This window comes from Anas acuta, chromosome 2 (assembly GCF_963932015.1).
Source record: "Anas acuta chromosome 2, bAnaAcu1.1, whole genome shotgun sequence".
NCBI classification, from domain to species: domain Eukaryota; kingdom Metazoa; phylum Chordata; class Aves; order Anseriformes; family Anatidae; genus Anas; species Anas acuta.
Genome location: NC_088980.1, coordinates 2,789,769 through 2,999,718, shown reverse-complemented (window position 1 = coordinate 2,999,718; position 209,950 = coordinate 2,789,769). Strand labels below are relative to the sequence as shown.

Genomic DNA, 209,950 nt, shown 5'->3' with positions numbered 1-209,950 from the left:
GTGTCACAGTATGCTACTTGTCTCCCAGAACCTTCCCATAGGAAAAGTTCTTTTGTTGTTTGTAGGTGTGTTCATTTAGAACCGCTGTAGAAAAATAGACATCTCTGGAAGGTGATTTATATCATCTCAGCTCCATGCTTTACATAAATAGGATGAATAGGTGTGCTCAAGTCCCTCCACCATTGCCTATAAAGGGTCTTCAAGGGCTGGTTTGGAGAAGATGTCTGGTCTGTGAGGGCCGAAGCTGGGTGGTTTGAATGTCTCCTAAGTAGTAGCAGTTGTTCACCATGCACCATCTCTCAGACATCAGTAACCCCATGGGTGCTCTTCGTCTTCCCCATGCTTGAAGCCAGATGCTGTCTTTTGGCCACCTTTCTTCACATTACATGTGGACTCCTGGAAGGAAACTGGCTCCCTGTCCCAGTGATGCTCGTCTGAGAAATGGGCTCATGGCAGTTTGAGTGTTTTACTCTTAACAGAATTGACATCTACCACACAGCAGGGCATGGGTTAAATGGCACCAAATCAGACGGCATCTCTTGTTCCAAAGAACATGGCTTCTGTCCTACAAGGACAAGATGTATATATTTCTTCCCTACCTCTCCCCAGTTGCATTTCAGCCTATGGTATGGAATACCATCCCATCAGAACTGCAGAACGGTTGGAAAAACATCCAAACACAAATTAAAATTAATGCTTTTTTTTTTTTTTTTTTTAATTTTCATTATAAAGTTAACACATCTATCAAACTTAACTGGTAACAAAAAACAGTTACAAGACATTGCTAGTGTGCTGTCAGTAGAAAATAGGGTAAAAGCCAATGAGGTCACAAGCACAACAGCAGAGCAACAACACTGTCCCGATGAGTTATTTCCGCAAATATATTCTCTTACTAATATATACATTTATTCATAAAATAAATAATCATAAAAAAATCATCAGACTTAACAAAATACTGAGGAAAAAAAAGGTGACAATCCTACTTTGTACAATAGCTTTGGAATTTCAGGTTGTATCATACATGCATTCTGTACAAAGGGGTGCTCAGGTGGGGTAAGGGCAGGGGCAGGTTGGGGAAGGGTTACAGACAGTGATGTAGCTCTGAACAGGGAGATGTAATCAGGCAGACAGTCTGTGGGAAGGGAAAGCAACAGCGAAAAACCCACCCGCAAGAAGATACTTGTCCTTGACTTCTGGACAAGCATGTTTCGTACCACAGGGAAATCCCCTGTGCTACTACAGGGTTGTGTTTTATGCCTTCCACACTGCTAGTGGGCTTGTCAGACAGTCCAAAGCAATGAGAGGTCCTGTTTGGGCAGGTTTTGGCCTGGGAGTGACAGAAATGATGCTGTAAGAGACAGAGATAGAGTGGGTCTCCACCAAGATGAAGAGGCGTAAGGCTGAGCTGCAGTCAGTAGAGGACAGGCAGGCAGTGGGGCAACTGAGTCTGGAGGAATGCTTATCAGTGGGAATGGAGGCTTCAGTGGGGAGGATTTGATCACAAACAGGAGGATTTGGGAGGTTTTGGGAGCCTGCCTCAGGAAGGCTTGGGCCTCTTGTGCTTTGCAAGTGGCAGCAGTGGGTGGCAAGTGCGTCAGGAAGGGTCCCTGACAAAACAGTGCCTTCCCTCAAAAACACGGGTGATACTCAGCTGCTTACTAGCCTATGTAGCAGATGTGCCTTCAGGCTTTTTGGTAGAGTGGAATGAGTAGTGAGAAATAAATAAATACTAATAAATAAGAAGAAACTTGGAAAAATAAAAGAAAATGAAAAAAGCATCTCCTCACACCTTCTCCACTCTCTACTTTCATGCAGAGCTGTCCAAGACCTCCCTTGGTCCACAGAACATGTATAAAAAGAGCAAGGTCTGCAGAGACAAAGTTAGGTGGAGAAGATGCTTGTGACTGTTGTGTCTCAGGAGCTTTCTCTATTTGGATGGTATTCACATAACAGCAAGATTTTGCCTGTAGATGACTTGGTGGGACTTGTCAATATTCATTATGTGCTCACCAAGAGAAACAGCAGAGATGCTCCCTTGGGGTCAAACCCATCACATACCAGTCAGTAAGTTGGTTTCAAATAATCATTCCTCCAGAATACATCCACCCTCCCTTTGATATGCTTGTAAGTCTGGCATTATGGAAATGATGCCTCCTGATATATGTCAGTCTAAGGGAGAGCAGAACTGGGCCCACAGACAGATTTCCATCTTAGAGTCTCCAAAGACACAAGAGTTAGGCACCTGGAGTGGGGTCCAGCTCAGAGATTAAGACACACAATTGCAGATGCCTGCAAGCATGTGTCTCTGTGTGAGTTAGATGCCTAAACACCGGTATTTGATGGAAATTGTCAGCACAACCAGTGGGGCCTAAAGAATGGTTCACCTTGCCCTATAGTGGACACTTAGACTTGGCCAGATGAACTACTTGCTAGCCTCCACTGCCAATTGACTAGGAGATCAACTGAGCTGATCATGCACAGGCGTCTAGTGCCATCTGGGATGCCCTGGGGTTTCTGAGACATCTGCATGTGGCTGGCAGATATGCCACAGGACTTAAAGGGAGGCCACACTCTTCCAGAGCAGCTGCTAGAAGCCAGCGGGGTACCCTGGGGCATCCCAAATGACTCTAGATGCCTATCTTCAATGATTCAATTCAACCCTAGATGCTATGTTTAGGCAAATGCATCCCATCATCATTGCTTGTATGGAAGTTCAAGCACCGACCTCACTTGTAGGTGCCTACATTAAAGCATCTCACTTTGTGTCCTGAATCCCAACCCCTGGTGCCTGGGAGTTAGATATAATGGCCTCACGTTTGTTCTTGAGAAAATCTCCCCCTCCAAGGTGGAGACGCATCAAAGACACCTCTGGAAACTGCAGGGAAGTGGGAGCAGAATGACTTGCCCAAGCCCACACAGCCACCATCAACATCAGGAATGAGGGCTAAACACCCATTTCTCACAAAGGAAGCAAAGGAGCCTCTGTTTCCAACCCAATGTACACATCTACACCCAGCAGTGGCTAACAGAGACCTGAGGCAGCAGGGTCCTGTCCCTTGGCTGAGCAGTGATGAAGTGCAGATCAGCAGCTTTTGTTGGAGCACACAGGAGAGGGCAGGGAACGTGAGCACTGGGGGTTAAGACATGAAGAAAAACGATTGAGCAAAAAGCAAGATGGATCCCACTGCTGCTGTTCCGTGAGATAAGGGAAATCTAGAAGAGAGACTTTAACATACTAAGAAGTCCCTACTATAACAGCCTAGTTTCATCTTGGAGGGAGAGCGGAGAACAGAAGAAATACAGAGATGAAGAAGAGATGGGACCTCCTCCCACCCAGCCCACTTTCTCTCCCATCCTCTAACACTCTCTCTACAGCTTTTCCCAAATATCTGCCTGGACACACGACTGACAGACCTGAGCGAACACCTCACTGTGCCACTGAGAGCAGAGCATCGCCTTCTCAGCAGCCTCAGCTCTCTGCAGGTCTCTGGCAGAGCCAGGAGTCATTTTCTGATGGGAAGCTGATACTGTTTGTCAGTTCTAACCAGGCACAATGGCTGGTGTCTGCAGGGAAATTTGATTTGCTGCATTTTTTGTGGCCTTATATATCTTCCTGAAGCTTATCATTAAGGCATCAAGGGAAGGCTGGGGTAATTTCCATAGCACAGGACCCAGAACTAGATTCAAAACTCCCAGCTCCTGCCGTGTGCTCAAACTGTAACCCAGAATATCCCCTGGAACACCAAAACACAGATTTTCTGCACTGAAACCTCCCCTTGAAGCTAAAAAGTGACCCAGAGCTCATAGAATGAGGAAGTGTTTCTTCTGTATTTGAAATTAGGGGTGGGGAAAGTACAAGCATATGAACACACATGACAAATGCATTACAATCCATGGACATTTCTATAGCAATAGAACTGAATGCACTGAAAACACCCAAAATATTTCAGATTGAATTCCAGACAAAATTTCTTTATGAGGATTAGCTAACACAGAAACCCTGCAGTGCCCAGCTAAGATTACAGCATTTCTGTTTGTGGGGCTGATATGACTGGTGCAAACTCGGAGATTTCTGCACCAGATTGCATTTTGTGACATGGCTGTCCCTGCAGTGCTCTCCCAAGATTAAATCCTGACTGCTTTGGTTGTGCAAATAAAGCCCCTTGTAAGCAGTGGAGACAATTCTGGAGACTTCAAAAATATTTTGGAGAAGACTGTCAGTGCAATACATCAGGAGTCCAGTAATAGAAAAGTCATGCATTCCCCTCCCCGCATTTTTCTTTTCTCTGAGAAAGAGAAATCCCCAAATTCTAAAACTAAACCAAGACAACAAAAAGCTCCTAAACCTTCCATTTCTTTCACAGAAAGAAAAGAGGTGAGGCCAAATTCACCCCTCGCATATAACTCTGTTGACTTCAATGAGGTTGAATGCGGAACTGATGGGCCAATCAAACCCATCTGTTCAGCTAAAGGAAAAGTTGGATAGCAGCATGTAAGATGAATTAAATTATGTTCCTTTTTATTTTCATTTTTTACATCTGTGTTACTTGGCTGGATGATACCCTTTCCCTTTTCCCTGGTACTGCCAGGCACATCCCTGATAAAAACCATCTGCTTGAGGACAAACCTCACCACACGTGAAGACTGAGGGAAAGGGTACCATGGAAAATGGAGTTTGAGTTGGAAATGAATGATCTTTTCCTTTTGTGGAAACTGTCACAAACTAATGTGGAGGGGAAATTTTTACAGAAACACACTGCCAGGCAATTGAACAATTCAACTGTCTACAATAGGCATCTCACGTCCTTTTTGGTACCCGATGGTCTCTAACGTATCTGCCCAGATTTAGTACAAATGACACAGGACTGTGGGAGTCCTATGGCATTGAAGCAACAGCTGCATCCCAATGGGATATTTTAGGGCACCTCAAATGTCACTAGATGCTTGTATTATTGAGTGTAGCCCAAAGTCCTCTATGTGAGGAAGGCCCTACCGTTCTGAAAGACTTGGAGAATCTGAGGCAGAAGGCAGCTTTGGGTTGTATTTAGACCGTTCCCTAAATGAGGCCCATCGTAGGCAAGATGATGGACAGGGAGAGACAGCACCTCACTCCTCATTGACTTGGTCTTTGATATCATTGCAATGGGAACCCTGACATGAGACACCAAAAGTAGACAGTGGAGTGGGATCTTAGTTTTTCAAACACATTCCCAGAATTCATGTGCATAAACTAGCAATGCCCCAAGTGAATTCTCCAAAGCTGTGGAGCCAGATGCAGGCCTAGCACGTGTACTCAGCAGTCCCTTGCTTCCAGACTCCTAGCAGGCTCTCCCTTTCCCCTCCACATAGTTAGGCAGAGACAGACCCGGGACTAGGACCCTCAGATGCACCTGGGGTCATTAGCTGAATTCACACAGGCATTTTTCATAGACTTCTCTAGCAGCTGCTCCATCCCTTACACTATACAACCCCTTACTACCATTAGTTGATGACTAATTACATAATAACACCTAACAAATATGCATAGGTTTTGTTAAAAATCCCTCAAATAGGCTGGAAGTCTCTGAGCACTGAGCTCCTTCAAAAGCCCAGTTTTGAATGGAGTACAGTTTCCAGCCAATTTCAGCTGATAATCAGATTGTAGCTTCACCTCTTTGACTCATGGTGGACTTCACATCATCAGACTGTACCCAGTCTGAAAGTTCATCATCTAGTATGAGCTCATCAGCTAAAGCTGGAGGAAAGACAGAGGTTCATCCAGAAGGCAATTTACCAAACCTAGCTTAGATACCATCCTAGGCTATGATGAATCACCTTCTGCACTTATTTGTGTCTTGCCATTGATCCTAGTAGAAAAGTAGAGTAGAAGTAAATTCTACTCCTGCAGTCAAAATCTATTTGTTCACCTTAAGAAGCAATTGCTCAGGAGATGCCTAGCTATTGTTGTTTCCATGCTTCTCAAAGAGCTTCACATGCTAGTGATATTGAGCTTGGTTCTGGTGAAAATGCAGAAATTGTGAATGTTAGCCTGCTGTGGATGGGTTGGGGTTAAAATTCAACTCCCCCATGCAAAGAAGTCAAATCCTTCAACCCATTTCTTCACTGGCATGTTGTAAAACAAGGAGTTTGAAATCACTCTGTTTAAAGATATCAGGGTAAAATCAGCGGGTGTGGTCCTGCTGAAGTCAATGGACCGAGACAGAACATGATCTGCAGTGATCTGCATCCTCACTCTTGGGGCAGAAATCTCTGACACAAGTCCTTGGCATGACATGTCTAACATCTCTCACTGCAACTGCTATCACTACGTTATATTAAGTAAACCAGACTTAACTTCCTTTGTCTATTTTTTTTTCAATTAATGCCTTCCACCTTGTATGTTTTTTCCTTTAGTGTTTTCTTTCTTGACAGCTTGTGTTTGAATATTGGTTACTGTGGCAATTTCCCCCTGCAGTGGCCTCCTTCTCTATTTGTTACAATGATCAGATTTTCCTTTTTCCCAAGACAGTATTATAAAAATCAGCCATACTTCTATTCATTGGTTCATCTTTGTCTCTATTTTTAGTGACCTATTGCTTTTCATCAGCTGATTTGTGACCATCCACTGCAAGCAATGTTTACGCATACAGATCAATCGTTTTCCTCCCCATTTCTTTCTTTGTTTCTCTTGATCTTTCCTTCTCTCCTTCCCTCCCTCCCGTATCTCTCCCCTCATTTCATTACAGCTTTTTTGCAGAGAGTTAACCGAAGTGCCTCCACCAATACACAAAACTTCCTCATGTCCTTGGGCACAGCCCTGAGACATAGGGTGATGCATAAACTGTACCAGCCTAGGAGTAGTCCTGAGAGACGCCATGACTCATGGAGTCAACCCTTGGAGGCATCATTTCCCCTGCTTTCTCTCTGATGGGATTAAGTTCTATTTGCTCCCTGTCTCTTCTGCATAGTCTCTCTTTCTCTTTCTGTTCTGGGAATAAGCTGACATGCTGGGAGAGAAGAGCCCTCTGATTTCACTGCACAGATATCCAGGTGTGAACTAGCTAACAACCATGATTACATTGCCTTACTCTTCATGAAAAGACTCTTATGGGTCACTGGGAGTTAGACCACAACCCATCTCCCTCCCTGAATGAAAGGAAAGAAAAAAATGCCAATCCTTAGTCCTTTTCCCAAGATAGGAACTCAAAGGTATGAGTGAATCAAAGAGTTTGTAGGGCAACTGAATCAGAGGCTAAATAGACTACGATTCCATGCTCGATTCACCACTCATTTATGCTGGTATTGACCAGGAATAACTCAAGCAAAGAGCAGAATTACAGTGCTGTAAATACCAAGGAGATGGGCTGAGATTCAGGCCTGATACCCATATGGCTGAAGGAAGCCCTGATGCCTGCAGAAGAAGTGAGAGGTGTTTCTGTAAACTGGCAGTCCTGATCTGATACCCGAAGTAGAGCAGCGTGCAAAGAAGGGCAGTTGGAAGTGAAGAGTGGAGACGGGGCAGCACTGCACAGTTGGGATTTGGCTCCGTGTCCAACCTCTGGGCTCATTCAGAGTCTGGATTCCATGCATTTTAACCTGGGCCACTTTTAGATACGGGAATGGCTGTAGAAATTAGGCGAGGAACCAAATTTGTCTAGAGTCTGAAACTGCTCCAACTTGCGGGGGGAGAGGGTTGGCTCACCATCACGTAAATTACTGGGTGACAAACAGTCCTTCAGAGTCATGTTCCTGACAGACTTGTGGTCTAAGGGTTTTGCTAAGTGCCCGGGGGAAGCCTGTATGGGGTGCGGAGAGTGGATGGACTAAGTGCACTTTCCACTGTTGGTGATGGTGTTCTGTAATGGAGTGGGAGAGATAAACACTTTCCCTCTCCTCCTCTACTGGAACGAGCTGGGGTGCTCAGGAGTCAGATATCCCACCCCCAGCTGCACTTCAGCCCGAGGAGAATCACCCTGCACCTCTTGTTTTTTCCGAGGAAGACTCGTTGGCTGAGCCACAGCTGGAGCACCATGTCCATCATGGGACTGTCTCCTCAATGCACAGACCGAGTCCTCTTCACTTCACTTATCAGGCACTGAAATTTTTTGTACCATGCACATCACCTGTGTGCCAATAGGGCATTTGCAGGAAACCATCGGCAGTCCTCTCTCTTTCTCTCCTTTTCCCTTCTTTTCTCCCTCCCTCCCACTCTATAGGTGTCACTGCATCCTGTGTCAAATCTGGCAGAAGCTACTATGCTAAAAAGTTCATGCGAAGAGCCTGTCCACTCTACAGCTCTATAATATATTTGTAGACTTCTCTGGTTCCAGGGCAAAAGCAAAGGAAAATGTGCATTTAAAAAAAAAATCATTAACTTATCTGCTTTTATTTCTTTTGCTGCTGTTGTTGTTGCTCATATTATGCACAGAGTCTGGCCATTTGGGTATGTAGATAGATCTCAGAAAGTTTAGTGCTGCTGGCCAACACAGCCTCTCCCTGGCTGAGGGAAAAGGAGATATATAGGAAGATGCAAGTCTTTCAAAGGACACTTAATCACACAAGTCACTTCAAGTGGGCAAGAGCAGAACAAATCCATGCTTTTGCTGATGCTCTTCTTTCCAGCTCTGTGTCGTCGGCTAGTTAAAAAGCCACTGTCTCCTACAGGATGCATCATTGTGGCATAACTTGTGTGACTGCCAGATGTACCTCGGGATAGCCCAGAAGTCATTAGACCTATTCTATCCAACCAGTTTTAGCCTTTATTTTTTATTTTTTATTCTTTTAATATCAAAAAGTAGACTTCTCTCATGTCTGCAACCTCAGAGGAAGTAGGCTCGAATCTGTTTCTCCACTTGGAGCCCAGCAAAGGGTTTTGCCCACTTTATTTGCACGTGTGGACATCGTAGACTCGTATGCACTCCTGGCAGCGGACATAGCAGCACCAGTGAAAGATACAGTGGCACTTCTCTTTCCGTTTCTCAGTCCTCGTGTTGTGCCCGCGGCCGCAGCACAAAAGGTCGCAACCGTCAATCCCGTGGGAAGTGACATTACAGATCCTGTCACGGGTCCCGAAGGAACCTGTCTCAGGGTTGGGCTCACAAAAGTTTGGAGAGTTCTCGTAGTAAACCAGGTCCTTCTCAGTTGGAGCCTTGAAGAAGTTGTATTTGGGCCTGAGGGTCTCGACCCAGCCACGGGATTCCCGGTGTTTTTCCACCACCATTTCAGATGCACTATCGTACTTGTCCTTGAGGTAGTCACCGATGACCCTGAAGTCTGGCTGAGACCACCAGCAGGTCTTCACTTCGCAGCTGCCTGAGAGGCCGTGACATTTGCACTTCAGATGCATGAGCTCAATGATAGACTGGAAAAGAGAAGGAGAGGAAAGGCAAAGAAGAGGGAAGACGTTAGCCTGTAATCAAAACACAAATCATTTTGCTATTTAGCCAGGATTTCCTAAAGAACTGGAGTGTTTTCATAGGTATATTTGCACACTTGTGAACAAGAACCACCTTATCCTTCAGTCAATGCACTGCACAGATACAGGGGTCTGAGGCAAATAAAAGTTTCACAACTTTATTATTTTCAGTAGCTATCTCTGATTCCCACCCCAACTTTAAGCATCTATTGAGTGCTTTCACTAAGGGCTGAAGTGATCTGTACACTCTAATTTTTATCTTATCAATGTTCATGTGTGAGTATTGCAGTATTGTCACCTAAGAATACAATTCAGATGCATCTAGGCAGAAAAGCAAAGAACAGAGAAACCTACTAAAACAAATATTTTCATAAGTGGAATATATAGCTATTCCACTGGAAATTAAATAAATGATAGATGGCCTGATCATCCAGCCCAGAGTTCCATCTTTTATGTATGTTTGCATGTTTATTTAAGCAAACAAGGTTCTAGCCTCTAGGCTATGTTCAGAAACCTGAAAAGTAATTTATTTTTTATTTTTAAGCCAAACGCACGATGTTTTTAAAAACATTTCAAAGAAAAATTAGGAGCCCAACTTCTGATTTTGAAAGGCTCAGACTTCAACATAAAGAACTGTGCTAGAGTAGACGGAAAGGTGATTGTTGAGCTTAGAGGTTTGCTGTGTGCTCTCACCACTCATGAAATTATTCTAAAGGTTTTTAGAGGTGTTGCCCTCCAGTATTCTGAGGTGGGAGACAAGCCTTATGCAACTTACTTGATAATCTGCATTTTCAGGCTGATCAGCAAATTTCTGGGTACGTGAACAGACTAGTGCCAGCCTGAGTCCAAAAGATTTGCCATGAATCAGCACCTTGATGTTCACCAGGTGCTTTCCTGTGTTATTTACGGAGTATCACACGCCGCAAAGGAGGTTGTAATTAGTGATGAGAGAGAACCACAAAATGTATGGTTCATATAATCATGCTGAACTTAATCAAAGCTTCTGGCCTGGTGGTAGGGTTTGAGTTCATAACATGAAACATTGCCTATGGCTCAGGTTTAGCTGGAAACACTTGAGCATGGAGGCCTGGAACAGCTACCCCATGAGTGCTGGCATGGCGAGAATGACAAACATTATGCTTTATAAAACAAAGGATTTCAGATGGGACATTTGCTCCCTACTTTTTGAAATTTGTAAAACATCCAAGAATAACTCAATGTCAGCTCTCTCTAGGCCTGAGATCACATGGATGTTTGTTCACAGCTCATTTTTTTTTTTTCCAAGGACTCTCACTTTAAGGGAAATCCCTCCTTTCCACAGCTTCTCCACAGTCCTCTTTATCTCATTAGCTCTCCCAGTAACTACCACCAGCAATGTACCTTGAGGTACCTGGAATAATTTGGGCCAGTGCTTGAGGAAACCACATTACTTTTTATATTCTTCCTCACTGTGGACAATTTTTGTTTGTGGTGGTATCTTATTTTGAAAGATTGTACCCCCTATTTCAGACCAGCTGTCCTGTGGTGTGAGGTGGGGTAACTCCACAGGGGTTTGGCCACCTGAGGAGCTCCCAGCAAAGTCCTAGTAAGGACAGAGGTTTCCTAGCCCTGTGCAACTGTGCTTGATTTGCTATGTCTCATGGTACAGTTATGTGTTCTCCTAGGCATGTGTAAGGTCTGCTCTTGAGGGAACAAGACCACATTAACCTCTTTTGATTGCAGTGAGGTATCTTTTCTTCCACTGAAGGATGAACTAATTCAAATTTATTGCATGAGGAAAAAAAGCTGTTATCTTACAGGTGCTGTGGAATGGTCTCCATTAGCAGGAGCTTTGCGATTTAATTTCACAAATTGTTTCCCATAGATTAAGTTCTTCAGGCATTTATAGGGTATTCTTGAGATGAAAAAGACAATGCCCTGTTATTGGGATTTTCCCACCTTACAAAGAAAATTCACTGTTTGTGAGTCAATCACTGTGAGGAGGGCAAGACTTAGTACTTTCAGTTCCCTTATATAGTTTTTCAGTGTCTGTCTGAAGTGAAAACAGACTAGTTGGCTTTGTGATATGGTCAATGTTTAATCAGGAGGCACCAGAGTCACATTCTCATTCATTTTCTCTAAATACTCTGGGAAAGAGTGTTGAGAAGAAGGGTGGTGGGAAATGCTTTCCTGCTCTTCCTCACTTTCAAGTCTACAGGGCAGGATGGTGGTCCCAGGGGAAAGGACTCCAAACCACTGGGCTCTCTGCAAGGGCTCCTGCAGGATTGCACCCCGTGGACACCAGTGATTCATCCTTCTCCATCCTGATGGGACTTTCTAGACAATGTGTCCAGAGTGGTACAAATGCTGGGGACTTCTGGGGCACAAGCTGAGATGTCTGTAGATTTTATAGGTCCATAGTATAAAGCAAGGGGTCTGCAATTGTACATTTGGGTACAGAAATCTCACTTCAGGCAGCAAAGTCCTTTCATAGGTTGGCCTGGATGCGCATCTCCTGCCTGACAGTTGCACTCAGACTTAGATTCATTTCCTAAACTCAAGAATCTAATGCCATTTGTGAGCTCCGTGGGTGTCCAAGGCGTCAGATCAAAGGGGGCAGAAGACGTGCAGACCCACAGTCTTTCCCGGTAGCTACCCACAGACAAGCTGGATGCTTCAGAATAACTTTCTCAGGTTATACTTAAATGTCTTCACTTAACCAGCTGAATCTTGCCCATAAACTATGGTCCATTTCTATTAACTTCAGATGCCTACAGTACAGACATCTCAGAGCTCTCCTGCCTGAAGCCAGGGGAGGGAGACAGGCATCGTTCAGCTGAGCTATTTCAAATGTCTACTTTCAGCTGAGATGAAATTCCACCCTAGCACTGCCTGTTTTCATCCATTCACTACAGAGATGTCTGTACAACTAACTCCAAGGTAGGCATTTACTCTGAGTGGATGAATTTACTTTTAGCTTCAATAGACCAGGCATAGAGAACCATTGACCACCTCTCTGAAAGAACTTTTGTGGGCCTCATGTCATCACTTCATAAAGTAAACCAACCCAGATTTAGGTGTGATTATTGCCTCAGTTCCCTCTGGATGTTCGCTGCAGGTTTCTAATGTGTCAGGTAAGAAATCAGTAAAGGAGATCAAGAAAGTGAAAATAAATGTCCTTACGGTCCTTCCAGCTTCGTTGTTGTGCCTGTTCATGGCTGACCGAGCATCTGGTCTGTTCTCCCGGGCATCAGCAAACTCCCGAGACACCATGCTCCCAAACTCCACGTCCTCGCTGCAGCCTCCCCATTTCCAGCCTTCCCCTGGGGAGCCTTTGTGGCGAGTGTCACAGCCGCAGATGGTGGCTGAGCCCTCGGCGCAGGATCTGGTCACTGCAAAAGCCACTCCAGCAGAGGCAATGGCATGGACAAAGGCTGATTCCCTGGTAGCTGTGAGAGACAGAAATCAAGGAATAGTGGTCAATGAAAGGGCTATGTGTGGCCGTGACCAGAGCTGTGAACACCTTCTCTTGAGGGCATAGCAGAAGGCCAGGAAACTCTCCTCTGTGGTCTAAAGAAATGGTTTTATGGATATGAGCTCCTATGCAGAGAGGACCAGGCTTGATGCAAGCTCACTGAAGTCAAACAATGCATTTTTGTCTAAGATCTTAGGATGGGGCCATGGAAGACAAAAAGCAGTGGAAAAATGAGCTTCACAGGGCATACAAACTACAGCCATTAAGCAGTCCTTTGCTGGCAATGCACCAAGTAGCCATACACAAAGCTGCAACGTTGGCTTCAGATGTGTAGAAGCTGGGCCATGAATGCAGATCTGTGCTTAATGCCAGCCATCACCCTTCATGGTGGGACCAACACCCACTGACTGGGAGAGCTGCTGACGGCTGGAAGGTGGAAAAATATCAGGGTGCTTTGATACTTCTCTATCCTGACTTTTGTGTAAACTAAATACTGTCCCCACACTCCACCTTCTTTTTCCTGGCCTCGCAAGCTCACCTTGGGACAATGTTCAAAATATAGCAACTTGCGTGCACCAAAAGCTTGGTTCACTTGCCTAATGAAGGCTCCGGCTAAGGGGACTGAGAATGAGCTTTCCTTTTCTGCCTATTGCTACAGATGTGGGATGGGATCAGCCAAAAGATTTCATAGTTAGGGACTGATGAGCCTTGGTCTCTGTGGAGACCTTCCTTCACAGACTTTTGTCATAGCTAGAGCTGGGAGGAGGAGGGCAGCTCAGTGTTAGTATGGCTTTCCTGGTTTCCAGTGCTTTTTCCACAATGTGCTGAAATGAAAACCTATCAAAGTGCTTTGAAAAAGGGGAATATACCAAATCATCACTTTTTTTTTTTTTTTTCATTCTTTCTCTTCACTCACTTGAAAATGACCTTGGAGTTCAACACTGCACCTCAGAAAACACCACTGCGATGTTTTTTGGCTTCCACAAAAATGACATTTTTATCATGAAAATGGCTAGTCTCAAATCCTTGAGTCTGAGATAGTTCAAAGGTGGCAACTTTTCTGATAACTTGCCTCCCTTAACCTCATATGCCTTTACCCACAAGAGCTATAGGTCTTGCCTATAGACCAGGTAGCCAAGAAAGAGTGCTGCCTGACGCCTTTTGAATGATTAGGATAGCACAGCGAATAGAACGAAGAAGGCAGGTTAAGTTTTCAGCTGATGCAGCTTCACCAACTTTCACTGAGCTTTGCATCATCTTACGAGGTACCTCCATAAATCCTCTAAAACCTTCATTGGACCACATTTTGCTGATCTGAGCTTTCCCTGGGCATTTTGGCTTAATATTTACCTTCTGGATGCTTCCAGGTTTTACTAACACATGGACAATTTAATATGCCAAGCCCCAAATCCAACACGTTCTTGGGGGGAAATCAAAACTGCATGCTTGCAGAGAAGTCTCGGCTGGATTGAAGGCTTAAGCAAGACCTTTTGCAGTGCTTCTTTGCTTTGGGAAGACTACCAAACACAACAATATGCAAATCAAATAATGTGCATGAACTTACAAGCCGAAGGTATGAGCAATGTCCTGGAACACGATGTCAGTGCGCACCGTGAGGTTAGTAAGTCACTGAGGGCTGGAACCAAAAAAAGGAAAATGCAGGAACCCTCAGTTCCACAGTGTGATTTTGAAAAATCCTTGTTCAGCATCTGTCCAGCCTGGAGGATCTCAGCTACCCACAGCTGTGACCGTACAGCTCCTGAGCTGTGTGAAAGCTTGGCTTTTGAGCATGAGTAGGTGAGTCCAGTTCTAACTGGACTGGGGATTTGGCTTCTTGCCCTTGCTAAAGCCCAGATGGGATCCTGAAACCAGAACCCTGGAGTGGGAGTTTGATATGGTGTCTCTGATGGCCAGTGCTTGGGTTCGTGAAAGGCAAAGGCTTCTCATAACGTCCAGTCAGACAAGCTGGTGGGATGAATCCCATCACTACCTGGCAGAGAGATGGAGGATACAGTGACCAGGAAACAGCTGAGACATCTACTTTCTCCAACTGTGGCCTAGCTCATCTTGAAAGCTTTTGATATGATGTTATACCACAGACAGGAGAGGAAGATGATGATTCTTCATCCTCACCCCTTCTGCCCGATAGCTGTGGTGGCTAAAGCCTTTTTCCTCTGCTCTGTGGCAGAGGCTTGATCCAGGCCTTTGGCTACTTGGGAAGGAGCTGCAGGCACTGAATTGGTGTCTGTGAATGCTGTGGAGATCCCACTGTCCACATGGCCTCACCATGCTAGAACTTAAAAGAAAGCAGCTGCAGCCACAGTGTTGGTACAGAAAGCCTTGTCCTGTGTGGGTTTGAGAGGGGTGGCCTTGGGTTAGGAGCCCACAAGTGCTGGATTCTACCCAGGTTTCATCAGCAGCCATGGTCTCAGAAGGGAGCAATGCAGAGAGTCTGCAGTACTTCTGCATTTACCAGGAGCTGGGCATGGCTGAACATGGGGTTACAGTAGCACAGCTTTGGTTGTAGGTACCCAGTTCTGCCCAAATCCCAGGTCTGTTACCTCAGCTCTCCACTGGTGCTGGCCCTTTCTGAAAGCCTCCAGCTCCAGGAGGGTATTGATAGGATTTGCCTTAAGAAGCGCCGACTATACTTGTCTCTCCTCTTCCCAGAAAGAGCCCAATGCCTTTTACAGCCTGTATATGCGGTAATCACTCCCCTGCTTTTGAAATGCAGCCACCCCTGGGGTGGAGTGCAGCCACCACTTAACAGCACACAACAGGAAGCAAATAGCATTGTATCTGATCGTAACTACCTGGGGAATGTAGGCAGGCAGAGCAAAGCTGAAATCTGGCCCCGGGCACTGGGGTTAGGAGTTTGTCTCTTGAGAAAGTTGCAGCCGATCTCTTAATGACTGCATGAAATTAGGGCACTGGGTTTACTTCTCCTACCCCTAACTTAAGGCAGCGAGTTCAATATTGACGCAGATGGAGGAGCGCCATCGCGTGAATCACGTCCTGCCACCTACCAAGTTATGGGACTGTCCTTCCATTACTAAGCAGACCTGACCCTGTTGAGCTCTGGAGAGCTCCCCAGGTTGTAGCCGGAGGCGGTGTGGCTGCAGGAATGGAGAAGGAGTGTATAGAGATACAGATAAGCAGAAGGAAAGCATGCACTTGTAATGGAAATGAGGGGTTATTAAGGTGCCATATAAAAATGCAAGAGACTTAGCAAAGATAACAGGAAAGTGCAGTATATTTGTCAGGTCGCCTCATTCCTCTCTGGGTGGTTCTGGTAGCAGGAGACAAGCAGCTCGTTATGACTTGAAGAGAGCTTCTGGAAAGTCATCTGGCAAAAGAAGGTTAATAGGGACTAATACCTGATGGGGCTGTTGATTTAAGAGTATTTTAACCACTTTGTTTTCAGTGCAGCACAAGGTCACCAAAGCTCTGGCTTCAGCTTGTTTAATTCCTGCCTGCTCTCAAGTTTCCCTGGAGGGCTTACAGACTTGGATGGTTCTAAGGTACCCCGTTTTGGACCCTTTTAGACTGGGTTGCCTACTGGGGAAGAGAGTGCTGAGGCTTACAGAGGGCCTTGTGGGATGCTTTGCATGTACCCCTACAAAGAGACCTCTGCAAATCACTGGACACTTCTGCAAATTGCTTCCTAAGAAGCCCAGTCTATGAGGCTGAGAGTGAATCGTCCACGCAGAACACCTCTGACTGCCTTCTGTCAGGTTGCAGAAAGAAATGGTTGGGCAGTTTCATCATGAGAATTTAGAGGTCTGAGTATGAGGTGACCTAAGATTTGATTTCCTGCTTTCACACAACTTTCTTACATGACTTAGTCAGTCTGTGCTTCTGCTTCCTTATCCGTACACCTGAGGACAATCCTGCTTATCTCCCCAGAGGCCTGCAATGCTAAATTCAGTGATGTCTTCAGAATTGTGGGCAGAAGGTGTTGGAGCCAAACAAAGGGTCATCAAGATGTGGAGTGAGGAAGGCAAATGAATAACCACATAAATATTTGGACTGTCTATTATATGAAACCCGGTCTTGTACGTTCTGCTGCCCAGACAGTGACTTATTTTTCCTGAGCCTTTCTCTCAGTGACTAAATGATTAACCCCAGGTCAGGCGGATATCCCAGATCTAGGGCAGGAAAGACAGTGATGAAGCAGAAGGTTGAATACAATGGTTCATTTTGTCAAAGAAACCTGCAGTCCATTTTTTACCACCTTTGTACCATAACACAGAGCCATGTTCTCCCTACTGTTGACACCCTAAATCTTTCCTTCCTCTCTGCACTGTTGTCTGGTGGTAACAGCAAGCTCCTGGGAGAGGGCAACACAACCACCATCAGATGTGCTAGGAGCTGAAGTTGCAAGTTCTGTGTCCTTGATCACAGCTTGAGGAGCTAAGCCAGTTCTAAGACAGGGGGCACTGCTGTTTCTGTTGTGTTCTCTTTACCAGAAAGCAGTGAGATCTCTGTGATCTTAGAGAGAAAGACAAGAAAGGAAGGTGTCTTGCTTGAGGTGGTTCTGGGTTGCACATCTTGCAGGGAAGGCAGCAGACTTCTGCAGCTTGGAGAACAAGTAGCCAAGCACTGGGGATGGACCCTGCTCCAAGAGCTTCCCACTCAGCACCCCACTTTTCTGGATTTCCTGAAGGTGTGGAAGCTCCTTAGCACAGGGAACCTTCATGTCTCCAGAACAGCTACTCACTGTGCTCTGGGGAGCTAAACCTCCCATGCCAGCAGCCCTCTACTCCCCTCCTGGGACCTAGCCACCATCGCTTTTAAAACATGGCCCTTGGAGTGAAACACTGACCTGGTGCCTTTTTGGGCTGAATGATCTATAAACAGCATGAAAAAGAATAGAATTGTCACAGATTGCCACTGGAAATGTATGACAGTGAAGGAAAGAGTCTCTAAATCTGAGACACTCCTCCCAGCGATCATCGCATCTCTGCTCTTGAACAGAGGATCCTTTCCCTAGGCCCCCACTAGAAGAGGATCTGCAGTGGTGTGGCTGCAAACCTTGAAGTTATGACACCATAGACTTAAGTGATCTTGGAAGAGTCCTTTAGTAAGCAGGGTAACGTGGAGAAAATGTATGATCTGCTCTACTGACTGCAGGGAGGAAGCATGCTGCTTTCTCTCTGCTTTGTTTTTCAAAGCTAAAAGAGAAGAGAAAGCTACATGTTGTGTCAGCTATTTTAGACATCCAGGCAACCTGTTTCAGAAACCCATCTCTGAGGGGTGGAAAGTGTAAAGTCTTTCCAACATTTGTCTGGTAGGGCATGCACCCAGGGAGTGTGAGAAAGGGTTTATATTCCCTCCTTGGCCTGAGGGGATACAAACCCACAGCTCTCATGCTAGGATTTGCACAACAGTTGACACTACATTGACTCTGGATTAAAAAATTAATCTAAATAAGAGACTAGTGCTTCTGGTGTTTGGAGTCAGCACAGCCCCACCTCTTATGCTGGGAGCCTGTGCTAATGACTCCATCTCATTACTGTGGCTGGGGGTCCTTCTTGCAGGTTAGACATCATGGGGACTACAAGGGAGGAAAGAATTGTCCAGCGGAGGAAGACAGTGATGAATTTGTGAAGTGAGCTGTGACTGTCCAGCTGTTATCAGCACACCATGGGTTCCTTCTCAAATCCGTCAAGAGAGCAACCTTACCTAGAGCTGTGCCATTCCCTTGTGGGGAGGGTCACCCATAAACACCTCCATGGTAAAAGCTAAACCAAAAGGGATTGAATACATGTAAATGGCCATGTTGTATGACTTTGGATGGAGACAGAGGATGCCAGAAGAGATTAATACCAATGGATGTTTTGAATCCGGATGCAGGAGCTGAAGTACTGATGGAGTAAATGTCACTGCCTATTCCTTGTTTGCAACTCCACTGAAGCCAAGGCTGGACGAGGTCTCATCTCTAAATGAGATGAGTGCTTCTCAGAGGTACTTTCAGCCAGATCCTCATCAGATATTAAGAAGAAAGTGACACTTCGGAGAGCTGGGGTTTCTTTAGGTTCACATCAACAAATACAGAAATGCAGCTACCTTCTGAACAGCAGAATTGAAATCCAACAGGACTGGTGAGCTCACAAGAGCTGCAAAAACAGATGATATTGGCTTATACCAACAGTAATGCCCTGCTTGCCCTGAAATCTCTGTGCAGAACAGGCAAGACCACCTGCAGCAATGCAGCCTTTCTTGCCCCATGTACCAGGAGAAAATTCTCCAGTCCTCTCAGCCCAGCCATGCTCTGTGCAAAACCTGCCAACCAGCAGGTCCCTCCAAACCAAGAACCGAGGGTTCAGGACATGGGGATGATGTCCCCCACCTTCTGATGTTCTCTTTGCACTAGACCAATCCCTTCCTCAAAGTCTGATAAGGAGAGACGTGAAGGGTCATATCTCAGATCATAGGACATGTTTTTCCCCAGGGAAAGGAGGAGGAAAGGTGAAAAAATGTTTGAAAGCGCTGCTTTTTTTTTTTTTTCTTTATGATGTTGACAAAGAAGCAAATGGTTTGCCAATCAGAACTATTAAATGTTGGCACTGCACCAGGTGAAAGCAGAGAACAGGGAACCCCTTGGCACATGTTGGCTGACAGATCCATCCATGCTGCCTGCTGCCCAAGCGCTGGAGGGGAACAAGCATTGTTCCCATAGTAAAGGAGGAGGAGGAGGATCACAGAGGTGTCACGGCTGCTGTGAGCCTGACATTGCTTGTGGGGAAAATACTGGGAACGTTGGAAACAAAATATTGGCTCTCACAGCCTCGGAGGCAGGCGAGCTTCAGTTTCACCACATTCCTCCCGATTGTAGCAATAGAGGATCCTATCTCAGATAAACCAACTGAAAGGGTTTTACATAAGTTGGCTGGCTCAGCTTCAAGCTTCATTTTGCTTTTCTCCGGAGAGTCCCCTGTTTCCAGCATTCATATCCCCCAAAACAGTCCTGCCAACCTCAATGCACTGATGTCCTGCAACAGATTCTCCAGCCCTGCCACTGAAGTCTCCTCAATTATCCCCTTACTACAGTGAAAGGGGATGCTTTTGCCAAGCTTTCTGCTTGTTTTTCAAGATGCATCTTCCATCCCCAAAGGTGCTGAGGAGCAAGTGAAGGCCTTGGATGTTGGCCTTACCTCAACACAAAGATTAGGGGGGAGATTTAGGTTGGATACTAGCAGAAATTTCTTACTGAAGGGGTTGTACATGATTGGAATAGGTTGCTCGGGGAAGTGGTTGAGTCACCAGCCCTGGAGGTCTTCAAGAAATTTATAGATTTAGAACTTAGTACCCTCATTTTGTGGTGAACTTTAGTACTAGGTTGGACAAGATGTTGTTAGACTAGGTTAGACTAGATGATCTTAGAGGTCTTTTCCAACCTTGGAAATCTTTTCCAACCTGAACGATTCTGATTCTATGATTCTATGATTGAAAAAGCAGGGGGCAAGCCAGGCTTTTTGGAGGGAGGGTGAAGTAGAGCCCATTCCCAAACTCAGCAGCATGTGCTGTACTCATATTGGCTAAACTTATACTGACTATAAAATGTTTTTCAAAGTCAAAGCAGTAGGAAGAGATCCAGAGCTTGCTTAAAGCTTTAATTTCTTTACTTGGCGTCCCTCCAAATCTAAGCACCAAATATCCAAGTGATTCTGACTTTTCTTCACATCAGTGCCCATCAGGAAGGAGGCTGTTGAAGTCCTTGTTGTGACCCAGATGGCTCTGGAGGCTTCAAGAAGACTACAGGAAGATCAGAGCCCAGTGACTGCATCACCCAGTGGGCTACAAATGCTGAACAAAGTCCCTCTCTGGACACGAGCAACTTAGTAACATTTCCTTAGTTTCCCCATTTGCAAAAATGCACAAAATTAATATCTCATGCCACATAATGAAATGCTCAGGGATTGGCTAACTATTGGCTAACACCTCAGACCAGACCTGGCAAACTGTCCATATGAGACAGAAAGTTCAATTTATACCCTACAGCTGTATCGTTGAGTATCCTTTCAGCCTACAATATTACGGAGGAGAAGGGCAAAAGAGAAGATTTTTCTCTTCACCCTGCATGATGCCTAGTTACCCTAGGAGTGATGCTCATGCTTGGATCACTCCTCTTGCATAAGGCCTTGCAGGAAAACATCAGTACCTCAACCTGCCAGTGTGCTGAGCTGTGTAGGCCTTCTTATCAGCACTTCATCTGGGCTTATAGCTGCTGCAGGTCTTGGCAGTAGCTCTAGGACTTTGCAGAGCAGCTCTGTGTTGCACAGAGAAGATGCGTCTAGAGCCATGCAAACCGTCATCAGTCTTCTCCAGAAGAGCTTGATTGCATGAGATCCCTTGGGCAAGAGCAATCTAAATGACTGCAGATCTAAAGGGATGCAGGAGGTTCACTGAGTCCATTCCCCTACCATTTCTTTGTAGGATCACAGTCTCAGCATAGATTTACAGACTGATTTGAATGGTTTGGAGCCATATGCTTGTAAAACCCAAATACCTGATGCATTTGTAAGGTTTATCTCGGGTCCCTTAGTTGTTAGCAGCATTTCCTAAGTGGGATTCTCTCTGAGTCTAGAGAAGCCTGATTTGCAAAAACCCCAGTCCTTGGGGGCTGCAGGTAATCAAGACTTTCAGGTCTAACCCCAGAATGGGGTGAAAGAAATGCAGCTCTCCCACGCCAGGCTTTGGAGCACCCACAAGTGGAACAGATTCCACAGCCCATGTTGGGCTGCGTGTGACACCACAGCCTCTGCCCTTCTTCCCAAAAAGCCATGCCAACTCCATGCCCAGCTGATTCTGCGCTGTTTCTCATCAAAATCCAGCTCCAGGGTTTGTTTGACTTTTTTATCCTTTTAAAAATCAGGCCTCAAAATGCAAAGACTTATGCAAATGCGAAGCATAATAACAAGAAGCTAACCACACTTTTGCATATCTTAAAGGAAAGGTTAGGTTTGGGTCCCATCTGTGTTTTGAACGAAGTTCTGATTGAGTTCTTGTTTCCTCTGAACCAGCAAGCTAGTGTCAACACATCCCTGGGAAGATGAAAGGCCCTAAAAAGACATTTGATCAGATTAGCTGTGATTCAGATCATTGGAGGGAAATTATTAAATGGGCAATTCCTGCCAGGGAACATGAAGGCGATACAGATAAGAGGGAACGCTGGATTGAAGGAGGTCGGATTAACACAGCTTGTAAAATCCTGAAGGCCAAGTTCCCCTAAAACATGTGAACATTTTTTTTTTCTTTTTTTTTTTGGCTGCTGGTTGTTTATGGCTGCCCTTGCATCCAGCACACCAGGGCTGCAACCTGCAATCCCAAACAGGTAGAGGCAGATCATGGACAGCCTGGGAGCAGGGCCGGTGCACGCTGCCCGCCTGAGCGGGTTGGGGGCTGGAATGCTCCTGACAATTAGCCGCTGTCAAAATAACCCCAGGTGATCGCAGGTAACCAGACCCCCAAGATAGGCAAATCAGCAGGACAGCCTGGTATCAGTAAGCCATGTCTGATACCTGCAAAGCAAACATCCCCTATCGCTCTCCCTATCGCCCTATCTCTCTGTCGATCTAATCGTTACCGTGTATGTCTCCCTACCTACCCTGCTCAACCCAAGCACGTTTTATCTGTCTTTCTGCTGGCTTGGTCATGTGTGAAACGCCGGGTGGCTGATCCCCCCCAACCTCCTTAAATGCCTTCTTCTGAATATTTCATCTCTGTCTCGAGTCCTGAAACAGTGCGCTCCTCACAGCCCCTCGAATTACCCGGAGCCCTTGTCTCCCCAACGGCCTGATGTCCCTGGAAGGCTTTAGACAAAAGGAAGCTGTGTGCCAATTGGGGGTTATTAGCAGAGATACACCACGCTCATTGTGGCAGGACCGAGTCCTTAATGAAAGGGGAAGGCGGAAAAGGAGCGGGGAAGGACTGGGCTGAAATTCTCCGAGGCGCCTTCCAGGTTAAAGGGTTCACCGGGGTCCCTCCTGGCCTGGAAAAAAAAAAAAAAAAAAAAGGCAAGAAAAAAAGGCGAGCCCCAAAGACCACTATGCAAAACAGCCCCGCTGGTCAAAAGGATATGGGGAAGAAAAAAAAATAATTGTATTCTGTTATCAGAAGCAACATGGTCCAACAAAAGGATTGCCTTCGCCCACCTGAGAATGGAATGCGAGGCTCCATTTCGCTGCTCTGATCGTATTTGACAGCCCCCCTCGAGACTGCCTGGTTGGTATGGCAAATCGTCCTTATTACCTGCTGGGGTGAATGAATCCCCCTTTGTGCTGGCACTGTCACGCTGCATTAGGTTGACAATGGCCCCAGATATTTTATATGAAATTTGCCCTCACTTGTGATTAGCCAGCACCAACTAAGTCATAGCAACCTAGAACTATGCATTGGCCGGGCCCCGTTGTCGGCCGAAAGGGAAATCCCTATTCAAATGGTTTAATAAAACAATCTAAAGGGCGTGTGAATCGTGAAAAGCATTTTCACTTTTCTCTTTAGCTTAATCTCATGGTCGCTGGGATATTGTGCTCCGAGCAGACCCCAGCAGGGTGTGGGCTAAGGTCCCCCATCAACTTCTTTTACAGCCTCCTTTTCTGCGAGTTAATGATATACCGGTGTGATTGCCTCCCGCAGCAAGAAGAAACACGCATTTGATGAAAAGGATGGACCTCCTAACACATCCTAAATGGCAACAATTTCTCATCCAAAGGTCACAGGTCATAACCTGGATTTTGAATCACCACCCAGATCTTTTTCAAAGCCTCGCTAAAGCTGGGGGATTCTGCAAGGCCGTTTTACACACAGACACACACACACAGACACCGAGTTATCTCTGGAGCTTCCCGCTCTGCTTGAGGCTTGAGCTTAGTGTTTGGGAACAATTGCATTTTCCCATTATTTTTTTTTGCCTACAGTTTGCTGTCTTTCAAGTCCTCTCAACCCTGGATTGCAACACAGGGAAAAGTACGGGAAAGGGATGGGCGATGCAAGGTGCTTCCTAAGCAGCTCTGAGCTGCACGCAGAGCTTGAGAGGTGCAAGCAAGAGGAGGGGAAAAGAGAAGTGTAGGGTCCCTGTTTGTGTTTTTGCTTCTCTTTCTCACCCTGGCTGGGGAGCAGACGAAGGCACGGGGTCTCTGAGAGGCTGGGTGAGAGCTGTGTGCTCCTCTTAGCATTCACCTAAACAGAGGAACGTGTTGCATCTGCGGAATGAGGCTGGAAATCCCCAGGGAAACAAGCTCCCTCATGAACCTCCCACAGCCCAGCGTCTAAGCCTAAAGCTTAGGGATGCATGGAAACAAAAAGCAAAGGGAAAAACTGCACAGGAACTCATTTTTCCCCCCTTTTTTCTTTCCTCTATTTCCCCCCATCCCACCACGAAGCCTGGGGCTGGAGGGGGTTCCTCTGTTGGGCTACATTCTCCCTTGATTTTTCCCACCAGCGCTCAGCAAGAAAAGAGGGGCTGCAGGGAGCATGCAAAATGAGAGCAGCCCATGCTCTCACCAGGGTCCCTTTTCGCTTTGGAAATCCATGTTAGTCTCTCCCAGAAGGTGTTCACACCAGCTGTGGTATGTTTCCACTGCAGCTTTCCACCTAATTGTAAGCTATCTGGGGCAAGGAGTGATTTTGTTATTATGTGCTTGTACAGTATTTAGCACAATGGGGCCCTGATCTCTGCTTGGGGCCTCAGAGTCTACTGTAATACAAATAATTAACCATAATAGAGCTGGGCAAATATCTTAATAAAACCATGGAATCAATTTGAGGCAATTAAGCAATTTTTTTGGCTTGCAGAAGTTTTTGCTTTGCAGGCTCAATTTGGAGAAGGGAGGGAGTTTGGGTGCTGGTGGAACTGCAGGGGAGCTGCTCACCCCCCAGCAGGCTTTGGCAATCTCTCTCTCTCTCTTTTTTTTTTTTTTTTTTTTTTTTTTTTTTTTTTTTTTTGTGGGTTTCAGTTTCACCCTGTTGGGGAGGCGGAAATGTTTTGTGCAGCTCCAAGAGCACAACAAAAGCTGCTTTATAAATAGCTCGTGAGAGGAAGCATGGTTTGGAGGCTGGATCTGTGGTTCCTGAGGAATAAGGGTCTCAGTTTTAAAAAACATGATTTCAGAGCAGCTCATGTGCCCTGCCCCTGCCTCGGTTGCCCACCTGTGGAATGGAGAACAATCATCCTCTTCCTGCTCTCTAATCCCAAGCACTCGAGGACTCAGCTAGCTGTTGAAGCAATGGGGCTGCACATCTATTTAGACAGAGAGGAATAAGAAACTTGCAAAGCCCGGGACACAGACTGGATGATTTACAAGCAATTATAAGCCAGGAGATAAGCTCTGGATGACAGATATTCTGATTATAGTTGAAACTCTTGTACAATTTGCAAGTGGTAAAGGGAGCTAAATATATTGAACACTTGTCTAAAGTAGTATTCAGTTCTGTACTTGTCCATCACAGGGGAGTGCATGTGAGGACATTACAGCATGGAGCACATCTTCTAAGGGTGTGCAAATGAACAAATCGAGCAGTTTAGCCAGCCAGAGCAGTAACCTCAAGAACAGAACTACACCACCCTTTTCTGAAGGAAATAGCTTTGCTCCTCCATGAACACATCTGCTGGCCAACAGTGTGCAGACCTTGAACTTTGTCCCCACAGATCTTATGGCAATACACTGCTGTGCTATGGCAGTTTGTCTAAGAAAAATCTGTGAAATATGGTCATAGAATTCTAGAATCAGAGAAACATTTAGTTTTGAAAAGACTTCTAAGATCATCTACTCCAACCTTTAACTTAACACTGCCAAGTCCACCATTAAACCATGTCCCTAAGTTCTACATTTGTATGTTTTATGAAGACCTCCAGGGATGGGGACTCAATCACTTCCCTGGGCAGTCTCTTCCGATAATTCACAACTCCTTCAGTGAAGAAGATTTTTCCTAATATCCAACCTAAATCTCCTCTTGTGCAACTTATGGACATTTCTTCTCTTATCACTTGGTGCTTGGGAGAAGAGACCGATCCCAAATTACCCCGGTCTTGGGCCTGGACACTGAGAAATGGGTCCTAGTACTTAAACACTGAAGAAAAGAACCTGCACCATGGTGCTTTCAAACAGGAGCTCACTCTCTACTGTACGCATGTCCTAATAATGGTTCATTTTAGCTATTGTGAGAGTTACCCTATTATCGCCCAGAGAAGCTGTGGATGCCCCATCCCTTGAGGTGTTCAAGACCAGGTTGGACAAAGCCCTGGCCAACCTATCTAGTGGGTGGCGTCTCTGCCCATGGCAGGGGGTTGGAAATGGATGGTCTTTAAGGTCTCTTCCAACCTGAGCCATTCTGTGATTCTATTCTGCTGAACTGAAAGTGTGTCATTGGTTTGAATGGGGAAGCTGAGCAAGAACATGAAAAGTGGATACTTGGCAATCTCTCATATTCAACATAATGCAAAGAGCTCTTGGTGAATATAAGCGCACAGAAATTAGATAAATGAAGTTCTCCTTCAGCTTCACTGTCAAATGATAGCTAGGGGTTGGACAGTAATAATGTCAAGAATAAAAACCTCGTATTTTGTATTTACTTGTGATTTAAACTGCTGAAGCTCTCACACAAAGTGTCTAGCTTGCCTCCACCAACATGAGTGGACTACTTGTCATGGGCAGCTGTCCACCCATGTGCCTGTGCCTACACTGGTGAGGTGGGTGCCATGCAGTTCTCATCCTGTGGTATGGAAAAGAGCCACATGCTTTCTGTTTCCAGCCTGAATATCCAGCCAAGGTTGGGAGAATGATATGGGTTTTTTGATGCCCTCCAAGAAGCTCACAGAGATGACAATTTGTGTTTCACTGTGTTACGCAGCTTTTTGAGCCAGTGACCCCAAAACAATTTCAAAATTGTGGACAGCTGTTGGGAGGGCCATGCCTCAGTCTCTTGCTACATGATCCTTCCCAGAATCAAAACTGCAGCAGATTGTTGCAGCATGAGATAACTAACTGATATATAAAAAAAAAAAGAATAAGAAAGAAACAAACAAACAAAAAAAAACCCTGCTGTCGAAGCAAAGGATACCAAACACCTCCAGAAAACTCTTTCTCAACCATCATTTGTATTCATAAGGCAAGCCAATTTCATTAATCTTCTGCTTACATTATTTTGCCCAGGTTTCTTATGCTCAAATAACACCCACCTACCTAATTAGAGAGAAGCAGTTTTCTCGCCCAGCCCCGTGTCATACGCTCGCCAGCCCTCGTGGCGAGCGGAGCTGGAAGTGTGCAGACTACAGAGATGCTCTCTCCTATGGAGATGATCCCTTAGCCTGAACTGCACATGGGTTTTACCCTCCCAGGCAAGGAAAACGATGGGCACCCAGAGTGTGCATAACCGCCAGGTGGTGATGGAGGGCTCTTTGAAAAAGGTTGTGAGCGAGTGGGAAGAAGAGGCAGGTGCTGTGGGTTTGGTTTCACAGGAGAGATGTAGGGTTCCAGCTTCCACCTCTGTCTCTGGGTTTGTCTATGTTAACCCATCTTAAGCCAAATGATAATATTTGCTTTGATGAAGCATTCTCTTCCTCAGGCTATACATCACTGCTATAGTTTCTTCTTCTCTTTTGCATTACAAGTCTGGTCCAGAGCTTTGCCAAGCAAGAAAACTTGCAACTCCCAGCTTCTGCTTCTTATCCTAACTGCTTTTAATTCACTCAGTGCTAGTTTGCTCATGTGTCAACCCTGCCTTCATATCTGACAACTGGTCACGATGTTATTCCTGATTTTGCATTCTAAATGCTCCTGAAGCTCTGGTACAGGTTGTCAAAGGGCATCCACACCCCACAGCTATGGGTGTGGGCACTCCAGAACTGGTGGGAACGACACATGACCCCTCACCCAGCACATTAACTTGGATGGGAAGGAAGGGTGATGACCTGTTCTGCATACATGGTCTTTGGTGACTTCAACAGGAGCGGAAGGCATTTACCAAACTGCTGGAGGAACCCAATACCTCAAGGGTTTACTGGCAGTGCACATCGCTTTCATCCCTGCCTGTCTTACAGCAGCAAATTGAAGTCACGCATCCTCTGGCCTCTTGGGATAGGAGCTGCTAAAGATTCCTCTCTTGCTATTAAATGTAAGCTCCCTTGATGGCAACGCTGCTGCTGCCCTATGTAATGAGTGGAGGTAGATGAGATGTGAAGTGTGAAAAAAATAAAAGAACAACCAAGAACCCTTAGGAAATGTCTTTGAAAATCAGTTACTGAATAAATCTGGTAAAGTAAAAGTTTGGCCATCAGCAAAACAACATGGGGCATGATTCTCCTCTTGGCCTGGTGTAAATCAGAGAAACCTTTATGTAATATCATGGAAATGGCAGAAAAGTTAAACGAATGTTATTGGGGGTGACTCTTGTTATAGAAGTTATAACTTTTTCTCTACAGAAAAGTCTACTTTTCCTATGGAAACACCTCACTTCCTGTAATTTTGCATGATGCTGCTGTCTAGAAGCCCCTGCTGAAGTCAGCTCTGCTCTGAAAGGCAGGCACCTTACAGTTAGGCTGGTAGGCTCAGCCTTTGCTCCAGAAAACCTCAAAATCATCAGAATCAGACCTGGACCTTGCACCCCTCTGCCCAAAGGCAGGATCCTGTCTGCCTAAACTATCCCTGACAGATGTTTGTCTAACCTGTTCTCAAAAACCTCCCAGGTCGGAGCTCCCACCCCTTCCCCAGGCAATCTGTTCTCGTGCTTCGCTGCCCTCACCGTTAGACTTCTCTTCCTATGGCCGAACCCCATTACCCAGCTGTGATTTCAGTGGACATGGAGGAGAACTCATTAAACTAACCCAGGTAAAGCAAAGGAGGTGGAAGTGGAAGAAAGAGAGGAAGAGGAGGGAATGCTGTGAAGTTGAGCTGGGAGCAGAGCTCAGGTTCCTTCACTCTGTGACTTGTGCCTGAATCATGGTATAAGTGAGGGAGCCCTTACCTTATTAATCCCAGTGGGTTCCCCTCTTTTCTCCTGGCCTTTTCCTATGCTCCCTCTTCTCACTCGTTTCCATCTCTCCTGGATAATTTCCTTTGCCTTTCAGCATCTCACATGTGCCCTCGGAGAGAGAGGGTGTTGTAACATACGCAGTCTTCGGCTGATTCATCCCTTTGCTTACACATGACTAACACTCGTGCTATTTGTCTAACTATTTCAATTGATGCACATTTAATACGTAAAAATTTAATTAAAGTGTTATTCATAAAAAAAATTCTGGGCCAATTTAATATTTTTTTTTTTAAATACCCAAAGGGAATATTCTAATTAGAGACTAAATGCCAGAAAACAGTGTCAGATTCCACCTCCCCTCTCCCCACCTCTAATCAAAGCAGCAGGTTTTGATATTAGAAAGAAAAAGCCACTAAACCCACAACAATATTTACAGGCATTCACTCTGCAGGTGCAGAGATCAATGCTGAGAGAAGCTGAGAACTTCCAGCTCTCAGTGGAAACCCGTGGAAGTTGCTCTGTGTCTCTGAGGAGAAGCCAGCTACGTACCCAGAGCCAGCTCCTCACCTAGTGGATCTGTGCTAGTGCTCTGATTGGAGAATTTGCTGAATCTTTCTAATCAGCTTGGTCCTGCAACCTTTAATCATGCAAATGGCTCACGTCTTCAGTGCAGCTCCAGACTTGCCAGCAAAAAGGCTTGCTGCAGGACTGAGTATGGAAACGGGAATTGGGATTTGTGCTGGCACAACAAAGTTTCTGACGTCTACGGGCCTGAAAATGCATCCTTCCAAATGGATGTGTCTCCAGAGTTAGCTGGGAGGTGTAAAAACTCTTGGGCTTGCATATTGCATGGCCCAACAAGTCTCTTTAGTGGACAACGTGATTCAGGAGTCTAGCAGATATATTAGTATTTCCAACTTCCAGGTAGGCAGGGACAATGCAAAAAAAGAAGGCAAAAACTAGCCCAAACAGCACAGCAAAAGTCATTGGAATTTGCTTATCCTAAGAGGACCAATTCAGTCTGGGTCTTGGGAAAAGACTGAGATCAAATCACACAATCTATAGTTTAGCATCATCCAGATCTGATTCACAGCCTTGGTCAGAAAATCTGGTCTCCAGGAATTTCAGGTAACTGTGTAATAGAGGTTTAGTTCGAAAGCCTGCCCAGGACAACTCCTCACAGGAAGGCTGGGTGTGCTGTGCTGTGCTCAGGGCGCGTGGTATAACAGCATGGTATAACAGGGGGGACATAAAACGCTGTGTGGCTCAGAAGGGGCTGCCACACCAGTCAGCTCTGGTGGAGGCCTGTGGCCTCTCTATCCCTTCCCAGCCTCCTACTGCCCATCAGAAACCACAAAAACACCTCCTGGAGCTCCTTAACAAACCTAAGACTTCAATCATGAAACAGCAAAGCCTCAAAAACAGTGAGAAATGTTCAGTCACTGACATCTTAAATGGTCACCTTCACCCTGAGCCTTCATCTGCTCAGTGGATGACATCTGCCCATAGGTTTTGGAGACCTTGTCAAGGCTTCTCAAGACTTGTGGAAGTCTTGAAAGGCCTTGCTGTCATTCCAGCTGCAGAAATAACAGTTTTCCTCCAGCTGGAATACCTGTTCCTTACCCACCCCAAGGAAGTCACTGCTGCCACACTCAAAACGAGGCCTGTGGCGATGCCGTGTGTCACCACACGTAAGGAGCAGTCCCCAAACCCTCTAGCAGCAGACTGTGGATGAATCATGACATTCATTCCTCAGGGAGATCTCCAAGCCCATTTAACTCAATTCATTCAGGCATTTTTATGAATTTGTTGCAAAGGCTCAGCCATTTGTGTCTCCAGAGAGAGATAGCAGGGCACCTGAAGTATGTGCCGGTACGTGATTTACCTCTGTGCCTTGCAGTACACACGTAGGAGCTGTTAGAAATGCTAATACGGGAACACAGGCCTCATCTTGAAATCTGAAGGGGGGATTACAGCCGATGAGTCCTCATTTACTTTTCCAGAAGAGCAGCAGAGATAAATCTGGCTGCTCCTTTGCAGGGTGTTAAAGGGGGATTTCCTGGTGGGTGGGTCTCCTCAGTGGGGCATTATTGTATTGGCAGTGGGGCGGGAAGGAATGGATTAAGCAACTGGCGAGGGGATATGGAGCCTTTGCATGTGTTCACAATGGATGTGAGCTGGGGAGGGTGGAAAGCTGTCAGTGGGTTAAAGGAAATCGGGTCTGGTTCCTGGCTTAGGACTGACCACACGGTTGCTCCTCAGATGAATGGTATACTTCAGAAATTCAGCTCCCATGCTGGGTCTATCACTGGCCACCGGTGTTGTGGATGCCCTGGTGTGGGAGGAAGTCAGCCAGCTGGAGCTGCTGACGTTGGGTCACCCAGCATACTCCGTCCCATACTATCTAGCAGTGGAGCACTGCCACTGCTGGAAATAAATATTATCTGTTGCCCATAAATCACTCTTGTTTCTCTCCATCCTCTTGCCTTTCTTGAACTTATACATTTTTTTTTTTTTTTTTTCTGGTGTTTTTCTTGGCCATGGTGCAGATTTTGGTGTACTTTTATTCTAGTTGGTATGTTTGGTATTCTGGATACACATAGGCAGTATGGGCAGAACCATCAACTTTGGTGCTGATTTTAGGGGTTGGTGCAAGCCTGCAGAGAGCTCAGGGACTGTGAACAGAGCTGAGCAAAGCAGAGCTGAGAATAGGTTTCCTCTCCTCCCTGGAGATGGGATCTCCTCTAGAGAGCAGAGATTTTGGTGAGTTCTTGCAGGGATTCTTCACGTTTCAGAGCCTGTATTTGCCCTCACTTTAATGCTAGGTGCAACATGTCAGTCTCTGAAGTTTGAAGTGCTGTTCAGTAAATACATTTAACTTAAGAAGCAAAATGCCCACCCGCCATTTGCAGATTCTCATAGTCAGAAAAGCTGCTTAGAGATCAAGCATGAAAAGGAAGAGCTCCCATCCACTAAGCTGTACACACAGGAGACACATACTTCACCCAGGCTGGCTAGCCTCAGTTAGCTAAGGTAAGTAAAAACAGTATTTAAGCCAAGGCAGTTTGGGTGAGTAACTTAAGTTCAAGGCAGTTTTGGGTACTAGTTTGGCTGAGTAGCCAAAGTTCAAGCCAGCAAGGCAGGAGTGGCTGCCCAGCAGCTCCTGAGTCACTTGTGGCTCTCCAAGATTTTGCATGCATTTTTTGCCCCAGCTATGGTGTGTGGTTAGCAGCAGGGCTATGCTGTGTAGGGGCTAGAGAGCCCAGTATTGCCGTTAGCCTGGGATGTGGCTTGCGTGTCCAGGCCAGCTCCAGAGGAGCCACCGTCATCATCTGAGGTAGCCCTGGATTTCCTGATGCATGTCACATGTGGCTCACAGAATGAAGAAGATCCGCTATCATGTGTTGGGATTCATCCCAAGCCATCTGATCCCAATCAGGACCAAGCCTAGCTCTTCTGTCATTTTAAGCCGGGTTACCTGGTTCAGTTGCCCAGTCGGAATGAAGAACATCTGCCTTACTCTGGAAGGGGTGATGGAATCAAAGGAAACTCTAAAACGGCAGTGGGCAAAATCCTCTTGAGAGGATGACAAACTATCAGTCAGCCCCACAGCCTCTCAAACAGCACAATACCCACCCCTAGCAAGAGAAGCCTGATACGCTTTTAGCTTTTGGTCAAACACAGTAGTGATCAACCTCATAAAATAGGCAAATACGTGTAGGTAATAATTCAGAGTGCTTGATGCAGTGATCTCACTGAGTTGCAACACTGATGATTACAGCTTCTCTGCCAGTGGAGCTGTAATGCTGATACATATATTTTTAAATTGCATCTTTCCTCCTCTGAGGACTGCCTAACTATTATTTTGCAGCCAACAACAGTTGTATGAGGCTCGTGCCAGAGCTGTAATGGTAAGTGTGCTGGAGCACAGTATCATCCATTTCTAAAATATCTACTGGGAAAGTCAGGTTAAACACAGAGATATGTTGGGATATCTTTAAAGAAGCACAAAGCAAACACTTTTTTTTTTTTTTTTTGTTTTCACTCTTGCTTCTCTTTGCTTTTTGAAAAACCTGGCCTCACATTAGGTTGTTTTAATGATTTCAGAGAAGTCATGGTAGCCTTAATATGAATAATGAGCAGACATACTAATGGCTCAGGTTGGAGTGACAGGTTTTAGTGAAATTTTTTAATTCTTACATTTGGTTATTAGTTCCTTTGTTTGGAGAAACATAACAAACATGGTCCTGGCTGAGCAGTTCAAAAGCTTCAGTGTCCTTTTGCCATCCTGAAAACCAGCACAAGAAGGCATGATGCCATTTTCTTGCTCAATGGAGCTACACAGTATTTTGTAATATGATATTTCTATTCTCTCAACTCTTTCCTAGTCCACAAGGACCAATACAATGACATGGGAATGTGTTGGACCAAAGTTATAAATAATAAAGTCACACAGAGAACTTTTCAAAACCTGTTATTTGTAGGCATCTTGCTTTTAGTGAACACAATTGATGTGTTCAGGCACAAGCGACATGCAGTAACTTTTGAATGAGAAGACACTGGGCTCAGAGGAGCTAAATATACAAAATATTCCTCATTTCAGATGTAATTGATGCTACTGCTATTACAAATGTCATCACATGCCACTGTGTGGGGCAGTGACTGAACATCTAACAGAGACTGTCTGTGCCCCACAGAACTCCCACCTGCCCCTCTCAGGGCTCTCAGCTCCAGCTGTGGAACAATCTATATCTGAAATGCAGCCAGGAAAGCAAACTGAAAATGCTGGATGAACACAAACATCTTCCTCCACCGAGAATCAGCAGCACTAAAATACTTTGCCACCTTTTGTTATTTCTCCAAGAAGAATCTGTGCAATTTCCTGCTGGAGCATCTTCTTGGTGGAACACTCTGTTTTATAACAGGGGAGAATGAGCCATGGATTTGGGGCCTATCTATTACAGCCCCTGTTTTATAGAGCTGTAAGGCTGCTTTATGAATTTAGGGGGTCCTTAGGAGAGCACTGCTGTTACTTCACTCCCAGTGAATTTGGATTTAGGCAGCTTGTCAGAATGAAGGAGTTATCTGAAGAGTATGTCATGCCTCAGGCTAGCAATGAGGGCCAAAAAATCAGATTTCCATATTATGGGAAATTCTAGTGGTGGTTTTATTTATTTATTTATTTTGAGAGAGTGTTGAAAATCAGACAGAGAATATAACAGTCTGAATGTTTCCATGTGATAAAAGGCTGAAAAAAATAGGCTCGTGAAGCATTTTATCTTGTTAATGTTGGAATTTTGTTTGACAAGATGAAATCATTCAGCTTCAATGATATCAAAACACTTCAATATTCTATAAAATATTAAGTGTACAGCAATGTGCTTCTTTGATAATTTAATGACTTGTTATTTTGACATAAGATCGTGTTCAAACCAAAAAGAAGTAAAATGAGTTCTGTTCAAGAACTCAGATGAAACGTACAAAACAAAACAAGAAAGTCAAAGCCGTGCATTTTTGCCTTGAAATTTTGGGGCTTTTGCAAAACACCTCCATTTTTATGTAGCTGACTTTTCTGATTGAAAACTGGCCCAGTAAATAAACAAATATGTCTGTGACAAGATATAATATCTCCTGTGCTGGATTCTGTGTGCCTAGCCTAAGGGGTCTCCAACTTTTTTATGTCTCCGGGTGAACAGAAATATCTCCTTGTGCCCTCCCCACCCATTCACACTCCCACAACATCCCTGTGGCAACAGCTTCCCTGGGAAAGTAGCATGATTAGGAAAGGATAAACCATAATTATTAGCTATCATTTAATGTGATTTAGCACCTGGAAATAATGGAAAGGAAATTGTGCCAGATGCTTAGTCAACAAACTGCAGCCTACCAGGAAACGTTCCATGAAGCATTACTGCCCCGTCGATCAAACCTGAGAGCAACAGTTATAAGCAGCCCAATAAAACTACCCAAATTATGTTGCAAGAGCTGCAGGGCCCTGCGTATGACCTACTTTGGTATCACTCTCTTTGAAGTGTCCTGTCATTTCTGTGATGCGCTCCGTGGGAAATAGAGATGATGAGGAGCAAGGACCTGCTTCACTGTCTCTATCAAAGCCAAAAGCAGAGACAGAATAAGAACTTTTCTGCCTTGTTCCCTGTCATTGGCCCAGGGAGAGTCTGGAGCAGACAGCCAAATAACACCTATGCTTTATAAACTGTTTTTTCTTTTCCAGGAAGGGTCAGATGACCCTTTATGGGTCTCCCCAATACGAAGTAAAAGGAGAAGATGCTCTCCATTCCTGCACTCATGACCTGTATTCATTGTTGAGTTCCACCTCAAGCCTTGTGGATGGCTCTGTATTGCCCAGGGTATTTTGCTGGTCTCTGGATTTCTGGCTGTGTTTTGTCTTCAGGTTCTACAGCCACCTACAGCCAAAGCTTCAGAGCCTCCCTAATGTTCACCATGCCTCCTTCTGCTTCTTAACACCCTCCGTGCCTCCAGCTTCAGTTAAAACAAGGCCACGACAGCTTCCTTCAAGCTTTTCCTGAAAGCATATCCATATTTTGTTAATTTATTGTCCTCTTTTTTTTGGCCCACTTAGTGATCTGCTGTGGGCAGCACTCCCTAGAAGCATCTCAGCGAGCTGTGGGAGCATGTTGAGGGTGAGCAGGAGATGGTACACCGGAAACTTCCCTGCTTAATACCTTTGGGTCCACTTTAGGTAATCCTCAGGTACCTAAGCTTCGCCCATCGCATGTTCTTTGTCCAAAAAAATGCCTCTTCTTTGTAGCACCCCTGTTATCCTCTCATTCCTGCTTTGTCCTCACTTCTCAGCCTTAAATCGACAGCCTGTGCAACATGGCCGTAATTGCTCCCATGAGCACATCATTCACAGGTACAACTAAAATACAGAGTCATAACAGTCCCTTTTAACAATTCCTTCCCTCTGAAGCCTGATCCCTGCCTCTTTGTTAATCCTACGGATCTTGGATGACAAGTCCTTCCTTTGAAGAATGTCCTTCCTGAAAGATGAGGCTGAGGGAGCAGGGAACCACAGAAGTTAATCCATCAAGGAGCATCTAGCAGATCTTTGCAGGGACAATGCTAACCTATCCCTTGCTGAGAAGTGCCTGGGCTTTCTCCTGCTCTGTAGTCCCTTGTACTGGAGGTGCCAAGGAGGTTTGTGAAGTGTGTGTGAATGAGAGACAGGCCATGGACACGACTGCAGTACTCTGAGAAAGCCCTGACATGCAGGCAGTGCATCCATTCCCCTGCCATGCAGAAAAGAGTGTGCAGGGCAGTGTTACATGTTGTTTTTCTTCTCTTGCTGCCCATCTGTATCTGCTCATGTAGAAACAGGAGGAAATGCTCTATAGGGATCCGACCTGATGATCCTGCAGCCCCTTCTGGCCTTAAAATCCCTGCATCCATTCAGCACTGCCAGCTTATAACACATCTCCCAGGGTTTAAAAAAAAAAAAAAAGGAAAAAAATAATCCACATTCACTGGCTTGGCTCCCTCTTTGTCAGCAGACTTTGCTTGTTTTGGCTGTTAGGTACATATCAGCAGACGTATGGCTAGCTTCTCAGCCAAAGAAAGCCACCCTCACAGACCCCAACTCAGGACCCATCCCACAGGGGTGGGTTGGGATGTGGTGCTTGGGGTTGAAGCCCACCACGTCCCCTTCCCCCTAAGCCTGCCGTGGTGGCCTTACGGATGGAGGCGACTGAGCCTCCGCCGCCCCCTTCTCCCTCCTGGCTCCCGTCCATGCGTGTGCGTGTCTGTGCCGCCCGTTGCGCGCGGAGGGCCCATTTGGGGTCGGGATTCTCCCAGGACAAAGGGATGCTAATCAGCTCCCTCTACTGTTGCCTTTTGTCTAGGACTAGCTCCCACGCTTGGACTTGGCACTCTGGGATGCGGCAGAGGGAGCTCCTTGTTGCAACCAGCCTGAGCCCAGTTGGGGAATGCAATGTACCCAGCAGGGAAAGGGGAAGGAGGGGGGGGAGGAAATAAATCTATAACTGCGCAGCCCGCTCGCTGCCAGCCCATCGCATTGTGCACGCCGCCTGAGGCAGAAGTTTCCAGTGCCTCCCGCCGCCGGGAGAGACGCCACCGGTTTTGTAGCCACGGGCTGTCTTGTTCCTGCTCCCCTCCCCAATCCCCTGTCTAATGTTTTAGTCGCCAGAAAAAAATCTCCATGTCAGGGCTGACAGCTGAAGGCTGGTGGAGTGGGAGGTAGGAGGAAGCGCGGCGAGCAAACAGGATCGGCTCCTGGCGTTGCTGCTGTTTCCTTTTCACCATCGGCACTCTCCCGGGTTTGCAGCCTCTGTCTGGGTGTTGGCTGCAGAAGGGAGCTGTTTATACGGGCTCAGAGGGCTCTGCAGAGGCACAAGAGCCAGGTCTTTATCCCAGGATCACTTTGCAGGTGGAGAGGTGATAAGGTCAGGACCTCTTGCTAAGAAACCCTAACTACACTTAAGCCCACCGAACACAGACCAAGGGCAGCCTCCAGCTGTCTCACCTATTCATGCTGGGATTGGAGAGGCAAATGCAGCCAGACGTGATGTTAACCATGGTCTGCTGGGTGCTATCCTGTGGTACCAGAGGGCTGCTCAGTGCTTGTCCTCATACACCACTCAAGTCACAAGAGGCTGAAGTGATCCCTTTGGATGCTGACCTGGCCCTATCGGCAGCCCCAGCAGTAAGACAAGGAGCTCCTTGGCCACGTCATGGGTATCCTGCTCCCAAAGGTTGAAGGACTAACACATTGGCAAGTTCCCTTGGCATCTATGTTTGCTTTTATTGCAACTTTATTCTTGCCAAGGCTCTGTGGAAGCTACTAATCTCCCAGTATGGACATGGGCTACAAACCAGAGGGGTGATTACTGCCCATACAGACCTCCCCAAAACCCAATTCCTCTCCAGAGCTGCTGCTGGTATTGAGCGAGGTGAGTAAAGTCAGTTCAGAAACGCTGCAGCCATGGATATGAGCTGTTCTGTACCTGTGGGCTGGAACACGGGATCAGGCAGTGCTGTGATACACTGGCGCTTATTATTGTCTCGTCTCCTGAAGTAATCCCCAGCTCCACGCTCAATTTATACTGACACCAAGCACAACTGATGCTTCTGTCCCGAGCCAGGAGCTGCCAGTCTTTTTTTCTCAGCAGCACTGGCAAATCTCTGGCCTACAGTATTTATGCATCTTGATGGCTGAGTGGAGCTTGCATAGTCACATTTTCAATCCTGATCCTTCCAGTTTCCTTCCCCATAGTTACAGGGTAGAGTTTGTAGATCTCCGTTGTTGATACCAGGGCAGCTGCCCAAATTGCCATTAGCGGAGAGGTAGACGGGGTGTGGTTGGAAATCAGATCCTCTTGGGAAGAGTTTCATGAGAGAGCAGAGAGTACCTCCTACATGTAACTAACCTCCTGGATGGATCAGTATCTTGTGGCTTTCTGCTCATGCCTTACTTTATTGCAGAAGTGGAGAAGTCTGATCTAGAGTAGGGGAAGGGGGGGGAAGCATTTGGCACAGAGACAACTGAGATGCCAGAATGCCATCAGGAAAATATGATGAGGTCTGCTAAACATCTTAATTTTAAATCATGCAAGACATTATGGGATGGGATTATGCCTGAAATAGCAAGGGACTGTCTGTACTCAGTGGTCCAGGAGATCCTATTCGGTGCCATGTTCTTACATTACTAAAATGGCCTCTCCAACACAGGCTGGATGTCAGGACTGCTTTCTAACAGGAGAGAGGCAGAGGTGGGTGGGAGCTACTTGCCCCCCAAAATGGGCCTCTAAGAAGTGCACATGGAAGTCTGAGCTTGTAGCCCTAGGCTCCCTCTATAGTCAATGGAGAGAAATAAACATCTTGGTATGATTCATGTTATCCTGAGATAGGTGTCTAAGATAGGTCAGATGAATTGCTCTCTGGAGATACCAACTGCTCTCCACTGACTACAAAGGGAGCCTGGGGTGACTAGCTCAGACTTCGACATCTAACTTTAGTAGATGAGATCAGCTCTATCTGAGAGCCCGTGGAGTGGTATTGTTACAACACAACGAGAAAAAAAAAATATGGATACTTGTGTCTCCAAGGTATTATAACTGAATTTAGAAGTCTTGTTCTGTTCCTGATAAACCTGGGGAAAAACTCACATGGACTTTGTTAGGCACAAGTTGACAGGGACAAAAGAGTGAACACATCAACATAGCTACATCTTGGCATTCTTAAGAGAGAAGAGACATGGGGCTTATCTCCAGAAGATCAAGAATCCAAATTAAGCCTAGCTTCAAAGGTAACAGCAGCCAGCATCCCATAAAATACTAGATGTGACTTGAATCCCACATCCCTAATGAGCTAGACGAACGCCTGTTCTGCCCCTCATGTGGTCCATGGGAGCAGGAGTCTTCTCACCAGAGAGCCGGATTCCCTGGATTCCCTCCCTGGATTGATGGAGAGATGTAGAAACTTCAGGGTGTGAATAATTTAACTGTAGATGTCTACAGTGCATTGAATGAATCATGCCCAGAGGACCCCAGCATCAGATGGAACTCCCTTGACCTGTCTCACTGTCTGACATAACGCACCCAACTTTGCTGACTCATGGTTCTTCTGCAGGCCTCAGTTTCAACTTTTTAATTTCTTGTGGTGGAGAGCAACGTCAGAAGTTCTCCCAAGCAACATGTTTAGCTTAGCAGGATATTGATGACTGACCTGTTTATGAAGTGTAAATCACAAAGACAATGCCTTGCTCTATGAGAGTTATCCTGAATCTAGCAAGGAAAAATATAGTGAGTGGTTGTCAAGGCCAGAGCAGTGCTGCACATGAAATGAGGAAACTACTAAAAGGAGTGCTAGATCCTCTATCTCTTGGTGGTATGTCAAGACAAGACAACTTTTGGGAAGAGATGTCCTAGTCAAATTCAGATTTTGGTTTCGTTCCAGAAGTCTTGAGGTGAAATACTCCAGTCTGCATCTTGAAAGAAATTTGGATAGTCTGACAGTCCTGACAGGTCTTAAACATGCAGTGAACATGCTACTAAGGGAAGGAGGGAAATGGGAGGAGGGTAGAGGCATTTGGGATCCAGTGATTTCATATCTGTATCAATCACACACTATTATTGCTGCCCGTTCCTTTGCAAGATGTCCTTCAAGGAAACGGTTTGCCATCATTTTCTGAAGGACACTCTGCTGTATCTACAGTCTGTGTCCTCTGCAGTGACATCAGGAGTGTACATAACAGCAATTCTTTAGGATTCATGATCACCGTGGATGACATCTCATCCCACCTTGATTTGTGCTGGAAGGCAAGACATCTACCCAGCCAAAGCAATTCTGTGGTCTCAAATCCACTGTATTTCATGCCATACCCATCCTGGTAACTGCTCAGGCAGGAGATGTACCAAAAAGGCTGTCTCTGCTGGGCAGGAAGGGGGCTATGCCAGGAGGGCATGAACCTGGGCACTCCACCACTTCTATGTCTCTGGTCTTTTCCATTCTAGCATGATCAATGGCCAACAATTATTTCCAGAATCAATTTATGTCCCTGAGCCTCTGCATCACCCATTAGACTCTCATTTGTCCAGTGGGGAATTTGATATATGTCCTCAGAGGGCACATCCGACGGGTGCAGACGCTTGACAAAGCCACCCGCCCTGGCTCGTCCAAGCCCCCTTGCATGCCGGCAAACGCCCCGACGTATGAAAAAAGGGACGGAGTGGCTTCCAAAGGTTGCACGAGTGTTAAACTCTAATAAACAAGCCCCGTCGGTGAAAGCTGAAAGAATCCGAGCCCTCCCCAACAAAGCATTTAATCCAGTTTGGCGTAACCTTTGACATTATTAGGGATCGCAGTGACCCTAATCCAATCAGATTGATTAACTAAAGCGGAGACCCCATAAGCTGACCCCCCTCTGGCCTCTGCTATTTAGCCCTGACCAAACAGTGGGAGAGACGTGCCGTATTTACACCACAATGGGTCCGCGCTGAGAACCTGTTTCATTACAGAGCGACTTAAACTCCCATTACTCCATCAATGTATCATTCTTCAATAGTTCATTAAAAGCTGCTCCTCCACAACGACGATTAACCATTTCTCAGCCCAGCTGGCAGGTTTAGAGCCCCAGCCAGTCTTTAGCAGAAGGAGGTGGGAGTGAGTGAAAGAAATAGATAGACAAGGGCTCCCTTTTTAAATTTAAACGAACTGGGGGGCTTAAATAGTTTGAGGCAATTTACTTTTATTGAAAGGAGGAGGAGAGGGAGGAAACTTTTATTTTGACTTAATTATGTGCCGAGGTCCTTTAAAGAGACAGGGCCATGATAAGCTTTTATTGTGTTAGCTCTCTTGAGATTGGTTCATATTTCTGCCTAGAGGAGTTTCAAAGAGAGCTTGCACTGTGCTGAGAGGCTAGAAAATGCACCACAACTTGTCTTTAGTCCATAAATGTTAAAAATGTGGCAAATGACACAACTACTAATAGCCACTTAACTCTGAGATGGAGAACTCCTGGGTTGCGCAGTTCACTTTCTGTTGTTGGTGAAGGCACGTCCCTCTACTACATCCTCCAGAATCTTATCCTGTATATTTTTAAAGACAACTTTAAAATCTTTCCTTGATCTTTAGGCAAGTGAAGGATATGGAAACTGCCTTACAAGCAGCCACACCTCTCAGGTAAGCAGCTGGGCAAGAGCTGTGGCTAACATGATCTCTTAATATCGCATGATTATACCCACACTCTGCTCCACTGCCTCACACAATACAGGTGAAAAAAACATTATGAGCCCCAAAGAAACAAATAAGAACATATTTTTTCCTCTATAATTCATTCTGTTAGAAAATTTCAAGTGCTTTTTTCTGCACAGTAGCTGAGATTTGAACTTCTGGGAGACCAGAAGCAACGTGAACTGTGGCCCCTTATGTATGATTGATAGATCGGCTTAGGTAGGAGGAAGGAGATCAGGCTCACTTCTCTTCCTATAAGAACATCCTGGTCTTTGAATGCCCAACAACTCAAGATACCTGTGACACCTATCTCATAGCATTTTACAAGGAAGACTCATATACATGTATATACACTATATATAGTATATATAGTACATCTATATGTACTATATATACTATATATATATACTACAAGATATATACACGTATATATACTATCTATATAATATATGTATACGTAGTTGTAGCTGAAACAGATGGGATTTCTTCCCACAGATAGGGCCTGTGGGGAAAAGAGTCTGGTTCCAGATGAGATATCAGAATATGTCTCTTAAGGGGCCTGGTCTGGTGACAGCTTGGCACAGCTGAATCACAGCCTGAGCCTAGCCCTGAATTAACAATGAGATGCCAAAGCAGTACGGGCAGCCCAGACAGTGAGGCAGCCTCAGAGAGATTTGGGCCTAGGAAGTATTTCCTGAAGGCATTAAAATCAATCCTTTTCAATCAAAGAAGTCCAGATAGTCGTGCAAGGCAAAAGGGAATTGCTTTAGTGACTACACTGGTGTGTGCTGAGGGAAGACAGGGCCTCTATTGACAGAGATGGGAAGCTGAAGTTGGATCTTGGGTGACTTAAAATTCAGGACACAATACAGAGTTTTTCCTCCTTCCTTTCTTTCTTTCTTTCTTTCTTTCTTTCTTTCTTTCTTTCTTTCTTTCTTTCTTTCTTTCTTTCTTTCTTTCTTTCTTTCTTTCTTTCTTTCTTTCTTTCTTTCTTTCTCTTTCTTTCTCTTTCTTCTCTCTCTCTCTTTCTTTCTCTCACTCTTTTTTTTTCTCTCTTTCTCTCTCTCTCTCTCTTTCTCTTTCTCCCTTTCTCTCTCTCTGTCTCTCTCTCTTTCCTTCTGTCTTTCTCTCTGTCTCTTCCCCTCTTTCTCTTTCTCTCTCCTTCTTTCTCTTGCTCTCTCTCTCTTTCTCTTTTTCTTTTCTCTCCTTCTTTCTTTCTGGGTAGGAGCTCAAATATGTTCCTACCCTGGGGGATCTGCCGCACAAGAATGTGACTGAGCTGTTTTTTCTCCCCCCTCCTGCTGTAGGTGAAGCAAAACTGAAGGGTGGTTTGATTCTCCCTCAAGGAACAACATTCTTCAGTTATGAAATCGTCCCAGCCTTCTCTCCCTCTTTGAGCCTGGCTACTGAAAGCCTGCAGTCTCAAGCAGGGACCGACCCTTCATGTTGACATGGTTATGAGATAACGCTTGTAGGATTGGGGCCCCTTTGGTCAGCCAGGAGGTCAAGATCTCTTTCCTCCTGCTGTCATTGCTACAGGAGACACCAAGTATCTAATCCAAGAGCTTCTGGGAGTGCGAGGAGATCCACGTGTCCTTGAGGAGATCCAGCCTTGTGACAAAGCAAAGGCATTGATTTATCTGGTTTACCTACTCCCTGTGCCCAGTGGCTGCTCTTGGGCAAGTTACCTTGGGCAAGTTGCCGATGGGAAAAATGTTTTGCTGTGCTGGCCTAATTCAAACGCTATAGTCACCCAGGAGTGATGCACCCAGAATAAGCGCTTTAATTACATGCCAAACATTGTGATATGACACCTTGATATAGCTGTAAGTGCAGCACACTGCGGCTCTTACAGGTGTAATTGTTTCGGGATGATCTCTCCCTGATAAACCTGGATGGTGACACCAGCGTAAGCACGGAGCCTCAGCTCCTAGCGGGGTAACGGTACCCACCCAGGGCTGAAATCACCTCTGCTGGGTGCGTGTGAGATGCCTGTTCTGGCTGGTGGAGGCCATGATACAAATCAAGGCTTTGTTCTCTGCTGGCTGCCGCCGTGCTCTCTGACATATTTTTAAAAATCCACGCAGGAAGAAATGCCCGAGCCTCTTCTGAGTCACACATCAGGGGAAAAACAAATGAAAACCCATAAAATCCCCTCTCTACTGACATCAGGTCCTGGAAGGATGTGCCCTTAGATGGAGAGCTACATACACTGGATCAGAAGGGTTCCCTGAAACATATCCCAGATGCTCTCTTCTCTCCTTATACAAAATCAAAGAGTGCTGCCCATTGTTCCAGAGAAAGCAATTCCAGCTGCCAGACTATCAGGAATATATAACTGTTTCCCTTTTGCTAAACCAAAAGAAGAGAGGAAAACGGTAGAAAAAAAAAAAAAAAGAAGAAGAAAAAAAAAAAGAAGGAAGGTTTTCCATTCCTGTTCTGGTGCTCTCCTATTCCTCCGTAGCTCTGTACAGGGCAACTGGATTTACCATCTCAGCAGGACCCAAATGCAAAACAAGTCTGCCTTGTGGACAAACTCCTTTGTGCTCAAGGGAGAGGCAGAGCCTGACCCAGCAATTCAGCAAGTTAGGACAAAATATTTCTAATAGTTCCCACTTACATCAGCTGGAGCTTATATCAGGGGGAGCTGGGTCAGAATTAGCTGCCTGAATGACTGCACTGTCTTAATTTGCCATGTTCAAAACCAATGAAAGCAGAACCATTAGCAATAAGATTTCTGCAGGCCTTTGAACTTCTTTGTATCCCACTACAGCACCAACACTGAAGTGTCTGATAAGTTCAACCCCTAGGAACCATCCCCAAAGGGACTGCGTTCAGACGCTGCCATGCAGCCCATTATTTCCCCTCTATCACTGGAAGAGATGAGAATGTGGCATGAAGTGCCATGAGGTTAGAAAAGGACAGGCATTCAGGCATGTGTTTTATGTAGAAACTGATCACACATATACAAGTTCACAGCAGGTTTCTCAAAATCTTTGCTGCTACTCCACCATGGACACTGCTGTCACCAAACCCATAGCACCAGGCTCACCTTTATCTAGCACGGGCCCGAAGATGGCTAGGCTGTCGTTGACAGTTGTGCAGTTCCACCTCCTCCCTCGAAATTGGTGCTGGCACTCCTGGATCCCAATCTTCACCCCTTCTGCTACGCTGGGCATGATCTCCACATAGTTCCGACAGAAGCGTAGCTGCTTGGGGACCAATCCTGGGATGCTCCCGCAGAGGATGGGCTGAGTCCCCAGGGAGGAATACTGGTGACCAATTGCCAAGGACCTGGAAAAAGCACAAGGAAAAAGAGATGCAGTCAGGCTGGCTTTCACCTTTTTACCTGAATCCAAGAATGGAAAGAGAAAACCAACATTTTCAGTTCCTCTGTGCATTCCCCTCTCCAGAAGACATCCTTTACACTGTCATCTCTCCAAAACAACATAATCTCTCTGCTGAGGTTCTCTACAGGTCCAACAGGGCAAGAAACTCTACCTTTAATATCTTCCTTCCCTTTCCTTCATCCTCTCAAAGTTATCATTGAGCTTCTTCCCAAAGATTCTCATCTCATACGGTTAGTTTCCTTCGCAACCAGCAGATCAAACCATATTTCTTTCTTTGAGAGCCACACAAACCTGTACAAAACCAGGTGGGTTTTACAGGAAATTTTGTCAGCTGCAGAAGCCCAGGGATTAGAGAGTCAAAAGCACTTTCAGAGCTACACAGAGTAATACTGTAGAAGACACCATGCTCCAAGTCTTTGGAAGGGAAACACGAAAAATTGTTGATTATCACACAGTTCATCAGTGTGCCTTGTATGTTTGAACCTTATCAGGTAGCTTGTGTGCACTGAAACTCAATGTAAAAATTTGAGCAGATTGGACCATGAAAACTAAAAACCTGACTGAGCTAAATGCCATAGGAACGCTACATAAATTCACTACACCATGACACTTTCATAAGGAGCTAAATTTCCTGTGCTGTAGAGAAATGGGAATGGAAATGTAGTCCCAATGGAAAGAAGGTAAGCTGAGAAAAAACACTCCCATGGTTTAATAAGTGTCCAATATCAAAGCTATTCCCCTGTGTGAAAAAAGGGTCTCATGTCAGTAGAGACGTTCATGCAAGGGTGCATGCAAGTTTGGAGCTATGGCTGGCATATTGGTAACCTCCCTGAAAATGTGGTCTCGGAAAGATTTTGTGCTCCTTAGTAAAGTATTTCCAGTAACACCTGTTTAATTCAGGCATGCGCTTTGCAAAACTTTATGCTGGGACTTTCTAATCAGTTTGAAGTGTTTAAAAAATAAATTATTAAAATGACTGCCAGTGTCCTTCTGGATATTAGTTTAGCAGGTTTTCACTTTACTCTCACACTAATTTTAATCTGGGAAACTTCAAAAGCAGGGTTATATGTTCACAAAACAATGCCAGCTTTGCTGTACTGACACAGGGATATGGAGAGCCTACTTTGACCATCAGTCTGTGAATTGCTTTGGTTAAAATGTGGAGATTAAAATGAAAATTAAAAACAACAACCAGCTTGAGTGCAACTTCTGTGCTGAGCCAAATGGAAGCCTGCTGAAAGGAGTGTCCATGAACCATTTTGTTGGTTGAAGCCTTCGAGACAAACAAGTCAGCTATGCAGAGAGATCAGCAGATATGTAGCTAATTAGATAGATTTTTAAAGTGTTTTTACTGGTGCTTCTAATAATAACCTTGATTACTAAAAGTGAAGGGATTTTTAGAATATAATTTCCTTTTCTTCTAATTAAATCTCTTGATTGACTTTTCTGCTTGGAATTAATGACAAACAGAAACCTGCCTGGGCAGTGTATATTTCTGTTTACATTCATTTTTGCTGTGTGGTTTTCATTTGGGAACTGCCTGGTGTGTTTGTATTATCAACAAGCAGTCGGGGAGTATGTCTCCACTCTCTGTTGCTCTAAATAAAATAAAATAAAATAAAATAAAATAAAATAAAATAAAATAAAATAAAATAAAATAAAATAAAATAAAATAAAATAAAATAAAATAAAATAAAATAATATATTACAAAAAATATTTCATTCTGGGGTTTGGGTTCACAAGAAAATCAGCTTGACATTATGACTTTTCCAGACTAGGATAAAAATTGTTTGACATTGTCTGTCATTTTTATGGGAGAAGAGTATTTGCAGTCAGTAATATGCCTTCTTGGTGGGTACCCAGTGAAGAGAGGACAGAGATGAAAAGGAGGTAGACATTCAGATCATCAGGTAGCAAGGTATTTTAGGCTCAGCTCAGCAGCTTTACTAAGAGTGAATAGGCTATGCTTTAGAAATTTGTCCTTTCCAGGCAGGTGAGACATCCCTATGTCATGACATTCATTTCTCAAACCCAGATTTCCCTAGGTAGAACACTGGCACTAAGATAATCAGCTCAGCCAAGATGGTGGCCTCCAAGATGTTGCCCAGTAAATTAAATTTAGATGGACAAGGTAGAAGGTGCCTGAGAAAGTAAAGGGTTTTCAACTGATTTCCTAAACTTAGGTGCCTTTTTCCACCTCAGCTGCATTACTAGGAGAGGATTAATTTCAACTAACATTAAAACACAGTTCTTCCTAACCCAAGAAAGGAGTGTGAGACAAGTATGAACCGCCCTCCAGAAGTCCCTGTCTCTTTCCAGCAAATTAAAAGAGTAAGGCAAGCAGCTTACGTGGACTAGGAATAGTGTTCATCTCACCTACCTTCATATGTCTCAACATGGACATCTCCATCTATCTACACACCCCAGGCTGCTTTAGTAATCAGTTAGTGGAAGGAAACCGGCACTTCTAGGGTACGATTCATCTGCCCCATTTTAGATGTCTGCTTAGGTGAATCATGACTTTGCCTCCATTGACTGTGTTGACTAGGCTATCAAGACACGCGGGTGACTGGCTGAGTGGGATATGTCTGCACTGTAAGAGTCTTCAGATGAATCATGATAACTAACATATGGGATGGCTAAGTTCCTTGAAAAAGTCCAGCCCAGGAAAGCTAAGAGCTGTGTTGAAGTCTACGCAAAGAGCTAAGCTGTAGGACAGAGACGAGTTGCAGGAGTGCTCAAGAGCAGTCAAGGAAAGGACCCAGCTACCTTGTTTTTCACATCTTTGTGGTTTGATGGGGGTTTTCTTGAGCTTTTGATTAATTCAGGGAACAACTAGTGGCCAAAAAACACCAGTGAAGTGGAGCCTGTGTCAGGTGTTTTCACTTTGACTTTGCTGTGTACATTTTCATTTCATTATTAAACTATATATGAAACACTGGATCACAGTTCCTGGACTAAAGACACCTTCTAAAACACTGTTTCAGGCTTCAGAGTATTTGCTTGGTGTGATCCCTCTGTGGCCTTGTTGAGCCTATGGAGTCTTAGGGTGCTACATCCCCAACTCAAAGCCCATTCAGTCCCCAAACACCTGGGAGGTGAGTGGTATTTCCAGAAGCTAAATTTAGACACTGTAGGCTCAAAAGCTACATGTTCCTTATCTCTATAAACATTGGAGAGAAAATGATGTTTACAGTGAAGCTTCCAGTCTCCAGAGAAGAGCACAAACTTAGTTGCTCTGATTCATCCTTCAGAGAGTAGTTCCTCCACTGACTGTGGAGAGAGTCTAGGATGGCTGCTTCCAGTGCCTAAGGTTAATTTTGGTTAAAATATCTATAGAGCTTGTTCCCACATCAACCAAAGTCACCAATACCCTTCCCAAAGCTTTCATAAGTGCCTCATTCAGTTCCTAACAAAGACAAAATATCCACTGAGATAGAATCAACCTGTTGTTGGCTCCATACATCATGTTGCGAAGCCAGGAGAACATTCTTTAGCTATTTTGACAGGACCTGAATGAAACTTTAGGTTTACAATTAAACTTAAATTATGTGAACATCCAATCTCATGCCTCTCTCTATGTTTTTGGAAGTTACTGCAGTGGTACAGTGAAAATATTAGACATAGGAAGAAGAGTTTATAGGCCTGTGTCCTCAACTATTCGTTTCCGTTGCTGGGAAGATCATCTAAGATAAAAAAAATAAAAACATGTAGAAATACTTTTAATTGCTTTTCACACTGCTCCCTTCTCAATACAGTAGGGAAACAGTCACACCTTGCTTTGATCTGTGTTACAGTCTGGAAAGTTTAATCTGCAAAAGACAATCTCCAGCAAGAGTCTTGTTCTCAAGGCGTCATCAGGCACTGAGACAGTGAAATGTAAATTTGGCATTATATGGAGGAGTGTATAGTCACTTCATTTCCAGCTGAAGATACAGGGTAGAATCTCAACATCCCTCCATGTATAGTGTCTCTGCTATTAAACACAGCTAAGCACAGTCCTCGTCCTAGCTCACTTGCAGACTCTGGAGTATGATAACATCAGTCGGAGCACCCTCTTTTGGTCTCTGCTTTGCTACCAATGTAAACACTTTCTCCCTCTCTATGGTCAATTCACTGTTAGGAGAACCACATTCTTTCAGCTTCCTGTCATTTTTATTGATCATGAGATATGAACCTTATGAACTTTCCACTCCACCCACACTAAACAAAAAAAAACAAACAAAAATCCACCACCACCACCAAAAAAAAACCAAACCCACCAAAACCTTTAGAAAAGACTGGGAAAGCCTATGAAGATCAGAATCTCATTTCAGTGTTACTCAACATTCTGGTAGCTCTCTTTGTTGATTCTCCTCATTGTTTCCAATGATCAAATCTGTCTTTTGTATTTTCCACTCTCCTGCAGTTTGTTTCTGAAGTGTTTTCCACGTGGTGGTGATTTTGAAAATGTTGTGTCAAGAAATGGGCCAAGTGGTGAATATTGTAGTCTAACCAGTCATCATCTCATCATCTTCAAATTTCTTAAACACCAAAACTTTCTGGATGCATTGACACTGACCTGTTTTTTTTTTTTGTTTTGTTTTGTTTTTTTTTTCACTGAAGAATTCATGAAGCACCCAGGTTTACAAAAAAACTCATCCCCAGAACAGGAGCTGATTAAGCTTGACCCAAGGGAAAAGGGTCAAAGATACATTTTTTTTTTTTTTTTTTCAAACCAATTTGCTTTCTCTTGCCATTAGCACAGGAGGAGCCATGAAAACACTATTCTGTATGTCCACAGCCAAAGTTCTTCGCTTATCTTTAAGCCTTGCATGCCCTGAAGTGTTTAATTCAACCTTCAATGAGCATTTTTTTTTGCCAACACACCTAGAGAGCTCTTCATTTCCCTTATCTCAATCTATCTGCTCCTTCAGCAGAGCGGTTGTAGATAAGTACCCAGGCACCTTCTTAATAAATTACATGTACCCTCCCTCTTGGAATGGACACCCCAGCCAGTTTATGAGGAAGAAATATGCAGGAAATATATTCTCATAGGTTCTTCAGGAAAAAGGAGAAGGCTTCAGTTCTGGATGACCTTGCTGTACAGCAGCACTTTACCGAGTTTTCAAGGTCACTACCTTCTCAATATTGGCTGTCAAAAGTCCTTGAAACATCAGTTGCAGCATGTAGAGGCGCGTACGTCTACTTGCCTCTTCCTGAATTCTGTTATTCTTGAATTCTATAGGAGCTCTGTTTTGCTATTCACCTTGGAGAGGCCTTTTGCTGGCTCCAAGTGCTGCTGAGAGCTTCCTTAGTGGAGGTCCTTCTGGGGTTCCCGTCACAGGTAAAATAACTGTGCTTACTAATGCTGTACAGCAAGAGTGTAACGTCTGTGCAGTGACCCAGTATAAGATCCAGAGAGCACTTAACTCCCCCTGCATACTGAGAACTGAGCACCAGCAATGACACTGCTCCTTTTGTCTTACACAGATCCCAGGTGGCAGCCGGTTCTGGTGCAGAAATTATGTTAAAAGATGGCCATCTCCTTATACTAGCAAGGATTTATGTTCACTTGCAGATGCCCTAGGTTTTCTTCCACCCTGCTCCCTTTGCATGGACTCTCCAAACAGGAGGACGTCACACATCCTCCAAATCCTTTCTCATAATCCATTCAGATTTCCAGAGATTCACCTCAGTCTCTTTTCCTTTCTCCCTCATTTTTGCTAACATCCCACGGCACTGCATCTAATGATTTGGAGGTGAATCTCAGCTACACCGGGAAGAAGGGGACAGGTTGTACAAAGCCTTCTATTCAAAATGATGAACATTTGCAATGCACTCAGCACCATGAGGCTAAAAGATTGAAGTGAAGAAGGTGGTGGGAGAGGTATTCATAGGTCCTGTTAAGCTGTAACGAAAACCCAGCACGTTTTCTCACATCTGGTACTAAGCAAGAAGGGCTCACAGAAAATCTGTTTCCAGGTGATGAGTGGGCACAGCCCTTATTCCATCCTACAGCATCAGAACTAGGCCCACAGTGGTGCCCTAACCATAATCCCCCACATGCTGCTAAGGCTGAGAAACATGAACTTCAGGCACCTGAAGATGCCTTCAAGCATTTTTGAGGAGGACTGACATACTAGGAGGCTGTGAAGTTTCCAAAAAAAACGCTGCCAATGAAAGGCCAATGGCACCCAAATGTTCAAGAGACTCGTGGGGTTAAGACCTGTAAGTCAGCCTTGATTCAGATCCCACACACCCAGGATGCCACACAGGGCTGGCATACATGACAGAAGAGTTTTAGTGTCTATCTAACATGCACAGCTGGAAACTGGGTAGGATACTCCAGAGCATCTCAATCAGAGACAGGGACCATGTGTAGGAGATATAGTTGAGTCTATGTCTTCCACTCTTAAAGCACACACCAATTCCCAGAAAAAACTTCTGGAGGCTTGAGTCTCGAGTTCAAAGGTCAGGTAGGTGTACAAACAGAAAAATGAAGAGGCCTACATTTATTTACACAGTAAACCACCAATATTCTACTTTTCTAAGAAAGTGAAATTTTATAGGAAAGCAATGAAGGGGGGATGCCAAGCCTCATCATTTTGAATGGAAAAAGAAGTAATTCTGTTAACTAATTTCCATTCTGGATGGATTTCCCTCATGGATGGACTTTCTTCTAGGCATGAAAACAGTTCTGGACCCAAGCAATTAAAAATGTCAATTATAATGAAAAATTCAATTTTCTTTATTTTAAAATGTTTGGTTAAAATTTTCAAATTTGAAAACCACCTTAACATAGATGAATAAAGAAATTTATGAATGTCTGTAACATTGATTTCAGTGGTGTCTTCACCTTCTGGTCTCTGAGCACCTTTATATTGACAGAGTATTCCTAAGAGGTCCACAGAAAGAGCTAAGAAATCTAAGCCAGTTGTCAGGCAGCTAAAATTCACTGTACAGGTGTCTATCCTGTCTATCCTTCCAGATTTTTTTTTTCCAAGTCTGGAAAGAAAAAGACTGAAAACTACAGGATTAACTGTTCTTTTCACTTCTGTTGTTACTATATCTCTTCTTTCATCCTAAAGTAGAGCACAAGAGCTATATTTAATTATTTTTATTTTTTTTCCAGTTCTAGCCCTGAAAGTATGTACATAATTGTGCAGCTGAGTCTGATCCTGCAAACACGCAGGCATGGAGGTACCTTTTCTCCCATGAATAATTCCCTCACCCTTACCCTGCATTAATAATAATGATGGTGATGATGATGCAGCATTGTATTTCTCTAGCACCTTTCATCAGAGGATCTCGAAGCGTGGGACTCATCTCACCCGACTTTGACCATTTAAAAGTTAGGCATCTTGGCCAAGTTAACTGTCTACTAGAGTCCGTAGAGCGAGATCAGCACCTCCAGAGGGCAATTCAGCCCATCCTAAGATAGGTGCCTCAGATAGGTGGGCTGAATCATTGGAGATGCCTAGGAGGCAGGACTGACTGTGGAAAAGCTTGGGTGATGAGCATAAACTAGACACCTTGTTTTTAGCAAGCTAAAGTTAGAGAACAGGAATCTCACCCATTTTTGCTGAACCCTAGAAATGCCTGGAGGGCTGTTAAGAGGACACCAAGTATTTGCTGAGTGATAGATGGCAGCTATCTCTAATGTGGAGCACAGCGACTTATTTATAATGTGCAGCAACAGTTTGGGTCTGGAATTGGAAAATAGCAGACTTAATGGCAACTTCAAGTGGATACTAAGAAAGCTGTGTATAATTATCTGAGTTGAGGTTTGGCCAGGACAGTAAATTCCCACAGGAACTAAGGCACACCACAACACTCAGCACCTTCCACTCTGAGTGCAAGAGATGTTTCTTTGACTTTGTCTTCCCTTAGGATCTAGAGAATAGAAGAGAACAGGAGAGAATACGAGTATTAACAACCCAGTTCCTTACAAAAAGTCTCAGGAACTCTTTAATTACCCTAGGCAATTAACTCCTCTGTTGTACGTGTCATCTGAAAAACAACCCATCCAGAAGAATAATGGCCCCTCAAACCATGTTTTCAAGCCTGGCTCCAGGACACAGGGACCCTGATATTGATCCCACAACACATCCCACATTTGGGGCTCCTCCCCGGAGGTCTCCCTATTGAGATCTACCTCCATCCAGCTCCATTTATCTCAAAAGATTTGCCAGGATTGCAGTGCAGGGTATTAGAGATGTATAAGCCTTAACATTTTAATCTGCCACCTACACTGCAGTTTATGAGAGCTGTAAATCTCGTGGTTACAATGAACTCATCTAATGATATTGCTGATGGATAAATTTACCTGGGATGAGGAACAACAGTTACTTGCAAATGAAAGAAGAGTAATTTAAAGTTTCATGTAAACACCTTTGCTGCCTTACTTCTAGACTTCTCCCAGCCTAACCCCTATCAGGGTTTCATGACAAATGGAAAGTATGTATGCATGTGTGTGTTTGCGATGCAATGACTGGCTGGCCTGAGAGAGAACCTGCCTCCTTCTACCCAGTGTAACATTGATATATCCTGGGCACTGGGATAAAGTTTTTCATGAAAAAAAAAGACCAGCTTTTCTGGGTCAGGTGTGCTAAATTAGAGTAATGGAGGGAAGAGAGAAGGCAACACATTAGGCAAATACTTGAAAAATGCCTACAGTGTTTAAGGATATTTAGACTCCTACTATGAATTTCAATAGTAATTAGGAGTGTGGCTAGTCTTATCCCTCCGAGTTCCCCCCCACCCCCAAAGCATCCCAACTTGAACCTTTTTTAAATGATCAGCAATATAAATTATATGTTGTGGTTTCAAACCTCTCATTAACGCTCATCCCCCTGAATTGAGGCCTGTTCTGGGCTATGTCAGTGCTAAATACCTTGGAGGACTGGGCTCAAAGACCTCAGATGCTTACGAAGATTGGATTTGGACTTCTAAATTGCTTAAGTGCTTAAGTGCTTGGGGGAATTTTATCCTGAAACTTCTTAGTGATGAAGCCAATTTTGAAATGAGAACCGTGGACGGAAAGCTCTGTCATTTGGTGTTTAGGTAACTCTATATGAACAACACGATTTTTGCTGTCCTATCCACTTTTCTAATACACTGAGTTACTTTTATTTCTCACCCTTTCCTCCAAGGATGCCTTTTGAATATGCATTTGGCCACGCTGAACACACACGCACATACCCTCGCCCAGTTGTGCGCGCGCACACACGCACACGTCTGTGAGTTCCTTCTTTGGGTTTAACTGAGTCATCAGGCTCACCAAATGTGTGAACTCACGCTATAATGTTCTCCCAGAAAAATAACAAATTGATTTCATTTTTACAGGCTACAGCATGCTATATAATTGGAGACACTGCCTTGTCAACTCAGACCGGTCTGACCCGACCAGAGACATTGCTTACAGCTGTTTACGGAGCCATAAAGTTTCCTCCTCTTTGTTTTTCCTTCCTTTTGCACTCTCTCTCTCTCTTTTTTTTTTTTTCTTTTTTTCTTTTTTTCTTTTTTTCTTTTCCCTTCTCCCTCTGATGAATCCTACAACTACTTTTTGTTCTGGTCATAAACTACTGCTAAGGAAAATGCAGGAAGCCTTGATTTAGAAAAGCGCTTTAGTCTGTGCTTCAGGTTAATGCTGTAATCAACAGGACTTAAGCATATATTTAAAACTGAGCATATGTTTAAGGACTTTTACTGCACCAAGGCAGGCAGTAAGGGACTTTCTGATACACCTGAGTGTGCTTTTTTTTTGCTTTTTTTTTTTTTTTAATTATCGATACTAAATTAGAGCTTTTGATTGAGCAATTTCAGGGACTGCTTCCTTTTTAGACCCGCAGAACAGCTCCAGTTGCATCAGGAATTTCGACACTTCTTGTAGTCACTTCTAGTCACTGTGTCCAAGTTCTGAGGAAGAACAGAAGACTGTCTCTCCTGGACTAGTTTACCTACTCTGCTGAAACTGCCAGTTAGAACTGGGTACTTTTTGTTTGTTTGTTTGTTTTTCTTTTAATGAATCCATTTACCTATAAAAACATTTGTACTTAAAATATAACCCTGAAATATTCTGAGCATTTTGCACATTTATGTAGTTTGCCACATTTGCTAAGTGCTCAGGAAGTTACATTTTCCCTATCTTCTCTAAAAACATTTCTATAGGGTTTTGTTTGCATACAATTGTAATTCATGTGAAAAGCTCTTATGTTTCTTTAAAAATACTCAGAAATTGAACACTTAATGAAATATTTTGATTTCTGTTGGAAAAGATCTAGATGCTAGTCTCATTGTACTAACCATCAAAATTCCATACAAGTACTTCACAATGAATTTTGATTGTGCTTCCTTTCATATAATCTGTTCATGATGGACTCATCACAGAATCTGTTTCTCCTTTGGTCTAAATTGTCACAAGACTCATTTCATTCAATCCCTCTAATAATGGCTAGCTCAACTACAGATCAATACTGAAATCAGAAGTTCCAAGGTCACAATGTAGGTGTGAGCACACCCTATACCCTCTTTGATGGCCATTTCTGTACACAGGATAGAATTAGGACTAAGGAGAATACTGATCTGGATCTTGGTCCAAACATACATGGGAAAGGGTCACGAGAGCTGGACACTTTTTTCCTCAAAAAATACATTGCAGCTTTCCAGGTCTGTATTTGTCTCTTTAGGACAAAATGGAAAGCACCAGAAAGCAGAGACCTGAACTTTTCCTTAGCTCTGTATTTGAAAGGCTGCAGCAAAAGACAATCCATTGTTAGATAACAGAGAATCTACACCATGAAGACCATGACAAGCACCCCAACCAAACTAAAGGTCAACCCTGATTTAGAACTCAACTCAACTCTTGCAAGACTCCAGAATTTCTAGCCATGAGACATAGCCTCTGATTATTTATTCATTTTTTTATTTTTTTTTGCAAAGAAACTATTTTGCATTGGAAAAAATCCTCATGGCTCTTTGACATGTTTCAGCTAGATCTCAGTAAAATTAAGGAGGCACAGACTGATGAGTCGCTCAAAGGTACAGGAAAAATGCCAGTGTATGTCCTGGCATTTGTATATACTTTGAGAGAGAAAATTTCTCTCTCAAAAAGATCTTCTCTGACAACAGACAGAATAGCAAGAGTAATAAAACCTGATGCAGAGAAAGAAGAGAAGGATTTTGTACACTTTGCAGAACTGACTTCTACCACTGCTTGTGGATAAAACTTGTCTGCTGAAATGAGTGTACTGGATCACCTTCATTTCCCCAAATTTATTCAGATGTGAATGGAACAGGCAGGAACATTTCAGTCATAAGGCATCTTAATTTTCTGTCTGCTAAACAAAGCACCCAAACTTTCTATGTTGATGCCAACAGCCCAACGTTAAATCAAAGTTTTATAATATTTTCTGAGATTGAAAGCCCTGTGTATATGCAATGTGAATCTAGTCACAAATAGCTTGCTTTTCTTGGCCATCTTCCTTGGACTCTTAAGAAGGAGGTCTCTCCCTCCAAGGACTTCTAAATCTATTGGTCAAAAAAGGGTGATTTGAGTGAAAAGCTCTTCCAATCTGTTGAATGACTAAATAACCAAGCCAGCCTGGTTCTCTGTAATGCATCTGGGCACAGAGGGCTGAGCTTTCTTCCCAAACTTGCTGGTGTTTGGTGTTCACACACCAGGAGCCACAGTTCAAAGAGCTTCTCCAAGTGACTGGGTAGACACGGTGCCATGATATTACTCAGAAAAACATAACTGTTCTCCATCCTAGTCAATTCCCAGCAGGACTCGTGACTCAGTGCCCGGCTGAAAGAAGGCTGGCGGCGGTCAGGCTGATGAATGAATGGGGAAGAAACTCAAGTGAGAGAGGAAGCGTGTAGGATGGGTAGGATTTAGAGGCAAGAAAGTGGGTAGGGGAGAAACTAACCCAAAATCTCTGACTGGGAGGGTGAAATCAAATACTGAGTGACAAGCAATGACCATAGCAGTGGGCTCGTTTTCCCTGTCTGGTAAAGGGAAAATTCCCCTTCAGTGCTTGGGGTCAGAAGCCTCCTGCAGAAGGACTCTTGCAGGGAGGCAGCAGCCAGGAGCACACCTGCAGACCTCTGCACAGTGCTGCTGCCATAATGATTTCTTTTGGAAAGTGGCTGGGGCAATGCAGACAGGCTGCCAGATAGTGATCAGCTCGTGGAGGGGCGATCACTATTAGGCAAAGATACCAGCTTTGACATGCAGTGAGGGAAGCAGCCAAGAATTTGGGAAAGCAATCCCAGCTCTCTGCTGCACGTTCCCCTGCCAAGATACCTCCTATGTTTACTTTAGAAACTAGAGACGAGCCCTCCTCTTCATAATAATAATAATAAAGCTGCAGGGTCACTCAGCTTAGCAGATGGATTCCTTCCAGCTTGGATTTCTTCTCGTTACCTGCAGAACTGAAGCAGTGATGTTGCTGGGGGATTATGCAATGCTATTAATTAGGTTTCACAGGAGATCTGAACAGTGACAATGGGAGGCTGTGGGAAGGAAGCTGCACTGGGGAAAATCAAATCGACCTACGGATCTCGTGTTGAACCTGTGGACATTGACCAGGTCTGAGGAGCCTCAGGGACCATAAAGCAGGAGATCGTTGCTCTCCTCCATGCAGCAGAATCAGTTCTGTTTTGCCAAAGAGCTGCAGGAGCAACGAACAAGACTGCTTATTTCTCCAGGTTCTGGTGGTGCCTTTTGTAGAAGGGACAGAGACAGAAAGTGTGCACACATATTTCCTTCCATTTCCTTTCCGTTAGCACTGAATTGAAAGTTGAAGCTCTGGATGAGATTGTGCCCAAATCCTCAAAAGTCTAAATCCCCCAAAGTGTGCATTTGCAATTTTCTTCTGTGATGCATAGAACACTAAACCTGCACCATGGCTGTTTTTTTCCTTCCTGTTGGAACAATGTTTTGTTGCAGTACAAGTAGCTTATTCTTTGCATTTTCTACAGTGAATCAACTTCTAGCATTATAATCATTTACTATCATCCTGCCTGCATTAGAACACTGAAAAATAGAAATCTAAAGGAGGTGTTTTGACTGGCCTGAAATATTTAGTTGAACAAACCACTCAGAATTGTAGTAACTCATTTCGGTTAAGAAATATAGAAATCTCCAATTGTCCATGTTGCTTGGAAAATAAAATGTTCCGCTTTCAAATATTTTTACATGAGCAACATATTAAGTGACACGCAGATGTTACAACTATTAACTTAAAGAGCCCTGCACTACTGAGGGTTTTACTATTTGCAATGATGTATTGTGTTCAATGCTCAATTAATTAATGGAACTCATTATCACTGAGGGCCAGAGCTTAGCAGGAATAAGAAGGGAGCAGCTATACTACGTTATACAGGAATGCCTGGAGATTTGACAGCACAAAGATGCCTGGGTTTTAAGGGTTTCTAAGCACTTCAGCTATGGGACATTAGCCCATTTGTAACTAATTCGGAGGGCAAAGGGAAAGATTTTTTTTATTTGGAAGGAACAGCTTCTTCCTTTACTGTTGGACTGCAGGATGAACACAGCAATGGAAGCAAAACCATGAACATAAGCACATAAACATCCTTGATGCCACCATTAGATGTTTCTGCCTTCTGTTCCCTTCCCTTTCTGTACCCACGCAGAGACACACCTATTGACACATCCCTGTCCATGAAGGCACGATTTAAAAATCTCTCTTCTAGTGCACCCAAGCATTGCCAGAAACATTGACAGTCCCCAAGGAGATCTTTCTTACATATATATACGTATATACACACACATACGTATATTTTCCTTCTAATATTAATAATGTTTGGAAATCAGAAGCTCAGAACAAGGTGGATCAAATGTCTGAAACCAAGGGAGACACTTCAAGATGTGTGAGGGTCAGTTTGGATGACTGCACATGGACATCTCCTGCCCTTCCAGCTACCCATGGGGATCCTACCTGCCTCCCAGGTGCCACAGCTTGGTGCCACCAAAGGGCAGGGGTATTCTTCTGTAGGACATGGATGGTAGCTACCTTGGGCACTGCCAGGAGCCTATGGCAAACCTGAGTGCCTTGATGTGGATCACTGAGCTGCGTGGGGTTCACCTCAGTGCCATGGAGAAGTCTACAGCAGAGGCCTGAACTACCAACCTATGCTTCCCACACATAGAGAAAAGGGCATAATTAGGACACGAGTCATCTGGCCTACTTTGGGTGTTTGTTTCAAGCTGAAGTCATGTGCTGGACTCCGCTGGCTGTAAGAGTTGGAGCTTAGAAGTGAATTACTGACACTGTGGGTATTTAATGAGGTGAATCCCACCTGAAATTCAGGGTAATGTGGTCAAGTCATAAACAGGGGGTTTGTATTCACCCCCACCAGACTCTTGGGCTGAGCAAAGACCTGGTTCTGGAGGTGCTCCAGAGACTTGCTGAGAAAGGAAAGGGGTTTCCAGGGGGGTAGGAGGCCCCTCTGTGAGAAGTGCAATAAATCCAGGAACAGACACCCAAAGATATCAATTCTCACTGCAGCCCAAGACAGGACTCCCACTGAGACATGGAATTCCGAAGATTCAGGACCATTCCCTTCACTGGTCACCGTGCAAGACAGCCTTCCTGAACCAGTGCAGAAAAACTGGTGAGAGACAATCCCAAAGGTCCAGAAACCCTTCAGAAATTCTTAGAGAAAAAAATAACAAAGAAAACAATCAAAAAACAACCCCCCCAAACAGGCTGTTTCTCACAAGTTTCTCTTCAACAGACCAGTCATCTTACTGACTCACCAATTTATCTACTTTCCTGGCTAGACCACACATTTACTCTTCTCTTCTATAACACTGGCCATTGCATTTCAGGCACCAGATTTACCCCCAGCAAACCCAGGACCTTTTGTTTGGCTGTGTCACCTCCTCCAGAAGGGTATCCGACCCAAAGATATCCAGAGATGGGGAATCTACCATCTCCCCTGGGGATGTGCTGCAGTGGCTAACCACCTGCCCTGGTAAGAGCTACTAGTGCTGAAGCCAGTCGCTTGTGGCAGGGGTGGCAATTATGGACTGCGGTGTAGATGCTTGTGGAAGAGGAATATGTCCATCTATACATGGGTTCTGCAGGTGCTAATGTGACTCTGAAATGGGTCAGACCTGTAGTTTGCCTAGAATAGGAGGCAAGAAAGGGAAAGTAACTCTGTCTCCCCAACTCCTGTAATTTTTAATACGGGTTTGGTCTGCTTCCTTAAAAATAGTAATTAAAGGCTTCACCCACTCTACTTATTCCTTCTGCTGAAAATGAGTTTGCAAGCAAGCACGTTGGATCTCTCTTGAAGTGCTTCTGCTGGGTGGTGAGGGTGATCTCACCAACTGAAGCAGGATTTGGTGGTGGGGAGGGAGGGGAAGGTTGCAGGGTTTAAGGTGGCTGACAGGGCAGGATGGGGGACCTACCTCCCCCTACCCCAATGCTGCTTTCCCTTCAGCTCCCCGCAACGCCAACCTCCTTTTGCTCTCTGAGCAGCAAGCTGCTGCTGCTGCTGGTGTTATTGACACATATTTCAAACAAGCCCGTGCAAGGGACTCGAGACACATTACATTGCACATGGTGCCCCGGGCCACAGATTCGCCTCCTTACACCGACAGCACGTTTTGCTTCATAAAGAATGTGCAGGCCTTCACCTCGAGCTATTTATCTGGTGTGCTCAGAAGAAACAAGGGAGAGGGAGAAAGCCTTACATGCCCACGTTGGCTGTTAACCCCGTGCTACATACCCTGCAAGTGGCCAAACGCTGACCTCTCTCTGCATGAGGTCTAGGCCACCCTCTGCTGATGAACCTGGATGGATGCCTGCAGTCTGTTCCCCTGCTTTAATGCACCTGCATTTACGTACAGTGTCTTCTTGCACCTCTTTGTAACTGCACCTAATTGTTCGTACAACCCCTAGCACGTGCTCCATCACAGAGCCATGGAGCAGGACTGGAGCTCCCAGCCTGCAGTGACATCCCAGATGGGAGGAGGAAGACTATCTGGTGAATAAAGTTGCTGATGCACACCTCTTTCCAGGATCAGGCTAATCTCTCCTTGCTGTTAGCAACAGATTTTTTTTTTTTCTCTCTGCTTTCTCTCAATCTTTCCATCATTGTTATTATAATGATAATTATGACTATTATGCCTTGAACTTGAGTCTAAGATTAGGGCTCCCATTGTGCTAAGAGCTTTATGGAGAAATGTCAAGGAGCTGATTTCAGCCGTAGAAAGCTTATTGTCTGCATTCAGGCAGGACATGAAGGGGTGAACGAAACAGAGAAAAGAGGCCAGGAATGAGGTAGGATGAGAGGCAGCAGTAAGTAGAAAATGAAGTTAGCAGCTAGCAGAATAGCAGTAGTCAGCACTGGTGCCTTGCCTAAGCAAACCCTGCTCTTTGTCTGTGTCCACACATGTCAAATCTCGGCAGGGAGAAGGTGAAAGCTCCCTTGAATTTCCCAGCTGCAGAAATATGGATATTTTGAGGTGCCAGTGGGATAACCTTCAGCAGCTGCAGGTGGATCTGCTGCTGCCATTGCTGCATGGAGCTGCCTGTTCCCTGCACTGACAGAGCTCTGCTCCAAGTATGTCAAATTAACCCCCCCCCAAAAAAAAAGAATCCCTCCTTGGTGGCAAAATCAGGGTGGAGAGCATTCCACCACAAAGCCCACATTGCTCTTGCCTCGGTGGTGACCTTGGGAAGAGATACCTGCAGTCATGTCCCTTTTGGGGGCTGGAAGGCTGCCAGGGATCTGGGGTAAGGAGTTGCTAACATCGTGGCATACTAATAATTCTTCGCTTCACCCACCTTTTTTCCTGTCTCTTTAGATTAGATTTGAAGTGCTGCAGGGCAGGGACTGTCTCTCACTGTATGCGCATAAGGTGCTTAGGACAACGAGCCTTTCGACTTCCTTGGAACTGGCAACTGCTAATGTATTGCAATTAATAAAAAATTGCAAAGATCTTGAAAGGTGAGACGTGAAATGACAAACATGGGCTGAGAGGGGCTGGGAGGGGGTCTGAAATGGTTTTTGAACCATTTTGGAGGGGAAAATTGTAAAAAGTGCACAAATATCCCGACTGCATACAGGAAAAGGGAATTAATCCATCTACCTTGACTGTGAGACAGGAGCACTGAACTATGGCTTAGGAGAGGAAAGGTAAAAGACAAGTCTGTCCAGGTGGAGTGGCATGAAAAGTTTAGGTAAAGCGAAGGTAATTTCCCAAAGTAAATACCTCTGCTCTTACCAAAATATGACAGTAGAAGTGAAATCTCATGGGAAGTTTTAAAAATCGTCCATCAGCTCATAGCTTAGGGCCCATGAATCTCAGACTGGCTTCATTTTTACATGCACTTAGGAACAATGTGAAAAGAGTGGGAAACTGGGACTATGGCAAATATAAATGAGGACTAAGTAAGGCAGATAAGTGATAAGGGAAGCTCAAGTCATCAGTGAATAATCCACAACTAGTAGTGTTAAGAACATGAGAAAGACCAGTAAGTAATTGTTTGATGTGTTATTAGGGAATATACAAAGATATTCACACATGCACACTCATACATAAACATACACTTATAGTCCCTAATAACGTATTAACCATATACAGATAAACAAAGAGATAAAGAATGGATATTTCTGGACAACTACTGCTAACATTTGTAATAAATTTCAAAGTGATGATGGAATACAAGAGAATGCCAAACAAGTTAGGAATCTACAGTATTGTTAAATGGAAAATGGTAACTGTAAATCTGTTATCTGGCCCAAAAAGGAATGGATGATAAAAGATTGAATCCGCAGGGAATGAAAGATTTGTAATAAAAAATAATGGCAGAAACCACAGTTATATGGAAAATTAATTTCATGGAATTTTGAGATGTGATTGTTAAACATAAGTGATAAATGTAACTCTGTTGATGTAACACTTTTGTCAGAATATAAAGGATATGAGTGAATAAAGATCTCAAAATGTTAATATGTAGGTTGAATATAGTACATAATAAATATATGCACAGCTGACAGCTTTCTAGTATCATTCTGGTAGGCAATTATCATCAGGTGGGGCTGTTTCTAACAGTAACTCTCAAAGATCATCTCAGTGCTATTTAAAGCTCTCTTACCAATGGTCCAAAAAAACCTTCATAACACCATCACTGAAAAAATCTGTGGGATGCTAAAGCCCTGGGGGAGTAAGAGTCAGATTATTTATATGGAGAGGGCAGCAGTACAAAATGAGGGATTAGGATGTGCCCACACGAATCCACTGTTGTGCCCCAAATGCCAAATCAGGCTTGCAGGAGTGCTATAAACTGTGCTGAGGCCCCAAGAGGATGTAGGGATTTGGGTGACTGTCCCCCCAGTATGAATGCTGAGTACAACAGGCTGGTTAAGAGAGTGGGGACAGAGGAGGAGAGTACAACCTCTGCACACAGCACTGGTGAGGACATTACCAAAATCACAGAATCACAGAATTGTAAGGGTTGGAAGGGACCTCAAGAGATCATCGGGTCCAAACCCCCTGCCAAAGCAGGTTCCCTAGAGCAGGCTGCCCAGGCAGGCGTCCAGATGGGCCTTTAATATCTTCAGAGAAGGAGATATACCATACCCACAGGTACTGAAAAGCTGGAGAAATCCCAGGGGCAACCTCATTTTGTTTTATGAGGGAGCAAGAACTTATTGATCTGATTAAAAATCTTTCTTGCATTATGAAAACACTGAAAAGGAGAATTTCTGATGCCAGAGGTCTCTTTAGTGCATCAGACAAAGCAGTAATGAGATTCATCTACCAGGAGTAAGAATTTGGCAACCCATACTTGAGATATTTGAGCAAGTTTGTGCCAGCTTCATTATGAAGGCTGATGGTTAATGGGTGTAGTGGAGTCTTCATGGCTTTATCCCCTTTCTCAAGGAGGAAGACCAAAACCCCTAAACAAACTGAAAAGTGGGATATGTATGCCCAAGTCACACAGGTTGTACTTAGATAATTTACTGCCGTGCCCTGCGTGGACCAAATTCCATTACTATGGGATCTAAGTTTGAGAGAGCAATGATGAAGCTTGAGAGAGCAGTGGTGGACTCATACCATCTCCAGTCCAAAGCTGCTACATCGTTCTTCCCTTTACAAACAACGAAGAAAGCAGACATAAGATTGAAGCTAGTCACATACAGGACATGCTTTGAATATTACCTGAGTTTTTTCTGGAAACTTAGAGATAACTAGCATTTTGACGTGAGTTTTTCATTACTTTTTTGTTCTTAATTGCTACAGTATGCACCTATAAGTTTCTGAGGTCTAAGAATAGTGGTCTGAATGCAGGCTACAGACATTTCAGAAAATGCCACCCAGAACATCTTTCTAAATGCTGAAGCTCAAACACAAGTTACAAGACCTGATGAAGGAGTGACCAGGTGTAACTCAGACATCATGGTCATAATGGTCCTGAAGAGACAGCATCATACTTAGTTTCCTTGAAGGCTTCCCACCCAAGTAGTGACTCAACCTCCTTATTGTTTTAGGTAAAGAAGTTGACGCGATCAGACCCAAGATGGTCCATGGCTTCAGGCCATAAAGTCTCCTATCACCAAGTGCTATAAAATTCTCTGATCAGAGGAACATTCACTACAAGCCCTCAAAGGGCTGAGCACCAAGATGTGCCTTAGACAATGGGATGCAATATATCTGCAACCATATAAATAGTTGGATGGATGAGAGGTGGATAAGATCATAAGATCATTTACAATGCTGCTCCTCCTGCTTTCAACCCATCCCAGCATTGGTTGAAACCAGGATGTGGCAAGCCTTAAAGGGATTTTTATGCCTTGGAATTACTAGCCTTCTTCAGCCTTACAGGAATAAGGGTGTTGATTCTCACCAGCAAATTGCTTCCACTCAACACTGACTTTCCTTGTTGATCCTTTTAGCACCAGCTTTCTGTTTAGAGCACCTAATCACTTATCAGCCAAGGCCCTAAACTAAAAACGCTGTTTGGAAACATCTCAGCTGTGGCCCCTTCTTTCCATTGTCCTGTGACATCCTGCCTTTTGCACCCCAGACTCTCCCTGCAGGTGATACTCTACTCAGTTTGGGTCACCGTTGTGAAAGACACCCAGTGCTAGCAGCAGCAGAAGAATTGCCCTGCTGCAATTTATATGTTGCTTGCTGTGACAGGACAGAATTGTCTCTTCGGTACCCAGAATTTGGTTGGCGTCAGAGCTCTGGGAACAGACTAAAAGGCGTGGGTTGTTTTTGAATGAATCATGTTTTTAATCATCAAACACTGCCAATCAGAACTGCAGCAGATTTTCCCCAGTTTTTTGTTTTACCTTAAGAGTGATAATTTCAGGCTCCCACCTCTGGATTAAGCACAGATAGGAACTTCACAAGCACCGCCTAATGAAGCCTTGCAATCCTCTTGTGTTAGATGGAGAACCTTCAACACCAAAAGATTAAGCGATTTATGAACCTGTCCATAATGCAGCTAACATTAGATTTGAAGATAGTAATCTTTCCAGAGAGAACATGGATCAGTTATATCAGTAACTAACTTTAATTAGGAGGGAAGATGGCATGGGTTGATGGCATGGATTGAGGACACAAGTACTGTGGGTTCAATACCTCAGTGCACAAAAGATTCTTTGTGGGACTTGAGGTAAATCAGGCATTTTGTTTTCCCTCAATTTCCCATCTGTAAAGTGGGAATAATATTACCATACCCACTCATGAAAATAGCCAGGCATTAAAGGAATTAAAGACAAAGGCCATTAACACTTAGATGATGGGTTATTAATGAATGAAGCATATTGCAGTGGTAAACTGAGGCTCACAAAGGCTCTTGTCAACCATAGGAACATAGCAACATCACTGAATTTATTACCTTCTGGAAGGGCTGGGAAGAGGCCTTTTGTGTCTCTACCTATAACCAGCTGTTTGACAGTATGGATGACACAGTATACAAACCTGACTTCTCACTCAGATGAACTCACTGTAATATCTATGAATATGGTGTTGGGTTTGGGAGGCTTCATTTCTGTTTCTGCATAGGAATCCCCCTACCTTCTCCAAAAAGTTTTCTCCTTGCAGTCTTCAGAGCAAGACCAAATAGTTTTCTGCTACTCCACTAAAGCCTTCTCTCACCCCTGGTGTATTTTTTACTTTCAAGCTATCAACCTTCTTAACTAGAGAGGCCAAATCTTGGGAAACTGGAAATTTCCTTCTTTGACTCCTGGGTAAATTAAATTTATTCCTAATTTACCCGACAACCCAGCCAGGTTATGGATCAATGAAACATAGGCAAGTACGTAAAGACAGGATGTCTTAGGTGCTTAAACATGTGGTGAAGTGTTTGGCTGAACAAAAGTTTTCATGGGGATTAGACTTAGTGAAATAAAAGTGAGTAACCAACCCCATGTATGATCCAGGTTTTCCTGTTTGGTGCTGTAACATTGGACACTACCCAGAAGAAATTGCTATTGTTTGAAACCAAGACTTTCATAATTTAAAAACATGAGATTTTTATTTTTATTTTTTAAATAATGAAAAAAATGGCAAATGGCTCAGGTGAAATTTCCAATAAACCTATCTGCAGCTCTGCTTTACTAACAGTAATTATTCACTTTACAGATTTAATTCAGAATTTCTATACTGAGGGTATTATTTCTTCCTATCAGTTACTAAACTGGCAAATATATTTGAGGTTGTTTTAGCAGTCCTAGACTAAAGCAGGCACATCATGTACTTCTATTAGAGTTAATAGAATGTTTAATCCATAGCCTGCCATAGCCTGATCCATGTACTCCAAAGACAAGTGATGAGTAGTGTCTAAACTGTAACGTGATTTATTAAGTCAAGCAACTTAATTCTGAGGAATACCAATCTTGAGGTTGTCTTTTCTGATGTTTCTTCTCTCTCTCTCTCTTTTTTTTTTTTTTTTTTTTCTCATAAAAAGAAACAGCTGAGGAATCTTGTGGTCACACTATCCCTTGGGAGAAAGGCTGGATTCTGGTGGCCCCAACTATCACATGCACTGCCCCAGGAGAAAAAAGTCCAGAACAGGCTGTGCTCATCTCACCCAAGGGAGCCAGGAGCTCAGCTCCCAAAGAATTGAAATTCAAAGTTATTTTGCATGTTCCCTTCATTTTATGAGCATCACTTCAATCTGCTTTTAGTGAAAGCAGTGTTTCATGTCTAGATTTGGCTTCAGAGCTTTGCCAGGGTTTTGGACAAAATAAATCAGGATCTGGTTATTTTTTTGCACACTGAGTCTCCTTGCATGGTTTCTGCCTGCTAACTGCTCTTGGGTACCTACACAGTGCAGACAAGATCAACCTAGTGCTCTATCAAGATTTAGGGATTTGATCAAAGTGAGGAGATAAGAATCACAAAGACCCACTTAATGGCTCTGTTACTGATAAGGTGACAGAGCAGGGACTAATCGAGATGCTAGAATAATTGATAATAACCTTGGAGCTTCTCAGAGATGTTTAATGGCCCAAGAATCTGGGGAATGTGGGTGCATGGCAGAATTCCTTCCATACGCCTAACACAATCTCCACCTTGGGCTGTGAGAGGAGGTATTAAGTCAGTTAGATTGGATTGATAGGTCAGTACTGAGCAAAAGGATTACTTCAGACCCAAATGATGGGTGTCTGAGGTCTTGTCTCTTGGTGCATCCCAGATCCTGGAATACAACATTGCAAAGGTGCGGAAGAAATGTATATGTGTTGGATAATTCAGCATCTGGGAGGCAATCCAAATTCACTAGGCAAATCTGCTTACATGAGCTAGGAAGCTGCATGTCACGCCTCAGCCTGGAATCAATCATATTTCAGTAGCTATGGTAAAATATGCAGTCCCTTCCAGCTGAGACAAGTTCAGCACAGCTCGGCCAACGGGGTGGAGGCTCCATTTTTGACTCACCTAATAGAGTTACTGCCTAAGGACCACGAGGGTCTCCATGCAATGTGCACATGAGCCATGAAGTCCAGCCAATGCTGGGAGAAGGGGTGGGGAGGATCTGTTCTTGTACTTGGCTGCCAGCGGGATGGGAAGTGCGAAATTCTGCTCCTGAGCTTGTCTCAGCTGGAAGGAACTCACTGCAGACATAATTCATCCAGACTCTGTCCTCTGCAGCTTTCTGTATAAATCTCATCCCAAGGCATTTTGGAACAGTGCATAATGTAACATGACAACACTACTGAAATCCAGTGATCTCTATCAGCTCTGAAGGAAGACAGATCCTCAGGTGGTGTCAAACAGGAGCAGCACTCCTGGACTCTCAGAAAACGGGGACTCAGGTCCTTAAAGACATTTAGCACTCAGTCTGTCTCTTAAGATACTTACTCCACTGCAACTATGCTGAGAAAACCCTTTCTCCTTCTACCAGCTGCATACTTGTGTATTTACACAATGGTCTAAGCACTGATGGCAACGCCACAGCATCCAGGATACTGGAACTTCAGCACAGCTTTGGGAAACCTAAAGATGAGTTTGCAAGTTACATATTCTCTTTATCTACCTCATTGTCAGTATTTGAATTGTGCCTCTTTGCCCATATATATGCATTCCTTTGGCCATTTAAAGCCTCTTCTTTAGAGCCAACTCTCTGATTGCATGAGTAGGTTGGTTGCCCAACTTTTCATCAGGGTGCTAAAGAAAGAAGCAACACAGTGGTGTTGAGCCTGAGGGTCTTTTTACATCTGCTGTAGATGCAGCCCTTGTACACACCATAAGATGGGGAAGTTGAGAAAATGACCATCTCATACTGAGGGTGAAACCCAAAAGAGAAGAGTATCTAGGTCCTACTTTAGCAAGGAGCAGGAGATCTCTCCTTCACCTCATCTTCACTTACAAAAATATAAAGTAAAACACTGACCTCAGTATCTCTGACAAATTAAAGTATATTCTTGTGTACTCTGTAACTTCCCAAATGTCCATCTGCTTTCAGGTTCATTCTGCCTAACATAATGTTAACCACCTAAAGTGTTGATGTCTAGTCTCAACTAATCAGTCAGTTCTTGCTAGATTTGATGGAAGGAAAGGAACTTCCAGGAGGTAATTCAACCTACCATATCTGAGTTATTATAATATAAATCAGAAAAATCCTATTTGTGAAATACTGTTACATATCAGATGCATGGTTAACACTGCGAAGGCATACTAATCTGCTCACAGCACATTACTGGAATCAGAGGGAAACTATGAGTTTACATAGCTTGTTGTTATTTGGTTGGATTGGCAATTATATCATTTTATATCTAAATAAGTGAATGCTCAAGTCCTCAGGTTGAGTACACAGATTAATGCGTAGGGAGTCCACACTCTCATATCCTGAATTCTAGTTCCTTATCAGCCTCTTCTATGTCTTAGGATATGTGGAAAAGCACCACTAGTTAGTGGAGATATGTTGATTTACACCAACTGAAGATAAGCCCTCACTGAATTGCACAAAAAATTGCTTATTTACCCTGGAACCACCAGGTTAAAAATGGAGATCTCCCATGCAACTTCTCCATGGTCTTGCTGTGGTTGATGCTGGCTAAATCATATTTTGATGCTTCCACCATTTAAAAAACCTTTATACTCTGACATTCTAGGAAATCATATGAGTTGCTTTCCCTGATATTTAATTGATATTCCTTTCTTTCCTATACCCAGTTATGTCCACTGGTACCCTGTGGAATGATTCCTCCTCACTTTCCTTTACTATATACACCTGACAAATGTTTGAGAGCTATTATCATATCATTATTTGGCCTGGAGTAGTGCTTGCTAATCTTTGCTCATCAGCATCAGTCCTTCCAGCCCTCTGGCTCTTTGAACACCCTCCAGTCTGTCAAGATCTTCCTGGCATGAGCAGGGGATGAAATACAGCAGTCCAGGTGCACGCACTCTGGAGCCATATCATCATATCAACTCAATTCAAGGGCTCAGTGCACTGGATCATGCAGGTTCTTCTTTCCCGTCACCTTGCATTTCACGTTTAGGATGAAGGATGCATGTCTGTACATAGCTGATCTATTCACTCGTGTCTGTGTGAAGTTGTGCATGTTGACATGGCAACACTTTTCATAAATGTAGAGGTAGGGGCTCTACCTCCCTCTGTTTACTCACCAAGGTGACGAGAAGCAAGGTATTGGCACACAGTGAATGAGATCAAGTAATTGACAAGTTCCTGCCTGCCAGCAGAGCTGCTGCAACTGTCCATGCAAGTGTTCTTAGCCTACACCAACCGGGAGGGGAGACTTAAAAGCTTAAGTCTCTTCCTTTCACCTTGAAATTAGAATGTTGACCTCATGTGTACCAGGAGGTGCTGCAGTGCTACTGATGGCTGGTAACTTGAACCACGGCAACTGTACTGCATTGTCACCTGAAGATAATGATTTTTTTTTTTTTAATACTAAATGATATTAAATGCTCTGATAACCCACCTATCTTTAATTTTAGTGCAGCTGTTGTGGCAGTAAATTTAAGATTTTCCTATGCAACACCACAGCTTATCCTTCTTGATAAGGCTAACAGATCTTAATTTTCTTCTTCAACAATAATCAGACACAGGTCTACACTGGTAATACCGGGTGACTCTTCAAAGTTAAAAGAACTTAGAGTGAATTTAAAATAGGTGACTAGTGCTAGATTACTAGTTTCTGGTAACTGCAGTCTTCTTTCGTCACCACACATCTGCACACACTGGCAGTATGATATTCCACTTGCCTGAACCTGATCCAAAGGAACTGAACCAAAACACCAGAAGATGGTTAATTCTTCCCTCATGTATTTCTTCCCACTGATTCCATGATCAGCAAATTCCCAGAATGTCCTGCTATAGCCAAAGGCTCCATGTCCAGGCAAGCAGACTACTCGACTATCACTACCATTACCAGGATAAATGTTCATTGCTGTACATAACTTAGATAACATTGTTTTACATAATATAGCCTTCAGTTGGGAAACAGACATTCTGTTTTTTTGGGGGGGAGAAATTGTATGTGCTTGCTTGAATTCTCAGGGAGGAATTCTATTGCTTAAGCATAGGTGTGTTGAGTACCTTTTGAGGTACTTTACATATCCACCTGGCTCCAGCCTGCCTTTCTGAAGCATGTGGATACCTCAGATGACACAGAGCATACCAAATGGCACTACAGACTTCTGTGTACATAGTTATAATGAACATTCAATCTCCACTGACTGTAGTGGGAGGCAGATAATGAGATTAGGCACTAATGCCTATATTGTAGAAAACCAAGTTAAAGTACCTGGATCTGAAGCTCAGGAATGAATTCAATTGCCTAAATAATTCCACAGTATAGACTCTATGTGAGAAACCTACACAAGGCTTGCAGATATGACATGGGATCTATTGGAGGCCTGCACCTTTCTAGAGCAGCATGTGGACCCCAGGGAAAGCTCAAATGGCTTTAGATACCTGTGTTCAGACAGATAGAAAACTCTTGGTGAAGATTATTACAGTTCAATTTGAAAATTCACCACATGCAACATAGGACTAAGTTATTATTATTGTTGTTGTTATTATTATTATTATTATTATTATTATTATTATATTTTACTTTTTCTGTGCTGAGGATTATGACAGAAATAAGGACTCATGCAACTGAGATTACAAAAAGGGCTATCTGTGTTAGGAGAAGGAAACCTGCAGTGTTATGCAAGCTATTGAAAGATACTGATTTAAAAATATGTTTGGTTGGTTCATTATGTCTACGACATTCAACCTCTCCGTTCATATCTTGAGGGCTCAGCTACCCAGCTACCTTGGAATTTGACCAACTCTCCTATTATTTTGGCTCAAGTGAAGACAGGAATTGCATTCTGCAGGAAATCTCCTGTTCTCTGAGTCATCATCTACGTCTATAGAACAGGTATTGAAATCACTAATGATTTACCTACATGAGAAGTCATTGCATAGCAACCTGGATTTTAAGTATGTTAAGTACTACCCATTTCTCACTAAACCTGAAATATAGATGGTCAACAGGACATGCATTTGAATAACCCATGTTAAATTGTTTCAAAAATGACTTATTTTCCTTTGAAAAGGGGCAAGTCACATTTAGGGTTCAATTCATCAGAGACAGCACAGTTTCTGAAACATGCTTGTGGGACTGGCAGTTATGAGGCAGGACCTTTGGGAGACCTGAGCCCTTTTGGAGGGGCAGGTGAAGGCCCTTTGGATGGCACTGGACCCTTAAATGCCTGCAACAGAATTACACTGGGAGGTGGGGTTCACTTCTCAGCAATGTAAAGGTCTACCTCAAATCATTCAGATTTCCTTTTCAGCAATGAAGAGAAATACACCCTTTTAGAGAACAACTCAGTAAGCTTTTTTTTTCTTGCTTTTTTTTTTTCCTTTTTTTTTTTTTTTTAAATATATTTAGGATGAGAAAAATCCTAGGTACCATCCATTTCTCCTCTCTATTGACAGTGAAGGAGTCAGAAGATGTCTGTTGCAGATGTCTGAACAAGGATGTCCTAGAGTGCCTCCTGAAGGAGTCAGTGCACAGACATCGCTGCATGATAAATCCAGATCTCTGCTTAGGGCTCAATCTCATGGTCAAGCTAGTCAAGCTCAAATTACAACATGCTAGTTGACCCACAGCAATCCTACATATGTGGATTCCTAGCCTACAGCAAATGCTAGTGAATGTGATTTAAATTAACCCTTTTTTATTGTGGGTAAGCAAAGTCTAATTACCTCACTTGCTGCAGGCTAGCAGTGAGCACACAGACAGTTACCAAGGGTCAGCTGATGTGTGGTAACTTGTTACACCGCAGAAACTTGATCATGAGTTTAATTTGCTATAACTTCCACACACAGGCAAACCTTTAGACCTGGATTCTAATTTCTGCTAGAGCCTCGGGCAGTACAAAATTGACTAAAAGTTGTATTAAGGAGAGGGAGCAGTCACACCAATACCCCTCTCAGCTGGGAAGTACTGCAACACAGTGGGCATGAGAAAATATTCCTCCAAAATCTTCCTTTTTGCTCAAATGGAAATATCTAACAATGACAAAAGTTGAAAAAACTAAACTCCTGAATACTTGTCCAGATTAAAACATCGAGAGATACTCGTGTCACATAGCTAGAAATCTCATTCACTAGAGGCAGCTAGCACCTACTGTAAAACATCTATCTGTAATTAATAGAAAACAATAAAATGCATTAATTTATTACAGATAAATTAAGTTATGAATAATTTAATAGAACACTTGCTTCTGAGACAGGAGAATAGGAAGCAAAGGTCACCAATGTCCTTAGTCAGAACTGCAGTGACAGTCCTGCTAGCTCCAGGTGAGAAATGCCACTTTACTGTTTTCTGTTAGAAACAACATCTTTCAGGAGAGACACTGACCATTTTAACCCATCTCATCTATGTTGTCTGCTTTCCAGACAGAAGACAGACATATTCAGTGGCAATCTCAACATAAGGAGAGACCTGCTCAGCTCACCAAGCCCAGGACAGATTATGGGGCCTGGAACAAATTCCAGCAATTGTTTGTTTCCCAGACCTCTGGAGGTCCATTGGGGAACTTACTCAGCAGGGGACAAACTCCAGACCAGCAGACACTTAGGTTATATAAAGTTTTTTGTTTTTTTTTGTTTTTTTTTGTTTTTTAATCTAGAATTGAAATTGGTACTAGTAGTGGTTCACTGAAACCAGACAAATTCACCTCAGAAGTAGACCTGAAGCATGGTAATGGTGACTAATTCCCTACTGACAACGTCCATGAAGGGAAAGAATGGATTCTCCCTCCTTCAGATCACAACTGAAAGCTCTTCCTATAAATGCTTTTCCATCCAATACAACTTGTTTGGATGAGTAGGGAAAAATATGAAGTCCTCCTCATCATCTTGATAAGAGCCAACAGGGCCTTGCATTTTCAAATGGGTTGAAAACTCAGTCACCTAATGTTGAAGTTTCTCAGGATGGGACCCAGTTCACAGACTGAAACACACACTTACATGTCTGCATACAAAAACGGTATGTCCAATAGGCCTAATTCTGGCTTTGATGAATGCACTGCACACAGAGTTTTTTGCAATTGTACCTTATTTATCCAGGACTGCAGGGGTCCCCAGTCAGCTCTGGGGCCAAGCTCTCAGTATTTGCAAGAAAACCCTGGAAATGTTGGACCTGTGTTATGCTAAAGAGCTGAGCTAGCTGCTTCCACCTTTCCCTCTGATTTCCTAAGCAACGCATATGTGTGGACTGCACTATACAAACAACTGAAAGTTTCTTAAAAGGTAGGTGAAATATAGTGCAAAGAGCAGGAAATAAGTAAAGGAAAAGTGTTCAGACATCATGTGGTTACAGGAAAGTAGATGAATGTTTCAAGGTGAGAAAAATGAGGTCAATTTTGTTTAAATTTTGCAAAGCTGAGGCTTTGCATTTACTTACAAATTAAATCTTAACTCTTTTGCCATAACATTATGAATGGGAGTATCATCAAAAACGTTTGCCATAGGACTGTGCAGGTCAGTGTAGATCAAACCCATGCTCTGCAAAGCCATGTAAGTTGCAATGACACCTCTCATTTGCTCAGGATGTTCTGAGGAAACCTCACAGTTTCCACGTGGCCTCGACCAAATGCACATCCACAAAAAACTAATGAAAAGCCAAGGTTTATGCTTATGAAATCAGTTGAGAGACAGAGACTTTCTCACTGTAGAAGTTTGAATCAAGGCAAGAAGGAAGCTTCCAGAGATTCATAGCTTGGTTTAAAACTTCCCTGGAGTCAGGGCTGCTGTAGTGCTGGCACAATTAGATCTTGAAAAGACGTGTACGTACTAGTAAACTTCTCAAGCCATAACACTGTGCAAGCAGCTTCCGTAGTTTCCTTAGCCACAATGACCTCATATTTCATCTCTGCACTGTAATTCCATTTGTGTGATATTTATTTGTCAGCTGTGGTCTTCATCCTGTAGGCTATTCAGCTGTGCCAGGTCACACCATTTCAGCTTTAAACAGGTTCTCAAGGCTGCAGGACTTCAATAGATCTGCCAAAACCTCTCCATTCGCAAGGACTGAATTCTCACACATTCTCATGGCAGAAACCAATGTTCCAACCAAAGCTGGTTGCCTCGAACAGATTTCATCCCACCTCTCTTTAGCCATCTCAGAGTTAGGAATCCAGTTGATGATATCATCCAAGACCCCTCTGTCATCATTACAGAGAGATCAGTGCCTCAGAAGCGTCAGTTGCTCTGTCCTAAGATAGGTGTCTCAGATAATTAGGCTGAATTGCCTTTCGGAGGACTTAGTCCCTACAAAGGAAACTTACACAAAAGCTACAAACTAGTTGTTTAATTTTGAAATGGCAGAAGTTTGTTGAAATTAATTCCACACCTTTGTGCTCTACGTGTTTCTATTTCCACTACAAATATAATACCATCCCCACTACAGCCCTAAATGAATTAGCACTTTGCACACCAGGCTGGTAACAATGCTACAGGTCTACAGAAATATAGTAATTACCATTTTTGAGGCAAGTAACCTTTCTGAGAGTGGACAGATCCAGCTGCCCCAGAAGAAAATGTAAGTACTCTGAACAGGACATTGGTGGAATATTATTTCCTTAAATGAATCTCATTCTGATCTTTCATAGCCAGAAGTCACCTTAAGCCCAGAAATAAAAGATTTTATTTCTCTCTCACAAAAAAATAAAAAAAAATTGTCAGTCCTGAATATTAGCAATATCTCTGTAAATATTCTCTCAAAAAAATCTCTTGAAAAGTCCTCTTGAATCTTGTTAAGTTTTTGGACTGATTAACATCCTCTTGTTTACCACAAAGCTAAAATCTATCAGATTCTGCGTCTACCTCAGACAGATTATAAAACTCACTTTCCCTGGGAAAGGAGGTCATTTTCAATTCTTTCCAAGAATAGACCTGCCTTCCCATTCAGTTTTCATTTTTTAATGTCAGGCTTTCTCTTTCCTGAGAGTAACTTCGCAAAGCAGTACCTAGTTAAGTTTCTGCATACACCTAATTGGAAGAATTCTGCTCTTTGCACCAGAGAGGATTTGGGTCTTTTACCTCTTATATTGGTCAATATCACCAAGGATGTTCAAGGACCTCACAAGCACTTAAGACTTCTCATCAGCCACTCTTAAAAAAGGCATAAAAACCTTCTGGACACCAACTGGCATCACATCAATGACATCTGTCGGGTGTTCAGGAACTCAGTCTTACCTCCCAACTTTAGCTGTCTAAAATCTGGGTGTTTAGGCTGTTTCTAGAGTGGATGGAGAGAGATAGGCAACTCCAGACAGTGATTCATCATATCCACCAAAGATACCTATCTCAGGAAGGATGAATCGCCCTCAGAAGATGCCCATCTTTCTAGAGGGAGGTAAGATGATTTGCTCAGATATTTAAGCATTACATAGCTAAAATTAAGTAAGTGAATTCCATCCACAGAGGTCTGTTAGGGGAGTGTGCTGTTCACCCAATGGAGAGTATGAATACAACTCCTCACGTGCTTGGAAGCAGATGTCCTCATACTTTCTCAGCAAGCCCTATTTTCAAACAAGGTTGTCCCATGCTGATGGAATTCAATTCAAAGATCACAGAATCACAGAATCTCTAGGTTGGAAGAGACCTCAAGATCATCAAGTCCAACCTCTAACCTAACACTAACAGTACCCACTAAACCATATCCCTAAGTTCTACATCTAAACGTCTACATCTAAACAGGGATGTTGACTCCACCACCTCCCTGGGCAGCCCGTTCCAGTGCCTAACAACCCTTTCAGTAAAGAAATTCTTCCTAACATCTAACCTAAAACTCCCCTGGCGTAACTTTAGCCCATTCCCCCTCGTCCTGTCACCAGGCACATGGGAGAACAGGCCAACCCCCACCTCGCTACAGCCTCCTTTAATGTACTTATGAATTGTATCTTCCTAATTTACCTTGAAAGGAGATGCCTCAAGACAGCTCAAGTCAGCCTGCCTTTGGGGTCATCATGAGACAAGGTCCCACCCTATAAGCAAGTGTTTTTTGACTGGAATGTTGGGGCCAGTTCCTGGAACATTTTAGGGGCATTTTCTCCTATTCCCTCAGTTGGACCCATGCACAGTTATACTCAGCCTGCTCCCAGGCACTGCTGTCTAATTCTGTAGCTTTGTAAGTCTCCCAGACCAGTATGCCAGCAACTGAAATCAAGGTCTTCTCTTTGGAGCTGCTGCTATCCTTTGTGGCCATTTCCCAGACCTATGGGAAGTGCATGAAAAAGTGCTGAGCACCCACTGACCTCAAGGCAACCTGCAAGCTCTGCTCATCTCCCAACCACACCACCATTTCTTCACAAGGCTAAATAGTGTTTTATAAGCCTAGCTTCATATCTCCACATGTTTAAACCTCTTCAGGGCTCAGGGGCAGGCTGTGAGAAACGGGGATATTAACATTATGTCAGTGCCCAGAAGGTCTCTGACTACAAGGCAGGCAGAGCTTGTGAGGCGTCAGTAGACTATCTGCCCGTGTTGGTTAAAGCTGGCTGCAGGGCTCTCAGGTGGAGCTGCTCTTTGCCAAAAGAGTGCAACGGAGTCAAACTCGGCAAATCATTTCTGGCAAACCAAAAATGCATTAAAATAATTACAATTGGAAATGTCAAAATGGCAGATTTGGGGATTTGGTAAAACAGAAGAATTTGATTTATTTTTTTTTTTTTCCCCGGAATGAATTCTCAAGGGTACTGAGATTGGAGGCACAGAACCAAGTTACTGGGAATCAAAGCAGGGTGTGAGCCATGTGAACATCTATGTGAATGTTCTTAGCCCCTGGTATATATGAACCGTCTTGCACTTATTGCAGGGTAAGAGCATTCACACGGGCAGTTACCACAGAAAAACTGGCATCTCATTAGATCACACCCTAATTTACCTCGTGGTAATTTGTTCATGTGCCCATCCCCTAAGGTGCCATTCCCAAAGTGAAGTTAGAGGACGCAATGTCCCCTTTATACTCATAGTCAGCAGCTTAGTGGTTAGGGCAGTCATCCATAGTATGGGAAAATGAGCTTCATAAGTTTCCTCTGCTTGATTTGAAGCAGGATTTTGAACCTAAGTTTCTTAAATCTCAGTAGCACGCTTTAGCCAACAGATTATTCTGTTCCATAGAGCTCCCAAATCAATTATTCACACTGATTGAGTCTTGGCCAACAATGGAGACTCAGCCAGAAACCTGTGGAGGAGCTCTCAGCTTAACACCCATAGTATCTGAGACCTGGGTGCAGACTGGGTGCTGTATAGAAGGATTCTGCAAATGCTGAAGCCCATTGGGATACACAAAAAAGTTCTTGCAATGCTGCCTTTGCATGCCCCAAAACCCCATCCAGCTCCTAGCCAAGTTTTGCTACATGTTGTCAGATATATACAAGCCTTAACTGGGATCCTTCTCTCTCCTGCAATGGGATAGGAGATGGGACTGAGAGATATGCCTATAATTTACATACATTATTAATGTATGTCCCTGATAGCATGTATAATAATGTGCTAAGCATCAGCCCAACACAGGAAAGACTCTCCCTGCTCTCGGGCTTGATCTCAACCTGTGTGACCCAGCTTGGTGCCTATGCATGGAAAACGAACAGAAATGCTCAGATATTTAGGATAAATACAAGGCTAAGCAGCACCTCCCTGGCCCAGAATCAAAGTATGAAGCAATTTGCAGGATTAAGACTTAAATGAGTTAAGAGTCTAAGACACAAGACAAAAAGATTGCTCCAAAGTCTGTTAAAGAGAAGACACAATTTCTCTTGAGTTCAATATGTCTTTGGATTGGAAGTTAAGACTGGGGAGAGGGATATATATTTATATAGGCATATATGTAATATGTATTATACCCGTGTATAATCATCTTCCATCATTCTTGATTCTGTCCAAAAAATCCTCCAAGTAGCTGTTAACTGGACTTTTCTGGGAGATGTCACTGCTAATACCTTCCACCAGAGAAGTAGGTTCACACAATCTGGCTGTTCACACAAACTCTTTCAGAATCTCACTACTCTGTCCTGTGACCCTCTGTCAAAATACTTGTAACACACAGCTGTATGTTCAGGTTCCTTTCTGGAGAAATACAAATGGTATGTACAGTCTTGGTGCAGTGGACGAGCAGTGGCTGGAAAGCACAGGAATTCAAAAAGTAGAACCCTCCACTCTCCTTGAACCTTATGAGAAAGTTCATTCATTTCATCTCTTCCTCAGTCATATGGTGTAATACATCTATCAAGAGATTGATGGTATAGCCCACTCCATTTTCTCCTTCCTCCCCAAAATCACATGCTCAAAATGAGAAGGAAAGAAGATGAATGGATGAAAAAAATTACAGAGCTAAGCATTATTCTTTGGGCAGTAAAACATGAGAGCATTGACTTCTCTGTCTGCCTGCCTGGATGTCCAGGGAAAATTGCATGCACATGTGTATGCACACATACTCACAGACACGAGCATGCACACACACTGCAGCCTCTCCCTCTGCAAGTCACATCTCTCCTCCTGTTAGCTGCTCATTTCTCCACGACTCATGCTTATCCAATATCTCCTAGAACCTCTGCTAAGCAAAGCTCACTTGGCTGATGGGTTCAAATGACATTAGGGGGACCAGGAGACAGGCAACAGGACTGCTTAACCCTTGGCTCCGTAGAAGCCAGCTATAAGAGATGGAGCAGAGGAACAAGGTGTCTGAGAGCCCTTCCATAAGTCCCTCCCTGCTCCCAGCCTGCCAGCCCTTCCAGCACCATGAAGCACATACCCTGAAGGAAGTTAATCCCCTTGCACAAGCTCTCCCCATACAATTACACTTCTGCATTTTAAACAAACTTTGGAAGGGCCTAAATTTCACAGAGAAAGGGGCCAACATTAGCTGGAAAGCACACAAATTACACCTGAGGTGTCTATATCTATTTTCTACTAATATTAATAATAAAGTCTAACTTAGCATAGTAGTGCCCGAGGCTAAAATCATGCCTAACTTAAAAAACAGACAGTTTTAACAGCAAAACCTATACACAGACCTGAAATGTAGGTAGTATAAAGAGATGTTCACAACACTTCTATCATTATTCCATTATATCGATGCCACCATATCCTTTTGGGATCAAAGAAAATCCCAGGTATCTTTTCTGACATCTTTAAGATAAAGGAAATTTAAGATAAGCCAAACTCTTCCGCATTCACAGTAACAGAAACAGTCTGGGAATTTGAGGTCTAGACCGCACAAGTGTGTGAAGAAATTTGTGCAGATCTCCTTAGCAAGGTCAGCAGAACCATAGAAATCTCAAACTCACTTAAAAAGTTCATATAATCTCTCTCTCTCTCTCTCTCTCTCTCTCTCTTTTTTTTTTTTTTTTCCTAATAAAACTTTAGTCATTTCCCATGTTCTCAAAATGGAGGGTTCATGTGTTTAAGCTCTTACAAACAGGACACTCTCTAATGCATTTAAAAGGAAAATATGTTAAAAAAATCAAAGCAAGTTCCTAATCACCAGGTATCAACAGGCTTGGGAGAAGGCAACATTAGTTGATGACTTGTAGTGATTTCAGAATTGGGATTGGCCTTGAGGTATCTGTCACAGTACCTTCATGTGGCAATTCATTACCAGTTCCAAATGTCAGTCCAAATGAGCTATGTCTTTGATATATGTCTTTGACTGATGTCTTTGACTGATGATACTTCTGCAAGAGTGCCTTTTTTGAATCAGTTTTGCCTCATAGGCTAACACCACAGAAACCCAGAAAGGAGAGTATTTAACAGAAACACAAACTCCTTGTCCATGGGGACTCACAGCAATGGTCCATATGACTCTAAGAAACTGAGAATGATGGATCTTGGGCATTTGACCTAACCATATTTATTTAAAGTCAGGCACTCGGGTATTCATCTTGGTTCTCTTGATCACCAACATAGACACTGGCTGCTCCAGAGAGTCATTGTATCCTAAGATTGGCATCACAGATAGGTCTGATGAGTCATGGTGAGGAAGTGTCAGTTTTCATTCATTGACTGGAGAGGGAACCTAGATGACTACTTCAGATGAGATGTCCAGCTCTGAGATGGAGTATGACGAATCCTGCTCGGCATGGCTGCAGTGTGTAAGCGTTGTGTACATCTCTACAGTACTGTGAACAAACCTAAGCTCTTCGCTCATAGTCTCTGTTGTACTGACTCACGAGTGTCCAGCTGCCCTGGCTGTTATCCTCACTCCAATGTTTTTGGAAACAGTGAGTCAAAGGCAAGTCCAGCACAGCTCTTCCCATACCTCAGGCTTTTCTCAATGATCCCATGCTGTATGAATAGCCATGTGCAGCCTGCCTCTGCTAGAGACTATAGGAAACATTTTTTCCTTTTTTTTTTTATTTTTTATTTTTCCCCAGCTGATTCTCATTCATCCAGGTCACCAAGCTATTTGTTTAAGCTTGTGTAGTGCAGAAAAGGAATATGACCAAAGATCTTATATCCTAAGGGCATGCTTTATCCCCAGGATCAATTTTTTCCCCTGGTTTATCACAGCCTACAACTCATTAGATATTCAAGGTCTTCCATGTTGTCCAAACCTTCTTGTACTAAAGATGGCAAAACTGGGCTCTTCTATGCAAGAATTGAAAGAGGAGCCTGTGCTAGCTTGTACTCAGTCTGTTTCTGGAAGTTGAGTGCAGGCCAGAATTTCTCAATTTATTTCGGATGAGTACCAATGTCAGAGGCAATAGGAACTACCACTAGCAGCACTGTTGGTGGCAGACACAACAGCTAGGTTAGCTGAGATGTGTTTGTGGCTGTAAATATATGCCAGACTATATAACCCTTGAATTAGTTTCCATACCACAATTTGGAGAGTCTTCTGGTAGACATTGCAGTTTACTTGTAATTTCAGTGGAGTTGTTAGAAAACTGTGCTGACAAAACACTGCCTTATATTATGACTGAGCTTGAACATTTCCTTCACCAGGAGACTGAGACTACACATTGCATCAGCAGGACAGATGGACTCACTGCTTGTTTCTATCACAGACTTCCCATATGCCTGTGGGCAAGTTGCACCAAGGGTTTCAGTGACCACTGAATTAGCATTTCCCTGTCTGATTCCCAATCTTCTGCTAATGTGTCTTATCTATTCTCTTTCAAGTCAGTTGTTTGCCCCATCTGTCTGGACCATATTACTCTTTCAGGCAAAAACTCATTCCCACTGTGCCCTTGGTCTCCTGTTGTTAGTGACTTCTAAGTTTTGCAATCAAACCGCTAATATCCATGACCTGTCTTGTTAGAAAAACACTGTGATCCAGCAAGCTCCTTCCTCATCCAGTTGATATTATTGTTAGTAATGACTCAGTGCTAACTACCTCTTATATCCACTGCTTCTTTACAACTGTGATTTAGGTACATTTAATCCAGCCTGTGGCACGTGAGGATGGATGATTCCTTGCTTGAATGAGTTAATGATGGTACAAGTTGTGTCTATTATTGCAAACCCATGGTAGGATACATCTCAACTAACCTAAGGTGCCTAATAATAATTAGTTAAATCTCTGTTGCTCACCCTCTGTTCTCTCTATGGCATGTGATGCTCATGTTGCAGCAAAACAGATTTAGATCTTGGCAATCAGGCAGCTACTCTCTCTCTCTAGAGATTTACACTGTTTGTAAAGGAGAGTGTATCAAGGCCTTGAAAAATATCAATACACTTTGTTCTAGCCATATGTTAAATGGGCTAGGCTGGATTGGCCTTCCTTGTCCCTCAGAAGGCAGGATCCCTTACTACTAGAGAAGAAAAGAAAAAAAAAAGAGAAAAAAAAAAAAAAAGAGAGAAAAAAAAAAGACTATATCAACACACAGCATATGCATCAAAACACCTTTAGACCATATTCCTAACATCTGCACATCAGAAAGCAATGTTTCCAAAACCTCCAGAATGGCTCTTGACCACCACTGCAAAGCCAACCTACAAGGACAGACTGCATCCCTATGGTATGCAGGGTCAAGTGAAGCTCTCCTGGTCTGCTGGATTGGTAAGGCAAAGTCATTCACAACAAAATGCATCAGGTCTGCTTTTCCTACAGAAGAACATGTTGGAAAAATAAGAAATTCTTTCATTTCTTCATAAGAAATTATTTCAAATGCCCTTCTGACATATGGGACTTTTTCTCAGCTCTTTTGTACATATGTGGAATGCAACAGCAGGACTTCAGGTGACAGATTTTTAAAGATATTTCAGTCTCTAAAGATGTAAAGAAATGCCTACTGGGATTTTCAAAAGGCTCTTCTAATGCAAGCATCCTCTTAATAATCTGCAGGGCAAGGTAGATCATTAATTGCCTAGATGTTCCTATCTTTTAGGAGTGTATTGAAAGAAAATAAAAAAAAAAAAAAAAAGGATCTGAATTCATCTCTGAATTCATCTATCCAAAACGAGATATGTTTGTCTGACCTTGTCATCCAGGATCCTATTGCAGGCAATGGTGAGAAAACTGGCACAGCTGGGGAGTGATTCATCCCATCTAAAAGAAAATGTCTAACATACCTCAGATGAGTTGCATCCTATTTCTAGCCAATAACTCTAAAGAAAACTTGGCTAGAGACTGCTGATGTAGAAAGATGGTTCTCCCTTAAGAAGGGAGAGGAATCACATCTGGATCCCCCAGAAACCAGCATTAACCAGATTTTATGCCTCTAAAGGAGCCATGGGTCTCCCAATAAATTCTCCAAACCTCATCTGACACCCAGTGTTATTTCCCCACCCTTCGCTAGGCTTTGGAGAAGACCTTGCTTATCCAGCAAGAGCTTAAACTGTCCTGCTTCTTCCCAGTTACTATAGTCTTGTAAAAAAATGGAAATGCTCCCTTAAGCCTGTGAGGATTTCGAGTTGCTTTCTGTCAAACCACACAACACCATCTAGCAACAGGCTCTATTGTTGTTCTTCTGGGAGCAGAGGGACAAATTGAATAGTGGGCTTGGCAACTGTTCAAGGAGTTTCATTCCTGCCTTCCCACCCCTTAGCAGATATCTCTATTAGACAAGGTGCACTCTTCTGGTAGTAGAAGAAACCCCTGCTCTGCTCAGTGCTGCTTGGCCTCGTCTCACAGGCTTGGCTGCAGCAGAGTTCGTTTCTGCCTTTTCTCACTGCTCTGTCCCACAGTGGGAGTTCTGCCGAATAACAGCAAATTCCTTGGAAGCCTGAGTGTGCCCAACCTCTGCCATAAAAAAAAACTGCATTTTCCAAAAGGGATGTAGAGGGAATATGAAACTGGAAAAACAGAATTTGGAGACATATACTGGGAAAAGAGAAAGGATTTTATTTCAGGGAACTGAAAGTAAAACAAAATCAGAGAAACTCTTTGAAATGCAGATATAATTCTTGAATATTTAGGGGTGATGGTGTCCTCTGCTGAGACACTCGTCATTATGGGGAAGCAAGAAAGCTATTTTAAATATTATTTTATAAGGTTTGAGATGGCTTTCTATTATAAGCTTGTATCAATGACTTGCGGATGTGGTTGGAGGACTGTGGGAGACTCTGGATGTGTTTGGCAGCTGAGGATAAGGAAGATGAGGAAAATATATTTGTGCTCTGGAGTTTGCTGGATTAGAGGAAGGGTTAAATGTGTTACAGAGACAGCTGCAAAGCTCTCAGGCTGCTTAGGCTTTCAGCAATGATGTTAAGACATGAAAAAATATAAGACTGTGAATTTGCTGAGGAGAGGGGTGGTCTAAAGGATTTTAGCACCAGCCTGGATGGCATGTTGTGACAGCTAGGAAATAGATAAATGAGCAAACTCTCAAAATGCAATCCCTGTTTTGGGAATAATCTGACAAAACCTGGACGCCAGTGGTGGGGATGTCTCTGAGCTGACTGCCTCAGCTCCTCCGTAGTCACAGAGGGTTTAACCATCAGAAAGTGCCCTTTTCTCCCCATCAACAAATGAAGCCAAGAGCACCTGTCTTGGATGGAGACATCTAAACTACAGAAATATAATGGGTAAAATGAATTCCACCCTGAGGCCTCACATTTTTTTTCAGATGGGCATCAAGAGACACTGAGATTGTCTAGGGGTTTCTTGACCAGTTTCAATCTAAAGCTCAAAAAGAAGCATGTCATCAGTGGACCTTATATGATCCCCACCAGGCCAATGAGGACAACCAGGATGCCATTAGGCATCTTAACCAGCAGTAGATGTCTACCTATGCATGTTCACCAGATGGAAATCCAGGTATCTTCATTTTGAAATTAGTTGCCTTTCCTGCAAGATGCGCTTAAACTGAATACCAGGATTGATGCACGAGGACAAAGTGAGCTTCCATAACTTGTGGTAGACTCGAGGTCAGGCCAGAAATGTGGAGGTCTCCCATGATGCAAGCTCAAGTTGCCCCTGAGGCACTCTATGAACCATCCAGGCAAACCTGACTTACCCCATGAAGAGGAGAAATGGCAACCTTCAATAGCTGGGCCTGTGATGTGAGGCCTGTGAGGTGAGAGGGGACCCAGCCCCACATTGTGACATGATCTTGCCGGTGATGCTATAATTCTGTGATTCTATGATGGTGTGCCTCAGGGTGTGGAAAGATGCAGTGAGAGAAAAGCATTTCACATCAGCATGGTGTAGGAAGAGGAAAAAGCATGTTAGAAAAGTAACAGCATCCCTGCTAAGAATTATCACTATACCATAAAAAGCATAACTGACTCATATTGATACCAGAACAGAAACCAATGGGGAGACCAAAGGCACCTTGAACTCCTTTGATGGCCCAGGCTCTACAAATGCAAAGTGCTCTCTGGGTATCAGCAGCACCCAAGTGGGAAGGGGACTGCGAATATGCAGGTGACAAGCAAGGAAGAGACAAACAACGTCTTTGTGATGCGTAACGCTCTCCCCTGGTTTAAAGGCCGTTTTTAAAAGCAGTGCCCTATGTTAAGAGTTCAGAACAAGGGAGTTAATGTATTGGTTCTCTTTCCCCTCCCCTTGCTTTTTGCAAGCACTGGTAGAATTTGGAGAGAGCTGGTGATCTGCTGAAGTTTTACACGTTGTGCTAAGATTATAATAGGATTCAGAGCAAACCTTGCCACTTTTAAAGGGGCGGAAGGGAAGAAAATCATTATAAGTGACCCAGGCTGAACAGAAACATTTAGCACAGACAGCATCAGGAGTATTTTTTTTCTGCAAGACTCACCCTGGGCCTAACCCAGCAAAGCCCTGGTATGTCATGGGGGGCTCCTTAGAGACTTCTCTGAGTGCTCACCTCCCTTCAGGATGAAGCCCCACTGAACCTGATGGACCCTGGGCCTCCATTTGGCGGTGTCAGCAGAGCTGGGTTCAGTGAGATGGGATGGGAACAGCTCTTGCTGAGGCCTTGGGGCTGTACCCCATTGGGCCTTACCTGAGCACATGAATGAGATGTGTGCTCAGGCCTGTAGTCCTCCCTCTCTTATTTCTCCTTCCTATCCACTATATATATATATATATATATATATATATATACATATATGTGTATATATATATATATACACATTTTTTTTCCCCTGACACTGACACCTTGGCAGCAGCCCCACCTGACTGGGCAGAAAGCACCAAGCTCCACATCACCCAAAGACATCGGGTGCCTATTCTGAGCCTAGAAACCTCTTCTCTGACTTTGGAGTGAAGGTTTCCAGACCTCCTGTGTGCCTCTCCTCTCCTCTTCCATTACAGGCCCTGTAATGTTTCTTTTGGGAACCAGAGCAAACACGTGAGCCCAGTCCTGCTCCAGCAAGGAAATTTTGACATGGATTTTGGTGGAAGCAAGACCGGTCCACCCCTGCTCACAGAAGGCCCTGGGGATGGGACTGTGTGCTCAGCACAGACACTGCATAAAACCCAGCTGTCCAAACGGAGCGCTTGTGACTCAGAGCCCGGAGGATTCCCCCTGTGACACACTTGTGTAATGCTTGTTAAGTGCTGTCATTATGCCCAATAAAGCCCTTTGAAACGTGGCTGGGTTATTTGAATCATGCTCTCGAGGAACGCAAGCATGGGTACCTTTCCCCAAGGAAGGCCGGTGCTGAGCGAGGGGGAAGCCTGTGCTTCGACACGTGGTTGTCTTGTTGGGCTTTTCTCACCCTCCTGCAAATGCAAAGCAAGAACATCTGTTCCTGGAGAGATCTAGCACAGAACAGCATCCTTCTTTGGCTGCTTTGAGAAGCAGCAAAACACCGGTGGTGCAGTAAGAGGTGCACAGCCCCACAGCCCCTGGCTCATCCCAGCTGTAGGAAGAGAGTTGTGAGCAGGAAGGGCATTCCATGGGTTTGGGATGGAGACACCAGCCCTGTTTCCCCTGGTACCTCCAGGGTAAGAACAATAATCTATAGCTTTTCTTTCCTAAGTGACACCACAAATTCAAAGCAAAAGACAAGGTTCCTCCAGCGTTACCCTTTAGAGAGATCAGTTAAAATGACTTTTTTTTTTTTTTGGCAAATAAAGCAGGGGCAATGGCCATTTCCCAGGCTTAGCTTTACAACTGAGTATGGAAAAAAAAAAAAAAAAAGCCATGTGCACAAGGGAAAAGTTCCATCAAAGCAGTACAGGAGCTCAGAGAGGAGAATAAGACCCACCTATTTCATTAATGTCTGTCTCCCTGAAGCAATCACCTCTTTATCCTGCCTAATGCTGTGCACTGCAATAGCACCCATGGACATGGAACCTGTGTAGAAAGGTCTTTAGAAAGAAGGAGAAAAGACCTGCCTTCCCTTGGTGAACCAGAAAACCAAGTGTCTTGGTGCTACAGCCAGCCCTGTCGCAGGGCTCATTGTATGGCCCAGGACAGGGCCTTTAAAGTCTTCTGCCTCTGCTTATCCATCTGTAAAATGGGAATAAAAATCACCGTCCTCCTTCCTGGGTACTTAACAGTGCTTAAGCCATGTTAGTAAGTGCTCCATGGTTTTCAGGTGAGATGTCTTAGAGGTGTTCAAAGTATGCAAAGGTATGTTTTGCCTCTGGAGCTATCTGAAAAGAGCTGGGTAGCAGAATAATTCACTTTTCTTTATTCTTTGTTAGAAAAGGCTTGTTTATTTGAGCCAATGCTTTGGTTCAATGCTTTGAATATCAAGTTGATGAGTTTTAGGTTGCCACCTAATAAAATCCTCTTAAAATGAAAATAATTAATTAAATAATTAAACAAAAATCAATGAGTGTATCAGAACAACGCTGTTTACTAAAATTAGACTAAAATTTGAGTAGATGAGAGCTCTCATTTAGCACACTCTGTGCTCCCTGGGAGTATCCCAACCAACCCCATATTTGAAACAGGGTTAACACTCTCGTTAGGACCTTGCAAAATTTACTGTTCTTGTCGTGACAGAGACTTGTATGACCTTGGTCCAGTCACTCAGTCTCATGGCACAACTCCTCCATCCCTGGACTATGCTAGAGACAACATTAGAGTCTGCTTCTCCAGTACCACCATGAAAAAATGGAGATGGTAAGATATTTGCTTTATCCTTTGCACACTACATGCCAAGTATAGACCCCACAAGAGGTTTTACTGCTTATGCTGATGCAACATGGTCTCCTCACCCAGCTGCCCTCTGCACACTGTGCTGAGGAAAATACAAGCTGGTGGGAGAGTTGGTATTTGAGAATAGGCTAAAGCATCCTTCTGTGATTACACACTGCCTGGCAAAACAGAGCCATGTAAGATAGTGTTGTAACATAGATATTATATATATAAAGGTAATTCCCAAGCCTTGGGGCAAGGGTGGGAGAGGGCTGCATGTACAGGGATTGCACAGCATACAGCTGAAGTGCAGCCACCTCTGCAGAGGAGTGTGACAGCTGCTTAACATCATACTGCAAACAGTAGCAGAGGAAATTAAGATGAATGCTATTGCCTCAGAAATGTCAAAATCCCTAGCTTAGGTTAATCAAGCAGGGGAGGAACAGGTACATGTAATTCATGTTTTTGAGCTCTAGAGATTGCTTTAGGAGCTCTGATGTCAATGTGCATGGCTCACGCTGCCCCTTGGGTGACCTTCCATGGCTCTGCCTCCCTCCTGGCTAAAGAGGAAAGATCACCTCTCACTTAACCTATACACTCTCTGCCAAACCTAAGCTTCGGTTTCTCAAGTGCAGAGCCTGCCAAGACTCAGCTTGGTTCTCTAGGACTTGCAACGAAAGGAGAATTGTGTTTCTTAGGGGACCCAGAACATGTTGAGCTGTTGAACCTGCACATAGCTGGAGTAATGCCTCCAGGTCACTTGTCTTTCTATTGGCAAGGCTGCCATCCCACCCTGCTCCCATGCACTTACATTTCCTAAATCACAAAAAATGGGGATGGATAGACCCATCAGATCATTTTTCCAGCCTTTGTGGGCTGTAAAGTGGCTGCTGCAGAACATCACCAACTTTGGCCAACCTCACCCCACATGGATGATTCAACCAATAGTGCTTCTGTTACTGGTCTTGGAGAACAAGAAATAAGAACCTAAAATCAGTGCAAAACGAGGTCATAGACAGGAAAATATTTCTAACACTCACTCTTCACAGCCACTTCTTGATGCTGGCCTGGCATCTTCAGTGACACTGCTTTTACTCTGCTGCCAGCAGTTATTACTCATCTCCTTACCCAACTCGTAATGGGGCCAATCTCATCCCTCCCCTCTTAGGATGTGACACAGGTCTTACAGAGAGCAACAGATTGGACAGCAGGTCCACCAGCTCTCACCCATCAAACCCTCATCATTTTTCCTTTTTTTGTGCCACTTCTGACATAGGGCACCTCCAGTGCACCCTGGCCAGACCATACTGCATCATCTGTGTCCTACCAAACCTTCAGGTTTGGGTGCAAGAGCAGCATAAACCACAGCGACTACTTTTATGTCACATCACACAGGAGCAGCCGTGTCTTCTCCCTGTTTCCACCACATCCTGTCCTTCTTCACATTGCACAACCCATTGGGGTGAAGCAGACAAGCCAGGAGGGGTGAGGGTGGCCCCTCATGCCCAGCTGGGTCCCTTAGGGACAAGGGAAAGGATTTCACCCACTTCTGTGCAGCCCTGCTCCGGTGCACAGTAGCCAGGCGTTGGCCCAAGATCAAGACCTCGCAGCTGGCTCTCAGGACTGGATCTCATGTGCTACTGTGCTTTCCTTGGCTACCCCCATCTGGGGAACATCACACGAGGCCCCTTGGGGATCAGTGGGACAGAGGAAGGGACACACAGGGTGCTGCCACACAAAGCCCTGTACAGTGACCATCTCCTCCACTGAGGCGTCCCCCTCCAGCCCTTCCCCAGGCACGCGCTGTTACCACTCAGCATGCACCAAGCTGCCTCACACCCCAGGAAGAACAAGATCTGAGATGCCAGCTGGCAGGTTCCAGCCATGGCGAGGAGGTCTGCCCATACTTCTGATTCCGCTCAGCCATCTCCTCCCGCAGGCACCTCCTCCCGGGATGTGGGGAGACCAATCCCCAGCACTGCAGCTCATCTTTTAGTGCTGGTTTTTCTTCCTAAATCAAACTCTTCTCCCTTCTGAACCACTTCTGCACTCTCTGACTGTCCTCAGACCAAGTCCGACATTATGCCACTGATTAAAATATAAAATAAAATGTTTTTCCACTGCATGTGCAATCAGCCAGCCAGCCAAGGCGGTGAAAGTTAGCTGGGAAAAGTTGTAATTCTGTTCATGTTGCCAGCATGACGCTGCTTTTGCCCCATACTCCAACAGGACAGGAGACATCTAATCCCCTCCGCTCATGAATTTTGCTTCTGATTTTCCTAGTTTTCTTTCCTTCACCCAGTCTGATCTCTCTTTCATTTAAAAAACAAACAAACATGCAAACAACAACAAAAAATGAACAGCACTAATATTTGGAAAAACAAACCAAAAAAAAAAATCCCCACACATATTTATTATTATATTATGTATTATATATATACATATATATATATTGCTATTAATCTGGCCCACTGGATGCAGAAGAGCTTGCTGCTGCTACCAGTGCCTGCTTTAGGTCGCAGGGTGCAATGCTGTGCTGTGCTGGGGAAGGTCCCATGGGGTTACTGTGCCACAATAAATCACCCCAGCATGTCCCTGCAGACTTGCCACATCGGTCCCAATAGGAACCGGCACCCTCTTATTTTATTACTTTAAATAATTGTTTTCAAAGCCAATCTCATCCTCTTCTGTAAATTCGTTATTTGGAGATTTTTGTCTCTAAGACCCTCCCGTAACTTTTCCCCCCATTGCTGCTGAAAGGATGCGGACAGAGCACAAGAGCTCTGGGGGATCTTTCCCTTTTTTTCTCCATGTTCTCTTTACCCTTATTCTATTTTTTTATTATTTTTTTTTTTTTTAACATACCACGCATCTGGGGCTGTGCAGAGCCCACCCAGCACTGCACAGCTCGATTTTAAACAGGTGCCCCTGTGCCATGGTGGGAACAGCAACTTAAAGAGCACAGCCAAGCCAGGCACTCTGTGTGGAGGCAATTACAGTAACAGATACATGCCCACTTGCTCTCCCTGACAAATACACACTTGGTGTTTCCCCTAATTTCTTTCCTTTGGGAGAATAATTAACCAAGCCCTACAGGAAAGTATCGTTTCTTAGTCCCTGCTTTTGCTCAAATTGTCTCGAAGCTGAAAGCAGAGTAGGTATCTGTAGCTCTGTGTGCATTAAGGAGAGTTTACGTTTTAATTAGAAACTATTATTCACGGGGGGGTGAGGGGGGGGGCACAATTTGGGAATGGTAAATTACAGATTTGCTGTTCCAAGCAGTCAAGCAGCTAGGAGCAAACATTCAGGAGGCTTTAAACAGAGAGGTTTGGGATGAGATGTTTGTTGCTTGCACTATCCGACTAAAAAAATTCTGGCCCTGTCTCCCTCCCTGCAGTCAAAAAAAAAATAATAAAAAAAGCAAGGACAAAATAAAATCAAAATAAAATAAAGAAGTGTGATCGATTTGCTAAATGGTCTAGTTTGGAAGCAGGCTGTCCTTGCAGGGAGTGATCTGGCCAGGAGAAAAGAAGCTGCACTGCTGTGATTGTGGTCTCCGAGGGACCCCCGTGCTGCACCTCCGGCCTCCGGGTGTCCGGGGCTCCGGTCAGGGTGTGCCTCTGGGTTTATATCTTGCTTGGGGATAAATAAAGAGGGAAAGGGATGTGTACGGGGGGGAATTTAGACAGCACACGTAACAACACCCGGCCTCTCCTCCGACTCCCCCACCCCAATCAAAACCTCCTTTGCATTTCCATGGCCTAAGGGGGCTCGCTCTCTTTGCAAAATAAACGTCTAAAACCGCTGGTTGGCACCAAGGGAAAGGAGGAGAGGGGGAAAAGAAGAAAATAAAATACTAAAAAGCATTTCCCTCCCTATCCCCGTCACACCTGCAGCCCCGGCTGGAAGCAGAGCTGCCCTCACCAGCGCCGGGCACCTCTGCGGGTCGGGGGCTCGGAGCCGCCCTGCCCTCCTCTCCCCTCGGTAGGTGACAAGGGAATATTTATGTTGGTATTGGAGGAATGCGCTTCCTTCTCCAATCAGGAATGCAAGCGGAGTTTCTAATTATAAGTTAGATCGTGGCTGGGAATAAAAGATTGCTTTTTAATGACTCCCGTCCAGGTGCTCTTGCTGCCTGTCTTCCCAAGCGCGCATTTGCATTTTATTGCCTTTCTCCCATCCCAACGAATTCCCTGCTTTCAGACATACCTGACATAGTTGGAGAGGCTGCCTTCAACACCCTCACCTCTGCACCGCCGGGCAGCGCGGAGCCGGCCCCCAGCTCCTCAGCCACCCTGCTGCTGCCACCTGCACCCTGCTCCCCCTTCCCGGCCGGGGGCCGTGCATTTTTCCAACCATAATATATATTTTTAGCATTGTTTTTTTCTTTTTTTTTTTTTTTCTTTTTTTTCTTTTTTTTTTTAGGGGGGTGGTTGGGGTGATTATTTACAGCACCGCCCCGGCACCCCTGCAGCAAGCGGCTCCGTCTCCGAGATTTGGGGAGCCTCCGCTCCGAAGCCTTGGGGTGTCCCCGCAGCCTTGGGGTATCCTGGAGCCTTGGGGTGTCCCCGCGGTCTTGGGGTATCCCCGCAGCTCTCGGGTGTCCCCGCAGCTCTCGGGTGTCCCCGCAGCCCTGGGGTGCCCCCGTTCCTCCTGCACCGCTCCTCAGCAGCCGGAGAAGCGCGGAGCTGTAGCCTTCCTAGGGCTTCCCTCAGCCCAATTACCTCCGCGGGGTAATTAGAGCAGATCGTGCAGTTACATGCCTTTGCCCAGCACCATTTGCTTGTTGTGGGGGAGAGAGAAAAGCCTCTTAAAGGCGTAGGGGGAGAGCGCGGAGAAGCAGCGGCGGCCCGGCCCCAAATGCGCGGAGCTTGGGGGCGCGCAGGGCTCCGCGCATCCCCGGGCGCATCTCCCCCGACCCCTGCTCTGCCCCTGCACAGCCAGCCCAGGTTGCTCTGCCTCGCCTCACCTCCCTGCTCTTTCTTCCCTCGCACTCCCTCCTTCCCTAAATATTCCTTAAAGCGAAGGGGAAAAAAAAATTAAAAAAAAATAAAATGTTTTCATCCTTTTCCCCCCTCCTTCCTTCCACCTGACTAGCTCGAAATCACCTTGAAATGCTCATGTCAACTTGTATCATTATCTCTTTAATTCAGGCAGTGCCTTTTGTTCTTCACAGGAGAGGATCAAAGCACTTAAAAAAAAAATAACTTTCCGATCGCTCTCGCTCGCTCTCTCTCTTTTACAGTAGGAGAAGGAGAGATCAGGTATAACCCAGTCAAAATAAACAAAGTGAATGCATAAATAAAAGAGGTGAAATGCAGGTTCTAAGAACTTGCTGGCGCTGGAACAATCCCACCTCTTTAGCTGAGTGGCAACGAAAGGAGAATTTCAAGTCATCTTAAGCGCAGGGGTTGAAGAGAAAACAGAGGAGGGGAAAAATAAATGAAAATGAGAGGAAAAAAAAAAGAAGAATAAAACTTACCACCAGATTGGGTAACTTGACAGAGCCTGACTCAACCCACAAAGAAACAGGAAATATCCAAAAGAGGCCATTGATGAAAAGTTGTCTTTCTTTTTTTTTTTTTTTTAACCAGAGTTGCCAAAACCTTCCTTTCTTCTGAGGCAGGATGATTATTTTAATAATAATAATAACAATAATTTAAAAAAAAAAGTCAAATGAAGTGAACTCAGCCCGACCAGGTAAATCCTCTCTTGCTTCCTCTACTACTCTCAAGGAAAAAAAAAAATCTCAGAGAGGTAAAAAACTCTTCTCTCAGCCAAGACACTGAAGGCAAATATTAAAAAAAAAAAAAAAAAAAAAAAAAAGTTTGAAGTAGCTCTCTTAAAAAGGACCCAATCAGCACTTATTGCCAAAGGGAGAATTCTGATGCTTTGGCTTGTTCTGTCAATCAGGAGCGCGAAGTCAGGAATGAGCTAATTGCAAGGAGATAGTGTTTTAATACTCATTAGGGGGCACGTTGGCCCACAAGCCAAGGGATAAAATGTAGTTTTAAAAAGGGGAAGGAAGATTTAGGGGGTTTAAATAGACAGGGGGGACCCCTGTGGATTTGGGTAGCTATAACAACCTGCCCGGATTTCACTCCCTGGGTCGAAGCTACTAAAATGCAAAAAAAAAAAAAAAAAAAAAAAAGTGTGAAGTTTTTTTTTTTTCTTTAAATTATTATTTTCTCAGTCTGCTCCTTCTTGCCATTCTGCTGTCTTCTCAAATCCCCTTTTCCTCACGGTGATGGTCGGGATGCATTTGAAGTAACTTTCTAGAAACTTTTGGTTGGTTCCTTTTTTTCTTTTTTTTTTTTTTCCTCCTTTTTTCCTTAAAAAGAGGGCTTACACCCAGACACGCACGCACGCACACCGCCACGCACCCCCTGCAGCCATGCAGCCCCCGTCCCCACCAGTCCAACCAGCCAGAGATCCAAGGGCTCCAGTGAAGACATCTGCTAAGAAATCAACTTCTTCCATGCAAATCTCACCAAGGCTCATCCAGATCATCCCCATTTGCGGGAGTCCCAGCCCGGACCTTGCAAACGCGCTGCTGCAAACGACTTCATCCACCAGATCCACCCCACGGGGCACTAGTAATTGATCTCTTTTTTAATTTCTCTCTCTACATATTGCAACAATTTCTCTCCTTTCAGTGGTGGTGGTGGGGGGTGAGTCGGGGTGGATTGCGTGGTTCCAAAATCGGCAGGTTTTCAGCGGGGTGGAAATAAGAAAAGCGATCATAATTAGTATTATTATAAAGATGTAGCTCCTCGAGCCTGGGTGCACGGGTAGATTTGCTGCTCCTCTGGAACATATTGTTTGAAGCTTGCCGTGTCCGTGAGCAAGTGTCACCCAGCTGACAGGCTTTCCCCTTACCCTGGGTTGTTTGAAAGGGGGCTGGAGAGGAGAAACCGAGGGGATGGAGGCGCTGGACGAGCCTGGAGATATTTTCTCCCCAGAATAACAACAACAATTCTCTTTCACGTGTTTTTTTTTTTTTTGGGTTGTTGTGGCTGCTGCCTGTTGGGTGTTTGCTTTTTTTTTTTTTTTTTTTTTTTAATTATTATTATGAAGCAGAGAGAACTGGGTGCAATTTTATTTATTTATTTGACTTTATTTCATTTTATCTGTGAATCAGAAAATTTCTGTGGCTCACACGGAACAAAGAGAGGTACGGTTTTTAATGACTTTGTTGGAGGAAGGCTTGCAACCCTGCATTTGCTCAAATCAAAATGCGCTTTCTTTCTCATTAAGAACTGCATATATATTTTCCCTTAGTAGGGAATATTCCTATTTACACACACAGAGCTTTATATGCATATATATAAAGATATGTTTGTGTTTAGCTAGATGGAGAGATATATTCATTCTAGTGAAATTATACTGGAAATGCAGTTCATTCGGGGATATTTAAATCATTGGGAATTTGGCAGGGGTCGGGCCCTGATTATTTTCTTTAGGGTTGGATGACAAGTGATTGCAAATGTGAGCGCTGGCAAGTGCTCCGAGATCTAATCGCCCCGCGTAGCCGAGCTTGAGTCGACCTGAGCGGCTGCTCGCTGCTTCCAGAGGAGGAACTGATGCTCTCCCTGCCTCTCCCGGCAGATCCCCGTGGTGTCGATGCCGCAGTTGTACTGAGGGCATGAAATCGCCCCCCTCCATCAGCAGCTCCCCTCCCCAGAGCAGCCACAGAGGCTGGAGAGGGTGAAGGGAGTTTCATTGCATAAGGTAGGATGAGGAAGAAAGGAGGAGGGTGGTGGTGGTGGTGTGTGAAAAATCATCTTAAGGACTTTCCCTCTGTATTAGAGAAAATCCCATCCAATTATAGCATTACTGGAAAGAACCAAACGCTGAGACTTTCAAAGGAGGGGATTTCTCTGTCTTTTCAAGTGAAATTGCTCACACTGCAGACAGGAACACACACACACACACACACACACACACACACACACACGCACACAGACCCCCGAGACACCAGCCTGGGTGCTGGGGTCCTGGCGAGCCGCAAACCGGGGAGGGGGTGGGAGGCAGGGGCAGGATACCCGGCCCTCCTGGGGGGGTCCAGCTAATCTCCCCTCCTTTTGTTCCTGGGGAGAGTTTTAAACATCCCCCAGAGCCTCTGCCCCTCCCACCAGGAAGCACCAGGCAACTTCACCTGGAGGTACAAATTCAGCCACTCTCCCTTTTCCTCTTAGGCAGCAGCTGCTGGCTGGGGAGGATGGAGATAATCCACTTTGTCGTAGGAGCACACTCAGGCAGGCAGGAGCGTATCGATTCCTTCGGCCGGCAGCACTGCTACTTGCTCTGACGCCAACGGCTTTCAATTAACTGATAAAAAGGCAGTCGGGTGTATGGTAGCTGTTCCCAGGGCTCGGGATGCTACTGTAAATTGGTTATCTATTATCAACGCTACCTTTGAACCAATACCCTCCAAGGAGAAGATTTTTCAGTCCATTAGGGCCAGGAAGAAGGCTGCCATGGGCTGTAAGAATATGAGACTGCTCACATTTGGCTGCTCAAATCAGCAGTGTTTTCTCCCAGCAGTTGGTTTTAGGGCCTGGTGTCAGACCCTGGCTAAGCTCACCCATGTTGGTCCGCTGAGCTCCAGCCCTTTCACACCTCTTCCAAACATTTGGACCAGACTTCAGATGTATCACAATGGGCAGGATCTGGCCCTCAGCTGGGTGACCGCAGCATCGCCTTGGCTTCTTTACTCTTGGCATTGCTCATCGGTGCCCGTGGAGAAGTTTTGAGTGCAGGGTTGTGGATCCTCAGTGGTAGACACCAAGTCGTACTCCTGGCGGAGCTGGGACCTGCCTTGCACAGACCTTCCACTGTGCCCAGCCTTACACCAGAGAAGTAATTGACTGTTTTGCTTCTTGACTTCTTGGGGAAGTGAAGGTCCATCACCATCAAATGGGAGGATAAAACCTTGACCATGCTTGCAGTTGTGGAGCTGATTCCTCCAGCCCATAAGCCTACTGCAAAAGGGGATGGGTAGCTTCATTAGAAGAACTGGCTTGGGAAAAGGGGACAGGAGGACATGAAGCTGACCCCAAAGTCAGGGGTTGGAGTGCCTTATGAAGCCATGGCAAGCTGCTCTGGTCTTGCTTACTCACGGGGATGGCCCAGCTGGCATCTTCAGGGCCCACTTGAGTGTGCAAATAGAGCTGCATTTAGAAACATGACTGCTTCGCTCTGCAGTTAGTCACAAGAGGGAACAGCTGTGCTCTTCTCTGTTCAAAAAAAGGCATGTCCAGGGTGCTTCCAGCCCAAAGACATCTATGTAAAGAAATCAGGGGTAAGGAGAGGAGGTTTGGAGGGATCCAGGCAGACGGGAAGGCGGGCAGAATGCTGCAGCACAATCCTCAAATGTCTTAAATGCCCTGTGTGTTACTTGTCTTGCTATTCATCTCCTTCTCCCCTCTTCCCTACATGGAGAAGATTTGTTAGGGCTGCAAGATGGGAGAGGTTATCTTCACCGGGAGCAAACACAGAGCCAAGGAAGGCTTCTCTTAAGGAGGGAGGTTTTGCTTATTTTTGGTGGAGGACAGAAGTGCATTCTTGCCATTCTCACTTTAATATTTGAATTTCCATTAGTAAAATCTGATTCATAAACTGCTTTTGCAAAGTGCCTCTGTGGACAGTTCTTGCTGGGATATAGCTGGTTGTCCCATTTACAGTTTATTCACTGGCTGCCCCAAACAACCCTCTCTGGACAAAGTGGTCCCCATGGCTGGCTATAACCACTGGAGCAGCATGAGAAAGCTGTGGCCTAATTTTTCTTCCACAACAAGAGGCCCTTGCTGTAATGGAAGGACCAGTAAATAGCCACCAGGCAGCTTTGTCTCCCAGCCTAAAACCAGCCCTGGTGAGGATCCTTGATAGGAGTTGCTTTCTTTCAAATTCATGCTGCCCTCTGTGATAGAGATTGGGAACCTACCCATAAGACTGCTTCCTTCCCTTTCTCTTCCAAGACACAGCTATCAAAACATACTGTAAGGACTAAACCTTCTCCCTCCACTGATGACCAGGAAATATCATGTAAGTGTTGGGATCCTGGAAGCCTGGATGCTGTGTTTCTGGAGGCCCAGGTTTGTCACAGGCCTGCTGACTTGTGATAAATCATTTACTTCCCTCTGTCACTTTTCCTCTATGTCTTTAAGGTCCTTAAATGCTGAGCTCTTCCATCACCTGTGTCTCATCTGTACATTGTGACCAGCAGTCACAGCAATGCAAATAGGGACAAGGTGGGTTAGTTAATATTGATTTCATCAGATTTGAAGGAGGCAGAAGATGGATAAGAGCTGGGTTAGTGTGATTCAGTGGCAGAACTAGTGAAAGAATGCATTTTGCTGCTGGATTCATGACCCCTTTTCAAGACAGATCTCTCTATGACCAGCCAGTTTTACTGGAGAAACTTCAAGGTGGCTGCTGCCCAGAACTGGAGGTTGGTCTGATGCTGGAGATGGAGAGGATTTCTAGAAATGTGCCAAATTTACTAACAATATACTAACAGCATGGGTTCCACCTCACCTGATTGTAGCTGTCTTAATCCTACTTAGATAACCTCAGGTGCTCCATGGTCAATGGAGCAACAGAGATCACAGCCCATGGAAAATGGTAGTCAATGGTAGGTGGGGTGAATTACTTCTGGAAACACATTGCTCTCTGTTTGATATCTAGTTTCTACTTGGTGCCTAATCTTCAGATGGTTGAAGTTAAGTGAGATGCCTACAGGCTATTGCCTCTTCTCTGGGCTCTGAAGAGGCACTGATAGCAGTGAACAAACCAGGAGCACATTCAGGGTGGGATTCTCAGCTGTGAGGGCTGTAAGTTGTCCCACCTACAAGTGGAGAGCAATTGGCAATTTTAGGCATTTGGCAATGCCTAAAACATCTTTGGCTATGGCTGCCATCTGGACAGGTTATTCTGTGCCGGTGGCAGACTGGGATTTTGGTAGTTCCTGGTTTTCCATCAAAGCATTTCTATACAAAAGGCATTGGTGACGCTGTCCTCTAATCACAGTGCTCAGAAGAGACATTCAGGATGGCTGAAAACATAAGGTGCAGAACTGGTATGTCCCTGAGAGGATGGGAAGGGTTAGGTATAGGGCATGATTTTCTGCTTAATGGAAGCAGACCACCCAAATAGCTGCAATGCACCAGTAGCCAGACCTTCTGCACAGTACAGCAGATCCGTCATGGGTGATGCCCCTTCCCTTTGGACTTTTATATACAGGAGCTTCTGTCACCTTACCTTGGGTGAAGAAAAATGTTATTTGGAGGAGATTTCCTCTCTCATGTCCTGTGTGCCTCCAGGTGTACCTGCTGGCACTCATGCTGACTCTGTTTCTTCTGTGCCAGGCGCTGAAGAGCATCAAGGAGCTCCTTCAGAAAGGCAGTAGGAGGCAAGGCCAGGCCTTGGGTTGATGATGGAGGCTCTGCTCTTGCCTTTGCCACCAGTCTGTGAGGTCATTTTGTTCGAACAATTCCACTGGCACATGTCACCTCCCAAGGGAGTTTGTGTCCCTGAGGTGGTCACTTTAGGTCAGGAGAGCTCTCCTGCTAGGGCTGAGTGACAGGGAGGCTCAGGGTGGAACTGGAAGCTCCCTGCCACCTTCCCCTGCTCCCTTCCTGCATCTCCTGTCCCTCAGATGGCTGTCCCCTGGCCAGCTGGGATCAGGCAGCCACCTGCAGTGCCTCCCTGCAGGAGAGGTAGGCCTCTCACCAGCGTGGCTTTGGCCCACCTAGTGGTGCAGCAGGAGAACAAACCTGCTGAGAAAACAACAGGGCCCAAGAATGTCGCTGGTGCGCGAGGTTCTCTTGGTCTCCTTTTCCACCTCAGAAGTGTCTGAGGAGCCCAAGATGGAGAGGGGCCTGTCCCCATGCCCTTGATGGGCTGTCTTTGTGATAAGCCTGGCAGGCAGAAGGCAGCAAGGTCTTGCCTTGAAAGGCAGGAGGATGAGCTGTGGGTTTTTTTTCTTCTCCAGCCTCTTCCCTTCAGTTCTCAGGAGGGATTGGGGCTCTAGGACAGTGCCACCAAGCTGCTACTTCTTGTCACCTCCAACTCAGTAGCATCAGCTGGGTGGGGATGCCAGCACCCCTGGCCCTGGCCTTCTTCCCTGCTGAAAAGTAGGTACAGCAGCAGGGAAAATGTCTTGTGAGAGTGATGGTAGCTGTTAGAAATAGCAAGGGCTGCACCCAGATCTCCCCTGATAGACCGCAACGGAAAGGAACAAACCGTGTATTCAGGTCTCTGTTGATATTTTATTTATCAGACAACAGTAGCAACCAAGAAATCAGTGCCTTGTCTCATTTCAGATAACCATTTTATTTTGTTTCTACTTCATCCTAAACCTGCTGAGTTTGTCACCTCTAACTGTTTCCTCCAGAGCCTCTCACAGCCCCTCTGGGTAGTGCAAGAGCAGTCGGAGCTCTGCTCAGCAGGTCCATCCATGACAGAGAGGAAAACTCCTGCAGACGGCCTCCACCAGCAAAAGCTCTTGATGGAGGTCGTCCTCTGAGAAATCAGTGCTGTGAAGGACAAGTTGGGCTCTTCCTCACGGGATGTGGTTTGGGGAAATCCAATATGTTTTGAACGCAAGCTGCCCACTTGAAGGCAACAGTAACTCCCTGAGTCCCTAAGGGGTAGTCCTGCTTTTCTGTCACATTGCAAACTTTAGATTCATAGTGGAACGATCCCAAACAGGGACTGAAGGATCTGGTCAGGGAAAGTTTGCCCTTAAGGAATTGAATTCAATAAATGTATACATAACCTGAGCCCTGAGAGTGTAACATGTGTTTACTTATGTGGAATTTCTCTAGGCTAGATTCAGATAAAAGACTAATAATCAGCAATGGAAGCTGATAATCTCTGAGGGCCTGAACCTGCTATTATGTGTACAAATAACCACTCATAGGGCGATGCAGGCTTAGATGCTAATAACTGAACACAATGAAATTGTTCCAAGAGAGTAATAGTAATTAACCAAATTAATTGACAGAACATTTTAGGGTCTTTGGGTGGGGTGGGGTGGCCCTGCATCCCTTTCTGGAGGTATCCATCTCCTGAAATCTCAGCATCTAAAAGGGGGACCACTACTTGTTAATAGAACTTACCCAAAGGGAGCTCATGCCTGTGGAAGTGAAATGTCTTTCAAAGATACAATCAAATGTCCTTTGGGGGACCTTGTTTCCTGCAGCCACCATTCGTTAACTACAGAGACAGCCTAGACAGCTACCTTCAGATATATGCCCAAACTTAGAAAGTTAAAATCAAGCAAAGTGGTTCTCACAGTTAACAATCAGTACTGCAATAAGCGTTACTACAAATGCAGTAATACATCTCTCAGAGGAAAGGCATAGGAGCAGAGCGGGGCTTTTGGGGAAGTTTCCCTCCAAAACCAAGGAAAACTAAGTGTCTGTGAAACAGGAAGATCAATAAAAGAAACAGTTAGCTATGAAAGCATCAAAGCATTGAAGTTGTAATTTCCTAATAGCACTCCTACAAAACATTCAAACAACCTCTTTTCACAGGGCTAAGACACACTCCTCACACCTGCCACAGGTGAAAATAAGAGAAAAGCTAAAATTGAAAACAGAGTTTCATCCCTTTGCGAATGCACTCCTAACACCACTCTTTGAAACCCAATGATGCCATCCATACAGATTAAGTCTTTTGCTTCCAAATCAATATACATTGTAAGCAGGCATTACTCTATGCTGCTGACAAGCACTGGACTGAAAAACTACCCAAACTGGAGTGTCTCCTCTTCAGGCACAGAGCACGGCTAATTAAGATACATTAAAAGCAGTACCTGGGAACTTAGAACACAATGTGAAATCCTAGGAGCATCTGCTGGACTGGCACTCATTTTACTGCCCAGTATTGCATAAAGACCTTGTTGAATTCTCCAAATCCTTTTTTCAATGTGTTTTATAAGTGAAGAACATCAAGGTTGTTAGATTATCTGCTTGTTTGGAATTGAGTTTATTTTAAATCAGCATAATATGAAATATCATGAATGCAAAGCTGTCATGAAAATGATTAGCTGCATTGCAATGGTTACCAGACCTCTGCAGAGTGTGGGAGGGGAGGGTGAGGGTCTGATGAGTGGGGCCAGAGCTTTGCCAGGTTGGGGGAAATAATGAAATAAGCAACAATCTCTCTTAGGAATGCCAAAAAATCACTCTCGTTGGCAAGGGATGAACAGAGAGATTGCCTGGGACTGTTGCAGTAAGAGACGCTGATGCTATGAGAAAAAACATTCTTGCAAATTGACAGGAAGAAAAGATCTTCCTGAGCTCAGGAAAGGAAAAAACAAAACAAAACAAAACAAAACAGCAGGCTGATGTGGCTGAGCAAGCTTAAAAAAAAAAAAGGCACCAAAAATCCCTAAAACTCCACCAAGGTGCTAAAACCTCAGCCAAGTGAGGTGTTGACAAGGGATCCAAGTTGATAAATAAACAGAAAGGAGCTCTCCCTTGCAAAGTCTGAATGACAAAGAGAGAAAACCAGGAGCTGGAGAGTGTCTCCTACCATTTTCATCACAAAAGCTGATGGTGGGGGGGAGGTTTTAACACGGCAACAAGTCTGACTTTCTCTCTCTTTCTCCCTCCTTTCTTTTTTTCCTCTCTCTTATAAACAGAGAGGACAAGAGGTCATATCCCCAGGGTTTAAAGAGACACTTCTTCCCCTTCGAGGGAGGGTGGATGTTCTTTCAGCCTGTTTACAAATTAGTCAAAGTTATGATGTCTTAATGTAGTTGCTGGGTGGCCACCTGTCCTGAACTGTCTCCTGGTGCGTTTACTCCATGTGCAGGAGTGACACCTGCAGATGGCTTCTTGCCCAAAGTCCAAGGCTACCTATCAGTATAGGGCAAAGTGCCAGGAGTTGGAGCTGTGGTGAGATGCTTCCTCTCATTTTGTTCTGGCATAAGCATTAGTGAAGACTGGAGATTGGTGTATAGCTCTGCAAAGCCCATGGGATGCTTTAGGTGAGGAAAGGCTGTGGTCGTGGCTGGGGTGGTGGTATGCCGGGAGCTGTATTGACCCCAGGAGCAAAACAGGTGGGAATTTCTGCAGGGCAATGTGCAGGAGTAAAAGCAGGGACTGCATCACTCTGTTTTGCTCTCAGCTTCTTGTTTGCAGGATGAGGAGCAAGCCTGGATCCTCCCATTCTTCACACCACTCTAAAATGTTGTTTCCAAACCCTGGACATGAAGCAACCAGTATTTCAGTGGGGAATGGTCCTAGAGATGCTTGGTGTTTGCTGAGCCTTCCCACTTCCTATGTGGGCTTTTGGGTGGCTAATAAAGGTTGAGCTCTCATTGCAGCCCGTTTCTCCCAGGGGGAAAGGAGGGGAAACACAGTAATAAGGTCTTTCTTCCCTACCTGTACACTTATTTTCATACAACTTAATCTCCCTGAAACTTTTATCTTTCTGCCAAATTTGACTGGGATTGGCTGAGGGGTTCAGAAGTTGGAGGGGAGGAAATGAGCGGATAGAGACATACAACATAATCAGTTAAACCAAGTTTCCCAAGGAAACCAGACTTCAAATGCATTGCAGCCCTTTGCAAGTCTTGCAGGAGCACTTACAAACCCCAGTCATGAGCCAGAACCCCCCAGTGCCAGGCACTGTATGAACATATTCCTCAACACAATCCTTTCCCCAGGCCAGTGCTCAGGAGTTTAAAACAAGGAGTTGAAGGCACGTAAGGTTGGCAAGCACCAGCTTTTCAATATGAATGTAGAGCAACTCCCTTAATGTGGGTTGTATTTGGCTGGATTCAGCAAGAGCAGAGACGGGCCCTGCTGGAGTTGGTTTTTTCATGGGAATGGCAAGGAAATCACAGGGCTTGAAGAACTTTGCCTCCTAACAGCCCTCCTTGGCTTCAATCCCTACCCAGAAATACCATTGGCTCTATGGAGTAAGAATGGTGTAAAAACTACAGGGCTTGGCCCTATTGGCAGCTGTGCAATTTTTTTTTTTCCCCTCCAAGAAAAAGGGTTTATATGCCTTCTCTGCAGCCACATCAGGTAGAAAAAGTGGCTAGGTCTCCACAGGGTGCTGGGTCACCCATGTGCCATTGTCCTGCTGGAGTCACACTAAGAACGAGCTGGTCATGCATCAGGAAAAATGCCCTTACCTATAAACGTGCTAAAATCTGGGACCTGCTCTGGTTCCACTACACATCATTTCTCTTTTTAGGGAACTGTGGAGCTCCCACTGGTTCCTCATGGCCCTGACTTATTGGCTTCAGGTGGGACTTCACAGGGACCAGTGGACAGAAGGGAGAGGTACTTTTTGGTTGTGTTCCCATGGTAAGTGAGGTCTGTACTGTTTTGGTGAGATTTGGGTCAGTTTAGATGTCCCATTTTCCCGGAAGCATTTGGCCTATAATTTCCCAACCCTACAGTTCCCAGAAAAGAGAATGTTCTGCTCCCAGCCCTGGGACATGGAGGCAATACTGCCTTTGTCAGAACGTGCCTGGAAAAGCACTGGAGAGGTCTGAGATCTTCAGCTACCACTTAGGAAAGTCCTGCAGATGGTTCATGGCTGCCAAGTCCTCTCCTGAGGTACTTTCTCATCCTCTCTTCACCTTCCCTTAGTGGACTCCTCAGAGCTAAAGCCGCACAAGTCTGAGCCTGCAAATTCAGAAGACATCGAGCAATAAACCATTGGCACTTCAGACATCAGGAGTCAGCTCTTTCTGCCTCTGTTTCCTCCTCCCAAACCCCATAAGGTTTGAAGGAATCAAAGGCATTTGGAGTCATGATTTATTTATTTATTTTTCTAGTTTCTGAACTTTCAAAAAAGGTGGGAAAGATGGTTTGTGAAATATTTTGCACATCATGAAACTTAGTGCATGTTTGCACAAAATGACATGGCTCCAGAAGCCAGTCGATTGAGAAGAAAATTAATAAATAAAAAAATCCCCACTAAGGGTTGAGATATTTGCTAACTTAATTTAGAGATGTAGATATTTGGAGAAGTAATGCAAGAGATGGAGAAAGTCACAACTATATTTGGAAGAGGTAGGCAGGACTAGTCATAAAGAAAACAAAATTTTGGAAGTATTTTCATTTTTGAAGAAAATTCTGTTTGCCTACCTCTCCTATAATTTCTTTGCAATTCTAAGTGATGTTTTTGTGTGGAGCTGGGAGTGGGAGGAAATTGGAATAAGTCCCTACTGACTAGCTCAGTGTGGCTAGTTAAGGAAAGGTGGGGAGGGAGATGCTGGGGGGGTGGACAAGCAGTGTCCAAACTGTCTTTCAGCCATACCACTGGTCCAAAAAGCTGGCACTTTATGCACTGTCTTGAAACATAACAAACTCTGGAGCTCCTTCAGATACAAGGGACAGTGAGTTTTAGGATGGTTGACACAACGATGTTCTCATCTCAGCTAAGCAGCTGGAAAATGCCCTGAAGCAAAGGACCCACTGACCTTGTTTAAAGCTACTGGGGGCATTTCCCAGTATAAGGTTACAGCTGAAGAATGGGCATAGGTAGCTTCTTAAGTGAGAGTTAGGTGGCAAAAGGTTAACACCTTCCTCCTTTACCAGTATAGAGGTTGCAGGAAAGGAGAGGTCTCTTGGACTTGTGTGGGCTTGGAAATGTGTCATTGCTTTGGATGGTTGGATGAAATATGCTCTCATGAGCTTTGCACCACCAGACACCACAGCTCTTCACTTGAACTTACTCAAATGAACCTACTTTAAATTCATGCTTTTAGAGTTTGATTGATAACCTTAATGCTGCAGTCCATCATGGACAGCATGATGGAGGGGACCAACACTGCTCAATTCCTGCAGTTATTCAGTGGTGGCATCCTTGAACAGATGCAACACCGCATCAGCCAAAACGGGATAAATGAAAAAAAAAAAAAAAAGCATTTTCAGGCTTTCTGCATCATCCTGGATGTAAAGTAGTGGCCTGTCACCTCCTTTAGACTGGGGGTTACTACAACATCATGGACCATGAAATGTGGAATAGATTTCTCAGAATCCAGGAGGAGCATTGCTCATGGAGAAACTATGTAGCAGCCCAGCCTGGAAGAAAAATCTAGTAAAATCAGAAAGAAAATGATGAAAATGCTGAGGGAGATGGAAAATGAAGAGACAGGAAGAACAAGAAAGAGGAAAGAGAAAAACGTCTGGGCAGGGGAGAAAACACTATTTGCTGTTAAAGGAGAAGAAGGAGGAGGAACCATCCAAGTCAAACATTTTTATTAAAATATAGGTTATGGATGTGGCAAGAAAGCATTAAAAATCTACTGATGGTTTAGTCTAAATGGGGTTTGATGGACATTGAGAAAGCGAGGCAATTAGCTTGCAGGCTGGTGAATAGCACCCAAAGCAAGTAGCAGGTGATGCTGCCTTTTAAGAACCTAGACTGGTGGCCACCACACAGGTTGTCTCCATGGACTATCACCGCTCTGAAAAAAGCTGTTTTCCTATATGGTTAGATGCAGGAAAGATTTTAAAAATACAAATAAATAAATAAAAAATAAAGAAACAATAGAAAAACAGAGAAAGGGAATAAGAATATATCTAGGAAGAAAGCAAAAATGATGTTTGGAGTACTCATGTTCTAGTCACACTCTGTCAAAATTTAAAAAAAGAGTGAAAGAGAGAAAAAGAGGTGCAGATTAAAAATATCAGGGTTTCATTGCCAAGAGCTTGTGAGTAAGAGATGTACAACATAATGAACAGGATAGGAATCAGTCAAGAAGCTATAATTTGTTCTGACTCATGATACCAACCCAATGGAATTAAAAGCAACAAAATTAAAACCAGTAAATGCAGACGCATTTATATACATAGCTAATGATTAAACTAAGGAACTCACTGCCACAAGACAGCACAGGTATTTAACAGGATTAAAATAAAATTAAAAAAAAACAAAAAACATTTACCAACAGAAATGAAAAAGCAGTGTTATACTCTGATAAATCAAATAATTCTAGATTAATTTTTGGAGAAATGTATTATCATTCCTAGCATGGCTCAGTCTCTGTTTTGGGCCTTGCTAGAGCCTTCTCAAGGATTTTTAGCTGTGGCTTGCATTGGATGCAGTTTCTTGCAACTGTGAGGTTTATTTGTAGTTCCCAAAGTGATGGCACAGACACAGACTAAATGGAGATGAGTTTGCAAATAAATTTCTCTTTCTTCCCCCTACACTCCCCAGAATGTGGACATTCACTGAATACATGGGATAATTGTAGAATATTAATGGATGTTATGTCCAAAATTAAAAATTCCCATTGTAGAAGAGCTCCCATTGTCCTATGTCCATCTGGAATGTCAAAGTTTTAATCAGCTAAAAAATTAACAAAGCCAAATCAATCGATCCCATTTGTGTTTGTTTTTAAGAATTTTATTCCTTGGTCAAATTTGGAGAAGAAAATGTGCCACTGTCTTGAGAACCACAGTGAGACACATCTTGTGAAACAATTTTTCTTATTATTAGAGTAGGCCCCTAAAGTTCCAGCCACAATGACAGCCTTACTCTGTAGGACACCTAACATGTTTTTGTAATAATTATTTGGATTCTGATGACTTTGTAAAACTTGGATTGTTTCATGTTTCTCAAGAACAAATGGAGAATGAAATATATTTTCCTAAACCATCCAAAAAGCCTACTCTGAAGATGTACTTTTCATTCCCCAGTGTTGTCTGTATGGCACTGACCCCCTCCATGGGCTCATGGTGCTCATATGGTCCCCTGGAAGAGTAGAGGGCAGTGCCCTCACATGGGGAGCAGACTCCTTCTTCCCCAACTCCTCTTCATCTGTCAGGGCCATTTAGACAACACTATGGACAACATTTTCTGTCCTCCTGGCCCCTTGCTCCATCACGGGCACGGTGATGTCCACATGAGGTCACTGAAGAAAGCCACCCCTTGTAGAGAAGGAAAAACCTGTGATGACCACCAGGCTGAGGACTAAGCTGGGAAGGGACATGCATCTCCACCCATGCTCTGTATTCAAACAGAAAGGCAAAAACGTCGTGTTCAGATGTGGCTTCAACATCTCAGAGCCAGTTTTTCAGAGATGTCAGAGTAGTGGTTAACCAAGGAGAGATAGGTTCCTCTGTGTCCTGAGGCCCAGATTCTCAAAGGTTTCCTTCTATCACCCAAGGCTTTTCTACCTCAGGAGATAAATATAAGTGGTGAGAATGCAAGCATTAGGCCAACCATAATTGATCAGATTAGTTGCCTACTTCATTTAATAACTAACTACAAACTGTGCCCAATTAAGTGCTGTCCTTGGAAATGATCTTGTGGGAGATCACTCAGACACAGAAGTAACGGGTTGCTTTCTGCCCTGGAATGAGAATGCTTTCCTCCTTGTCACAATGCTGGTTTTTATTTACTATTTTATTTTATTTTATTTTATTTTATTTTATTTTATTTTATTTTATTTTATTTTATTTTATTTTATTTTATTTTATTTTATTTTATTTTATTTTATTTTATTTTATTTATTTTAAAATTGAATTGCATTGCAATGCATTTGCGTTTGCTGTTACATACCCCTATGCTTTTATAATGTGCAGAAATCTGTAATCCATTTTGGTATTGAAATAAATTATTGGCTGTCGTCTTGCTTCAGTATCTTGCAGTGCTGACTTTCACTGGTGAAAAAATCCCCTTATAGTCTTCAGAAATGTAGGTGCATTTCACAGAGTGCCTGGATCAGCATTGCAGGCTTTTAGCCAATGATTCCCAAACTGTTAGCTATAACCATGTCCAGAATGTGCTTGTAATGCGGGATTTATGGAGGGATAGAAGGGTCACCGGAGAAATACTCTGCTCAATCCTTGTGAAACAAGGACCGAGGGATTCCCAGTGTGGTTTTGGGGCAGTACCAGCAGTTGGGACGCTGACCCAAATTTGCTCTTAGCCTCTGAAGGAGCTTTGCTGCCTCGCTGAGTAGGTTTGATTAGGTTTTCACGGTGCGTTGCCAGTCATCGTCCGTCCCCGCAGCCCACCGAAACGTCCTCGCTGAGAAGGGTTTCTCCAAACTGTTATTTCATCTCACTCTCAGATGCCCCTCACAGCTCAAGTTTTGCCAAATGTGAACAGTCACTGCCATCTAGTGACCGCCAGGGAGCTCACAGCGTCTGGAAATCTGGCTTCTTTAGGGTCAATTGCAAGAGACATGGGAAGGGAGTAGACCATTCAGCCTCAAAGACCCTAATCCTAAATACTTTAGGGTTGCATCTGGAGCAAGTGCTTCGCTGTCTGTTGGTTTGCCTTTTTTTGGGCAGGTAGGAAGGGAACAGGAGCTTCACTGAAGCATCCTTAATGGGTCCAGTCTGTCAGGGTTTGCACTAGTAGCCCAGATACTTAGGAAAAGCTGGGCTGAGATTCAACTTTTCAGATTCAGGTGTGACAGAATATGTGAGCACATCCGAATAGCCCCTGCAAGACCCTTTGTAGGAAGCAATGTGCATTTCTGAGCTGAGATTTGTCTCACTGCTTGTAGTTGTCTGCCTCTGGGTGACTGAATCATGCCCTGACTTCAGCAGCAGCACGGACTCGCTTTCTACCAATGCTCAGAAATAAGTCTGGATGCTTACACAGTCGATATCTACACCCGGCTGGAGGTGTCTTATCCATAGAGAGGGTGTTTTACTAGATGTGGGCACCTATTGCCTGTTCAGCTCCTACAGCTGTCCTTGAGCTACGGGTGAGTCACATAGGTTGCATCCAATGGTTTCAATTAGTAGACTGTTAAAGTCATTAAATTAATTAATAGCTCTGACTTCTGCAGCATAAGCTGGACCCACTGCTAGGAAGGAATGTGATTTGAAGGGGCTGTTTCCCAATTGTTCATTCTCAGCATCCCGTGAGATGAGTTCCTTTAGGATGGTCCCAAGCCTCTTCCCAGGACCAAATTTCTGACTCGTTCTCAAAACCCTGTGGGACACTGGATTAGCAAAATGGGACCAAAATTGCTACCACATCCTAGCTCATTCATGGTGAAAGCTGAAGTAAGTCTATGTTAATCTGTCCCCATTGCATTGTCTTTGAGAAGCCCCAAATTGAGCTAGTATCTCATGGTATAATCATATGATACTGCACAGATGAGGAAAAGGGTTGGATTTCCAGCTTTTCTGGGCAGGGACGAGCTTTTGTTCTACACAAATTAACTTTAAAAATTGGTGTCCTGCATTGACCATCAGGCAATGTCCAGGCAGAGTGCTGCCTGCCTGCTGGAGCTGGGCTGGGAAAGGTCCCTTCTGCCAGAAGATGGCACTGGTTCTCCATGGAGCACGGAGTGGGAACAGGTGCATCACCTCCGTCCCGGCAGCTTGTGCTCCTCAGCTTGGGGTAAAGCCCCTCTTCAAGGTGTTCTCGGGGACCTTGTGGGTTGCTGCTTGTTAGAAACGTAAGTGTAGCTTTGTCTCCACCTGACTGGAGCTCAGATTTTGGAGATCCACATCTGCAACATGAGAATTGCCTCGCACCCCAGATTCCCTCTTTGCAGACACAGTTCGAAATCTAGACAGATTAAAGGACAATTATGCTGGGGTGAGCATGAGAAAAGCAGGAGACTAAGGACTGTTATCCAGTGATAGCTGAGCATTTCAGTTTGGTTTCGATGGTCTGTGTGCTTGGGATCTGTTCTGTGGCCAATAGATGGGGCCATTTCCAAACCTACCACCTTCAGGTCCACCAGAGAAGGTTCTCCCAGTTCTCACAGATGTGGTTCCTCGGTGCCTGGCAAGAAGGCTTCCCATGTATGTGGTTCTGAGGTGCTGTCATGGGGGAAGATCTGTGCCCGGGTGAAGGATAGGATGGAAGGAAGGAAGGGATGAAGGAGACCTTCATCCCTTTGCAAAAGGCCAGAAGACAGACAGGAGCAAGTCTCCTGTTACTCCACTTCTTTTCCATTGTAAAAGCCTATCAGATCTCCTCCCAGTATAGCCTGGAGCTACCTGAGGGCAGCACTGGTTCCTCAGGGGAGAAATTAGGCTGTCCTATGTCCCCAGGAATGAACAGCACTGAGCTTTCCCCAGCGCTTTCCACACCCACCGGTGCCAAGGGTGACCCATCCATTTCCCTGAACTCTTCACCTTCAGAGATACTACAGGTCTGGTCTGTGCCCTGAGAAAATTGAGCTATTAATAATTTGGTGACTCAGGGCACTTGGAAGAGGTCATCAGCTGCCCTTCCTCTCTGTACTGGTGAATCACAGGACTCCCAGAGCAGCATCTGGGAGCAGCAGTGGATCCGCTAGAATGGTGTAAAATCCCAATTCTCCCACCTCTGGGGGAAACAGAGAAACACTCGTTGGAGAGGGAGACAGGAACTCCTCTTTTCTTCCAGTTTCAGTAGTTGTTTTCACTCCCATGGACACTAAAACCTCAACACGTAGAAAACTGAAATAAAGACACCCACAGCAGATTTTTCCTGCTGATTAACTGCCCTTAGACATGATGAAGTGGTCAAGTTAAAAAGAGTGGTGCTCTGACTTGCTTCGGCCTGCTAGCTAGCATTTGGTGAGTGGATTTAATTGTCTGAACTTTTGAATTATTGCCTATGTCCTATGAAAAAAAGACATCAAAGAATAGCCTTGTCAGCCTCACTTTTAATCCAGGGCATGTCTGAGCCACCAACCATAATTCAGCACAGGTGACCACCTGCCCTATAATTTTACAAGGCTACAGCCAGTCACACTTGTGGAAGTGCTTCTGTTTCCAGCCCTGTGTCCACTAACAGCATCACTCTTGGTCAGAAATCATCACAAGACAGGGACAAATGGCCTTGGTGTCCATCAGAAAGGAAAGTTCAGCAGGACAAGATGGCCCAGAACATCTCCATTGGCTACAGAGTGATGGGGTGGTGTTGCCTGAGAGCTAACACCAGGCTTCCATTCATCAAGTGCAGGACTCTAAACTGATTTTGAATCACTCAATACTTGCAGTTTAACTCTCACTAATAACATTTTCAACATGACATTGCTCAGACCTGAACAGACACCAATCCTGCCCCAAAGCATCCAGAGACATACAACCAAGAGGAGAAAAGATTTACACCATTTGGGAATACATCATTCATATCCATGCCATAAGCACCTATTAGACCAGACATCCCATGACTGCCCTACGTCTCTGTGAATTTATGCACACTGCAGATTTAGTTAAATGCTCAGCTGAGGTATCCTCCCTTCCTAGAGGATTGCACCACATTCATTTCCCCAGAACAGGGAAAGGTGAAGTTTCAATAAGCCCCTTCCACCATATGGAGATAAAAGTCTTCCTGGCTGCCAAAAATAAGAAGAAACCTCTCCTCAAGAGAGGTTCAAAGTCTTGGGTTTCTCAGGGTGAAAATACCAAAATTTTTCACTGCAATGAATTCTGTTCTATCCTAGTTCTTCTCTTCCATGTCCTGCATCCTCTCTCAGGGCCAGTTAGTTCATCCTGAAGCCTCTTCCCAGGCTTTAAACTCCTGCTGTCCAAGACTACAAGACCAGATACTTTCAGCACAAAGGCTGCCCTCAGCAGCTAAACCTTCATTCCTTGTAACAGCTGGGCCTGCCAGTCCCAGATTTGCTGTAACTTGCAATTGCATGAGCCCTTACACATTTCAGGATGGCTTTGCTTCAAGACAGGACCTGAAAGAAGGATGGACTAGGTCCAGCCTGTGCGAAAAGTGCCAGCAAACCTTGGCCAACTCGTACATACTTCTGAGGATTTGAGGCAGGTGGGTAAAACAGAAGAGAATTGCTTTTATCTGCCCAGCAGCAAAGGCCGGCAGAAACATGCTTTTGGAGGCTGCACATGCCTTTGGCTTTTTAAAATGCCATGGTGAAGGGAACTAAAGGCACATATTTTTTTTTTATTTTTTATTTTTTTGGCAGGAAGCCTGAGTGCTGCACCCTCTCCCGAACATGGGGTAGCAAAGACCTAGCAGGCCACCCATTCCAGCCCTTTTCTGCCACCATTGTGGTGAAAACCCTATCACAGCCCTGTTCAAATGGGGCCGAGCTCCCTATTAATTGTAGGATGACAGAATAATTTGGATTGGGAAGGATCTCAGGAGGTGTCTGGTCGAGTGAGGGGTGAGGACAGATGTGGGGAGATGGCTGGGAGGCACTTGTTTGTCATGGAGGTGGGATGCAGAAAGAATGTAGGGCTGGAGAAAAGAATACCTGGGCTGATAAAAAGGTTAAGAAGGGGATTAAGAGAAGCTTATGCAAGCTGATCACGGTGATCTTTGTGTTTTCCATCCACATTGCTGTTTGCCTGGCTCCAGCTGACATTAACCATCAACATTGTGCTTAGGAACCACAAAATCTCTCAGCAGATAACCCGGAGGAGACTCTTGGCACACGGCCGATGGACTGCGGTGTTCTGAGCCTTGCCATGGCTCACCCACACAAATCACAAGTGTGAAAGTGTGGTCACGGAGTGGCCAAGTACTCGAGTGGGTGCTGACAACCAATTTGGCCTCATCCTTGGTCGATGTTATAGGTGTGCTCTGTCACTTTGGTCACCGGTGAAATCAGCATCGTCCACGTGCAAGGCACCCCAACGTGACAAGGCTGCATTTCAACGCAAGGGTTTAATTCCCCACAACCCGACACCCCTCTGAGCATGAGGAACTGCCCCAGGAGTGCTGTGCTGGGGCTGCTGGTAAATCAGGGGTGCAATGGCATGTTTGGGAGTGGACGCTTCATTGGTTAGTCCCTGAACTATGGCCTAATATGTGTGAATGCTGACAATGATTTACAGGCCAGGAGCGCTTTGCATGCTCACACACACACTCACAGGTGCTGAAATGCCCCGTGTGTGCTGACAGCTCTCTGTCCTGGCATGGGACACGCAGGCTTTGCCTCTTCAGTGCCACCGGCTGTGCAGGGCAAGGGGGATGAGCAGATTGCTTCCCTTATTCTCTGCTTTGAGGTTTGTCAGCAGGGTAGGGATGAGGATAGCAGTCAGGTATTGGGGAGCAGGCTGCAGAATGGACATGGGGTGAGCCCTGCACCCCTGAGAGAGGCCACCACATCACATATGAACTCCCATAGTCATAAATGCCATATCCCATTCTGAATTCATTGGGCAGGATGGCTGGGTGTGCTGTTTTTTACTCCCAAACCTGAGGCCAGCTCCAGAGCCCTGTGGCAAAATTCCTGCCACTAAGTATTACGAGCTGGATCAGGTTGTCTTCATCTGAAGGCAAGCAGAGTGGCACAAAGCACAGCCTGATACCTGCGTGGCATCCCTTCCAAGCAGGGTGGCTGCCCCAAGCTGATCAGACCTAAAGGTAGCTCCCAGGGAAACTGCATTTCCCCCCCAAATGGGTTGGAAGTTAAAAATCCCAAGCAATTGCATACTGGTATACATACACATGTATCCTATGATCCTTTTTCATACACTTGCACTGCTTTATTGCAAAAATGAAAAGCTTGGGTAAATGTTTCTGGGCAAAGCACCTGACCTGTGACTCGTACACAGGGTCCCGTGTTGTGGTGTGACTATTTCTGAGCAACACACAGAAACAGGACTGAGTGTTCAGAGCACACCACTGAACATTTTCCTAATAGCTCATCCTTGGAAATCCGGCACTGGTCCACAAAAGATGGACAGGAAAAGTAAACTGGAGATAAACTGGAAATTAGTGATCAGGGCTCCCATAACCTCCCTGGCAGGAAGGATGCAAATGTAGAACCACAGGGAGGCTGTTTTGTGGCTCCTTCCAAGGTCAAAATTTGCTTCTCACACCAGGTCAAAAGTGAGGACATTAGACAGTGATGTGCAAGTTACCTGCCACTTGTGGAAAAAAGCATCCCCAAAAAAGGCAGCGATGAATCCAATGAATTTAAGTGATATTTCCATGCATTCAGGCAATTCCACTCGGCTCCATCGGGTCCGGCACGTGAACAGAAGATAAGCAGTCGCTGCTTGTTTGCCCAGATCAGCTGGCTGATTGCCCATGTCCTTCATGACGGTGGCAAATGCCATGGTAGCTGAGTCCCTGCGCTGATATCAATCCCTGGCAGGAGCAAGAGACCCAGAGACACCAGCACGTGGATGGCTAAGGCACTCCACAGTCCCCAGTGGCCAGGTCTCCACTGGTTATAATGGGAGCTCAAATGTTCACTCAGATGGAGACCACAAAGCTTAATTCAGTTGCCTTGATGAAGGAATCTAGTGCTATTTGAGGCACCCTGGGGCAATCAGGACACCTTGAGCCTGGCCTGCAGTACACAGAGGTTTTCAGATACCTGCATTCAGATGGAGTGGAAGCTGGAGGCTGTTGGGATGTGCTGGAGAGCATTTTAGGTGGTAGCACGTATTTGTGATTAAACAACTAAACTGTGCCTCCAGATGCACATAGCAAAATTCAGGCTCCTTTGTGTATAACCAAATCCAGCCTCTACTGCTCCTGCAAGGTAGAGGTTAATCCAAAAGCATCCTATTGTCAGCAGGACCTTACCTGGGAGTGGCAAATGTCAGAAACCAGCCAAGCTGGTGAATATCTGGAAACTGGGGACTGGAGGCAGGTCTCCACCATCGGCATCATTTTGTTGGCTACGAGCTCTGTGACCAGCAGTCTGCTATGAATGAGCTGCACTGGGCTGTAGCCAGCCTTGCCTCTGGCCATACAGCTCCAGAGCTCACGTGGAGCACTTAGGGAGAAAGTATAATATAAAATGGTTTGCTATGGGAAAGTGGTTGACATTCAGAAGGGGAATCACTGAAAACCAGCATCCAGGTAGCTTTACCCACAAGCTTTTTTTTTACAGCAATGACATTGTAAAGAGAAATCACCCTGTGAAGAAATGGAAGTTTGAACAATATTTATTTATTTATTTATTTTAGCAAACAATTACTGTGACAAACACATTACATCTGTAGGAAAGAGGAGTGTGGGAGAGCAGAGACCAGGTTATTTGCATTGAATTGGAATGCTTTGTGCTGGGTACTTTTGGGAGGAATACCAGCCTCTATCATCCCTGGCCTATCCAAGAATTTCAGTTCCTGCCCTTTTCTAACAATGTGAAGAAGAGAACAAGCTTTGAAAGAGTGAGACAAGGGAGCTGCTGACTGGCTGCAAGAAGCAGCAGTGAAATCTGAAGGCAGGTATGGAGTTATAAATGACCAAGGCTGGCTCCATTTAATATTTTTTCTATACACTGCAGACTTTGACAGAAAATGAGGTGGAATTTGAATTTGTGTTGGATTTTAAGAATTGCTACTTCTGCCTTTTCTCCCTTGGGTAAAATATTGTTTGTTGAACAGATTTATTCACTTTGGTTAAAGGGGGAGTTTTAGCTCCCTGGGCTAAACATTTTGCTGAACATTTTGCTGAATGTCCTCAGGTCCCTAGGGTGGGAGGCCCAATCTGCTATTTTATGAGTGACCCCTTCACACTTGAGCCCGGTCTGTGCTGGTCAGCCTGCAGACGGGTCACAGTAATGTTTAACTCCAGCCTGTGTCACTGCATTCAGAGTTTTCTCCCCTCCAGATGAGCAAGCAGTTTATTCCCTCACTTTCCCAGCAGTGCACGTGGACACACTGACCCCATCTCCCCTCAGTCTCCCCTGTACCCAACAAGTCTATTGCCCTTCACTGGTCCTTTTTTTGAGCTCTTTTTTCCTCTTGGTTGCTTTCTCCTCTCTAGAGGATCCACATGAAGCAATGGAAAGCCTGAGGCAGGTCAAGGTTTATTTTTGCCAGGAAGCACAGGAGGATTCCTGCCTTGGGATGAGTAAAGGGTCGTGAGTTTTTGTATGTGCTAACAGGCCAAATCTGGGACTACAGGTTGAGAGGGCTCTGCTTCATGCAAGAGGGAGGTTAATGTCCTTGTAGTGTTTTACCCACGGTGGGGTTAGTTATTTTGGCCAAGGCAGTGGGCTCACCTGGAAGAAGCAGGGCTCCATCCCACAGGCTCCTCTGTAAGTGCTGAAACCTCTGGCACGAGGACAAGGGGAGGAACTCATGTCTCAAAGCAGGGCATAAAGATCCTTGCCAGCTCAGGCCATAAGTGTTATCTCAACCTGCTTCCTTGCGGAGCAACTATAGCCTGCCTCATTCCCCCCGTTTTTAGGATGTGAGTTAAGCACATCTTGTCTCTGGAGACAGGAACTGTTACTGATGATCCTCCTCTTTATCCTCGTGGCCATGACCTCTCCCCATCATCCATCAAAATGTTCACTGCTTGGCGACAAAAAAAGTTGGCGAGGTTGAGGTGTCGGTGTGCCTCTCAGGATAGGAAGGGGACCTTTACTTCAAAGGTTACCCATCTGTGACCTGGAAGGCTTGAAGTACTTCCCAAGTGAAAAGTGTCCCCTGGGAAGGAACAAACACTGCAAGTGTTTGTAGACCGCTCTCCTATTGCCTCTTACCACCCTGGATGATGACATGAAGTCAAGGCTGTTGTTCCTAAGTGGGCTTGAAGTGTGTTGACTGTATTGGGTCACGAGCGTTTCGAGACTGCTGTGGGGAGCCCTTTGTCTGGCCTGTAAGGTGTTATTGTCTGAGAGGTGTCTTTTTCATCTAGATTAAGTGCCATTTCCCCCAGCCTCAGGTTGCCAGGCTGTGTGATTTACCAGACAGGGAAGTCACCACATCCTATTGACAGAGACAGGAACGTGTTGTTGGCAGTTGTAAAGGATGTCTCCCTGGCACGCTGGTCATTGATGATTCCTTCCATCGCCTCCTAGAGACACCCTGGGCAGACACATGTCATGCTCTGGAAGTGACCATCTGGAGAAAGTGGGGCTAAGATGCTCAGCTTAGGCTACTGTCAAAATAGGGGAGCTTGGAGTGAAATCTCCATTGCCTTCAGCCAGATAAAGACAGAGACTTTTAGGTCAAGACATAATTATACACTTTAATTGCCTGAATACAGTAGATCAGAATATTGAACCCAGTGACTCCCGCCTTGACTTTGGCAACCTCTAAATTCTCATCTGGATGACTCCAGGTGCTCCCAGGACTTGAAGCAGCAGTGTAGTTACTGTTTTGGAGAAGTCCAAACAAGAGAAGCTTCCAAAATGACACCAAGAGATCAGGGATAACTAGATCACCTGAAACTGAGGTCCAAAACATCTATGCTAGATCTATGCAGACAATGCAGGGCCTACGGGTAGGATTTGTGAATTTGGGATCCAGGAGTTGTATGATTTTTAAACAACCAGGAGGAGAGGTACTACTGAGACTCCGAAGTCCTAAGTGGTGATGGCTCTCAAACTGAGCTGGTGCTTAAGAAAGGTGAGAGTGAATTCTGCAAGTCAGCTTGCAGCCATTTACGTTGTGTCTGATAGTCATAAAGAGCTGTGAGGCTGACACATTCATTTCATGTGAATCAGTGTCTGTTCATACACACATTGCTGTGTGTGCACACACATGGTTTTGTATGGACACATACAAAATGTGTGCACACATTTTTCATGTGCTATTGCTCCAGATGTTTCCACTAAGCTGGAATCAGAGCCCCACAGCCCCACATTTCTCCTCTCTCCCATTCTCCCAGTGTCGAATACTTTCCCTGCTCACAGCTGGGAAGTTGGCCTGTCGCATGCGCTGGAGGCAAGGAGCACTATCTGCACGGGTTTACTCGTTGAACAATGTGAGTAGATGATTAACCATTAAAGCAACAGAGTTTGCTGACCCATTAACCACATAGGAAGGCCCTCTGATTTGCCAAACAATGGGTCCCATACAGAAAGCACCCCGACTTGCCCATCTCGCCAGCACCACTGCTGACAGAGCCATGAGGATATTGCCATGTAATGGCTCGTTTTGGGCTCCCACGCAACAAATCATGTGTCGCAGGCCGGTGCTCCCCACGTTTTCATGGGCACTATGTTGACCTTGGAAATTAATCCTGCCAGAATCCATGCTCTGTATACAACCCCAGGAGGCTTAGTAGCCGCCGTTTGTTTTGCACCTTCACTTCTGTTGCTTTGCTGGGGATGCAGAAATGCTGTGGCTGAGGTCAGCAGCATTGTAGCACAAGGTTTACTCATCAGGTTCATCACAGGTGAAACACAATCAGTTCTTGCATGGGGCAGAATTAATCGCTCCTTTCTAGCTTATCATTACTAATTAATCCCAGCATTGTGTGCTATCATTCTCACATTTTTAGATGCATCTCCAGTCCAACCGTCCCATCTGTATTTTTGCTCTCTGAATGCTCAGTTATCCAGTACTAATTACCTGTCATTCTTCTTGGTGTGTGCTGCTGGAAATTCAGGGAATTGAATTTTCCACCTCTCTAATTTCTAATGAGAAGGAAAATTTGTGGTGTAATAATATGATGGGAAAATCTGTTTGATCAGGATGTCATCAAAGTCATGATGAGACAAAACACCTGATACTGTCACAGAAAGATACCTTTTTTTCTTCAGGGTAGTACATGGATGTAGACTGGATGGGTGTTCTGCAAGCTGTAAGTCTGTTATATGGGATACCTGGGTTCCTGGGAATAGTGAAAGAGGAAGTTCCCCAAATGCAGAACTAAGTCTGGGATCATCAAAGGTGTCTGAGAGCTGGATTGTTAAGGCTGTTTGGTATAATAAGGGAGAAAACAAAAGACAGAAGACAAAAGATCTGTTTTAAGACAGGGAAGAAAGAGAAAAAACATGGAAGTCCAACATTTGAACAGAAATTTCAAATAAAACAGATATTTGTAAAAATAAGGGGAAACACTTCAACATATTGAGCTTAAATTCTACTTCCCTTTTCCCCAAAATTGCTTTATAAATAAAACAAAACCTTCATTTCCAGAAACCCCTAGTCCTTTTAGATAGGAAACCTTGCCCAGCTGTTTCAAACTGATGCACATATACTTTTCAAAGACACGGACAGTTAGAGTTAAGCACACCTTCAGCTCAGCTCAGGCAGCAGATGCTCTGCATGCACACAATATTACATCTTTGGATGCTAAAGGAACATTTTGCAAGATATTTTAAATCCCCAGTGTGCTCAATATGCCAGTGTCAGGCAGGGTGTGGGTTATTTTGCTTTCTCATGTGCTCCTGGGTCTACTTGCCAATACTCTGCCTGGGTTGCTCAGTAAGAGACTCAGTGTATTTTGGCTCTCGAGCCCTAGTCTTCAGGGCTGTGGCTCTGGAGATGTTGTCTCAGTCAGTCTTGCGTGGACTACAACTGCTGGTCCAGGAGGGCCTGAGTCATATCTGCCAGCTACATGCTGGTGTCTTGGATATCCTAGGTTCTCTCACATGGCCTAAGATGCTTGTATTAAGACAACTGATTTCCACAAATGGATTGTACTGACTAGAATGATGCCTTAGGTGCTTAAAGGGAGAAGAATTACCATCTAGGTCCCACCACGCATATTATGTAGATCTCCAATAGCTATAGTGGAAGCCTGCCGTGGGTGTCTAACTCAGATGGAGTCATCTACATGCAACTCAGTGAACCTGATGTAAGGATTGGGTGGAAGTCGGATTACCCAGACATATACCAACTGCTGGATTTTGGGATAGATCTGGAGAGACCCAGCTGGTACCTCCAGGATGAGGATTCTACCCTATAGACTGCACTCAGATGGCAATGAGCTGTGGAGAGGGAAGACAACATAAGGAAACAGTGAGATGAGATTGCTCAGCAAGCACTTACACTGGATCAAGCAGTATGAGCTATTATCATCCTTGTTCATTGCAATGGTCTCCCACCATCAGTGATATCCGAATGCCTAAATATGAAGGCATCACTCAATTCAGCCCTGAGTCATTGCAATGGCTGTATTTGGAGACCACCCCAGCTGCACCAGCTAGCTCAGCAGTGATATTCAGATTTTCCCCAGAAATGAGTTCCCTATTGAGATCTGCATTTTTATTCTGCCTCTTAGGTGGAAAGAAGTGGTAAAGGATTTCAGTGGTGGGCTGGGATAAGGTTTGCAAGAGCCTGAGCAGCAGCTGGCACATTGCAAAATGATTATTTCATCACCCTGGCTGTGCAGGGAGGAATTAAACACTGAACAAGCAGGCAGAGAGCAGGACTAGCAGCTGACAGGTAGCATAGCACGCATGATCCTGTACTTTTTTAAGTCTTTACAAGCAACCTGGGTGTCCAAGCTTCATTTACAGCCATTGGAGACACTAAGTGTAGCCAATGAGGTGGGATTCAAGGGTCCAGACACGGTCATCTGGTATTGTTTGAGATGCCCCAGAGTGTCCTGGTGTCCTTCAGCTGCTGCTGCAGGAGACAGATGGATCTGGGTCCCACTGGTGGTTCTGTGTTTTGCCCAATATCCATCCAGGAATATCACTGCTGACCAACCCAATGACTGTAATGATGACTTCTGAGCTTGAGGGCTTTTTTATTTTATTTTATTTTATTTTATTTTATTTTATTTTATTTTATTTTATTTTATTTTATTTTATTTTATTTTATTTTATTTTATTTTATTTTATTTTATTTTATTTTATTTTATTATTTTATTTTATTTTATTTTATTTTATTTTAATTTTCAAAAAGCTCACTTTGCTCATGGGAGTTGAGACTCTCTCATGGGAAACTTCTGCCCTCTGTGAGCTCATGAGCCAAGATCTGGCAGCCTACTCACACCTTAACACAGGTAAAAACACCCAACTCCTAGACTCTCTGGCCAAAGACCAGAGATAGGGCAACCTTTAAGACAATGACATTGGAGTTGCAGCCATAAATCCTAAACCTGCTTTACTAGACTTTAAAAGAAAACTAAACACCATGAAATAAAACCCTTTTATTTGCAAGAAATTCCCCCCCCCAAAAAAAAAATATATAAAAAATGAAATAACATGACCAAAAGCATCTTTAGTCTAAAAATAAAAGCTAAGAGAGAGTTTCAGTGGTGCTGGAAAATACCTGATGCACGGTCAATGGGTGGGCTTGATATTGTGACTACAAAAATATTTTCCCTCAGCTTGTTTCTGGCTGTTTTGCAGCTGATGGTTTGCCAGATCTCTTGTCTGGATCCAGTCTGCTTCAGCATTCAGTAAGATGGGTTTGCTAGCTAACCTGCCTGGCGTGAACAGATAGTGGTGTGGCAGGACTTGGGAAATGACTCCCTGGTATATATCCTAGAAATATTGCCCCGTTCTGAGCCCACACAACTGCCAACAGTTTGAGAGAAACTGCCCAGAGCTGCTTGAAAGACAACCCATGGCTTCTTGGTCCTGCTTCAATATTGCAAACGGGGCATAGCGGGACTAAGGAGCAACAAGTTTTTCCCTTTGTTTAAATAAGTGTGCCTGCTTGCAGGATGGAGCAAGGCAGGAGATGTCTCTGGGAACACGCCTGCCATGCATGCACCGGCAGTGAAAAGTTTTGGATCCTGTTTTTGCCTCATCTCTGCAAAACTCTAGCAGCCCCAGTGTAGGTGAAGAGAGCTGGTTCTGAGTGAGAGCCAAAGGGAGGCTGAGCCCCAAATGGGGCTGGAAAGTGGGGACAGAACACAGGTAGATTGGAAAGACCAGAGGTGTTTTTTATTTTATTTTTTCTCCCCAGGTTTTTCAGAAAGAAAAGTGAAATTGGAGAACAGTAAAAGTCCTTTTGGCTCAGTTTGTAACTGTTCATTTGAGCTCAGTTACTGATTTTGTTTCTTTCTGAGGGCATTTTGCTCCTCTCTTTGCTGCCTTTGGTTTGCATATAGAGATTTTTTTATTTTATATTTTATTTTATTATTATTTTTTAAGACAGTGTATCATTTTTTTTAAAAAAAAAAGGTCACATTTGGAAATATCTCAGGAAATCTGTTGGCATTTTGGACCTGCCTTGAGACCATGGCAAGGATTTTTTTATTTTTTCCCAGAAAATTTTTCCCACCTTTTCTCCAGCCCAAACCATTTCAACAGGAATTTATATCTTCTGTCACTTCCAAACGTCCATTTCCAGAAAACTCGCTATCCAAATAGAAGACACTATCCAAATCTGCTCCTCATCTCCTGTTATTATGTCTTGTTCTTTGCAATGTTCAGAGTTGACTGAGCATCCCATATCCTTTACAGTGAAACCAGTGGAAGGAACTGGATCCAAGATGAGCTTCTCCAGCCCCATGCACCCACACTTTTTCCTTTCTTCCTTCCCCTGACCACTCACTGACATTCAACACACACCAGCCCATCTCAGCCTCATCTGGCCTCATGCTGCAAACCATGTGCACAAAGACACTTTGGGAAAAGCTGATGCCATGACTTGTCCATTACCAGCAAGGAGAAACCTGAAATGAGATAGTGGCAAGAAACTAGGAGTCAATGAAAGGATGGTGATGGTTTTTATTTTTAAATGAGAGCAGCAGTTCTTCAGAGGAACTTAAAAAAACTTGTGCATGGCCACATCTGGAGACTGGGATGGCTAGAAAATCACAATCCATTAAAAAACTTCAACTGAAAATTTATTTCCATGGATTTAATGGGGTTTCTTCTTGGGAGGGCTTGCACATTTCTCTGTACCTCCCTCTGAGGGGACAGCAGTGACCACAGCCAGGGCACACAAACAGGGTCCTGCTGGGCTGCAGAAATCAGCCTCTTCTCCCTGCTCTCTCTCTCCCTCTCTGTCTGCTCCCTTCCCCTTTTTCCCACATTATCATATCTCCCCTTTTCCCTCCCTGGGCCCTTGCACGGTTAATATATGTTCAAGGTCAAAGACCCTTGACTTGGGCATATCCCTGGTCATTGCCATCTATCCCTAAGATACAGAGGCAAGGTGTGTGACCTTAAAGATAGAGGAATAGGTTACCCCAGGGCACCTGTCACCCTAAGGATGAGGTAAACAAGAGGTTTTATGAGAACAGAGCTAATGAGGTCTCCTATGGATCTGCAGGCAGTGTCCTGATATCTGTCCATGCAGTAACCCTGACTTTCAGCTCCCCTAAAGCCTCCCACACACATGTACAACCTCAGTTTCCCGATTTCCCCATCTCTGGTTGTTTCCCTACCACCTGCAGCAGCCCCCAGCAGCACAGCCAGGGGCTGGCACCACACTCGTGGTATTATCAGCAAGCTAAAAAGGGCTTCTGAGCTCACCCAGGGCCTCACAGTGCACAGATCCAGGTCTCTCTCTTCTATCTGGCTGCTGATTTTCCCAAGGAAGCAAACTATCAGTAAACACCCTCAAATACTGGCTGGTCAATCACTGCATTTTACAGCACAGGCTCAGGCAGATCGTGAAAAGAGTCCAAGCTTGCTTGGCACTATTCCTTCAGACCTAAAAAACACCTCCTGCAGCTCTGTCTAACAAAAACACATTCATTCCTAACATGCCTGATTGTCATAAAGACAATAAGGACCTTATTTTGTACTGGGACTAGTTACATTCAAAAAGTCACTTTGGTCCATGCTATCAAGTCCCTGATTCTCCATGAAATCATGAGAGGTGTCCATGCTAAGGACAACCTGTTTGGGTCTACTTGAAGGGGCTATTTTGATGGTACTTAAGCAGAAAAACCTTTGAAAGTGCAGAGCACAACTCAGGAATGATACACGTGGAAGCAGGAAGAAAAAAAATCCCATTTTTAGGTTGTTTTAAAGTCATTTTGCCAGCTCTTGGGAAGATCAGCAAACAGAGATGCTCTTTGTTGCCAGAGAGAGGAATGCCTGGGCCTTCAGAAAAACATTTGCTGGGCTTTCCAAGAAGATGAGATAATTTATGGTTCTTTTTTTTTTTTTTTTTTTTTTTTTTTTTATGATGAAGAAATAAATAAAAGTAAAACATTTGAAAACAGTTGGTTTCACACATGTACATATAATATCAGCAAGCCCCAAGGCTTGGGGGACCCTTGTGGGTATTTTCCTGTGGCTCAGCTATTTGGGGAATACCCACCAAGTCATCCTATTCTCTCCATATCACTGAAAGTCCCTGTTGCCCGCATGAATTAATCTCATCAATGGATAAAGAGTCCTGTCAAAGCATCATTCTTCATCCCCATGGGGACCTTGAAGCCTAGCTGATACTTTTTTTTTTTTTTTTTAAAGAAAATAAATAAAGGAGCTGCTCCTGCTGGGGAGCGGGGCCTGGACCAGATGACCTCCTGAGGCCCCTTGTAAACATATTTTATGAGATTGCCTGATTATACCAAGAGCTGGCAATGCTGAGAAAGGATCTGCATGAGCCTGTTACCGCAGGCCAGGAGTAAGGTGCTTGCTAAAGCTTAATAAGATTTAGCTGCTGCTGTGTAACAGATGCCTATTGGGACCTGTTGGGTAAGTCTCTTTCAAAGTATTTTAATATGGGTCCTGTAATTAGTTAAGAGAGGGGACTTCTGATGTCAGGGAGGGTTAGAGAAACCCACTGCTTGTAGGGATTTGGTGCGAGGGGCCCTGCCAGGGGTCTGGCCCATGGCAGCCCTGTGTCCTGGCCTGGTTCTGATTGTTTTCATCAGATCAGCTCGTTCTGGGGTAGAATCACAGAGGAACAAATAAAAACTTAGTAGGCATAGCCCTATGGGCTATGGTTCAGTCTGGTGTTCCTCTACCTTCTGTAATTGGGGTGGGCACCCAGCACCCCCATGTCCCTGCATCTCTGTCCTTGATGGAAGGGGAAATGTGGTGGATAACTACACACAGAGCATCACGACATGACAGGCTCTCCTTTTTGCCTCAAACAGCCCCAAATAACAGACTGGTGCAGGTTTTGGGGCCTCTTCTTCATGTGGAGAGGTGGGGACACATGGGATGGGGGCAATCAGGGCCAGGATGCTCCTCGCTTGCAGTGATTTGCCCTCCCCAGAGCCCTGGGAAAAGGGGGATGCTCTCAGGCTGGTTCCCAGCAGCCCAGCTGGAAGCAATGGGCATATTTTGGGCACATCTTTGCCCCCAGAAATGTTGGTCCTGGAGGGCTGGGCACCGGCAGGTCCAACACAACACAACACAACTCAACACAACACAGCTCAATACAACACAACACCACGGTCCTGAATTTCAGAGCTGTCCCCAGGGTGACTCCGGCTGCCTGCTGGAAAAGAAGCACGAAGCTGGCTCTGAGCCCATGTGTGATCACTGGGAGGGAGGGAACACCCTGGAAGTCCCCGTGACGGCAAAAAAAGAGTAACTGGAAACGAAGGCGGTGGCGGCCGGAGGAACTTGCACGGTGTGGTCCCTGAGATGGTGGAATAACCAACCACCCGTGGGCAGGCAGCGCTCCTGGGTCTTGTCTGTTATTTCAGACCGTATCCGGAGGGCAGATAAATGCCAGGCCCACTTCTAATTAAGGAAACTGAGGAAAGGAAATGTGAATGGCTCGTCTCGGAGGTGATCCGCCGGGAGGAAACGCAGCTGGAGGCTTCTCACCGAGGTCCCCACCTCTCGCTGCCTTGCCGGAGTTACTCCCGTCTGGGGAGCGAGTGCCAAGGATCTGGTGGGGAACCCATGCAGAACTGGCAGCCAGGGATGAGCCAGATGACTTCATGGGTATTTTCCTTCCCTCTTGCACTCCTGTGACTCAGCCGCCCCGTTGAGCTGGCGAGCTTTGGGTCGTGCAGCGAGACCTGGGTGAGCTCGGAGGGCAGATGGCTCTGCGGGGAAAAAGATGCAGAACAGAGGCATAAAGAGGGAAGGGGAGCCCCAAGGGAAAATAAAAATAAAAAAGCCAAGCTTCCTTCTAAAATCCTAGCAAGGATGGTGGCAAAGTCTCCTCTGGGGTAGGGAAGCCTATGGAGCACTGGGCACAGGCTGAGCACTGGGAACCACTTGAGAGCCAAGTCACAGAGCAGGAAAACTCGAAGCCACCTTCCAGATTACCCTGTGCCCTAATGTGCCCGGGGAGCCTGGTGGGGTGTCCACGGCTGGATTTGCTGCCCAAGGATGTCCTGGTGGCTGTCAGGGGTCAGAGTCACCCCTAGGGCAAGGCAGGCAGTGGGTGTGAGATGCTGGGGCCCTTTGCAGGACCCCAGGTTTGCTGCTGCTCCCCAAGCTCCCCAACCTCCTGGCCCCTCATTCGCGTTGTGCCCTGATGTCTTGCTTCGGTCCTGGAAAGACCTTGCTGTGCCAGCAGCAGCACTGTTTTCTGATGTGACATTGCCACTGAAAACCCAAAATTTGGTTGTTTCCCTTCATCCTGTAAATAAAACGCCTGCTTAAAGCACCGAGCGCTTCCACGCCTGTGCCGATGTGCCACTGCCCTCTGCTGTCGGTGGTTCCAGGGACACCGGCCAAGGCCACCTTGCTGAGCAGAAACACCCAGCTTCTGTGTCACCCCAGCAACTGCCGAAGGACCTGGAAAGCCTCAAGGCTGCCCGGGGAGGATGCTACATCCAGGACCAGTGCACAGTCCCCCAGCACCACAAGCAGCATCAGCGGCGAAGTCAGCATCTGCTTAGGCTTCCCCTTCCCCCTGACCAAAAAGCAGAAGCGCTGACTATTTTCAGTGCTGTCTCACTTTGGAAAGAGTCACGCACACCCCAGCACATCTCCCTGTCTGTGGCACCCTGCTGCAGGCAGAGGAAATGAGTAAGGGTGAGGGCTGCGCTGCCTTCCCAGGAACCAGCCTCGCACCTCTGCGCAGGGATGCTCGGAGCAAGCCAAGTTTCCTTCCACTCTCCCCTTGCTGAGCACACCGGCTTCTTGGGGATGTGCACGAAGGATGATTCTTGCATTTTTCCAGCAGGGAAACATGCAGGCAAAGCCTCCTGTTGAGATATATTTACCCCTGTTTGTCCTCCCCTTCATTCGCAGTCCGGTGTTGTTTTTATTTAAGCTGGAGGAGCTCAGGTGGGAGCATGAGGACACCCAACGTGACCCCAGAGCCGGTCCCTGCCTCCCAAAGTCTCCTCGGTGAAAGGCCTCTAGATGGGGCTTTAATGCAACGTTGCTGCCGGCTGCCCGCAGAGCCCAGGAGCCGGTCACCTCCCAGCACCCCACGAAGACGCTGGGATGGAGCTGTGTAACCATCGAAATAAAGGGACTGAAATACTGCAGGGCCCTGGGGGGTCATGTCCGCCTGATTAATTTATTTATATCATTACAATTGATCCACTGACCCCCTCCCCATGTTTTGCACCCACTGATGCTGAGCGTCCTTGGGACCACCCCGTGCACGGATGCTCAAAGTTTGGCAGGGTGCAAACCAGGGTGCCATTCCATGGGGCCACTTGGCAAAGGTTGGGGCCAGGAATGGCTGAGATGTTTTATGGCATCCTGGAAATTAAAACAGCCTTCCCTCTCCCTCTCTTTTCCCCCTCCCCATAATTTAATTCTGTAAATAAGCAAAACCCAAATAGTTTGCGCAGTGTCAGTAAGGCTGGAAATGGCACAGGGCACGGTGAGCAGAGAGAATAAATTCTTGATGCTGTTCCAGAGCCTGTTCTGAGGGTTATCTGAGGGTGCTGCTGCCTCATCCTGCACCCCTTGGGTGCAGCTCTACAGAGATGAGATTTTTAAACCTCTGGGGATGCTGGCTGACAGGTGAGGGGCCGGTGCCAAGTACCCACACCCCCTCCTGTGCCTGTCCCTGTGGGACATGCGGCCGTTGCCGCAGCGTGACACACGCACACACACCCGGGAGGAAAACCTTTTTGTTCTCGGCCCGTGGCAGGTGCAGAAGTTGCTCTGAGCGTGACGGCGAGAGTGACGTGGAGAGCAACGCTGCCACCAAGCGCGGATCCAAAGGCTGACATTTAGGGCATTAACTGCTTCCCAGCCACGTCCTGGTCCTCCTGCCCGTGCACCGGGGGCTCTGCGCTCCCCTCTGTTGCACGCCACCTTGCACGCTGGATCAGCCCCCGTCCCTCTTGCCTTTACAGGGCTGAAAAGGCTGTACATAACTTAGTTCTTGTATGAAGGATCAGCACTTGCCTGGTGTGCCCTGCCCAGCCTTTGCACACCAGTGCTTGTGTGCAACCATGGGCACCCGCACACCTGGTCTGTGCACGGCTGGCCAGCCTTGCACGCTTACCCCTTGCACAGCCTTTTGGTGTTTGCATGACATCCTAGCCCTTGCACAGCTGGTCAGCCCTTGCACGTCTAGCCTTTGTGGCTCACTGCTGCTCCTCGTGATGCTCTCTGATCGCAGCACATTCCGTGCTTGCACACCAGTGCACTCCTTGCACCACTGTCTGACTGTGGCATGTCCAAACCTTGTCCTGCCGCATCCAGCCTTCACACACCTAACCCTTGCACAAACGCCCAGCCCTTGCACACCTGTCCAGCCCTGGTGCATCCAATTCTTGCACAGACAGCTCTGGCCTGCCTGCCTGTGTCCCAGCTCTGGGACACCTGTCCTTGTCCATCTCCCTGTCACATCCCTGTCCTGTCCCCATCCCTGTCCCCATCCTGTCTCCATCCCATCCCTGTCACTTTCCCTGTCCTGTCCTGGTCCCTGTTCCCACCCCCATCCCTGTCCTCATCCCCACTCCATCCCTGTCCCATCCCTGTCCCTGTCCCATCCTCATCCATGTCCCATCCATATCTCCGTCCCATCCATATCTCCGTCCCATCCCTGTCACCATTCTGTCCCCATCCCTTTCCCTGTCCCTTTCCAATATCATCCCGTCCCTGCCCCTGTCCCTGTCCTCATCCCTGTCCTGTCCTTATCCCCTTCCCCATCCCGTCCCTGTCCTTGTCCTGTCCCTGTCCTGTCCCCGTCATGTTCCTGTCCTGTCCTGTCCCCATCTTGTCCCTTCCCGTGCCCCTGTCCCTGTCCTGTCCCTGTCCCCAACCCTGTCCCCATCCCTATCCCATCCCTGTCCCTGTCCGGTCCCCATCCCTGTGCTCATCCCATCCTTGTCCCCGTCCCGACCTTGTCCCCTTCCCTGTCCCCGTCCCCATCTCCATCCCCGTCCCTGTCCTGTTCCCATCCTTGTCCCTATCCCATCCCGTCCCCGTCCCTCCCCGCCCTTCCCCTCTCCGCCCGCCTCCCGGAGGAGGGGGAGGACGGACCTCAGGGCGTGCCCACCCCTCCCTTTCCCCTCCCCTCCCCTTCACCCCTCCCCTCCCCTCCTCGTAACCCCTCCCCCGGCCCCGTGGCCCCTCCCCGGGCCGGCCGGGCGCTATAAGAGGCGGCGCGGGGCGGCCGGGGCGCAGCGGGCGCGGCGGGGGAACGAGATGAGCAGCGCCGGCGCCGCTGCAAGATGCTGGATGGACACGTCCTGCTGGGATGGCTCTCCTCCTGCGCGCTCCTAGGGCTGCTCGCCTGCGCCCCGCGGCCCTCCGCCGCCTACTTTGGGTAGGTGCCGGCTCCTCCGCTTTTTTTCCCTTTTTTTTTTAATTTTTTTTATATTTTTTATTTTTGGGGGAAAAATGAGGTTTTGAGCCTCGCTCGCCCCGAGGAAGGGATGCTGTGCGTGCCTGCTGTCTCCTCTCGCTGGAAGGTGCTGGGCATCCCCAGCTGACAGCCGGCACCCGCTCCGTGCTGTCCCGGAGCCGGATCCCCCTATCCTATCCCCGGCTTGCAGGGAAGTATTTGGGTACACCCTGCCCCGACAGGACGGGTGGCTCTGCCCTGCACAGAAGGAATCGGGATATTTTTTAGGGGTGCTGCCAGCACGGGGCACCCCAAACCCTCTCCTTCCCCCTACTTTACGCACAGGTGCTGTCAGCATCCCCACAGCGGGATTATTTCCCATAGCAGGGAGTGCATCCCGCTGTCCCCAGCCTGAGCAGGGCTTGCACCCCAAAAAGCCGAGGATCTCCCCGTCCCTTCCCGGGGCTGCCCCGCATCCCGGTGCCCCCGGTGCTCACCTGAGCGCTGCGCAGCGGCCGGCAGGGGGCGGCACCGGCCCGCGCCCGCTCCGCACCCCGCAGGTGGATCCGAGCCCCCTGCCCCCGTCCCGGCCGAGAGCAGAGCCCCACGAACCCTCCCGACCCCCTTAAACCCACCCCATAACCGCAGCCCCTTTGCAAAACCCTTTCTCGCACGGAGAGTCCGTTGATTTTTCTTCGCTTGCTGTCCCTGCTTTGATTTTTTGGGGGCTCGCGTTTTGTTGTCGGGAAGACCCTACCCAAATAATAGGGTCGGGAGTGGGGTGTGAGCACCTGGCTCAGCTGGAGGAGCGGTAATTCTCGCTTAGCTTTGGGCTGGTGTGCTCTGGCCGCTGGTAGGAGCCACTGGACCGGCCCCGAGGAAGCCGGAGTGGAGTTGAGGTTTTCCCCCCCCCTCTTTCCAGTAAAACAAATCCCGGTGTCGAGGCTTGTCCATTGCCTGTGGTCTGGCAAAGTTCTCCGAGCAGCGCTACTTACATCTTCTCTTTCCAACTCGAGAGCTGTTTAACTTCCTGCTGCTGGGGCTGCTTTAGCGAGGAAACCGCCTGTCCTGTGCGTGCAGGTTTTGGGGGAAAAAAAAATCCCTTTTCTCCTGCCGCAGCTGCACTGAGCCCAGGAGCTCGTGTATCCGCTGAAGACCACCGGCACTGAGCAGTTGTAGTGTGCCCGGGGGACTGATGGGGCTTGGAAGCAGCTTGGCTGTAACCTTGCTGTTAATCCATGCAGAGCAGCAGGTAACTCCTCCTCTCTGGCTTCTGGGATTTTGCTTCTGGCCTCATGGGGCTGGTGTAGGCTTAAATTCAGGGTGAAGGTGTTGAGCTGAGGGCAGTGTGCTGATGATCTGGTGTCCTGACCGCCCTGGGTGCCTTGGGACAGCTGCTGCTTCTGATTTGAGGCTCCCTCCCTGGCAAGGAGAGGGGAGAGGAGATGCTGCCAGATGTGTGCCCGCTCCGATGTGCTCTCCAGCGCTCTGAGGCTGCTGCGGTAAGCAGGGAAGTTTGCTTATGCAAAGCATCCTGCTCGCCCCTTAGCAGCATCTGCTGCTAATCTCCTCTTTGTTCTTCCCAGGGGCCTGCAGCGGAGCCTGCACTTGCTGGGCTGCTGGGGACTGGGGGAATAGTCAGTATGGAGGTCCTTGGTCCCCGCTGATCCCACTGATGTGTGATCCCATGAGGGTGTGGGATAGGTGAGCCCTGCTCGCTGCTGGCTTTCTTACCCCAGATAAAGGAGCTTGCTCTTCCTGGAGGTCTCACCTGGAAAGACCTGTGTTCCTGCAGGGCTCTTGATGCTCCAGGTACCCTGTGATGGCTGGTGTTGATCCTTCTTGCTATGCTGCTGCTTATAAAGATAGCTGTGTGCCTGGGGGATCTGCCCCAAGTGTTATTTGAATGTGAATCCATCCCCCAAAAAATGCGATTCTTTACCCCCTGCTTTGGGACAGAGCTGAAATGCCAAAGTGGGCTCAGCTAATGTGACACCTTGTCTAGGCAGGGGAAGGGATGCTCCTTCCTGCTCCAAGGTGCCATCAGAGCCACCGTGACACCTTTGGTGGCCTGCTAGCGCCTCTGCTCCAGGTGCTGACATCCCTGCCGGAGTGGGTGCACGAAGCAGATGTCGTGCTGCAGCTTTGCTGCTCCCTTCTGCAGGCTGCTGGGGGATAGGGACAGCTGTGGGTGATCTCTTCCCTACCCCCCTCCCCTCCCCATCCCCAATGTCTTATTTCAGGGAAAGAATTTGGTGTCTCCAAATGTGTGGCCTGCCAGGGAATTAGTGCGGGGGGGTACAGAAACGGGGCACGGTTACACGATAACGAGATTGTGTCAGCATGTAGTTATGTCTGTGCCTGCCCCATGGGGCGGGGGTGATGCTGGGCTAAGGAGGCCACAGCTGGAGGCTGCTGCCTTCTCCATCCCCGGGCTGCCTGGTTAGGATATGGGCTGAAAGTGACAGGGAGGGGTTTGTCCTTTGCTTGGGGTTACGCTGGCAGCCTCAGCGCTGCTCGCTGGGTGTTGCTGACCTCCTCCCTGGTGCAGGAGGGGAGAAGCTGCCAGTTTGACCTGGCCCAGCAAAGGCAGGGGCTGAAGGGATGCTGGTGCTTTCCCTAGTGAGCAGGGCTGTGTCCCTGTAGACCTATAGGGTCAGAAGGGGCTTGTTGGTCCTAGTCACAGATAGCAGCTGGTGGAGGCTGGCCTTGGGAGATGTTCCATCATCGCATCCCCCAGCCCTGTCTGATGGGATTTCCCAGTGTTATGGAGGAGACAGTGTGCTTGTGACACTGCCCAGGAGCTGGTGGCTTGTGGCAGGTTCAAAGTCACCCATTGGGATGCCTGCTGGTGAGGGTGCATGTTAGGATAGGGGTATGTTTGGGAGATGTGACCCCAGAAGGGGACGCATTGCCCTGCGATAAGCCTGGTGAGATGCACGGGCTGTGCCCCAAGCCATCCTGCTTTTAAGTTCAGCCCTCTCCTTTGCAGCTGGGCTGTCTTAAAACTAATTTTCACTGTATTAGAGCTGGCTGATGGGGGATTGCTTGGAGAAGCCCCAGGCTGCTGGGATCCCTGAGAAGGCATTGCGTTTCACTTGCCTCCCCTTCCTGCTTCTCTTGTGCTTTTCAGCCTTGGGTGTGGGCACCTCCCCTCCCTCCCTTTCCTCCCACAAAATTGGGGGTGGTGGAAATGCCGCAGCAGCATCTGGGAGCTGTGTTGGGCCCTGCACTGCTGGGCTTTGGAGGTGGCAGATGACAAGATCAGCTGTGCTGGGGTGACAGGCAGGCTGATTAACTCCAGCCCTGCTGTGCCCTAGGATGGGGAGGTGGCCCGCAGGAGCTTGCTCCTTCCCTGAGCTGCCTGCTCTGGGGCTCCGAGCTCGCATCATGTCAGGGCCATAAATCAAAACCCCTCTGTTTCTTTCTGGGTGTTCTGATTTATGGCTTGACTCTGTTTTGATACACCCCTAACTTTTTGCCGAGGGAAGTGTTCCTCTCTGTGGCTCAGTGCTTGCTCTGCTCTCCTCCCTCTGCAGAAGGAGCTGAGGAGCCGAGCAGCTCTGCCCCCTCTGCAAACACTTGTCAAGACAGTAGTAATGTTACAAGTGGCTCATGCTCACATAGTGTTTATATTGACAGATTGCAATGTTCTTCGTAAATGTAACCGATCCGTACCCTGCACGCAGGCAACAGGAACCCTGAAATGCTTGCGTGGGGGAGAGGGAGGGAGGGGAGCATAGCTTACCCTAATTTACCAACATGCTGCTACTGGGAGCAGGTGCTGGATTGCACGGCGGGGTTTTTGGTGCAGGAAGTGCAGAATGGCTTTGCTGCTCATGGCAGGTGCAGGATAGGTGCCTGAGCTATGCTTTGGGTGCTGCTGGGGTGGAAGTGCAATGTGCCTTGCATTCTGGGGCATTTTTGGCAAAACAAAGCAGAAAATTGCTGGACTGGCATGGATGTCCAGGTGCTGGTGACCACCCAGATGGGGTGGGTTTGTGGGGGGAGTCTGAGTTAGCATGACTTTCTGGATGGAGTTGCTACAAGCGCAGTACCAGCTTGAACATCCCTTCCAATAAAAGCAAACCCCATGGGTGCTGGCCCTCTGCTGAGCACCTCTTGCAGCCTGTGGACGTGCTAGGTGCTCACCCAGCTGCTGCACATCCAGGCTCTCTGTACCTGTCACTTGATGGTGGTGTGGGGCCACGCACCCGCCTGGCGGCTCCCACCCGCCGCCTGTGAACTCCCCGCAGCCAGGCTGCCCTGGGTTTGCTTTCCAGACACGCTGGCCGTCCCCGGCGTGTGTGTGAGATGGAGCAGCTGGTTCTCGGCACAACCCGAAAACAAAACCTGGGCTCGGGTGGTGAGGGAGGAATGCAGTGCACAGTCGAGCGCAGCTGGAGTGCCGGGAGGTGGCTCTGCCATCCTGCCCCACCGCCGGGAGCTTCTCTGCCTTTCCCCCAGATGGTGAGGCTGGAGTTTAAGGTGCTGGATTTCTGGGTTTGCTTGGAATAGAAAGGGTGGGCCTGGCTGCTTTCCCTGCTCCTTTTCAGCTGGGTGAGTTGTCACGTAGAGGCTCTGCCTGCTTTGATGGGCTGCTCTCACTCGTTTAGCCTCTCCAGGCCAGCTGAAAGCAGCATTTAACCCCTGTTCTTTTGCAAAGGGGACCCCCATGTCCAGATAATGCACTTGCTTTGTAGTTGTTTGAAGGTGGTACTGGAACTGATAAAGAGCCCTAAGGATCATGACAAACCTGGGAGCATTGGAGAAGTAGTTCTGGGTGTACATATGAGATCCCCCAGACCTGCATTGTCAGGCTGGGGGGTGCCTGGCAGCTCCCTCCACCTGTGGTGTGGTGCTGGAGCAGAGCTTCATTCATGCAGGTTTGTGTCTTGGCCTCATGCCCTGGATTGACCACATTGCTTGAGACCCGAGGACAGTTGCCTCGTGCCTCAGTTTCCCTTAGCTGCCAGCTCAGCAGCTAAACTGAGCTTGTTAATGGGGAGTGCTGTGCATACCCCATGTCCAAATACTGTCCTCTTTTTTTGGGATGGACACCAATGCTACAGATGACTCCTGGGGGAGAGGGTGGCTTGTTATGAGACCATTAAGTGAATACTTGGCAAAGCAGGAGGCAGCCAGTGACTTCCTTTAATGTGACTGGTGATGCAGAACTGGAGGCCGGGGATCTATAGGACTCTGGTCTCCTGGTGAAAGGCTTGGTCAATGATTAACTTGCTTTCTGGAAGCTGCTAACAACAATAAAAGGGAGTCCAGCCCCACAACCCCAACACAAAAAGCCCATGAGTGTTTAATAATTAAAGGCCTTGTGCTTTATCGAAGGGTAATGAGAATTGCCTGAAGGCTTATTCAGTGGTGGGTAATTGAATTAGGCTGTGGGATTTTAAGGGGGGAAGGTCTGGGAGGCTGCATGGAGAATCCAGTGTGATGCTCCTTGGTCTGAATCATCCCAACTGGACTGGGTTTTGTCAGTCTTTTGCTTTCTTTTTTTTTGTTTGCTTAATGCTCTCTGCTGGTGATGTAATTGCTTCTTGGAGATGTTCCTGCCCCAGGGATGCTCCCTTCATCTCGTTTAGGTGGATACTGACAATTCTCATTCCTGGTGTCTTCCTTTGAAGTGTTGATATTTATTTATTCCTTGAGATCTTTTGGTGGGAGAGTCAAGCCAGAAGACACTCAACTAAGCCATCTGTATTCATGGAGCAGTCCGAGAGCCAGAGGTGGTACAGAACTGGTGGGCATCCCCTTTCTTTCCAGTGCATGAGGTGGTTTCTGCTGCAGAGCTGCATGGGGCCTAGAAAGCTCAGAAGAGGTGAAGACATCTGTCTGTGCTGTCTTCTGCTCATGTCCCTGTTCATCCCTCTTAATTCAAGAGAGGGATTTGGGTTGAATGGAAGCTTTACAGCTTTTTTTTTTTTTTGGAGGCTGTTGAGCTTTCCTGTTGGAATATGAGGGAAGCATCTTGAACACTGACCCTTAGGTCAGGTTACCAGAGGTGTAAAGACTTCTACTGCCAGAAGCTCCACGTAGATCCTCAGCTCCAGTTACATGGAGCAGTGACATCTTCAGCATGTGGCTGAATCTCTGGTCACTTGGTCTGTGGTACTGATGGACAAGTCCATCCCAGATTTTGACAGAGCAGAAAGGGCTCAAAGCATTAAAACTGTTTTGCTCTGCTGTATGCTAAAGCTCTGATTTTTGTCTATGTAGCTACAGCTGTGTCCTGTGGACAGTACTCCTGAGTGGGATGGCACTTTCTGTACTAAAGCATATGTTAAAATTCATCCCAAGCTCCCTGACCCTCCAGGTAGGAACCTGCCAGGTTCCCAGTGTTTTCCTGAGGGGGTGTGGTGTTGAAGCAATCCCAAAAGTTTTGCATACCTGGCTCTCTGGACTGCAACCACACGGAGCCCCTGGCTTCTCTCCATAAGGAAGCAGCCTCGCTCCGTGCAGACAGAAAAGCTCTCTAGTGGCTTGTGGCGTGTTAATGCAGCTGGTTCCTCAGTTTGAGCAGCCCTCAGCCACCGGGACCGGGGGGAACGCTGTCCCTCCTGCAGGATGTGGTTGTGTGAGGCTGCTGCAGGTCCTGGAGCAGCACGTCAAGCAGGGCACATGTTCCTGAAAGACTGGACCCAGAGCTGGGAATAGGAGCTAGAAGTTATGATGCTGGATGGGAAGGGTTAACCCTTTTGGAACTAGATGTCAAAAACCCTAGTTTTTTTTTCTTTCCCCCCCACTGTTTAACTGTGCTTTTTAAGGTTCCCTCGGATCATGGCTGTAAGTGCTAATGAGCCTTATCTCTCGAGATACGGTCATAAAATACACTTATGAAGTTTATCAGCTCGGTAAGCTTTACATTTTATTGTAATGTGTGTTTGCAGTGCGCTAAGTGGAACAGGGAGTATTTTGTGACTACACGGATAAACACAGCAGGTATGGGATTTGCTTTAGCTGATAGAGTTCTTTGCAGCAGCTATGGGGAGAAAAACATCAGAATAGATTTTTCTATTTCCAATGGATCAAACAGCTCCTGTATGTGCCGCGTGGTCTTCCAGTCTGCCTGTGACCTGAAATCCTCCTTCTGCAAGGTGGGGGGGAATATTTTGCTGGTTCAGTTGCTGAAGGGCTTCTTTTGGGGGAAGGGGAAATGACAGGTTAAAAAAACTTGAACTCTTCCTTTGGAAAGAACATGGAGCAGAACAGCGCTCCTATACACCCGCTGCAGAACATGCAAACTCAACAGTATCTGACATTAATGCTGAGTCTGTGCTGGCTTGGAAGGTAGCATGGAGCGTGCAGTTCATGTTGATGGGATGCCATCAAGTATGGGAGTTGGCAGGCGTTTTATGAGCATATTCATTTGGCCTAGCTCATTAAAATAGCATTAATTGGATAGCCAGACGCTTGTGGAGCTTGGGAGGAAAAAACTAGCTTGCTCTAACTTCTGCATTTTTCTTACACTAGGTGGACATGTTTCACAACAGCAGCAAGAGTTTCCTTTCTTGGAAAAACTGTTCAGAGTGCTCCAGAGACTGAAGGAGCACAACTGGTCCTTTAATGTGCGTGGTAGGAGGTAGCTGCTTGAGCTCTGGAGCAACAAGTGGCTTTGTCTGGAGGTGAATAATGAAGTACTGAGATGCACATAGGAATATCTGAGCTTAAAAACATGTCGACTGGCTGTCTTCTGGCTATGGAGGCACTGGGAGGAATGGGCAGAAGTTTAGCCAAGGCCTTGGTCTGCTGTTGGGAAACCTGTGTGGGACCAAACTGTAGAGCAGCTTCCCAAAGTAAGCTAGGGTCTGGCAAACTCTGGATTGTAGACAAAGTCCTTCTGGAAGAAGCCCAGGAGTAAAAGAACAAGCTTCCATATCCTCTTGGTCTATTTTCAATCTTCTTTCATACTCACAGTACAATGAAATTCAATTTGAGATATGAGGATGTGTCCTGAGTGACCTCTGGGTGGTGCATTCATACCTAACAGGTAATTAGGTGGGACAGGTTGCCAAGATGAATTATTTTGGTGCACAGAGCCTGTGGTTTGACACTGAAATTCCTGCTTTTGTATCTTTTGTACCCTTCAACATGTCAACAGAAGCTGGTCACAGCTTTGCTCCAAAAGGATCAGCATTGCCAGGTAAGCACTGATAGAGGTGGGTTCTCCCACACCTTCAATAAAACCTCTTCTAAACTCCAGTTAGAGCAAGTTATTACCTTTTATATTCCACCTCTGAATGCTCTATTTCTGTTCCCTGCTGCCACCACTCAGCTATAGGTGCCAGCTCCCCCAGCCCTGCATGTGGGCACGAGTTTGTGCTGCTGACCCCCTACGGGCTCAGCTGTGGGATCACCAAGGGTTTGAGTTAGAGGAGTGCCCACTTCCAGGCTCTAACGTGTGACCTGGCATGTTGCTCTCATGACTTGTTTGTTGCAATCTTTGTAGCCTCCCCACCTTGTTACTGGACAGGGATGGTGCAGAAGACCTGCCTGCAGCTAATTCCCAGTGTAGACCTTGCTCTGGGAACTCCTCCTGACCTGAATGCATTGACAGGCTGTTAATGCTATGGTGAGGTCAGACCTTTTGGATATCATCATTGTAATGTTTTATCTCTGCGGGTTGATTTATTTTTGACTTGGTCTTGTGCTTGGTGCTGTAATAAAATGGAACTTGTGCACCCTGGGCTGCCTACAATGCTTTTGCTAGAGGTTGCAGGTGAAGGCTGTGGGTGGAGCTGGTTCTGTTGCGCAGGTGGACCTGTTGCAGAGGATTTCTTGCGGAGCTTTCCAGCTCTGTCTTCAAGGATTACTGCTGGCAAACACCTTGGTCTGAACTCTGAAGCTGCCAAGTGCTCAATCTTCTGGATGCTCAAATAGTGCTCCTGGGCTGTGCTTTAGCTGAGCTTAGAGGGTCTGCATTTTAGCCTGGTAAGCAACATGAGTGCTTCATCTTGGATTTGTGCTAAGACTTCTGTCAGCAACCCCTGGCAGGATGTGTTTTTGGGGACCAGTTCTCTGCCCAACCCTACCACTGAAGCTCCCCAATACCTGCAGGAGGCCTGCCACATCCTTTCCCTAGTTGCTTTCCCGTCAAAACCTGCTTTCAATGGAATCATGAGACAAACTGAAGGACAGTGGGAAGCACCAGTCCTGCCTCTTACGGATCTCAGCCTCTTCCAGGGTAGTGCCTTTCAGTGTTGGGGAGCTTGTCATGTTATGCCATTTAGGATGAGGACCCAACCTTTTGCACTGGCTCCATTGGTGTTGGTTTTGGGGACCTCTCAGAGAAGCTGGCTTCAGCTGGGCTTGTCCAGCTCAGCTTGCAGGCTGCTGTGAGCCCTGCAGTGCCACAGCTCCTGGGGGCTGCCCATCTCCTCTGACCAGAAACCCTACCCGGGAGCCCAAACCCCTCTGGGGACAGTTCACCACAACTGATACTTTATTTAACAGAACTGGCTTGTTTTGCTTAATCTTGACAAAATTCTTTCCTAGCCCTAATCCTCTTCCAGTGTAAGGTGAGATCCTGAAATACCTGGCAAACTAATAGCACAGCTCTTTCTGCATCTCTGGGCCTCTCTGTAATCAAAAGTGGGAGGGGGGGGGGGGGGGGCAGGGGTGTTTTCAGCCCCTGCCAAAGATAAATCTCCTGCTGGGAGCTAGCAGGGAGTTATTTCCCAGTCTGTGGTTAGCAAGCTGATCTGACAGGCCAGAGGTGAAACAGCCACTTGAGCTGAATTACAGGGTCTAACCAAAGATCCAACACTTCCTTTGGCTCATTAGTGCTCTGTGTTGCATCCCTGGTGACTATTTCTATCTTCTGGCTTGTCCCATGTTGACTCTGGAAAATCCAGAGGCTTAGCATGAGTTTGAAGAGAAGACCAAAGAGCTGCTCTCGGGAGAGAGAAAACTGGACGAAATGAGGCTTTGAGCATTCCCTGCTGTCAGTGTTACATGCCTTTTCCTCCTGTTTTGCGTATTTGAAGCCAAAACCTCCATGCTGGCTTCTGTAGCTGATGCAGTGTGTTTATATACAGATGTGTCTATGCGAGATATAGGACTGACATTGCTCCAAAGAGCTGGCATCAGGAGGGGAGTGGGACCATGTATAGCCTTGATGGCCTCATGCAGTGACACTGGCACTGTTTTACCATGTCCCCAAGCAGCCGGCAGTGGCTGAGCCTCCTCCCTTGCAGACCAAGCTGTAGGTAGGGGAGCACCTTGTGGTGGGGAGCTGGGTGCTGACCCTGTCTGCTGGCAGGGGCTGGTGGCTCCTGTGGTGGGTGCCGTGTGAGGCTGGTGAGCTGCTCTCCATGATGCTGTACTTCACCTGCTGTTGGACAGCTCAGCAGCACGGGGACAGAGGTGGGGAGCAGAGGGACTGCCACAGCTATCCGCATGGGTTTGAGCTTGGGCATAAGCCTCAGGGTGCCTCAGCTTGTAAAACCAGTCTGTTACTGGGGGAGCAGGCTGTGAGCAGAGTGGGGGACTCAGTTCACGTCTTTTAGGTGGCTGGGATTTTCTCAGGACCCTTCTGATGAGACAGGAGTTACTGCTCCTCTTGCATCAATAAAAGGGGTGTCAGGACGAATTTATGCATTGATGGCTTTAACTCTGAAATGCCCAGTAAGGAGGAATCCCTGGCTTCACCCTGCAAAATCTGCTGGTGAAGCTAGCCATGTAGTGGGAGCTTTTACTTTAGGGGTGCAGTGTTGCACCACTATCTTCCTCCAGAGCCCTGCTGGGAAAGTACGGCTGGATTTTCAGTGCAGCTGCTGCTCTTGCATAGAGCACTGGCCATGCATTGCTCTTGCTACTGTCAGCTGCCTGAGCGCCTCTGTTTATGTATCTAAAGCTTGAAGGCTGGAGAAGGAAGAAATCTGACCAGTGCAATGGAAACCTTCAATTCCCTGCAGTCCCAGGAGGAGACGAGTAGCTTCAGGCTGGGGCTAGGAATGAACTCCATTTGTACACTGCCTCGCCTCTCCAGGAGGAGCAGCCAGGAAAAATATCAACAGTTCCATTAAAAAGTCTGCTGGTTTGCTAAAGTAGTGAAATAAACATACCTGGAGGCATAACAGCCTGAACCACACAGGAAACATTAACTAGAACGAACACACGCAGGCTTGCTCCCTCTCCCCCTGTATATGTACCAGATAAAAACACTCTGCGTCCATGGTAATGTGGAAATCAAACAGCAGCTGGGGGGATTATTCTTAGCTGGGGAAGAACAGCCTGGGATCAAACAGGGGCTCGGTGCTTTCCTAGAAAGGCAAAACCTGTGCAGAGCCTGCTCTGTGCTGCTGTCAGCTTGGTCTGGGGGGGACCTGCTGTAGGAGCTGGGGATGCTTGTCCTCCCCTTGATTTGTTGCCCATTCTTTGCTTCCCCTTCCCTAGTTCTGTGGGAACTGGCTGGGGGCTGGACTGTTTTGCTCTAACCAGTTGAAAATCTGGGGTGGGAACCAGTGGGAAGCATTTAGCACATGGGAGCACAGAGGAGTGGGGTGGATATTATAGCACTGAATAATAAATGAATAAATTAATGCCAGGTGGAGATGGGCCCTTCAGTCCTCCCCTAAAGCATCTCTGTGGCAGGGAGAGGGCAGACCAGTGAACTTCTTGGTGGCATTTAAGTATGGCCTGAAGGAGAGATGGTGCCAATACTTTTTGGAGCAGTGACCCCGGTCCCTTAGCTGCCCATAAAAACAGCATCCCCTTGGCCATAGCCAGTGTATGTGGCACGTAGAGAAAATACATGTGGAAAATGCCTTTGCTTGCAACCAGATGGCACCTGTCAAGCACAAGTAGACATTTCTATTACAGTAGTCTTATTTGAGTGTCTTGGACCACTCCCAGCTTTGCAAAGCAAAATAGCCCTGCTCTAGCTGTCCTCCCAAAGCAGCCCCGGAGGCAGATTGATGTGATCCTTGCATGCTAGAGACAGTCCCTGTGCTGCCGGGCCTCATCTGCACAGCCACTTAGCACAACTAATCTGAGCTGACTTTTAAAGTGGATTAGTTCAATTACTCTTAACTAGCCCTGGTGGAAACGCTCTCCCTGGGGATTAAAGAGCCTTAATTCACTTTAACATACTTGATTTCAGTGCAAATCAGGCTAAACTGAATTAAGAACACTTTAGAGCCCTGTGTGAAGGCAGCCCTTCAAACTGATGTGGTTTAACCAACCCACTTTGCATTCCTGTGCTCAATTCATTCCTGTTAGCATTGCTGGAGTGTCTTCTTACAGATGGCTAATATAAGCAGCCTCTCAGATATAAAGCTGCAAACACGTTACCAGGCTAATGTGTGAACCAGCTCCTGTGCAGAGCTGCATCTGACATCTGATGATTCAGTGCTCAGAAGTGCCTGGCCTGAGTGTTTTAGAGGTGTTTGCTGTCCTTTTCCTCTGTATTTCTTACTCTGCATTTTCTTTTCCAGATTTTGCTTTTTTTTTTTTTATTTTTATTTTTTAACTGAGCTCTTTGCTTTTTCACTTAAAATCAGGACAGTGAGTCACACGCTAGTTTTTCTCTGCTGTCCTTAACCCCCTGGATAAAATGACAGTACTTCACTAATAGCACGTTTCCAGCTGAAGAGGAGCTGTGGTTGTAAAAGAGCTTGGCCTCTGTTTCCCTGAAGCTTGACCGAAAAATTGTCTTTACGCCTGTGATGTGCGAAGCAAGATAATTCTTGCTTTGGAGACAGCTGGGCAGGACAGGGGGTTTCTCAGGGGTTTTACACATCAGGTGACGTGTGCTTGGGAGAAGAGGGAAATCCTACCAGTACCAAGTGGGGAGAAGATTCCTGAACAGGGGGGAAAAATGTTGTCACAATTTTTTTCCTTTATTCTGACCCTAAATGTCTTGTCTTTGCTTTCCTAAGAGAGAGGGATGCTGCAGCCCCCCTTGCAGATGAAGCTTTCCATCTTTCTAGTCCATTAACCCATTTAATACCATTCTGGCCTCCTCAGGCTTCACTTGGGATCATGGTTTTGCTGCTCTGCGCCCTAATTTATCACCTGTTGAGTGAGTCCAAGCAGGCTGGGGTGGAATAGTTATATGGTACAGATTTGCCATCTTTCACAGGGAAGGGAGAAGGAAGGGTTAAACCCCATAACTGCACTGAGCATCAACACTGTTCCTGGCCCTGCTGCTTCAGCCTGCCAGGGTGAAAGTTTCTTTTGCTAATCACCCTGTGTAATTTCTCTCCCCTGTTTGTGATATTTCAGCTCCTCTACTTAGTTCAGCATCGTTTAAGAAATAGGTGAGCAGTTTGGGTGGTCACAGGAGCATCTGGGCAGCTATGTGGGCTTTTTTTTTTTTTGGGGGGGGGAGGGGGGGGGTGGAACAAACCTAGGTTTCTTTAGCTTTTTTTTTTGTTTGTTTTGTTTCTGCTCTTCTGAAGAGTCCCTGTGTTGCACGCTGCAGAGGAGATGAGTGCATACAAGTGGGGCATGGATGCTGCTGCCCTGCTGTGAGGCAGCGGCAGTGAACCTGTTCCAAAATCCCTCAAAGGACCTGCTATGCAGCCCTGCAAGGCCTACGTCTCACTTACAGCCTTGGAGAGGCATGCACGAAGCTCCCAGCTTCCCTTCTAACCAGGCAGCTGGAGGTGTTCTGGGCCTGCTGAATTTTATTTGGGAGAGCAGAGGTGGAAGGATGCAGCAGGCCACCATGGCTTGATTGTATAATGGGTTGGGAAAGCCTCTGTGTGGAAGCATCTGAATGGTCCCTGGCAGACACTTTTCCACACCAACCTTTCAAATATTCAGTGAAAGGTGTTCCACAGTGAAACCAGCCACTTTCATTGGTGCTTCACCTCCCAGCAATTAAGGCTTTCCTCTAATTGGTGATGGCAGTTTCTCTGGCTGAACCATAAGCTGATTATTTTCATGCTGTTGAGGAACTCCTCCTTCCCACCCTTGTAGCAGTGTGTGCATTGCTGAACACCATTGCTGTGGGCTCCTCAGTCCTCTGCCTCCTGCAGGCATGGTCACAAGATAAGCACAAATGATGATGTGTATATTTCCTAATATAATCAGGTGTTAAACTCGATTTCTCTGGTTAATTTCCTGTAGCAGAAGTGTAAATCTGGTCCTCTGTCTTGCTAGATTTTGGTGGCAAGCTCTGATGCAGTCAGCAGCACAAAGCATTGATTTTTTTTTTATTTTTTTTTAAAGATACAAGGCCATTTACCTCACTTAGGAGGCTATTCCTCTGGGCAGTACTGAAGAAAATGACTACCGGGTAGCCATCACATTTCGTTTGAGCACCAAACTTGTTAACCTCACTCCTGAGAAAATGCCAAGACCTTGCTTGTTGCTTGAATGGGGATGCTATTTTTTTTACTTGGGGATGGTGCAGCCTTCCAGCCTTATGATCCATGAAGAGGCATATCAAACATCCTGCCATGCTGTGTCATCTGCAAAACCTCCTCCTCATCTCCTAGGGATGCTGGGGCAGTCTGGGGGGATCTTTGAGGTAGCTCTTTGAAGGCCTCTCTGATGAAGCCATGCTTTTAAGAAGTAGGCTTTTCAGCAGAAGGCAATAAATCGGGTTGCAGGTGCTGGGAGAAATGGTATCGCATTAGACAAGGGGCTGGATCCCCTGAGGCACTGCTGTCCTTCCGTGCAGCAAGTTGGAGATGAAGATCTGTGCTGGCTAATTAGTCTCGAGCCTCTATCTCAGGGGCATCACCCTTATGCAGAGCCTGCAGCCAAAAGGCCTCGGACTCCAGTGGCTGAAGGCAGCTGGCCTTTAATTGAGTTTGTAACCACCATCTAAAGGAGGGAGGCTAATGAGCTGCTTTTGTGAAGTGGAAGCTGATCACATCAAAGAGCAGCCCCATATTGTGTCCTCCCCTGGGGCCTCCCAGGATGGTGTTGGGGAGCTCCAGGGCTGCTCTTGTGTTGAGGAGTGCTGGAAACCTAAATGTGAGACCCTTGGAGACTTGTGAGTGGCATTTTGGCCCCAAGTTAAATGATTCTGCTTGAGATGTGACTTCCATTGTGTATTGCTACCACTACTGGGCAAATGTCAAAGGAGCTTCAGGAACTGGCCCTTAAAATGGGTTTTCAGTAGGCAGAAGAAATCTGACAAGGCCTGAACTGAAGCCTCTCTCTTATCAGCCTGTAGTCTGAGGGATACTGCTCTGTGGTATTTGTGGGGTGTGTGGGGTTTCCATGCTTTGGTTGCAGGCTATGGGAATGGATCACTTCTTCATACCGCATCTTGTCAAAAGTAACTGCTGTAAAAAACGCCCAAGTTCAGACATGAGGTAAATGGTGTCAGAACTGGGAGCAGTGCTCAAATGAGTTGTTGGTGAGAGGGTTTTGTGGCTTTTTGTGGTTTCATGTTGTTAAGTATGAGCCTCAGAAGCTGAGTTCTTGCTGTGATCAAGTGAGGAGGTGAAGGAATGGATGGAGGAGCTGAACAACAGATCCAAATCTAATGTAGCATCCAGGCTGCTGTCAGGTCCTGTTGCTGGCTACAGGGACTGGTTTATAGGATACCAAAAAGACAATTATTTGTAGACTAAGCTGATTAAGCTCTAGTCCAGTTAGACAACGAGGGCAGTATCTTCTTGAGTACTTGTATGTATGCTTAGCAGAAAGATGGTGCTCTCTAAAAGTCCCTGAAAATTGCTGTCCCCTGTTGTGTGATTTTTGTATGTCCTGCTTAATGGATTTGGACTGAAACACCTCCTGATCTCTTGCTGCCCTGTTTTCAGTAGCCTCTGGATGCCCTGGGGGCTGTTGCATTTAGATGGTGGTATAATTTTGTAAGGATTTGCCCTTTCTAATAGTTTCTTTCCCACCTCACTTTTTAAAGCTGTTCTAATTCCAAATTGCCCTAATTGTGATATGCAAATTTTAAAAGGAAAACCGCAGCCAATGTATTTTAAGGTTCTTATGGGCCAGCAGCCCCCTGCTTAACGTGATAAATTCAGATAGCTTTTCTCAGTAAGGAAAATAAAAAGCCTTCCAAATCAAGAAAATTATGTAAGCAAATCCGATGAGCGTGCTCTAAAATTAAACCTGCCTTGCAAGCTCTGAGGCCTTCAGTGTGAAACCAACAAAGACTATTTTGGGGAGGCTGTAAAGCCTTGTCTGGGGCACGTCCAATGGTGTCCTGAAATTCTCCCCCTCCATTGATCCTATCTGATGCAACCAGATGTGTAGGAACCTGAAACCAATAGGGACCATCCTTGTCCTGGGACCACTTTCTCAGCTGCTCCTGCTGTGCAGCGTCCCACTCTGAGGTGTGACATTGAGTGCAGTTGTAGGTTGGGGTGGCTGTACTGTGGTGGAGCAAAGCAACGTCTCACCTGTGATGCCTTGTATGAGCTTCCTATGCCTGGAGTTTGCAAGCTGTTATATGCACTCTGCAAATGATAATTATTTTAAGATGAAGTTGGCAAATGGCATTAGAGAGGTTTTTACTTGTCTTCTTGCCATACATCAATGTCCTTCCACCACTTCCCACACCTCTGTGTGCATTGTGAGGATCCCTATTGTCTTACTGCTATTTTCATCCTCCCTCTTGTTGTATTTTTTTCCTTTTCTCCTTTTTTTTGCAGTCTCATAAAGCATCCTGTTAGTATTGTCCTCCAGGGATTTGTGCCTCCATGAAGTTTCCCCATGGGCATTCTGGTACCAAATTCCCTTCCAGCTTGGAGCAGGAGAAGGGGAGACCTTTGTCTTTGCATGCAGTTGCTAGCACAGTAACTCCAGCCACAGCAGGAGCTATTTGACCTCCTTTTGAGCATTTGTGCTGAGATAGCATTGAGCTTTTGATAGGCTGGGGTGATCTCAAGAGGTTCATGGCACTTCTAGCCGAAGCCAGATATAAACACCTGGAAAGTTTTAGCAGGGAGCAACCCTCACATTATGCTTAGTTCTCGTTACGCCCAATAGATCTGTCAACTCAGCCGCAAAAGGTATTTCCATCTGGGGAAAAATCTCCCCTAATTTTGTTTTACTCTCTTATTTGCAGACTGATGACAGGTTTCTAGCAAACACACAAAGCACTTGTTAATGTTGCTCTCCTTCCCCTTTTGCCTGAGTCATTCTCTTTCTTTCTTGGCCTGTGGTCCCCCTGAGTTCTTGCAGCCAGGAGACACTGAAATCATAAATGTGCAAAATACAAGATGGATAAACATCTTAATCTCACGGATACTTCAATCTAAATGTTTTCCGAGGCCCTCCTTCAAGAGGGATTAGCCAGTAACCACGTCTGAAAGGTCGCAGCCTTGCTTCTACTTGCTCTGCTGCTCAGGATGCTAAATGCATGTGAGAGCTTCAGCAAAAGGCTTGAGATGCCATCACCATTCTCTAAGGCTACATGGAGCATCTGTGTGTCCTCTTAGGCTTTGGACATTCATCTTGGAGCTCTGCCTGCCTCTATTAGCCATTGTGATAGCGTTGCCTGGAGCACCCAAATGTGACATGTATCAACTGGCATTTTGGCTGCACTAAGTGTAAGATTTTTCCAGTGTTGGTTTATATCTTTTTTTTTTCCCCCTCAAGTGTGTGCATATTACTGTTATGATTTATTTTGAGGCTATAACTTTGGTTTTATCGCTTGAAATACTTTGGAAACTTGGAGGGCTTTTTTAATTAGTTGCAAACCCTCTTTTAACTTGGAGGAAAATTCCAATGTGAAGAATGCTTTTGATTCACAAAGAAATTAAGTTGCAGAGCTCAGGTCGAAAGGTTTCCTCTCATCTCTGCGTTATTTGGGCCTAACTTTCCCCCCTAAAGCTGCTGTTTGCATTGATAAACTTGTCTTTGCTTCTTGCTAGCTCCAGATTAGATCAGAGTTTGTTACTGAAATGTCAAGAATATCCATGTGGATGTCCTTTGGTGAATAGCTGGGTTGGAAATCATGAGCATACAAAACTGATGTCTACTTAAACTCTCAGAGGATGGATGAAAGGAATTGGTATAAGCTTACAAAAATAGTGGTTTTGATGTGGTAGTGATCATTTTGTGCTAGGATGGGTTACGCCTTCTCCCTTCTGCTTTGAAACCTGTTGGTAGCCTGTAGTGCAAAAAAAAAAAAAAAAAGTGACTGTCTTCTGATGATTCCTTTGCTGTAAAATAAAATGTCTGTCCCTGATTTTAGTTTCAGTATTTCTTGTTGCTCCAGCTGCATAAGTAATCTGCTGTTGGGGCACTTTCAACCACTGCTATTTTGGGGGCTGGAGAGGGGTAAACTAGAGGGATTCCTTTCTCCGCCACTCAGAAAACAAACGTCACTCAGGGGCTCGTGGTGGAGAGAGAGCTGGCAAAGCAAGCGGGATCCTGCCACTCTTGTTCCTGTGGTTCGGCCTGCAGATCTGCAAGTGCAACCCACCCTCGTGGGGCTGCAAGGAAGTGAGGTGTGAGACTTGTGGGTTTGTGTCCCTTGGGGTTGGGGAGCAGGCGTGGGAATGCTGGATGCTGCCATAATCTCAGGGAGGGCAGGGGAAGGCTTGGCACAAGACGCGTGCTTTTGCGGGGATGAGGGATGAAGGCTGGGAGTGGGATGGTTTTCCTGATAATGGGCCAACTGGAAAGTCTCAAGTGCAAATGAAGAAAAGGGAAGGGGAATCTGATACTGTCTACCAGGGCAGGACGTACAATCTCGAAGGATGTAGCCACGTTTCATCACAGTGCTATGGGGTTTCAGTCTGGGATTAAATAGCAGTGCTGTTTCCCAATGATTTTCTTAAATTTGCTAGGAGACCTTCATGTTTATTGGGAAGACCAAAGACATGTCTTGGTGCTTGCACCTTTACAAGATGAAATATCCTTGAGTCTCCTAAGTATCAGTTTTCATTCATAGCCCTCCTTTCAAGTGTGCTTTGCCACAGGTTTTGAGGGCAAACATAACTCACGCTAAACTGGAGTGCAAAGCATTGCTGGTGGTTCAGCTGGCTTTGGACTTCTTTTGTCCTGACTTTCATCTTGTACATATTACCTAGTATTGAGTGGACAGCTCACATCCTGCTTTCCCTGTGCTTTAAGAAAGCTTGGTGGGGAGACTTCTTCATAGGGAAATTGTTTCTTTTCATGAACAAACATCAGAATTTGCTCATGCTTCAGGAGCACTCTTCAGTTTTTGAGTTTTGACTGTATAGCTGTGTGCCTTTACAACACTTGGAAATTAAGTTAGATTCTACCAGCCCGACTTTTTTTTTTTTTTTTTTTTTTTTTTTTTCAGCTCATTGGCTCTAATTCTGATAGGTTCTGTGTAGAAATGTCCTGTAGCACTGTAGCATCCTGGGGACAACGCTTCAGTCTCCAGACTGAGTGAGGTGGCATGTGGGAATTGTAAAGTGAGCCCACGTGCATTTTGAAGACAGATGGGATCTCCATTTCAGGCTGGAGTTGCTCTGGTTGAGAGTGGCTCTAATGAATATTTGTTGATGGAATAGTCCAGGGAGGGGGTTCTCAGGGTTCATTGCTACAATCACAATAAGATATAAGGGCTTAAACTTGTTCGGCCTGGAGAAAAGGAGGTTCAGGGCGACCTTATCGCTCTTTATTAGTACATTAAAGGAGGGTGTAGAGAGGTGTGAGTTGGTCTGTTCTCCCACGTGCCTGGTGCCAGAACAAGGGGGAATGGGCTAAAGTTGCACCAGGGGTGTTTTAGGTTGGATATTAGGAAGAACTTCTTTACTGAGAGGGTTGTGAGGCATTGGAATGGGCTGCCCAGGGAAGTGGTGGAGTCACCATCCCTGGAGGTCTTTAAAAGATGTTTAGATGTTGAACTTAGCGATATGGTTTAGTGGAGGACTTGTTAGTGTTAGGTCAGAGGTTGGACTCGATGATCTTGAGGTCTCTTCCAACCTAGACAATTCTGTGATTCTGTGAAAAATGCATTTGGTTCATTGTGGGTGTTTTAAAGATGTTGAGGCAGAGCTCAGACAATGTTATTGAGAAATCACATAAGCATCCTGTCAGATTCTTAAAGTCAGGTTTTATTTCATTATTGCTGATTGCTTAAAATTTTTATTATAGCTTATTCCATGATTAGTTGCTGTCGTTAGAGTAACCCAAAACCTCAGTACTCAGGAAAATAAGGTGTGCTAATGACTTGTGAAAGGCTATAGAAACTGACTAAATTTGCCTTGTATAGTTCCTTGCTTGAATGGGTTTTAACTTTCCAGCATGTTACTCATCACAGCTGGTGCTTCCCTGCCTACTTTCTGGAGGGAATGAAGACAAGATGGGGATCTGGAAGAGAATATCTATCTAACACAGTGCTCTTTTGTAGGATGTTTTCACATGGCCTTTTGAGATAAAAACCGATTTCCTAAGGTGTGAGCATAGCTATGCTGATGTTTCCTGACCCTTGAATAGATGAATTACAAGTGACCACGTGAAATTTTCTTCATTTCTACTTCTAGTTCTCAAAACAGTTCACAAGGAATAATTTAAATGCAAGACTTTCAAATCTCGATCTCTGTTTCACAGATGGACTCAAAAGCATACTGAATTCAAGAGAAGTTTAGGATTATAAATCATAGTTACTTTAAATGAGATGTTAGCTAAATGTCTTTGTGAATGTGGGCAAAACCAATCATCCAGTTCTGGGCTGGGAGATGGTTCATGTGATTTCAGAACTTAAACAATTTATTCTGTAAGATGGAGTATCAACCTAGGTCATTTTAGTAAAGGTGACTGCAGGAAGTGCACTGTTTGGATTTTGTTCTTCCCTGTTGGATATTTCCCTGATGTGTAGATTCATGGAGCATCTCTCAGAGCTGCTGACCTTACTACAGTTTCTCACAGTCAGCTGAAATCTCATGCCATTTGTTCAGATGGATCTTGATAAACTTTCTATGGGAAAAGGTTCAAATCCTGCTCTGTAGGCTTGTAGAAGAGAGTGGATCCAAAGAACTTTGGGGGATTTAAGGAGTATAACTATTAAGACAAAGGGAAATGGGCTGTATTTCCTTTCTACCCCAAGCACTTTGGGGCTGTGTGCTGCATCAGGTTTGCATGCTGGGATAACTCCAAGTGTGTGGATCCCCTTCCCAGGAGAAATGTTGTGTTTCTTCTTCTCCTTGAGATGCTTTCTAGCTGCTTGTCTTGCACTTTTTACTTCAGTATTGAAAATGTTTCTACCTTCAGATATCTGCAGGCAATGGGAAGTAGTGGGGTACTGTAGCTCTGCATTTTCTGTGACTTCTGTGTCAAGCATGCTCAACTTGCAAATCAAGTTACTTCCTCTCCTGGTTTGCTGTTCCTGAAGTCATCTTTTGCAGGCAGTGATTATACCTCAAGGCCTGCTCTGAGCTGCTTCTTGGGAGTGAGATGGAACAGTCCCAGCTTCATGAAACATGCATCTCACAGAGCTGGGGAACAGTTCTCTGCAACACGAGCTAAATGAATATGAATGCGGCTGTGGCATCCCACAGTGCTGTGACTTTATGTCCAGTCTTAAAGTGAGGCTCTATTCCTCCCCCTAAATTTGCTTGAAATCTGTCAAAATGCTGTGAAGAACAGCTTTCGTGTTTGGTGAGGATTGGGTGGCGAGGCGCAGTGTGACATAATGTGTCTTTGCCCTCTGTAATCTTTTACCCCTTCCAACATCCAGGAACACAAGAGCCGATTCAATTCTTAATCTTGGTGTAACGAAACCACCTCGTGGTTTCTGTATTTGGGTTGATCTAAATTGGGATGGCAGCAGTTCCTGAATCCAACAGCTTTGGGCTATTTTAGGTGGTGAAAATCTGCCATTGGCACTATGTAAGGCATTTATAATTAACAAGCTAATTATGTAAAATGCACACTGTCCACTTGTTAAGATCTTCTTAAAGTTTCATAATCTAATCAGAGTTTGCTATGTATAACACTTGGCTTGTTGTCCTTCTCCCTGCCTTTTCAATGCAACGTGGATGGATGGATGATCAATACAGGAAGGAAATACTTTCCTTAATGCTGGTTCAAGGAGTGTGCCCCACGTACTTTTTTAATACAATGGATAAAGGATTTCTTTTTAATTCTGGAGTGCAAACACATTGCTCTGGTGGACAATATTGTCCCTTCTGCTAAGCAGCAATCATAGAATAAAACTTTGGGCCTCCCTGGGTTTTTGTACTTGGGTTAATTTGACTTCTGTTTGTATAAATTATACATAGTGTAATAAAAATGTGCTCACTGCAGTCACCAAGCATCCTGAGGTTAATTACTGGAATTGTTGGCCAAGGTAGGTCTGACTGAGGTTCATGTTGATATTCAGTAGTTCAGTAGTTCACAAGGTGAGTATCCTGCCAGCAGCACAGGTCTGTTAAAGAAATCTTGGCTATCTATATTAATTTATTCATCATTTGTGATTGGCTACTGTTGCAGTGTCTGCATCTCTTCCAAAAAACTGTGCATGGATTTGAGGAAAGGTTGCAATGTTCCTACAGTTGTGTTGTGCCTAGGTCTTTCTTAGTGGTGGGGGATGGTTGTTGGGAAGATGATAGCTCATGTTCACATTGTTGGTTCTTTCCTCCTTCGTCTCATTGGGATAAATTCTGGATTGGATGAGAGGCGTTTTGGGGTGCAGGGGAAATCAAGAGAGGGAGATCAGTGTTGTTCAATGGATGGCAGTGCGGGAAGGCCCTCACATCTGGAGTGGAAGACAACAAGGATTAAGGTGTTGGTTGGCTTCAAGGCAACCTGTTCTGCAGCTTGGGACATCTCACAAGAATGCTGTCTCCTGCACTGTTGACTTATCTTTATCTGGTTAGTCTGAAACCTTTGCCAGAGCTAGTTTGGCTGGAGACCTGACCCTTAGAGCTTCATTGGAGCTTGTAAAACCCCAGGATTTCAAAGCTTCTTCAGAAAGATATTCATAGACACCTTTTGTCACAGAATGGCCTTAATATGAGAATCTTTCAATGTGTTCCTGCCTAGTTTTGTAAGGAACCAGCCTCTGCTCACAGTTGATTCCCACAGTCTCTGTTGGGGCTGAAAATGAGTATAAACCTATACCATCCCAGCAGCATAACATGTCACATGCATTCTGCTCTCTCCAGTGCCCAGAAAGTTTGTTTTTTCACCTGTTTAGTTTTTAAACCTTCCACGAGGATAATGTGACATTAGAGTGGAAAAGCTATCGCTGCTGTGCAGGGGAGGAATTGCAGAGCCGTAAACTGCTCCTAAAATAGATCAGATGATGTGTCAAACCGCCCAACCATCTAAATACTCCACGAGCTGACCTCCGTGTGATATCAAATAGGGGCTGGGCGAAATGTTTTGAGGGGAGGGGGAGGTGAAAACCCGCCCTCCAGCCTGAACCTACACACTTGTTGCTAGAAATTGTCATTAGTCCATGAGATGATTAGGAAAATGTTGAGCCAGTCTCTGTGGCTGGGACCTTCAGGTCCTGAGAGTTATAGCTGGGGGTGGGGAGGGAGGAGTAAACTTCTCCGGTTGTTTTTCTGTCCTGGGGAGTCCTGCATTCACTTTGCATTCACCAAAGGGTTAATTTCAGCCTTTTATCCCCCCAGTTTTTGGGGTTTGTGTTGCCTGTAAACTTTATTTTTGCTGTCGCTTCTGTGTTGTTGGAGTGGGTGCGTGCACATAGGGCTATCTGCAGGCAGTGAGGGAAGCTGCTGGGCTGGCTACGAGGAGTTTCTTCCCTTGCTGCCAATCTCTGTGGTCTGGGCAAGGGCAGCTCCATAACTGTGGCATCTGCCGAGAACAGACCGGGCAGTGTTTGGGACGGACAGCACGATTTATATGACAGACGGACCAGGGAGGGGGGGGGAAGGAAGAAGCCGAGTCCTGTGGCATGATGCATGCTGTGGAGCTGTTACATTTGGGAGATAAGGCTTAACAAAGGGCTGGCCGAGGTGTTAGGGAGACAAATGGGCAATTCATTACAAAGTCAGATGCGTTCCCTGGCAGGGGCGGGTGGGAGAGACTGACACTGACACATGGCTGGCCGTGCTGGCGCTGGAGCCGTGCGAGGCATGCCCACGTCCCGGTGTGCTGGGGGCTGCCGTGGGTGGGAGGCTTGCTGGGGACATGGTGGGGTGCTGGAGCTGCAGAGCTGGGGTGGACAAAGCGAGCACAGCAGCAGGAACCACTCCGAGAAAAGAGAGGGGTGCTATGATCGTGTGAATCCATCTGCACGGTGTTGGTGGTGTGTGCTTGAGGTCACTGGGATGGTTCGTGCTTCCATCCTGAGTGCAGGTGGGTTAAATGCTGCACCCAAGGCAAGGCCCTGCAGCACATCTCGAGCAGGTTCCTGGCTCAAATGCTGCGAATGTAATGTAATCACAGGCCAGGTGAGGTTGGCAGGACCTCTGGGTCTATCAGGTCCAACCCCTGCTTCAACAGGGCCACCGAGAGCAGGGTGCCCAGGACAACGGCCAGGCCATCTTTCAAAGGTCCCCAAGGAGCTTTCAAGGAGACATAATTCTGCCATACAGGGCCAAACTGAAGGTGTCTTCACCCATACATAGACATCTAGGGACTCCAAGGAGAAATGGGAATAATGATGTGTCTCATGGCTTATCCTGCCTGCTTCAGGCAGTCAGTGCTGTCCTGCACCTAATATTATTATTTTTTTTAATGTTACACCTCACCAGAGTGAGCAGGTCTGATCCCTGAATTACCCTGAGCAAAACTGTCCAGCCCTGGGCAGGTCTGCAGGGCTTTGGTGGGCTTCATGCAAAAGCTTGAGTGGTAGAGAGCCAGAAGCGTGGACAGAAATTGCTTTGGGCACCTTGTGAAGGAGTGCCCTTACCCCATGTGGGATGCTTTCCATTGCCTTCTTTGTGAACTTAATGGAACTCCAGTACAAAAAGCACAGTTAGCAGACATCTACAGGGTTTATTTTTAGTCTTCACTGTTTATGTTTCAAATTCTAAATATCCTTTGCTTAAGGGCAACTCTTCCCAGACAAGGGCATGTACCAAGAAAGACCATGAACTTGGATTTCCTTTGCTTAGAACAGGAAAGCAAAGCTGTTGCTGTAGGTTTATATCACAGATGACTTTCTGCCTTTTGGGAATTTGGTCTTCATGGTAGGAGCAGACATAACAATTTGATGTGGCTTAACCCTTTGTTGCAAGAAAATTGTGCAACTGCTGTGTTCCCTTGGGTGATCTGTTACGTATGTGGTCTTCTGGTCCTCAGCATCACCAGAAATGATTCAAAAACAAAGGGAGGGATGGTTATGTAAATTACTGTAAAGGTGATCTAGAAATGTTCCTTGTTTTTATGTTGTGGAGAGCTGTTAGGCCCATTTCTGGATTAAAGTGAGCTGTTGTAATCCCCCTGTCAGGGAGGGAGCAGAGTTGCTGTGTGTTTTTTTTAACTGCAGCAGGGATCTGAGGTCCTGGGATGGGGGGGATGTCTGCCAGTGTAAACAACAAAAAAAAATGCCCCTTCCTTCCAACAAACAAACAAAAAACAAGCCAAAAAAAAGCCACCACAAGGTGGTTATTTTCCTGCAAGGAGGGGAAGTTTGGCGTTACTACGGGGCATAAACCTGTGTACGATCATCTTGCACCATTTCATCCTATCACAGAAAATATTCTAAAAACCTCTTTCCTCCTTCCACCCCACGTAGCACTAAAAGGGTTAAAACAAACCTTTTATTCTCTTTTCCAGGCTCATTCCTTCATCTTCTCCCATCGCATTGCTCCCCTCTTTCCCGGCACCAAAACTCCCAGCTAAGGGTTGCCTACGGTCTAGTAGGACACGTGCCAACTAACTTTTTTTTTTTTTTTTTTTTTTTTAAACCAAAAAATAAAAAAGCAAGCAGTGGCCAGAACAGCAGGCAGACGGGGGGGCCAGGAGCTGTCCAGCTGGGGAGGGGGCACTGGCAGGGGGCTGATTCCTGGCACCGGCTGAGGAGGGTGAAGCTTAAAGCTGTCTTAAATCGGGAGCGAAAGCCCCTGCTGCCGCCTAGCCCATGCATTCCACTGGCACCGCAGTTCACCGGCTGGTTTTAAGTTGGGTTAAAAATCCCCCATAAATCTGGCTGATTGTTGCTTCATTCTTGAGAGGATGAAGGGGAGAGGAAACAACTTTCCCCTCCTCTTCTCCCCCCGCCTCCCTCCTCCAGCTCTGCCCACTTGCAGGCACAGGCAGCTCTTGGGCTTGAGGGAGCTGGGAGCTCCCAGCTGATGGCCACCGGGTTGCAAAAACACCACCTGAAGGTGTTTAGTTTAGTGACACTTCTGAAGGTCATTTGGGAGCTGTTCAGCTCCTTCTGGCATGAGCCATACAAATTACAAGGGGATATTGCAAAGGCTAACAGAGATGGTCCTATATCTGCCCTCACCCCGTGCCATTTCCATGCTGGTGAATCTCAGCTCTGCCACTTGCCTAAAATAAGATGCCCCTTGCTCTCGTGGACTGGAAACTTGCTGAATACGGTTTGTTGTAAGGAGAGGGCGGAAGGGGGAGCAGTAGCTTAGCCTTGTGGTTTGGACACAACCCATGGGCTGAAAGACCAGAGCTTGGTTCCTTCCTCTGCTGTCAGGTTTCTCTGATTGCTCATGTCCTCCTCACTGGGGAAGGGGAGGGAGAAGGGAAGGCACACTTCCTTCAGGGAGTGCTGTCATTCATAACCTGCACAGCTCTCCTGCCCTGCATGGGTGGGAAATGCTGCAGCCAAAGTATTTGCTTGTGGTGTTTCTGGTTGCCACAGGGCAAAAATAGCTGTTGCTCATGGCACCTTGGTCCCATAGGTTGTACACAGGAATGTGCCTTCCCAAGAACGTCTCCATATCTGAACAGAGTCACATATTCCCTGCTCTGTCTGTGAACTATTTTGCCTTCAGTAGCTAAACCTTCATGCTGTGTGCCATTTTTTTTTTATTATTTTTGGTAATTTGTGCAGAAGTTAAGGGCATGCTTTGGCATGAGGTTATATGGAAGCTTATTTATACATGCAGCAAGCATTTTGTATCTGAGAGGCAATCCTCCCTGTCTTGCCCCATTCACAGAAAAATCCCTTCTTATCTGCTGTGTTAACCTCTCTGTCAGACTGGTGGGGCCAGGTCTCTTCTTGGGTAGGACGGCTGGCCTGGGGGATGGATTTCTCTTGCTTGGACCACTGCATTCAGCAGCCTGGGAGAAGTCCTCTGACTCCTGGGTGAACTTCAGCTAAGGCTAAAGTGGAAAACTTGGATGTAAATGACTTCTGTGGTAACACCTGGGTCTGAAAAGCTCTTAGTAATTTGGGATCAAAGAGTGGTGAACGCTAGAAGCATTGCTCCAACCTTGCCTGTGTGAGTGTGAGAAGCATTCAGGGGAGCTGCGTGGGACAGGAAAAGCTAGAGACTTGCAGCAAAAAAAATATCTTACTTCCAGATGCAGGCATTCTCTCTACCTTCCCTGGATGCTAGAAAAGTCTCTTGATATGCACAAGAGCCTGGCAGGGCTGTGTGGCAGCTCCTTCCAGGCCCGCTCCTCTGTCACCTTAGCCAGGATGATGAGAGCCTGGAGGGAACTGCTCTGTAGGTCTATCCAGGAAGAGGAGTGATTCAAGACAGGTTAAATGACCAAAGCTTACAAGAATCTATACCTTTCATCTCCTTAAAAAGAAAATCTGAGCATACTTCCTGAGTCTGATGGAGACCGATGCTTTCTTCAGTAAGTGAGGTCTATTGGTTTAGAAATTCCCTCAGGCTGTAGTTTGTCTCCTCTTTATCCTCCTGATTTCCACATTCAGAAGCAGAACCAGGATATTGAAGACATTTCCCATCCTTTACTTGCAAGGATCATGAGCGTAGGGTATGGCTGCTTTCCATCTGCTCTTGCCATGTGCTGCTGGAAGTGCGTCACGTTGTAGTGGTCTATCTGGTGGGGGCTGCTGCTTGCTTCTTTGCAACCAGAAGCTGCAACTGAGTTGTGTGTGCTCTTGGCTAAAGAGGAGGCCCATGTCTGAGGGGTTTCCATCTAGAAAAAAGCTCTGGGGTTGTGCACCATGGTACTGAGGAGGAGATAAGGATCAAAATAGCAGTTGGGACATAGGTGTCTTGAGAATCACAGCATGTGTAACTTGGGTTTCCAAATGTTTGTTTCTTTTGTTTAAAGTTTCCAACATCAAGGCACTATTGTTTGTGGAGAATGTCATAGAGAGCAAAAACGGGTGTGCACAAAACAACAAGGTGGTTAGGATTGACCTTAAATGACATACACAAAGGTCAGTGCTCTATGGGTGACGGCAAGAAGAAGAAACCAAATGCCCCAGAGTTATCTTCACAGAGGAACTTAATTTATGCTGAGATTGTAGGATATTTTAGAAGCTCAAAAATCCTTGCTGAGGCTTAGAGAATATCTTGCATTATTATTATTTTTTAAAGGGGATTCCATTGGACATGGGATATTTATTTATTTATTTATTTATTTATTTATTTATTTATTTATTTATTTATTTATTTATTTATGCATATGTGTTCATTAGCCAAGGTAGGAAATGTTTGGTTTTGTAGTTTGGAGGATTGCAGTGGATTTTGAAACCATTACGTGACACTGCATTTTGTGATCTTAGTGAGGTGGCAGTAGATGCCAATATCTGAATGCTGGGGGTGAGCACTGTGTGTTGGAGCAAAAATGCTTAGCTCTGACTTTGAGGTACTGAAAGAAAACTAGGGAAGTAATGTTTTAGTATCACAGGGGAAAAAGCAGGAAAACTGACTTTAAATGCTTTGAGGCCCACCTGCACTTTGCAAGCTCTCGCAAGAACAGAGCTGAGTTTTTGGTGGGTTCTCTCCTGATAGCTTTGTCCAAAGGATGTTGAGTTACCGTGTGGGCACAATGCTGGCATCTGTATCTGTGAATGCTTTTTTTTTTTTTTTTAAAAAAAAAAAGAGTCCAGAATGAGATGGTTGGCTATTGAAGAATCTACTCTTATACCAAATATCTATTTCTAGTTTTCTTGGACTTTTGACCTTTTATACTTCAAATAGCAATTACCTTTTTTTTGGATGGGGAGGGAGCATGGTAGATCAATGTAGGAAAGCCTCTTTGTGACATCGCAGTGGGGGAGAGGGAGAGCTGCTGTAGGTTGTTGGATGCAAGAAACAATATGTATGTCTGGTGGTCCAGCATAACTCTGGTTCTTGAGTTATGGAGTCATTAGTGTAGGTATCACAGTGACAAGGGTTAGTGTGTACTGCTTGTCAACTTCTCAAAACCTTTTTTTTTATTATTATTAGAAGAAAAGAAAGAAGTGGTGGCAAGAGAAGAATAAGGATTGGAAAAGTGGCAATACCACAGGAAAAGCATTCAAGTAAAAAGTGAAAATACAATCATCTGGGGCCTTGTACAGATGTACCAAAGATAAATCTCCCTGCAGAGGAGGAAGCTCTGGGATAGGAACATAGTGCTTCAGCAGGCTGGCCTTTGGGGATGCATATAGCAGAGGTGTTTCCTCACAGGAAAGCAGCTCACCTTGACTCGTGTCTCAGGTGGCACTTGCAGAGGAAACTCTTGAGCATCTCAAAAATGAGAATGCACTCACAGATCTGTGTCATCCTTCTGTCTTGTCCCCATCAAATTCCCATTTGATGAAAATCCCCAGTTAAATACAGGGATACTCAGGAAAGAATGAACTGATAAGGTAATAAAAACCCTGGACTTCCAAAATGAGCTGAAAATGGGATCCACCTGAAACCACCTCTCTGGAAGGACAATGAGACCATGTTGTTATGGGCACCTCTTGGTGTGGGATGTACAACATGGGATTTTGCAGTGCACAACCAAGGCAGTTGAATGCCACCAGCAGTGCTTGTGCAAACCCAACAGTTCTTGCTGCTCAAGGCCAGTGATAATAAACCACCTGGCCTCAAACCAGTGAGGGATTGAACTGGAAGGAGATTTGGAAGGCGAGCAATGCATGTGATGTTGCAAACTTCCTCTGAGCTAGGTGATATGGCACTGAGCAACCAGGTCCTCCCTGAGGGCTGGATCGTGCAAGCATGCTGCTCAGAGCAGAAGTCAGGTGAGGTGCAGACAGAAAGATCCAGACAAGATCCGAAGCACAGGTTGATTCCCTTGGCTTTGTAGCCCTCAGATTGCCCTCAGTTAAATGTCACAGTTAGAGCTTCCTGGGTTGAGTGAAACAAGCCATTTGGTCTCTGTCTAGTTTTCTAGAGGATGATCATCTTTGTCTGAAGTTCAGCACCACCAATCTGAAATAATACAATAGCACGGAGTGCTGGCTGGCACTTTAATCATAATTGTGGATTGGGTGAACATAAAAATATACATTAAAAATAGCCAGCCTCCCTTTTCTCCTATTGTGAAAGATTTTTATGGAAGAAACAGCTCAGTCTTTGTGAGGAGCTGAGAAAGCATCCGACTCTGACACCGTTGCCTTACGGGACCTCACTCAGCCTAGGTTGCATAAAAGGGCTTTATGGGATTACAAAGGTTCCATGCAGTGGCAGCTCTGAGGCAGCATTTCAGGTGGGGGCACCGGCTCTCCCTTCCTCTGCCCGCGTGTGCTGGCCCAGTATGTGCACCTTGCTGTGGCATTGTCTAACACACGTTGATAACTGTGTGTCCCAGCTATCAGAGCTGGTTAACTTCTGCCTGAGCCTTTGAAAATGGACATTGATAATTAGTCTATTTAATGCCTCCCAGGCATTAAATTTAAATTTAAAGCCTAATTTAAAGCCTATTGTTTCCCAGGGCTTTCCATCTGCTCATCATAAGCAGGTGCTGGAAGCCTGTCCTCTGGTTCTGTGCAGCACCTACATGAACCTGTTTTTCTACCTTCTCCTTGTCCCAGGCTCTTTATTTTGTTTTTATTTAGGAGACTCTTACTGGGATCCCCTTAGAGCTGCGTGCAGTTGAGCTGTGCTCTCAGCAGGTTTTTCCAAGCTGCTCTATGAGAAACCACACACTGAAATATCTGGAAGCCAAGTGTCCAAGGGGGAGGGTGAGGAAGGGGCTCCAAAGTGCTAATTGCTCTGCAGAAATTGTGGCCATGCGATCAATTCCTGTACTGCTGCTCCCTGCAGTAGCTGACCTGCTACGTGATATTCAGAGCTTCTGTTTTCCAGAGCACGCAGCTGACTGGTACCAGCTCAGCTGGAAAGGTAAACTGGACGAGGGGGAGCTGTGGGAAATGCTCCTACGCTTCCTCCCTCTCCTTTGCCAGCCGAGGGTATCCCTTGCACCAGCTATGGTGCCTGCAGGAATGAACCCTCTGAGAAAAAGTATTGACGAGGGCCAGGAATGAATGTCCTCGAGATTTTGTTACAGGTCTTCCCTACTACGAAGCTTGGACCAAGCCACCTTTCTCATAAACAAGCCATGGGGACCGGGTGACATCCCGTCTCCCTGGGCAGCAGTCGAGCCCGAGGGTTAATATTTGCCCATGTTTCAGGTGGAGTTTACTGCTTGGATGTATTTATCTGTTTTAGGAGCAGATTTTTTTTTTTTTTTGAAATAAAACTATTCTGGGAAATTTACCTCGGTCACGCTAGTTTTCCATGTTTCCCGCAAATCATTTTGACTCTTCATTTTTTACCATTGCAGCTTTTTTTGTTTTTCCTTGAAATCCGTGTACTTTTAAAAGTAACTGAAAGGAGAACTTTTCCCTGACCACGTCTTTATGAAAAACAAAAACACAAACAACAAAACCCACAAATTTTACTTTTTTTTTTTTTTTGGTATTTGATTTTTGGCTCCTTTCTTTTGACCTCAGATGTTAAATCACCTCATTAAATGATTAGTAACAATTGTAGTCTGTCCTGGATGTTGCTTGGCCGTGGCTCATGTCAGGATTATGTACGTGTTGTACACGGGGGCTTGGGAATTCAAGCACCCTAGCTGCGTGCCCAGAGGGACCACGCTCCTGGCAGGATGCGTCCCATTGATTGCAGTGAAATCCTTATTTAAAAAAAGGACAACAAAGTGCTGTTCCTGGGATTTTTTAATTTTTTTTTTTAAGGGTTTCTAGGCTTGCTCTGTGTTCAGTGAAGTGGGTGAGCTTGTGCTCCACTCCTGTGCCCACCGCCCCAGTATCTAGGTGACCATGCAGTGGTGTGGAGGCTGTGCAACCCCGGCGCATGTCCGCCTGTGCAGGGCTGCGATGTTCCAGAGCGTTCTCAATTCCGGCTTTCAGCAATTCTTCCTTTTTGGCTGGGGAAACGTGTCTTCGGGACCTTCGAAACCCTACATAGTGATTCCCATTGACTGCGTGGACTGGCACCTGGCCGGAAGAGGGCAGAGCCAGGAGAGTGGGGTGCAGGCAGCCCGGCCAACAAACCGCTCATGAGCCCAGCAGATGTTCCTGCAGCCTCTCTGCTCCCCGGGGCCGATGCCAGCCTGGTCCTTTTCCAGCAGCTCGTCACTTGACACCGGGAACAGTCCGCTGGCTGCTTTTGTTGCACATTGGAGTCAAGGACCTTGTGCTCGGAGGAGGCAGGGGAGGGGAGAAGGCAGCGGGACACGTATTTCTTCAGGTCGTTTTTTAGTCATTCCTCATTAAAAAGCTTTTGGCAGCATTGCCTCTGAAAGCATATCCTGCTCGCGAGCCTCGGGCTGTGGCTTGCTGGGTTTTACGTTCAGATCTCTTCTGCTGAGGGCAGAGTGGCTGTACGTGCTTTCTTGGTGTGTCCCTTGGGGTCTGGTGGGACAAGTCACCCTCTCCCCATTCCCAAGCCGGTTCTGGCTCTGCCTGATGCCCTAAAATGATTTGTGGAGGGCGCAGGAGAGTGGCTGCAGTGTTCTTGTCTTGCTGGTTTCCTGAGTTTCTGTGCTTATGTACCTTCTGTCATTTTTTCCCTATTTCAGTTTTAAATGAACTGTCCTGTGGCAGTTTTGAGTTTGGCAGGGAGGTGGCAATTGCCAAGCTCTTACATCCAAGCAAGCTCTGTGAGAGCTGGTGGAGAAAATAAATCCAAATATTGCTTCTTACCCTTCTCCTGCTCCCGCCCTGTGCACACACTGCGGAGAGCCTCGCTGCAAAAAACACTTCTCGCTCTGGTGCTGGCGAAGCCAGATGGGTGCTCAGATGGGCAGAGTCTGTTCCCATTTCTGCTGCAGGCTGTATTTGTCTCCTCACCACCGTGCCCCCTCTGTCCCTCCGCAGGCTGACGGGGAACGAACCCCTGACCATCCTCCCTCTGACTTCAGAAATGGAGGAAGCCGCCGTCAAAGCCCACTACAAAGTCTGTGACCGTCTGAAGCTGGAGAAGAAGCAGCGCAGGATGTGCCGGCGGGACCCCGGTGTGGCTGAGACCCTGATGGAGGCCATCAGCATGAGCGCGCTCGAGTGCCAGTACCAGTTCCGCTTCGAGCGCTGGAACTGCACCCTCGAGGGCCGATACCGGGCCAGCTTGCTAAAGAGAGGTGAGTGGGACAGGGGGCTTGTTGGGCTTGCTGGCACCTCCTGCACTATTTCCCACTGTGGTGTCTGTTGGTGCATCCTGTGCCACTGGTGGGTGGTCACCTCCCCAGAGGTCCACCAAAAGTCTGTAGAAGGTAAAGACCGGGCTAAAGTCAGGCTCAGCTCACCTATGAAAGCACATAGGAGACAAAGTGTGAATCGTGTGGCTGCAATTTGTGTGCTTGCAGTGGCAAAGCAACCCCTGTCTGTCTCCCACCTCTGGCACAGCTCCTCTGCACAGAGGGTGGAAACGTCCGTGCAGGCACCTCCGGCCGGCTGCTCTGCTTGCTCCTCACTCATGCTGGAAGTCAAACCCTCACTGGAGAGGAAGGGCTTAAAGTTCCCAAAGCCATGTCCTCTTTTTTTTTTTTTTTTTTTTTTTATAATTTCGTTTTTTCTATTTATTATGTTAATCTTTCAAGAAAGAAATTGGGGAAAAAAGCTTGGTAAGGGAATGAAGACAAAATGGACCGTTCTGTGCTGGTTTACTGGTGTAATTAGGGGAAACCCAATCATTATACGTGGCAAAAACTCTGAATGCTTCTGTGCTCTGCTGCTGCTTTGCCTGGGGAAAAGCTCCCTGGACATGCACAGGGCAGTTCCCACAGCCTGTCCCAGCTGCACAGGTGGAAGTGACCAGAAGCTGGGGGGGAGCAGGTGGTATTTTCCATGTCCTTTGCACCACCTCATATAGTCCAGTTTTCCTGCAGCCTCCCAAGTAAATCCAGTTTTCATTTCTATCCTGAAGCTGATGCAACAGGCCCATGTCGCAGGTGGCTTTCCTGGGATTCAGGGGCTTTAGTGACTCCCAGAAAGTCCCAGGCTCAGTGATGGAGCTGGACCTAGAAATCCGGAGTGTGACATGCTCAAAGATAAGGGTGGAGGTTTGCAGTGCCCCCTCTCTTGCTAATAAATGGGAATAAATTCAGAAGCGCTGGGGCTTAACTCATGCACTGTCACTGACGGCGGTGGAAACAAGGAAAGTCCTTATGAAACCCAAGAGGTTCAGCCAGAGCTGCAAGACGTTTAAAAATATCTCTGCATGCCAGAGGAGTCCCTGGATTAGTGGCGCCTAGGGAAACCCAAGCACTTTCTCATGCTGACACCTGGAGGCCACAGCTTGTTCCTTCAGACGTGCCTGCCCCCGTGGACAGCCCTCGGCAAGGGGAGAGGGTATTTCAAAGCAGCCTGAAGGTTTTCTGCTGGAAAACACCAGCAAGAACCATCCCACCCCCCTTGTCAGGACCCTGTGTAATGAATGGCAGTGCTGAGGGTTGCAGGGCTCTGTCTGCTGTCTCATTCTTCCATGTTTTATGCCCCTGCAACATCTCAGCCCTCCACTGATGCTGTAAATCCTTCAGCCGTTGTTCCCACAGCATAGCACGCTGTCCTGTAAATCTTTCTCCTCCTCTCCAGGAGCTGCTGGTTCCTGGTTCAGCATTGCAACGAGTGATACCCCAGGGCAAAGGGGTGTGTGTGCAGCCCACTAAGGCACAGCTATTCAAATAGATCAGTGTGGGCTTGTTTTCTCTCCTGCAGGACAGGACTATTGCAACTTTTTAAAGAGGAAAATAAAGGGAGGGGGAAAAATCACTTAAAGTTTCTCCCTCTATTGTTCCACTTGGTCACCTGAACAGCCTGGCTGCTGGTTTGCAGTTTGGGCTGATGTGGCCTGTTTCTTAAAATAACAGGGGATTGTTTAAGGGACTTGTTATCCTCTTCGGATACTCACAAACAATTTTGGAAATGGCTGAAATGGGATAGCCACGGATGGCAGGCTGTCGATGCACTGGGGGTTAGAATGCCTGCATTGATTTAAAGCTCATTATCTTGTTACAAAATATCTCGGTGCAATCAAATAGTGCATGGCAGAGATGGCTTTAAATCTGGCCAGAGCCAAATGTCACATGGACTAGCTTGGAAGCTGCCTGCGGGTGAGATGATACCTGTGCTGATGGGCACCGGGAATCTGTGGGGTTTTTGGTGATGGAGAATGGGAGGAGGAGAGCTGAAGCTGATGCAGGGATTGACAGGGGAAAGCCTGGTGAATGAGACGTTCCTCCTGGCTTTGTGTCAAACCTCGTATGCAGGGTGGTGGCAGGGCACTGACGTCCCTCAGTGATTTCACATTTTCAGTGCTTCAAACCAAGAGACCTTCCCGCAGATTGTAAATTTGTGGTGGCCGCTAAACTGTGCCAAGCCCTGGCTGGCTGCTGCTAATTGCAGTGCCTCAGGCTCTCAGGGGAAGAGTGTGCATGCCCTGCTCCATCGTGGACTTTGTTAGCACGTTGGTACCTCTCCATGTCATAGCACAAGTAGTTGTGGTGGCAAGAGGCCAGTTCTATGACCTGGGAGCATGGAGGTTCAGGAGAAGCTCTTTAGCATCCCTTACAGTGTGGTGTAGAAAAAAGTTGAATCAGCCTACAGAAGATGAGAACTGCTAAGAAGGTGTTTAGTGGTCAACATATCCATGAGTTTTTGTTATGAATTAAATAAATCTGCTCTTCTTCAGGTGAGGAGGAATGGTTGGACAACTCCTAACAATTTGGTTTGAGACAGCCCCAGTGGGAGGACCAAGCCTCTGTCTCCTGGACTGGATTTTCACCTTTTTTTCTGCTGAATTTCTGCACTGTGCACCTGGCAGTGCTATGGGAAGGCAGGCTCTGGGGATGGGCCAGGCTAGCGCCCCATGAGCTCGCTTGGACTACCGTGAACCTCCCAAGGACCAGTTCCAAAAATGACCTGGCAGTGTCTCTGCCTGTCCTTGGTTGACACACCAGTTTACAGATATATCCACTACTGTCACCATCCACTTGTGTTATTTTTGAGTGGGGGATTTCTTGAGTCACATCCAAAGCTGTTCTGGAATTGCATCTCAAATATGCAGTCGTTTACTGCTTCCATAGCCAGAGAATGGGGAGCTATAAATACTGGCATGTTTGCTTTTTATTTTTGTCTTTTATCATTTGTATTGAAAACATGAATCCCTCTGAGCCTCAGTTTACCTGGGGAGGCGGATGCTGTTGCAACACTGCAGATGAGCACAGAGGAGTTTAAATTAACAGTAACAACAGAAAAAAGGGTTGTGCATGGAAAGTTTGAGCTGTAAACAACCTCTTCAGGTATTTGAGGTACTGTCTTGGCTGACAGGCTGGCTATTAAGTGCTTCCAGCCCTCAGGTGCATTTGTTGACAATTTTGTTGGACTATATTAGGTCCTGGTAATTTTTATTTTTTGGTGTGGGAGAAGGTAGCCCTCATGGTTTCTACCCCAATCACCTGACTGGAAGTTGGTGCTGGGCTCTTATTATTTGGTGGCCCCTTGGCAGAAACTCTGTTGTACCATGATGCTGGTACCTTCACAGCCTGCCCAGATCTTGCTCACCTTTTTCTATTCTCAGGCAGAGACTGCAGAGTGACAGCCACAAAGCTGTTTATTTGATTTGGTTTTGTTTCAATCCTGGTTTATGCCACCTCGATCCATCATCCCGTGTTCTCCACCACATCCTCTCCTCCACCATCGGTACCAGTAGAGCTTGATGCCCTTTGTTGCTCAAACCTTCCCATTATGTTTTCTTTACCTCAGTTTTTATTTGTTTTAAGACTTGCTCCACCTGCAATACAAGCTGCCTCCTCTCTCCTTCAGGCTTTAAGGAGACGGCCTTCCTGTACGCCATTTCCTCGGCGGGGCTGACGCACGCCATGGCCAAGGCGTGCAGCGCGGGACGGATGGAGCGCTGCACCTGCGACGAGGCCCCCGACCTGGAGAACCGCGAGGCCTGGCAGTGGGGCGGCTGCGGCGACAACCTGAAATACAGCAACAAGTTTGTCAAGGAGTTCCTGGGGAGGAAGCCCAACAAGGACCTGCGAGCCAGGGTGGACTTCCACAACAACCTCGTGGGCATGAAGGTGAGTGGCGGGTGGGTGTGAGGCCTGTAGAGAGGGGAGCTGGGGGTTTCTCGGTGGTGGTGGGGTTTGTGAGGGAAATAAATAAGGTTGTGATGGAAATAAGGCACTGTTCTGCTTGGAAATGGGATGCAAAATGTGTGGAGTCATCCCTTTTTTTTTCACACGTGAGCTGTGTGAAAGGTCCCTGGCTTTTCCCAAGGAGAAGAGGGTCTTACAGTGCAATGGGACAGCAAGACAGGTTATCCAGTCTTACATGAGTTACAACAAGGAGGAAAGGATTTGCTCTGGAGCATCACGGGTTGAGGTTGAAGGATGCTCTTCTTGAAGCAACTCTGCAGAGTGTGGGCAGCGTAGCATCTCTGTAGCCAAGTTACTTTAAAACTGGCTGGCCAAATATTTGGTGGGGAACAAGGACAGACCTATTCCTTTTTGACTGCACTTAATCTTAAAAGTCCCTAAAAAGCCTTCCACCCTGGCCAGTGTTGTTGTGTTCACAGCTAAGAGTGTGTGGGTGTGCAGACCCTCATTTTTTTTCTTTTCATTTTTTCTTCTCCCACTCTCCTCCTGGAGGACTTGGAGGGCTTCTAGCACCTTACTCCATGCTCCTCCCCATGAGGCTTTACTCTCCCACCTGGGACCTCCACTAGGAGTGTGTAAAGAACAAGTTGTCTGCACCTGCTGGCTCATCCCAGCAAGAGATGGGAAAGGAAAGGGCTTTCCACCTTCTCCCATCAACTGCTGGGATGTACCTACCCTAGAGCTGCTCGATCACTAAAATCCCCCAGACTGGCCAGCACAGGTGCCTAGGATCAGTGTTTCATTGCGCCAACCTCGAAGGGGGACATACTGTAAGGCTATAAATAGCCTTCGAGCCTTGTTATTGTCCTTGTGATTGGATGGAGGGTTGGGGCAGGGATGGGGACCTGGGTCTCCAGTTTCCCAGGCAAATGCTGCTGAGCCAGTTGTGCATTCTAGGAATCACCACCCCAGCTCAGTTGTTCCTGTGCGTATGCATAAAATGTCATTCCTCGCGACAGAGCTGGGGCATCAGAGAAAGCCACCAGTAAGTGCTGGCCAGAAAAAAGTTTCCCCCTCTCCCCACCACCAGATGCTCCTCGACAGCACTGAGATCAGGATTAGAAATATCCTGGATTTAGCTGGTGTCTGGCTTTGGCTGACAGCTTTTCTGCCTCTGGATTAAAAGGCTCAGTGCCTCTGAACTCCTGTTGCAGCTCTCTGGCGTGTGAAACAGGCTCTGCAGAGTGATGAAATCTGTTTTAATCCTTGTGGTTGATCGTTCCCGAGGGCCTGTCCTATAGTTCTTTGGAGTTGGCTGTGTAGCAAATGGAACAGAAAATGGGGAAGGTGGTCCATGAAGGCTGTTATTTCATGCTGCAGAGAGCTGTGAGATGTCCCTGCTGTACTCCTTTTCCAGAGTTACATAATGCAGTCTTCTCAGAACCCAGATGGCTGTGGCTTTAGGTGTCATTGACATGTTCTTGTAAATCCATATACATCTCCCCTCCAGCACTGATGGGGCTAGAAAACTTGCCCAAGAGATTTGACCTAATTCCCATTGCTTTCCATCCCAGTAGCTGCAGGCAGGATGCCCATATGGCTGAGAGCCAGTCCCATATGGCTGAGACCCAGTCTTGGATTTTGGTTAGGTGGCCTTATTTGTCAGCTCTGCTCTCCACTGTCTGTGTGGCTTTGAGCTAAATGAACTTCAAGGATAAGCTGGAGGGAGTGAATCCCTCCATTCTGTCTGTGCTTTCTTGTCCTGATCCTACTGTGAGTTAGGTCCTGGGACAATGGGAGATCTCATGGACTCTCTTGCATCCTCTGCCTCCACTTTACTTGGCACAATCAGGCCCTGGTCATTGGCAGTGGTTTCTGAGTGCTAGTGTAATATCTGCAGCTAAACAGCTGAGTAACAGTTGTGACGGTTGTCCAGACACCGAGAGCCCTCATGGCAATCCAAGTCAGAGACCTTTGCTGCAGGTCAGTGATCCGGTGTTCCTATTTTTGTCCGCCCACGCCGTGCCTGTCGAGTTGGTATTGCTGTCTGACAGCTTTGCCTTGCCTGTTTGCGGCAGCAGTTGAAATGATTTCTCTGTTTATGCTCCTAGAATAATTTACCTTAGCGTGGTTGAAAGGCAAGCCAGGCAGCCCACCAGATTCACAGCGGCACCACAAAGCCAGGCAGCAAACAAGAGAGCTGCATGTTAACAGGAAGCTTTTATGAGGATGGTGGTTAATAATCAGGGGAACATATATCTATGTAGTCAGGATGCGTGGATCTAATCCATTGGCACAATATTGTGTCATTAAGATAATGATCAGAGATTTTTGAGTCAGAGCTGAGGACCCAGGTTGGCTTTGTAACTGCAAGGTCAAAACCTGCAACACTTGCTTCAGGCTTCAAAATGTTGAAACTGATTTGAAGCCTGAGCCTTGTTGGTGGAGTGGTTGGATTGTCTCGGGCACTGCTTATGCTTGGGTCTATAGTACCAGTATCAGGTTTAATCTGCTTGCTTCCTGCCAGCCCTGATCTTCACCTATGCTGCTAGTGCAGCATTGGTGGGGGATGAGAGTAGTCCAACATATAGTACCAGGCTCCCTCACTGAGTTACAAATATCTTCCTTGTCAAAGGCAGTGGGTGAAATATGAAATGATTCTATGAAACTCGACATGCATCCTTTACTTTTTTTTTTTTTCATTCTCTGGCTAGCTTCCCATCAACTAACTGATGTCTTATAGACTTTCCAACCATTGCATAGCAGGAGATGCTAACCTGGTGGCTGTGAAGATCTAAAACTGCTTTGAATTAACCTAGTTTGTTTATTTGGATAAATTTATTTTGGATAACATATTTGATGTGAATGAAAAGTCATATGGAATGAGTTCAGATAGCCTTGATTTGTGCCGTTTTGGAACAGAGCAATTTTGAAATGGTTTCTTAAATAACTAAGCTGCTCTTACAGACCCTAATGCATGAAATATCCCCATGAGCTACATAAGGATGATTTTGGTGATTTTTGAGCGGGAGCTGAGATGCAAACTGAGTGACTTTCCCAAGGTTATGCAGCTTTCTGAGGATGGAGCAGGAGACTGAGGCCAGTTCTCCCGAATTCCTGCTCAGCACCCGTTGTTTTTCCTCTAACCAAACCATAGATTTTATGTCTATTAGTGAAGCCATACAGGCATGAACCGAAACCCTAGCTGTGCTACAGACTGTTTTGGACTGTACTGGGAATGGACAAGGAGACTTTCTTTTCCAGTACTTTGCTTTGCTGCAGGAGCTTGCTGCAACGCCTGCCCACGTTGGTGTAGGTACAGCCTATGTGTGGAGGTGTGTGTGTTCACTGGGGAGTGGAGGAATATCTGTCAAAGATATAGCACAAGCTTGGTGGTCTCTCACTGATTCTTAGCAACATATAATCCTTCCCGTCTAATTACTCCCAACCATGGCTAAATGTATAAATAGTCCCTTGAGACCCAGCAAAAATAGGACCTGTGCTTAATTGACTGAATTGGCAACAAACACTATTCCCTCCTGGTCTGCCAGGCAGTTTCTCCATGGTGTCATGCTAGCAAACAATCCACATATTTCTGGGAGGGTGACATTATCCTATCCCACCTAGTTTTAGTGTCTCTTGGTAGAAGTTCTCGTTTAATTATTATTTTACTTCTGCTTTTTACAACCTTGATGGGCCGACTATAATTTTGCCGCCACCAATGAAATAATCACTGAGCATGTTGTGCCCGTGATGGCTCACAAAGTTATATGATATGACCTCAATCGCTAATGAAAGGGTGAGCTTGTCTAGCGTGAGGATGAGGTAATTAGACCAGGACTTCTCCAGCCTTCTCTTTATTGAGAAGCAGGAGCTCTGAATAGACCACTTATTAAAAAAGCAATTTCCCTTCCTTTGCCAAATCTACTCTCGCTCATTCAGCTATTCTTTCAGAGAGGTCTTGGGTGGAGAGGGTGTGTGATGGGGGGAGCTGCCTACGTGTCAAGGGGATGGGGGGTGGCGGTGGTGAGAGAAGTCAACTGTATTAAAGCTCTGTTGCCAGCAGTGAAGTTTCTTGGTTATATTAAACGAACTACACGCAGCCTTGCTAAGGCTCTCTTCTTCTTTATATCCTCCCCCTTTTCTCCCCCTTGTACACACAAGTGCAGCCCTCTTTTGTAACCCATTAATGAAAAGTCGGAATATTAGAGCACTCAATTAGTTCCACTGGGCTTGAGTAAGTGATGTTTTAATTAAATTTGCCCGGTTTCTCAGTAAAGTATCATTAAACATGACTTTCCAACTCTCTCTCTGGAGCGTTGCTAAGTTTCTTAATCCCAGGAGTGCTGACCTCTTCCAGAGGTATGTCTGGTCAAGCATGTCTTGCAGATCCAAGGGGCACTATTAAAGGGGGCTGCTATTACCCAAGGAAAAAAGAAAAAAAAAAGTCATGTTCTCATTCCCTTTTTCCTTTATACTTCCAGAAGGAGGGACACAAGCAAGCCTTTGCCTTCAGGACCCTGAAGTCAGGGGTTTAACCACAGGCTGCCTGAGATCCAACAGTGCAAAAATCTGGGAAGACAGTAAAGGAGAACAAGAAAATTCTCCTCTAAAAAATTTCTCATCAGGCAGTATTCCCCTTTGAAATGGATTCTTTTCACGAGGGAACCATTCTTTAATTATTTTAACACAATATCATCCCATGTATTTTGGTATGTGCAGGCTTCCAAAGGATCCTTGTCACCTTGTTGCTGCAGGGTTCAAGTCTAGACCTACCCCAAGACACTGTATGCCTGCATCCCTGAGACTGTTTGGGATGCTCTGAAGGTCTGTGGGAGGTGCGTGGACTTTTCCTGCTGCTGGCTTGCTTGTTTTGGAAGTCCATGCAAGGATTGGCTTTTCCCCTTAGGCGGTCCTGGCAGGAATCTCAAGGGCTGAACCTGCTGCCTGCTCTGGAGATGGGCTCTCCATATCAGGTAGATGTTTGCCCAGCTATCATCTGTCTGAGAAACTTCACGAGGTATCACGTAACGTGTTTTCAGAGCACGCCACCCTCTTCATTGCTGTATCTCCATTTTACAGAGGGGAAATTGAGACCCAGAAAGATTAAGTGACTTGCTAAAGGTCACACACCAGCGCAGCAAAGCAGAGACTTGCACCCTGGTCTCCTGTTGCAGAGTCGGTGTTTGCAAGTACTGCCAATCCCATCTCATGTGGTTCCCACTAGAAAACATGCCGCCAGCCAACTTCCAGAGTTTGTTGAACAGGCACCTTTAGTATGAATCTCTCTGTTTCTTCAACACCCCCAAAAAACTGTCTAATAATTGCTTATTTCGATGAGGCAAATCCATATGAATTTACTGATTCAGTTGGTGCATTTAAAAAAAGGACACAAAATGCATCCTTTATGTGGTTTCTTCAGAGGTGCATTTGCAGTGTGAAATCTAGCATCACTCTTTAATTGAGGTACAAATCAAACCTAGCAAATAGCCTCTCTGAGACCAGCTCCTGACTTTGTGCATACAGATCAGTTTGCAGGGCCAGCACGAGTATTAATTGCTCCAGGTTATGACAGGTAGGAATGCACAGGCATGCTGTCTGGATTTTCCCCTCCTTCCTTTAGGCTGAGATTGGCTCAGCCAAAGTCTTTCTAAGGCCTGGAAGTCAACACGATGGAGAAAAGTGTTTGCTCTGTCCCATAAGTAATTGCAGTTAGTTGTTTTTGCAGAACTTTCTCAGCATGTGAAGCGCACTAGGAATACAGAAGGGGAGAAAATTACTTTAATGTTCTCAACTTAAAGTCGGGTTATGATATTCTATGTTTCTTAAGTGTTTGTATTTTAAAGCATATTTTGCTAAAATAGTTGCAGTGGTGGTGGTAAGGGAAAAGTGAAAAAAAAGTTTGAGAAAGGTTCAAAAGAAGAGCTTTTTAGAACAAGATAAAGAGAAAGGAAGAGAAGAAAACAGAAAGGAAAAGAAAATTTCTAGCAATCTGTGAAGCTCTTATACTTCAGCCAATGGCAGTGGCCAGTGTTAAGGCACAAGCCTTCGAGTGGTTTGGGCACTGTGAAGAAATGGCTGTTGTCCAAACCAAACATTAATATTTGAGCTGAGACAATATCTAAGCCTACTTAAATTGAAGGAGGATCTGTGTGCCGAGGATGGAAGCATCTCAAAGCCCCGTCTGAAGCCAGGCTAGGCAAGGGCAGGCTTTTCCTGGATGCACTCAGGTTCATCTGCTCCCTCCTCTCCCCCGAACCATGGCGAATGGTTTGAAGCCTTGGAGCCGCAGACCAGCCATGACGACAGCGGAGCTCAAACCGAGGAATTCCCACGGCTGCGTCCCTGCTTCGGACTGCTGCTGCCCAGACGAGAGTTGTCTGAAAACCACCGCCGGAGCCCCGTGACCCAGCTGGGAATGAATGGGAATCTGTCCTCAGCGTTTCAGCTAAAACACTGAGAAATTGTGTGTTGCAGCATGTCTGAGACTGATCATTACGGGGGCACTTAGTCTGAGCTTCGTAGCAAACCATTGTTGTGAGGAAGGATTACATGTTGCATAGCAATGCTCTGCTGTGATCCCTTTTCCCTATGGCTCTTATAAAGCCATTTGGGCGGGCGGTTCTGCAGTGCTATCTAATTTCCTCAGAGCAGCAAGCACCAATAAAGACGGTTCAGTCTTGCTGTATCATAATTGTTTTCCTCGTTGTGCTTTTGTCAGTATTTGCTATTCTCATGACAAGATCAATGGGGGGCTTTGTTCCTAAGTCAAACGAACTAATTTGCTTACAGAGCTTTATTTTCCTCCCAAACTGCTGTCCTATTAGTGAGACTACCAGAGCAGGTGGTTAATCAGAGGGGAGTGGGAGGACATAATTTCAATGTGTGATGCTCCCCCTGACCCAGTGCTTGTCTTTGTTCAACTTCTCTTTCATGGTTTTCTACAGCATGTAGTGCACTGAGGATTCAAATGCACTGCTCTGTTGGTGCTCCTCTGAGTTACTATCACTCTGCTGATGTTTGGTAGCTGCGGTGCTCAAGACACAAGGGAGCATGGAATATTTTGCACTTCAGATTTAAGTTAATACGTGCATGTGGCAAGATAGAAGCATACACGTTGCCACTTAGCATGGTGTGGATGAAATATGGTTATTAAGTGATGGTGTGAGCATGCAAGAAGTCTGTGTAAGATGGAGCCAGACCAGGATCTGAGCTGCGTGATGTGCCTCAAACAGAAAGAGGAGCTGCCTATGGCTCTTGAAATAGCTGCTATTAAAGTCTTGTTCTGCGTCATGCATACTAAACTTTTTTGTTTGGTAACAAAAGCTAAGTTATTCTGGCCTGGAAGTCCCTCCAGGTCTAAAAGCATGATGTAGACATCTTCCCATCTGTCCCAGGGCTCGGCCAGGAAAGGCTTCTCCAAGCAATGTGCTGGTATTTCATTGGGATAAGCCTGAGTATTCTGGAAGGATGAGATGGATTTAAGCGTCTCTGACAGGACCGTTCAACAAGAGGAGGAAAGTCTTTGTGGAAGCTGAGGAATGAGACAGGAAACAGAGGCTTTGCCAAGATTCATCTTGGCTGGTGGGTGTTGAGGGGGCCCATAGGCAGCAGTGCTCCATCACACGTCGCCTTGAGTAGCTGCATCATGACTGACAGCGGCAGGGGAGGCTGTCTGGGGAAGAAATTTTTCTAGGATTTTCACCATCGCTGTCTCATAACATTCTTGAGCCCTTCCCTGCCCTTCAAGGAGGTTTATGGGGCAGCAGGGATGCACCGCACTTGCACAGTGGCCATATGAAAATCCACATGCTGGATTTTATGAACTGGTTCATTCTTAACAATGGAAACTTTTTGTGTTTTGGTTCACCAGTGCATGAGTCCTAAGATCTTCCAGCCACTGGTCAACAAGGAGCTAGAAGTGGGTCAGGAAAAACAAAATGAAAAGCGACAATAACAAAACCACAACAGCAGATTGGGATTCATTAGGGGGTTTGTTCTTCACTACCTAAGTCCAGGTAAAGAGAATAGGATTCGTCTTCTTAGGGCACCTCTACAATTTGAGATGTCCTGGCAGTTAGGACGCAGCATGTATGAGAGACTTTTATGCTTCTGGAGAGGCAACTGGTGGCAAAATGCAATGTTTCAGTTTTACAGTGCCTAAAGTAATGTTAGATGCTAATTTTTAGACACCTGAATTGTGCCCAGAGGGTGGGATTGTGCTCACAGGTTCACCTCTATAAATGTAGGTGTCTCCATGTGAGCAGAGTCCCTAAGCTCCTGTTAGCGAGTGGAGATGTGGCCAGCACAGTCAGGGAAAACTGGCGAGCTGTTCAGCCGAGCCTGTGCAGGTGTCTGCAGTGCTGCAGGATCCCCTGCCTGCCTTGGCTCCAGCCAGTCAGATGGGAGTTTAGAGGTGTTTCTCAAATGTAGGCATTTAAAGTCAGATGTCTGCCTCAGTGAGGTCAGCCCTGGCTGGATAGTGTGCTTCAGGTGCCTAAACCTACATGTCTGTTCCTACTTGAAGGTCTCCTGCCATCTGCTAGCTGCCAATCCATCAGGATGTGGATTTCCAGCACATATTGTGCCGCGTGTACCAGCCCTGTGTGGGTGCTTTGGATACACTGCACCTGCAGCATTAGCCCTCCCCCTGGGCTCTGGAGAGGTGGTTCCTGACAAGAACAACCCCCTGCTGAAGTTCCCTTTCTGTATTTCATGACTGTGCCTTGTTCAACCAGCTCTAAATCCAGCCAAGGCTGTGCACAGGAGTGTGTGTACCAGCTGAGCCAACTCCTGCTGGTTGCTTGCTTTCCCATCCTGTACAATGGTGGTCGTCTCCTTTTCCAGGTGGAGCAGATGCAAGTGGGTGTTGGGGGAGGTGGAAGGGTTGAGAAAAGCCCAAATGGATGAATGACTGCAGTGTGTAGCCTTTCTGCAAGTATCTCAGCAATTTTGCCCAGTTTGCTGATGGTCTGGGCGTGAAATCAGGTATGGGAGCTTTGTTTCACATGAGCTCAGTTCTCACTTCTAGACAACCAGTGAAATGTGACTTTATACGAGGGAGAGCATGGGCGAGTTTTTTTTTTTTTTTTTTTTTTTCCTCGGTGTTGAAATGTGTTCTGTACGCTCTTGTCTAACATTGTGGGATTTCTTGCAGAGTTGGCTAGACACTTTGGCACGCAAAGCGTGACAGCCCCTAACCAAGCCGGCCCAGCTGAGTACTATAAGCAGTAACACATCTCTCTCTGTAACCCGTCACTTGTTTGAATGCTACTGTGTATTATTGGATTGCATTTGAAAAGGTCTTGGCTGTCACAGGAATGAAGTGTGACCATTGGCCAGGCTTTGCTGAAGGCCGTATTATGCATAGTGCCTTTCTAAAAATGTCTCTGTAATATCAGGATTGGGCCAGACACCAATTCTGAGTCCATGACCTATTGCACATTTGTACATGGTGCTCAGCAGGACTCATGTAGCCAAATAATTAAGAACCGGATGGTCAGGAAATGGATTGGAGCCAGTCCTCTGCTGTCATGAGGCCATAATGTAGGCAGATGCCATAATGGGCAGAAGGGGGAGATTTTTTTTCTTTTTTAGGTACCGTAGATGCCCAAAGGAAGGGCACTTCTCAGCAGTACCTTGTCAGGAGGCAGCTCTATAAAACACACTCTGTTCTACCTTGCTATTTTAAGGGGTGGTTATACCTCACCCATTTAAAGTCAAAATGTAAACTATTTTAGGGGGAGGGAGAACTAGAGCTATAAATATCTGTTTATAATCTGTGGGCAAAATGCAGGTTATCTGTCACTGACCAAACAACGTGTCTGCTCTCATGTTGCCCACGGAGGAGTCCCAGTAGTAAACTCCTCTGGAGAATGTGGGGGAGAACATTCAGATGCCATTTAAAAGAAGATGGATATGCTTTTGTGCCAAGGAGCATCTTTATTGCTACTTCTCTTGAAAAAGATGGGGTCCTTTTTTTAGCATCATTCAGCTTATGGGCATGGGGTCCCTTACAGCACCTAGGGAGTTGATACCACCTTTGTCTTTCTCTGAGATGAGTAACTGTTGAATAACTCTGTGTTTTCATCTCTTCCCTTCCTGATACTGCGTCTACTTCCCATGTTACATTTTCTGTTTAAAGTAACCTTGTATTTCCATCTTCTCCATCTCCTGTGTGAGCACCACGGTTCCACTGGCTCTGCTCTTCCTTCTGTATTTACACTTTGTGGTTCTCAATCAAACCTTGCCCTTGATATTTGTAGTCAGGAGGTATTGTACTGGGTCTGGCTACCTTGACTTGCTGAACCTTTCACACAGGTGTCTGTTTTCCATTCCTTCACATCTTAAATTTTTGGGGAAAGAGAAGGCACAGAGGAGACTGAGACAGCCTTGGTTTTCACTCTGTAAGAAAATGTACATTGTTAAGTGCATGTTTGGCCAGTGAGCTATGGCACTCTTTCTAAGACATGTGCAGGCTTCTTCAATGCTAGCAGGAAAAAAATTGTCAGCTCCTTTAGGATGTGCTGCCACACTGCAGAATAGGATCTATAGGTGGATATATAGGATAACAGGTGGAAAACTACCTGTGTGTTTCTGGAGCTGCTGGTTTTGGCAAAGCTCTTGTTCTCGACGGCTTATATGCTTTTCAGCTACATAAATCCTTTTCCTCAGATGCAAAGTGAACTGGGGGATGCTGTGCCTAGCTGCTACTGTTGGAAGCAGTACAGCTTTAACTGCATTTCCACTGAGCCTGTGCTATTAATTTGGAGCTACATGAGTTTAAAGTGGCAACCTGTGTGTTGGGAAGATGGTTTCTGCTGTTCATGCTCATGTTCTGGAGCATGTGTCACCACCTGTTTGTGTGGTTTGCAGCAGCATCTCCCCATTTACACTAACTTTTGTTTGTGTGTTTTCTGTCTTCCAAATGACAGTTTTTGTGTTGTTATCAAAGCTGTGATTGAGGGGTGTTCTTCTAGCAAATGCTTTTTTTTTTTTTTTTTCTCTATGCCTTGCTTTGTTCCCCCACAACTGATTTTCTTCTGGGGCTGTGTGTGTCTGCAGGTCATCAAAGCTGGAGTGGAGACAACCTGTAAGTGCCATGGTGTATCTGGATCCTGCACTGTCCGAACGTGCTGGAGGCAGCTCTCTCCATTCCATGAAATAGGGAAGCAGCTGAAGCAGAAGTATGAGACGTCGCTCAAAGTGGGCAGCACTACCAATGAGGCCACAGGGGAAGGAGACATTTCCCCACCCAAGAAATCCATCCCTGGTCACAGTGATCAAATCCCAAGGACTACGGATCTTGTCTACATTGACGATTCCCCGAGCTTCTGTCTGATGAGCAGATACTCGCCTGGGACTTCGGGAAGGAAATGTTACAAAGACAAGAACTGTGACAGCATCTGCTGTGGGAGAGGGCACAACACACAGAGCCGGGTGGTCACCCGCCCGTGCCAGTGCCAGGTCCGTTGGTGCTGCTATGTGGAATGCAAGCAGTGCACCCAGAGAGAAGAGGTTTACACCTGCAAAGACTGACGCGTCTTCTGCCTGATGGCAACCCTCAGTGATGGGCGATGGTGATCTATGAGAACTACATATGGAGACAAACAGGGTTTGATTGACCTTCTGGGATCTGAAAGCTATGTCGAGACATAAGCACTTTGTAGGGTACAGGTGACCCAGCTGTGTTGCTGTTTTGTTTTTGTTTTTTTGTTTTGTTTTGTTTTCCTGTAGACTGAATTTTAATGAGGTCCAACCATGTGGAAATAAGTGCCTGTCACACTGGGGTTAGACACCAGTTGACCTTCAGCTTAGTCGTCCACGCAGTTTGACGGATCATTTATCCTCGGAACATCTTGATTGTTTCACCAATCCTCCATGAACTTCTGGGCTAATATATCGTCTGGAATAAATAACCTATATTACTTTATTCCTGAAGCTTACCCAACAGCTTAGAGAGCTGAACAGATAAGAAAAATATTTCTGCTTTGAAGGCAGTGGTACAGGAAGTGTTCATTTTTCCCTTCTGAAACTGGATAGAGGTGTGGAGTAAGCAGGAACAGCCCTGATCATTCCTCTAGAGGAATTTCTGCACATCCAGCAGACAAGGCTCTCACAAAGAGACTCACTTGGAGGGTAAGCTTTTTAACGACAGCTCCATATCCACATGCTTTGATCACCAAATACAGTTCCAAAAATGTCGGGTCCACCATGTTGCGGATGGCAGTATATCCAAGAAAGAGGCTGGGAAGACAGTAGAAAACCAGACGTGCCTGTCCCCTTCAGTTGTGTTATTTTTTTTCATACAATTTCTTCAAATACAGTTCCTATAGCACTGTTTTAAATTTTATTTAAAAACAAACAAACCACTAGATACTTTTGTTTTATTTTCACTTTTGTGCATGACATTTTTCTGTCCTCTTCCCACCTCTTGTTGATTGAATTCACCCTGTGGAAACTGCTTCAGAAATCTGAACTGGAACTATTTTGTTTTATGTCAGCTGAATTTGGACATGTGCTTTTGAGGAGGACAAGAGAAATTCCAGTGCATCTTGGAAGGCAGTGATGTCTTGCATTGTATAGCAGCCGTTTTGGACTGGATTGGACCTTTGGAGGATTCAACTTTTCTTTACTAGGTCATCATTCCATTTACCCTAAACCATGGCAGTGGTACAAGACACAAGCTGTATGTAGTGAACCCAATGACCTTAAGATTTTTTTAACCACTAGATTGAGAACTGTATTTTAAAATTAGAACTGCTAAATGGTAACCAACTATTGGATTCGGAACAGCTAACTGACACAGAGACAAACCATCAAGTGGCCAGAGAAGCCAGAAATCAACTGCAGTGGTAGATATAGCTCTGACGCTGTGAAATAGATGACGATCTTCAGCATTTCTTTTCCCTTTGAAGAGGATACTTGCAATCCAGGACTTGATGTGGCAATACCCTTTAATCATATAAAAGTGCTTCTGGGACTGGAAGCAGCCAGTGAATGCCTCAACGAAGCTTTCTAAGGAGACACTGGAGAGTGGAGGGCATTGTATTTTATTTTTGATAGCAGTTTTTGATTGTCCAGTAGTAGCAATTTCCACCAATTTTCTATAAACCATTGATCTGGTTCTCAATGGAGGAAAGCTGGCTGGACTTTTGCAAGTAGTAGTAGATGCTGGCCAAGCAAAAAGAGGAGAGCAGTTTTCCAAAATGGACCATTATTTTTCCTTTTTTTTTTTTTTTTAACTTTATTTTTTCTTTCCCCAAATAGTAGCCACTAATATTTAAGCTGTTTATGTGCATCTACTGGGAGGAGAAAATATTTTTTTTTTCTTGGTAACAAATAACTGCAGCCCAGCCTGGCTTGTTGGCATCAAATTTGGAGGTAGAGTACTGGGGATGAACTTTTAGGATATTACTTTTAGTAGTGCTATGGTCCTGCAAAGTAAAGCATACTGGCTCTTTTTTTTTGATGTTTGTTTATTTGCTGTACAATTCTGGAGATTGGGGTAGTGCTGTAGAAGGAGTAATCTACACACAGTATTTGTCCCTTTCCATCATGGCAGAAGCACGGTGGAGCATCCGATGCAGAGGGTTTGCAGGAAGGTCTCACGGCTTCTGGGAGATGTGCCGCTTTGAAAGTCACCCACAAGCAGTTTATCTAATGGTTTAAAAAATAAACTGACTAGAAACCTATTATTCAGTGTGTGCATGTGTGTATATATATACACATATGCAGACACGTAAATATATATATATATATAAATATTGAACAAACATTTATTTATTGTAAAGCCCTTCAGAAGGACCTTCTTATGGTTTCAATGTGGTATTATGTTAAATTCTTTCTCCCTCTCTTTTTCTCCCACACATGTGTGCAAGCTCACTGTTACATTTGTGTGTGTGTGCTAGAATAGCTCTTCCCCTCCAAAGTAAGGCTGGATCCAAACCTGCTCAAAACATGAGGATTTTTGGGTCTGAATTACTATTTCTGGCCCCATTCTTTTTTTAAATATGTGTTCTTAATTAAAGAATGGGCTGCAATTTATGTGCATTATTATTATTAATTATTATTATTGTTATATTTAAACCGTGGGCCTCATTTTCCTTCTTTTCACTGGTGTCTCTGTCTCCGTTGACCTCGCTGGAGTAACTCCACATTGCACTGGTGTGAGAGGAGAATGAGTCCCTAGATGCAGAAGAGAGGGCAGTGCTGGCATGGATATTGTTGCAGAGAAAATGCCTGTGTCGGATGGGATAGGATAGCTTGGTGTGTTTGTGGAGAGAGAGGGGTGGGCAATGAGGCAGACTGTTAAGGCTAGACTAGAAGAGGCAAAGAGTGAATGAACTACTGAGTGAAAGAGCTCTTCTGTGTATTATAACTCACGCACTGAAGCCTGGATGCTTTCTGTAAGTATTTAAACAAAAAAGAAAAAGAAAAAAAAAAAGACACAAAAAACAAATTGTATTTATGTTAATGTGGATATATTACTTGCCTGTTATATATTGTAAATAGCAAGGTTTATTCTCCTGTGGTTAAAAAAAATATAAATAACTAAATAGTAGCAAGGCACATGTGTTAAATGTATAGACAGTGTATAAAATATACTAACACTCTGAAATCAGGAGAACTTGTCTTCTTGGCCTTTTGACCTAGGGTGGTAAAACATATGTGGGTTATTTCTATTCTCCCTCCACCTTGTTGTGTGTGGTTTTTGGGGGGCACAGTGAGATGTTTAGGTCCAGCATTTTCCAATGTTTGCCTTATCTTTGAATTAAGAATGGGGAAAAAAGCCTCATTTTGGAAAAAAAATGGAGCTTGAGTAGTATGATACAAGTAGCAGCTGGTAGAAATGTTGTTAAACCCTCTCAAAAGTCTTTTCAGTTCTTGATCTGGGTTTTTTGTTTATGAAGGTTGTGTTTTGGAATTTAATTGATCTGTGGAGCTGTACAGGAGCTTTTGCTTGTGCTGCTCCATATGCACCTTCATAAAACCCTGAGAAAGAAAGTTGAAGTCCTCTGCAGACACTGAGCAGTGTCCCGTAAAACCCTTTTGCTTCCAGCTGTTTGAAATTGGATTTTTCCAGAGAGGCTAATTCTGCTGCCACACCATTGGATCTCCAGTGCAATTGACTGAAATTGCTCATTTTTGTAAAATGACAAGAGTTCATTTAGGCTCTGAATCTTTCATGGTGCCATTTCATTAAAAAATAAAACAACACCGCAACAAAAACCAAGTGTGAAACAATTTCCCCCCCCAACATGCTCACACCCCGAGAAAGTGTTTTTTTTTTTTTGTGGCAGATATAACTGGAGAAGGATGGATTGGTGAAGGGGAAGTCTCTGGTTTCTGATTCCCTTTTAGCCCCTGTCCCCCCAAAATGTCAAAGTGTTGGTTCTCCTAAGCTGATCCAGCAAGACTTGCAAGATCAGTTTTGGGGTGGAGGGGGTGCAACCATTATTTATATAACTTTTTTTATTAATTTTTTAAAAGAGAAGTTAGCTGATGGAAGAATATTTTTATTGAATAGTGCATTTAGTTATGTCAGAAATATAAAAAAATATATATAATATTTTTGTAAACAAGGCAAACTGAAAATGTTTGCTGTTTTATATTAGAATTTTCTATTAAAAAAAAAATAAAACCCCACACAAATAATTGTTGCACCCGTCATCTGTTTTTTAACAAGCTTCTATTCTGTGTGACTGACTCATATATACCGGATGTGGAGATGTGCAAAACAAGTCCTAAACATTACGTTCTCATTGTCTTCCAGCTCACAAATGACTCCAGTTGGTGAAATGTGGGGCTTTTTTTTTTTCCCCCTCCAAATTTTATTTTTACTCCTGACACAAAAATTGATTTGTGGAGAGTGACAGGCTTCAAGCTTACGCTTCTAGTTTTGTTTACTGGTCCTGGAATGTCTTTGAAGGGAGGAAAACCTAAATCTATTCACAATAACTATAGATACTTGCCATTGATCTCAGTTGGCCTGGGAAAAAGACTCTTAAAAGTTAGCTGGAAACAAGGAAAATCTGAGTGCGTGGGAAGGTTAAATGAAGAGGACCAAATTCCAGGCTTGATCTAACTGAAGTAATTTTTATCATTTTGAATGGGGCATTGTAAAACTGGGGAGCTGGAACTTGGTTTGCTGCAGTTCAGGAAGACTGTTGTTCACCTTTGGAAGCTATGATGATCTATGAACCAACTGTTTTCAAGAGAACTGCTGTGGAGATCTGGGCAGGGGAGAAACAATTTCTGTTGATTTTTCATGGTTGGCCAGCTCATATGCATCTGCCTTCCTTCAGACCAGGTCTTGAATTTCTTTGTTAGTGACTTTTCAGCTGGCCTACTTAAGCCAATATATGAGAAGAAATTAAGTTGCTTTGGCCCATAGTAGGGATGGATGAGAATCCAGATGAAGGGACAGATTTCTCAAGGGTACTTTCATGGTGTAGATGCTGCTTAAGGTAATTTTCTGGTGGATTATAGTGCCTGTGAAAAATTCCTCAGTTGCTGCTGCAGTAAAATTAGGTCTATACTGTTCTTGCTAAAACAGGTGCAGCAAAGCTCTGCATTCCCAGTCTTTTTAGCTCTGCATGCACATCTGGTGGGGTGAGTCTGGCTTCCATGGTCAGCTTGTCCTGGTCGTCTTTTTTAAGGATGCTAACTAGGTGATGACTTTTGGAGGGCAATATTTTTGTGCAAAATGACCAGTGTGTTTTATGACTATTACGGTCCACGTAACTTAAAGGAGGCTCCGTGTGGCACAGGACCAGCCCTGTCGAAATCTAGTTATTGCTAAAGCAGTCATGCTTATGGCCATGATTATCAATGAATATCTTTTCAATCCAGTTGCCACTGATAAAACTGGATTTGGCCAAACTATTTTAGAGGTTCCAGAAAACAGAATATGGAATGAATGGAAAAAATCTGAATGGAAAAACACTGAATGGAAAAAAAAAATTAAAAAGGAAAAAAAAAAAGATGAATAGTATTTGTGGAAGGGGAAGGAAAGATAATGGATATCTCAAGCACATCTTAGCTCTGGCATCGTGGCAGGCTTCCTGTAACTACATTTCTTCAGGGGCAGGGTACGAGAAGAGTATAAGACCATATATGATTTAGACGCATGAAAATTCATTAGGGTAGCAGGGGACATGTCTGAACAACATATTTTTCCCAGTTGTTGCTGAATCTTTTCAGAAATGGGAAATCTGTGCTCAGCAATATTTGACAAGGTGATCCGAAGGGACAGCAGATTCCCCTTCTTCATCCAGTTCTGCCTCCACCGTGGAGTTGCTCAGGAAAGCCAAGAAGTGCTGACATGCTTGGTGTTGTGGGCCATTTGCAGTGGGATTGGAGTCATACTCCTTTTAGCTAAGGAAAGCATTAAAATCTTGCTTGCCCAGGCTCTGCAGTTGGTATAAGCAACTCTACAGGTGTTTCGGTCAATGTGGAGGTGCCAGTTTCTCCTAACTGACAACAATAGGAGATAAAGCTTAGGTGAGAGAGGTGGAGATGCATTGAGGCCTAACCAAAGTCATCATAGAAACTCTGCCAAGATCCCCTTAGGCATGAACCCATCCCAAAGCACAATCACCAAACTAGCATGGGAATCTTTCCTTGTTCCACCCACCCCACTGCGGTCTCTAATAGTGACCTTTGCAACCTGAATGTAAAGTCTAGGATTTGTTTTGCACACTTGGGATGGCATTTCCTTTTAAAGGGAGGTGGGAATACTAACATGAAGGATTAGTGTTTTTCTTTTTTTTTTTTTTTTTTTCCAATGTCTTATGGGAGCCTAAGTTATTTTTCTCTACCTCATATGTACAGCTTGTAGGTATAAATCTGATTCTGAGTGACTGTTGAGAATGTATTTAAGTTATTTAACATCTTTGTATAACAAAAAAGCCAGAACAAATGAAACAATAAATGTATTTTAAATTATACTTGAAGTGTGCTCCTCGTTCTTCACATCAGTTGAAAAAGGTTTAATTTCAATGGTTGTGGGAGCCCCTGCACATCCTGCAGCATTACTTCTCACCTCTGGTCCTGCAGCCAGCCTGTATCTGTGGCTAATGCAAGCCTTAAAAGGCTGGAAAGGCTATCAAGGAGGCATGCTGCCCTAGATTCCAGTCTGAGGTCCCATATCCTCATTTATTTGGGCTCATTGCAAGCTGTCCCTCTTTAAAAGCCCTAAGGATTTCAGGAGAAGGGGTGCTCATGACCCTCATAGAAGCAAGCATTGCCATTTTCTCTCAGGAAAGAAATCCTTAACAAGCCCAGCCTTGGGGACACTTAACCTATGTGACCTCTGAGTTCTATCCATCGTAGGTCCTTGAGCTTGGCCTCCAAGCACGGCCAACCTAGTGCCTCACAAATCAAAATGTAATTGTCCTCATAATATCACCATCAGTTGAAGAAGTGTCTCTACCCCAATTTTGAATGATGATGGAGTGACCCACAGCTAGGACAAAACTCCATGCTTCCTTCTCTCTCCACTCAGATCTTCTACTCTGCGTGAAACACCACCACACAAAGTATGATCAGGTTCAGGACTGCTACAGGTTGTTCTGGCTGGGGCCGGTTGCTGTCCCAGTGTCTTGACCAATACAGTGTTAAGTGCAGGGGGTTGATGAGCTCTGCCAGCTTTTCATAGGATTGTCTTGTCATCATATTGAGCTGGAGAAGCCATGGTACCTTGGCAGAATGTCATTGTCACGATGTGAATGCATTTCCTTTGACTGAGTATCTGACTGGGGCTCCGAATGAGGACACTGCCAAGTGTAACCTGTCTGAATTACAACAATTCTCTAAAATTCATTTCAGTTGGGCTTTAAATATCCAGAGACTGTTGCTGTTCACCTCACAACCTACTGACATGAGCGTGGTATATTTGGCTTTGCAAAGCCTCTCAGAAACAACCCCATGCCTGTATGTATATGCATGCAATGAAATGCTGCCTTCCCTTGCTACAGCTGTGCAGAGGTTCATAGATGTTGCTTTTTCGTGAGGATGAGGAGAAAGATGAGAAATCTACCAGTAGCAACATGAAGTCTAACTCATCAAGATATTTAAAAAAAAACAACTGGACAAAAACAAATCAAACCAATCTGAAACAAAACAAATCCCTGGAATAGACTGGATGTGTGGCTGAGATGTTGGGAGAATAGGTGGTGGGCTGTTAACAAGCTACTTAGCTTACTGGGCTGCTGTTTTTTGAGTCAGGCGACCAGGCACCAACACCCTTGTTAGCTCATTTCCACTGTGGTGTAGCAGTCACACCCAGGCCTTTAACCAAACCTTTAATAAATGGCTCCCGTGTACTTTTCACACTCAGCATTGCCTGTCCTCAGAGACGATAATACTTTCATCCAGTATTTTGCTCATGTTGGTGCATTATGCACACTATTGCACTCCTTCTCACAGCTTATTATCTACAGCATCCACCTAAGGAAAAGTGTATTAAATTAGTGAGAACTCTGTACAACCAATGAGCCTTCCACTTCTTGTTTGCTTTGCTTTTCTTTTTTAAAGTTTCAGTTGAAAGCTTCCAGTGCATCAACATCTGTAATAAACAACATCTGTAATAAACAAGTCCTGTAGGAAGTGTGATGTCCCCCTCACAGAGCATCAAACTGTGAAGTCCTGGTGGTTTTGCATGCAGTAGCATCCTAGGGTGCTCACAATTCTATACAATGGTCTGATGAAGGGACTGCATACACTGAACAATGTTTTCTACTGATGTCTGAGGGTGAATAGAAGATTCATCTGCTTAAATGAAGGTATTTACACTGCAGATGGATGCACATGAGATGGTCACCTCCTGTGCCTTTTATAGCCAGTGGATAGCCAGTCAATGAAGCTACCGGAGTTGGGACCACAATTCCTCTTTTCATATAAACCATTGGACACCTTGCTTTGATCTTCACCATCTCCACTCATTGATGGAGAGCTGGAGTGTCAAAACTCACTCTTAGCCACATATATCCCCATCCAGAGGAATGCCTTTACAAACACCTGAAAATCCACCCTTTTGAGCAACCTCCACAGGTCATTTGAGCTAATGTGGTGCAGGTGAGTTGTACACAGAGCTGTTAGTTCCAGGGAGACCACCTGGAGGGGTTGTATGGTAACAGCATTGAGCAAGGACCGTATCCATGAAGAAAGAGTTGAGGTAGGCAAAGGATAGTTAGTCTACATGAGGTAAGGGACAGAAGGATGGACTTACACTCGATATACTTGCATGAATCAAATCATTTGGTCACAGACAGAAATGAAAGGAGAAGGAGTTTCTAGGACTCACTTTCTGTTGGTCTTACAAAACTTGCACAGTGGGTGTTCCTCAGTTGGCAGTAGACCAAACCCAACAGGCAAGCATGACTCTTGTCATGATGAGAATGATCAGCACGAGGCCCTGAGGAACCTGACTGATATTTTGTTTGATGTTTGGCCCAGGCAGTTTTAAGCAATAAGAGTGGATGACTGGAGGTGAAAGGGTTGGACATGGGGGATCCGGGGAGCTATGTTTGGTCTACATCCCATCAAACCCTGCAATGTACCTCCCTGGCTTCTTCAGCTTCCCATCTGACCTTGCATTACACTTCCTGCCAGTTGGGTAATGAGAAATCGCAGGCTTGAAACCTCACAGCCAGCCTCCGCCAGACCCTTAAAGAGCTGCTAATGTGAGTCGTAAAGCCGCAGTAGCCTAGGATGTAACAGCGTTTTGACAGCTGTTCCCACAGAGGAAGTGGGTGAAGCTAGAATGCATATTGTAAGAATATGGGATTAAAAAAAAAAAAAAAAAAAGTATCAAATGAGAGTCTACACCTCCAAAAAAATAAAATGGGTTTTCTTTTGCCTTCTCTCCCATTGCTTTCCTTAAGGCCAATGCTAGGTCTTCACAAGAAAGTGGTTTCAGCCTGCATCTGTGGATGTGCTGAGCAGCAGGGAAGCATGAGAACAAATTAAATTCATCAAACAACAGAAATGTCTTTAGCTTAGAAAGAAATAAAGACTTGCCTGAACCTCTTACTAGTACTGAGTGCAGCCTTGCTGAACTGAAAGTAATCCTGCCAAGAAGGACTTGGGGGTATTGGTGGATGAAAAACTGAGCATGAGCCAGCAATGTGTGCTTGCAGCCCAAAAAGCCAACCGTGTCCTGGGCTGTACCAAAAGCAGCGTGGGCATCTGGGGAAGGAGAGGATTGTCCCCCTCTGTTCTGCTCCTGTTTGACCCCACCTGGAGCCCTACGCTCAGCTATGGCCCCCAGCACACAGACAGGGACCTGTTGGAATGAGTCCAGAGAAGGGCCATGAAGGTGATCTAAGGGCTTGGAGCACCTCTGCTGTGGAGCCAGGCTGAGGGAGTTGAGGTTGCTCTGCCTGGAGAGGAGAAGGCTCCAGGTAGACCTCACAGTGGCCTGCCAGGGCCTAAAGGGGGCTGCAGGAGAGCTGGGGAGGGACTCTTGGTCAGGGGTGTAGGGATAGGAAAAGGGGGAATGGATTTAAGCTAAAAGAGGGTATATTTAGAGATTAGTTATGAGGAAGAAATCCTTCACGCAGAGGGTGGTGAGGCCCTGGCCCAGGCTGCCCTGAGGAGCTGTGGCTGCCCCATCCCTGGCAGTGTCCAAGGCCAGGCTGGATGGGTCTGGGAGCAGACTGGGCTGGGGGAAAGAGAATTATAATAACGGACGCTTCCTATACAGAGTGTCCCATGAAGCAAGCAAACAAGATGAAAATCTGACTGTTACAAGGACAATGAAAACAAAAAAATCTAATCACTGAGAGAAGAGTTGGCTGAATCAGGTCCTAGGTATTGATTCACCATCACCATTAGTACAGCTCAAGGTCCATAGGTGCTTTTGAATCATAGAGGTCCTACCTGAGTTATTTAAGACACTGATGGCATGTCTACCCTCTTTTAGTTCAAGTAGAAGTATAGACACAGGGTTTGAAAGGTGGAAGAGGCCTAGAAAGAAAATGTGATGTGCCCAAACTTATGTCTTGGTTGTCTTGAGAAGTAGGTCAGAACTGTGTAGTGGTTAGGGCCATCAACTTTGTTTGAGATGTGGAGGTACCACCAGTGGCCAGGACAAATATACATGCCACACTTTGGTGTTTATAGTCTGCCTTTCTACAATGGGAAGCAGGCAGGCAACGACAGCATGGTTCATGTGTTTTACTATGGATTTTCTTCAAGCCTCACTGTCCAGGCTTATGCTCGAGGCTGTCTCCTCCACTTCTGCCAATTGCCAGTCTTGCAGGGGGAATCAAAGCTGGCTGGAGATGATGCTAAACATATGACTCCCTCATGTGCTGCTGGCTACAGTACTGGTGTGCTGTAGCCAGGCTAATAAAGTGTATAGCTGTCAAATGCAAAATGAAGCGTTTCCCTCAGGACCTGGGGTATAGAGATAGTGGCTGGAGATGCTGCCAGCTGCTCAGAAAAGCAAAGGAGCCATTTCATTTTCTACATCCTCTCCCAGGTCATTTATGCTGCTACTTCCAGGGGTTATGTTGTTAGTACAGGGAATTCTGGCTACATCGCTACTAGTTAATTAAACATAGCTCTGATGCTGATGCCACCTGGCATAAAGCAGACCACATCTAGCCTATTAAATGCTCTGACCTTCCAGAACAAAGTGGTTCTATTCAAAATGCCTTTTGGGAATGGCCCTTGGTATATGCTAACACTTGATCCATGCCCATAAATTGCTTGGGAATGTGCTTTTAACTGACTTAAAAGCAAGCTGGAGAATTCATAGTATTTTCATGATATTAATGCCTCATATATGTGATTGTGTGTGTGTGTGCATGCACCTGTGCTTGCACGCATATATTTACATTCACATATTCTCCAGTGTCGTGGCTGGCAGCAGTGACTATAAGAATGCCAAACCCCAGCACTGACACAAACAGAAAAATCCTGAGGAGCTTTGATCAGTCTGAAATCCCACTTCCACATAACTGGCATTTAGGTGAGGTAGGGAATACTGGATTTCTAGTCCAGAACTTGTATTGAATCCATTCTCCATCTCTTTTGATGATGAACTACCAGTACAAAGTCTCTGATAGAAGCCCCAGTTTGCTAAGTGCACACAGCTCCTGCCTTAAAGAGCCTGTCCCAGCAATACTTTCATTTATATCCTTCTCATCTTCCCCAAGCAGCTTCATTTCCAAGGTGCTAATTGCAAGGGCATTCATCATAAATTATCACTCATTTCTCCCCCCTCACTTTCATGGAAGCATCCCTCAAGGGATTATTCTCATTAAAACGGGACCAAGCTCTACGTGAGCAATGCCGCAGGACAGCTAGGCAGCCTGCTGGGAGGGCTGGGGGAATAGAAAGAAAACAAAGGTGGTTGGGTACTGAGGTGTAAATATGAGAGAGCTCCAGCCCTGGGGAATCCTCCAACATCTGCTGGGAAAATCTGTCAGCTAACCCTACTTGATTCACTCAGAAGGACAGAAGGCTACGTGTGTCTGAGATTTCCCTATTTTTGTAAGGATTAAAGACGAAAAAAATGGGGTTAGTTACTTCCAGCAAGGTAGCACTTAAATTGAAGTATTTGACACATTAAAAAAAAAAAAAAAAAGCATAAGTAGGACTTTTGAGTTACTATCGGATGGTCTTTACCTGATTTCGTTGATCTTACAGACCAACAAAATATCCCAAGCCTCTTTTTCTTCTGTTTGTCACCCCCTGAAGCAAGGAATCCTCAACAAAATCACCATTTTCCCTTCCTCAGGTGTGAATGACCTCAGTTGTGCCTGTTAGTGTTTCTTTATGCCTTGTGACAAAGCACTGGGATATGAATCCATCTCAGAAGCACAGAGCAGCTGTACAATGCCACAGCAAGAAGGCGATTTGTTTATATAACTCAGTTTTATTTCTGGGTTATACTGGCTATTAACTTTAATTTTGGTCTTTTAGAAAATTACCTCTATCAGCTGACATTTACAGAATGAAGAAATGAAGAAGCCATCTTTTTTTTTTTTTTTTGATTCTCTGGGCAGCCCATCTCAAAGTCCTGCTGATCATTGTCTTGCCCACATCATGCTCATTTGCGTCTTTCACGATTCCTTCTCTCTGCTGGGCTGGCACATCTCAGCTACTACAGCTGTGGCTGAAATACTATTAGTCAGTTACCATCAAGAGAAATTACCTTATAGACAATTGAATCATTTGATTCCCAATTTCCAGGTTAGCAAAGTATGCGTGGAGGTCACACACGGCATATTAACAGCACACATGATGGATTTGGCATGAAAATGTTTGTCCTAAATTGCTTTTCCTTCATGGGTTGCCATATTAGTGATGGTGGAAATGTTCAGCCAAGCAAGCCTTTGAACTCCATTGGATCTCTTATGCTGTTGCTTCTCTCAAGGATAGTTAGTGGTGCCTCTGAGTAAAGTGGAAACTGTGGAAAAACTGCATATTTGAAAGGAAATGGAGGAAATGGCTATTTTGTGTAAATCAGATCGGTTCCACACAGTGAGGTCTCCCCTATTTATTGGCCTCCTTGTTAGTCCAAACTCCCCTGATGCACAGCATGTACCTCTCTGGGGGCAGTGTGGGAAGTGAATTGGCTGGCAAGCTTGGTCTGCACTTCAGAGTAGTGACAGGAGGCATTTGAGATATAATTCTCATAGAATCATCATAGAATCATAGAGTGGTTTGGGTTGGAAGAGACCTTAAAGATCATCTAATTCGAACCCCACTGCCATGGGCAAGGACACCTCCCACCAGACCAGGTTGCCCAAAGCTCCATCCAACACTTTCAGGGATGAGGCAAAGCTAGCATGGGAAAAAAAATATGTATATATATTTTCAGTGCATGGAAGTATAAGGAAAGGGACAGCAGGGAAGATATTGGCTGAAAATAGAAATGTTGTCCATTGAAATCAGAGCATATTTTGTAACAGAAAAAGGTAACTGAGCTGAAACCAACATTTTCCTATCAAAGTAAGTATTTATGGGAATATTCAACCCACTTGCAGGTAAGAGGGTCCTCAGAGAAGATCATCATTATAATATTGAAGTCTCCTAATTCTATCTCCTGGCTCCTGCTTCCAAGACCCACCCTAGGTTAACCTTACTCACACCATCTCAGTTTTATATGTAGCTCTCACCTGATATTGCCTGACATATGGGATGTGACAGAGCACTGTCAGAAAGGGAAAGTTATTTACAAATGTATCCACATTCCAGTTTTACTTTGACGTCCTTTATTATTGATCCTTGGCAGAAATCCCAATCCCATCATATCAGGTTATACTCACTCAAAATGCAAAGCAAACATAGATAGACCTTACAATTTATCTGTTTAAGAGTTTAGAAGTGAAGATATTTGGGGAATTGTTTCTTTTTAATCAGATATGTAATTGGCTTAACAAGTGTCATCATTTTTTTTTCCCTGTTCTTCTCTTTCTAAATAAGCATTTGGGGACATTCTTGCTTTTCACAGGGCTGCTAGTTCACTATTTAAAAGCATCTGCCTGATACATTTTCTGTAGGTGTCACTAATGGAAGAAAACATATGCTGTGATATACAGCTATTCCTAATCACTTTGAAGAAAAAATACTGTACTTGTGAAAAGCATAAAATCTGAGTAAACAACACATGAAAGCTTTTTGCTAAATACTCCCCACTAAACGCTCTGTCAAGCCTGTCACTCACCTGAATTTTAATTCAGCTGGAGTTATGGGAGTGATTATGACCAGTGTCAAAAATGCTTTGGAATTAATGAGCAATTACTGACTTCACCTTGGTCATTTCCAAGCATATGGACCAATTCCAGCATGAAGGGAGACAACTCTTGCACTGCCTCTTTTGGCTGGAAATGCCATCGGCACTGTCCTCTGCCCCACAAAAGAGCGAAACACGGTGTTCGTGTTGTGTCCTCAGGATCTCACTGCTGCTCACATTGGCACCTCTCCCTTCCCAAAGGGATCTGCTCGAGTGGGTGGAGGACATGGAGCCACAGCGAGCTGCCCTGGAGATCCTGCTGGGCGGGGGTTAGATGAGGACATCTGCTTTGCTGCTCTCCATTCCGCTTTAGCTTAATATATGTTTGGGCAGAGTAAGTGGGATTCCAGTACGATGTAGTCTGTTTTGGAAGGGTCAGCAGCATGGATTTCCCTCCCTCCCCCAACACTTTATTAATTTTAATTTTAATTTTAGTTTTAATTTTAATTTTAATTATTTTAATTTTAATTTTAATTTTATTTTATTTTTTATTTTTTATTTTTGTTTATTTTTTTCCCTTCTTTGTGCTGTTATTTTCTCTCTACAGCTTCATCAGAATGCTCTCAAACCCAGCATTAGCCTTCTATAGCTTCTATGATTTCCTACAAAGGCTTCATGTCTCACACCCTGATGTTTCTCATTGCAGTGACCTCAGCTCCTGGCATGTGCAAGCCAGACCTGGTACTCATAAGCTGGGGAAAGATATCTGAAGGAAACAAGGAGCCTTTCTGAGTCTTTTCAGCAAGAATTTATCACAGTAATAGTATCTGTAATCACCTTTGTGTTAAAAATCAAAATATAACCTGCCTGGGTCTGTCACACCTTAATTAGCAATCAGCCAGTATCAGAACTTTTCGCCACTTGACTATTTTTGATGTTTAGATATCAGATGTTTAATATTTAAATAAATAAATAAATAAATAAAAGATTTCTTCATAATTTTTTTCCTCCCTGTTTTCTCAGGAAATATATTATGTTGTATTTTTTAAAATATCGAGTTTCTAGCATTTCAAGAAGAGATGAACTTAATTTCCTGCACCCAGAGAAGGGATGGAATGGAGCTCCATTTGGAATCCTTCTCACATTCCTTCTCTCTCTTTACTCGCTCTCTTTTCCCCTCTCTTTTTTCCCTCACTTTCTTGTTCTCTTTTCCTTGACATGTTTGGAAGGTAACATAGCTTAAAAACAAACCAGTGGTGCTGCAATTGCTGTTCTTATTGGTGTAGCTGGAGAAATTTGTAGTAAGGCCTCCATGAGCTGTATTTTGGAAAAGAAGGTGGCCAAATCCTGTAGCTGCCTTGATCAAGATTGGCATCTGACTCATTGAAAGGCTTAAGGCTTTGAAGGGTTCTGGACTAATATCATGCTATCTGGGGATGTCTATACCAGTGTATTGTCTTTCTACAATCCCTTGTTGTTTTGGTGATTCCAAATACACTGAGAGAGCTGAGGTATCTTCACTGGCAAAAGGTAGCAGTGCTACCTTCGTGCCAAAAGGGAAGCAGTCCAGGTGAGACACTGTAGGTCACCTCAAAGGACACAGGATGCCTATGTCTGGGCAACTGTGTTCAGCCTTGGACCTCCTAAATGTCAAGCAAGAAGGTTTTCCTGCTCTAACCACCCTCAGAGAAGACTCTTGACTGTCCTCTATGATCTTCGTCCATCAGAAGTGCCTCAGACTCAGGCCAAATACTGCAGACAGCTGTGGGCTCTGCCTGGCTGCCAGCCCAAGGCTCCCTTTGCTTTGGTAATAAGAGCCTTCCTCCCAGCTGGGATGCCCCCACCACACCATAATCACCACACACACTTGCATGAGACCAAGTTTTCTTCCCTACAGAGAGACGGGCTGTGCCCACCTTGCGGGAGAAGGCAAGACAATGCCACAAGGAACAGAGAGGGGCACGAAGGCAAAATGGCAGCAGCACAAACTGACCCCCCCGTGCCTTGAAGCCCGGACGGGTGCCCACAGCAAGAAGCCCAAACGCCCTTTTTACCACCAGGTGGAGCTGGGAGAGAGCTCCTTGGGCCAGGCCAGCTGACGACACCCTGGGACGATTGCACAATCCTTGTGGCTAACTGAAAAGAGGATTTTTAGTTTGGTTGTTTGTGTGTTATTTTGCCCAACTCACCGCCCAGGAATTTCATGTCTCTTCCACTGAGAAATTCCCTCCTGAAAATCAAGGGAGGGAGTATCGTGTGTCATTTTGTTTTCAAAAAATAAAAATAAAAAGGATGTAAATCTGACCGGTCACCAGACCTTGCAATGGCTGACTGTTGGCTGGGAGGAAAATTTAACGCAACACTCTTGTTGGGATTTTGGGATTTATATTTCATGCACAACTACTAAGTTGGCCCCATGCTTCTGCCAGTGGCCATCTCCCAGCTCAGGACTGCCCACCCAGGCTTGCTGGGAGCAAGTTTGGGTTCAGGTTGTCCCTGTGAAGCTTTTACCCACTTTCCTGGGTAAATGCTTGGGTAACGCCAGCAGCACTGCTGACCACTTCTGTTATTTCAGCCCTGAGCGGAGGTGCGTGGAAATGCCCTGCTGACGCACTTCTCCCAACTTCAAGAGGCTCTTAAGCACAGTAGGCACCGAGACAGCTTCTCCCACTTAACAGCTTATAGGAGCCACTTAAAGTCCCCTGCTGTGCCTCTCCTTTCTTTAGGCTGTATATTTTGCCTTTCTTCCCCCACCACAGTGCCGGGTGTTAAGGCACCGCTGCTTTGTGCTTTTGGTGTTGAGGAACCTTAATGAGACTTACATTAATGTGCATTATCAGCAGTGGAGATCTGTTGCATGAGGCTTGCCAGGTCTCCACAGATGAAGTCAGCTCACTTCTGCCTGCCCCAGCAACACGCTGGGGAGGTCAAATGGTGACAGGCTGTGAGCTCAAAGCCATTCTACCAGGGGAACATAGTGCTGTATCTGTGCTGCTATCTACTGCTGCTGAACAAGGCTCATCAGATGAATCAGAATTACTGAGGGCCCAGAAAGGACCTGACTCACCTGCAGCAGGTTGAAGCATGTGTCCATTGCTTGCATGTGCCTTTAGGGGTTTGCTGGGTGGATAAAAGCAAGCAGCCCAGGAGGCTGGAACAGTATTTGCAGTCAGGAACGTGGTGCTGCAGTCAAGGTACTTCATGGCTGAAACCAAACTGAGGTTCAGGGCAGGAAGGTGAGTGTCTTGTTAAACTAAGCCTCTAGAAATGAGGGAAGGAGAAAGTAAATGGGCAGGCAAAGAAAAAGTGTGGTCCTGGTACAGAACAAAGGTCAGGAAATAAATCACACAGGGTCAGGACCTGAAAATGAAGGAAACATGGCTGAGGCGAAGTCAGGTGTTGGAGGTCATTCAAAGAACCATTCTTCTCTTATCCACATTCTGCCCAGCCAAACCTCTGCTCCTGTCTTGGTAGAGCTGTGGTGGGTTCATCAACTGATGAAGAAATGATGTACAGGTAATTTGGTGGCTTGTTTTCAGACACGGGTGACCTCAAATGCCATTTGTGTCTTCCACACAGGGTCCATCAGCCCACCTTCTACTAATTTGCCTCTGTGTTTATTTTGAGCCCAATATGGGATAACAGTGTAGGTGATTTCTTGTCTGAACTGGTTCCTGTGTGATCTTTGCTCCAAGAGCAGGCGGAGTCTCTGCTCTTGTAACATGGGATGAAAAAAGTGACTTGTTGGCTTGTTTTTATTTATTTTTTTTTAAACTGGACTGACCCTGAGTACTCTTGCCTTCACCTTATAATAAATGTTTCCCCTCCCTGTTTTCTTTCTTTCCTTTTCTTTCCTTTTCTTTCTTTCTTTCTTTCTTTCTTTCTTTCTTTCTTTCTTTCTTTCTTTCTTTCTTTCTTTCTTTCTTTCTTTCTTTCTTTCTTTCTTGTTGCTATTTTTATTCTTATTTCTTACTGCTATTCCTTATTCCTTATATTTCTTATTGCTTATTTATTCTTATTTCTTATTGTTATTCCAGCAGGATTTGCTTTGCTTTCCTTTTGTTGTGTTTTTTAGTGCTCAATTCACAGGCTCATTTGCTTCCTTCCTGCTCACAGATACTCTTAGTACAACAAGCTGTAAAAGGAGACCTCTGAGGTAGAGCTGGGCTCTAAGAGATGGCTTTTGGGGCTTCCTGGGAGTTGTCTCTGGGCTGCAGACCACCAGTTTTCCTTCTTCGTGTATTATGACCGTATCTCAAGGCCACAGTCAAGGGTCCAAATTTTGCAGTAATAAAAAAGCCCAATTTTGATTTCAACTAAACTGTGCTTTTGGACTTTCTTCTCTGTTTGCATATAAAGTGGTACGTCCTTCACCAAAAATAACAAGCGTTACTCCATGTGAGCTGGCAGTCAGGCCTTTGTGTCGCATTTTCAGCACAGTGCAGTGGCCAAGCCCCCATTTTTGTGCTCACACCAAGCAGGGCTGGTTGGCTTCACCCGTACTCAGTACTGGCTGAGTCCAGTGTGTTTGCTCCCAGAGCAGGAGCTGTGCTGCAGGCAGAAACTGAGCCTCCAGAAGAACCTCTCCAATAGGACCTTCTCACCCTTCAGCTTGGTCCAGATCCCTTCCTATTAATGCAACTTCTCCATCTGTCAGTGCTAAGCGTGTCCATGGCACATGCATTGCATGGAGGAGATTTGAGCTCACCAAAGCTTGCACCTCCAGTTGCTGGTACAATAACCCTCACTGGGGAGCTGACATTTTGGCAGAGGAGAGAATTGTCTTCTCCTAAGGTCCTCGCTCATCCAGTTTTACTCACACCCAACCAGTGAGTTTCTGTGCTGTATTTTTTGTTTCACCCAGCCATGCCGTTCCTTCCTCAGGCTGGTTTATTTCTTTTCCATATGCTCTGCATCCTTCACAAGGCTGCTGGAAAGGCTTTGCAAGCTAGCATGGAGGTAGCATAGGTAATAAAATACACGTTACCGAATGCTATGCAAACAAGTGAGGTCACTGTGTTTAGTAAATCTGTTTTTCCCCCTACTGAGGATAAAACCTTGTTCTCTCAAAAAGCTGGAAAGTCTAACGCTTTCCTTTCCCCCCCCCCCTTCTTCTTTTACTCATTTTTAATTCCCTTGTTGGTTCCCTGTGCGAGTATCCCACCTATTTACCCAATGCTTATTATTGTTGTTAGGTAACCACCAAAGATCGACATCTTGCTGAGCAGTCTCACCCACAATACTGCCTTTTTCTTAGCCCCAGCAAAGAAGCTGAGGACCACTAATATTAGCTTTATTTTCATTGGCACTACCCAGAGCTGGAGCCACCCAGTCTTTCCTTGCAGAGTGCTCCTTAATCAATAATAAACAGCTGATAGTGCAAACAGCTTCCCTCTGCAAACAATTATTAATCAACGCTGGGGGGCTTTGGTGGAAAAGAATATGCAGTAAGGCTTTAGGCTGGAAGCAAAAGGGAGGCTGGATGATTGGGATTTGGCAGAGAGGGGATATGTTTATAATTAGATATACTCCTATGTGATCTTGAGAGCAGAGGGATGATATCGAGGACCTGACTCCAGTTCTACTAGTGTTCCTTGAGGAAGACTCCTCTGATTTTTTTGTCCTGTATTTTTCAAGTCATATCAAGCCTAGACCTAATTTTAAGTTCAAGAATGGCTTGAGTTGTGTATTGAAACTTTGTTAAATGTAAGGGACATCTAGGTTCTTAAGTAGATCAACATGTCTGGAAAATCCAAGGGTACAAGAACTGAAGTTATGAGAAAAGAAAAAGAACCATCTCTACATAAGGATCATTTGAATTTGGCATGAACTGTTCCTGAATACACCAATTGAAATAATGAAACTCATTCAATTTAAAAGGAATCCTTCAACTGTGTTATAATCATCTTCTGTGAAATGCAACTTCTGAGAAAAAAATAAATGAGCAGTTCAAATTCTTGGACAGCAGAAATCAAAAGTATTCCTTTTGACCTTGATATTGCATAGACCTGTGTGAGAGCCAGTGGGAAATTTTCTGAAGGAATGTTTTCCTGTTGGATGAAGCCAATTTGATAACACTGAAATGGTTTGTAAATGTTAATTCTGATGAACTGTAATTAAAAAGAAAAAAAAAAAAGTTGTTTTTTGAATTTCGTACTGCATTTTCATTTCCATTTTTAATTTTAGATGCTGTAGCATATTAGTTGTATACAAAAACTAAAACTTGAACTCAGCCTGAAAATTTGTCTTTATTGAGATGGGCATTTTTATCAGGAAGTGTCGTTTTCTCTCCAAGTTGTCTTTTGTAGGAAATTTTGAAAATATTTTGATTTCCTTTGGATTCGGACTGGAAAGTTATTTGAAAACAAGGGGTTTACCACAGAATGGAAAATTCAAGTCCTCTCCAGCTATGGTGCTTGCAGGTTACAGGCACTTTATGGTGCTTTTTTAGAAAGGATATGGGAACAGATTGTGGAATAGACTTTCCAGGAACATGGTAGAACCCCCCATTGCTTGAGGAATGCTAAAACTGATTTGACAAAGCCCTGGAGAATATGTTCTTGAGGGCAATTTGGTATTGGCAGGCAAGTGGATGAGTTGACTTAAGACATTCTTTATGCTTCCATGAAGGGAGGACAAAATGTTTATTTTGGTTTCAGGGTTTAATAGGTTTGGAGATATTTCAAGCTACTGGAGGCTTCAAAATTAAACCATTCAGCCCAGAGACTTCTCCATTTATTTATTAATTTATTTATTTTCAGGAGGACCTAGACCAATCTGGGCAGTAACAGAGCTGCAGTTATCTACACAAAGCGTATCTCATGTTACACGTTGACTTTGGGCTACAAAACACTTTTCCACCTGAAGAATGAGCATTTATAGAATGTTTTTCCCCCTCCAGAACCCCATTATTGAATACTCTCCAATCTTCAGTTGAATTGACATGGGAAAAGTTTAATCAGGGTAAAATAAAATTCCTCAAATGAATATTAATTTATTGGTTGTTTTCTACAGTAGGGATAGTGTCTCATGGCTTCCTCTTCTTCGTTTCCGTTGGCTGTTGACATTTCCCCAGGGCTTTGCAAGCAGCCGTGTTTTCTTCAGAATGTGAAGACTTTCTTGCCTTTTAATTTTCCAACTGCATGTCAGAAAGCCAAAGTCCTTGGAAATGTCGACTCAAAGGGGAAACAGGTGATGTGAACTCGCCATGAGTAAGGCTGGAGGGTGGTTGCAGAAGTACGGTGTTCCAAGAGATTTATATATATATGCCGATCTGCAGGAGCATGAAATGACCCTGCTGTGTTTTTTTTCTCCCCCCCCCCCTTTTTTTTTTTTTTTTAATTCTTTTCCTGCCTCCTTTAATTGTGTGTGTCCTTTTTGTTGCCCAGTGGGTTGTATGTTTTGGATGATGAGGCACCTTTTGCTCTCTCATGTGACAGGATTCAAGGACGGGTCCACCAACAGCATTAGGAGAGCAGATAAAACCTCGGGAAATCTCTGAATCCAAGTGTGAGTCATCAGAAGAGTTGATTTGAAAGGACAGCTGTACTAACATTGACTAAGATGCCTATTAAAAATATTGGCAGTCAAAGAAGGATCACTCTGTATTTGATCATCCATTTTGGAAATTAGCAAAACAATCCACAGAGATTCTGAATAATATTTTCATGTCAAGATAAGGACTTTTCATTTGTGGGTGTTTTTTTGCATTTTATGATTTCCTCTCAATTTTATTCAGGAAATTGTAGAAACACAAAATATTCCTTCTTTGGTGGTACTGATATTTGAAACAAAACATGAAGTCTAGGGTACATTTTGTAAGTCTAATTATGACTTTCCCCCATGATCAGTTATTCTTTTTATTAGCCTGTGACAAACTGCCTGAGGGTTCTGGGAAACGAGCAGTTAATTCCATATCCTCTGGGGCTCAGTTTGTGGGTGGTTTAATGCCTGGGTAATGCACAGGGCTTTTGGAATAGTTGTAGCCTTTCTGGGAAAATCCTTGGTGTAGAAGACATCTTTCCCATGGTACCTAATGGGAAATGCAAGCTATGCTTCATCTCCAAGAGCCTCATGTTCAAGTGTGGTTTTGGGACCAGCTTGCAAGATTTGTGCCCATACAAGTTGCTCCTCAGCCTATGTGAATTCTACAGGCTAATTAAGTCCTGTAAAGTATCCAGTCATTTGGAACATTACTGTAACTCAGGTGGGGGGTAACATGGGATCTCAAATGGCTCTTGAAAACAGGAGGAGCTGGATGTTTTTCTGTGCTCATTCCAGGGTGGGATGAGCCTGGTCCCTCTTGTTCCCCAAAACAGATGAAAAGGCAGGGAAGAGTGTTAAGATGAATTTGATGAAGAAGAACCCACAGCTAGATGCCTGGGACTAGGATGAGCTTCAGGTGAGAGGTTTTCCTAGAGTTTCTTTGCATGCCGTCTTCACCTTCACTCCTTGTTGATCTATCCTTTCCACTTTCCCCCTTAATTCATCACCCCTACCAGAGCTGGGATGCAGCAGTGGGGAGGCTTTGCTGGGTGTCCTCTCATTCTGAAGATACAAGAGTGTCATGACTAGATTTGGTGTAGAAACCAGGTCTTGGGACATACAGATGTACGTATTTGCCCACATTTCCTCACCCATCTGCTCTGTTCAGGGCTTGTTGTGTTTAAGGGTTGCTGTTTGTTTGAATACAAATGATCTTTTTGACCAGAACAAAATATTTTGATGTGGAAATCATCTTTAACTGAAATTTTAACCAAAGAGATAAAAAGGTATTGCCAAAGTAGGTGCAAAACCTCCACTTTTGTTTTTGTAAAAACCAGTCCCAACATTTCTTTAATTGAAAGAATTGAAAAAGGGAATGTGTGTATTTATCCTGACTGCATAGCTCATTTTTGGCATTAAAACAAACAAATGTTTAATAAAGTAGTTAGACTCATCTTTTTATCACAGCTAGGTGTGCTTATGCTCCATCAGTGATATATACAGTAGCTCAGCTTTCTGGTGTAAAAATAACCTGATACAGACTGAACTCTGCTCAGTGCACAGAAAACTCAGCAGAAATAGAGCCATAGGCACAACCTTTTTTCCAGCTTTGTGTCGTCAAGACCTGGCCTGAATGTCTTGTGTGATTCTTTGTCTAAATGAAAACAGAGACAAAATGTAAATAGTTGTGTAAAAAATGTAAAAAGTGTAAAAATGTAAAAAAATATAAAACTGTTTTTCCTTCAAGTACCATACATATGCTACTGGCTTTTGAGCTTTCATATATTTTCTTACTCTGCATTAAGACAAATGTGAACTCCCTGAGCATTTGTCACAAAATACCAAAGAAATGGAGGCACATGCCAGAACATTTGTAGCCTTTGAGGAACATGGGAAGAGCTGAGTGAAGAAAGCATCAATAGAGAACCAGGATGAAAATCTACTAGCAAAGGTTATTAGATACCATCCAGAAAGCCTGTGGTACTTTCACCTAATCCAAGGGAATCAAACAAAAGCCTATCTCCTCCTCAGCCAGAGCCCACCCAGTAAGAAGCAGACTTGTGGGTTGTCTAAATTCAGATTTTTTTGTCCAGAAGACTATACTCTTAATGGATTACACATCTCTGTGTTTTGTGGTCATCTTCTAAGAAAGAGCATCATTAAAAGAAGAAAATTTTGAACTGGTGAATATTTTCATCTTTTGATTCAGAGTAATTTTTCTTTCCTTTCTCTCCCCCAGCCTTCCATCTCTCCCTCTTTTCTGAGTATAGAGAAGTAAATTTTGTCTCTGTGATATTTCTTTGGCTGAACATGATTCAGCACCACTGGCGCTCTAAATCAAGTTAATCAAAATAATCATGTCTTTTTAATCCATCCACTGGTCCCAACCCTGTGTACTACATACATATTTTTTTCCTAAGGTTTGGCTCTGACATCACTGAAATACTTCAGCAAAATATCAGGACTAATGTCAGGAATAAACCAGCATTGTTAGTTCCTCCTTTCATCTGAAGCCAAACACCTGCAGCTCTCTGCAGGACTCAAAGAAGACCTCGCTGCCTAGAAATGCCCAAACAGGGCTCCTTCTCCAATGCAGTGCTGTTGCAGGAAATGGATTCATTAATGGGAAAAGCTCAAGTTACAGACTCCAGCAAAACTGCAAAGAAAAGAAAAAAGAGGCAGGCCAGATCCTCAGCTGATGTCAATTAGCAGAGTTCTGTCAATGTCAAAAACTATCCTGGTTTACAGCAGCTGAAGATTTGGCTTGGAAGCTTCCAGCTTTTTGAAGCTCCCATTTGTTATGCAAGGATGTGTTGTTAGTGCTGCTCTTTCTCGTGTAGACCTATAAATGGGCTCCTGGGCTTGTTTTCTCCATGTCCACCAGGTTGTTTCACTGAGCTCTGCTGGTCTGCTCAGGAGAAAGCAATGTGCTGGCCTCTGCCAGGCCACCCAGGCTGCTATACGTTGCTTCCACGGGTGGAGATGGCAGTGGTGCAAGGGATTTGTCTCTTGAGAGACTGCGAGCTGATAAGGAGTATGGGAACTCCACCAGAAAGGCGGGAAATATCAGATATCCACAGCTTTGGTGAGGCCCAAGAAAATGTGTTTATGCTTTAAAGCTGCTGTTTGCTGTCTGAGTAGTCTTTTTTTTTATTGCTTCCACAGCTTTGCACCAGCTAAACCTACTGGAAGATAGAGTTTTTCAGCTTACATACAATATTTAATTCCATATACATGCACTATTATGTTGAAAGGACTAACCTGGTATCTCCATGTGGTCCCAGACTGCATTATATCAGACCAGCTGGAAGTTAGTATTAGTGCAGAGATTTGCACCATACCTTACTGCTCAGTCTAAATGTTTTTTACCTTTGATATTCCCATACAGAAAATAATAATGAAAAAAAAAGCGCTTACCTCTATGTGACTATTTCAGGTTGTTACCACGGTTAAGAATAGAGGGGTTGGTGTCTAAGTCTTCCTATCCTGGAAATGATATATATGGATGCACGTAAAAATACCTGTTGCTTTTTAAAAGCCTTTGCACACATTTTCTGCTTATGTGTAGCTAGAAAAAAAAATGACATCTGGGAGTCAGCATGAACAGTTAAATTTTACACTCAGTCCCTGTATGCTGATATCAGGGAGATTGCATCAATTCCTCGTTGAAAATTTGGCTTTGGTAAATCACTAAAAGTTCCTGGGAAGTAACCAGCTTGAAGTTTCAAGGAATCTCACGGAGCAGCTATGACTAACTGAAAAAAACAAAGGCCAAAATTGGCTTTCTAGGTAACCATTTATTTTCCCAGAGAAGTCCCTTATTAATTTTTATGGTGCATAAATACCAGAAAACCAGACACCATTAATTACTGACTGGTTTTGGTCTTCATATTCAACTTAGTTCAGTCCAAGCCAAAAGCTTTTTTTTTTTTTTTTTTCCAAGTTTTTTTCAAGGTTTAGAGAAAAATACATATGTGGATAGGTTAATTTTGTTGTTTCTTTATTTTTTCCCTATGCCGTTGACACATTTCTTTATTATTTTTTTAAATTATTATTATTATTTTAATGATGAATATTCTAAGCTCACTGGGACTTCATCTTACAAGATATTACTCTTCATGTGTACCCCATTCATCCTTGTGGTAGCCAACACATGCCATATTGCTTTATGGATAGACACACAGAATGGCTGAGGTTGGAAGGGGCCTTCAGACATCATTTGGTCCAATCCCCCTGCCCACATTGCACATTGCACAGGATGGCATCCAGGTGGGTTTTGAATATCTTCAAAGAAGGAGACTCTGCAACCTCTCTGGGCAGCCTGTTCCAGTTCTCTGGATCTTGAAGTCCATTTATTTTATATCTTGATTTCTATTGATGCAACAGATGCCATCCCACTGACTTCGGCAGGGATCTCTAGGGTAGCAGGTGAGACCTCTTTTGCGAAGTGTCTTGCTAAGACAGCCACAAGATTTGTGTGCAGTCTCTCTCAGCCAGTTCTCCTACTCCAGAAATAACAGATCCCCATCCTGTGTGTGCACAGAGGGCTCTAGCAACTGTAAGCATTTTGGCTGCCAGAGAAGGGTACATTAAAAAAAAATAAAAATGCACCAGGAAACTGATCTCTGAAATTCTTGGATCTGAGAGGATTTGAATGCAAAGAGTTATTGGCCATTGGACTGGGAAAGGTTGAAATTTCTTTGAGCACCACATCTGCCAGTAAATCATACAGAAGTTCCAACTTTTAATTACTTTGAATGTTGAAAGCATGCCTTAGGTATTGTGTTAACCTTTCTGTTGTCACACTGTGTTTCAGCACTGTATGTAGAGCTGGACTCTAGCTATCTTGAGAGCACAGAAGTAGAAACATAGGGTTTCCAAAGTCCCACAAGAGGCCTATAAAGGGCTTTCATTAAAAGCTGAGTGCCCAGCTCTCTTTGGTCTCAAGACAAAAAATCAATCTTAAAGACCCAAGCACAATTTCAAACTTAAAGACCTAAGCACAATTTGTTTTGAAAGCCCTGGAGATTGGATCTAGTTAGCAGGATCACACACCAGGGGTATGGCTATATACCTCGTGTGGTATTTTCTGTATCCTCTACTCTCAGGTTTGATGACAGTTTAGATTGGTTACACCTAACAAAGTTTTGAGGTGCGAAATTCATGACAATCTCCGTGTTCATCTGGAAGAGATTTGCTTCATTTATGCAGAAGGAATTTATGATATGTGGCTGGTTCCAGCTGAGATAAGAACCTGATATGCTGCTCACTGTGTGTACATTGGCTAATGACTGTCAGTAGCCTACTTGCGTATTTATCTCCCAAATAATTAATTCCTCCTCTTTTTCTTGGGATGAGTGATCTCTCTGGCAATGCCTGCCTACATCTTTTGACTGAAGGAGTGTGTATGGTTAACTTAGAGAAATGGGTAAGGCCAGGGCTTAAGGTTACAAATTCTTCACCCACAAAAAAAGGAGGCAAAGAGGCAGAAGGGAGGTGAACAGTGACAGATTTGCTGTGGTATCTCTCATGTGCAGGTCTTGGTGTCACAGCTCATTCTCACTCCCAAATGTGCAATGAAACCATGAACCAATCTGTTGATCAGTCCATTCACCTAGATTTTTTCTTTTCTTTTCTTTTCTTTTCTTTTCTTTTCTTTTCTTTTCTTTTCTTTTCTTTTCTTTTCTTTTCTTTTCTTTTCTTTTCTTTTCTTTTCTTTTCTTTTCTTTTCTTTTCTTTTCTTTTCTTTTCTTTTCTTTTCTTTTTTCTTTCTCTCTTCTCTTCTCTTCTCTTCTCTTCTCTTCTCTTCTCTTCTCTTCTCTTCTCTTCTCTTCTCTTCTCTTCTCTTCTCTTCTCTTCTCTTCTCTTCTCTTCTCTTCTCTTCTCTTCTCTTCTCTTCTCTTCTCTTCTCTTCTCTTCTCTTCTCTTCTCTTCTCTTCTCTTCCTTTTTCTTTTCTTCTGTTTTTTTTTTTTTTTTTTTTTTTTTTTGTTTGTTTGTTTGTTTGTTTTTTTGTTTCTCCCATCTTTTTGTAATGAATTAATTTTTAAATAGGGGAGCCAATTCCAGAAGCCAATGTAAATCAGAGCAGCAAAATGCAGTGGACTGAAAGTGTTTTGCGAATGGGCACTGCCAGCTCTTTTGAACAAGAAAACGAAGTGAAAATTGGAGATTTGTGTGTTTAGACCACAGAGCTGGGAAAAATGGAGTTGACTGAATGTAGGTTGGTGAGAAATGGTGTGAAAATTACATGTCTTCCAGACTCAAGCACAGCTGTAGAGCACCCAAGGGTATGCACTGCTCTGGGTTTCTGCTATTCTTGGCTCTCTTAGTACCTCTTAAGTGGCAGATGACATCTTGAGAGTCTCCATACGTGACATGATCCGTGTGCTCTGTAAAAACTCCATGCAGGATTAACATGCTGTTTGCTTAGGAGAAAATCTTTAGGTTTTGGAGAGGCTGAAACTCACTGTCATTCAGGGGAATTCACTCACAGAAGTTGCCCGAGTGGAGCACGCAAGAATTTCAGAGCCTTGGGAATGGCTTGTGCCTGTTCAGCTTGACCTTATGTACATAGCACGTGTGATATTATACACAGCAGATGAGCAGATTGCGCAAGGAGTGCTGCATGCACTTTTAGTGGGTTGGTTATTACAGGGGGATAACAGGGGTAAATGGTCTCTCTGGGAACAGCCTGCCTTGCTTTTCTGTTATTCGCCAGTGATGAATAGTACGTGTGTGGGCATGGAGATCTCTGAAGAGGCTGGTTTATAACCTGGCGTCTCTGCCGGTAATACTGCACTCATTTTTCGATGTTTGCCTGAAATCTCTGTTGACATTGCAGTTTAAATGAAGGCAGACTGGCTTGTGGCTTAGAAGATCTAGGTGCAAGTCCCAAGTGGGTTTCTGGACAAGCCACTTTAACCTACCCATGCCTTGGCTTTCCTCTTAGAAGTAAAATGTTTTGGTTTTAAACAAAACATTTTTCCCCTAAATGGTTTTTCCCTCTAGATTTTATGTTTTCAGATGGAAAATTTCTAAAAGTTTTTTTTTTTTTCTTTTTTTTTTTTTTTTTTCCTGGTTCCAGTTCCTGTTGGAAAATATTTTTTGTGGAAAACACAACTTTTCCCATAAAGTGTTCTGAACTCTACTAAAGGAAAGTGCAATGTAAGATCTATTATTCTTGTGGTGCGTTTGGGGTCAGGATGCATTCATTGATCACGTAGCCTTACCCAGAGTGCTTTTCTGGAATGGGAGTACTGATGGGAGAGAAACCCTCAAGGACATGTTTTTTTTTTTTTTTTTTTCTCCTATTTGTTTTGTTTTGTTTTTAAACATTTCTAACCTCTTCTTAAATGCTGTGTTCTGCTCCTTTTTTCAACTATTTCCAAAGGAAGGAATCCCAAACCCGTCTTCAAGATGTTTTTTTTTTTTTTTTTTTTTTCTATGTGGAAGTACCACACACAGCTCTTGTTACCCTCCTTTACCTCTCCCCCTCCCCATGCTTCATCCTCTCTCCCAGATCCCTCCCAAACACTTGGGTTTGGCTTGCTCCTGAAGCCAGTTTGGTTTTCCTTCAAGAACCCTTTCCACAGCTGTTATTGCAGACCACAGATTAGCAAGGCAATGAGCTTCTCCAGCCCTTCTTTGCTCCTTACTGGCCATTGTGAATCCAGGGGGAAAAAAATACAAAGAAAAATAAATTAAAATATAACCCCACACTCAGGAATAACAAACATGCTTTTTCTGCCTTGGTTAAAAAGTAGAATGCTCGGATCCTGAACAAGAAGTCCATCAGGTTAAGATCTCTAAAAGTCCATAGGGTGACAATGATTTGCACCAGCTAAGGAGCTGTTCATCCCAGTCCCACAACACTGAACTCTTTTATCTACCCTTTGATGGATTCACTGTCTCGTTTGGAGCAGAACCCACAACCTGGATGGGAGCTTTTAGTTTAAAAGGGAACCTGGAGTCTAATCATTCTTTGGTTTTGGCTATGCTGTAAGAAAAGCCCTGGTGTGTGTCTTGCAGAGAGGGAGTGAACCCAAAGCTAGTCAGGGCTGATTTGCTTTGGTTTATTTTGTTTAATTCGCGTGAATGTAAACCAAGGGAAAAACAGTTTAAGAGTGAGTTTTCTGTGCTGAGAAGCAAGAATGTGATCAAGGAATGTGAATGCAGAGTAATTTTACAGCAGTTGGTGGTAGATCACTGTGTAGGTGATCATATCCAGCTCTCAGATCTCAAGCCAGGACCTCCGTTTTCTCACTTGCCATCAGATTTAATGAGGTGTTGGGACTCTAAGTGAGAAGAAGCTTCTTGAAACTTCTGTCAGAGTACAGGGATGAATTCAAATTATTAGTTAGCTGTCTGCATTTATAGATGAGTTTATATCAGTGCATTCATCTGCAGAGAGGAAGACTGGAAGGTATCAATATGTATGAGATCTGACTTAGACTTTGAAGAGAATTCTCCATGTTAAAAAATACTCTAAACTTTATCAAGGAGTTAAATCACTTCCTTACCCTCTCTACCTCAGTTCACTCAAATTTCATGAATCATTCCACCCTTACGTACCAGAGAAGGAAATTTTCATCCTAAAGCATTCATTTCCTCTTTGTATAAAAATTGTATCAATATCAATTTATTCCTATTTAAAAAATAAAAAATACTCCAGTGTAAAACATCATGGAGGCTCAACAGCCATCTAGGTCCTACCAGATTCTGGACACTGTTCCTTGCTTTGTCACTGCTGCTTATAGTAAGCACTAATTAAACCAAAATAACTATTGACAGACCTCGCTCTGCACCTCTGGAAATGAGAAAAAGATATGCTGAAGAAATCACTGCCTCAGACTCAGATGCATGCTGAATCCTTGAGATGTAGTTCAGATTACCACCAACACTTTCATAACTTTCATCCACAGGTATTTTTGAATGCTAGCCCTTCTTTCTCCCTCCTTTTTTTGC

At 45.1% G+C, this 209,950-nt stretch overlaps 2 protein-coding genes and 1 long non-coding RNA gene across 3 annotated transcripts; 2 read left to right on the top strand and 1 right to left on the bottom strand.

The window, feature by feature from the left end:
* Positions 1-748: 748 nt before the first annotated feature.
* WNT3A (Wnt family member 3A) lies at positions 749-94,642 on the bottom strand. The gene is made up of 4 exons (XM_068673210.1): positions 93,851-94,642; positions 44,605-44,846; positions 12,557-12,822; positions 749-9,340 (listed from the first exon to the last, which is right to left on the bottom strand). Exons 1-4 carry the CDS (start codon positions 93,919-93,921, stop codon positions 8,861-8,863), a joined length of 1,059 nt encoding a protein of 352 aa, XP_068529311.1. The 5' UTR covers positions 93,922-94,642; the 3' UTR covers positions 749-8,860.
* Positions 94,643-94,685: 43 nt separating this feature from the next.
* Positions 94,686-123,741, top strand: LOC137852018 (uncharacterized). Its single transcript, XR_011093624.1, has 2 exons — positions 94,686-94,964; positions 123,353-123,741. It is a non-coding gene; the product is annotated as an uncharacterized lncRNA (long non-coding RNA).
* Positions 123,742-130,343: 6,602 nt separating this feature from the next.
* On the top strand, positions 130,344-185,758 carry WNT9A (Wnt family member 9A). The gene is made up of 4 exons (XM_068673208.1): positions 130,344-130,502; positions 163,585-163,844; positions 167,527-167,789; positions 178,872-185,758. The coding sequence occupies exons 1-4, from the start codon at positions 130,408-130,410 to the stop codon at positions 179,343-179,345; spliced, it is 1,092 nt and encodes a 363-aa protein (XP_068529309.1). The 5' UTR covers positions 130,344-130,407; the 3' UTR covers positions 179,346-185,758.
* Positions 185,759-209,950: the final 24,192 nt, after the last annotated feature.

Bases quoted from the DNA above. Each gene is read 5' to 3' on its own strand.
- WNT3A (XM_068673210.1), bottom strand. From the start codon at position 93,921: ATGGCCTCTTTTGGATATTTCCTGTTTCTTTGTGGGTTGAGTCAGGCT. The intron at 44,847-93,850 runs GTAAGTTTTATT...TGCTTTTTCCAG, and splicing joins TCAAGTTACCCAATCTGGTG to GTCCTTGGCAATTGGTCACC. The intron at 9,341-12,556 runs GTAAGGACATTT...TCTCTTTTCCAG, and splicing joins ACAACGAAGCTGGAAGGACC to TCTATCATTGAGCTCATGCA.
- WNT9A (XM_068673208.1), top strand. From the start codon at position 130,408: ATGCTGGATGGACACGTCCTGCTGGGATGGCTCTCCTCCTGCGCGCTC. The intron at 163,845-167,526 runs GTGAGTGGGACA...TCTCTCCTTCAG, and splicing joins GGCCAGCTTGCTAAAGAGAG to GCTTTAAGGAGACGGCCTTC. The intron at 167,790-178,871 runs GTGAGTGGCGGG...GTGTGTCTGCAG, and splicing joins ACAACCTCGTGGGCATGAAG to GTCATCAAAGCTGGAGTGGA.